Genomic DNA, 249470 nt, shown 5'->3' on the forward strand with positions numbered 1-249470 from the left:
TAGGCCGGCACACTGGGGCTTGCTCTAGAGTCTGCTCCTGAGGGGTAGCACTAGGCGAAGGCAAGATGATTCAAATCCTGTGGGTTGGTGTCCTAAGCCGCACACGCACAGACACAGAACAGGAGGAGTGATGAGCAGAACACAAGCGGGGTCCCACCCTGTGATACGGACCAGCCGCGTGGGCCTGCTCTCCATTCTGTGCTAGGAGGGCACGAAAATGACAGGAAGTGTGTACATTGCCATCCCGTGGCCCAGAGTCTTCTGATGGCTTCTCACCGTGCCCGGCATCACTGTGCCCTTTCCAGCCCGTGTGGTAAGCAGCACACTGCAACTTCACATTGCTGGTGGCCTGGCCTTCGTGTAACCGCTGAGTGGTTAGTGGTTCACTACGGCAAGGGCAGTGGGAGGCCACCCCTGCCTCTGTGGCCACGGGGTCTAGGGGCACATGGTTGGGTGGGTCCTATAGAAGAGACAGTTGTTTCTCCCAGGGCTAGTGGCTACAAGTCTGATATTGAGGTACCAACATAGGCCAGCTCTGAATAAGGTCTTCCTGCTATTTCTCCCAAGGCTGAAAGAGGAGGAGAGCTCTCCTGACTTTTAAAGGAGCACTAGTTCCTCTCCTTGAGACTCTACCTCATAACTTCCCTGAGGCTCCACCTCCTAGTGCCATCCCTGTAGGACTCGGAGGCACCATAAGGCTTTTGGGTACCACAAACATTGACTGTACTATAGCTTCCAAGATTTAGCTAGCAAAACCACTGCCCTCTCGCATCCTCCCACGTGGATCTTCCCTCCTTTCCTATCTCTCCCATTGTCTGCCCTCTTCCTTTCCCCTCCCCAGCTCAGCCTTGCCTCTCCTTCCCCTCCTCCCCCCCCCCCCCACACCACACCTGTATCACAATCCTCTAGCTGGGGAATCAGGGGTCCATATTCAAGGCACTCTATGTGGGAGGCCCATGTTGGATGAGCCTGGGAGAGAGAGAGCTCAGGCCGCTGACAAGAGCTTGCATTCTCTGCTTACACCCAGCTCTAGCATCACCAGCACCCTGAGGGAACCTCCTGAGGCAGAGATTCCCAGGGAAGCCATATGTAGATTCCTGGCCCAAAGATGCTGTGAGAGATGACCTGTTAGTTCATTAACAGTGCTAGTGTAATGAGAAGGGCAGATAGCCAGGCCTCATGGGAGCTGGCCCTAAAGTCTCCTTGTACATGCTGGGCAGACGTGCTACTACTCAGCAACATGCCTGGCCTTAAAGCAAAAGAAAACAGCAACAGCAAAAAGCTTTTCATTTTGAAATGAGGTCTCACAAGGCTGCCATGCTAGCTGCTGGCCTTGCACTCTCCTTGTCCTTCTTGCAGGCTCTTCTGCCGAGGCCCCGTCAGCATCTGAAGTTCCAGTCCTGTGCTGCCAGACCCAGACCACACATGTTTTATAACTGTTTCTTTTCTTCTTCCTTCTCTTCTTTCTTTCTTTTCTTTTTTTTTTTTTCTTTTTTTTATTTCGAGACAGGGTTTCTCTGTGTAGCCTTGGCTGTCCTGGACTCCCTTTGTAGACCAGGCTGGCCTCGAACTCACAACGATCCGCCTGCCTCTGCCTCCCGAGTGCTGGGATTAAAGGTGTGCGCCACCATGCCCAGCCCTTAAAAATTATTTTTTTACATATACATTCATATCATTACACATATCACCCATAACAAGAAGAACCATGACACAATCAGGAGTTATACAAATGTCATATTTCCAGTGTTTTGGCTATTCGTATTTGACATCCTTGAAGAAAACGTCTCTCCTATGGTGGTGCATCTAAAATTCTGAATGTAAATCAATCTCCATCACATATTGTCACTATCAACTTAAAACACTTATCTAGACCAAAAAAAAAATCTCAACCCCTAAACAACCAAGCTTCATTGTAAAACTAAGTTACCTGGTCTTCAGCTCCATCGGAGACCTGAGAAGGAACTAACACAAGCCTGCTCTTTAAAACTCACCTACACATGTACCTTAGCTACAGATGCTTTCTTCTTCACACGGCCTAGGCTGGCAGCCCAGAGCATCTCCACACAGCAGTTCCTGTCAGAGCAGGTCTCCAGCACTGAACAGCCTCAGCCTTGGCTTCTCTGTGCCTGTCTTAATTTCACCTTCCCCTCCATTTTTGAAAGATAATTAAGGATTTCTTGCTTTAGCTTTTCCCCCTCCCCCACCCCCACCCCCATCAGTCAATTCTCTGGGAATGTTAACTCACCCTCCCTGCGAGAAATCAGCTTTTAATCTTACAGAGGAGTGGTTTTTGTATTTGTATTTGACAAGCCACTTCTTTCTTCAAGTTTTCAAGACTTTCTCTTTGTTTTGAAGGTTTGGTTAGAATGAGTTTGTCTTAGTGGGAGTCTGCTGAGTTCTTTGGGTCTGTAGATTAATTTCATTCATCTGGGAAGTTTTCTGTTATTGCTTCTTCTAATAATCTTTTTTCCTCTTTCTCTTCTCTTTCTGGAATGTTCATAGTGTGTATGTTGGTCCCCTTGGTATGTCAGAGTCTCCTTAATCTCTGTTCACGCCTCTTTATTTTTTCCTCTCAGCTCGTCAGACTGGATAATATTGATTTTCTTTTTTTCCCCCCTCAGAGTAACTTTTACTTATTCTTTGATTACTCCATACATGTATGCATGTATATAACTACCATAGTTACTACTGCTGTGACAAAACATCACGACCAAAGCAACTTATAAAAGAAAGCATTTAATCTGAGAGCTCGTGGTCCCAGAGGGTTAGAATTCATGATAGTCATGGGGGGAGAATGGCAGCAGGTAGGCAGGTATGGTGGCTGAGAGCTCACAGGTTGAGACAGCAACCACAAAGCAGTGTGGGGTAGGGGGCCGGACAGGGAGGAGCAAGTTTGCTAACTGGGACTGGCATGGGCTTTTGAAATCTCAAAGCTCACCCCCAGGAACAAATCTTTTAGCATATCCCCTAATCCTTCACAGACAGTTCCTCCAGCTGTGGACCAGGCATTCAATAACATGAGCCTAGGGGGGCCGGTCTCATTCGCACCACCACAACAATGTATGTTGATCCTTAAAGCTGCCTCTGACTCCCTCAATCATCTTCCAACATGTCCGCCTTTACCCTCCTCCTCCTCCTCCTCCTCCTCTTCCTCCTCCTCCTCCTCCTAAGTCTAATGGGTGCTACTGTTAGAATGTAGACCGTTCTTGTTGGCTCTGTACAGGTTCTGTGCAGGGCACTATAGCTGTGTGAGTTAAGAAGTGCTGACAGCTATGCCATGTCCAGAAGACAGCACTTCACGGAGGGGGTGGGGGTGGGGGAGGGGCGCATTCTCTTCTATGCTTTCCACCCCTTCTTCTGTGATGTTCCCTGAGCCTTGGCAGGTTTACTACAGACGTCTCATTTGTGGCTGAACATTCAACAGTCAGTTATTCTCAGCACTCTGACCAGTTACGTTTCTGTATGGATGGCTGCTGCAATTTTCTAGCCTCTGAGTTCACAGATCTCTGATCATTTGCTCAACTCTGCTCTTAAATGTCTCTAGGGAAATTTTCATCCAAGTAACTGTAGTTTTCAGATTAGACTTTCCATTTGGTTCGTGTATTTCTGCCTTTTCATCAGTGCTCTGTTTGGTCATAGACTATTTTGAGGAACTCCTTTTTTGGTTTTTTGAGACGGGGTTTCTCTGTGTAGCCTTGGCTATCTTAGACTTGCTTTGTAGACCAGGCTGGCCTCAAACTCACAGTGATCCACTTGCCTTCTGCCTCCCAAGTGCTGGAATAAAAGGCGTGTCCCACCATGCCTGGCCTTTGAGGAACTCCTTTAGTTCAATGTAGATTATGTGAAGTCTAATGTGTGATCTGAACTAATTTCAGTAATTGAGATTGGAGAACAAAACAAAACAAAACAAAAACTGTGGTTGCCAGAGCTGGCTATGGAGGGATTTCAATGTGACTTGCTAAATTGAAGCCAATAAAACCCGCATAGCTTGTGAATGGATTGTTATTCAGTACATTCTGATACAGTGAAAAGACCCAAAGCCTCTGGCCATGTTTTGTCATGGTGGGGCTCACAACAAACACAGAGTCCACATATAGAAGACAATGTCCTTATTTCCCATCCTGCCTTCAGCAAGTCACACCAGGAGTGTGAGCCGCTGCCCTGAGATGCCTGCCCAGAACAGGAGCAAAGGCAGGAACTCATGGCCACACCATGAGAAAGGGTCAGACTCACCGGTATTTTCATCAAGGCTCCTTCGCCCCCAGGATGCTGTGAATGATGTTTTATTAGGCTCCAGAAGTTGCTTTGGATAGTTGCTGTCAGTTCAATAGTTGTTTAGGTAGAGTGACATACTGGGGTTATGTTTCACCCCACCCTCTTTCATGATGTCACTAACATCTTTACTTAAGATTTAGTTTATTATTCGTGTGTGTGTGTATGTGTGTGTGTACTTACACATGGTTGTTAGTCATTGAGGTGGGTGTTGAGAACTGAACTTGGGTCCTCTGCAAGGGCAGCAAGAGCCCCTAACCACTGAGCAACCCATCCAGCCCCTTTATTACCTTTATGAACATCCCCATCATTACCTTTAGTGGCTGATAAGTCCAATGTATGGATATACCACATTTTAATTATTCACTCCTCACTTGATGGACAGTTAATTGTTTGCATTTTAGGCCGTATACATGATCCTGCTATGAACACGCACATGTAAGTTTCAGTGAGAAAGGTTTAGCTTGTTTCTAACATTATATTACTCAAATACACACTCAAAATACTTGTAGTCATAGCCCATATACAAGTCTCAAGAATTAATTTACAAATTAAATGTACTGTTCTATTCATTATGTACTATCTACTGAGTTTTCTGTGTCTTGGAGATTCCCCGTGATGCAAAAAATACAGATGCGGTGCCTCACTTGTCTCTGAGGGGTGATGCGGTGCGTCGCTTGTCTCCGAGGGGTGATGCGGTGCGTCGCTTGTCTCCGAGGGGTGATGCGGTGCGTCGCTTGTCTCCGAGGGGTGATGCGGTGCGTCGCTTGTCTCCGAGGGGTGATGCATGAACATGGAGAAAACAGTGGGCGGGAAGCTTTAGATAGTGATGTGTTAAGAGAACCCAAGTGCAGTGGGGTAAAGACGACTGATGCACGCATGTGGATATGGCGATCCTCAGAGGCTGAGGCTGAACCAGGACACTGAGTTACAGCAGCAGAGTCAGAGTTCAGTGTGTTCCCCTAAACACATACAGCCTTACAAAACCAGAAAACTCAACTACATTTTACTTTTCATTACCTAACTTGACTTTGACCTTTCTGAACCATCACTAGTGGCTGTTGTTACAGCTGATTGAAAACCTTCTGAACAAATGAGTCACTATTTTTAAAGGCCAATCAATGCCTAAATGCATCACTGAAATGCCATTAAATGTTCTTTGCTATTACCTACTTATTAACAGTAGTGTGGGGAGGGCAGAGTCGGTGTAATACAGCCACTTGCAGAGATGAGTGTGGGTTTACTGCCACCTAGAGTGGCCATTTGAGGTAGAACAGCCAGTGAGCCATATTATCAAGAGATCACATGATTGCTCAATTTCTCACCATTTTTCTTTATTCCAGAGACCTCACATTTTCATTTGTATCACAGGCCAGGCTATTATTTGAGTTTTACTTGATGAAATTGTCTCACTAGTATATTAATGCTTAAAAAACAAACAAAAAAAAAAAAAACCCAGCATTTTGGATTTAGCTCAGTGATACAACACTTGATAGATTCATAGATTCACATTGGATTCCCAGACCCACATGGCAGAAGAAGAGACCAACTCCCACAAGCTGTCTTCTGATCTCCACACACATGTTATGGCAAACACATGTGTACATACACACAAAATAAATAAAACACAAATAAAATGTAATGCAAAAATTTGAGACAAGGTCTTGCTATCCTGGAATTTGCTATGACGACCCAGCCTCAAAATCATAGACCTCCACCTGTCAGTACTCATCCTGAGTGTTGAGATTAAAAGTGTATACCACCCTGCTCATAAGTTTTTTTTTTTTTTTAAGGATTAATTCTGCTGGTGCATGCCTTTAATCCTAGCACTTGGAAGGCAGAGGCAGGTGGATCCCTGTGAGTTCCAGGATAGCCTGGTCTATATAGGGAGTTCCGGGATAGGCAACGCTGTGTAGAGAGACCTTGTCTCAAAAGCAGTAACAATAAAATGTGTGTGTGTGTGTGTATGTGAGTGTATGAGTATGTGTGTATGTGTGTGTATATAAAATCTATCTTTGTCAAAACAAATTACTGCAACATCCCCTTGAATAATATCATTTGCTCACTTGCAGTGTCTATGGTATTGAAGAGGTTGAATTTTTAGAAAATTTCTGCAGATATGCCTTTAACTAGTTATCATTGTAAAGGGGAACTATTCCTTCATTCATAAGCATAAACACTGATGCTGAGAGACTTGTAATCTTTTTTTTTTTTTTTAGACAGGGTTTCTCTGTGTAGCCTTGGCTGTCCTGGACTCACTTTGTAGACCAGGCTGACCTCGAACTCACAGCAATCAGCCTGCCTCTGCCTCCCGAGTGCTGGGATTAAAGGCATGCATCACCACGCCCGGCCAAGCCTGTTATAATCATAACATTAGGATATAAGAGAAAACCAGCCAGACACGGTGCCCAGTGTATTGAAACTGCAGTGCTATTATTTCAGGGCAGTACTTGTAGTCTCTCCATGAAAAATATAAAAGCAAATGCAATGTGTTGATACTTTCTTATTATGTTGCTATGGAGACATGCAAAATGTCTTGACTTACTTAGACACTCATGTAAGTGAAAATGCAAATGCTCATAATCCTGTTGAGAACTCTTGGGCTCTTCAGACCAAGCCCAAGTGGGTTACCTTGACTACCAGAGGCCTGGCTTTCATATTGTCAGGACTGCAGCCCTGACTTGTGCCAAGTGATATGTGGACATGGCACATGGATCATAAGATCACTGATGCTTTGAAGTGACAGTGCCCAGGTGGCACATCAAAGCCACTACCCACAAGTCTCAGAGTCTCAAAGAAATCCACTTTGGCCTTTTTAGACCCAATAGGGGACCAGGATTGAGAGAGAATGACTGAGCACCACCCACCCAGGGCTGTGCTTTGCTTGAGTCCGTTGTGAACATCCAACCATTGCCTACCAAGGAAATGATGCACTCTGGGTGCCTCTCTCAAGAAACCTGGTTAATCACAGTTTGCTGGGAGGGAAAAAGCATGACCTTGAGGCCAAAGAAAGCATTAGGAAGATTTGGCAGCATACTCCAACACTGAGCTGCCTCTACCCTTCTCATAGGGTTATGACCTCTGAGTTAGGACCCAAAGAATACACTCTAGACAGAGGCCTCTGGATAAACGGGACTGTAGCAGAGACTCATACAGGGGGATTTTCCTTGTGCATAGCAGTGTCCTGTGCACTGGGCTGTGTATTGGCTACAGGCCAAGTAGGTTGACTGTGTTGACAACCACGGCATCTAGAGTAGTCACATTCCTCACTGCTATGTCACACTCCTCCGGTCTGGTCTCCACCTCATCACGTAGGATATGCGGAAGTGTGGATAGGGACAGAGGGCCTGGTAGCTTCCCGGGAAGAAGCAGTAAAGAAAGACGGGAGAATTTAGAAATCTAAAGACAGAAACTGTGTGACTATGGGGTGACAGAGTCAAAGTCAAGGTTCTGAATGAACAACTGTCAGTCTTCATGAGCTCTGTGTGTCCCTTCACCAGAGTCAACAGGTTGGAATCCTGCCTCTCAGTGTGATGGTGTTAGGAGGTGGGGCCTTTGGGTGGGGCCTTTGTGGATGGGACCAGTGCCTTTATAAAGAGGTCACAGTGAGGTCTCTGCACACAGTGAGGTCTCCTCCTCATGTGAGGAGGACAGAGGAACCCCACCAGAGGATACAATGAGGAGCCAGCAGTCTGCAACCCAGAGGAGGGTCCTCAGCAGAATTGGACCAAGTTGGCACCCGGATCCTGGATCTAGAACGGTGAGAAATAAATTTCTGTTGTTTGTAAGCCATGTAGTCTCTGGTGCTTTGTTACAACAGCCCCCAAATGACTGAGGTATCAGTCTGCAATCCGTACCCAGATGTTTGCTAATGTACAGGTGTATAGCTCTTTCATAGGTGTTTTGATAGTAGATAAAGGTTTGCTGTTTTTATGCTTTTAATGTATCGCCCTTTGTTTAGGGAGACTTTTGTTTCACTTATCAGGAGTACAGACAGGTGGCATTGCCACACAGAAAGTGTTGGACTTGAGCCCTTCGCTCACTCAGTCATTGCAAATATTTGCTGTCATCTGATGTGTGCCAGGCGCTGGAGCATGCAGTCATCGGGCCCACCTCTAATACACAAAAGAATCTGTAAGGAGCAAGCCCTGGGATGTTTACAAGCCAGTTTAGAGGCCAAGCTCTGGAGCATGCTCTGTAGGAGGAAGAGTGCTCAAGTCAGCAGGAGTAAGAGCCAGCTTCCTGCAGGAGTCTCCGGAGTCCTCCTCTGGTCCAAGCCCTGCCCCCACCCCAGGTGTTAGCTTGGTATCAGTGCAAATTACAAAGCATCCTGTTTTAAGGAAACTGCTGCAGGGATCAAAGGCTACAGCTTTAAATGAGTGAGGAAGTGAAGGGAAGATTGGGAGACAAAGTTTTGCGGCTAAAAGAACTCTAGGGATAAAATGCTGTCTTCAAGTGGTGTAAGCGCTAGGGTGAGAAAAGCATCTTGTAGTGTAGACATTGAGGGAGACAAGTGTGTGTGTCCTGTGTCGATTGCTGTAAACAGGAACATCTTGCCCTCCATGTTTCTGGGTGGGGTTGGTTGTTCTGGGAAAATTTCTAAATTATTTAAATCTATAGGGCTCAGGAAACAGTCCCCAACCTCTGTTTTATGTTAAATATTTTAAAGTCTTCTCTCTTCATTTACTCCTGACATAAAATTCACAGCTCTCCCACCCCCATCCATCTAAGAATTCATTGTAAAATTATAGGAAACTAATTTGTATTTATACAAATAGTTGGCAAGGCATTCACACTTTGGTTGGGATACTTCTCTAACAAGTGGACGGAACAACAAGCATCTAGGTACCGGTCCAGACTAACTGCCCAGTCACTATGACAACTAAAAATACCCTCCTGAGAGTCTACATGCCCTGGGGCAGGGGCTGCTCCCCTGGTGGATGGTGATTAATGGGAATTGACTTGAGGGCCAGCTCTTCTGGATTAGCTCTGTTGTGGAAAGGGATCCGAGCTGGAAGTGGAGCCAGAGGGCGTTGGAATTCAGGTCACTGTAACCTTGGACTTTGACCTTGGATGCGTCTAACATGTCAAGGACTGTGACACTTCCTGGGTGACACATTTCCTGAATCCTAACTGTTCTTCCATTTCAGTCTGTGAGCCGGTGATGAGTGCCTCCCATGTTCCCAGGAAGTTACTTTTCACAGCTTTCCCCCTTTCTTCCGCTCCCAGAAACTATTACAATGTAATTTGTTTGTTTGTTTTTCCATACAGGATTTCTCTGTGTAGCCTTGGCTGTCCTGGACTCACTTTGTAGTCCAGGCTAGACTCAAACTCGCAGTGATCTGCCTCTGCCTCCTGAGTGCGCCACCATGCCCGCCCCGGCTACAATGTAATTTTTGTATCAATAGTTTTATCCATTATTTCAGTTTGGTGACTGATTGCCTTGTTTAAAGTATTAGTTACCACACCCTCATCTCACGCCCTGCCAAACAGATGGGCTTCCTGGCTACTTGATAGCACTTAAAATCTGTCATTGCAGGTCTTGCCTAAGCCTGAGCCGTATGATTGACCCACAGCTCACAAAGGATGCACTGAAGGTCTGTTAGACAGCACCGACTCTATTTAATATGATGTTAAAACAGTGGTTCACAACCTGTGCGTCTCGACCCTTTGGGGGGGTCTAATGATTCTTTCACAGAGGTCCAATATAAGGTATCCTGCATATCAGATATTTACATTATGATTCATAACAGTAGCAACATTACAGTTACAAAGTAGCAACAAATGCAACTTTATGAGCTGGGCATGGTGGTGCAGGTGCAGGCCTTTAATCCCAGCACTCAGGGAAGCAGAGGCAGGCAGATCTCTGTGAGTTCGAGGGCATCCTGGTCTACAAAGTGAGACAAGGACAGCCAAGGCTACACAGAGAAACCCCTGTCTTGAGAAACCAAAAATAAATAAATAAATAAATAATATACATAGTTGGAGTAACATCACCACACCATAAAGGGTTGCAGCATTAGTAAGGCTGAGAACCACTGTGTTAAAGCTTTCATTTTTCCCTCTTTCCCACTGCTGGTGGCTCTGTGCCCTCTGAAGCTTCCCTGATCACCCTCTGGGGGATTAGAGCCTTTCAGCTGACTCACCTTGGAGGCCTTTGTGGGAAGCTTAGCGGGTTTTGCTTGATCAGCAAGCCCTGAGCTCCACCAGTGCCAGGATTGCATCAGGGCTCTGGCAAGCCCTCCCTTGTGTTTTGTTTTTGCCCCCCCCCTCCCCTCCTTTTTTTCCTTACTCAGTTAAAACAAACATAGTTGCCTAGAAATTTCTCTCTCCATTTGTTCATGGGTCAGTAGCTGAAGTGGGAGTGATGATGGCATTAATGATTAATCAAAAATAGATCTATCCAGAGATTCCCTTTTGTTGTGGATCTAGATTCCCAGACCTCGTGGAAGGGCGAGAAGCTGCGCTCCACCTGGATGCAGAAACAGCTCAGCTTTTGTGGCTGAGTGGCCGGCAGGAATGCCACTGAAGTCACTTGCAGCTGAGCGCGCTCCTTTACGCTGGAAACGGAATGCTTCATTCTCAGCTGCTTTTCTGTGAGACCGCATCTGAGGAACAAAACACCATCTAGAAGCTCAATTAAGAGAACAGGTGTTTTGAGGTGAGGGCTGTGAGGGAGGTTGCCTGACAGGTACTGTGCGTGACACCGAATAATGTCACAGGCAAATCCCTGAGGTCCACTGATGGTATGAAACTGATGGAAATCAGAACAGTGTAAAGAAGGAACATATATTAGGAGAGAAGGCGAGATGGTGGCATGTGAGGTCTCTCCAAATGCTCCTTGAGTGGCTGTGGGGTGGAGGACGGAGAGTGTGTGGTTCTTGGATTGTACCATGGAGATGTGTCAGAGGAGAGGGAAATAGCTATAGATATGTACTTGAAACAAGGTCCTTACTGAGCTTGATGAACTATTGTAGTGGGTGGGGCTAGAAGGCCCAAGAGCCTTGGAGCCTCTTGCCTTGGCTAGGTGTCCTGGTACCTCCCCTGTGGCTCTCTCCAAACAAGTAGGCCTCCCCATGAACAAGAATGCATGAAGAGCTTTTAGTGGAGGGATTCTTTTTATTTATTTATTTATTTATTTATTTATTTATTTATTTATTTAAAATCAGAGCCTTTGTATGTAGCCCCAGCTGCCTTGGAATTCACTACATAAACTAAGCGGGCCTGTGAACTCAAGCGACCCACCTGCCTCTGCCTCCTAAGCACTGGCTTTAAAGGTGGGTGACACCCACCACACCTACCTAGGTGGAGGTTTTATATCTCCATCGGTTTTTGTTTTAGCGCCAGTGGTAATGGGGTTATCTTCCTTCCCTATACGTAGGCCTTTCTTGGCATTTCCTTTCCATGATAAACTCAGTCTGGTGAAGTCTCTGAAAGCACAGGTGATCTCCCAGAAGGCTGCCCCCTGCAAAAACCGCTTGAGCAGGACACTGAAGACTTCTCGGCAGCCTTGGAGATGAGAGATGTGTGTGTTCTTCTCCAGAGGAGCAGATCTGCCCATCTGTTCCCTGTCGTTGCTCGTGGTGGCCTAAGATGAGTTTAGCCTTTTCTAGCTAGTTTGAAACTCTGCTCTTTGGCTCGAAGGTTCCCCCTCAGGTAAACGTTATGTGTGTTCACAGTGGGGCTTGACTCTGTAAAATTCTGTGTCTATGTGATGTTGCTTTTACATGTTCGGACTTACTGTTCCATTAAAGGATAAGAACCCTTAGCCTAAAGAGTAGCCAGTCTGAGCTGGGCAAGGTAGCACATGCCTGTAATTCTAACACTTGGGAGTCCGAGGCAAGAAGGTGGAGAGTTCTAGAACAGCCTCAGCCACATGACAAGCTCTTGTCTCAAAAAACAAACAAAACAAAACAAAAAGTTAAGTCTCCTGAATTTCCAGCTATAATAAAAGCAAACAAACAAACCAACAAAACAAGATCATACAACTTCCTTGCTAAAATTCAGCTTCTTGAAAATCCTCATGATGCATCTCAGTTAAATCTATGAAACAGAAACTTTGTTCAAGAACATATATAAAGACCGGTGCATACATGAAAAGATGCTCTATGTCATTAGGCATGGAGAAAGGCAAGCTAAAGTCTCAGTGCTATAGGCTCAGTGCTCTATCCATCAGTGCAATGCTCCAATTAAAAAGACCGATGATGCCAAATATTGGCAATGAGTGGGGCTCGCACTCTGCAGGGGCTGGAATGGCAGAATGGCAGATGAAATGGTAGTGCAAAATGATGTGGCCACATAAGGTTACACTTTGACATTTATATATAAATTACATATTATATGTGATTAAGTATACATATAAACATGTATGTAAATATATGTAAATATATAACGATGCATTTGTCCCACATCCTGACATTAATTCTACTCCCAGGCATGTATGTGAGAAAAACATTTGACTACACAACGGTTATTTATAGACGTTATTTATAGAACAGTCCCAGGCTAAGAACAACAGAAATGCACATTAAAGTAAAGTAGCTGTGACAAACCCATGCAGTGACATGGCCCATAGCCATCAAAAGGCATCGACTACTGATAAGTACAACAGGAAGGATTACACTAAGTGACACAAAAGACTGCACATCATACGCTCCCATGCAGATGGTGCTCTAGAGAAAGCAAAACGGTGGTGACAAATCTCATCGGCGGCTGCCAGGAGTGGAGGGTAGAGGGAGGGACAAGGGGTAGCTGGAAGCCACAGGGGAACTTCTGGGGGATAAAACTGGTTGTGCATCTTGATCGTAATGGTGGCTACACAGTTGAATACAGTTGTTAAAACTCCTCCAACTGCATACTTGAAAATATTTGCTTGTGGCAAGTATTCATAGGGGAAACTGGTTGCTGAAAAGTATCTGCGGCACGTGGCTTTTCTTTGTACATAGGACACTGCGAACAGGGACACCTTTACAACATGAAGGCTCTCAGACTTAAACGGTGCATGCGCCTCATGTGATGATTTCTTTTGTATATTGAACTCAGTAGTGCCTAACTTCCTGTCCCCACAGCTAATTCTCTCAGGTCCCAGATGCTGCTTCTATTCCCCACCCTCATCTGAACGGGAAGCCAGTAGTTCAGAGTCCAAATAGAAGGCTGGTATATTCTAGGTCTGTTTGGAGTAGATCAGGGGACAGGGCAGGGAGAGAGACATCAGACACAGACTTAAATAGAACAAAGGTGATGTGGAGAATTTGGTTTCAGAGAGAGATGCTTCGGCAGATTCAGGCAGGGACCAGAGGTGAGATTATGAAAGAGAACAGTATTCAAAGAACACCCCTGGTCAAAGCCTCAGGACAGACCCTCCTGAGCGCAGGATATTCGGCTTTTCACTGTCTCCTTCCTGCTACAGCTTTTCAAGGAAGGGAAAGCTCCTTAAGCCCAAGGCTTATAGGCTGTCGGAACACTTGAGTCCATAAGTTAATTGTCCATTCACCCACTAAAGGATACAAATGCTACCTGTTTTTAGGTATTGAGAATAAAGCTGATTTAAACATCTTTGTACAGGTTTGCGATGGATAAACCTTTTCCTTTCTCTTGGGTCAATATCTGGAAGTGGACCTGCCATTCACACAATGAAAACTTAGTGAGCAAAGGATATAAACTACTAGTATATACAGCAATACAGAAGAATAGCAATAGAATTCTGCCGAGTGAAGAAAGCCAGACCCCCCCCCTTAAAGCCTATGGAATAATTATATTTATATAAAACCCCAGAAAAAGCGAGCAGATCTATAGTAATGGTAAAAGACCAGTTATAGGACTAAGGGATGGGACTTGAGGTAAACATCATAGAGAGAGCGAGAGCTTTTGAGGGTGTGGCTATGCTCGTTATGTTAATTTCTATGGTTTCTCTGTTGCATACATAACAAACACATCAAACCGTACATTTGAATCGTGCAGCTTACAGTATGGCCGGCATACCTCAAACTGTAAAAAAAAATGCTGGTTAAGGAAGCAGCAGACTCTCGTTAAAAGCATACGGAATGATATGAAGTTGTTCATAGTGGCTTAAAGCAAACCAGGAGTTAAATGGAATTACCGTGAAGGAGTGAGTAACTAGCGGGGATTTAACACTTTTAGACGGATTAACGAATATGACAAGTATTTATGTCATGCTAATTATATACTAAGCTGTATTCTAGGATCCCTGCCCTCAGACAGCTTTAGTTTTAGGGCAGTGCTGCTCTACAGGTGCTAAGGGGTTGTGGCAAAGCAGAGAAGAGGGACAGGAAGGAGGCTGGAGTTCTCGTGTGGTCATCCTTCTCCAAAGAGTGACCGAGAAGACAGCTGAAGATGAACTGTCTAGTGAAATGAAAATAAACTATTGAGATGTTGAAAAGAATGTGAACACTGTGGAAGGAGGGTGAAGCCCACAGCCCGAGCTCCAAGCAGGCGTGCGCACGCGCAGAAACCGCTAGGCGGCGTCGGTTTCCCCTCTCACACGCGGACCCCGGAGTGGGCAGCCGCCGTGGCCGGAGCGCCTGCGCCTGCGCAGAGCTGAGCCGGTGACTGAGGGGCGGGGCGTGGTGCGACGGGGCGTGGCCTAGAGGGCGGGGCTTTAGGAGATTCCCAAGCCGCGGCTCCGGCCGTGCGGGGGAAACCGAAAGTGGGCGGCGGCCGCGTTGGGGGCCGTGGCGTAGGCGGCTGAGGGAGCCGGGCCCAAGGGCGCGGGCGTGGGCCTCGGGGCCCCCGGGACGAGGTGAGCTCAGGTCGGGGTGCGACAGGTGCGGGCGACGCGGGGTGGGCTGCGGGGCGGCATGGCTCCGGTGGGACAGCGGCTGGGTGCGAAGCCTCAGGCCCCGGCCTGGTCCCCGCCGCGGCGGGGTTCCAGAGCGTCGTGCGTGACGCCCCGAGACGTGGGCCGGGCGTTCACCGGGGCAGCCGCGGTGCAGCGGGAGATGCAGCGGGGGGCGTGGGCGGCGCGCAGATCTGAGCAGGAAGTGGCTCCCGGGCAGGAGCAACCGGCCGCGGCCGCCCGTGCGGGGCAGCGGTACCCGTGCTCTGCGCAGTTGTGCCATCCCGCGGGCCACACTGCGGCGGCCTCCGCCCTCGAGACCGGCCGGTGCAGGCCGCGCACATCAGGCAGGACCTACACGTAGCCGTTCCTGTCAACCGTGAGCGCTGGGGAGGAAACAAGCATCCACGGAGAAGTTGTCTTGGAAGTCGGAGCTGACAGCTTTTCTGCTCCTACCCGCTTGAGGGGTACATTTCTATTACTATCCAGGGCCACCTTCCCAGTCATTTTGGGGAGCAGGAAAGGGAGATATAAAGACCCAGCCCCAAAGGATTCTGATACCACCAACACAAACCCTTTGCGTGTTGATACCCACCTCTGCTCTCTGCAGGTGAGCGTTTGCATAGAACTGTTCTTGGTACTGGAACCGCTTTAGTGGCTTGAGTGAAATTTAGAACTAATCCCCCCGCCCCCACCTCTCTTCCCGGACCCCTGATGTGGCATTCTACAGTGCGGCCTTTGCAAATATGTATTGGAATCTGGGCTTCAAACCTTTAATGTGAGGTCGGGAATCAATTGCACCCTTCCTCTCAGCCTTCTTTTTCATGTAGCAAATGGGAACAGTAAACATCCTTCGAAGTGTTTTCTAGACAAGGTAAATCCTTTGGCTTATAATGATAATCATCCAAACTGGCTAACTTTTCCTTTCACCAAACTGCTCATATTTTACAGGTTGTGATTTCAAGGTTTTTGAGGATAGGGACACACAGATCTTATATATAGAAGAAACAGGCACATTGTATAGATTTTTATAGTTGCACCCTCCTGACACAGTTGAGCTTCAGTTACATGCAACATCCTGCGCTGGTTGTGGAGCCCACAGCTCCTCAGCCCTTCTCTTTCGTAGATTCCTTCTTTTCTAAGACAGCGAGGCAGCACATTGGCAGTGCCCTCAGGTTTTAGCCCCAGTGGATTGGAAGTGAAATGTAATCCCTGCTAATACCCTTTTAAATGCGCCACATCAGCACAGCTGAACGCACTATTGTGTTTTGCCTCAAGAGTTTGAAAAGAATCTTTTAAAGTTCCTTTCTGATATAATTAGGTGTTTAATAGAAATGTAAAGAAAACACACTTTATAATTCAATTCCGAGTCCATGTTTTGTGTTTGATGAAGTACAAATGGCAAGAACGGAGCTTTGATGTAGGAAAAAAAAATGTCTGGATGTTTTCATGGATCAGGAGTTTCTTGTTGCTTGAAGTGCATTTGACTTTCATACTTATATAAATTGGCTTTTCCCACCTTTGTGACAAATTTGCTTTTTCTTCTCTTCCCATCTCTGTGCTTCATTGTTTTCATAAGTCCCCCATAAGCCCAAAGTTGTCTTTTCAAACAAACAAAGAGCAGTTCATGTTGTCGTTTTTAGTTGAAGTATGTGCCAGTCATAGCTTCTGCTCAAGCAAGGTAACCCAGTGTGGTGTCCAAGCAGACTTAAAATTTCAGCCTGTGCAGCTTTGTCATGAGCAAGCAAACCCATAATTTTCATCAGAATTTTGGATCCCAGTACCTCTTCAAAGGACTCAGAGGAAAACAGAGACCAGAGAACCATGGCTCTTGTTCTTCCACAGGTAGAAAGAGACGGAAATCAATTGCTCGAAAAGGCTTAGTAATTAGAACTAGGGTAGAGACCCAGATGGCTGATCAGATTACTTAGTCATCTCAGGGTTTTTCTCTACTATGTAGATTCATAGAAACTCCTTCTAGGATATCTACACAGTGGTCAAAGTAAATAATTTGAAATAACAATAATAAAAAGGAAAACTGCCTTCTAAAAACCTCTAAGGAAGATGATTACTCTTTCCTTTAAAAACCGGTGGTAGGAAGACTTAACTTAGGTTCAGCAAGTGGACTGTAATTGGAAAGAAAATGCAGCCCCTTACCTTTTGCACTCTGGGTGTGGTGGTGTATGTACCTATAATTGCAGCACTCTGGAGGCTGCTGGGAGGCTACATAGGGAGACTTCGTCTTTAAAATTAAAGACAAAAGCAAAAGAACCACACACCTTGTAATATGCGAAATTGCTGGGTACAATCTTAGATAAATCCCTCTTCCCTTTGAAGCTGTTTACTGCTTTGTAAGATGAAAGACTTGAGGTAGCCTAAACGATGTCTAAAATCTTTCAGCACACGTTCTAGGGTTTTTAGGTCCCTACTTGTAAAAAAAAAAAATCCCTTCCTGAGCCTGGGACCCTTTAATACATTTCCTCATGGTGTGGTGATTCCTGGCCCTAAAATGACTTTCATAACTGTAATTTTGCTACTCTCTGAATTGTAAATGGCTGGTGTGTAGGATATCTGATACACAGTCCCTGTGGGGGTCACAGTCCAGAGGTTGAGAACCACTGCTCTGGGGAGACGTACAGATGCTCCAACATTGAGCATGTAGCTGAGTAGGTAAGAAAGTTCACCCTAATAAGTCTTTGGGTTTATTTGGGGAATTAGAATTCATGATGGGAAAAGTGTTGTGGGAAATACAAGACAAATCATGCAGTTAAAAATAGTTGAAAAAGAGAAACTTAACAGAAGTAAACCCACAGATGAGAGGATACCAGGGGCACATAGATGTCTGTGGTAGACAGCATCAGAAAACATCTGTTTCAAACACATCCTAGCTCAGCTGTGTGTGGTGGTGAACATCTGACTCCCCGCACTTGAAAGGCAAAGGCAGGAGGGTCTGACATTTGAGACCAGCCTGAATATCATAGTGAGACCCAGCCTCAACCAAACAACGAAAACCGCCACAGATTTCTCAAAATAAGACTTTCTTGAGTAATTTTCGGGTATAGTAAAGAAAAGAGACAGTTTTATACAAAATAGTTTTGAAATACAGTGAGGATTATTTTAAGCCATGTCAGTTGTCTACATTTATGTTGGGCACTGTAACTTGGTGTAGATCCCTTCCCTAGCATCCAGAAGGCCCTGGGTTCTGTTTCCAGCACCACACCCACCCACACCCAGGAACAAACAATTTTAAAGCTGATTTCCTATACCTCCTATGCAGCATTAGTGCCCTGCGGCCTTCGCAGTGAGGTGTGTAGCAAGAGGAAAGGGAAGGATGGTGGTGTCTGAGGAGCAGTCTGTTCACCGCTCGGTTTTTACCACACATAACATTCTCTTGTCACCAAGCTGCATCCAGATCGGTAGTGTTCTCAGAAAGAAAGGTCTAGATTGGAAGTCAGGAGAGTAGAGGGTTTTGATTCTGGCCATGAAATAGATAAGAGCTAGAAGACGTAACAGTGGACCTCTGTTTCCTCATTTTTCAAAGTTATATCTTTAAAGATTGATTTATTTTTATTTTATGTGTATGAGTGTTTCACTTGATTATACATATGTGTGCCAGATCTGTGCTTGGTGACTGTGGATGTCAAAAGATGGTTGGATCCCCAAAAATCGTTGTTGTAGGCAGATGTGAGTTGCCCTGTGGATGCTCAGAACAGAACTCAGGCCTTCTGCAAGAGCAGGAAGTACTCTTAACCTCTGAACCATCTCTCAACCTCCAGTTTCTTCATTTTTCATGTGTGTAAATCTGCAGTGTTCATTTGTATTTGGGCACAAGTGTGCACATGGGTGTGGAAGCTGGAGGTCAGTATTGGGTATCTTCCTCTCTCATTCCCTTATTTTTTGAGACAGTCTCTCACTGGACCTGGAGCATGCTGAGTTGGCTCGACTGACAGTTCATTGAGCCCAGAGACCTCTGTGTCTCCATCCTCCTCCTTCATTGGGATTACAGAGACAAGCCGCTGCGTCCCGCTTTTACATGTGCTGGACTCAGGTGCTCAGGCTTGTGCAGCAAGCTCTTTACCAGCTCAGCCGTCTCCCAAGCGCCAGATTCCTATTTAAGCTTAATAGTTTGAAGGAGAGATGGCGTTAGGATGCCTTTGTTGTGTGACAAAACTTTTACATGCACATCTACTTACCCCAGTTAGGGAGCCCACAACAGACCAAAGTCCACTTGGTAAATCAATGAGTTTTATTGGCCGTGGCGTTACTTAACAGGAGCATAAATTACTCAGACAGCTGCATCACCAAGGCCTCCCCCCAAAAGAGTGATAGCTCACAATATCTGGAAACCTGGAACACACTACACAGCCTGCAGGCAGCTCACCAGGCTGAAAAGTGTCCCTTCTGACTGACTCAGTTGTTCTAAATCTCTTCCAGGCAGCTAGGCTTATCTGAGAGTCAACTTTTCAGCTTTGTTTGTCTGAGAGGGACTTTTTGGCTTTTATTGTTTGCTCTAGCAAGAAGGGCCCTAGTGAATCTGGTCAGTTTCAGGGATTTCCTGAAGCTGTTTTGAGTTGTTTTTCTTCTTGCTTTAAGGAGCTTCCGACAGGATAAGATGTTTTAGTCTTAGAGAAACGGTTAGCACAGCATCCTGCTTCCATTCCGTGCTGTTCTCAGGTCACCCTGCTGAGGCTGGATCCATGTCCTACACTGTCCTAAGACAGCTGCATCTAGGGAAATTGAGTTTTGCTCCAAGACTATTTGTCAAAGCAGGTAGTGACCCTTCTACTTGTTAGGAGAGAAATCATGGCGATCCACAGCTTGCTCACCAAACTTGTCAGTTGATACATGTGTTTATGAGGCAAGTAAGTGAATCAAGACAGCTTCCAATATTTTGAATTAAATGCAGAACTAGAAATTTCTCCAACTTGTTTTCTATTTTCTGCCAGTATATTTCTTCCTGGCAATTTCTCCCCCCCCCCCCCTCTCTCTTTCTCTCTTTCACACACACACACACCATGGTTCTGCGAAAGTTTCTTGAATAGCTGCTGACTGCACATATTCAGCTGGTCATGCTTCTGTTCAGCATAAGTAAGGGCAAGAAGAGAGAGAGAGGAAGTGAAATGAAATGTGGTTTGTCACAGTGTTTCTTCCTCATTGACAGGTCTTTGCCAGCTAGCTTTGTGACTAATAACTCCCCATACACTGGCTGGACAGTCCTCAGGAGTGGACACCTCTGAGGACCTGTAGTCTGGAATGGAAGGCCCACTCCATTTCTCCCCGCCTAGCCTCACTCAGGTCATCTGATCTTGTAGGATACTGAAAACTCACAAGGTCAAACCCTTAAAGTTCACTTAAACTCAATGGAACTCAAATTTACATTGGCTACATTTTTAGAGACAAAAGTAAGGGAAGGGCTTGAAGCAGGGTACCTAAAACTTTGCCCTTGGACTTTCAGAAGTTGAAAGTCCCACGATAAGCTTACTGTTGTGCTTGTAACAAATGATAACCAAGATTTAAAAAACAAATAAACAAAAAACCACGTTTAGAGGAAGGTATTCCTATGCACCTGAAGAGTATAATTTCCCTCTGTAAAAATTCTAAACAGATAAACAAAAATGTCATGATAATTAAAGATTTCATAAATTGTAGCGTTCTAAAGCACTGTATTCTGGAAAATACTATTTTAAACCATGCCTCTGTTTTTTGAATAATACCTTAAGCAATATAGCTAATGGAAATTGCAAAAGAGACTAGAAAAATCGTTATGCATGAGAACAAGGTACACATTTGAGAAGCCTTTCTGCCTTCCCGGCCCAGAGTAGCAGGTATTTACCCATCTTTCAGGTTCTTCCCTTGCAGCCCCAGGCATTCAGAGGGCTGGTGTTCTATGCAACATTGTGTGCTTTAGGAAGAAAGCAGGCGGGGTGGTGGTGGCGCGGTGACCTTAATTTACAGACTGCGGCCGTCTGCATAGGCATGGTTTCACATTCTTCTCAAGTATGAACTCCTTTTTGTAGCTTAAAAACAACAACAACAACAACAACAACTCTGTGCACTTATTGTACTTCTGGTATTTGTTAGTTGATTAAATAGATAACTACCAAAAGCCTGGGGAGAGTGGCGGTTTGTATCGGTGAGTCCCAGCTCTCTCTGCACTATTTGAAAACAGAAACATGTCTCTGTTTGCAATATTCAGGCGCTGAAGCAGCACCTGCTGCCCCTAGGATGTGTGGACACCTGACAGCAATGCCATGGCAGTGGCCTGACACTGACTGCTCACTGTGAACTCAGTGTGTAGTGCCCAGAAATAATGCAATGGATGCTTTTCATCTGGTGGCAGAGTAGTTATCTCCTTCAGCTTATAAAAATCTGTGAAACTTGAAGACAGTTTTAATAACAAATTGGCTTCATGATTATTTATATAATAACTCACAGGTGCTGTGCTGTATTTTAGTAAGTAGAAGGAAGAAGGGTCTGGTTAGTCAGATGGAGATTTCTACTGAGTTCTACTAGAGCATCTGCAGGGAACAGGCACAAATCCTGCAGTGAAGGAGACAGCAACACAATGAATACTGAGTGATGCACACCAAGGTGACAGGAAGGCAGAGTAGTAGAATAGAGATCACCATGTAGCTGGCACAGTGACTCTGACTTTGAGTAGAGTGGCAGCCAGGGAAGGCACTGCTGAGATATTTATCTGAAAAGAGCAATAATGACAAGGAGTTTGCAGGTGTGGGACCAGCAGGCGCAAAGGTCCTGAGGTGGGGCTGTCTGAGCACAGTCCAAGAAAGGCAAGGCTCCCAGGATGAGTGCAGTAGACCAGGGGTGGGGGTGGGGAGTGGGGGGATGGAGGCCAGAGAAGCCGGGGTAGGCATGGATAGATTGTGGTTTTTCTGTCTTAAGAGTAGAAGGTGTTGAGCAGAAGAATGCCATGATGGGATCTAATGTGTAGCATCTGCTGTTTGATACATGTGGTGTAAAGAGTAGATTCTAGAAGGCAAAGTGGAAGCCGAGCCCAATCAAGAGGCAAAGATACTGCTAATATGAACTAAGGTGACCTCATGGAGGTGGATGGCTTGGTGGATGTCAGCCATCCGTTGTCAGCTTTTGCTTGGTAATGGAGTAAAGGAAATGAAAACAGCTGGCAGGCACCTTCTCAGGCCAGGCCTGGGAGAAGGAGCCTGTGCCAGGGGAAGCAGAGTGCTCTGCATGCTGGCGTTGAATTTGGACATATAAGCAAAAGCAGACCCAGAGACAGCTTTCTGCTGGCCCCTGCTCCTCTCCACCAATTGAAGTCAGAATATATTACCTATTTGTTAGCAGCTTTGCTGTGGAAGTAAATACTAAAATATGCATGCTTTTATAATCTAATGTTAAAGCGAGAATCTCAGTAGTAGGTGTATGTGTAGTATGAAACTTTGCAGAGCAGCTCAGAAAATTTCACTTAGCCTAAACAATTGCCAAGGAACAGTGTTCAAACATGCAGGCAGACAGGGTGGGAAAGTGAAAACTAGTCCACACTTGTGCACTGGCATTGAAGCCTCATTGTGGCTAGATGAATGGTGCCTAAGTATTGTAGTTGAAGGGAGGGCAGTTAGGACAGTGACCGACACCTGCTGGGTCTGCGCAGTCTGTGGCCTAAGAGAAGGAAGCGCATTGAAAGAGGGGGCGGGATTTAGAGAAGGAAGCCTCGGGCCCAGCTTTCCAGTGAGAGTTAAGTCCTGAGTGGGGTGTGTGGCCTTTACACCTCCCTTGCCTTCCTAAAATAAAGGCCCTGCTTGGGAGACTGCTATTTGCCATTCTTTCAAAGCAGGAAAAAAAAAAAAAAGGGAGAGAGAGATGACACCTTTCCTGGAGAAGGGTAGAAAACTTTCCTAGGGAGGAAGGAGAAGCAGGCTTGTGTGGGGCAGCCACAAAACTCATTTCAGATGAGCCTGCAGGATGAAGGAGCCTAGTCTTTCAAACTGTCTTTGTATCTGTGTTAGTAAGTCTCTCTAGTAGTCATTGGAACAAACCTGTCAGGTTTGCCCCCATAAGTAAAGCTACTGCATACATGAATGTACAAGTTCTGTGTCCTACATCTTGGGCAGTTCCTTGGGAGTGGGATTGCTGAGTTCTGTGGTAAAAGTATACTTCACTGCTAAGAAATTGCTAAGGTGTTTTTGAAGAACTATTTTGAACACTCACCAAAAATGCATGTGAGTCTGGTTACTCTGCATTAAAAAGTGTGTGTAGTGTATGTAGGTATGAAGGATCTGCACCTGTGTGTGTGTGTGTTGGAGGCCTCTAGTGCTCTCCCCCTGCCCCCTCTTTTTATGAGACTGGGGCTCATTGAATCTGGTGTTCTCCTTTTTGGCTCCGCTGTCTCTTCGCTCCTGTGATGGTGTTACAAGTGTATGTTGTCTGCTTAGCTTTTCTTGTGAGTGCTAGGAATCCAAATTCATGTCCTCATGCTTTTGCAGCAAGCACTTTACCCACTGTGACATCTCTTAAGCCCACCAAGTAATGCGGGGGGTGGGGGTGGGGGGTGGCATATACATGCGTGCAGGAGTCAGAGAGTAGCTTTCAGTGTGTTGGTACTCACCTTCCACTTTGAGACAAGATTCCTGTTTTTTTCTGCTGGCCAGGGAGCTCCCAGGGATCCTCCTGTCTTTTGTGGCCTGTTTCAGCGTAGGACTTCTAGCATTACAGACCTTTTGAAGGTTCTGGAGGTTCAGAGTAAGGTCTTCACATGGCAAATGTTTGGTTTTGGCTCTGTGTGCCATTTTGACTTCGTTATTGATTTTGCTGTCTCTGTGCTGGGAGGGTTTGGAGGAAGGAAAGGGAAAGGGGAAATGATGTAATTATATTATAATCTCAAAATTAAAAGAAACTTTTTAAAAAGTGTTTTCTGACATGTGCATCTCTACTCAAGTATGCTTTTAGGTTCTTTGCATATTTCAATTAGATTCTTTATTGAGTTTTGAATACACACACACACACACACACACACACACACACACACACACACACACACCAGCTCATTTGTTTGTTTTTGTTTTTCTGATATGGGGTCTCTTTATGAAGCCCTGGATGTCCTTGAACTCACTCTGTAGATCAGGCTACTCCTGAACTCACAGAGATCCTCTTTCCTTTTCCTCTTGAGTACTGAGATTAAAGGTATGGGCCACTACATTCAGCTGAGCACCACTGGCTGTTCACTGGCTGCAATAAGAAAATGTTTTCTTCTAGTCTGGCACTTGTCTTCATTTTCTTAATGTCTTTTGGAAGATCAGAAACTTACATTTTTAAATAACATTCAATTTGTTAACCTATTCTGCAGTAAAAAATTAATAATCTCAGCATAACCTAAGGTCATAGAAATTCATTCTTTTTTTCTAAGTATTGTATAACTTTTTCACTTTGGAGCTAGATAATCTATTCCAAGTTAGTTTCTCATATGGTATGAGGTTCCTTTTAAAAATCTTTTTATGGATAACCATTGAGATGTAATATGAATAAATTAATAAAATAAAATTTTAAAAAATCTGTTTGTTTTTTGTTTTTTCAAGACAGGGTTTCTCTGTGTAGCCTTGGCTGTCCTGAACTCACTTTGTAGGACATGCTGGCCTCCAACTCAACAGAGATCTGCCTGCCTCTGCCTCCCGAGTGCTGGGAACCTGGCTGAGGTTCCTTTTTGTGTGTGAAAGGATATAGGTTGTTGAGTTTTCTCCATTTCCCTAACACTCTTGTTGGAAAATGCGTGGCATGTATGGATTATGTGTTGTGGCTTTGAGAGTCTCAGGAGTGTAGGAGAATGGTCTGATGTATTTTGATGCTAATCACTGCTTGCTGTCTCTGTGACCCACCTTTTGATTAATAAAGAGCCATCCCACCTGGGCAGGGCCGAGGAGATAGAGGTGTGGCTAAGGTTCCAGGGGAAGGCAGGGAATCCTGGGAAGAAGAAGAGAGAGACCTGAAGGGAGAGAGGAGTAGAAGGCTACCATGGGTTAGATGGAGGAGAAGCGCCTGGCCAGCATGGATGGAGAACATTAACAAATATTTGGGATTATGGATGGGAGGTAGCTTGATAGGAATTATTAAAAGCAGTTGGCATAGGATGGGGACAGGGATCCCATACCTGCCCCACTATGGAAAATGGTTTAGAGAATTGATACCTGCCCTGCCCCAGGTTAACTAAGGCTATTTTAAAATATAACAAGTGTCAGTGTCTTAATTGATTGCTAGCCGGGCCTACTAATAATATAGGTAATTTAAAAACAATAGAGGAGGCCATGTTGAGTAGAGGGAAGAACATAAGGAAGATACAGGTGTGCATTTGCTGTGAGTTTTTTAGTCATACCTTGTAAGACTCCCACTCCAGGAGCTGGCTTTTTTTAAATGAACAAATGAGAAAATTACTATTTAGAGTTTTGTTTTTCTGTTTTCTAAGCCAGAAAAAGGGAAAGCCTGCTTATGTAGAACTCTGCTATCCAATGTGGGAGTCATTAGCCACATTCAAATCAAATATTTACTTCCTCAGTCATCCTAGTTGCATTAAGCATTAATGCATTAGATGCATTAAGCCACATGTGGCTAGTGGCTCCCATGTGGACAGCATAGGCACTCAGTGGAGTGTGGTGGCACAGGCCTATAATCTCAACTCTGAGGAGTCACAGATTCAAGGATATCATGGACTACATGGTGAGTACCAGGATAGCCTGGACTACATGATGAAACCATACCTTAAAAAAAAATTTTTTTAAGACAGGGTTTCTCTGTATGGCTGTCCTGGACTCACTTTGTAGACCAGGCTGGCCTCGAACTCACAGAGATTCACCTGCCTCTGTCTCCCGAGTGCTGGCATTAAAGATGTGTGCCACATCTTGCTTAAAAATTTTTTTAAAGGTAGAGTTGAGATATGATAGGTATTAATCTCTATTCAGAAATTTAGACCCAACAAGATAGGAAAGATGTTTACTTGAAGCTTGCCAAATACAAATGGCCAAATCACTATGAATATATATATAATTTATATAATTCCTGATTATCTCGTGGTTCTTCCTGCTGTATGTATTTTATTTTACACATGTGTAATAATGTAAATGTATGTTGCAAAAAAACATAATAAAAATATTTTCAAAAAAATTAAGTAAATCAAATATTTTTTATCACAGAAAGTTTTATTTGACAGCATAGATGAAAATTTTTAAATGGCCTCTGGTTTTCCACCTTCTTCCCTACTGACAGGATAAGCTGCCTTTTTTATTTCTTGAGGGATATTTTTCATTCTGTCTTTTTCTCTGAAAAAGTGAAGCCAGATACAGTTACTAGTCTAAAGAAAATATGAGCTGTCCTGACAGATAATATCTTTAGCCAAAATCCCTACTAATTTCCTAGAGATCCAAATGCACCTTTCATTTTTTCTCTTACTCAATTTGTCTGCTGCTCATTAATCCTTAAAAAGATAGTAGCTTTGTTCTGAAACTGTAACTACAGGCTTCCTCATTCCCTTTCCTCCGTCCAGCCCTTCCGTGTTCCTCTCTTGCGCTTTCTCAAGTACATGGCCTCTTTTTCTTTGTTATTAAATGCATAACACCCAGCCACACATACACACTTATACAATACATACATTCCTAAATGTGTAAATTCAATCTGCTCAGTCTGCATAATGTTCTCGTATATAGATGATTTCTGGGCTGACCACTTGGCACTGGATAATCAATTGGTGTGCTCTTTCCTAGTGGAAAGTCTTCCTCCCACTCTCAGCATTCCCCAGTTGCCTGTAGTTGTTTGTCTAGGGTTGAGGCCTGGTGAAGTTAGTGTGTCTATTGTTGTCTTCGATGTTCAGGTCTTGTTTAAGCAACTATATTCATGAGACTTCATGGGTGTACCCTCTTTGATATTTCTAGGAGACACAATCCCAGCAAACCTCCTATTCCTCTGGCTCTTAAAATGCTTCTGCCCCCTTTTCCTCAATGAACCCCGAGCCTTAGACGTAGTGAGATTTTGGAATTTTTGTTTCTTTAAAAAGCATAGAAATAGCCGGGCGTGGTGGTGCACGCCTTTAATCCCAGCACTCGGGAGGCAGGGGCAGGCGGATCGCTGTGAGTTCGAGGCCAGCCTGGTCTACAAAGTGAGTTCTGGACAGCCAAGGCTACACAGAGAAACCTTGTCTTGAAAAACAAAAAACAAAAACAAAAAAAGCATAGAAATATTATAATAATGTGCTTTCCTTTTAATCCCAGGTGTAGGGATGTGGGACTGCTTCAGACTGTGCAGTATCTGACCATAATTTACCTCACATTCTAGCAGAAGCATGGTTTTACTAGTTGCAGATAATTTCTGTGATTGTGTGACGTTTGGAATTCCAGGACCATTTCATAGGGTATATAAACACTAGAGCCGGAAAGGCAGTGTTGGTTGTTGGTCGCTCAGGGAGGTTGGTTGTGCTTTGTTAGTAGTTGTACACCAACAAGAAATAAAAGAAAGGAAATTAGATTCAGGGATCTCCATCTCTCCCCCAACCCCACTTCTATCCTTCTTTCTCTCCTATCTAGTGATAGAGGGTGAAACTGGGGGAATAAAGAGTGGGAAGAAGAACCCCCAAAGTAGTAAAGGCCAGTTCCACTCAGATGCGGGATTTGTGTTGTAGATGTATCATTTGAGACTGGCTACCACACAACTACTTGTTCTTCCCAGTTTGATCAGATGTGGGGTGCTGATTAGTTTTATGTCAAGTTTACAGAAGCTAAAGTCATCTGAGAGGGGGGAACCTCAATTAAGAAAATAACTCCATAAGATGGGACTGTAGGCAAGCCTATTGATGGGGGCCCAGCCCATTTTGGGTGGTACCATTCTGGGCTGGTGGTCCTAGGTTCTATTAAGAAAGCAGGCTGAGCAAGCTATGATGAGCAAGCCAGTAAGAGCATTCTTCCTTGGCCTCTGCAGTTAGCTTCTGCCTCCAGGTTCTTTCCTACCTGAGTGCCTGACTTATTCCAATGATGAACAGTGATGTAGAAGTATAGCCGCATAAATCCGTTCTTTCCCAATTTGCTTTTGGTTGTGGTCTTTTATCACAACAGTAACAGCTCTAACCAGGACATGTAATTTTCTGTAATGGTCTCTGTATGTTTCAAGAGATGTCTCCTGAATGAGAGGTGAGAACTACACTTACCTATAGGTATAAGGACAAATAATTTATAAAGTTAGAGATTATGATGGTTTAGTAAAGTGGTGGTTGTAGGCTCTCCTCTAAGATCCATGACTTCACTAGCCCAGGAGAGTTGACCAGGTTTCCAACACCAGGCACAGCTTCCCTTTGTTGAACTGGCCTCAGAGTCAATTAGAGAGCCGTTGGTTACTGCCAAGGTATGCATGCCACTGTTGCATCCTTAGGATTATCATGCCATGCTGGTTGTTATGTGGTTCATAGGCATCATAGTGGGGAAGAACTGGTTGCTTCCCTCCCTTGGAAGCTCACATGGCATACCATAAATGCTACGCACCAAGGAGGCTTTTGGAACAGGTTTAACTCAGGTCCCCTAGTCCCTGTGTCTGAAGTGTATCTTCAGCATTGGGTCTTATCTTCTCTGGTAGGCAATCAAGGGCAACAATATTAGCTTATAATGTTTTGGTCTTTTGGACAGCTCTGACCAACAACTAAGAAGGGGGCTTCTGCCTGATGCTGGGCATTTTTGTTAGATAGTTTAGCCCTTGGGAGACATTGTTAGTTTAGTTGGAAATTTTTTATTTAAACTATATATGTATACACAGGCTTATTTGTTTTACAGGTATTTTTATATAGATAGTTAATTGTATGATTCCTTATGACCTTTTTAGACATCCTTAATGCTAATTTTTACCATCCTTCTCCTTCTATATGTATCACGTTCCTCTTTCTTAATAGATCCCCCCATTTTTCCCATTTCTCCCTTCAAATCTCTTGCACCCTGCTATTCTATTACTCCTCTAATGACCTCCTCAAGCAATGAACCCTTTTTACTTTTTTGGTTTCTGCAGTTACTCCAGGATATGTACTCACATCTCATGATTTGGAGCTAGGAGCCTCAGATGAAAGAGAACATTCAATGTTCATCTTTCTGGTCCAGGTTGCCACTCTCAATAATATCTTTTGTAAATAATATCATTTACCTACAGATTTCATGATTTTATTATTCTTTACAGCTGAATTGTATGTATCATATACATATGTACCACATCCTCATCTGTTCATTGGTTGAAGGACATTTAGGTTGTTGGCATTTCCTAGCTACTGTGAATGGGATGGCTGTGGACATGGCTGAGCAAGTATCTGTGGAGCAGGACACCAAGTCCTTTGGGCATATCCAAGGAGCAGACTAGCTAGGTCATGGCAGATTTGTTTTCAGTTCTTTGAGAGTTTTCCACACTGACTTCCAGAATAACTGGACTAGTTTGTAGCCGCATCAACAGTAAGAGAGGCTTCTCTTTCCCCCATCTCTCTCCACCTGCTTTGTTAGCCTTTGCCATTCTGACTGGGGTGAGATGAAATCTCAATGCTGTTTTGATTTACATTCCCCATATTGCTAGCAACAGTGAACATTTTTTTTGAGATAATTTTTAGCCATTTTATTTCTTTTCTTGACAACTTTGTGTTTCAATCCCAAGCATCCCTCCCTTAATAGGTTGTGTGTTAGACTCTTTTTTTTTTTTTTTTAATCCTGGAATAACTCCTCTGAGATGTATAGCTAGCGAAGATTCTCTCCACCCAACTGATTGTGTTTTTATGCAGAAGCGCTTTCAGTGTATGAAGTCACACTCATCAGTTGTTGGCCAATTCCTGGGCCAATGGGATCCTAGAACAAAGTCCTTTCTTACACACATATCTTGTATGGGAATGCCTATGTTTTCTTGTAGTAGTTTCAGTATTTTAGGTTTTACATTTAGGTTTTTGATTCATTTGGAGTTAATCTTTTTGCAGGGTGATAGATATGGAGCTAATTCTTCTACATATGGACATCAGGTTTTCCCAGCGTCACCATTGAAAATGCTCTCTGTCTCCACTGTATTTTTTGGACATTTTTGTTGAATATTAGATGGTGGTAGTTGTATGTGTTCATGTTTGGGCTTTTAATTGTCACACTGCTGGTGCCAGTCATGACACCTTAGAACATTCTGTTGATTCTCTTTTGGTCTGCAAGACACTGGGCTACAACTTATGTCTCACCTTCATCCTATCCCTCTTTTCTACCTCCTTTTCCCCACTTCCCTCTTTTCCACTTTTTTTTTTTCGAGACAGGGTTTCCCTGTGTAGCCTTGGCTGTCCTGGACTCATTTTGTAGACCAGGCTGGCCTTGTCAACCTTTTGTAGTTTTTTCCTGTACCTATCTCTCTTTCTCTCTCTCTCTTTTTTTTTCCAAGAAAAAAAATCATCTTTTATTTGACATCTTTTATGTTGCGTCCTAACTGCCTTAAAGATTTTAAAGGAAACCTTGTTTTGTTTCATCTGATCACAGCCCCCTCCCTCCTTTCCTCCTGGTCCTACCCTCCCACCCTCTTCTCCCTTCCCCCCTTCCCCTCCTCCTCAGAAAAGGGTAGCCCCCCTCCAACCTGCACTACACATCAAGTCTCATCAGGACTAAGTGCATCCTGTCTCACTGAGGCCAGGCAAGGCAGCCCAGCTCGGGCAAAGTGATCCAAAAGCAGGCAACAGAGTCCATGTCAGAGACAGCCCTTACTCCAGCTTCTAGGGGACCCTCATGAAGATCAAGCTGCCTTTCAGCTCCTTATGTGTAGGGGCCAAGGTCCAGTCTTTGGTTGGTGGTTCAGTCTCTGTGAGCCCCCATGGGCCTAGGGTAGTTGATTCTGTTGGTGTTCTTGTGGGGTTTTGTCTCCTCCGGGTCCCTCTATCCTTCCTCTAACTCTTCCACAAGATCCCCCAAGTTCTGCCTAATGTTTGGCCATGGATCTCAGCATCTGTTTCGATCTGCTGCTGGATGGAGCCTCTCAGAAGGCAGTTATGTTAAGTTCCTGTCTGCAAGTAGAGTCTCTTTAATAGAGTCAGGGATTTGCTCTCTCCCATGGAGTAAGTCTCAGTTGGGCCAGGCACTGGCTGGCCACTCCCTCCATCTCTGCTCCATCTCTATCCCTGCACACTGCACACAGGGTAAATTTTGGATCGAAGGTTTTGTGGATGGGTTGGTGTCCCTCTCCCTCCACTGGAAGTCCTGCCTGGCTATAGGAGGTGGCCACTTCAGTCTCCTTATCCTCCCCTGCTAGGAGTCTCAGCTGGAGTCACCTCCCTATCTTCCCAGGAGCCTACCCCATCACGGGTCTCCAGCCTGTTCCAGAGATCCCCCACACACATTGGTTTCCCTTCTCTCTCCCAGCTCTCTCACCTCCCACCTCCACTTTGCCTGCACCTGATCCCACCCTCCTACTACCCTTCCCCACCCCCTCTCCCATCACTTCCCCCCCACCTCCGCGTGCACACGCCTCTTCTGTTGTCTGTTTTGTTTCCTCTACTGAATGAGATTCAAGTACTACCCCCACCCTCACTCCCATCCCTGCCAGGGCCCTCCTTGTTACTTAGCTTCTGTGGGTCTATGGATTGTAGAGATAGGCCTGTACCTGTCTCTTGCTTGACTACCTTCTATAGAAATTTGTCTTTAACCTTGTTTTTTTTTTTTCCTATCTAAATGCTGAAGACCAGTGTCTTTTTTTTTTTTTTTGGTTTTTCAAAACAGGGCTTTTCTGTGTAGCCTTGGCTGTCCTAGACTCGCTTTGTAGACCAGGCTGGCCTCAAACACAGCGATCCACCTGCCTCTGCCTCCCAAGGGCTGGAATTAAAGGTGTGCGCCACCACGCCTGACTCCAGTGACTTTTTTACCGGCCAGGCCTCTAACCTGAGTTCTTAGTAAATATATCCATGTAGCTGGCCTATGGACATTCATCCGCTACTTATCCAAAATGAACCCATCTATGTCAACCCTGCTTCCAACCTATAGTTCTGTGAGTGGGTTACTACCCAATATCCTTTAGCCAGATACTTGGAGCCCTCATCACTGATTGCTATATCCTGACTACTTTTTCAGCTTGTTTTTTATCCCTCATGCCCTATTTTCAGATTCTCCAAAATTGCCAAGCATTTTCACATCTTGAAAGTTCTTCCAACTTAACTTTTCTAAGGCTGAGTAGTGACCTTTCAAACATCAGAGGTGATCACTCTGTTTCCCTCATTTGTGATCCCTTCAGTGATGCATTACTTTCAACAAATGCAGTCAATAACATACTGTGATTATCTCAAAGTCTGCCCCTTTCCCTTTCTCCTGTTTGGACTCTCCTCCAGTCCTGTCAGTCACATGCCTCCCTGAAGTTCTCAGACAAACACCCCCCCCCCCCATGCCCTTCTTGCCCATCTCCATGCCTCTGCCTTTGCATTCTCCCTAGCCCACAGCCCAGTTTTCCTAATATTCTGGCCATCAGAATGCCACGCAGGCCTCCTCTTATATATCACTGACTCCTCCGCATTCCCATGGTGGTCCATACTTAAAGGCTGATGAGTCTTAATAGTAACCGTTTCCTGTGTTCTTATAGGCAAAGATGCTGGAGGCTGACCTGGTTTCAAAGATGCTGAGGGCTGTCCTGCAGTCTCATAAGAATGGGATAGCATTACCCCGGCTCCAAGGAGAGTACCGATCTTTGACTGGAGACTGGATCCCCTTCAAGCAGCTGGGTTACCCTACTCTAGAAGCCTACCTGAGAAGCGTGCCAGCAGTTGTCAGGATAGAGGCTGGTAGATCTGGAGAGGTAAGGTGGCATCTTGCCTGTCATAGTTCTTAACCCTGAGCCAAGGTCACCTGCCTGGTGCGTCTGAACCCACACCTGAGGAAGAAGCAAAGGCACTGAGTGGCTTAGATCTATACTTATCGTGTACCTAATGTACAGCCCACATTCTCATGTCTTGTGTAATGTACTGCCTCAGAGTATTTGTGCCATTTATCTAGTACCAGTGTCTAAACAGAGTAACTATGCTGGAGGCCTGAAACATCCATGTATCTGCTCATCACAAACCTGTACAACTGTGTAATTTTTATTACACATTTACTTATTGTGTGTATGTTTGTGTGTGTGTGTATACATACACTCATGCACACCATAGTGCACATGTGGAAGTAAGAAGGCAGTTTGTAGAATTTTTCTCCTTCCACCCTGTGGGCTTGGGCTTGTCAGACTTGGTAGCAAGTGCCTATTGAGCCAAGTCACTAGCCCTGTTCCAAGTGTTTTGCAAAGGTCATTGATGGCTTGATGTCTAGATTTAATAGAAAGTTTTAAATTCTAATGACTATTGACCACACTCATGCCAGTTCCTGCTCTGGACCTGGCTTGTTTCATAGTTGATCATTCATGGCAGTAGTGTCTGTCAGAAGTGTGCTGCAGTTCCTTCCTTCACCAGTCAGCTCCTCCTTTATAGGACTATGTTCATAATATCCTCCCACTGGAAACCCTCCAGCTTCTCTGGGGAGTCTCTCTCACTGGTACCTTCCCAGCTCAGTGTGATAGAGACAGACAGGACAAACTCCTACACACCCCAAGCATCTCAGGGGTGTGGGTGCCCTTTCCCCTATTTGAGTATAGGACAGTGTGAGACTTTTTTTCACCATGCTTATTATGGTTTATTTTTTCTTTGTGTGGGAGGCAGGAGGGAGCATTGGTAAGAGAAGAAAGGGGAGCCAAGACCGAGAGAATGGTCAGAGGAGAGGCGCCTATGTGAGACTTTGTGTAAGGGGAAGACACACGTTAATTATAGTTGGTCTCAGCAGTCCAGCGTGTGCTGGCATCCCACAGCCTCCTCGAGTTAGGCTTCAGATCCTGCTCCTTGCAGTACGCATCACACAGTTCTCAACTTTCCTCTCTTTAAAGAGAAAGAGAGAAAGCTTCTGAGAGTGAGAGATTCACCTTTTCTCTTAATAATCAGTGCTTCATAAATGTGCTGAGTGCTTGAAAGATCAAATGTTCAAATGAATGAATGAACTAATAGTGCTTCATACAGTTTTTTAAATACATTTTACTTTTAACTCTTTTCTCCCCAATTTTGAGCATTTAAAAAATGTTTCCAGGTTTTGACTATTACAATCCCATGCTGAACATACTGAAACAAATAACTTCTTTCTTTGTATTCCTAAGACTACAAGCGCTGGCAAAAAGAGTATGGATGTGATTTGGCTGTGGCATAAAGCTGTGTTGTTCTTGATTTCAACTTAGAGTTACGCATGCACAAACAAATGTAATTTTAGAAAATATCATACTTTGCTCTCAGAGAGATAGCCTCGCTGTGAGCCTGGAGCTTAGCTTTCCAAGCACTCGCTGCTTTTCCTTGTGTAAGTGAGAGAACGATGCACCTGTGTCTCTGAGTTGGAGTGCGCAGAGCATAGAACACCTTTGGCTCATTTGCCTCTCCTTCCCACAATACCTACTTCATTGTAGATGCTTAATAAGTATCTGTTTAGAGAAAAAGTGAAAATCTCAAGTTGGAAAAAGTCAGAGTGCTAGGTCTTGCGTGGTTCCTTTTGTGTTAAATATAATTTTGTTCCTGAAAATTGGGAGAGAGCTAGTTGGAATTGTATACACCTTGCTTTGGGATATATAGGCTCGCTGGACCTCAGCCTTTACAAACTGTCTCTGAGAATGCCTTGGCCTTACTCCACTGCTCACAGGTTGTCTGCTATGCTGTAGCCTGCACAGAAACTGCACGGATCGCTCAGCTTGTGGCTCGTCAGAGGACCTCTAAAAGGAAAACAGGGCGGCAAATTAATTGTCAGATGAGAGTGAAGAAAACGATACCCTTCTTTCTAGAAGGTAGGGCTTTTCATATAAGAGTTTAAGTCTGCCTCTGAGTAGATTGTCCAGAAATATTACCTATGTTCTTGATAAACTGTTCATTGATATGGTACCTATATCCACATGTCAGGAGAACGTTCCTGCACCTGGGATTTCTGTTGAATGGTAAAGTGATGATGAATGTGACTTACAAAATCAGTGGTCATACTGCAGAACAACACAGCAGGTGGTCACTGTGGGGATAGCTAAGTACTGTTTTGTCATCTTAGCTTATTTGACAGGAATCCTCATCCAGAATGTTGGATGAGCTAAGAACCCGTGATATGTCTTACTTAGCAGATGGTTTCTTTCAGTTTTGAGACATTTATTTTTAGAGAAGTTTGAGTTTCACAGCCTGACAGCTGTATTTCCTGAATGCATATCTCTAGGAGGTTATAGTAAATTCTAAAACCAAACTCTCAAGCAATGGTCCAACAGTGATATGAAATATTAGATGACTACATGGCAGAAGGAGCATTGTAGACCAGGCAGCCATCACTGTGAGTGAGAAAGGTGGGAGGACGGTGGCTCCACACCGGCTGATGGCTGCCTTGGGAAGCACTGTCTAAGGAGACAGTCAAGACTCTTAGCCACAAAACACTCCCCAGTCTCGGCCCCTACACACACCCTACTAGGGACCCTTCCTTGTGTTCTTCCAAATTGTTCAGAGAAGCATGACCCTCAGAATTATCTGGAGCAGCGTAATGAAACTACAGTTTGAGGAGGCCCACTGATTCTCATGTGTCTGCTTACTTTATAGGGAAACCAAAGGCAACCCTCAGACAACCAGGATTTGCCTCAGACTATTCCATCAGCAAGAAGCCTAATCCAGCACTTTTGAGAGACAAAGGAAGCACCCTGGGAATTAAGGTGGATGTGGATATGCCCCCTTACCCAGACATTCCAGTGCAGAGGCATGTGAGCATGTCTGCCAACAACAGGTACCTGGGCTTTACCTGGCTTAAAGGAAAAGTGTGGAGAACTGTGGTAACAAGTGTTAGAAGTGTGTGTTCATATGGTGAAGGGTTTTTTTTTTTATGTAACCTGTGTTCACATGCATCATTATTAGTAAGTCCTCTTGCTACCCAGTGCATCCCTGAACATCCCCTGTCCTGTGTTCTCTGGCTGTTGTCAACTCTCCTTGTCCACTTGGCTGTCCATGCTCCAGTAAGTTGTTCTGAGATGATACTTTAGATAATTTTTACACAACATTGTAAGTTGTAAATTTTAGGTAAAATCTCATCTAGATGTGTACTTTCCTTTGCTCCAGTATTTGCCACAGTTAGGCAGTAGCGTTTAATGATGGTGCAGTGGCACCCGGCATGTTTGTACCATGGAACTGGACTCTAATAAGGCACTCCTAGCCTTAGCTTGCATGTGGCCATGCACGAGCCAGCTACAGCAAGCTCATTATTTTATGGTGTGGGGATGATTCCTCACTTGTCCAGTGAACACGTGCGAGTAGCTGATAGGAGGGGTTTTTTCTGTTCCTAAATGTCAGGGTTTCATGAAGTCACCCAGAGATCATCAAACTCCAGCTCATGGGCTGTAATCCACAAGTGCACTGCCTGATTTTGTAAATACAGTTTTACAGGAGCATGGCCATATCCTGTTCCTGTATTTCCTGTGCCGTTTTGTACTGCAGTGGCAGAGTTGAGTGGTGTGTGGCCTGAAGTTTGTCCTGTTGGCCTCCTGACAGGAAACATGCTGAGCCCTGACAGAGATAAGTCAGTTGAAAAGTTAAGCAGTTTTTAAAAACTGTTGATATCATATTGCTTTAAATCACTCTCTATTTGGGCATAAACATCAATTTTTCCTCAGAAGCTTTCCCTCTAGATACTAGAATACTTAGGAAAAATTAATTTAAAAATACTTTGGCAGAAAGGTATGCTTTGGCACTTGTATGGATCAGTACAGAGGTATGGAGCTCTAGCAGCTGCATGTGCTAAAAGCTGTTATTAAGGAACTGACAGTTTGATTGCTTCTTTTAGAATTAAAACCCTATTAGGAAATAGGCTTCATTTGTAACAGTTTAGTTTTTAAGTCTTCTGTGCTGCTCACAATTGTTATTGCTTCTGCTAATGAGAAAAATGTAGTCACTGATTCCTTTGATCATGGTTCACTTAGCCATTCTTACAACCCTCACTCTCTCCTGCTAGTACTAAACATTATTCAAGAGCTGGGACACAGATGAGACACTAGTGAAGGAAAAACACAGGGCATGGAGTGTACGGGGTTGTGGGGTAGGTGTAGGTGTATGTGCACGCATGTGGGTGGGTGCGTAAGTGGGTGTGGCTTGTTCATACTCATATTTGGAAACATCTTCCTGTATAAGTCCAGTAGTTGATAGTAAATTATGTTGGAAAGGATATGAGATAAGCAGGTCCCCCCATGTAGTTATTTGAGCAGCCTTTCTGTCTAGAGGGTACATTTACTGTTTCTAAGATCTGTACTCTTGCCCTCAGTACACCTGTCACACATGTTGTGACTGTGGCACAGCCTAGTCTGTAGTGCTGCTAATCTTTCATATGGGGGTTATGTTCTAAAATATTCTTTATTTCAAGTCCTTATTCTCCATTTATTTATTTATTTATCTCTTTAAAGATGATTAGTTGAAATTCTTCTAGGTTCTGAAAGAGACTTTGAAAGACCTACTTTAAATTTAGCTTTTAACATACTTTCCTCTAAGTAAATATGAAATATGGTACTAGATTTGCTTTTATATTTTGGAATACTTTCATAAGTTATTTGGCTGGTCATTGCCATGGGAACTTAAAATGAAAAGTAGCATGCTTAAAACTTGCTGTTCTTTCACACCTTAGGTTTAATCCAAAGTCATCCCTGCCAGCACCTTTCCAGACACACGTCTCAAGGACCTGCGCTAAGGAAGCGAATGGTATGTTTTCCAGATGTGGCATGAGTTGTGGGCCCCAAGAGAGGGTTCTAATGGTGGCTTTTGACATATGCTTCCACCTTCTCCTGTAGGAAACTTACCTCCCTCCATTTCTAACTTCAAACTCATGGATTGAAGTGATCTCTAGAGAAAATAATGCTTGTCGGTACGATTTGAGGCCCTCATCACCCCAAACCCACTCTGCTCCATGTTCATGTGTCCCCTTGGTTACCTGTTTTCCTCACCCTCTCTTTAATAAGAGGGTAGACTCTCAAGACTCAGCACTCAGAGACCTCACTTTAAGGAAACTACCTGCTCTATTTCAAGGTCATAAATGTGGGGCTTAAACTCAGAAGAGAGACTTAGATGCTCTAGTAGAAAAAGCTGGCACTATAAACTGTGAGGGGTGGGTCCTGGAGAAATGGCTTAGAAGTTAAGAGTACTGGCTACTCTTCCAGAGGACCTGGATTTGATTCCCAGCACCAGCGTGGCTCCAGTCCCAGAGTTTCTGACACCCTCTTTTGACTTCTGCAGACACAGCACACATGTGGTAGTGCACAGACATACATGCAGTCAAAGCAGCCATACACATTTTTAAAAGAGATTAAAGTTATTTTTAAACTATTAGGTGACAGCTAAGTATGAATAATTATTGGTTATAAAATCAGAAGGGTCATTAAGAAAACCATAGGATATTAAAGTCAGGGAAGCTGGTGGTTAGACATGCATCACTTGTGGACTTGTCTTGTGCAAGCAGTGTGTGAATCCACTGAGTACTCTGACCGAGGGCAGCTTTACAGAGTGCTGGCCATGTGCTCAGTGAAGTGAATGGACAGGATTTGCTGCTTGCTGTATGCCTCTTACTGAGCACAAATTCCTTTTCCACAGGAGTGCTCTTCTAGTATTGCTTATGAAAATGAATAGTTTGATTTTTGTATATAAGAATTATTTTTACATATGATTTTTCTAAATCATGACTACTCAGTAAAGTTGTATTCCCCTTTAGGAGTTTAAAATGGAACATTATTTCTTCAAGAGGAAATGTATATGGGTATTCTGGACCTTCTGTTCTCTGAGCCAATTTAAGGGTGGCAGAGACACATCATCGTGTCTTCTACTGAGAAAAGAAAAGTCATCTCTAAGGATCCTCAAGGAAGACTCCCTTTGGTACCTGGCATCTTTAGAGACCAGTATCCCCAGACTAGGCTAAATATATCCATTAGTTAGTTAAAAACAAAAATAACTGTACTTAGCAGAAAAGGTATCCAATTAAATTGTAAATACAAATTTCACGTAGGTGTTAGATTTTTAATACTTAGATATATTTCCTGGTAAAATCCTATATAGGCTTGACATTATTTCTATAATTAAAACACCAGAATAGTCACAGAAACACTCAGGTGTCTCTTACGTAGTATGTAAACTCAGGCGCTCTGAGCTTTAGATAAAAAATAAATGAGAGTAAAAGGAGCTAGCTAAACTTTATGGAAGATAAATGTTGGGACAGTAAAAGCCAGTCCAGTCAGTGTCAGTGATGTCTGGGTTCCAGGCCTGTTGTTGATGTCCACAACCCAGCTGGGATCATCTTTATAGATTATGGACTTCTGTGAATTGCTAAATTGTTTTTCTTAGTAAAAGAGAAAATTCACCATAGTTGGAAAACCTGGACACCTTTTCATCTTTTATAAAGCGTTCTTCACTCTCCCTACTAAGGCATTGGTTTTGGGCCTCATGGATTATAGCTTTGAGTTGAGCATTGCACGTATATTTATATTATCTAAAATGTTGCCTCCCTTAGTTGCAGTTAGAAAACCATTAGTTAAATAATAAAACATTGTTTTTTACCCAGCAGGATTGCCCTAATGTTCAAAGTAAAATATAAAGGTTCCTTGAAAAATTAAGGGGTAAGTTCCCTTGTTGGAGGTGTCTTGGCTCTGCTGATAAAATACAGGGATACTAGGTGAGGTGGTCCTCGGTGCTGCTCAGCTCAACCCACAATCTTCTAAAATCCATGGCCCCACAGCCCACAGCATAGCAACGTCAGAGACACAAATGCTAGGTGATGGGAATAATCTATTAATTCTATCATTTTTTTAATTTAAAGATAATTTAAATCAGACTGTTGAGAAACCAAATGTCACGCCTCCTGCCTCTTACACTAATAAGATGGATGAGGTTCAGAACCGCATAAAGGAAATATTAGACAAGCATAACAATGGCATTTGGATATCTAAGCTTCCACATTTTTACAAAGAGTTTTATAAAGAAGACCTTAACCAAGGAGTTTTACAGCAGTGTGAACACTGGCCTCACATTTGCACGGTACGTGTTTCCTTCTTCTTCCCTTCTTACGCCCCCTCCTTGCCCAGCTTGCAGGTCCCGACTCACTAGTCACGGGAGCAGCGTGCCTCACGTGTTATTGCACTAATCTTTCTTTAAGTTTAACACACGGGCTTTTTACTCCTACAAGAAAGATGTCAAAGTTGTAAGTGCTGTTCCCTCTTTGGTCTGAGTTTTTGAGATGCATTTAGTAGTTGCTAATATGTGCTGTGTACAACTTAGTTGTTGAACTTCTGCCAATAAACATTGACTGTTCTGCCATTTTAGTACTGGCAGAATACTGTACTGATAGCAATTTGGATTTGGATTAGTCTTAGTTTGTACATGCTTATTCTTGAGCATTTTTCAACACTTTTCATCTGGAACAAAATTATGTTATCTGTACTAATTGCTTTTACATAGAACTTTATTTGTTTTAGAACTGATACTGTATTCATATTTGAGACCCATACAGGTCGTCCTCATGGAAGACGCTTTAGATTGAAAGTAGCCACCCCTGCTCAGAGTTAGTGATTATAATAAGATGGTAGATCAGAGCAGCCTGTGACACCCAAGAGCTTTCTACATGTTTCTTTCTTTCTTTCTTTCTTTCTTTCTTTCTTTCTTTCTTTCTTTTTTCTTTTCTTTTTCTTTTTTTTCTTTTTTCTTTTCTTTTTTTTTTTTTTTTTTGTGTGTGTGTGTAGACCAGACTGGCCTTGGTCTCACAGAGCTCTGCCTGCCTCTGTCTCCCTGAGTGCTGGGACTACAGGCATGCACCACCACACCGGGCTTAGATGTTTCTTACGTATGAATATAGAATCTCTATTCAAAATGCAGCTGTTCTAAATGATAGCATTAATGCCTGGTTGGTGCTCCTGTGTTTGTAAATCAGTTTCTTAGAATGTGTGTATTTCGAAAGAGTGCAGCATACATTTTGGCTCCCACACCTACTGGGCAAAAGTACAGGTTGTCTGATCTTCTAAGCACCCTGCCCAAGAAAAGCATGTGTCTTTGTCACTACTTTTTCCATAGGCTATTGTTCTCTCTGAGTCTCATGTCCAAACCCGGGCAGAAGCTGTCTCTCCTCACATCTGTCCTGCTTGCTCTCTCTTCTGCGCACACTGCACAGCTCATGCTGATCAATGCCCTGAGTGCTGAAAGCACAGGGGATCACATCTGGTGAGGTAAACCGTTAGGGGAAAAGTGGTTAGGGCAGTGCGACAAATGTTAGAATACTCCATGTGATGAGGGAAGTACGAAATGTCAAGCTCTAGATACTGATCTGTTTCCTTCTAAGTGTAGGAGTAACAAGTGTTCTGCAAGGTGTTGCCTGTGGTGTTGACAATGTACAACTTGTGCTTAAGATGGCTGTTTGCCTTCATGTGGGGAAGATTCCCGCCCTGGATACAGTATGTTGGTATTAATGTCCCCTCAGCCACCTAGTCCTTAGGGAGCTTGTTAGTAGTTTGTTGGCCCGAGCTTCAGCCCATCTTAGATGCAGACAGTCCCTTGATTTTTAAAAATCCATTGGCAATCACAAACTTCATAGTAAAAATTTAATGGCTGTAGATCTTTTTATGCTCAAAATACGAAGATAACTTGCTGCTATGTTTGGCTAAGGAATTTTTTAGAGCATAAGCTTAAAGAATAAACAATGTATTGCCTTTTTTGTTGCTTTATTCTTCATGATAATTACTAACATTTGTGTTTCTCAGTTTATTACTTTTGGAGAAATTTCATCTTTGCTGCCCTGCATGTCCCAGAGTACTTGCTGGCAAGAGTGTCTACCTGCTTATGTTAGAATATTACCTAAAATGCATGGTCTCCTCTTAAACTCTAGGTACTGAAGCAACTGACGTTTTTGTTACCTTTCTAGCACTTGGATTCATCTGCACCTCATGACCGTTTCATGCCCAGTCAGGGGTGTTGAGCATGAAGCAGACCTACATAATTCATTTGTTACTAGTATCTCTGTTGGCTTTGAATAGGACCGTCTAGACAGAGTAGACTGCCAGTACAAGGTACTGCTGGAAGGCAGTGTGCCTAGGCTCCCACAAACTGCCAGTCACTTGAGTGTCTTTTGGTACTTTCCACAACTATTTGGGGACGGGGGTTCAAGATAGGGTCTCTCTGTGTATCCTTGGCTGTCCTGGACTCACTTTGTAGACCAGGCTGGCCTGGAACTCACAGCATTCTGCCTGTCTCTGCCTCCAGAGTGCTAGGATTAAAGGCGTGCTCCACCACACCCAGCTTCCATAACTGTTTTCTAACTTCTGACTGTTTTTAATTGTTTCAGTTATTTCTAAGTTATTTCTTCCTGGCTTTAAACAGTTGCACCATGGTTATCATCTTTTTCTTCCCTTTGTTCTCACCTCCGTGAAGAGAGAAACACTGATAACATGCCTGGGCTGTGTTACCCCAGCCAACATTAGACAGACTCAGAAGCAGTGCAGAAAGTCAGGATTGGAAATGGACCCTTGCTCTGTGGCTTACCATGACTAAAGAAGAAATCTAAGTGCATTGTATTTTTTTTTTAATTCTCCAGTTGTATAGAGTATTTGAAAAAGATTAAAAATCAAGTCATAAAAATACAAATATCCTATAGCCCTCCCCTAAAGGCATGAGCTTATGGGGGTCTCCATTTGTCTTCCAGAGGGCAGCTTTAGTTCCAGGGGCCAGACAGCAGCTGTAAAGTTCTGTCGTGATGGAGCTTCAGGTTGTGGTGCAGTAAGCCCTGTCATGGGGTGCTAGACAACTCTGAGCTTTTATTTGTAGACAGGGTATGGCTATCACTTTATGCCCAGGTTGACCCTAAGCTCACAGCAGTCCTCCTGCCTCAGCTCCCTGAGTGCTAGGATTACAGATGTTACTCCAACACTGGGATGCCTGGCACTTAACCTTTTGGTCACTTGTGTAGCAGAGGGTGTGCTGAGCTAGGAAGCTCGAGAGACTGTCACAGTGATGACAGGATTTAGGGAAATGGGTAGGGCGGAGAAGCTCGTTATAACTGTAGAGGGCCCCTGCTATGGCCTGAGAGAAGGGCAGTAACATCTCCTGGCTGCTGTACAAAGGATGCCCTCTTTAACTGTTGGATTTGATTGGCAGTTATAAAACAATAGTGTGTGCCAGCCATTGTCCCAGGCGCTAAGGATAAAACAGAAAACAAGACAGACATGGTCTTTGCCCTTATGGGACTTCCTGTCCAGTAAGGAGAATCCTCATTTGAATAAATAATGCTAGGCCTACAATTGCTTTGATGGCCATCCAGGTAGGGAATAAACAGTACTCCACTTGGGATAGTAAGTGAAGAAAAGTTACTCAGAGGAGGTGGCTGTTAAGTGAGAACCTAACAGAATGATATAGAGCAAAAGAGTAGCTCGTGCCAGTCAGAGACCAGAAAATATTGTGTTTTCAGGAAATTTAAGAAAAGAATGACTCAAAAGGAAGCTGAAGAATGGAGCAGAAACCAACTAGCTTCATAAAGGGTCATCATTAGGTAAAAATAGTGTGTCCCTGCTCTGAGGTCGCCAAGATCCTGGCCTCTTGACTGACTTACAGATCTTGCAGCAAGGACTGTTGAATAGTGGATTGGATTGAAACCTGCTCTGAGACCTGGGTGGAGAGATCAGCCTCTTTCCCCGTTAGCCAGAATGTCTGTCTCCAGGGTCCTGCCGAAAGAAGTATAGAGAGCCGAGAGGCTAGGCTTTTGAGTCAGTCCAGATGTACTCAGCTGAGAAGAGTTTCCACCCACAGCCACAAGGCCTGCTGGAAGACAGCTGTGGAACCACAGGAAGTATTCCATGCTGTGGCCTTAGGTATAAAAGGTGATATGTTGTGAATGGCAACATAGCATTACCGATGACATGTAGGATGTCATGAGTAGTTTGAAATGCCTGATGACACTATTATCAATAGCTTCTGCAAAGATGATTTGCTGTTACATGTGTTTCTGTTGGGTATCATTTTGTAAGCCATAGAAATCACTGAGTTTAAGCTAGTTAGCATGCGGTACCCCAGATGTGGAAGCATTCCTACAATCTGCATAATATCAGTAGAGCCTGTCTGAAAAAGCAGGGGCAACAGCAGTTCCCTCACTTACTGTGGTATGGTGTGTGCTCTCGTGTATGCAGGAAGCTGTGTTAATTATTGAATTAATTGCCGGAGATAATAAAGTGCCGTTCAGCCCATGCAAAATGGGTTGCCTTAAAAAAAAAACCTGTTCATAAACAAATATGGACCCCTTCCTGGGAAGCAGAAATGTGGACAGCATGAATACCATCACTACCCAACCCTCACAGTAGCAGACATACCCCAAATATATCACCAGCAAAAGTAGTGGTGAAAGGAAAATGGGGGACTTGGCAGTATCTTCCAATATTTCAAAGATGGACTCTGGTTTCCAGCTTTTCATCACCAAGAGGAAATCCTGGTGAGCACACTGGTACAACTTCTAATTTTCAACAGACAGTTAAATAGATGACAGATGAATTGGCACATGGCAGTGTCATCAGAGAAGTTGAGAGACGATGTGGTATCTGTGTATGAGCTACCCACAGGCCTAAAGGATGCAGAATAGGTTATAGCACAGTTGAGTTCGAATATGATTTAAAGCCTCAACACAAAACTACTAGTCCATGGATACAGCCCATATGGATGTTTGGGAAAGTCTATCAATTTGATTGGATACTACATTTTTAGGGAGTCTTAGAGAAAATTCTAACTCCATAGAGACAGTCAACTTAACTCTGATGCCTCTGTTGTACCTTTAAGGGCATTGTTTCTTAGCTGTATAACTTCCAGCCTACATACCATCCTCTTAAAGCCCTAATCTGCTCTAGTCCTATATATGTCATAGGGTTATTGTGAGAATTAAATAAGATAAAATACATAAAGCAGCTGTTAGTAAAGCATCAGAAACTGCAGCCCAGCCTTAACAGCAAACAGAGCCACTGGTAAAGCAGGACTGCTCAGTGAGTCCTACAGAGGAAGTTACTTCAGCTAAAGCAGGAGATGCTTTTAATTGAAGAAGGCTCCAGATGAAGAGGCAGGGACCGCAACGCTAATGTGAGCATAGGTGCTACCTTGGTAAGGTTTTCTCTCCTTTCCTCACCCCTGCCATGGGTAATAAGAGTGAAGGGAAAGCTTAGTGTAGAGGGTGAGCCCTAGCTCCCAGCCAGACGCATGGCAGGAAGTTCTATAGATGTATCTGCGAGACTCTATTATCTTCCAACTATGTGAGCAAGTGGCTTGAGTTTGGGCCAAGATATGAAGTTTATCTTAGTTGGAATGGTACCTGTGCGTGTCTAGAGATAGCATCAGTGAGAAGCATCTAGGTAGACAAGCAGGTGAGAGTGTTGGCAGTGAAGGAAGCCACCTAAAGCCACCTTCAAGGCTATGGAGAAAGAGTCTCTGGATTGATGACTTGTGAATGGGCAAAGGAACAGAGAACTTCCTTCACCTTTAATTCCTGTGGGATGTGTCACAAGCCATAGAACCCACTGGAAAGTACAGCTCTATTCAGCATCTTGGCTATGGCCATTAGTGTGGGTGCTGCAGCAAAGATGTGTGAGGTGGACAGTATGGGGCTGCACTGTGCTGCTCTAGCTGGTCTGTCTTCCCTTGAACACAGTACATCCCCTCCCCAGCATCGCATGCTTCAAATTGTACCAGTAGTCTGTCTTTGTGGTGTCTCAGTGATGCCCCTGGCCCTTTCCTCATCTCTTTCAGCTCTGACTTCCAGTCAGTCTCACCTTTAGCACAGAGAGGCTGTCTATTAAGGAATCAGCTAACCAGTCTTCGTGTGATCTGAGCATAGGGTTCAGGCTTGTGAACAGTGACAGAAATTGTCATTGTTGAGGAAAATGTACCTGGAGGTCTTTCCTCACTACTTAGGTCAGAATTTGTTTCTTTTTGTTAGTGTTGATTCATTTTGGGCCCGTAACCATTGCTAAATGTTTAGAGAGCTAGAGCATAGCTCTATAGGAAAATAAAGGCATTTATTACACCATTTTGAGTTTCAGTTGGATGATAGGCATGTAAACTAAAATTTGGAACATTCTTTAAAGCTTCAACATAAAACCTCTACTCCATGGAAACAGAGCTGTGCTCATATAGAGAGTTTGAGAAGTCTCAATTTAATTGGTTGTTACTAGATTCTTCTAGAACACTAAAGAAAATTCTTAATTCCATAGGAACAGTAAACTTAACCTCAGAGGCCTCTGCTGTGCTCTTGGCAGGTGAACTTTCAGAGACTTAAGTTCACATGTAAAACTAGAGCAGAAGAAGATCTCTCCTGGCTAAGCAGAAAACAGTCAAAGTGCAAAGGATAAACCCTCACCTGTATCAACATAGAACTGTCCAAAGAAGTTGCTGTTTTCTTTGGACCTTTACTCACCATATGTGATGTGTCTCCTGGAAGCGTCAGGAACCTGTTGAGGTTTGATATTCCAAATGAGGCAGAAATCAAGCTGAAAAGAATGAACTTGTGAGCATAGCAAACTTAAGGCATATTTGACATAGAATCTTCTGGTGGTCACCATAGATGGTGGCTCGTCTCCGTGGTGTAGTGTTAATGTCTTCTTACATCAGTGGTTTCTTCTGTAGGGAGGTGGAGGGTGCATCTTACGTGGAAGTACTGGTCATGACAGTCCCATCACTAGACTGATGATTTGAAAGGTGGATATCCAGAGCCAAAGCTACAAAACAAAAAGACGACAAAAGCATGCTTAGGATGCTGAGTCTTTGCCTACAGTGTGTGTAGGTGGGGATGGTGATGTTTCTTATCCATTCTCAGTTACGTACCTGAATCATGTGGGCTAGAGGAACTAGAAGTTATAAAAGTCTTCTCCCGGGGGATCTGTCTGAAGTGGCTTCCTGGATGTCACATGCAGGAAATTATAAGAGCCACGCTTTTGTGTTGGGAACTGAGGCAAGAGCCAATGTGTAAATCTTAAGCCCTGTGCCATAGGCTCAGAAAAGAGCAGACATCACACACCCAGTATTAGCACAGTTCCTTAGCTTTGGGGAGACTTGGAGGGTAGCGGAAAAGAACCTGGTCTCCTTTGTAAGCCTATTGCCAGAGAACTGGGGATGCTATGCTTTGTGGGAGACAGCAGTCACAGGAGAGTTTTGGGAAAAGTGAGTTTATCTATAGGAAATTGAAAAACAAATGAGCTAAAAATTATATTTGTTTTAATTTTTTAAGTTTAAAAAATGTCTTCAATGTATATTCCTCTTTGAACTAAGAAACCTTTAAGCCAGCAGTCCTCAACCTGTAGGTCTTGACCCCTTTGGGAGTCAAAAAACCCTTTTACAGGACCATTGGAAAACATAGATATTTACATTACAGTTCATAACAGCAAAATTACAGCTATAAAGTAGCAATAAAACTAATTTTATGGTTGGGAGTCACCACAACATAAGGAACTATATTAAAAGATTGCAGCATTAGGAAGGTTGAGAGCCTCTGTCTTAAGCCATTCTCTTAAGGTTGGTTAATGAAATATTTGGTCCATACATGTTATGAGAGAATAAATTTGCCTAAAATGTTGAATGCTGTCTGAAAAGTGCAGCTAGTCCAGGGTCTGTTCCTGAAGTCCGGTGAGTGTTGAATCTTAGTTAGCAGGCTGGACTGTTGAAGAGATGAATTCAGGTGTTCAACCTCTCTTATGAAATAAGCAGTCTACAACAATACCCCTGAACACACTTAGTCTTTTCTGAAATAAAGAAGCAGCCACTACAGTTTCACTGGAGCTTACAGTTCAGAGAAGCCATGGAGACAGGTGTGACTACTGTAGACAAAAGCATAGAGCTGCCAAGGGAAGCATCTTCTGGTTCAGGTCATTACCCATCTCTTGCCTGGACTCTGGGTAAAGTCTTGCTGTTTACTTTATAGGCAAAGTTTGGCCTAGATGCTGCAGCCAGACTTGTAAACATTCTATTTGTGGATGACCTTTAAGGTTATTCTGGAATTAGCTGGATATAGAAGTGCACACCTACAATCTCAGCACTTGAGAAGGAAAGCTAGGATCATGAGTCCAAGGTCGTCAGATGTATGCTGCATCTAAGGCAGCCTGGGCTGCATGAGCCCTGTCTGAAAAGCACAGGTTATTCTTGAATAAAGACTAGAAGAAGTAGGATTGTCCTTTTGCTTTAGGCCAACTTTGACTCAGTGGATAAGTTGTCTGTAACTTCTGTCAGAAACAGTGCTTCCTGCCTGGGAGAGCTCACTGGCTGTGTGCAGAGGCGGAGGCAGAGCTTTGCTAGAGTTGATGTGGGTCATTGATTCTCATCACATCTTACCCATAGGGTGGGCGGGGTCAAATAAACATTTAAGTACCTGTATTTTTCTGATAACTTGTTTGGAAAGGGAAGTATCATAAAGCTTAAAAAAATGTGTCCTCTTAGGGGTTAAATGAGGACACATGCAGGTGTGGACTGAGGCTTATGTCCTGTTCTCTACTGAACTAGCCTCCACCGTGCACTGGAGGGAAGGGCTTGAGAAAGGTTAGGAGGTGAAGGTTGAAGAGAGTTTAAAGGAAGACCTTGAATAGGGAAGACTGCCGTGTCTCAATGTAAAATTAAACCAACTGAAATCATACACATGAGAACCACTCAGCATTTTTTTCTTCTTTTTCCTTTTTTCTGGGAAGTATATTTTTCAGCCCATCTTTGAATGCCCAGCCTAAATTCTGAGACCTTAACTAGTCGCTTAGTGCTAAAATGCTTGTTGTAATTCATTCCCCAGCACTAGACAAAAAAATTAAAAACTTAACAATTTAGATTTAAGAAGTTGTATGCCATGGAGAGAAAGACTACCCAAATATTAAAGTCATTGCAACTTAGCAGCAGGGGCATAAAATGTAACAGGCAGCTAACTGCATAAGAAATGCCTTCAGCTGGTACACATGCAGTACACCACTTCCTGGCGGTCAGGAAGTGCCTTCAGCTGGTACACATGCAGTACACCACTTCCTGGCGGTCAGGAAGTGCCTTCAGCTGGTACACATGCAGTACACTACTTCCTGGTGGTCAGGAAGTGCCTTCAGCTGGTACACATGCAGTACACTACTTCCTGGTGGTCAGGAAGTGCCTTCAGGTGGTACACATGCAGTATACCACTTCTTGGTGATTTCAGGTCTGGGATGTTTCTTGAGTCCTTGAAACTTGACATATTACCCAAAAGATAAAGAAGAAAACTAAGGCTTTATATTTAGATCAGTGTCTCCTACTTTCTATGTATCATGAAGAATATATAACCAGACTAAAGAGATTCTTGGAGTTTTTTGCTTGTTTTGTTTCTGAGACAAGATCTCCAGTAGCCCACACTATCCTTATAGTCTTACGTAGCTGAAGATAACTTTGACCTCTTCATCCTTCAGCCTCCATTTCCAAAATGCTGAGTTTAGAAATGTATGCTGTAATGCTCAGCTTCAAATGAAATCTTTAAGTCATACTAACTTTGTCTTGATTTATTAAAGGTCTTCTCTGTCAGTACCTTTGTACCTTTGCACCTGTGGTGTGTCTTCCTAAACGTTGTTGAAAAATGAGGTAAATGAAATAGTGCTCGTTGTTAGTAAGCTGGCCTGTCAGGAAAAATGTCTTGTTGTGCCTGCCATGTCGATTCATGCCTGTAGTCTCAGCTCTTAAGAGATGGAGGATCAGAGGGTCTGGCATGCGTGGTGGCACACGTCTCTAATCCCAGCAGTAGGGAGGCAGAGGCAGGAGGATTGCTGTGGGTTTGAGGCCAGCCTGGTCTACGTAGATCCAGGACAGCTGGACCGAGGGGGTGGGGGATCAGGGATTTAAAGCCAGTTGTGCTATAATGGGCTGCAGGCAATCCTGCCTAAAGCAAACAGCAACAAAGCAGGAAGCAATCTGTAAACTTAGCACCTTAGTAGATTCTCCTGAGGATTTAATTGTAACGAGGAGTAGCCAAGTGGGACTAATAAAAAGGGATCATTCCAGAAGGCAGTGAATCTTAACTCAGGCCAAATAGTGACTGTCTAGGCTTTGGAAGCTCAGAAATGTTGTAGAGGTGCATGCCTGTCCCCTGTCAGGACAGTGGCCTGTCGTGACTTTGCCATTACAGTGCAGCCTTAGGATACATGATCCAGAGAGGCCTCATGCACACTGAGGCCCACGTGATGCTCATATGTGAAATGACTTTTCTGATTTGTCAGCGATTAAAAGTATGAAAGTTAGTCTTAGCTCATGAGTCAGAAGCTCCTTGGGCAGGAGGCTGGTAGTTGCCAACCCCTGGTCTGTCCGTAGAAAAGGCTAAGAATTGGAGGACAGCAGTGTCATCAGTGTCTCAGGGTAGTCCTCAGGCATGTAAAGTCAGAGACCGGACACCATCTGATGCTGGGTATTTTCCCCACTAGCTCATTAGGAGGTGGTGCTTTTGGTTACCTGTCTGCTGTGGAGTGTCTCAGGGTGCTGTAGGAAGGAAGGAGGCACTCCTACTGTGCTTATATATTCCTAGTGTACTTCCGGGGGCAAATTCCTGACATACCTTCACCTCACCTTGGCTCCAGTGTATTTTGTCAGCTTTGCTCTGCATTTAGCAGGGAAACATTGACAGGGCAGATGCCTCATAATTCCCTGGGGCACTTTGAGTCTTAACTGTCTTCTGAGTAAAATGAATGCCTTTTCTTTCCCCATTGTCTCTGAACCATGGTTCATGTCATTTGTCAGACGACACATCTTTAGAGTTAAGAAGAACAACATGTTTACTTTTTTGCATCATGAAATTGAAAATATTTCTCTCAAATATAACACATATTACTGTGCTTTCAGGTTTCTCTTAGCCACTGAAATATCTGTTGTTTGCTCTCTTTAAAAATTTCAGGTGGAAAAACCTTGTGGTAGTGGTCAAGACTTACTTCTTTATCCTGCCAAGAGAGAGCAGCCCTTGAGAAGTAAGCAGGACCCTGAGAAGGTGCTCCCATCTCCACCACCTGCTCCCAAGCAGGAAGTGCCATCAAAAGGAAACCCAACAGTGATGCCGGATGTCAAGGAGAAAGTGGCTGAGCTGCTGGTGAAATACTCAAGTGGCCTTTGGGCAAGTGCACTCCCCAAAGCATTTGAGGACACGTACAAAGTCAAGTTCCCTGAGGATGCCTTAAAAAACCTTGCCTCACTCTCTGATGTGTGCACCATAAACTACATTTCCGGAAATACCCAGAAGGCAATTCTCTATGCGAAACTCCCCTTGCCCACTGACAAGATCTTAAAGGATGAAGGGCAGGCACAAGGAGATTTTGACATTAAGTCAATGATTGAGCAAGAGTATTTGCAGATAGAAAAAAACATGGCCGAAAGCACTGATGACTTTGTGGAGGACATAACTGTGCCACCTTTGGTGATTCCTACCGAGGCCTCCCCGTCTGTGTTGGTGGTTGAGCTGAGCAACACAAATGACGTAGTTATCAGGCAAGTTGGCATTTCTAGTTGTTAAGATGCTGGTGCGGTGCTGTCACTTGGCCATTCCGTGCATGGATGCTGTTGAGTGAAGGAAGACTACCGTCCTTAGGAGCCTTAGCAGTCACAGTGAAGTGCAGAATGCCCACAGTGTTCTTAGGAGAAAAGATGGCTAGTAGTTTTAAACTGGAATGATAATATGAGCCTAAAAGAATTATGCCATAAGCATCATGGCAACTATATCAAAAACATTACATTTCTATCCAACCTATAAACAGCAAGCTTCCTTCAGGCCAGGTAATGCCATCGAATCTAGGACTGCAGTCATCCTAAGAAGTCAGGGTAACTAACTGATTAGTCAAGGTAACACCTCAGATTAGCTGGTGGACCTAGAGGTGCCCTACTGACTTGAGCCTTTAGATGCCATTGTGTGGGACGAGTAGCTCTCACCTAACTGGCTAGTGATAGCTAGAACCAAAAATGTCAGCCTAGCTCTGAATACTTGTCTTAGACCTTTAGGAAATATAGAAAGACTGCAATTTGTGGCTTCCTGCGGTGGGAACCCGTATCACTGAAGCACCGGATGGCCTGTCCTGTGTAGAGCTGGGGCTGGGGGGGAGAACACTGAAGCAAAAAGAATCCAGGCCCCTTCACCCCAAATGGCCCTGTGGTTTGGGCTGCCCAGGATCCATAGCTGAACTAGAAAAGCTCAGAGAATGACCAAATCAGAGTCCTTCCAGAAGGAAGAGCTTGGCAGCAGTAGAGCTTCAGTGCTGGGACTGGCCGAGGCTGAAGGGGCAGTGATGCCTGGCTAGTCTCCTCGCTCCACCACCGATAAGCGTCTTTAGAAGGGCCGTGACTTACATGGGGTTTCAGATGCAGGTGAAACGCTGTGCGGCGGCATATGGAGATTGGTCTGTGCAAACTCTCTGCCCCTTGCTCAGTTAATGTGCAGACAGATGTAAGAACCCATACTTGTTGCTACCCACTCACCCAGCTGTAGCCATCCCTGTTCTCACTTGTTCTCTACTGGCTGCTGAAGAGAGCACAGGCACCTGCAGCTTTTGTGGGTGCTTCTCTCCATCTTTCTCTCTGCCAGGGCTTTATACTGGCCAGACTCCATCACCACCTCAGTTCAAGCCTCCAAGTCCTGGCCCTCCCAAGAGACTGGAGCCCAGGGGAGGTCTAATCCCAGCCTTTGCTGAACACTTGCAGCACTCAGGAAATGTAAATGATGGAGCTTGACTTTCAGGGATGGAGACTACACAGCTTAAAATAGCCAGTCTCCAAAGAGGTATTCTTTGCATTTTGTGTAAACCTTCTTTCCAGCTTTCCCCTCTTCTCTCTAGTAACAGGTAGGTTGGCTGGGCTATCTTCTGCCTGCTGATAGTTACCAAGACTATGTGGAGCGGTTTCTTAGAGTTTCCTCAAATCACCTGAGGCCTTGGGTAAAAACTGGAGCAATACAAGAAGCAGGGCCCTTCTGCCTCCCTCACCTTCTTTGCAGGTGATTTGGGGGCTCTTCCAGCTGAAAGCTTTATCGTATAGCTGAAATGGTCTCGTTTTATGAGCCAGACTTGGTTTTCCAGATATAGCATCCTGGATTGATGCCCTTAAGGAAGACAAGAAGACAGCCTACTCATGGCAGAAAAGAAATGTGTTTTGAAAACTCACTGATCAAAGGACTGCACATCAACAGTAGACATGTTTAGAAAATGTTTGAGAATAATTCTTCTCAGGACATAATTTAGAGACACTCAGCCAGAACATGTCACCTCCAGAGTATTAGCTCAACATTTTGTTGTAATTTGCTCAAATTTGTTACATAAGTTTGGGGGCGTTTCATTGCTCTGTCTGTCTTGCAAGGCTGGAGATGGAGCCCAGGGCCTCGCATGTTAGGAAATTATACTGTTGCATGCACCCCAGTTCCAGGCCTCACTTTGTTCATGGTAGTTGTCCCTGCTTTTCAAAGCTTAAGGATTCTGAGATGCAGCCAGGGTAAAAACATCTGCCAGATTCTCTTTGCAGTAATCCTTTCAGATCCCAGCAACCTCATTCAAGCTCTGAGGGGCTCATCTGGCCTCCTGTACCTTTTCTTCCATCCCTGGGGTCTCTTGCAGCCTGTGCCTACCTGAGAACTTCAGTGCCTACTTTGCACCCTGATGTTCTCAGGGCTGTCAAACTTTGCCATGTTGGGCAGAGATCTCCACAGTCCTGTCTTCCTGTGCTGAGCATAATGTTCCCTGAGCACAGTTCTTCCTCCTGCTGGGGTTTAGCAGCTGTGAGGCTGGAAGCAACGATGGCTACAGGGGAAACAAGAGCACCAGTGGCACCCTGAGGTTCACTTACCCTGAGCTGTCCATTTGTCTCATTAATCCAGGTATGTAGGCAAGGACTACTCAGCTGCTCAGGAGCTGATGGAAGATGAGATGAAGGAGTATTACAGTAAGAACCCCAAAGTCGCACCAATCCAGGCTGTGCACGTTGGGCAGCTGCTGGCAGTCAACGCAGAGGAAGACGCCTGGTTACGCGCACAGATCATCTCCACAGATGAGAACAAGATAAAGGCAAGCTCAGTTTTGTCTAGCGTGAGGTAGATACAGTGCCAGTTTTCAGATGTGACTGTTGCTTCTTGTTCTTTCAAATCTGTTATTTTCAACAGAAATTCCAAGGTGGTGCCGTGAAAGACTACCCCTGTCAGCTTTTAAGTCAGTGGTAGTCATGATATCTCAGTTTCCTAGAGTCACAGAGTGAATATGAGAGGGGCAGGATGCCAGTCTTATCAGAAGAGGGTTCCCCTCTTCCAGCACTGAGCAGCTCTGTAAGCAGCTTCAAGCAAGCTTTCCCTGAGGAAGCAGCCTCAGCAGAGAGCTGCCAGTCTTCCTCAGTGTCAGTCTGAGCTGGGCTTACCCTCAGTTGTCTTGGGATCTGGTCCTGCCCCATCAGCAGGCTCCAGTACTTCTGGCCACATCCCATCCTGGTCATCAGCCTCTGCCTCTTTGCTTTATACCCTCCATGAGGAGCCCCACAGGCCCAGCTTCCTTGAGAGCTGTGCCCTTTCAGCCTTAAAGCTCCAGGGATCAGAGATGCTGAGCCATGATGGACTGTTTGTTGGTTTGGTGGCTGTTGATGTCATTTCTTCTTTTCATGATGGAAGCAAGCATCCTGTGAGTGACAGCCTTATGTCTGTGTCTTCCAGGCAAAGGAGCTGCTATTTTTATTTTTATTTTGCATGGAGAATATGAAGCAAAGGGGCAGAGGCCAATGACCAGGATGGGATGTGGCCAGAAGTCCTGGAGCCTGCAGATGCAGCAGGACCCAAGAGGACTAAAGGTGTCTCTGGGAGCAGCCCAGCTTAGGTTAAGACACTGAGAGGAAGACTGGCAGCTCTCTGCTGAGGCTGCTTCCTCAGGGAAAGTCCGCTTGAAGCTGCTCAAGTCCCTTTCTTGCTCTCCTGTGATATCCCCTGGCAGCTAGGAGGAGTGTGCAGGCACTCAGGTGACACTGAGAGACCTGTGGCCACTTGATGGTGCCAGAGAGCCAGAAATACAAGTGCTGGGTGCCTGCCTGCTGGTGGCTATCCCAACCCAAAATGTTTGTTCTGCTGTCCTAGAGCAAAGAACACAGGGTGAGGTGAGTGAGTTATACAAGCCCATCCAGGGACAAGTGTTCTGTGAATTGTGGTTGCCATCTAAACATAGGTCACCAGCTGGGCCTGGTGGTGCAGGTGTATAATCTAGCTACTCGGGAGGCAAAGCAGGATGAACACAATTTCAAGGCCAGCCTGGAAAACGACTCTGTAAGAATCTGTCTCAGGATGTAGCTCGACAGTAAAGATCTGGTCTAGAGCATACATTAGGTCTCAAGGCCAATCTCCAGTTCCACAGAACAAACAGGAATTTACAACCGCCGCTGCCACCACCACCACCACCTCAGCAAAAATAGAGTGCAGTGATCAAACCAGTAAAGAAGCCAGCTGCAAACCTAAGCCTGTGAAGACTTTGGAGTGGTCTTACCATAGCCAGTTGCTGGGCTAACAGTATGGCCTGACTTTCTCTGGAGTCTGGATTGCACACACTGCATCCCATTATCAGAGTGTGTTCTATGGGTCCAGGAAGAGCAAATCCAAGCTCCAGTTGTAAATTGCTGTTAATGAGATTGAAAGCTGCCTGAGTCTTGAGGCCTGTGAAAGGGGAAGAAATTAAGTGTGGGAAAGGTGGGCTCACAGACTGAAATGGCCAACAGCTGACCCTTTGGATTCTACCATCAAACCTGGGCCCAGGCAGCAGAGAGTCAGTATTGTTTCCTAAGAGGAAGTCCATTACAGCGTCCAGGCACAATCACCACGTGGTCAGGGGCTCTTCTTCCTCAGACTCTGCTAGGGAGGAGTTTATCTTCATTTCCTGCTGGCACTTGTGCCTTGTTTTTTTTTCTTTCCAAAACTTGTAGCAGGAAGGAGAGGTGATATAGCCTCTGTTGACTGGTGTTTTTGAGCCACCTTTCTGCCTGCCTTTTGTTTGCTTTGTGTTTTATTTTTAATAACTGTCCTGTGCTTTCATTAAGGACAGATAGTGGGTTTTCAACAGTCTCAGATTCTTAGTTAGTCTAAACATATGATAATAAAACTTAGTGTTTCCAGTTACTAAGAAAAAAGCTTTTGTAGCTTGGGAGGCAGAGGCAGGCAGATCTCTCTAGCCTAGCCTACATAATAAGTAGGCAAGGCAGGGCTGTATAGTGACACCATGTCTTTAAAAATAAAGAGAGGTGGGGAGACGTTGTGGTCTTCAGGTCTTTTCAACAGAATTCTGTATGTGCTGCAAGAGTCATCTCTGTGCTAATGGTATGTATTCAGGTCTCATTTCTGTAGCTGGAAAAAAGTATCCTGAAAAAGAGGCAACTCTGGAGAAAGGGCTTATTCAGGATGCAGTCCTTTCTGCAGGAGAGTTAAGGCAGGGGCTTTCAGCAGTCCTATCTGCTTCAAGAGCAGAGAGAATGCGTTCATACATACTTGGTGCTCAGGTAGCTTCCTCTTCTTTCAGATAGTCCAGGGACCAAAGCTGCTGCCCACTTGGGGCCAAATCTTCCTGTATCAATTGAAGCAATTAAGATAGCCCTCCCCAGACATTGTATAGGGAGTAGCATCCACCCTGATCTTGACTCACTGAGTCACTTCCCAGATAGTATGTCCAGGGGGCAGATTGTCTCAGTGAGAAGAGCTATACAATCCAGCTCTGCTCAGAGCTGGAGCCTCTGCTCAGCTGGATGTAGATGTAATCTAGCTTTGTGAACAAGAAGAAAAAATCTGGATTTCCCCTTTTTTTAAAAAGTAGAATTCTGTGGTGTCCAGTCTGATGTCATTGTTGTCCCCAATAGAAGCATCTCAGCCCCTATTATCACATTGGCCAAGACCAGGCTGTCTCTAGTGCTGCTTTGGGATTCTGGGATCTGGACAGTGTCACAGAAATGATGGCCTCTCTGGAAACAGCTGCTAACCCTCAGAACGGGGAGAACTTGTAGTAGGAAGGACAGGTGACACAGCATTGGATGAAGATGGGGAGAGACCAGGCACCAGCATTGGTGGCCTTGGCAAGGCCTCAGAATCTGCTTTGCCTTGGTCTTGTTCTTCTTGTTGACTAAGGGGTGAGGTAGCAGAGAAGGGCCTGGAACATGGGACCCTGAGGCCCAGCTTGTTGTCATCCTCTGGGGTGCATCAGATGGCATCTGATTATGGAATAAAGTGAATCCAGTTAAATGAACTAAAGTTTTAAAATAAGGAAAAAGCCCTGAGTGTAGAAATCGTTGATTGACTTTGCTTTACCTCTTAGGTGTGCTATGTTGACTATGGCTTTTGTGAAAATGTTGAGAAGAGTAAAGCATACAGACTGAACCCACGGTTCTGCTCTCTGTCCTTCCAAGCTACAAAGTGCAAGCTAGCAGGTAAGGGGGATTTCTTAGAAAACTCTTATTACCACTGTACTTTTTAGCTGTTCAACTCAGAAATGCTCTTGGTGTCTCAGATGTTACATTTTCTGCCCTTCTGCCCTTCTAGTTTTCCTTCCTTCCTTCCTTTCTTTCTGTACAGTCTTACTATGTATCCTAGACTGGCCTTGAACCTTAACTTTTCCCAGTTCACCTCCTCAGTGCTGGCATTGTAGGTGTGGGCTGCCACACCTAGCTTATAGTGTGTTTTTCTTGAAAGGTTCAGTAAATGAATTTACATGTAAAGTGTTCTGTATAAGATGTAGTAATGTTTAAAATGTGACAATGTTTCTTTTAAGACAGGGTCTCTCTGTGTAGCCTTGGCTGTCCTGGACTCACTTTGTAGATCAGGCCAGCCTCGAACTCACAGCGATCTGCCTGCCTCTGCCTCCCAAGTGTTGGGATTAAAGGCGTGCACCACCACTGACAGTGTTTCTGTGGATTGTTTTATATGTATATATTTAGTATATAGAATGTAGCTCATCATATTTTATTATAAAAGCATCACCTAGTCATTTGAAAGGGTTTATGTTTTGTCTTAGTAAAAGTCCATATGACCCTATATCACGGGACTCACTCAGTCTTAGACCTGTCACTTCGAGTATTAGCACCGCCAGCCTTTCCTACGGAGGTGGATTGTGGAGATGCACCCTGCTAGCAAACCGTTGTGTACCCAAGTGAGTTGTGGTGGTTTGTGCTGGTTCTTGCACCTTTCCTCTTTACAGAAGCACAAGAATATGCATGTGTGGATGACAGTTGGGAAAGTTATGGAAGGCACAGTGAGATTAACGAAAATCGGCTTGTATGCTCCATGGTACAAGTGCCCATAGAGGCTATAGGCATCAGAGACTCTGTAGCTGGAGTTACAGGTAGTTGTGAGCCTCCCAACATGGATGCTGGGAAACTAACTCAGGTCCCCTGGAAGGGTGGGGAGCACTGTTAACCACTGAGCAACTGCTCCAGCCCTGAGATGACAGTTCTTACATGAAAATGAGCCCTCTACAGAGATGACCCTTAAGCTGAGTATGGCAACTCATACCTGATGTCAGTATTTCATAGTCTAAGACCACAAATTGCAGGCAAGCCTGGGCTACACAGTTCCAAGCCAGTGTGGACTTAAAAAGTGAGACCCTTTCTTAAAACAATAAAGGTGGGGGGGTAAGGATGAGTCCTTATGTCTCTGAAGGACCTAACTCTGAGATAAGCACAGTGCGCCCTTAAGAGCCCATCAAAAATTCTGTAGCTGGTTTTGAAAGAAATGTATCACAAGTACAGGGCAAGAGTCTGGGTGTAAAAATGTGAGAAGAGTTGAGAATGGGCAGAACAGGAGGAGGCTGCCTTATAGGTCAAGTTCAAAGAGACAACAGAGAGCGGCACTGAAGTCCCACTACAGGAATGATGTTCTCATTTTAGTTAGTTTACATTGAGTTCCAATTGTCAAAGAACTTGAAGAGTGACTAGTTACAGTGCACCTGACACCTGTGGTGGCTGAAACATCTGTTTCCTTTGATAAATCAGTGGTTCTGTGGTGTCCTCTCCTTATGTTAAGAGTGCCTGCTCTAATGTGTCTCTTACAGTTTTGGTTGTGAGCCTAGCCTTTAATGGCTGAGCCATCTCTCCAGCACTTTAATGTGTCTCTTAAAAGAGATGGTCACATTGTACCTTTTATCTATAGCTGTGTAAAGAAGATTTTGAAATGAAACTTCCACTAAAAGTGTTGTGATTCTAAGGTCATTTTAATGAGTGGTCAAAATAGACAATGGCGTTATTCATCCATGCTGCTTCTGTGACTCCAGGGTTGGAGATTCTGAATGATGATCCTGACCTCGTGAAGGTGGTGGAATCATTAACATGTGGGAAGATCTTTGCTGTGGAGATACTGGACAAGTCGGATATCCCCCTGGTGGTTCTATATGATACCTCAGGAGAAGACGACATCAACATCAATGCCACCTGCCTAAAGGCCATATGTGACAAATCTCTAGAAGTTCATCTCCAGGTACCACTATGGTCAATGTTCAGGGTGAGAGTATTGGGACATGGGGTGGGGGAAGGACACGGCTATGTAAACACTATGGCCATCAGTGTCTATCCAGGGAGGCAAGAAGGAAATTTGGTTCAATACAACTCAAATTTTTGATACTGGGTATATTATTTTAGGCATATTTAAGCATAGCACAAAATGGAAAAATTTTCCGGGTGATAATTAACTCAATCTTGTGTGCACAATTAAGCTTAAGACATGGTTACATTGAAACTCTTATATATATATATTGTATAAGTGACATCTTCCATAAAGGTAGGTTCTATAGATTAACCGTGGAAGCAGGCTCAAAGTAAAATGCTCCTGATAAGGGTCTGGGGGAAGAGAGCCCTATGGGTTGAGATAAACAGGCTCAAGATAAAGGTCTAGGGGAGTCAGTGCGGCCTGGTCATACAGATAGCGCAGAAGTCACCAGGCTATTAACTACCACCTCTTTCATCCTTCTGAGAAAAAACAGGTTATACATCCCTCCCTTTGAAGAGACAACCTGTGTACTTAAAGCTCCTGGTTTGGCCAGTGCTTGTTCATGAGCACAAGGCCTATGTGCCTCCTACAAAAGTAAAATGGGGTAGGGACATGGCTCAGCAGGTAAAGTGCTTACCATACAAGCCGAGGGACCTGAGTTCTATGCTAGCACTCACATATTACAGAAGAAAGCAAAAACCAAAACAAAACTCACTCAGTAGCATGCATGTAGAATCCGAGCTCTGAGGGAACAAAGGCAAGGTGATGTCTAGGATGCAGTGGAAAGTTGACTGGGCAAGTCAGTGTGTTCCATTCAGCAAGAGCTCTTGTCTTAAAAGATAAGATAGAAAATGGTTGAGAAAAATACCTGGCATTAATCTCTGGTCTCCACATGAATACACACATACACTTTTTTTAAAAAGGAAGAAAAGCGAGTGAGGGAGATGAGAAGAAAATAATACAAAAGAAAGTTATAGATTTTAGGTAAATAAATGAGAGGACACCTTATTGGAAAATGAGGGCACCTAAAGAACAAGGCAGATGGGCCTACCATTTTAAAGACCTGATAAAATCATTTCAGGAACGAGGCTTTTTCCAAATAGAACTATGATTTTTTAAAAAATATATTGTGATTTGGCCCCCCAAGTGGGTAAGTCTAGAATCTTTATGTTGATTATAGTTTTTGAAAAGCATTAAAATTCATATAGTGCTCCTCCCACCCCTCAGCACCTGCAGCAGACAGGATTGCTGGTCCCGTAGTCAAGAGCAGGTGAGCTGGTGCTGCAGCACTCAGCAGAGAAAGCCCTGCACCTTACCTGGGCAACACAGTAGAGATGGCGTTGGTAGCTGGGGCACATGAGAGTTGGTCTGGCCATTCCTCTTCCATGAGGTAGTGTGGGCATAGGGGTGATGTCCTCCCCCTCCCTTACTCTGTGCCACCCGTAGTAGTCAGGAGAGCTGGCCCCAAGGTCATGAGAGCAGGAAAGCTTTCCCTGCTCCTCATCAGTGACAGCATTGGGGGGAGAGAACCCTACACCTCACATGGGCAACACAACAGAGCCATGGGTGAGCCAGGCCCCCTCCTCAGGGTGTGAGAATGGTGAGCTGGCCCAACCCCTCAGCAGCTGTGGTACTCGGGGGTGAGCTCCAAACCTTGATTGGGCAGCACATTAGAGCTGGCTCTCGGAGTGTGTGAGCTGACTCCAAGGGTATGAGAGCAGGAGAGCTGACCCTACTCCCTGTTGGCTACAGTACTGGGTCAGCTAGCTGGGGCAGTGCTGGAACACTTGCCCTGGTGGTGAGGGTTCAGGTGAGCTGGTGGGCTGACCAACTCAGCTACCACCCAGGCCTAGATCTAGAACTTGGAGTTGGCCCATCCCAAAATCCACTTCATTGTGAACTGCTGAAGCATATGAAAGGGCCAGTCCTGCAGATCCAAAGCTGCAGGATCTCCATGGCACGGGGCAACAACAGGATGACCCAGAGGAGTTCCAGTGAGGAGCAGTATGCAGAGGCCAGAGGCCTCAAACCAGACCAATGACTCATTGCAATGAACATTTGCAAAAGTATGGCCAAAAGGGCACACTTGGGACACACTGTGACACACTACAGCTTCCAAGATGTGATAATTTCTATGCTGTTTGTTTGTTTGGTTTTTTGTTTGTTTGTTTTCTTTGGGGAGAGAGAATGCAAGGGCAGAGGACAGATACGCAGGGATGGGGAGGTGAGTGGGACTGGGGTGCATGATGTCAAACTCACAAAGAATCAATAAAAAGTTTTTAAAAATTATCACTACTACCACCGCCGCCACCACCACCACCACCACCGCGGCCGTCACCACCACCGCGGCTGTCACCACCACCACCACCACCACCGCGGCTGTCACCACCACCACCACCACCACCGCGGCTGTCACCACCACCACCACCACCACCGCAGCCGTCACCACCACCACCACCGTGGCTGTCACCACCACCACCACCACCACCACCACCACCACCACCACCGCGGCCGTCACCACCACCGCGGCTGTCACCACCACCACCACCACCACCGCGGCTGTCACCACCACCACCACCACCACCGCGGCTGTCACCACCACCACCACCACCACCGCAGCCGTCACCACCACCACCACCGTGGCTGTCACCACCACCACCACCACCACCACCACCACCACCACCACCGCGGCCGTCACCACCACCGCGGCTGTCACCACCACCACCACCACCACCGCGGCTGTCACCACCACCACCACCACCACCGCGGCTGTCACCACCACCACCACCACCGCAGCCGTCACCACCACCACCACTGGTCATACCAGACTTATGTCATGCCAGAGGGGCATAAAGCTCTTCCAGTGATTAGATCCTTTCTGAAGTGTTAGCCCAAAGCTAAGTACTTTGCAGTTTTATATCCTGCTACTTCGCTGTAGGATTCTCCTGGTAGAATTAATAGGAGCACTAATATATACTATAATACAATCTGCTAATGAAGGTACTTTGAATTTAAAAATTCATGTAGCACATTGTGCAGACTAGTTTTATGTCAGTTTGGCACAAGCTAGAGCCATTTGGGAAGAGGGAACCTCAGCTGAGAAAATACTCCCATAATATTAGTCTTTAGGGTATTTTCTTGCTTGACATTGTGGCAGGGCCCAGCTCATTGTGGGTGACACCGGCCCTGGGCAGGTGTTCCTGGGGTGTATAATAAAGCAAGCTGAGCCAGCCATAGAGAGCAAGGCTGTAAGCAGTGCTCCTTTATGGCTTCGGCTTCCGCTCCTGCTTTTAGTTCCTTCCCTAACTTCTCACAGTGATGGACAGTAACCTTGCAAGGTGAGACCAACGTTGTCCTCCTCAGTTGCTTTGTTCATAGTGTTTTATCACACCAATAGAAATCTAGCAGAATAAGCAGGATGATGATAGAGTGAATTTTTTTAGATTAAGCAAACAACAAAAAACTCTTAAATTAATGTTGTAAAAGTTTGATTTTAGAATACTTATTCTTGGAGAGAAAATAAACCCAAGTTAAGAACACATTCAGCCTTCCAGGTGACAGACCACATAGGAAATGTCTCTTCTGTGCCTGACACAAATGACACTGGTATCAATAAGTTACAAATTTCCTTCTACCAAGGTGTCCTACTTGGAGAATTTTGAAATGTTACATTGGTTCATTTTCTTGTTACTGTGACAAATTCCTGACAGAAGCTACTGAAGGGAAAAAGTGTTATAGGTTCATGCTCCGAGGGGATATAGCCCACCGTGGCAGGGAAGATGTTCTGTACCAGGAAGCAGGCAGAAATGAGGGCCTGTTGGGGCTCAGCTCACTCAAGACTCCAGCCATGGGGTGATGTCATCCACACTGAGGTTAGGTATTCATTGTTAAGCCTTTCTAGAAACATCCGCATATGTACATGCAGAGGCACTTGATTCCCAGAGTTGTCAAGTTGACAATGAATGTTAGCCGTCGCAAATGTGTAAGTGTGATGGGCTGTTTAGGTAACTGCTGAGAGAGGTAAGAGGAGGCCATTGTCTTAGGCTCCGTGTGTTCTTTGCTTGTTACAGGTGGATGCCATGTACACAAATGTCAAAGTGACTAACATTTGCTCTGATGGAACACTCTACTGCCAGGTGCCGTGCAAGGGTCTGAATAAACTCAATGACCTTTTGCATAAGACAGAGGACTACTTCCACTGCAAGGTATGCTGGAGCACCATCTCTTGAGATCAGCTTCAGACTGCAAGCAAGGAGCTCAGAATGTCTTAGGGTGAATAATTGTTTAATAACTAGAGATCGGTTTTTCAAAATGATGGGTAGAAACCCAGATTTCAGAGCTTTGAGGAAAAACTCTCACTTCTGCCTTATAAAGTGAAGATGCAGCATTTTTTTCTAATTAAATATCACAAAGATAGTCTCAGTACTGCCTAGAGCAGTGCCAAGCACGTAGGAAGTGTTCAGCCCTGGAGTAGTTGGTTACTTATGGCGGGCACCTGATGTACCCTAAGCACGTGTCCACAGGAGCCAGCCTGTCAGGCACCACCCTCTCGTGCACTTCTGAGGAGAGGCAGCTCATAACTGTGCCTCCATGGCTCAGCTGTGCGCTCTCCCCTCCTGCTTTCCTTCCTTCCATCCTTCTCTTCATCATGAATCAGACATACAGCGATTTTAAGTCACTAATATTACTTCCTTACCTCTGGTGTGACGTAATTATAACTCAGAGTATGCTGTGGTTTCCACGTAACCAAATTCCTGCTGCTTCTCACCCTGGAAGGGAACCTCTCCCTTCCATTTTACCCACAAAGGACAGAGCACCTCAAGTCACTCTGTTCAGCTTTATAATATTTCGGCTGTTGGCTACCCCCCTGCCTTACAATAGAGACAGTTGCCTTGTCAGCTTTCTACATTCCTTAGTTTCATATGTAGTCTAAAATATGTGTGGAATCACTGTAACTCTTACTCATATTGTCTAGAGTGGAGACCTCAAATATATAAATATATAGCTTAATCCTTTTTGTTTTGTGTGTGTGTGTGTGTGTGTGTGTGTGTGTGTGTGTGTGTGTGTGTTATGTATGTATGTACATGATGTTAGTTTGGCTTGCTAGGTGAGTTTGGGTAAATAGGAGACCCCCTGGAGGCTAACTTGGTGAGGATTCACTTGCTTAATAACCTAGCAGCATTTCCTAGTGCTGTGCCACCCCAGGAGAGTCCTTGTCCATAGAGACTATCAGGTCACCAGAACAGCAAACCCTGGGCAGGCCTCAGTGCGGGCTGGGGCAAAGAAGAACCCTGCCATTTGCTAGCATCTAACTGTTACTTATGTCTATGTTGATGGCATGTCTTAGTTTGGAATTAAAAAGAAATGAAATAGTAAAGTGAAAGTAAATGTTAAAGGGTACAGAGAAGTACCCTTCATGGCTGACCCAGCCTCGTGCCTTCATCCATCTGCTCTCTGGTCTGGTCAGATCCAGCATCCCTTTCCCTGTGGAACTGGTAGAGCCAGAGCCCACGGAAGCCACTGCTAACACTGTGGGCATTTTACCAGTGTCAGCCTGTGCGTCGTGAGTGTGCCCACTGAGTGAATGAGCGCACTGGTTCTACTGAGCACGGCAGCAGAAGCACTGTGGTAAGTGTGTCTGCTGCAGCTGTTCCTGAGGAGGAAGGGAAGGCTGGCTAGGTGTGGGTAAGAAGTCCACGCCTCCGTGCTGTCCCAGTGTTGTGGCCATGTTTGCTGTGGTGAAAGCTGATTCCTGCCTTTCTGTTTTATAGCACATGACCTCTGAGTACTTCATCTCACTGCCCTTCTGTGGGAAGATCTGCCTCTTCCATTGCAAAGGAAAATGGTTACGAGTGGAGGTAAAAATCAGCCCCTTGGCTTCTAAAGATTATTGCTAAGTATTTCATATATACAAACAGATTTTCTCAAAATTGCAATAAGCATGATTGGACTCAACCCTGGCTTCTGACAGACAAGATGGCCATGTGGTTTGAGCTCCCGTTCTTATCCTCCTGCCTCCCCTCTTAAGGAAATCAACAGCTGGATTTCTCCATGGTTTTAGTATGTTTATGACTGTATACATAGTTTTGCTATGCATTATTATAGTAGAGTATATATGTATGTATGTATATATATATATGTTAGAACTAGAGAACTAAAGACAAATATGATTTTAGAATAGGTATAGTTAAAAAACAGGACTACGGAGATGGTTCAGTCAGTAAAGTGCTTGCTGCACAAGCGTGAGGACCTGGACCTGAGTCCCCGTCATCCACAGAAAGCCAGGCACAGCCCCCGACGCTGTAATCCCAGCTCTAGGGAGGCAGGGAAACTCCAGACAGCCTTGCTGAGTTGAGTTTGAATTAGTGAGTTGTGAGTTCATTGAAATAGCCTGTTTTTAAAAATGAAGTGGGGAAAAAAAAAAAGTAAGAGTGAAGAATATTCCCATTGACCTCTGGCCTCTGTACGTAACATTTCATTTGCTAGGTGAGTTTGGATAAATAGGAGACCCCCATGGAGACTAACTTGGTAAGGATTCATTTGTCCTAATAACCCAGGGTCTGAAGAGTACTCTACAGTCAAATGTTGAAAGGCAGAGAATATGTGTTTGTGTGCTCTATGTACACATACACACACGTGAATGACTGAATGAAAAGCACCTTTAAATTTTATGTAAGTAGGTGTGAGTGCACTTGTCTTCTGAAGCACGCCTTTCACACACTGTGGGACTCGGCCCTGTTGCTTTCATGGTCTGTGCTCACTGCTGTGTAACAGTCTAGCACGGCACTCTTCTAGTGCGTGCCATAGGCTTGTGCTGCCCTGTGACCCTTCCTGTGTGTAGTACCCCTAAGGACCACAAGGAAACCAACCCAAAAGATAAGAGCCATCATGGTATTGCTTTCTAAAACACTTCAGCAAATAACTACACTTACTTTTAGTAAGACTCAGCCATCCCTAGCCAAATAAAAGCAGCAGGTCTGGAGTGTGCGCTGAGACTGTGCTCAGAGTGCCACACGCTCAGCATGGTATTGTTGAGCTCTTAAAGCTCTGTTGACGAGTTGGTAATATTTAAATGTACAGATCTGCTTTTAACTTAGGTCATAACTCAAGACTCTGCAAAAAGTTACAAAAGTAATGTAAAGAGGCCCGCTTTCCCTCTTGACATTTGTGTAACCAGCCTAATTACAAAACCAGGAAATCAATATTAGTACAAGTAACTAATTGCAGGATTTTCTGTCATTTCTCAGATTGCCCCTCACTTTATCTTTTTCTGTTCTGGGATCCAGTCTGAATGCCCCATTGGGTAGACCTGTCCTGGCTTCTCTAAATCCTCCAAAATGCTGCTATTTGGCCTTTTATGACTCAAAAGAGTAGTGGCATTTTAAAATTCTCCCCTAATTTGAGTGTCTTGTATTTAAATTTCCGTTATGTATTTTGGATAAAATTGTATTACAAATACTTAGAATAAATATATGGTATTATTTTATTCCTATTTTTAAGTATGTGTTTGTTCTTGACAGTTATACAAGAATTGCTGAATCTGAGTAGTTTTCCCATTGCTGAACATTCATTTGGACTTTATTTTATCTCTCTGACTTTTTGAGCTTCAGATTTTTTCACTTGGCAGAAATGATAAAATGACTGTTTTGTTGTAAAATATGTTATACTTTCAAACATTTCCCCCTATAAGTAAAATTTCTTGAATTATTGGTGTTCTTTATTTTCTTATTAGACATAAGAATTTTCCTTCACATGTAACTATTTTAAGAATAGATTGTTTAATTAGCAGTATTTCAAGAATTAGAGAAACAATAGATCCTGCTGTCCTTACAGGGTTTGCTCTCACTGTTGAGTGACCTAGAAGAAGGGATCCATCTTACAGTACAAGAATAGTTGATAAAAAACATTTAACAGAAGAAACTGGTAGTTTGGGTGTGTTCCTGACCCTCCAGCCTATGTGGGATGTGATGGTAGCAGTGTGTCCGTCTTCCCACTGACACTAAGTTAGCAGTGCTCATCTCATTACAGATCACGAATGTTCACAGCAGCCGGGCGCTCGACGTTCAGTTCCTGGACTCTGGCAATTCGACGTCTGTGAAAGTGTCAGAGCTCAGAGAAATCCCACCTCGGTTTCTACAGGAAATGCTCGCCATACCCCCACAGGTATGACCTGCCTAGGCCCAGAGGTCTGCAGAAGAGCTTCCTGCTGGTCCTGGCCATGAGCAGCTTCTCAGTGTGTAAGAAGACTGGAGGGTGTCCAAGTGGCTGTTTACTGGTTCTCAGAAGTGAATTGGGCTGACTTACACATGAAGTCCAGTCACATTTACAGAAAGCTGTTTAGTAAACACTTGTTTTCAAGTACAGGGAGTCATTAGGCTGTTATCCAAGTAGAGGTTCCATTGTAATAATTACAGTACTGACACTACCTAGCCAGGTCCCACACGCTTCCAGCATGTTTTATGTATGTATTTATGTGCTGGGCTTATGGTTCACTTGATTCACCATTCTTTTGGACATGTGTTTATATGTACTCATTTTCCTGCAAGACTCTCTCCCATATAAGAAATGGGAGTGATAACATTACCCATAGCCTGTTCTCAGATGACAGTTGGGAGTCACTGTAAATCTATTGGCGTTCTTAAGAAGTACTTACTGCCTTGAAAGGAAATAGAGGATTTTTTACAGGAATATATATATTATTAAATGTTTATATGTAAATATTTGATTAATATAAATGACATATTATTTGTTATGATCTGTTAAATAGTCATTTGCACCAGGTGTGGTGGCATGCTTCTATAATCCCAGCACTAGGCAAAAGGATCATGGTCATCCTTGGCTAGTGAGTTTAAGGTTAGCTTGGATTCCATGAGAGCTGGTCTCAGAAAACAACAAACAAAGGATTACACAATGCCTTTTGACTTTTTCCCAGAAGACACCTCTCACCATCAAGACTAGCAAATAAAGCATAGTTTTCTATGACTAGTGTGACTTTTTAGTGTTTCTCTCAAGTCACCATTGCTTTTTCTGACAGGGACAATTATAGAGAAGAATTTAGCTCTTGTGCAAGCATGTTTTCATAACATCTCTCACCGTGTTGATATGCAGCCATAACCCTGGAAGCCCATAGCCCTTTAAGTGCTGCAGTTCTGTGACACAGCTCTGGCTTCCATGTCTCCTCATGACCATGTCCACCTAGGGCCTGTATCATATTGACAAGGTTCCCTGGCTGGAGAGAGGGCCCTCAGGCCTGCTACTGCCTCTCTGAAAGTCACATAATAGTCCCTTCTTTATCCTGCAGTATTGTGTGTAACAGACATTACACACTTCTTTTTCTGTTAATTGTAGCAAGATTCCTTATTTGGTAAGTGTGATGACTACTATTTGCAGGTCCCTTAAAGACCAGCTTTTAGTTAACATCCCCAAGAGGTCTGAGTCACAGGAGCAAACCTATAAAGGTTATGTTTCAGCTCTTGATTTTAAGATATTTTAAACATGTGAATAGATTGCCAAGATTTAAAAAAAAAATAGTATTTTTCTCTCACTAAAGTGCTTATTTCTAGCATTTCTTTTAATTATTTCGTAAATCTGATGACATTAAGTGTTCCCATTTGGTGGCAGAGCTGCTGAGCAGTCTGGCCTTTCCTGCCAGCAGAGCCTGTACTTACCTGTGTGCCAGCCTATCGGACTGCCTGCCCTTCTGCCCTGCAGAGAGCTGTCTGCACTCTGCATGGCCTGGTCATCACCTACAGCTTTTCCAAGGAGAGAGAGGCTCAGAGCCTAGGGGAACGGTGGGCATGACTGAGGGGCACTTAGAGAGCACAGAAGGAATCTGAGAAGGATGTGGGGCAGCTTTCATGCCCTTCTCAAGATTTCCTCCCCCAGTTCAAGACTCAGCATGTGGCCAAAGTAATCCCTGAAGTCCTTCTTCCTCCTGTGGCCCTCTGCAGCAGCTCCTGAGTGAAAGAGCACTGAGGGCAGGGGTGTGGGCTGGGGTGGGGATGGGGGGTGAGGCATTGGGTGCCTGTGGATTTAAGGGCTTTCATCTTCTCTAGTTCTCATCACTGCCTCCCTCAGGAGGTGAGCACACGTGCTCAGCACCCTTGGCTTTCTCAGGAGATACTGAAGGAAATAGATAAGCTTCCTTCAAGACTTGCAGCAAAGCCAGGTTGTTCCAGATGTCCCATCTGTTCAGCTCTGTGACCTGCCACAGACTGCTCCTGAGCTGTTTCACCATCTATAAAATGGTGCACAGCATATGTTGGACCAGAAGGGTTGGGGGGGGTGACATAACTATCTGGTATAAACCCCCTGGGCCCTGGGAAGATTTTCCTTAAAAGCAGTGACATAATTGGACAATATATAGCAGACATTCAGACCAGGGGCTATTGCTGCTGTTCTCTGCCACAGCACCTGGCCTTGTGGTCACAGATGTTACACCTATTTTAAGAGAGTGTGTTGTGTGTGTGTGTATGTTTTTTTTTCCCCTAGGCTATAAAGTGCTGTTTGGCTGACCTTCCACAGTCCATTGGCATGTGGACACCAGATGCTGTTCTTTGGTTAAGAGATTCTGTTTTGAATTGCTCGGACTGTAGCATTAAGGTTAGTTGTCTTACTAGTACTGGGACGTCTGGAAAGAGCTGCAGCTCAGGCTTTGCATGGATGGATTTTACCTCACTGTCGTAAATGGACCCATTTTTACTTCTAAGAGATGAGTTATACATATAACTATAAGATATTTCATGACCTTCCATCTCCTGTATTACTTATAGTCCCCATTTTCCCTGTTATTAATTAAGTAGCACAGATACTTAGTTCTTTTCTACAGTTTTGCTAAGCAATGAATTAAATTGACTCCAATATTGTGATCATATCTCTGGATAAATATTTTAAGACAATACATTTTTTCCTAGAGTGTATTATAAATAAGTTACCCACTGCTAACCCTGGTGTTTGCCCATTTTTCTTGAAGCTTCTTAGCTTGTTGCTTGCATTTCTAGGGTAAAGAACATTAGAACCCCTTTTTAGCTCTTAAACCCCTGTAGACAGTGTTATTGTATTTAAACATGGGGCTGAAATCCCTTGAGCAGTATCTTCTCAGCGATCTAAGTCATTTGCCCTAGTCCTGCCTCTCCTGCGCTGTGTGCCTGTGGAACCTAGCCGGGTGCTCTGCTGCTCAGGCTGCTGCTGTGCACTATCGTGACCGTGTGTGCTCCACGCTGCTGCATTTACTTGTCTGATTAGGCCGTGTTCTATGGTCTTCACCTATCACATGGTAGTTTGAGTAGTTTTCTTACCTACACCTAAAGCCAAAGTGTTGGGTAATAATAAAAATACTATTTGTTTTTCCTTTTGAGATAGTGCCTTGCCTTGTAGCCCTGGCTGGCCTAGATCTTGCAGTAATCTTCCTGTCTTGGGCTCTGAGGTGCTACTATTAGAGGCCCATTTCATCACTCTTGGCTTTTAAAAGTATTCTTTACTGGTTGATTTTAATGGTACTCTGTATCATAAATGTCAAAATGAATCATAGCCCATATTTCAGTAGACATCAAAGGAAGGATTTAAATGACGCACCTCACTGAGGGAGCATAGTTTGTAAGTTAAATTGTCCCTGACTTCCATTTTGTGTCCTCTCTGATGGATGATATATAGGTGCAGCCTGCAGTGTCTCACTTTTATTCTTCTTAAGACAAACTGGAGGAGCTGGTGAGAATAAGTTGCCCAGTCAGTCCTTCAGGCATGCGTCAGTGCAGTCACCACGACCCAGGACTGCATGGCATTCCCATATGGACAGGGAAGTCAGACGCTCCCATTGGGTGGCGTTGTCTTTTTCTCCTCCCTTTTGGACCTTTTGTCATCATCCTGGTTGTTCAGTTGCTGAGGGCGAGTGGCAACTGCATGGAAGCTTGAGTATTTGCTCTGCTCTGGATTTTGGGGAATCAGAAAAGATTTAACCATGCTACATTGTAGTACTTCTTGCCCTCAGTGCCAGCAGCCACACATTATTGGGTCTTTTTTCAATTTTTATTTTCTTATGATTTTCTGCTGATTGATAGATGTTTTGGCACAGTGCCTGTTAGGCTGTAAAAGATAATTCATCTTACCATAAATAATATTTTTGCAATACTCTGCTTTGATATTTAAGATTAGTATCATAAATTCTGCTTCTCAGAATTTAGTGTCAACATGGATTTTCTAAATTGCTTTCTTGAATTTTTCAAAGGTTACAAAAGTGGATGACGCCAAGGGAGTGGCATACGTGTACTTATTTACTCCTAAGAACTTCCCGGATCCTCATCGCAGCATTAACAGGCAGATCACTAACGCAGATCTGTGGAAGCATCAGAAGGATGTGTTCCTGAGTGCCGTGTCCAGTGCGGCCAACTCACCTAGCAGCAGGAATGGCAGCACACTGGCTCCGGGCAGCCCTGGAGAGGGCCTCAGAAAGAGCCACTCAGAGGCCATCAGAAAGTCCGTGCTGGACCACACCACTTCTTTTACCTTGGAGGAGCTGCCCCCTCCGGTCCACTTGTCCAAGTCAGGGGAGCACATGGATGTGTATGTGCCCGTAGCCTGTCACCCAGGCCATTTTGTCGTCCAGCCTTGGCAGGAGATCCATAAGCTGGAGGTGCTGATGGAGGAGATGATCCTGTACTACAGCGTGTCTGAGGAGCGCCGCATAGCGCTGCAGAAAGGCCAAGTGTACGCTGCCAAGGTGCAGAACAGGTAGGTCCTGGGCGGGGCCCTGTTCCTGTAAGAGTGCAGGGGTCGTGAACCAAGTGTACACCGCCAAGGTGCACAAGTAGGTCCTCAGCGGAGCCCTGCTCTAAGAGAGTGCAGCGGTCATGACGGCTCTGAGTCCAGCGAGACTTGGCCTGAACAAAGGAGAATTTTGAGTGAAAAATAGATTTGATAAATTGTGTAGATTTTGTGATGTTTAAAGTAATAACATGTAAAAATCTACTAACCATTTTTCTGTTAAAAGTTAGTTTTATACATAAAGTGAAGATTTAAGTGTTTCCCCTATTTTCCTATTAGAAAAAAATGCTTTTATTCAGAAAATAATTCATGCTTTTATTTAATGACATTTTTAAATTAAGTGTTTATTGTGGAAAACTTACAGGAAAAAAAAAACCATAAGAGACTAAAACCAGCTTCTCTGACATAGCTGTGCCAAGCAGCCCTGTGTTCTTTCCAGTTGTGTCTGTGTATTTGTATCATTGATATGCTGCTATAAAGTTATGCTTGCTTTTTCAAAACTCTAATGGTCTGTGCTAAAAATTCCTCAGAAACAGCTATGGCTGAGTGATTATCTGTCCTGTGGGGAAAGCATAATTAGCATTCTCTTTAGTTAGATAGGTGCCCCCAGATCCTTGAGTGCTATAAATAGTTATAGCCATTATTACAAATAGTAAGCCATTGCTTGCACCTCTGGTTATTCAACAAGAATCTTTGGAAAGAACTTGTTAGTTGAAAGATGCGCAGATTCCCAGCGTCCGCTGTCGGTTGCCTCCTGGCAAGTATAGTGCCTTTTTAGGGAGTGACGTGCATTTTGTTTCACTGCACCTGATGTAGCCCTGTTTGGATCTGCACCTCCTTATCCCCCAAACTACCAGGATGTGCTGGGTCTGCCCCCTACCCCAACCCCCGATGGAGCACGAGCTCCCCACTCCTCACTTATGCTATGGGGTCTTAGGAAAAGAGGAGCCATCTTAGGGAAGATAAGCTTCTTAATGATGAACACAAGAATTTATATTCTCTCTCTCTCTTTCTCCCCCTCTCTCTCTCCCTCCTTTCCTCCTTCCCTCCCTCACCCCCTTCTTCCCCCCCCACATAGATGCAGTTTAAAAGGTCAAGCTACTAAATTTTTTTTACACAAAATACATCTTTCTTTCTAAGATAGTCAACATAGGCATATAAAAATGTCATTTTTATGGGAGGAAAAAACAGTTTTTAAGTCTAAAATGTGGAAAATAATAGTTCTCATTTTAAAAACATGAGCCTGTGTCATAAGCTTTTCATATTGTAAAAGTCATTTTTATTGTGTTTTGTTATTTACAACTCTTAAGCATAAGTGGATTTGATTGAATTTGTAATAAATCTGCCTTAAAAAGAAATTTTTACAGGGTAATTTAGTTATGGTGCTGACTGTTTTTGGAGGGCAGATGAGTGATGGTTGGTGTTGGGAAGGCCTACCCAAAGGAGTTGCCCCTCCCCCAGCCTGCAGTGTGCCTGTTGGAGCAGCTCTGCCCCAGGACTTGTGGGCTTTAGCCAGGCAACTGTTCATGGATAGTAGATATTTTATAGATAAGAATATATTAATGGTTTTTTTAAGGTCCAGGAGTTAAGCAGTGTGTGCTAAGCTTTATTCCTAGCTATGGAAAGCTAATACATAGGACTTTGACACATTTATAAATTGTCATGGTCTCCAAATCTCTTAATGCGAAGCACCTGGAAACCTGTTAGAAGCCCGATTCTCCTTTTGCACCCAGCCCCTGAGTCGAAGCCTCGGGGAAAGACCCAGCGCCTGCGGGTTTTCACACTCTAGGTCATGTTTGCTCTGGGATTGATGACTAGTCCAGTGTGAGCCTCTGTATGAGCACCTGGCTTCAGAAGTTGAGGTCAGCATAGATACACCGCTTTCTGTGGTGGTGTTCTTACTGCTCCGTACTCAATGGACTGGAAACAGGCCACCATCACTTGTCCCCTGTAGCTTAAAGATGATGCTGTGGGTAGAAACCAGATGTATTTATTATACCCCTTTTTGTCTCTCACACCAATTGAGCAGTCTTCAGCCTGGCATTTCAACCTAGGACAAGTCCTTCCAGTCTGATCTGGACGTTTAGGCAGTTTATCTTCAGACAGAGGTTGGCACTTGCCAAATGCCTGTTGTAATGCCAAGTATCAAGCAAGACGCTTTTAACCAAAAAGTAAAATGTCATACCTGAGATAACCAAGGCTCAGTGCAGAGTGACCCTGGAGGACTGTGGCTGGGCGATCCCCGTTCAGGTGTACTTGCCTCCAAACCCAGGCATTTGTTAGGACTCTTCTGTGTTCCAGTTGTCTGTGAGATATGCGTTCTTGTTTACTGTCTGCCCCAACATTTCTGTATTCCCTTAGATGCCCTCAGTCACAAACATGGATTAAAACTGGCCTCATTGTAAGCTATTAGCTGTGTTTTACCCTGGAACTGCTGCAGGAATTCTGTCTGATAAACTTGTTGCAGAAAATGCTTGGTCCTGCCACTAGAGAGCCAGTCCAACAGTCTTAAGACTTGTATAGGTGCTTGCTTTGAGTTCTAATGAGCTACCCTCTTCTATGGCCGAGACCATACGACCTTAAACTGGTCCTTTATAGGTTAACCTTGAAGTCTGTTTTGTTTTTATTACTTTAACAATGCTGACATAGACCCAAGGGAGAAAAACATACCCATGTGAATTTCAGGTGCTTTGAGCCAAACTAGAGTGCCTCCCCATGCCTTTCTACTCTTTTTGGGTTACTTATTTTAGGGACAAGCTGGATTTTGTGGGATTGTTTGGTTTTTAACACTCTTCACACGGCATAATTCAAATCACCAATGTTTTGCTTTCATTAAAAATTTTAAATGTTTAAAAATTTAAGTGTATGCATGGTTTACCTACATGTATGTCTGTCCCCTGGAGCTGGAGTTACAGACAGGTATGAGCTGCCATTTAGGTGCTGGGACTTGGACCTAGGTCCTCTTGGAGAGCCCCTGGTACACTTAACCTCGGAGCCATCTCCCTAGCACCATTTTTTGTCCATTTTAAACAGAAAACAGGGATTTGTTGAGAAGAAGAAAGAACTGAGAGTGGGAGGGCCTCCAAGGGAGGAATACCCTAAAAATATTACTTGTTCAAAACTTCTGATCTCTCCCCAAGCTGCCAGTGATTCCTCTGTGCCTACATCAGTCCTTACTCGAGTCTCACTGGAGTATTTGCTCTTGAAGCTGTCATGTCTTCTCAGCTTTACCCTGTTCTTATCTCAAGCAATACTCTGGCTTCCACTCACTCTCTCTGCATCTCTCTTTCCATCTTGCAGGCATGGACCATGTACCAAACGTGGCCACCTTGTGTCTCCCAGGTGAGGGATCCCCTACCTTGTCCTGACAACCCCGTGGCTTCTGTTTCAGCTAAACAGGGTTGGCAGGGCAAGAGCCACTGCCTTCACTAGTCCATGAGGCTGTAGAACTTCAGCCTGAGCAGAAAGTATCAGAGGAGCCAGTGGCCGGGCAGGCAGTGCTAACCCTGAGGAAAGCAGCCACAGTTGCTTCCAAGCCTCCGTGACTTTTTGCGTGTATCATAGAATGCTCACTTCCCTTTGGAATGGGTGTTGACTTTGGTTGTTTTGTCTTTTTAACCCATTGTGCTTCTAGGTGGTACAGGGTGCTTTTGAAAGGAATCCTAACCAACGGGCTGGTGTCTGTGTACGAGCTGGACTACGGCAAGCATGAGCTAGTCAACATAAGGAAAGTGCAGCCCCTAGTAGATGTGTTCCGTAAGCTGCCCTTCCAGGCCGTCACTGCTCAACTTGCAGGTAATTGCTGCAGTGGGGCTCTGCTGCAGTGGGGCTCAAACTCTCCTGTGTGCTATATTCTTAGCAAGTGCAGGATCACTATTAGCCTGCTTCCTGTTGTTTCAGCTTAATGCTAACAGCACACTGTCCATGATGATCATTTTAATGATCACTCTGTTCTCCAACTGTGGTTGCATGTCCAATACACTTCTAAAGCTGCAATCTGGGATAGAAACAATGTTGTATCCTGGGTTTTTTGTTTGTTTTTTGTTTTTGTTTTTGTTTTTTATTTAATGTGCATTAGTATTTTCCCTGCATGTATGTATGTATGTGTGAGGTTGTCATAACCTCGAGTTACAGACACTTGTGAGCTGCCATATTTGGGTGCTGGGAATTCCAGTTCCTCTGGAAGAACAGTCAGTGCTCTTAACCACTGAGCCATCTCTCCAGCCCTGTATCTTGGTTCCTTTTCCATTTAGTTTCCTAGTTTTGGGACTATAATGCCTTAGATTGGCTAGTTGTCATCTTTTCTCCCAGACCTGTAGATTGAACCAAGCATCTCACTTGTATAAATGCTAAGCACAGGTTTATAACTGTACCTCTTGCTTCTGCTAATTATTTTTGATGGGTGTAAAGTATTCTATTCACTCAGTATTTCCCTGTTGTTGAACAGTAATAAAAACAAGCAAAAGCAACAGAAACTTTGAACTAAATAACTAACAAGCAGAAAATTATTTTTAATTCCAAAGTTATTTACTACATAAATAATACATGCACACAGTAGAACATTACACAATCTCAAAACTTAAGGGCAAGTGAGTTTCCTGTTTGCATCACAGCACAGCTTACAAATGCATCACTTCACCGTGTACTAACATTTGACATGCTTGTTCAGTAGCTCCACCACGACACTGCTTTGTAGTGTCACTGATGAGGTCTTCTTTTGCTCTTTTGAGAGGCAGTTCAGCTGTGGCTCCCTGAGTGGCTGCTGGGGCCCCTCAGTTGGGGCAGAGGGCCTCTTTTGAGAGGCAGTTCAGCTGTGGCTCCCTGAGTGGCTGCTGGGGCCCCTCAGTTGGGGCAGAGGGCTTGGAGGCCAGCAAGACACCTGTGCTTCCCTGGACTCTGTGCCCTGCCACACTAGGTGCCTTGCAGCCACCCTGTGCCACTTGACCCCTTGGCTGTTGCCTGAGGCCTTGGCCTTGTGTACGACAAACAGCATGGAGCAGTCAGAGAAAGTGGTGCAGACAAGGGCATGTGGGAACTCCCTGCTGCTTTCCCAGCCTCTAGGGGGAGGTGGGCAGTATCTCATTTTGAAATACTTGCCATTTCTTCTGTGCTTTTCTGCTGGAATTCAAAGAAGTTTCCTGTGATAGTTGAATATAAAGCAAAAACAATGTTTTGTATGTGGCATGGTCACTAGTTAGTCTGGGATTTTAGGCAGTTTCTTCAGATTTAATGTTTACTTTTTCTTCATTTCCACTTTGAGTGTCCAACTTTAGCTAATAGCACATTTCTTCAAGTATGGTATCTCATTGTCGAGAGGGTTCTCTGAGAACAAGTGCCTGGTGTCACTGCTGTCTGGCAGGGCCTTCAGCAGCTCCACCCCCACCACTAGAGCTTCATGGCCTAACCCATGGTGCTGTAAGTCTCTCCTTAAGCACTGCTCTTGCCACCTAGTGCACTTTTTGATGTGCTGTGTTTTCATTTTCATGTAGCTCAAAATATTTTGAGATCCCTTTAGGGTTTTCTTCTTGGCCTGTCTGTTAGTTAGGATTGCGTTATTCCTTCTTGATGTTGTGGGATTTTCCTGCTAACTTTCTGTTAATCTCCAGTGTAATGCCGTCCTGGTTTGAGCAGACACTGGGATTTCTATTGCTTTGAATTTGTTCAGGTGTGTTTTATGTCCCAGAATATGATTCCATGAAAGCTTGAGAAGTATAACTTGTTGTTACTGGATGAAGTGACCTGTAGATGTCACATCCGGTGTGTCCTGCTGAACCTATACCCCAACCCCATGCATGGGAGCATCGGGGGTATAGTGTATGCATGTGTGGTGTACATGGTGGGGAGGGAAGTGTGTGGTCAGTATGTGTATGTGGGGGGAGGGTGTCCGTATATGTAGTGTGTGGGGGTACATGGGTGGTGTGTGTGTGTGTGTGTGTGTGTGTGTGTGGTGTGCACAGGTAGAGTGGATGCTGGTGCCCATACCTGTTCCTGCTCGTGTGGAGAACAGAGGCAATGTCAGGCATCCTCCTGTTTTTCTCTGGACTTGGTATCTGGAGTCAGGGTCTTTTCACTGATGCGAAGCTCACTGACTGTCTGGTGAGCTTAGACTGATCCTCCTGTTTCTGCCTCCTAGCACTGGAATGGCCATGCATCGTCATGCCCTTTGTTTTTCACTAGTGCTGGGGATTGAACTCAAATCCTTGTACCTGCATAGGTGGCACTTTGCCCACTGAGCCACCTCCCCAGCCCAGGCTGTCTGTTCCTGACAGGGACTGTTAAATCTTGGCAGCAATGGTGGATTCATCTGTTTGTCCCTGCAGCTCTAGCCAGTTAGTGCCTGGAGTGTCTCAGTAGTGTGATGTTGGGTGTTTCCACATTAAGGATCATTGATTCCTCTTGAAAAAGGAGCTTTTGCTGTTGCCTCATGCTTCCCTGTCTCTGGTAACTCTGACGAAGTGCTGAAGCCTGCTCTTCCTCAGTTAATGTCCCTGATCATGCCATAACTTTCCCCACACAGGACCTGCTTTATGTGTGTCTTTCAAGTAAGTTTCTGTTAGAAGCTTATAGCTGGGTCTTGCTTTTTTATCCACTCTGATAATCAGTCTTCTAATTCATGTGTTTAGACCAATGATGTTTAAAGTGATTATTAAAGGGCTGGAGGGTAATTTAGTTGATAAAATGTGTGCTGTGCCAGTACAAGTTTGATCTCCAAAACCCATGTTAAAAATACAAACACACCTCTGGGCACGGTGGCATCAGGCTCGCAACCCCACACTAAGGCAGAGACGGGCAGGTCCTGAGGGTTCCTGCCCATTTAGCTCAGCATACTCAACAAATTTCCAGCCAGTGAGAAACCTTATCTTAAAAAACAAGAGCCAGATGGCTCCTGAAGAGCAGTAGCCAACATGTATCCTCCGACCTCCACACGCAGATGCATGTACATGGATACCCGTACATACAGTGCCATTATCAATCTAGCTAGATTAACAGCCACCACAGCTACTGGCTTTCTGCTTGTCCTCCTTGTTCATCATTCCTATATTTGTCATCCACACTCTTCTGTCTGTCTGTGTGTTTTGAGACAAGGTCTCCTATAACCCATGCTGTCCTTCAAAGTCAGTGCGGTAGCCCAGGCTCCTTGAACTCCTGATATTTCTGTTTTTAAATCCCCAGTGCTGGGATTGCACGTATATACCACCATGCCTCGCCGATTTATGTGTTTCAGTTAAGCATTTTAGAGAAGTCCATGTTCTTGCCTTAGCATACAGATCATATTTCCTTTACGTAAAACAGTTTCTAGTCTGGGGAGAAGGCTCAATGGATAAAGCATTTGCCATGCAAGCCTGAGCACCAGAGTTTCAGTTCCTAGAACTCACATAAAAGCCAGCTAGGCTTGATGGCCCACCTGTGGTCCCAGCACTTAGGAAACAGAGACAGGGAATTCCTGGGTAGCTAGACTAATCAGATTGGTGAACTTTAGCTTCAGTGAGAGACCCTGCCTCAGTAAATAAGATGGGGAACAAAAGAGGAAGACTGCTTATGTCAACTTTGGGCCTCTACATGCATGTTCGTACACCTGTACACACCTACACCTCCACATGTGCAAACATGCGTGCACATGGAAACGGGGGTGGGGTGGGGGGGAGAACCCTATTAGTGGTTACCCTAGGGCTTGCCATATATATTTACAGCTAATTCAAGTGTGTGTGTGTGTGTGTGTGTGTGTGTGTGTGTGTGTGTGTGTTGAGAAAAGGATATCATTTGTAGCCCAGGCTACCCCTTGAACTCACTGTGTAGCCGAGGATAACCTTGAACTCCTTTGATCCTCTTGCCTCCTTCTCCCAAGAGTTAGGATTACAGGTATATGCCACATGCCAGCTTCAAGTACGTGCATGCGTGTGCACATGCAGATACACATACATATGTGTGTGGATTGTATCTGTTGGCCAGAGGACAACATCAGATGTCTTCCTCAATCACTGTCCAACTTATTACTTTAAGATGAGCTCTCAGTGAGCCTGAACTCAGTGATTCTGCTGGGCTGGCTAGCAGGGATCCATCACCTGTCTGTCCCTCCGCAGTGTGGGAGTTGTGCGCATGGCTTTCACTTGAGTGCTGGGAGTGCAAACTCCAGCTCTTGTGCATGTATGGCAGGTTCTTTACCAACTGAGCCACCTCCCCAACCTTGAAAGCTAATTTTAAGTAGTGTTAATTTCTCTCTCACAGTTAGTGCCAATACCTTATAAGCTTTATAAAGCAATCCTACAGCAAAATGTTACTTCCCCTTACAGAATAGTTTGATGCATCTAGCGTGGTGGTGCACGCCTGCAGGGGCAGGTGGATCTCTGTGAGTTCAGGGCCAGCCTGGTCTATGAAGCTAGTCCAGGACAGCCAAGACTGTCTCCAAAAACAAACAAAACCTTTGAATTCACTGTTATTTACCACTAGAGCAATTACAAATTAAAAAGAATATCAGACACATGCCTAGTAAGTCCAGCACTAGGATGGCTGAGGCAGGAGCATTGTGAGTCTGAAGCCAACTTGGGCTACATAGTGAGACATAGTGAAGTCTCAAAAACAAGCAAATGAATTCCCATCAATTCACTCTCTGATGCCTTTTCTTTCTTTACTTAGACCCAAGCTTCTCTTTTTCCCTCTGAAGGTTCTTCCTCACTCCTGCCAAGGCAGCCTACTGACAGCAGACTCCGCCAGTGTTTTGTTTTTCCAAGAGTCTGTTTCTCTGCTCTTGTACTTGTCTTTTCTTTCCTCCCTCTATGCCCCGCCTCTCTGGATCATGTGTGCCTTGGCCAGCTCCTGGTTCCCACTGCACGTACCTTCACAGCTGCTCTGTTCTGGGTCCTCCCAGCCTTCTCTTTGCTTCAGTTTTAGAAGCTTCTGTTGCCACATTCTGAGACCAGAGACTCTTTCCTTTGTCCTGTCTAGCTCGCCAATGAACGTAGCAATGACTTCTTTTCTCTTGGTATTTCTGTTGTTCCCAGCATTTTTTTCTTTTTTTAAATTTTATTTCTGTACATATACATTTTTATTATTACACATATATACAATAGATGACCTATGGCAAGAAGAACCATGACACAATCAGGAATTATATAAATGTTACATTCTTAGTCCCAGCATTTTTTTTCTTCCTTCTTTTCTTAAAAATTTGCAAATTTCTGTTTAAGTCATGCATTCCCCTTTTGGTGCCGAGGATAGACTATATGCCCCACACATGCACAGTGCCCCCACCATTCCTCTGTTCTTACATGTAGCCTGTCTCCTCCACTGAAGTGCTCAGTTGTCACTCATACTTATTGTAAATTCCTGGTCTGGCTACTCCAGCATTCCTGCCATATCTGACTGATTGTGATGGTGGTTCAGGTGTGGGCTTGGCCTTCAGTATCACTTGTTTTGGTCAAGGTGAACATGACATACTGAGTAAAAGGCATTTCTCAACAAACCCTCAGTGTGCTGTGGAGGTTTTGGGACTGAGGGGAGCTATAGTCCACAACCAGGACTACCGTGAGTCTTGGGACAGCCTGTTCCCTGGACTGTGAGCTTCACTGTTCCAGGAGTCCCTCTTGGGGAAGCAGAATGGTTGTAGGCAAGAGGGAGCCTATATATAAGACCTGAGCATCCCTGGACCCATGGGCTCAGTCGAAACATTGTGTCTTTTCTGTGACTTTCTTTGTTGTTGTAAAAAATGACATTGTTAGGGCTGGAGAGATGGCTTGAAGGTTAAGAGCACTATCTGCTCTTCCAGAGGTCCTGAGTTCAATTCCCAGCAACCATGTGGTGGCTCACAACCACCTATAATGAGATCTGATGCCCTCTTCTGGCATGTAGGTGTACATGCAGATAGTGTGTGTGTGTGTGTAAAATAAATAATCTTTGAAAATGACATTGTTGTCATACAGCCAGTCTTTTCTGTCAACTAACCTTCAACACATTGTGATGGGGAAGCCTCTAAGAAAAAATGTCATTAGTATTAGTTCTGATGTTTTTCCCTCTGGCTTTCTCAATTTTAATTTATAATTTAGGTGTAGGAAATGGGAGTAGTCATCACTATCTCTTTTTGTAAACAGCAAGGAAACTTGTGTCTGCAGGTAAAGGCTTACGGAAGTGGCTCAATTTCAGGATAGAAAAGCTGTAAGACGGGGAATGTTGAACAGCTGTTTTCTGCGTAGGCGGTCTAACCTGGAATACTTAGAAAGTACTTAGTAACTGACTCAATGGTTCTCCCTCCCAATGGCTCAAAGAAAGGCACGTGTGGCCACTCATGCCCCCTCACTCCCTGTCTTTCTCCTAGGAGTGAAGTGCAGCCAATGGTCGGAGGAGGCTTCGATGGTGTTTCGAAATCACGTGGAGAAGAAACCCCTGGTGGCATTGGTACAGACAGTTATTGAACACACTAACCCTTGGGACCGGAAAGTAGTGGTCTATCTAGTGGACACATCGCTGCCAGACACTGACACCTGGATCCATGACTTTATGTCGCAGTACCTGGTGGAGCTGTCAAAAGCTAACTAGTCACTGCTTGAGACCTTGACAGCTGATGCAGATTGTTCTCTAAGCAATAATACACAGTGTGTAGTAGGCTCTTAAAACATCTTACCTTTGCTACATGGCTCTGACTGTTGTGGAGGATTGAAAAGAATATGCTTTGTTTGATGAAAGATATTTAACAAGTTTTGTTTAACACGGTTAACTTTTCAAAGAAAATTGCACTTGAATTATTAATATAATTAGAATAAAATGTTTAGCAGTGTGAAACCTCATGTCTTATCTTGCTTTCTATTGCTGTGATGAATGCCATGACGAAAAAGCAACTTAGGGAGGAGGGGTTTATTTGGCTCACAGTTACAGCCCACCATTGGGAGAAGCCACACAGGAGCTCATATGGGAACCTGGGGGCAGGAGCTGATGCAGAGGCTGTGGGTGGACACTACTTACTGGGTGCTCTCTGTGCTTTGTCCATGGTCTGCTTTCTTATAGCACCCAGGACCACAGATGGGGTGAAAGCAGGAGCCAAGCACAACACTGTGCTCCTTGCCCTAAATCTTAAAAAACAAATAAACAAAAAGCTTATGTAGTATGTATGTGCATTTCACAGCAACATGGAAGTCAGAGGAAAACCTCTGGGAGTTGGTTCCTGATCCTTTCTTCATATTCAGGAATTGAAATCAAGTCATCAGTTTGGCAAAAAGTGCCTTTATCTGACGAGCCATCTTGCCAGCCCTCCCACCACATCTTGTGTGGCTTCTCATTGGCTAGAGTCCAGGCTTTCCACAGTCTCCCTGGCCCCGCCCAAAGCCTACACCTGTGTCCATCCACTCAAACCTTCATCTGGACCTGGAACCCACTTACCTCCATCCAAGACTACCAACATTTCAAACAGGAACCCTTCCCCTCTAACCCATACTTGTGCCATTTTCTCAGCCTGTGAATCCTTCTGTCCCTACCAGTTTTACTTGTCCATGCCTTTCCTGACCTACCTGGATGACCATGAAACCTTCCCTGGTGCCTCTTCTGCTCCACTGTGCCTTGTTCTTGGTTTTTGTTTGTTGTTTTTGCCTCAAAAAAGAAAAAAAAAACTAGCTATGTAGTCCAGGCTAGCTTCAAACTTGAGAGCCTCCTGCTTCCAAGGTTCTGGGATTATACCAGGCCTAGCTCTCCAGTGTGGTTTGAGCATGCCTCTCCTGATGCCCTGGTCTCACTGTGCCATAAGAGTAGACAGCTAGCTAGTTATCTGTCCCAGACATCTCACATAAGACAGATCCTAGCATCTCCCTATACGTAACTGCTTCTCATGAACAGATAAGCCTTGAATTGTTATACTGCCTGATAACATGCAAACAGTCCACACACCCGCCTTTGCTGATTGCTGGCTAACCTTGTGAGGTCACTGCATTATGGAATCAGAAGAGGATGCACCATTTTAGCTTTTGTAACCTTTGCATGATTACTTCCTGTGTTGTCCTCACAGACTGACATTGTGGACAGGTTGGCATGTGCCTGCTGCATTCCTGGTGGACAGGTAGATGGGCAAATGGGTGTTTTGTAAGCTTTAGCTATAGTTTGGATGAGGCAGAGAAGCCCTAGGCTAAGGGCAAAGCACTGGAGTAAACACACTGAAGACAATCTTGAAGTTCTCAGAACAGTACAATACTTGGGTGGTGGCGGCACATGCCTTTAACAGAGGTGGGCGGATCTCTGAGTTCAAGGCCAGCCTGGTCTACAGTGTGAGTTCTGGGGCTACACAGAGAAACCATATCTAGAAAAAAAAAAAGAGTGCTTGTTGCTTAAGAATATTAGAATAGACAGCATAGATACGGCAGGCATGGGAGCAAGCCAAGTCAGGCCTAAGGATGGTGTGCCTTACCCGGTCTTGAGTAGAAGATGAAAGTCTGGAAAAGCGTACTGCATTGGAGCTACTAGACTGCTGGGAAGGTGCTCATAGGCTATTGGAAAACTGAAGTGAGTGGGCTTCAGGGGAGAAAACCAGGCTGGAGACAAACTTTCTTAAAAGTCATTTAGTTTTATTTAAGAAAATCTAGGGAAAACAATAATAGAAAAGGAAAAGCCCAGGTTTTAATCGTAAATGTGTAAAAAAAATTCTAGTTTTTAAAAAATGTATTTAAAGTTAACAAAAATTGTTTATTATGAAGTAAAAATTCTTCTAAAATAGCAAGATTAAAAAATACTTGCCAGTTATTAAAGTAATTATGATGAAGTAAGAGTGTTTTCCAGAACATAAATGTTGCTTTTTGTTTGGTTGGTTGGTTGGTTTTGGGTTTTGGGGGTTTTTTTTGTTTTTTTTTTGTTTGTTTTTTGTATGTTTTTTGTTTGTTTTTGTTGTTTTGGTTTTTTGGAGACAGGGTTTCTCTGTGTAGCCCTGACTGTCCTAGACTCACTTTGTAGACCAGGCTGGCTTCAAACTCACAGAGATCCACCTGCCTCTGCCTCCTGAGTACTGGGATTACAGGCAAATGCCACTATGCCCAGCTAGAACATAAATGTTTAATTGAAGTAAGGCAGTGTTAGTTTTTATAGTGATCTTTTTCTGACAACAGAAAGGGCAACACAAATCCTTGAGTTGTACGAAACCAAAGGAAGACTTTTCTATTTCATTGACTTAAGAAACATTTCCATTCTTAAAGCAGTTATGTTTGTTGATGTAAGGATAAAATTAATGTAACGTGTGGTAGCTTCACACACAGGTGAATTTGGCCCTTGCTCGGTTTTTGAAGTCCAAAGTCAGTTCCAGGTGGCCTAGAGACCTGAGTGTGAGAGGCTAAGGTAGGAAAGCGATACAAACACAGAGCTGGCAGAGCACCTGGAGGACAGCTGTTCTTAAAAGACTGGAAGTGGAGGAATACACACTGTTGTATATTACATGTGTGGTATATGACATGTAACCATACAGTGTTGATGTATAGGTTGATGTATTGAATATATTCAGTTTTTAAAAATGGGCAAGAAATGTGAAAAACATTTCACAAAAAAAGATCCAGCTGACCAATAAATGAAAAGGTCAGCAAATGTGGACGCCAGGCAGTGCAAATCAGGACCACAACGGATGCCATTACTCTTTACCAGCTTGGCTACAATGTAGCAATTCTTGTGGATGGGAACCGCTTGCAAGTAGCATTGACCCCACTGTTCTTCTGCCCTAGAGCTGAGTTTGGGCACTCTGACCAGCTGCGCTTCCTGCAGCCGGGTGGGCACCTGTGCGGGACACTGAGCAAGAACGTTCTCAGCCACACTACAGTTTCCCAAATTCCCACTAATAGTAAACTTTTCAAATAGGATGTGTTCATACGGCACTACCATATTACGTTCTCAGGGTAAATTTACCCAGTATGAAGCCCATAAATTGAATAGTGAGAAAGCATGGTGCGTGAGCAGTAGACACCCACTTGACAAGTAAGGGCATGACTCCTGGAAGGGTCCATCCATAAACCAGGCCGGGTGACTCGGAGGGGGCAGCCTGGTGGCTGTCATGCACAGGTGTTCTTCCTGTAAAAATCCAGGAAGCTTCGCACTAAGGTGTGCCCTGGAAGCGTTTACCACCAGCAACAAAAATGCTTAAAAGTAAGTCATTGGAAATGTTAAGAGCCCATGCTGTTTATCCCTTGAAACGAGAATTCTCAGTAGAGCAAGGGCTTTGTAATACAGAAATACATTAGGAAATTACTTTCGGTACTTTCCAGCGTTTCTCCTTAGGCAGCTACAGGAGAATTAGGGTTCTCCTCACCAAAGACATCGGGATAATCCAACTGAGACGTTTCTCTGGGTCTGTTTGGATTCTTTGGCATGAGCCGTTTGTTTATTGAAACACTTAGGGCTTCGGTTTGGGTTTAAGTGGTTTGTTCTGGAAAAAACATTAGCCTTTTAAGAAAACGGAACTTTTGTTCCGGTTATTTTAAGTGGTAATTTCGGATGCTCCATTCTCTCAGCGCTCTGTGGAGAGAAGTCGTTCGATTTTGCGCTGGAATTGCGAGTCCACAGATGATGGTTATTAAGACCTGGGCGCATGCCAGTTCTGGCCGGCCTGCTTGAGAGAGGGGGCAGGTTGCCTCTCCAAAGGAAGCAAGGTGTAGCTGGGCTGACTTTACTGGAACATTCTACACCCCGTGAGAATAAAGATCTGTCCATCTTTGTCCAGATACCCACAACGTAGTTTAAAATCTTCCCGAACGACGCGTTCACCTGGCTCCGGGCTCAGGGTGGCCAGGCGCGTGGCCCGCGATCCTCCCAGAGAGTATCTTTCCCCCGCCCAGGACCGCGCAGCACCCGGGCGCCCTTAGTGGAGCGGGAGGGAGGGGAGGGCGCCGGGCTGGGGCGGGGCGCGGTGACAGCGGAGCAGGGCCCGCCCCCGGCTCCCACCCGCGGCCGCCAGGGAACTCACCCAGCCCCGCGTTCCGCTCGCTGCCTCCGTCCGCGCTCGCGCCGCCCAACATCCCGGTAAGACCCCCTGCCAGCCAGCCCTAGGTCCCTCACGGCCTCGCCGGGCTCCCTGCCGCCGCGCTGGGGCGCAGCCATATCTGGGCAAAATATTCAGCTGTCGCCGCCGCCGAGAAGGGACTGAGCATGGTTCCCTCTATAAATAGCCGCCGCCTCGGGTGTCCTTCGGGGCTAGGGGACCCGGGGGTCCAGTCCCCCAGACTGGAGATCGGGTCGCTGGAGCTCGCGTCCTCGAAGCCTGACGCGCGCTGTTCTAGTCAGGGCGCCCTGGGGCTCTAGACCTAGTCGCCTAGGGACCTTGGGAACCGCCCGGGGTTCCCTCCCGCGGGCATCATCACAGTGCGAGCTGGGGTACGAGCCCGCCCGGAAATCTGGGGAGGAAGAGAGTCCTTTGCTCACTTTGGGGACGGTGTGTCAGGATCACACCGATCTGGCCCGTGCAGGGGGAAAAGTTTTCCCAAACTGCTGGAGCTAGTGAGGCTTAAAGCACCAGCAAGTAGCACTTGGGTTGCGCAGTCAGGTGGGAAGGGAAAGAGTCTGGAGGCAGGAGGCCGCTGGTTGTCGCCAACTAGACCGTGGCCCAGGCAGTCCTTTCTTCTCTGGACCTCAGTTTCCCATTGTAGGGTCCTTCGAGGGGATGAGCCGTCCCCCCATCCCCCATCCCCCACCCCCAGGCCAAGAGAGCCTCCAGGCATGTTCTGTCTGAACTGCCCACACCTGTTCTCCAGTTTCGGGTTAAGGATGCTGGGGACACAGCTGTGGAAGTCAGAGACTTCGGTGCCTCTCAGAACTGAGGTCCTAGCCTAAGACCCACTAGGGCCCTCGGAATAGCCTGGGAAGTATGCCTGGGCTGCTTTAGGACATCTCTAGACTGGGTAGCTAGCAGCACCTTGGCAAAACAAGTGACCAGCTGAACTGGGCAGGCGTGGGGGGAATTGAGTTCCCTGACTGTATGGTACCTTATGCACAAAGCCCCACTCTCTCCTTAGCTACCCTCTCAGCTGGTGCTCACCTTTCCCAGTGAGACTCCTGAAGACTACCTGGCCCCCCAGGACCCAGACCCTAAACCCACATTCTGGGTTCTTTGTTAATGGGGCCACCCATACAGCTGACCTTCCTCAGTAGGTCCCATTGTTGCCTATGAATGACCTCAGCGCCCCTCGCACAAGGTCGTGCGTGCCGTTGCAGTCTGCCTGCCTCTCCTGTCTCTTACTGGCCCTGCTTCGCTGGCAGGTCAGGGGACTCTTGGAGCCCTTCTTTTTGTGGTCTGGGACTTTTCCAGGCGGGAGCAACAGTGTGAAGATTCTATAATAGATCCTGCATTCCTCGGTTTTCTCTAACGCTAGCTCCATGTTTCACAGATAAAGGATTGAAGGGGCAAGTGAGCCAAGCAGGAAGGTTCCCACCGGCTTCTGACAACAAACGGGCAGAGTGAAAACAAGTCTCCTGTCACTCTGGCGTCTTATCTCTAATGAGCTAAGCTCAGAGTCGACTGTTTAGACAGCCATTGGCCCTTGGGTGCCTCGCATCCTAAGTGGGAAGCTAGAGTCCCTTAAAATAGCCCCAGCCCTACCTTATCAGAGCCTCGCACCTTCCCCCTCTTCTCTGGGCAGGACTCTTTGCTACAATTTAACTGCACAAAACAGGGACTAGGTGGTGTCCGCCCTAAGTAATAAAGGAATGGCCAGAGATCAGGCCCCTGGCTCCAGCCCCCAGCTCTGTGACCCACCCTGCACGACCTTGAGAAATGACCTTAGTGGACAAGATGGTCTTTAGCGGAGCTGGAGTGCAGAGGGCTGGAGGATTTCCAGGAAGCCCTCTAACATGAGAAAAAGAAAGGGCAGGGAGGAGATGGGGGCACCCATCCGGTGCTGAGGTGTGTGGGGAGGGGCCTTTCCAAGAGTCAAGTGGAGAGGTGGGCACTGACAGTTACTGCACAGGGGACAGAGTGGTTGAGAAGTGGGGAGAAGCCGTCAGAATTAGGAGTGAGCATTGGCAACTTGGTTGCAGCATGGCAGAGCGTTCAAAAAATCGGACTTGCTGGAGACCCATTTTGTCTCTGTACACCAGGGGCTAACAAGAGTTAAGTAGCCACCTCATCCAGGTTGTGGTAGGGACTGATGGCCAGGCAACGTAAGCTTAGTTAGAACCTGCCTGGGACCTTGTGAGGGTGTGGTTAGGGAGACAGGGGTGGGAGGTAGGGCTAGGAGCTTAAGTAGAGACAGCTCCCAGCTCCCAACTCTATGTCTCTTTGTCTGTCTGTCTCTCTTCTGTCTCTGTCTCTCTCTGTCTGTCTCTCTCTCTGTCTCTCTGTCTCCCTCTGTCTCTGTCTCTGTCTCTCTGTCTCTCTCTCTCTGTCTGTCTGTCTCTCTCTCTCTCTCTCTCTCTCTCTCTCTCTCTCTCTCTCTCTCTCTGTCCCTCTCAAAGCTGAGAAAAGAGAGGGGATAGAAGGTGGAAGGAGCCCAGGCAGAGGGGAGGCCTGTGTCTATGAGATGGCAAATATGCCAAGAAGTAGAGGTAAATCCAGGAGCAGCCACCGTGTGTGAAAGAATCTGAGGGGTTTGCCCATAGCAGGTCCTTCCTTAAGGACATGCCACATGTCACCAGCTCTGCATGTGGGTTTCAACCCTTGGGACTTTGCTGAGAAAAAAAAAAAAAGAAAAAGAAAAAGAAAATGGGCAAAAGGAAGCAGGCCCTGGTCTGGGCCCCTGTGTCCCCTGGCTGACTTCAGAATCTGTAAAGGGTGGTGGCAGCGAGCCCTGAGGGGGGAGCTGACCCTGCTCTGGGGCCCCATGACTTTGGCTTGCTAATTTCTGAGATGATGTCATCTATCGATGACTTCTGCTGAGCCCAGTCATATGGCCTCTTCCGGACAGTGTTTTGATTTTTTTTTTTTAAACTAATGGACCAGCCCAGGCTGCCAACATTTCTAGAGGCCAGTTCACTTTCCCTTAAAGCCAGAACACCAGCTAGATCAATTATTTGGCTGCAAGGAATCACTATTAGTTTAAAGCTGGGAGTGGGGGGTGGGGGCTGCTTGGGATTAACAGAAAGTCAGTTACACAGCACTGGGGCCATCCCTCTTTCTGTTTCTTTTGTAACACCCTCTGGTTTATTATGGCGACAACAGACTCTCAGTTGCTTTCGATAATGAAAGAATGAACTCATTGGAATCAACCTAGGACATGGTCTGGAGTCTCCTGGGCTGAGGTGCTGGGTCCTTGTCTGATAGAAAAAACAAACAAACAAACTCAAGCATTTTGCTGTGCCCTTCCTCGTGTCATTTCATGGAGCTAAGCTTTGGGATCAGCTCAACATCACAGTGCCTGAGGGAGGTGGGAGGGAGGGGAAGAGACAGGCTCCACCCCTAGGCCTCTGTCTTTTTAATACTCCCAGGCTCCTTAGCCCCAGCCGCCTTCTACTCTTGGGTATTAGAGTAGTGGAGCAGGGCTGTTCCTAGAGACACCTGTAGTAGATGGTGACAGTGACCTTTGGACATTTCCTCTCATGCCCAGACGAGCCACGGGAAACAGAGGCACCTCTTGCCTCACTCTGCCTTCTTCCTGGACTCTTCCGCCTGGCCTAATTGCCTCTAACATCCCTTATAGCCACAATAAAGCGATGCTGATCTACGGACATCCTCCCCATACCCACACACACACACACACACACACACACACACACACACACACACACACACACGCTTTCTCCCTCGGCTGACTTTAAGACAGTGCTTCTAAAAGCTACAGATGAGTGCTTTTGCACCGTGGCTCAAAGTCAAGGGCCTTTCCCTGTCTGCACACTGCTCACAAATCTGGTATCGATGAGCTTTTGGTCTGTGTAGGAGTGGGAACCTGAGACAGTTGTGGTGCTGAAACATCAGACACCCAGGGGTGTGCAGATTGAAAAGTGAGCAGGGAAGAGATGAAGACGGACTTCCCCCGTGCACACTCAGGCAGATTACAGAACTCTGGATGGCAGTGCTGTGTACGTTTGTGCCTGGGCTTTGTGCATCAAGTTCTGCTTGTTTGCTTAAAAGTGTCTGAGATGGCTCAAGATAAAACTAGACGGACAAGGAAACTAATAAAGACAGGCATTGCTGAAGACAGCTGAGACCCAGAAAATTACTATTATGATACTCTTTGAGAGTCTGGTTAATGCTCTGGACCCTTGCTGTAGAATGTATTCATCCATATGGCATTTGGGACAGTGCAGAGAGCCCTGAGGCCCATTCAGAAGCGAGAATGCTTCTGCACAGGAGAGCGTGCCATGCGAGGGGTCTGGCTGGAGATGGCAACCATATCTTGACACTCAGCTCGGCTCTGGGTCAGTTCAGGCAGTTGAGGAGGTGAGGGCAGCCTTCTCCCATCTGAGGCAAGGAAGGGCACAGGTCTCTCTAGAGATTAAAAAGCTTCATGAGCGCTGGATCTCAGCATGTTGCCATGACAACATACCACACATGAGCAGCACTTTAAGCAGCTTAGCACAGTGGCTAAGAACTTGGACTCTGGGACCAACTCCTTGACTTCATATCTCAAGTTTTAACAGTTTTAGACTATGTAATCCTAGGTAACTTTTACCCCCTCCATGTCTTGGTTTCCTCATCTATAAAGTGGGTTGTTGTCGGGACTGAGTCAGTTATATGTAGCAGGGTGATGGCAGTGCACACCTTTAATCCCAGCACTCGGGAGGCAGAGGCAGGAGGATCTCTGTGTTTGAGGCCAGCCTGCTCTACAAGAGTTCCAGGACAGCCAGAGATACACAGAGAGACACTCTCTTGAAGGAAAACAAAGAAACAAACAAAGAAATCCATTATATATACAATGCTAAAGACAGCACCTGGGTCATGGTCCGGGCTAGGTAACCATGAGCTCTCATGCTATGGGAAGGCTGGGGGAGGCGGGGACAGGGATGGTAAGCACCACCTGACTGCTTGCTGGATCTGAGACCTGCCTCTATGACCTTGCTTAGCACACTGGCCCAGTATGCCCGCCCTACCTATGCCCAGAATGGCACCTTACTTGGAAACAGGGTCTTTGGAGATGCCATTAGTTAAGGTGAGGTCATACCAGATAGAGTGATCCTCTGGCCAGTGGCTGGTATCCTTACAAGGAGCCATGTGGCAAGGTGACTGGAAACTGGGGGACTCTATGGCAAGGCTGGTTACACCAGGGATTGCCCACAGTCACCAGAAGTAAATGGAGAGGCGGGGACAACTGCACCCTGCCCACACCCAGATTCTCCCAGAAGGAGCCAACCTCACTGATGCCCTGATTTAGGACATCTGCCCTTCTGAACTGGGACAGAATCGGTCCTTTGTGGTGGCAGCCCTTACAGGCTGACGTAGTTAGGTTACTTCACTTCATCTGTAAACTGGGACTGATAAAAAGCTCCTTCCTCGGCATTAGCAAGACTGTGGGAAATGAGCCACATAGGAAGCGTGGTGTACCGGTGCTTCCGTGCACCGAGTACGGAATAAAATTGCCAGGCAACGTGTCGCTGGTGGAGTGCTTGCCTGGCATTTTCTGAGCCCTGGGCTTCATCCTCAACCCCAAAAGGATGAAAGAAAGAAAAACAGTCTGTCCCTGGCACGGGCCTTTCATCTCAGCTGGGTGAGCAGCTGAGGCTGGAGCATGGCAGGTTCAAAGGCTGCAGTGTGAGTTCAGAGCCCTGTCTCAAAATAAAGCCAGGAACGGCTGGAGATGCTTGGCAGATGAGTGCCTGCTGCTCTTTCAAGGTACTCAAGTTTGGTTCCCAACACGGGCATTGGGTGGTTCACAGGCACTGTAACTCTAGCCCCAGGGGATCCCCTGCCCTCTCCCGGCATCTGTGGGAACCGGCATGTGCGTGCACACACACATGTACACATGCACACATCATCATCCTTTCTGTGAGAAGCTACCATTTGAGGCAATAACAGCCTCAATGATGTGTCACCAGTTTTCCATTGTGTTTCAATACAATTGATTTACCCAGAGTCCTGCTCGTGAGCTCTCATGGGGTTTGCAGGATCGGGGCAGAGATAGATTACAAGACAGGCTACACACAGATCTTTGTAAAATTGTACGAGTCGGGGCCGGACGTGGTGGCGCATGCCTTTAATCCCAGCACTCGGGAGGCAGAGGCAGGCGGATCGCTGTGAGTTCGAGGCCAGCCTGGTCTACAAAGTGAGTCCAGGACAGCCAAGGCTACACAGAGAGACTCTGTCTCGAAAAACCAAAAAAAAAAAAAAAAAAAAAAAAAAAAAAATTGTACGAGTCAGTGCCTAGAAATGGAAGTGCTGTCAGAGGGTGTGTGCGCTTTGTCAGCGGGGCTTACCTGGCTTTGGAAGGTGCCTCACAGTCTCCCCTGTCCTGTGAGGGTGCCTCTCCTCAGGTTGTACACATGAGTGGCTCTACAGGTGAGCACTAATCACCGTGGGATTTTGCTACATACCTGGATGTTGATGAACCATCTATTTCTTTTTATGTGAATTCCCTATTCCTTTCCTAGTATCATGTTTTTTGTTGTGTGTGTGTGTTTTTGTTGTTTTGTTTTCTGGGATTTTTTTTTTTTTTTTTTTTTTTGCTTGTTGCTGTAAGAACTCTTTGTTAGGCAAGTTAGCCTTTTGTTCAAGGAGCAGTAGATATATTCCTCTCAATTTGCCTCTTGTCATTGCTTGTGATAATTTTCATATTTTCAAAAATATAGCTGGGCATGGTGGCACACACCTGTAATCCCAGCACTTAGGAGGCAGAGGCAGGTGGATATTTGTGAGTTCAAGGCCAGCCTGGTCTACAAATCAAGTCCAGGACAGCCAGGACTACAAGAGAAACAAACAAACAAAAATATATAAAATGTGCTTCCTAAAGGTCTACTTTCTGTGAATACCCACCTCGAGGCCAGGCAGGGACAGGAAGTCCCCAGGGAGTGTCTCCTCCAGTTCATTTTCATCCCTTTGTGATTCACAGCCATCAAATTCAACAGGCGCACCTCACACAGGCCCTCACGTAGCCCAGGCTAGCCCTGAGTTTGGTGTATCTGAGGGTGACTCACACAGGCCCTCACGTAGCCCAGGCTGGCCCTGAGTTTGCTCTGTATCTGAGGATGACTGGGAACTTCTGATCATTCTGCCTCCAGTTCTGAGTGTTGGGATTACAGGCGTGAGTGTAACAGTGTGATACACACTGCTCCGTGTTCGTGAGGTGCTGGGGATAAAACCAAGGCTTTGTCTATGCTGGGCAAGTAACCAGCTGAGCCACGCTCCAGCTAGCCTGCCTGCCTGCAGCGTTCTCTTTCTGTATTCTCTCTGTCTCTCTGTCTCTGTCTCCCTCTCCTTCTGTCTCTGTCTGTCTGTCTGTCTCTGTCTCTCTGTCTCTCTCTCTGTCTCTCTCTCTCTGTCTCTCTCTCTCTGTCTCTCTCTCTCTCTCTCTCTCTCTCTCTCTCTCTCTCTCTCTCTCTCTCTCCTTTCCTCTCTCTGCAGCACTTAAAAAGTGCGGGGTCTAAGACTTGAGACTTGCCTTTGTGTGGACAGGGCCATAAACTTGTGCAGTTATTTTCACAAACTCTGCCAGCCTCTCCTGTTATGTTATAAGATTTGGCTTCCAGAACCATCCTGAACAGGTGCATAGAGCCTGGCAAAAGCCCTGGTGGTCAGAGCTAGGGAAGCTGTGGAAAGACAAGAAGGGAAGCAGTCCAAGGCTGCTTGAGGGAGCTAATGAGTTTACTTGTGTGTTGACTCTGACACTGCGATGTTCCTGAGAGATGTAAAGTGAGATTGTGTGTGTGTGTGTGTACACCTTTCTCTCTCTCTCTCTCTCTCTCTCTCTCTCTGTGTACCTCTGTGTGTGTATGTATCCCCTGTGTGTGTATTACCTTCCGTGTGTGTGTGTGTGTGTGTGTGTGTGTGTGTGTGTGTTCTCTCATCTCTCTCTCTCTCTTTGTGGTGTGTGTGTGTGTGTGTGTGTGTGTGTGCATGTGTAGCTGTGTGTGTATTACATCGTGTGTGTGTGTGTGTGTGTGTGTTTGTGTGCATGTGTAGCTGTGTGTGTATTACATCGTGTGTGTGTGTGTGTGTGTGTGTGTGTGTGTGTGTGTGCAGACACACATGTGCCCATTTCTTATTTAAACCACCCAGTATGGCTGTGTGAACCTTTGAAGCTCAGCGTGCTCTGGGTTGGGATTCGCAGCAGCTGCAGAAAGTGACAGGCAAACCCTGTGTTTACTGTCCCTACTTTTTTAGAAGGTGCTTTCCCACATGACTAACAGGAGGAGCTCAGCCCGAGAAAAGAAAAGCACCCAAGCCAGCAGGCAAGACTCTAATGATAGCTGAGCCTCCTCCTCCAGTCAGTGCTGCAAGCACATCTTTCATAACAAGAACCAGACTCCAAAGAGCCTCAGCTCTATCAACTCCACACAGCACCAGGAACGGAGATGTCACCCCCTCTAGAAGGCCTCTTCTAGAGCTGTCACCCCGGCTCGCATACATACCTGCAGTAACCTAACCGTGAGGTGCTCTTAACCTCAGGATCAGCCCATGACTTCTTGGGCATCATATAGTGTTGAGGTGGTCCTTGTGTTGATGGGAGATGCATACCTTGGTGGCCTCTCTTCACCAGTCAGCACTCTACAGTGCCTGAGGAGTGGCATCCGAGACTGTCCTGTGACCTCCCTCATCCTGGTCCATTGGCTGTTCTACACAGGCCCACCTTCTCTGGACTCAGCACCACATGAAAGAAGACTTAGTTCAGAGGGAGGCCATCCGCATGGCCACTGGGCTTTTAAATAAATATTTATCTTATTGTTCAAGTGTTTGTGCATGTGTGTATGCGTGCATGCGTGTGTGTGTGTGTGTGTGTGTGTGTGTGTGTGTGTGTGTGTGTGTGTGTGTGTGATTGTGCATGCACCACATGTGTATGGCCATCCAAGGAGGCCAGAAAGGGGAATTGATCCCCTGGATTTGGAGTTACAGATCATAAGCCATCTTAACATGGGTGCTGGGATCCAAACTCAAGTCTCCTAGGATCGCAGCAAGCTCTCTTCACCACTGAGCCATCTCTGCGGCCCCACAATGAGCTCTTGAAATTCACGCAGCATCTTCAGGCACCAGGGAAATACACAGTGAGGTGCTTCCGCCATCTACTGAGTGGCCGGACTAATAAGTACCGACAGTAACAAGTGTTGGCAAGGATCTGGAACAAAGTGAAGGCACATGCGTTGCTGGTGGGAATGAGGAAGTATATAATCACCCCAGAAAACTGCAGCGGTTACAGGTTGGCAGCATCTGTTGAAACTCAGTGTACACCCACCCCATACCCAGTCGGCCAAAAAGTAAGTGGTTCTTTCTCCCAGAAGTCATGGCACTATTTGTAATTCTCATGTAATAGAAACAACTTATGTCTCCTTGAAGAGTAAATCACTCTGTTGCGGTGTGTTTTGCATAGTAGAATACTACACAACACCGAAAAGAACAAACTGTTGCTTCAGGCAGCAGCACTGATGAGCTAATCCGTGGCATGAAAGAAACCAGTTCTGGGACTGAGGAGATGGCTCAGTTGATAAAGTGCTTGCGTTGCAAACATGAGGACTGAGTTGGATCACCGGAACCCAAGTGTGTTGGTGCCTCTCTGTACTCCCAGAGCTAGGAGGCTGAGGCAGCCAGCCCAGCCCAGTTCACAAGTTCCAGGTCTCAAAAACCGGTGAACAAGGCCTGAGGAATGATAGACCTGAGGTTGTATTCTGGCCCCTACACATGTGCACCATACGTACCTGCACACACATGAACATGCATGCACACACACACACACACACACACACACACACACACACACACACACATGAAAGAAACCAAACCCAAGAGCCTTTCTGCTACATGTTTCAATGTTTATGGCATTCAAAATACAGTCATAGCTGGTTTGGAGTTTTGAAGGTCAGAAGATTGCTGTATCTTAGGGAAACTAAAGCGGGTCTCAGAATAAACCTTCAGGGTGAGGGGCGAGCTGGGTATTTACATAGTTGTATATATTTGGGGAAATTCAGTGAATTCTACACTTAAGACTTGTGTAGCCTGTGCCTTGTTGAGAAGGGGGGAAATCATCTTCCTACTGACATAATCGTGGCTGAGCATTCTTCTCCATCCCAAGGCTGAGATGTCACCACCCTTGTTTGGGCCACTACACTTTTATTAACATGGCTCAGCGTTCACCCTGGAGTTCCGCGCGCCCACACTGCTGACTCCTGTTGGGTGCGTTGTCACTGGGAGGATCCCCCATCCTCCTCACAGTTGCTCAACTGTCACTACCCAGGACTGGCAGAGTTGGCTGTTGGGCCTCTCAGGAGGTGGAGGAAGGAGACATGAAACGGCCACCTGAGCTGTGACGTCCTGATCTAATGGCCCCATCAAGGAACACAGTACATGCCGTGTTCTCACTTTGAGCAGGACCTGCTGGTCTCGGGTGCTGGGTGCTGCATACCTAAGGCTGCCAGCTAGCCAGGGCCAGGGCCAGGGCAGGGCAGGGCAGGGCAGGGCAGGGCAGGGCAGGGCAGGGCAGGGCAGGGCAGGGCAGGGCAGGGCTAGGCTAGTTCTCATTCTCTTCTCTAAGGAATGGCCTGAGCTCAGGCCTCATCTGTTAAGGTCTGATGGCTTACCTCATCTCTCCCGAGAAGCCGTGGACCAAGAACTGTAATGTGTGACCTTGTGCCAGGGACCTCTGCGTGAGTCTCCATTTTAGTTTTTAATCTCTCCTGCAAAGTCCCAGAGTGTCCTGCATGTAATAAGTGAGCTGTCACTGCTCACACTGGGATCCAGAGGAGCACACTGCACACCTGCAACTCATGCTGGGACCTGTAACCAGGCCCCTGACTCCTGGCCCAGTGCCCCTTCTGCTACAGCACATTGGCCCCAATAGACCAGACAGGTTGCAAAGAGTTAGCAGTCACCAGGGAGGAAAGTGAACATTATCTCAAGTGGGGAAGGGCAAGCTGGCCCTGGGGCCTCCAGGGTATGTGACCTGGAAAAGGGGATGGGGGTGAGGGTGGGGGTGGGGGTGGATTCTGTAGCCTTGCTGGTGCACAGAACCTTGCTCTGTAAAGACCTTGTATTTGGTCAAATGCTCTACAGTCACCATCCACAGATTTTTTTTTTTTCAGTACAGGGGCTCTCTGTGTAGCCCTGGCTGTCCTGGACTCACTTTGTAGACCAGGCTGGCCTCGAACTCACAGAGCTCTGCCTACCTCTGCCTCCCAAGTGCTGGGATTATAGGCATGTGCCACTGCACCCAGCCCATCCAGAGATTTTTAATCCTTCCATCATTGAACGTGTGTGTGTGTCCATCCATGCACATGTGTGCATGTGCATATGGAGGCCAAAAGTAAATTGTAGCTGTTGTTCCCCAGGGGCCCTCCACCTTGATTTTGAGACAGGATCTCTCACTGGAATGTGGGATTTGCCTATTATGATAGCCTGGCTGTCAGGTCAACAATCCCAGCGATCCACCTGTCTTCACGTCCCCCAGCCTAGGACTGCCAGTGACACTACCATACCTGGCTTTTTATATAAATGTTAAGACATCAAACTCAAGTCCACATGCTTGCATGACAGGCACCTTATTGCATGGGGCCTCTCACCCGCTGATTTTTTTTTTTCGTATTCATTCAGAACCTTAGTTCACATAGACCCTCCTTCCTCTCTGCTTCCTGGGTGGGATTCTTGGAATCCAACTGCCCTGCGCCTGCATTGCATCCCCAGGCCCTCTCATGCATGCCCAGATACCAACCACCTGGACCCTCTGCTCACCCATTCCAGTGCATTCAGCTGGGAATGCTGAAGGGAAAAAAAAATGACCTCACCGCTGTTAGCCCAGCCAAGTAGTAAAATAGCCGCAAGGAATGGCATGGAAAGCTCGGGGTCAGGACGGTAGGAACCTAGATGAGGGTATCGGATGGAATTATGTTGTTGGAGTGGTCAAAGGGATTGACTTCCTACCCCGTGCCACCAGAACAGTGTGTCCATCCTATGTGTGATGGGAGAGGGGACTGAGAGGCCAGTAGCCTTCTCACACATTACACAGAGAAACCATGATGGGTCAAGAGAGAAAAATGAAAGACATCGGTACCTTTAATTGCAATTTTCAACTTTTTCCCTTGCCTTTTAAAAAAGGATTGATTTTATGTTCAATTCTCTCTTCCTCCTCCCTCCCCCGCCCTATGTGTGTGTGTGTGTGTTTGTGCGTGTTTGTGTGTCTGTCTGTGTGTCTGTATTCTGTTTGGCTATGTGCACCCAGTGGAGGTACTTGGAACAGACCTCAGCAAGAGCAGCATGTAGCCTTAACTGCTGAGCCATCTGTCTAGCCCTCTTTCCTGCCTTCCAAAGGGTCCTATGGTTTTATCTCACAAGGAACCCATTAAATTCCGTAGGTGGTTGTCTTTGCTGTGAAGAGACACCATGACCATGGCAACTTTTTATAAAAGAAAGCATTTACTTGGGTGCTTGCTTACATGGTTAGAGGGCCACTCCATTATCACCATGGTAGGAGAGCATGATGGCAAGTGTGCCACTGAGAGCCGTGAAACCACAAGGCACACCTCCAGGGGTACCAACAAGGCCACACCTCCTAATCCTTGTATTCCTTTCCCACAACCCCACTCCCTAGTGACCAAGCATTCAAATATATGACCCATCACAACTCTTAGATTAGTTATTTGTCTCATTGCAGTGACAAGAGACCAGACAAAAAGCAACTGGAAGGAAGGAAGGAAGGAAGGAAGGAAGGAAGGAAGGAAGGAAGGAAGGAAGGACGGACTGTTGTAGGCTTAAGGTTTTCAGGTGGGGCGCCATGGCAGCAGGAGCAGGAGATGGCACATTGTGTCACAGTCAGGAGGAGATAAATACTTCTCCTCCTTATGCAGTCCAGGATGTTCTTCCAGCCTCTATGAGTCCAGTCTAGTCAGTCCCTCACGGACACACGCAGAGCTTTCTCTAGGTGACAGTCCTGCCTAGGAGCCTCCTGCAGCATGGCAGGTAGAACCTGACCACCTTGGCTGAGGGTGTGTGTGGTGCTTCTGGGAAATGTGGGAAGGCCAGGGATCTGGACCTTGCTTACTGGGAGGACTTCCCCCACTTCCTATGTCCTCCCCAGGTCACAAGGGACAATACCCCCAGGGACAGGAAACTCATGCCTAAAAGTGGTTGTTTCTTAGGTGTCCCCAGAGACCTCTGTCCATCACTTGTCTCCCTCTTCTGCACCCAGCTGAGTGCTGGCTGACTGTCTTCCCTAGCGGGCTGCTGACCTGAGGTGGGACTCACTTGTGCACTGTGCTTCCACGGGGGCTGTGTCCCTCCCTCACAAACCTACCTGCAGTTGCTCTGGTCTGTCTCTGAGCCAGGCTGGGACTGAGCACAGAGATGAGAGAGATGAGATGCCTCTGCTCTCTTCTCTGGCCCTGCCTGAGATGCGGTGTCTTCCAGGAGTCATGGGGGGGACCATTAATTACATAACCACCCTCCCCAGGTTAGGGGGGCAGGGGGCATCAAAGGCCCTGGAGCATCCTTAGAGAACTGTGTGTTGTGCGCTGAGCACTTCCTTAGACCTTGAGGGTGTGGGTGGGAAGGGACATTCCAGGCTGCAGAAAAGAGAGCTGACCTAGGGCTGAAATTTCAGGAGTAAGGAGGTCAGTTCAGCTAGAAGAGGAAGTCTTGACACAGGATTAGGAGTTGGGAAGGTGCCTGGGACACGATGTCTTGACAACATCAACTCCTAGATGTGATTCTGCTCTGTCTTCAGTGGGGAGCTCCTTAGGGGTAATTGCAGGCCCACAGGCAGCAGGAAAATGGTTTTTGTAGGGGTTTGGATGTGGCCTGAGGAAAGAGAAGCTGAGGCAGAGGGATGGGCCAAGCTGTTGGGATAACACAGATGCCAAAGGGTAAAGGCCCTGAGAAGAGAAAGGAGGACAGATAAATGAATGGTCGAAGAAATAGGATTCCAGTCACACAGAGACAATAGTGTCCAGTTCCACCCACGTGAGCTACAAAGTGCAGCCAAACTAACAGGCCCAGCAGGGCCACTGAGAATAGTCACAAAACGACAGGAGCAGGGCAGAGGGAAGAGAGGGCTAGTGTTATGTTGCCAAGTTTCGGCTGAGGCCAATGACAGAAGGTGGATGGTGGCGATGGCTACATGAGAGTTACCGAATTTTCCTGGATGCCATAGAAGTGGACACTTCAAATGGGGACGGGCGGGGAGGGTGTGCCTAGCATTCATGGAGCCCTAGGTTCCATCGTCCAAAAACTGCACGTCATGTGATATGTGTTTTACCACAGTGTGAAAAGAAAAAATATAACAATAGAAAGAGAAAGACTGGGCTGGAGAGATGGCTCAGAGGTTAAGAGCACTGACTTGTGCAGGTCCCTGAGTTCAGTTCCCAGCAACTACATGGTGGCTCACAACCATCTATGATGTGATATGATGCCCTCTTCTGGCCTGTGGTGTGCATGCAGGTAGAGCACTGTATACATAATAATAAATAAATAAATCTTGGAAGGAAGGAAGGAAGGAAGGAAGGAAGGAAGGAAGGAAGGAAGGAAGAAAGGAAGGAAGGAAGAAAGAAATAAAGAAAGAGAAAGAAAGAAAGAAAGAAAGAAAGAAAGAAAGAAAGAAAGAAAGTTAAGCATTGGGGTTGATGGAGCTGGAGTAGCAGGAAGCACTGGCTGGGCTGGCTCCAGGTGCTTGGGCCCTGGAGGCTGACAGCCACCACAGGAGCTCCCATCCCTCTGCCATCTCTTCTTTCTCCTCGTCTATCCTATGCCATGTCATAGGCCATTGACCATCCAGTCCTCAAGTCTGGGCACTCAGTTGGCAGATGATATAAACATCACTGCTTCAGGTTCTACTGAAGAGGGGCTCTGGGCTGCACAAGGACACTGCAGATGCTCTCGTGCCTTTGAAGCGAGAGGGGGGAGGGAGGGAGACAGACAGACAGACAGACAGACAGACAGACAGACAGACAGACAGACAACAGACGCGTGGTTTTGTTCATGAAGGACCATGGCATTGAATCCTACATCTGATGTATCCCCCAAAAGAGAGGCTGGCATGTCAGAGATCAAGAGCAGATGGCATTTCGCTTTATCTTCAAGACTCCTTGCCTCAGTCCTTCTAGAACTTGGGAAGATGCTGCCATAAGTCAGTGCCACCTACTGCCTCTTTCCTAATAGCAGACACTGGAGGATCCCTTGCCCCAGAGTGGCCAGCCCCTCCATCATGATGGGCAGACAAGCATTCATGTCCCTGGAGCCACCCTGCCTGAAGCTCTCAGGTTCTGCAGCTTTCCTGATGACTAGGTAGCCTCAGCTTTGACCCGATAATTTTTTTTTTTTTTTTTTTACTGGGCAACCTGCGGAGTTGCATTTCCTGCCACAGCTTGCAAATTCGATGGTTTCATGTTTAGCAACTGCTCAAGTTTTAATGCTATAGAGAACCAGGGTGGCTAGCTAGATCTGTGATCTACACACCAGATTGTAAAGGCCTGAGCATGTGAGGGCGGTTTCAAGTTTCCTCAGCTCCTGTCGTCTTCTTCATTCCCACACTTAAAGCAGGACCCAGTTTATAAAGGCAGGTAAAATAGCAGAGCTGTTCTGCTTCAGGGGGGACCATGTCAGAAGCTAGGGCTGGGGCAGAATCACACCCTGCCCATCCCCCAAGCCAGACTCCAGAACTTCAGCCCTCTCACCCGGGGCCAGACTTTCCGTGGAAAGATACATACACAGCGGCTCTAGGGAGACAGGGCACTTGGCCTGAGTTTTCAGGGATGCTAGATCAGAACCCAGGCTTAGCTGTGAGGACACAGACTGATAAACACAGGTCTCCTGTGGTGGTGGGTGGGAGGTGGGGGAGGGGCTGGTAGAAAAGAGTTGCAGAGTCCAGCAGCAGCAGCAGCAGCAGCAGCAGCCGCCCTTCATTGTAGTGCCTGTGTGAGCGACTGCACCCTTATCTGCCTGACAATACTCATCCTACGGGGTGAGTCCTGGCATTCTGACCATATTGTACTGACTATACGCACAGTCCAGTGAGTCTCAGCTTTGTATTTGGTCTTTCATTTCAGGGAGTTCTTCAATAACCCCAAGCAAACACATCAAGCCGGGGGGGGGGGGTGGCGGGGTGGGCAGCATGAGCCCTCTTTCAGCCTTTGGTCCTCTCCAGGCGCTTGGAGACACTTTCTCAGAGATAGACTCTGAGCACGGTTTCCAAGCCACCTGTGCAATCCAGTTCTGTCATTGCACATTTGAGTAAACAGAAGCCTCAAGAATTTAACAATGGTCTGACAGTTAACATTAAAACTAGCTCCTCAACTGGGTGTCCCCATTCCCGACACCTTTTCTGCTAGGAAACAGGGGCCCCGCATTAACAATTATAAATTCCATCTCTCCCAAGCCCTGTCTTAAGGCTGAGGCTGCATGCGGATGTGTTAACGGCTCACATTCCCCATACCCTGCCCTCTCCCCACCAGTTTGCCCTGGCCCCACACTCGGAGGGGAACCCTTCCTTGTAGAAGCCGGTCCTGTGAGCCAACCAGAAGAGTGTGGCTTGAAGCTGGCAGCTTCGTGGTTTACCTTGGGAGGTCTCTGTTCTTCTTGGCTTATTTAAAGTTAGCGCCTCATCCCTCCGTAACAGTCAAATTGTGCTTAACATTCAAAAGGGCTTTAACCCCTGTGAAACAGCGCTTTTGAACTTAGCAGCGATTTGGGTGGATGCAGAGTAAAACTTCTCTGGATGCGGCAAGAGGAGGCCTCCTTGGGAAGTTTGAAGATGTCCGCTCTTCAAGTGGCATCATGGGGGGCCTATTGCTAGGCCCCAAATTTCTCCTTCAGCAGGCCCCAGAGTTGCCACCTACCATGGTTTCTTGAGACAGGGTTTCCCTTGCCTGTCCTGGATTCGCTTTGTAGACCAGGCTGGCCTCGAAATCACAGAGGTCAGCCTGCCTCTCCCTCCTAAGTGCTGGGATTATAGGCATGCACCAACACCACCCAGCTGCCACTCTTTTTTTTATTTAATTAATTTATTCAGATTACATCTCAGTTGTTTTCCCCTCCCTTGTATCTACCCGTTCCTCCCTCCCTCCCACTTTCACCCTATTCCCCTCCCCTAGGTCTGTGACTGAGGGGGACCTCCTCCCCCACTATATGGTCATAGGCTATCTATCAAGTCTCATCTTGGTAGCCTGCTTATCCTTTCTCTGAGTGCCACCAGGCCTCCGCACCACGGGGAAGTGGTTAAATATGGGGCACCAGAGTTCATGTCAGAGTCAGTCCCTGCTCTTCACACAACTGTGGAGAATGTCCTGTCCATTGGCTAGATCTGAGTAGGGGTTCAATGTTTACTGCATGTATTATCCTTGGTTGATGCAGTAGTTTGAGCAGAACCCCCTGGGTCCAGATCCGCCCATCATGATGTTCTTCTTGTAGGTTTCTAGGACCCTCTGTATCCTTCTATTTCCCCATTCTCCCATACTTCTCTCACTTAAAGTCCCAATATGATGTCCTCACACCTATTCCAATCTCCTGGTAAGTGAAGACTTTCATGGGACAGCCCTTTTAGGCTAGTGTCCAATTATAAGTGAGTATATACCATGTGAGTCTTTCTGCTTCTGAGTTAACTCACTCAGTATGATCATTTCTAGTTCCATCCATTTGTCCACAAATTTCAGGAATTCCTTGTTTTTAATAGCTGAGTAGTATTCCATAGTGTATATGTACCACAGTTTCTTTATCCATTCTTCGACTGAGGGACACTTAGGTTGTTTACAAGTTCTGGCTATTATGAATAAGGCCTAATGTCACAACAAAAGAATTGGGGGATTCTATTGCACTCTATTCCTGGAGACATCTGGCTAACTGTATAATAAACCTTTAAAGAAGTCCTGTAAAGCTGGGCGTGGTGGCATGTGCCTTTAATCCAGCACTGGGGAGGCAGAGGCCGGTGGACAACTGTGAGTTCAAGGCCACTCTGGTCTACAAAGTGAGGCCAGGACAGCCAAGGCTACAAAGAGAAACCCTGTCTCAAAAAACAAAACAAAACAACAAAGTCCTGTAGTCCAGTCCTTGTGGAACCAATACAATCTAAAATGTGTAAGGACTGTCTTATCCCCCACTTTTTATTGCTAAGCCAAATACTCAAGGCTGGGTACTTTTCAAGGTAAACAGCGTTATTTAACTCACAGTTCTGGAAGTGAAAATCCTAAGTCAGACAGCCCCTCTTCCCCTACAGTGAGGAGAGGCCTCTTGACTACATCATCACATGACCATGGCCACATGGAGAGAAGACACACCAGAAGTAAAGAAATCACATGGCAAGACCATGACCTAGACAGCAAGGGGAGGGGATTCTGGGTCTAGCTTTTGTTAATTTGACACAAGTTAATTTGACGAGGAGCCTCAGTTGAGAAAATGCCTCTGTCAGCCTGGCCTGTGGGCAAGCCTGTGAGGTATTTTTTTTTTTTTTTTTTTTTTTTTTTGGTTTTTCGAGACAGGGTCTCTCTGTGTAGCCTTGGCTGTCCTAGACTCACTTTGTAGACCAGGCTGGCCTCGAACTCACAGCGATCCGCCTGCCTCTGCCTCCCAAGTGCTGGGATTAAAGGCGTGCGCCACCACCGCCCGGCTGCCTGTGAGGTATTTTATTGATTGATGACCGTTGACTGGTATGGGAGGGCCCAGTCCACTGTGGGCAGTGCCACCCATGGGCCTGGGTGGTATTAAAAAACAAACAAACAGTACTGCCACACTGGAGACCAAGACCCTCCAGGGAGCAAGCCATAGAGAGCAAGCAAGCCAGTAAAAGCTGCATTCTTCTATGGCCTCTGCTTCAGTTCCTGCCTCCAGGTCCCTGCCCTGACTTTCCTCAGTGATGGAACTTGACCTGAGAGTTGTAAGATGAAATAAACCCTTTCTCCCCATGCTGCTTTTAGTCAGGGTGTTTCATCATAGCAATAGGAACTCTTAAGAGAAGGGGCCAATCTTTTTATAACAACTCCTTCAGGTAATAAACCATTCCACAAGACCAGAATTGGTCCCTCCAGAGGACAACACCTGCAACGACCTAACTACCTCTAACTAATGTAGTTTCGTCACATCCACCTCTCTGCTCTTCCCAGGTCTACCCCACCCCGCTACCTGCCCCCAACTTCATGGCATTTAAAAACAAAATCTGAGTAGGGGTTCAATGTTTACTGCATGTATTATCCTTGGTTGATGCAGTAGTTTGAGCAGAACCCCCTGGGTCCAGATCCGCCCATCATGATGTTCTTCTTGTAGGCTTCTAGGACCTTCTGGATCCTTCTATTTCCCCATTCTCTCAGACTTCTCTCACTTAAAGTGCTGGAATTAAAGGCGTGTGCCACACCGGGCAACCTCGTCCTTCTTATTGCGGAGGCTGTCACGCCACCTTCCCTGCAGCCATAGCTATGTCCATGCATGCAGATTTACATTAATGCAGTGTGAACCTGCTCCCCAGAGCGGATGCTTTTTCTGGTAGTTAGTGAACCCTGGCTTTAATTTGTTTTAAATCACTCCAATTGCCCTTAATTAAAAAAAAAACAAAAAACAAAAAAAACACTGCAGGTTTTAAATGGATTGATTGTGTTCTTTCAGTTCTCATTTTTCTCTGCTGTGGAAAATTCCATTTGTTATTTCACAGATGAACCATGGGTATATTCTTGTTTGTTTGTTTGTTTGTTTGTTTGTTTTGTTTGTGTGGGAGTCTAAAGAGAATTGCTGTGACGAGGGGCGGCAACCATGCAAGTGTGCTGGGGTGCTGGAACAATGTACCCCCAAACCAGGAAGCTAACAGCTTAAACAAATGCCTGTCTGGAGATTAGAAGCAAAGATCAATGTGTCAACTGATTTAGTTCTTCTGTAGACCAGGCTGGTCTCACAGAGTTCCACCTGCCTCTGCTCTCCCCCCGCACCCCACCCCATTGCCTGGATTAAAGGCGTGTGCCACCGTGCCCAGCTGCTCTTGATCCTTCTGAAAGTTAAATGGAAGAACAGGCCCAGGTGTCTCCCTTGGCTTCAGACGTTTGCTGGCAAGCCTTGTCCTACTGCCTGTTGCACCAGTGACTGGCACCACTACTCTTGTGTGGACACTGTGCCCGAATGTCCCCTTTCTCTAGGAACAGCAGCCACATTCGGTAGCAGCCCATCCCATTCCAGGATGACCTTGTCTAAACCTAGTTAGATCTCAGTGGCCCTGTAAGGGACAATTCCAAGCGAGGCCTCATTTTAACGCACAGTGTGCCCCTGTGTGGCTGAGGTGCTGGGGCTTAGAATGGCCACAGAGGAAGCCCAAGGCAGTAGGTTGATTCTTTACACGGACTGTCTGCACAGGACTAGATTGTGCTCTGCCACGTTCAAGGCATCCCTCAGCTGCTTGCTCATCAGCTTCTGAAAGGATGGAGGATGGAGAGGCTCAGACAGTGAAGAGGCCTGGGACAGGGGACAGTCTCACAGGCAGAGGTGCCTCCTCCTCGGGAACACCAGAGGCAAGTAGACAACCAGAACTGGGCTGGTCTAGTGAGAAGTTTCCTGCTGTGAGCTGGGTCCTGGGAGTAAGAAACAAGGGCCGGGCAGTGGTGGCGCACGCCTTTAATCCCAGTACTCGGGAGGCAGAGGCAGGTGGATCTCTGTAAGTTCCAGGCCATCCTGGTCTACAAAGTGAGTCCAGGACAGCCAAGGCTACATAGAGAAACCCTGTCTCGAAAAACCAACAAAACAAAACAAAACCAGAAACAAAGTGCTCGTGGGTAAGATGCTGCTCAAAGAGGTTAGACCCAGGACTGGGGCCACAGTGAGGTCAAATTCATGAGAAGTTGCCAGAACTTCTCAGGGAGGTGACAGATAGGCCAGCTTATCACCTTACTGTTTCAGTCAGGCTAAAGGGCAGAAGGGCTCACGGCCTTACGGTCCCTCTCAGACTAGAGAGAGGTTACGCAGCGCGGTGAGGTGAAGGAGCAACAAAGCTGTGAGGGATCCCACGAGCCAAGTTCAAGGCCATCTTTCAATTTCTTCATTAACAGCCCCAACTGGAAGGAGTTCACATGTGTGAAGGGTTGTGTGAGGGGTGTTGGGTAGCACCCAACAGGAGAAAGCAGCCTGGAAGTGGCAGGCACAGACTGTTCCCCTGCATAAATCACTTCTTTTGAAGCAAGCGGCTCCCTGGAGGATATAATGGAGGGTCCGGTCTGTGGCTTTCTCAATCACGGTGTTCTGTGATTCTGTCAGAAGGCTTCTACAACCCGGACGTTAGATTCTCCCCAAGACCTGAGTTCAAATTTGGGATGTCCTCACCCAAGAAAGGTGGATAACACTAAACACGCGTGTGCAGGTTAAATTGGAGACTCCTGCGTGCAGGGCTTAGCGGATGGCTCTGCGTTTGTATCAAAGCCATCACTGCTTTCTAAAAGGATTGACTGAGTTGAGGTAGGAGAGGCGCTTCATGCAGTAGGTGTTCACTTAACCCTCCCCTTTAAAGGGCGAACCTGACAGTTTGCGGCACTGATGGTTCCCACTGGGACATTGGGAAGATCGTCCAGAAAATATTTAACTACATAAGAATAAAATGGTCATCGAGTACTCAAACCATTTATAGCCACTTCCAGTTACTGGCAGTGCCCATTGCAACCAACTAACATTTGTTAAATTGGACTGAGGAGATGGCACCTGGGTAAGGTGAGGCATCTGCACACAAGTATGAGGACCCGAGTTCAAGTCCTCAGATCCCTTGTAGTGAGAGCACACCTGTAACCTCAGGCTTCCTATGGTGAGATTCTAGGCAGAGGCAGGAGATACCCTGGAATCTTGAAGGCCGGCTATCCTAGTGTTTCCAAGGTGGCAGTAGGCAAGGGCTGAGGGAGGTCATCCTCTGACTATCACGTGTGTATACCCACACTCATACACACAGATGCAGTCACATATCACACACACACCAAAGGAAGAAAATACAAATCATTGAATCACACACCTTGAGGACTTGCCATTTATTGGGAAGTGGACAGAGAACTAATTTAAATTGGCCACTATTAAACACATCCCACCTGTGAGAGAGAAACTCTGACAAGGGTCCATCTTAAGAGTTTTCCCTCTTTCTGACAGCTCACCAGTCAGCACAGAAGCTCAACAGACAAGGACGTACCCTCCCACCATGTCCTACAGACGAGAGCTGGAGAAATACCGTGACCTGGATGAAGATGAAATCCTGGGGGCCCTTACGGAGGAAGAGCTCAGGACGCTGGAGAACGAGCTGGATGAGCTGGACCCTGATGTGAGTGGGAGGGAAGGGCCACACTGGTCTCGGGTGGGGGTGGAAGGGCAGTGTGGTGGCCACACTGTGGAGGGCCAGGTAGGTGCTTCCCGGAGCCACTAGTGTCTTTCTCCTTATATGACAGTGTGTTGGGACGATGTGGCCTTGTCAGGGCTGTTTTTAAAATGTTGGATTACTCATGATTCTCCAGAAAAACATGACCAGTAAGATGTGTGTGCAAGTGTGTGTGTGTGCAAGTGTGTGTGTGTGCATATGTGTACATGCATGTGCAAGTGTGTGTGTGAGAGAGAGACAAAGACAGAGACAGAGACACAGAGAGACAGAGAGAGAGACAGAGACACAAAGAAAGACAGACAGAGAGAGAGAGAGAGAGAGAGAGAGAGAGAATGTATATCCCACTGAGAGAAAGACTTATAAAGCAATCGGCTCATATGGATTTAGAGGCTGACAAGCCCTTAGATGTGCAATTGTCAAGCTGGAAACCAGGAGGCCTGGTCATTCCAAACTGGTCCAAATGCTTGTAGGCCCAAGACCTCGGCACAGCTCATGCTTTTAGTCCAAAGCACAGGGAGGGAGATGATGATGACGATGATGATGACAACGACAAAAATGGTGGTCCGTTGTAGCAGTTGTTTAGGTAGAAGGTAGCCCTCTATCTCGGAGGAGGCTCCGTTGTTCTGTTCTGTTGAGGCCTGTGACAGGTGGGATGGACCCTCCTCCCACGTCACTGAGGCCATCTGCCTGACTCAGTCTACAGAGGCAAACGCAACTCCCACAGAGACAATCAGAATAACATCCGACCAAATGCCTGGCACCCCGTGGCTCGGGCAAACCGACTCATACAATTACCCATCACAAGTCCGCCTCTGTTCAGCTGGCACTTGCATGTATCACTTCAAACCACAGGCGCTTATTAGCAAACAAAGACAACTGCCTGTCATAACTGTGCCCAATACGATGCTATGTACGACAGAAAAATTCCTCCCTCTTCTCCAGGAGGGAAGGTAAGATCTCCAGGGAGGTTTACTCAAACACCGCGGTGGAGAAGTATTGCTTAAACAGGTACCGGCAAATGTCAGCACAGCTTAGGCTGCGTGCTGGGACTGGGCGTGGGACGGTGAGCTCTGCTGTCCACATACATGCTCAAAAAGCAGGAGAAACTCATGTCAGCTGTAGCCCTGCTCTCGGACCAGACAGATGGAGATGGCCCGTATTTGTAACCACCTTCTTCCACTGCTGCTGAGGCACAGTGACCAAGGCCACCCTGGTCCTGGCTTTGACACATGGTCTTAGGCTGGCTGCTTTCTGTTGTCCTTGCCTTGGTGTCCCACCCATAGAATTTTGGACTTGATTGTTCCCTTTCAGGGCCCAGTTTCCAGGGGCCTTTTTTTTTTTTAATCTATAGACTAGGTTTCTTCCTGGATAGCCCAGCCAGTCTGCTTGTTCAAGGGCTGACCCCAGCCCCACAGAATGACACTCATCTAAGTAGAATGTCCTCATCTTGCCGTTCCCAACTGTCCCAACCATCAGATGGTTCCTTGGTGGTGCTGCTCGTTAATTGTCAAGAGGCCTTTGGTGGAGAGTCTTGGGTCCCTCCTACCATGCCTCCTCCATTCAGAGTAAACAGCAAAGGAAAGATTGAGCTTTTCTGTTCCAACTGTTCTAGAAAGTTCCACAGACTTACAAGAGGGAAGTGCTTTTGAGAGTGAGAATAAAAGCCACACGGATGCCCACAGTTAGCTTAGTGCTGGGTACTGTCACGCCACTGGATGGTGTGGTACGGATACTGCTTCCGGTTGGCTCAGGGTACGCCAGGAGGGCAGAGACTGAGCTCAGACTGGTGATTATTTCCTCCTGGTGGGAAGTTCCTCAGAGCTGCTGAGGTTGGAACCAAGCCCTAGGTTTTCTAAGTCAAGAATAAAAGCAAAGAATTCCAATTGAGTGTGGGTCCCTGGGTCAGGGTTCACTTGGGGGGGGGCGGGGGGAGGAGGAGGGACCTCAGGGAGGTTTCTGTGGACACTTGGATGTGATCGGAAAATGGAAGGAGGAACATAAAGGAGTTGTAGTGGCAAAGTTGGGGTGGGGGTGGGGCTCTCAGTAGTGATTCCTTGTGGCTTAGTGCTAGAGGTGCCCGACAGATGGGAGGTGAAAGGGGTTCGCCCTGGGAACCTTGCCTCCTGGGAGCTCGTGCAGGCAGATGCTTTCCCTAAAGATAAGGAAGGATGCTGCTGGCCCTCTCCACAGGCCTCCCTTCTAGGGCACTGAGTCTGTACTATTCCCCTGAAGAAGTGTGACCATCCACCCCACCCCAGACTCCTGCATGCCTGCTATGGCTGGCCCTGTGCTCTTTTAGCATCACCCTGAGCTGCAGTGTTGGGATGAGGTCAGATAAGGCAATGGCTGCAAATAGGACAGTGATGACAGGGGTCACAATTCTATGTCAGCCCCAGGAGGATGGAGCCTCTCAGAACCAAGATTTTAGTTTCCAATGACTGTGCTGAGGCGCTGGCTGGGTTCCCACTTTACCCCACCAATAAAGAACCCCCAAAGAGTCCCTTACTCAAACACCAGGCTGTATGGCCTCAGCAGATATCCCCAGGGGCCTCGGTACCATTGAGCCTGCTTCACCTGGAAGGTAGTGGGAGAGGCCACTCCGTGGGTGCCCACAGGAGGGAGGAAGAAGACACAGGAGGTTCAGATCTCTGCTTAGCTTGCCAGGGCACAGAACAGGGTGCCAGGAGTCAAATTGCAAGCAGACTGGAGAGACGCATAGATCTTGGAGCAGGATCTCCGCCACCTGAGCCCCACCATTCTCAACTGCTGTGGTTTCAAAAGTGGCGTTTTCAAAGGCTCTCTTTCTTCTTCTTCTCTGCTTCAGTCCAGGGAGATGAAAAGAGAAACCAGAGGGGAGGGCCGATGATGGGGGTGGCAGGGCTAGTGTGCCAGCCACACAAGCGACCCCTTCACTGAGATGCTCTCCCTTACCTGATTTACAAGACAGTTGAGTTTTGAAAGGCAAGCGGGCCTCCCGTCACCCCAGAACACAACATTGCAGCTCCAGTTTCACTGGGCCCTGGGCCCAGCTCTGTAATCAGGACTCTGGGAGAGGCCAGAGGTATGCAGGCCCAGAGGAGGGGAGCCCAACAGGTGCCCAGTCTCCCTGTTACAGACCAGGATCAGAGCCCAGAGAGGGGAAGGAAGCTGCCCCTGCAGCTGACGTCCAGACTGAACCAGAGCCGACTCCTCAGGGCCCAGGCACTGCCCCTTGACAGACTCCACACTCCTGCATTTATTTTTGTGTCCCGGTGCTGAGGTGGCACATACTACGTGAACAAGCTGTTCTAAGGACTTGGAAGACATGGCTCACTTAACTTCACCACGATCCTGGGAGGCAGGTGCTCTTGGCATCTCAGCTTTGCTGATGAAGTAGCTGAGAGGCAAGGTGACTAACTTGTCCACCATCTCACAAGCAGACAGTGGCAGAGCCCAACTGTGGTCCAGGAGGTCACACCCTAGCCAGAGGAAGTAATCCCCCAGTGAGCTCCATCTGTCCCTTGAATGTAATTTGTACTGCCCACCTGGCGTACCAAAGGCCTCAGGGGGGTTTAGAGGGAAGGGAGCTGGGCCCCCCCCACCCCCCATGTGCTCTGGCTCTGTGGTTCCAGGGGCAGCACATGAAAATCATCCTTTTCTTTCTGGAAGGAGGTGGGCCACAGACAGTGGGGTCTGGTCTACTCAGGCCTGTGTCCTTTCCCGTTTGCATCTCAGTTCCCCTCTCAGTAAAGTACACCCAGTTGGTCCAGATGGCTTGGAAGCCTCGTAGGGCTCTATCCACTTACAATTTTCTGAGCCCCTCCTAGCTGTCTTGGCACCTGATGGCAGCAAACACTTCAGAGGGTAGCCTGTGCATTGTGCAACTGTTAAGGCTTGAGTGTCCTGTGAAGAGTAGAGTAGAACACTTGAAAAGCAGCTTTGCCACAGAGGATTCCAAACTTGTACACATTAAAAAAAAAAAAAGTGCTCAAAATTCAGGGTCTCTCGCTCTGGAAAATCTCGAGCTTATCATGAGATTGCTGCCCTCGGACTCCCTCGGGAAAGGAATGCCTCATGTGCTAAAAGTGTCGCTGTTGACTGACTCCCCAGCCCTGCCCTTTCTCTCTCTGCACTTAAGTGGGTGCCGCACTGAAGCCCAGCCAACTCCTCACTCAGATCGCCTTTGAGCTGGGCAGTGGGAGAAATGAGCACGGGGGATGGCGAGCCGTGCAAGGGACATGGGCCAGCAACAGTGGGCAGGTTCTTAGGCTACTCACAGTGCATGGGTCAGGTGGGCAGGGACCAGCTAGTCCTCCGAGTGGGTTCAGCTGCACCTAGCTGCACCTTAAGATGGGGAAACTGAGGCCTAGAGGAATGAGAGCTGGGTCATGATAGCTCAGTGCCTCACAACCACAAGGACTTGATTTTGATTCCCAAATAAAAATGCCAGGGGAGGAGAAGGCTCTCTCCTGAATTCCTAGTGCTTGAGGGTGAGAAGGAAGGGACAGATGGATTCTCAGAGCTCATAGGCCAGACAGTCTAACCAGCCAGTGAGCTTCATGCTTACTGAGAGATGGTGTGTCAATAAATAACTTTGGCTTCCACATACACGAGAACAGGCAGGCCAGGAGTGCTTATACACACACACACACACACACACACACACACACACACACACACACACACACACACTTAAGCATATGAAGAAAAACTTAAGAGGCTACCAACAAATAATTTAGCATTTGTTAATGACACTTAGAGGGGAAAATGACTATTTTTTAAGAGTCTAAACATGTTTGCAGGAGAGAAGGGAGATTAATCCTAACCTTATAAAGGAATTGGAGCCTAAGAGTTGATTTTTAAGTCAGCTGTTGGGAATTTGTGACACAGTATCGCCACAGAAACGCTAATGGAAGCAGGCTGTCTGCAAGGCTCGAGGTAATGTGATTCTGTACAGACATGCTCTCACATGCTGGGGGCTCCGTTTCATGGGGGATTGTCTTGTAAGATCTCCACAAAGATCCTGTGGTTGAGCCTCATGGTGGCAGGAGTCTATGCTATTCCCCCTCCTCTCTCTCTCTCTCTCTCTCTCTCTCTCTCTCTCTCTCTCTCTCTCTCTCTCTCACACACACACACACACACACACACACACACACACACTACCATATGCATACAAAATATAGGAGTAAGACCCTGTCTATGCCAACCTCCTGAACACACTGCTTGGTTGCTGCCTTTGACCAAGTCGCCATCGTACCAGCCCCATGAGTCTCACGACCATAGCGATGGGCCTGAGAGAGGGGAAAAGCTTATGAATCACATCGCTTGGGTGGCAGTCGTGTCATGAGAAGGACCTGGGCCTTCCTCTCTCACCTTAGGTCTGACTCTGCAGAATGGCTTCCAGCTCAGGTCCTGTAGGGATCAGGATTTGCCTGGCCATCCCAGGAGCAGCCAGGTTTGGTCCATGGCCTGTAGTGCTTTCTTGTAACACAAACCGGCAGAATTGCAAGGCCAGGGCAGAAGTAAACAGTTGGAATGGAAAGAAATAAATCTCTCCTCTAAAAATAGACTCTCATCCTTAGAAACACTGCCCGGCAGTGTGTACAGAACTGGGGATGAAAGTCAGGCCAGGCTGCAGTGTTGCCACCCCAACCCTTGTCCTGATACCGCCCCTCGCCCTTCTCCATGGTCCTGTGCTCTCAGTGTCTACTCTTTTCTGCCTCTAGAACCAGAGCCTTCCATTCCTTAGGTTCAAAATCCTCCCATTCTGCCGCCTCAACACCTGGAGCCTTGCTGCCCTCAGCATAGCGCCTCCTCCACAGGAAACAGGACATTTGTTTTCTATTTTAACATATTTACTAGCAGAGGAGGATGCACCCCTACTTCCCCACTGTCCACACTGACCAGCTCTTTACATCTTGTCTTCTTTAACTTATGCCATCCTTAAAAAGATACCTCTGTGGCTAATCCTGGAGCCAATACCCTTTGCCTATTCTCCATCTCTCCCCACCCGCCTGAGCACTTTCCACCCCTCAGGCAGGAACCCTGGTACCCACAGCATCAGGCTGGGGATGCAGATGAAAGAGAGGAGTCCGTGGCCACTGTAGTTCATCCTATTTTTCCCACCTTTGGAAAGACTTGTACTCAATGAAATCCACAGTGTATAAAGAGACTCACTGTACAGAAAAAAGAAATGTCATGTGCCACAGTCCTTGAGGAAGGAAAGCAACAACCAAAATAGTTACACAGAGTAACTGGCTTTGGCCTAGACAGTAGGGAATTGTGGAGACTGAGGTAAGCAGGAGTTTGCCTATCGGACACCTGCTGCTGGCTCTGCCAGTTGGTGCCAGTGCGAGCGTGCAGGTTCAGTATTGCTGCGCCAGATCATATTTTGAGAGGTTTTAGGAGCTTTTGTTTTGTTTGGGTTTTTTGTTTGTTTGTTTGTTTTTATGTGCAGATTCCTCACTTTAAAACAGTGGCAATTTATTGGAACACTTAAAACCAACCCCCCAAAATCTAAACTTCTGTGTTTCATGGGGCCATAGATTTCTCCATTTGCAGGTGTATCTTTTTCAGCTGCTTTTTACAACAAGGTTTGGTTTTTTTTTTTTTAATGAGCATATGCACAAACATACATACATGTAAATGTGTGTATGTGTGTGTGTGTGTGCATTTGTTTATGTCAAAGGGACCCTGGGCACCGAGAAGATGGCTCTGCAGATAAAGTGCTTCCTGTGCAAGCCCAAGGATCTGAGCTCAGATCCCCAGCACCCACAGATCTGAGCATGGATTCTTGTAATCCTGGTACTGTGGGTTGGGAAACAGATGTAGGTGGGTCCTGGAACTTGCTGGAGGATAGTTTAGGTGACCAGGTGAACTCTAAATTCATTGAGAAGCCCTGTCTCAAAAAGTATAGTGAAGTGACTGAGGAAGACATCCCAGAATCAATCAGCCTCTGGCCTCTTACACACACACACACACACGCACACGCACACGCACACGCACGCGCGCGCGCACGCACGCACGCACGCGCACACACACACACACACACACACACTTCATACAGCAGCACATATACAAGAAGAAGAACAAAAGAGAACCCTGGAAACTGCCTGGCACCCAGTTGGGCCTAATAAACATTTGTTATACCGGAATATTTGATTTGTTAAATCACTGAAATCTAAGCTTTCCAAGACTCAGGACCACACTGTAAGGCCGCCCTACAGTTTGCCTGAAGTGGAGCCTGGCTTCCGGTGTTCAGATCTAGCTCCTGGCTCCCAGGATCTACTCCTAGCGCACAACGAGGAAGGATGGTCTGTTTGTCAGGCAAGGCCTAGGCTTGTTCCCTAGCACCCATCCTGGAGGCTGCACCCCTTGCCCTGGCCTCTAAGGTGGGGGCTGTGGGGCTTAGTAGCAGAGCAGTACCGAAACCAATGGAGGCACGCTGTGCACCCCCATCCCTGGCTTTTTGTGTTTTGGTTTGGACATAACTGATTTCTTTGGCAAAAGAAATTCAGTAGTTTATTTTTGTTACCGTGGAGAATCGGGTTAAGGGCCGTTCTGTGTGCATGGCTAACCATCCATCGCAGGAGCGTCTGCAGATCCCCAGCGCACTCGTTATAAACAGTGTCATTTGTACGCAAACTTGGCCCTCCAACCCTGTGGCTTCTAAGCCTGAAACCATTAGTGCAGAGGATCTTTTTAGGTTCCCTAACGGAGTTTTCAGGAGCCTGTGGCCCTTTGTTACATTGTGCCCCAGGCCAGCTGTGCACATGCTCATATCTTAAACTTGCCATGGTCTAGCCTAGGAGGCTATGAGAGCTGCTATTCTCCCAGGTAAGGATCTGTGGATCTCTGCTGTCCTTTGGGCGACTGGACTCCAGCATGCAGGTGTGAAGGTCAGAGTAAGATGCTGTACAACTGCACAGCTGAGGCTGGTAAGCTGTGTGTTGTGGCACACACTTGTAATCCCAGGAGTTTGGGAGGCAGCAGCAGGAAGACTGCTAGTGGAAGGCCAGCCTGGGCTATATAGCAAGTTGAAGACTTTGTATTGGAAATAAATAAATCTTTTAAAAGGTACCACAGGAAATGTGGTTAGTTTTCCTTTCAGGATTATTTCCAATAATATATTAAAGTTTGTGCATCTAAAGCTGGGTGTGGTGGCGTACACCTTTAATCCCAGCACTTGAGAGGCAGAGGCAGGCAGATGGCTGTGAGTTCGAGGCCAACCTGGTCTACAAAGTGAGTCCAGGACAGCCAAGGCTACACAGAGAGACCCTGTCTCAAAAAACCAAAAAACCAAAACCAAAACCAAAACCAAAAAAAACATTCTTTGTGTTTTTGTTTTTTAAAAAATATTTATTTATTTGTTATTTATTATTTATACATATCTGCTTGCATGTGTGCCTGCATGCCAGAACAGGGCACCAGATCTCATTGTAGATGGTTGTGAGCCACGATGTGGTTGCTGGGAATTGAACTCAGGACCTTTGGAAGAACAGACAGTACTCTTAACCTCTGAGCCATCTCTCCAGCCTCCAGTCTTTGTTTTTTAGTTTGTGGGGTTTTTTTGTTTATTTGAAACAAGGTCTCACTAAGTAGCCCTAGTTATGTAGACCAGGCTAGCCTCAAGCACACAAGAGACCTGCCTGCCTCTGCCTCCCAAATGCTGACATTGAAGGTGTGTACCACCATTTCCAGACTTAAAACATTCTTAATTAAAAGCATGTACCTCTTTCTCTAGCCAGTGCAAGGAGTGGGCAGAACACCACGTGAGGGGATGCCCTGACTTCCTCTCTGTGGAATTTCAGTCTGATGGCAAACTTAGATCAGGCATGGTAACCTAGCAGGCCATGGCTGAGGCCTCTTTAAGTATGTTTTATTTCTTCTAAATGTTATTTTGCAGATGTTTAGGTTACATGTCAATGATTTAAAATCAAAAGAGTTCCCATAAAAATAAACAGGTTTAACCAGCCTGTCCGCATTTGTACTTGTCATCAGTTTACAAAGGTGTGGGCAATAGAGGGCTTAAAAACCATGTGCCAGTCAGCATTTCTCCCAGGGGTCCCACAGGTGTCATTTTAAGCTGATATCACAGAGAGCCTATAAATCCATTCCTTAAACTCACATGGACTTTCCCTTCTAATACCAAAGGATGGCCGCCGTGGTGACGCCAGAGTGCTTGTGCGCTAGACTTACTGTAGGCACGCTTGCAGGAGGATGGGATTCAGGTCCCTTAGAGGACAGCTGGCTCCCCTTGCCTGCAGGTGTCACAGAGCCCACCACTACAGGTGACTTACAGCCTGGTAGCGGGTTATGCTTTACTGTTCAGTGGCGTGCCCCCTTTAGCACCTTGACCAAGATGTCTTCAGGGAAGGACCATGAGTGGTTGAGACGTCGTCTCCTCATTGTCTGCTCCACCCTCGTCAACTCCTAGTGTCTTTGCTCAACGTGGCTGGATCATGGCTCTAGCTCCTCGCACATTGCCTGGACACATGCTAATAGCACTCACTCAGTAGATGTTCGTTGAGTCACTTTTTAAAAAGGTAATGAAAGATACAGTCTACATATCCATGGTCATGACGTCTTCTCCTGGCCACCAAGATCGTGATGGGGACTCTTCCTGTGTGAGAGTCAGGTTTGGGTTCTAAGCATTGTAGATGACCCAAACCCAGTATATCCTATTATCCCTTCGTGGCTCATGTCTGCTTACAGCCCATCGCACCGTAGGATACAGCTGCACTTTGCATCCAGCTGGCTCCTACCCCGCTGCCCGCTACCCCGCGACCACCCTCACTCCTCAGCATCCCAGGACTTCTTGAATAAGTGGCTGTTGCTTTGGATATTTTGATAATATTTTCCCATGGGGTGGGGTGGGGGAAACAGCTTTATTTTAGATATAATACACACACCATCTAATGTATTCATTTAAAGTAGACAATTCAGTTTTCAAAGTCTATTTACAGTTGTCCAACCTCCACCACAGTCAATTTAAGAACATTTTCATCACCTCTTGAAAGGAACTTCTTCCTGACGTGCTGTCCCAGCTCAGGCTGGTGTGACAAAGCACTGCAGACTGCGGCACCAGAACCATATTTGCTAAGTTCTGGAGCCTCAGAAACCCCAGAACAGAGTCTGGCAGTGTAGATTTTTTATGGAGGACCCCTTTCTGGCTTGGGATCAGCTGCTTCTCACTATGTCCTCTTGTGACAGGTGGCTGAGGAGGGGCACACAGCAAGTGTGTCTCTTCTTGGAAGGACACTAATCCTATTGGATCAGGGCTCCTGACCTCATTTGACCTATCACTTCCACCCAGATCCTGTCTCCAGATACAGTCATGTAGGGAGTTTGGAGCTTAAGTGTGTGGTTGGTTTGGGGATTGGGGGACACAGTTCAGCCTGTAGCTACAGCTCTGGAACCTTCTGTCTTTATAGACCGGACTATTTTGGATGTCACATTGCAGGGAATCATGGAGTCTAGCTGCCTTGAGAGGCATGTGTCATAGGTTTCTCATGTTAGAGTCCGTGACTGCTGGGGCGCTGTGTGCCTTTCAGTTCCTGAGAAACTGACGCACTCCCTCAGGTGCGTTCAGGCTGCCGTGTTTCCCTACATCCCCTAGAAGTCAGTGGAGCAAATAGAGGGTTGGCAAACAATTAGTCTCAGACATTAATCTTATATAATTTATATAGCTTGCAAACAGCATTGTATTCTGATAACAACCATTGTATTGATCCTGGCAACCACCATTATAGTCTATTTCTTATAAGGAGATAAGAAGTCCAATTTCTTGTAGTAAACTTATCTCAGCCTCAGTCTTGATGAGACCCCTCTAGCCAGACCGGGTTTTGACTTCCACCAACCATATTAGGAGACCCTGGCTTGATAATTAAGTGCTGGCGCTGACATCACATAAATTACAGCATATAGTAATGGCTTTTGTTTCCGGCTTCTTTCACTTAGCATGTTTTCCGGCTAACTCACATTACAGTACTCTATTCCTTTTCATGACTCAGCAGTATTCAGTAACATAGATCTACCATATTTTATTTATCCATCCATCAGTTGATAGAATTTAACATGTTTTGGTACATCCTTTGAACCATTATTAATCATGCTTTTTGGATTTTTTTTTTTTTGGAGGAGGCTCCAAACAGGATTTGGCTGTCCTGTATAGCCTTGGCTGTCCTGTATTTACTTTGTAGACCTGGCTGGCCTCAAACCCACCGAGATCCGCCTGCCTTTGCCTTCCTGAGTGCTGGGATTAAAGGAATGCACCACTGTGCCTGGCTATATTAATCATGCCTTTAATGTACATTTGTGTACAAGTTCAGGGGTTAACCTATGGTGTGAAGTCTTTTCTATCTCTAAGCACAAGTCCTGGGCCATATGGTAATTCTATGGATAGCTTTTCCAGAAACTGCCAGATTGCTTTCCCAGGAGTCCATATCATTTCACGTGCTGCCAGCAGCCAAGTTCCAGCCTCACCACATTCCTGCCGACGCGTGTTATCGTCTGTGCTCTCTATAGTGCCTGTCCAGTGTGAGTTGTGTTCCCTGATGGCTAGTGGTACTGAGCATCTCCTCGCGTGCTTATTGGGCATCTTTGAGAGAGGTTTATGGTGTTTGGTTTTTCTCTTATGGGGCAGGGTCTTACTATAGAGCCCAGAGTGCTTCAAATTCTCTTTCCTTCAACTTCAGCTGGGATTGAAGGCATGTGCTACTACAACTAGCTTATGAGGAATGTCTTATAATTTAACTTTTTATTTATTTATTTTGTATGTAGGGGGTGTTATGTGTACACATGTTCATGTGTGTGCATGTGATGACCAGAGCTCAATGTCTGATGTCTTCCTCGTTTGCTTTCCACCTTTTTTTTTTTAGCAGTATATTTGGTTCTTTGGATGGTCCGTACATTATCCAAAGTGTATTAATTATTAACCCATCACTAGTGCCCCTCACTCCCCCCTGTTTATTTTGTTATTAATAAACCCCTTAATGTAGCCTACATGCACATCCACCCTATCTGTTTGCAGCAGAGTTCCTTCTGAGTCTGGAACTCTCCCCAGTTAGGCGAGGTGGCTGGCCAGCAAGCTCCAGGGACCGTCCTGTCCCTGCCTCCCAAGCACTGGGATTACAGGTGCTCACCAGTTTATGTGTGTGCTGGGCATCAAGCTCAGGGCCTGTGTGGCATGTATTTTACTGGCTGAGCTGTCTCTTTTGTTCCCTCCTCAGGAATTTTGCATGTTCTTTAGAAAGTGTATCTACTCAGCTCCTTTGACCATTCCTTAAATTGCTTGGGGTTTTTGTTTTGTCCTCTGTTATTGAGTCCCAAGAGAAATTTGTGCATTCTGGATATTGTCCTCTTATCAGATATGTGATTTATAAGCATTTCTCCCAATCTGCCTCTCTGCCAGTCTCCTTTGAAGCACAAATGTTTTTAATTTTGCTGAAGTCCATCCAGTACATTTATTTTTTTCTTCTGTTGCTCATTGTTTGTGTCATATCTAGGAAACCATTGCCTAATTCAGAGTCAAAAGATTTATGTCTACACTTTCTTCTAAGGATTTTATAGTTTCGGCTTTTACATTGAGGTCTTTAATCTACTCTGAGTTAATATTTATGTACACTGTGAGGTCATATGCTGTTTTTGAAAACAAGATAAAGTGATAAATAACTTGAGAGTTTTAAAAGATGTGGCTCTCTTTGATTTTTAACTCAAGATGCTGTGATAGTTTGTCAATGTAGCCTTTAATGGAAAGAAAATTAGCTTTGAGCCCTAATAAGGCTGACATGGTCACAGTTGCTTTAGAAAGTTGGTGAGCTAAGAATCACTAGAAAATACTTTTGAAATGTTGGTTTTTGAAATTCAACTTCTTTCATTAAGTATTTAAGTTAATGGAGCCATGTTTTAATATGTTATATAGCTAGTATTCCTACACACATTGAAGGCATCTTCCCATCCATGTTATATGTCCTTTATTTAATGTAATGGCTCTCAGCCACGAGCAGGGTTTCCCCTGGAGAAAATGGGTTTGGTGTCACAGTACAGCTGCCCTCTGATGGGGTAGAAACCAGAACGACTCCTACCAGAGCATTATCAACATTTCCATGACTCTGTTGTCCAGATTAGTATACCATGACACCAAAGTTGAGAAACTGCCAGGGCTGAGCTGAGGTTCTCTGGCAGCAAGATTTGAAGGTGATGAGAGTTTGAAGCTCCTTCCCAACCTCATAGGTTTCTCCCATCACAATACTGATCCCCACCCCCTTTCTGCCATTAAAATCCTCTGTGGTACCCTGATGGAATGGCACACATCTGTAATTGCAATATTGAAGAGGTTGACTCATACTTGTGTGTCTAGGTTTCTTGGTCCCTAAAACATATTTGAATAACTTATTTCCTATTACTCACATTTTGAATGGCTGACCTCCTGCTAAAATGGATCTTGTCTGATGATAGATAGAGCAAGAGTGGAAGAGCTTTCATTTGGGGGCACTTAATTTATCAGTGTTGGGCAATCTTTCACATTACCTAATTTTAACTTCTCCCCAAATATATATGAGATGACCACCATCATCATTAGTCATGTTTGGTCACCATAGAAACCATAGCACGTGGGAGTCAAGGGGGAGCATGGTTAATGCCATTCAGTTGTACCACCATTAGTCCATGTCAGGTCTTAGGCCTGATGTGGCCTCAACTGTAAAGTGCAGATATGTCACAAAGCAGGTGAGTCACCCACTGTGGATGATGTGGGTCACCTGCTACAGATAGCCATAGATAGCCATGGCAGGCACTATGCCACAGGAAGCCCCTGCCATGGGATAGAAGGACTAATCCCCCACATCTAGCCTTAGGATTACCATGTATGTGTACTTGCCTGCAGAAGCATGGCTCTCTTGGGAGCATCATCTGCCCTGCTCATCACGGCGAATACTGTGGGAGAGCTGTGACTCTTGTGGCACCATTTGTGCCCCCTTGTCCTTGAGCCCAGTTCAGTCCAGGTTTGGTCTCTATGCATACTGGTGTCCTGTTCTCATAAAAATCCCTCAGTTCTCAGTGGCTCTGCTGGCCTCTGACGTATGTCCCTTTTGCACATATCTCAGCCCCCACCTTTGAGCTATTTATGCCCCAGCCTTATAATTTGTAGATCCTTGTGACATAATGTGGGGGCACACCCAGTTATTATTGAGACAACAGCAGGTGTTAGGCAGTGGGGAGGTGCTTCATAAACAGCCCATAGCTATTAGCCTACAGTGTCTCTCATCCAAGCTTCATCCCTGTGGGCATGCAAATCTCCCGTGTCTCTCACCTTCTCCTCAAGGGGTCTTCAGAAAAGGATTCAGAGAGTGTGGTGAGTAACAAGAAATAAGCTCTTGGGGGAAGCCACATTTGACATAGGAGTGACACCAATTTAGTGGGGAGCAGCAAGCATTACAAGCCTGCCTCTGAGGCGTCCCCTTCTGGCTTCTGAATGCAGGGGGGGGCACAGATGGCATGGAGATTAGAAGCAAAGGTTACCCCTCCCCTACCTCTGAGGGAATACTCTGGGTTTGTTCATAATCTGGCCCCGGAACTCCTTGGGCAATCTTTCTGTGCTCTGGGCCTCAGTTTTCCCTTGAAGGGAGGGAGAGCTGCATAATTCTGGTCTCTAAGCATCCTTAAAGCTCTCATTGTCTTTGAGTCTTGAAATGCTAAGGGCTGACTTAAGGTGAAGCCAATTTAAATGGTTGAAGTCCTCCTAACTAGGAACACACTTTGGTAGTGAGCCCATTCCTAGAAGCCTGCCATGTTTGAAGAAGAGAACACAGCAGTCGGGTTAATACTATCATTCTTGAGAGACCCTTGTCCAGAGGTGATGTTCAAAATATTTAACAATTGGTTCTCATGAGCACAGACCCACCAGAGCCCAGAAGGCCTGTCAGGCCACAGAGACTGTAGGCTGAGCATGTCTTGCCTGCCTTGTAGTTCTATTGAGCCTGTCTCGGGCTTGTTGGGACGGCCCCTCTCCATAATTCTCCTTTACCCAAGACCCTCCCAAGCTCCCTTCGGCTTCTCTCTCTGACCATTCACCACACTGTATCAAATATAATTTCACATTCAAATACTGGATTGTAAGAATCTCTCTATGCTCAGCCTGTGTTGGCTGCCCTGTTGGTTAACGCCCAACATGTTTTAAAATGTTACCAGTAGGGACACCAGAGGACTGAGCCCCACAGCTCCTCTCTGTCCCTTAAGTGCCATGTGACCTGGGGACAAGCCCCAGCCCTTCTCTAGTTTTCTGGTTCCTTGCACAGAAAAGGAAAGGACTTGGCTGGTTTCTCCAGTTCTGAGGCCCTTGCTGGTCCGTGTTGTGTCTCTGGAGAAATGCATACCTATTGCTGCTGACTGCTCTCTCTCTTTCTTTCTCTCTCTCTCTCTCTCCTTTTCTCTCTCTCTCCCCCTCTCACCCATCACCCCCATCTTAGAATGCACTGCTCCCTGCAGGCCTGAGGCAGAAGGATCAGACCACCAAGGCACCCACAGGTCCCTTTAAAAGAGAGGAGCTTTTGGACCACTTGGAAAAGCAAGCGAAGGAATTTAAGGACCGAGAAGACCTGGTTCCCTACACAGGGGAGAAACGAGGTACTAAACAACACAGTTGTCGTGAGCATATCCTTCCCGAGGTGTCACAGAGGGCCATTTGTGTGTCCTACCCTGTGTTGGGCCAAATGTACCTAAGCCTCTCTTGTGTCCTTCCCACCTGAACAGGAAACAGTCCCTGCCCCTAAAGCGTCATCTGTGGTGTGTATCCAATCAGCTGGGGGTAGTCTGAGGAAAATAACTCACCCAGACAACCAAATGTCTCCGCCAAATTCCCTCTAACTAGGGTGCGTTGGTTATTTTTCATTCAAACCTAGACACTTTTGAGGGAAAGAGGAAGCTGTTGCTAATGCCATCAAAACATGAGGCCTAAACATGGACCAATATGTGCAAATGAGGCTGAAGGTACATAGCCCAACTCCCTCTCTCCTAACTCTGCTTTCTCTAAAGCATCTCCTTTTCTGGCAGTGGTAACATCCTTTTTTCATCTCTCTTCCCAAGACTCTTTGCTCCTGCCAAAATCCAGCCATCTAGGAATCTCCAGGAGAGCATAGAAGCTCTCCATGACAATCCACCCTTCAGGTCCCCCCTTGCCTTTTAGATTGTGGTCTTGCACGGCATGCTCTCTGCTCTCTGCCCTGTTATCAGCAGACTTTGTGGAGCAGAAGGTCAATGAATAGGGTAAACCAGATGTCTGAATTCTGTTCTTCAAACTTTGCAGACTTTCATACACTATAGGAACCTTATACATGTCCCAAAGCACTGAGTACTCTCCATGATACCCAGCTCTATGGCCTCATGGCTGTGTCTCCCTCCCTAGTAAGAGATGCGGTTGTTAGAAACAGCCTAGTGCCCAAATCCCACTACTTACTAGCTGTGAGAGCTCAACGAATTACTTCTATTTCCTCTTCTAGCAAATAGGGGTGAGAAGAATTAACACCCACAGCCTCGTGAGGCTGTTAGGAGGACCAAGATGTATATAAAGCTCTTATACCCACCTGGCCCACAGCAAATATCATGAAAGCATTAGCTCTGACTGCCTTGCCCATCATGTTCCATCTGTACTGACCTCTTTTTCAGGAACATTGACCCCATCCCCTTTGATAAGATATAGCACCACTCTCTACTCCCCTCTTGGATATTTTCCATCTCAGAGACCTGATTGTGTCGTTCAAAGCTGTTCACATTCTGTCTTATCATCTTTCTCTCTCAGGAGCTAGTCTCTGAGAATAGAGAATGGGCTAACTTGATGGCCCCAGCTACCACAGGGGCTTAGCCTTCAGTAGGGCTGAGCAGAATGGACTGAGTATGAGTTGGATGTATTGAATGCGCACCACTCCAGTGGCATACTGCCTTAGCACACAGGCTCCGTGAGTGTCCTGTGCCTTGTCACCTCCCTCAGCACCTGACTAACACCTTACCCAGAAAAGGTGCCTTGTGAATATTTGCTAATCAGAGAATTTGTTTTAATTACTTGTGTAGCTGATTCTCTGTCCCCCACCCTCAAGAACATAAGCATGCTGAACCCAGGTCTGTGCTTAGAGCTGTCCCCTCTGCAGCCCGGTTGATGTCAGCACGGTGCCTGCTGCTGCTGCTGTGTGGCTGCCCAATAAATGATAGAATGTGAAAACGCTAAGAGGCAGACGTGTGGAGGGATTTCGAGCTTTTCCAGGTTTTCCTGAAAACTGGAAGGTCCAAAAGACTCAAGGAGGCATTCGAACCATGAAACTTGGAAGAGTGCTGCTCTGAGACTTCTACAGAGGGTAGTAAGAGGGGACGGTGATGATGGGGAGGAAGTTTGCAAAATAGACCCAACAAAGAATGTGAGCTCTAGTGATGTTTTCACCCAAGGATGTGGGCCTGGGGCAGGGCTCTCTGGCTCCCGTAGTCCCACCTGCGCATTTGAAAGGTAGGGAAACTGAGGCTGTGAGAGAGTCAACAGCAGACATACGGGGACATTAGAAAAGCTGGAATTCATTATGTTTCCATATGGTAACAAGCTTAAAAGGTCCAACGGCATCATCAGGAGTGGAATTGGGGCTGGAAAGATGACTCAGAGGTTGAGTCTGACTTTTCTTCTAGAGGACCCAGATTCAAATCCCAGCACCCACATGGTGACTCAGTCTGTAGCTCCAGTTCCAGAGGATCCAATGCCCTCTTCTGGCCTCCAGGGCACCAAGCATACACATGGTACACAGACATCCATTCAGCCAAAACACCCACGCACATAAAATAAAATAATAATGTTTTTTTTAAAGAATGTAATTGATGGTAGTTGAAATTCTTATGGATTAAATAAGTAGCGATCTCTACAGAGGGGCTAGGGCCAGAGGTCCTCCAGCCTTAAGTGATAATCTCATGCCTTTAGCCCAGGTGTTACTGAGAATTTAATCCCCTACACTGGGCCCATAGCTAGTTTAGGGGAAACTGTGGTTTCCCAGTCACCCTCAAGATTCTGCAAGATATGCTAGGAGCCATAGACCTGAGCTTCGGGAGTGCTAACCATTCTGTTTCCATTCCAGGGAGGGAGGGAAAGGGAAGAAAGGAGGTTAAGTCCCTCTTTAAAATATCATGGCATCCATGGTCCTCAGGGGAAAGGCCTGTAGCAGGGGGCACTAAACCACAGGCCTTAAATATTTACTGAATGTTCATCTCATACATCAGTCATGCTCACAGCTGAACCACAGCCCCGGCTCTTAGGCATTTTCTTTTTCTTGTATGTTTCTCCCTTTGCCCATGCCTCTGACGTCACCATGGAGTTTCTCATACAGTAAGTGACATTTGATAGACATGCATACATACGCATACATACATGCATACATACATAGACACATACAAACACACATAGGCATGAACACATAACAAACATAGCCAACAAACACATGAAAAGATGCCCGAGACACCCCACATCAAGATCAGAGGTGGGGTGTCTCACTCAGTTATTTGGGCTGTCTTTGAACTCATTTGTTCTGTAGCCTAGGCAGGTCTTGACCTTGCAGTCCTCCTGCGTTGGCCTCCTGAAGAGCTCAGATTATACACTTGTACCACCAGGCCTTACTCAAGCATTTGTGTAAATACCTGTTTCAGTTCTTTGGAGTGTAGACACAAGGATAGAACTGATGAACCCAGTGATAACTCTTTAGTCTTGGAGGAACACCAAACTTCTCTTCTGTAACAACTTTACAGCTTTTTGCTTTTCCAGCAGCAATACATAAAGGGTCCACTTTCCTACATCTTTCCCAACACTGATTTGTCACATTTCCTCTACAGCAGCATCCTCATGGCCATAAAGTGTGACCAGTTAGGCATCTGTGCATGTGTTTGTTGGCTGTGTACATACCCTCTTTGGTGCAATGTCTGCTTGAGTAATTTGCCTGTTTTTGAGTTGGGCCATTTGGCTTTTTGCTGATGAGTTGCAAAAGTTATTTCTGTGTTCCTAAATTTTATTACATGTATTTATTTGGTCATATGCATGCTTGCACCTGTGTGTGAATGTGTGCATTCATGTGTAAGTCAAAGTTGCTCCTTCTTCCACTGTGCGAGTTTTGTGGCTTGAACTTGGGTTGTCAGGCTTCGTGGCAAGGGCCCTTGCCAACTGAGTCATATTGCCAGCCCTGTTTCTCTATTTTTGATTATTGTTTTTAAATTTTATCTGTATTATTAGTATTATCTGTAGGCCCAGCTAGCAATCAATCAATACATAGACACTTGTTATAATTTAAGATAGCCTTAGTTAACCTGGGGCAGGGCAGATATCAATCCTCTAAATTGCCTCCCATAGTAGGGCAGGCATGGGATCCCTGCCTCAATCCCATGCCATCTGCTTCTAATAACTTCTATCAAGCTACCTCCCATCCATAATCCCAGATACTTGCTCATGTTTTTTTATCTGGGCTGGATTCTCCATCCACGCCGCGGGCCATGTGCTTCTCCAGCTAACCCATGGCGGCCCTCCTCTATTCACTTCAGGTCTCCTTCTCCTGGTGGCGGTCCATCTTCTTCCCAGAATTCCTCTCTCTCTAAGCCCCACCTATCTCCTTTGCCCTGCCCAGGTGGGATGGCTTTTTTATTAAGCAAAAGGTGGGTCATAGACAGCAGAAATTAACATGAAAATACATCAAACCATCCCCTAACATTTGATGCTAGGTTTTTATCAGATACGTGATTCATGAACATTTATTTACCCACTCCAGAAATTGTCTTTGTGCTTTCTTGATCATATCCTTTGAGACATAAAACTTTCTACTTTGGCTGAAGTAGAACATCATCCTTTGTTACTCTCACAAGATTCCATTGCTAATTCTAACCATGCTGCCGTTTTCTTTATAATCTCTTCATTTTAGTTTTGATAGTCAGGTCACTGATCCATTGGGTTTCATTTTTGCATATGGTGGGAGGTAGGGGTCTGATTCCGTTCTTCTACCTGTGAATATCTGGTGGCCCCGCACTTACTGAATAGACATGGTGCGTTGCTGACAATAGCTTGGCATATGATTTTGGCTTCATCTCTGGACTCTCAATGCTGTTGTTTATTGTGTCCACCCTTAGGCCAACTACATTGTTTAACTTTGTAGTTTTGCTTTGAAATCGGTGAGCATGAGGCTTCTTCTAATTTTGCTATTTGGGGGGCTTGTTTTGGCTATTTGTGTGCCTTTGCTTTTCTGTTTCTGTGAAAAAGCCTTCTGGGATTTTGGTGGGGATTGTGGTAAACCTGTAGGTTGCTTTGGGTGGTATTGCTGTCTTAACATTACAAAGTTTTCCAATCCATGAAGTCATTTTTTCTAGTTATTTCTTTCTATTTCCTTTCATTTATTTTTATCAGTGCGTTGTAATTTTGGTGTACAAGTTTCCAAAATTTATTCTCAAGTATTTTGTCCTTTAGTTATTATTATGAACTGCTTGCCTAATTGCCTTCACATTTCCCTCTTATTGCTGTTATACAGAAACACTGCTGATTTTAGCCTCTGCCTCAAACTTTGCTGAATTTACCAGGTCTAACAGTTTTTTGGAGGTGGGGGTAGAGTGGAGTTTTTATTTATCTGATTGATTGACTAGATTTTTTCTTCCTTTTGGAATGTGAATGTTTAGACTTTTTTCCGTATGAGAGAAACATCTTTTCTTTGAATTCCATATTTCTCTCATCCGTGCCCATTCACTCTGACTAGAACTTCTAATGTCACGTTGACTAGCAGCATAAAGCTGGGTATCCTTGTCTCGTGTCGATCTCGGGGGCTAGTGTACTTACGTCTGCAAGGCCCCGGCCCTGTAAGCCACCATCTCACTGATTCTTCTTTGATTGCCCCTCCCCAAAATAGCACACACACGCGGGCACAATCATAAACGATGTGAACTGAATACCACAGGCCAGTTCATGTATAAAGAAAAGAAAGTCTAAAAGCCGAGAAGTGCAAACGCCGGCAGCAGAGGCGGACATGGAGGGTGGTGCTCCTCGCTGCACGCTAATGTGGTGCAGTGGAAGGCCTCACTCAGTGAGACAGCGAGCATGGAAGCACATGCTCCTCTTAACCTTATAAAGTCACCAACACCAACCCAGGAGCCCAGCCTCCTGACTTCAGCTAACCCCAGTTACCTCCCCCGAAGCCTGCCCCCAGATGCCCTTAACATACGAATTCGGGGGTGAGGTTCCCAGTACACAAGCTTGGAGGGAACACATGCAAACCATGCGCAGCTTCTCAGAAATGAAAGGAAATTGTTCGTGATGGTTTTCAAATTTGACTTTTCACACACAATTTCTCTAGGATGTTTTCCTTCTTAATGCTCTCCATGATCATTTTTTTAAAAAAAGGATTTCTTTGATTTTTGAATTATGTGTTTATAAGTAGGAATGTGAGTGTGAATGCAGGTGTCGACAGAAACCAAAAGAGGGTGTTGTGTCCCCCAGACTGGAGTTACAGGCGGTTTTGATTGTGCCATGTGGGTACTCTGCAAGAGCTGTTGGCACTCTTAACCACCGGGCCATGGCTCCAGCCCCTCCATATCTTTTATAATAGCTTCCGGAACTCCCTTGACTTCAACAGTCTCTACTGGTGGACACACAGTGGCCACTCTCAAAGATGCCTCCCTCCTCCCTCCCCCACTTGTTAGCATGACACTTCAAGAACGGAAGGTCCCATGAAGCTAGGATGCTCTCTGCTCGCTTTTTTCCTTTAATAATCTGCGTGTGTTTTACCTAGTTTATTGAAGAATGTTTAGAGGTTTTTCTGTCGCATCAGAACCTTTTGTGACGGGATCTCAGGCCCCCCTGTGGCCACGCACCCTGACGGGGCACCCTGTGTGTTTGCAGGAAAGATCTGGGTTCCCAAACAGAAGCCAATGGCTCCCGTGCTGGAGAGTGTCACCCTGGAGCCAGAGCTAGAGGAAGCCTTAGCGAATGCCTCGGATGCGGAACTGTGTGACATTGCAGGTAAGAGCCCGTCTCCCCGAGAGCGGCCCAAGCCTCTGTTGGCTTCATTTGAACACGAGCACCCTCTATTTCTAACAGGAAATATAATAATGAGATAAAAGATAGAGTATCAAAAACCAAAATGAGGAAAACAAAGCTACAACTAGTCAAGCACACCTGGTCGTGGAACCACCTGTGGTTGCCAGGAGACCACTCCCCAGAGGAGTAGGCATGTAGCCCATGGGAGGGCCGGGATGAGCCCCGTCCTAGCCATTCCTACCAAATCCCACCCAGGCCACCTCACAAAGGGCTCGGGGCAAAGGCAGCTGTGCTTCAAGAGTGTCACTCTCACATCTCTTATATGTCCCATCCTCCTACCCTCACAGGTGTTTGCTTCCTTCACCATCTTCACAGACAAACTCCAGAGGGTAGTCAGCTATTGCAAACCCCTTCCTTACCACTGTCCCTGCTTTCTGCACCCCATGTCCTGTCTCTCTGAGGCTCACTGCAGGCTGTACCTGGCACCCCACCTGCCTGCCTCAGTGAGTGCATAGTGCGGGGAGAAAAACAGTGCAGAGCAGTGACAGTGATGGAGAGGTGAGGCCAGTGAGTGTGTTGCAGGGAGAAGGGCAAGTTGACCTCAGAGACCAAATGGGTTCTGTGTCTTTAATGAGGAAGGAGGGCAGTTGGGGGGGTGGGCAGTGATACTGAGTTCAGTTTGGGGGCCTGTGTCATCTGAGTTGTGCATGGGCCACCCAGACAGAAGCGGCTGCACATGATGGTCTAGCACTTGTAGGAGGTTTCATTTGGACATGGGCAGAGGTGCCAGGCTTCAGGAGAAACACGCGACAGGCAAAGAGCGAGTTTGCGAACGGAGTGGGGCATGCCTAGCTTGGGGGCCCACCAGCCTGTCCCAGGCAGGCAAAGGAACAAAGGACAGAGCAAAAGATGAGCAGGCTGGCTGGAAGAGAGCCAAGAAGGCAGAACGGGCTTCAGGCTGCCGGAGACGATGGAGCCGAGGCCGGGGTCAGACAGGGCTGCGTCTGCCCCTGCCTCATCCCACCTGCCAGCCTCTCCAGATGCCGTGTGTGGCTCTTGGTGGCACTGAGGCAGGAGGATGATTTTCCTCTGTGAGCAGGGCTGTGGGGGCAGTGATTTAAAGTGTGTACTAGTGATGACCATGGGCGGTGTGACAGAGGTCAGACAGCCCTTTCCTCAGCAGGAAGAAAGGCAGCAGGACCCAGAGAATGGTTGTCCTTTTGAGCAGCCATGAGGGGTTAATTGGTTCAAACAGGAACCAGACACGCAGCTCCAGCTCCGGAGCCCAGGCGGACTTTGCAAGGCTCAGTGGGTTATGTAAGATCCAGTGGAGTGATACCAGATCCTTCAGTGTGCCCATATATTTCAGCTACCCGTTTTCCCCCACATGCCCCTTGACTTCTGGAGTGGACACCTTGCCCTGTCTATCTCTATTTACTCTCCAGGAGCTGTTTTTTATCTGGGGCCTGCTCCTCTGAGCCCTGCATGACATCATGGCCCTCATTAGGGCACTTGGGGATTAGTAAATGGCCCCTGTCAGAGCAGGCTCCTGCAGCGGCCGCAGGAACCACAGCAGAGCCGCCCTCCGAGCTGAGTGTCTTGGAAACATTTTCCTTGTTGTTGTTGGCAGACTGTTAGCATCTGCCTAAGATCCCAAGCCCCTGTGATGTTCAGGAAGGGGCAGGAGACCGTGTGTGCAGCCCAGGGGGCACTGACTGTCCTTTGGTGTTTGCCATGTGACTTCAGCCACTACAAGGTGGCCGTGCCTTTGGGAAAGGAGGCATGGAACATTTGCTAAGTGGCAAACACGTTCCCGGTGCTGTGTGAGTAGCTCCCCACACAGCACTGTACTTATGGACCGTGACAAACCCTACGAAGTAAATTCTATTATTGTCGCCGTCTTATACCAAGACACCAGCTGTCCTTAGGGCTGGGTCAGAGTCAAGGAGCTGAGATAATGCCGGGCTTTGTGGCCTTGGGTAAAAAGCAGAACCCGGCAGCTGGAAGCAACTGTCCTGGATGGACAGAGGCGCTGGCATGGCCAGCCCACCAAAAGGTGGCAGGTAGTGCAGGATGAGATAGTTGGACTCTGCAGAATGGGTGACTTCATTAAAGGAGGAAAAGCCCAGAGAGGGAGATGCGGGGTCTGCAGGCTGCCTCTGGTCTCCATCATCTCCCCACGCGATACTTTCCGAGAACCAAGTCTTCGCTACGTCCCTCACACGTGATACCCATTACTCAGGGCTTTCCCACCCACTGTGTACCAGGCTATGGACTTGGTGCTGGGGAAAAATACCCTAAGGAAACAACTCTGTCTGTCCTCATGGAGCCAGCATTAGGCAGGCAAGTGAGACATGACCAGTAAGAGTGTCACACTGGATGTGACAAGGACAGGAGTGCAAGAGGGGCGCTTGGATTAAATGGTGGTGGTGGGGGGGGGGGGGGTCAAGGGAAATAAAGACTTGGAAGCCAAGCCCAAAGTCAGACACGTTGGGGGAGGGGTGATTAGAGAAAGTGCATCATGGGAGAGGAAGACCCAGGGTGGGATGCTCAGGCACAGTGGGAGGTACTCAGGTAGCAGCCTCAATACCTGGAAATGTCAGGCACCTGTAGGAGGCTACGGATGGTGTGACGCACTGACCCAGAGGTGACGGAGGAAAGGCGCATTGCTGACAACCCATGTACTAGCTCACTGAGCTGGTGTACCATATGGAACACGTGTCTTTCCCTGGGAAGAATGAGATTCACCCTCTGCCCTTGGGGGCCCAACAAGTGCAGAAGAGCACAGACCAGAAGTCTGTAGGCTTCCATCTTAAACGCACCCTACCCAGGGTGCCAAGCAGAGCTTGTGGGATGCTGCCGGCGATGCAGAGGTCTTGGCTTGTGGCCAATGAGGGAGTCAGTTGGCTGCAAGCACTTGAGATTATCAATGCCTCATACCCTTGACTCGGGTTTGGTCCCAGCTGGGTTTCAGAACTGCTTGCAGTAGGGCAGGACTAAGGAAAGGTAGGGTCGGAAGCCCCACCCTTTGGAGGGAGCATCCACCCCCTGGCAGCTGACCAGCCCTCCCTAGGCTGCCCCCCCTGCTCATCAATGGCATCCATTTCTTGAAACATCCATCCTCCTGAAACTATCAGGGCACTTGGGACCGTCTGGGCCAGAGCCAGCTTCTGCACCAGTGCCTAGGATGCAAGAAGACACCACCTCTCAGCCCTCCATCCAGGACCACTCAAGCCTGCAGCTGCAGCTGGAGAAGCCGGGATGTGTGCTGTGATCACGCTGCATCCTGAGTGGACTTACAAAGGGAAGGAGGCCTGCCAAGGCGGAGAGAGGAAACAGAACTCAGTGTTCCTTTTTAGAGTTCAAAAATAGTCCTTTTTGGGTTTTGAGGAAGATCTAGAAAGAAAAAAAAAAGAGAGAGAGAGAGAGAGAGAGAGAAAGGGAAAGGAAAAAAGAAAGAAAGATCTCTGGTGCTAGAATTAGCCTAGATCTACAAAGAAGGAAGCATCGCACGATGTCAGGGGAGGGGGTTTTCTTTGCATGGCTCACTCCTGGTGATATGTGCATATGAAAACAAGGCAGAGAAAAAGCCACAACTATGTCTCGGTAGGGCCAGTAAGCCTTAGGCTGGTAGTGGCCATTTAACTGAAGCTACACTCTCCCTTCCTTTCCTCCCCGACCCCCACTCCTGCCTCTATCTTTCCTTCCTTCCAGGAACCCTAATTTTCTCTGAGCTGCCAAATGGCACCCTACCTTCTTCAGCCTGCTATCGGCACATACCAACCATCTCCAAATACGCTGTTGGGCCTCAAATTCTCCTGATGAGAGGCTGTCAGAAGGGCTTAGTGGCCCCGTAGACACAGCACTAGGAGCATATCTGCCAGGTCAGATGGCAAACTGTGTCCTTGTTAAGTGTGGGGAGGGGACTCTAACAGCACGCCCAGGGATGCTTATTCAGGATCACTGAACAGGCTAAGCATGTGACTCCTAATCCCATGGGAAGGTAAGGGGTGGGGATGCAGGCACATGCTGTTTTGTGGATGCGAAACCCCAGGGATACAAAAGAGGAAGTGACCTCTACAAGGTCACACATACGCACAAAGTAGTTACACTCCATGGCTCTTTGCTCACACACCTCTGTGTCCCTGTCTAACTCATCCCAAAATTCAAGCACAAAATACGTTTTCCTTTTTTTTTTTTTTTTTTCTTTTTTTGGTTTTTTGAGACAGGGTTTCTCTGTGTAGCCTTGGCTGTCCTGGACTCCCTTTGTAGTCCAGGCTGGCCTCGAACTCACAGTGATCCACCTGCCTCTGCCTCCCAAGTGCTGGGATTAAAGGTGTGCGCCACCACGCCCGGCTACATTTTCCATTTTTACTTTTATTTATTTCCTTACCTCTCTCTGTATGCTCTGAGCTGAAGCAGACATCAAAAAAAAAAAAAAAAAGTGAATTTCATATGATTCCAGCCTTGGCAAACCTGATATCTCTGCTGTGTGGGGTTGGGCAGAAGCACCTCTCTGACTCACCTGCTGCTGACTCAGCCTCCTCCGCTCCCTCAGCCCACAGGGACACAGCCTAAATTAAAACCTCGAGAGCTGGAAAGGCAGCAGCTGTTGCTCTCCCCAACTCTCCTCAGTGATGAGCTGGCAAGGCTAATTTTAGCTGAGAAGATTCCTAGGGGAGAGAAACAGAAGGGACTTTGAGATCACTGCTCCGTGTGGTTCCCAGTTCCCACTAGGGAACCAAAATCACTTCAAGGAACCAGGCATAGTTGTACACTCCTGTGATCCCAACACTTACAGATCCAGGCAGGACGATCAGCCTAGGCTACATAACAAGACCCCATCAAAAAGAAAAAAAAAAGTAACTCAAAGAAATTACACCCCTGGGTGTGGTGGTGCACGCCTTTAATCCCAGCACTTGGGAGGCAGAGGCAGGCCGATCACTGTGAGTTCGAGGCCAGCCTGATCTACAAAGCTAGTCCAGTACAGCCAAGGCTACACAGAGAAACCCTGTCTCGAAAAACAAACATACAAAAAAAAAAAAAAAAAAAAAAGGAAGGAAGGAAGGAAGAAAGAAATTGCACCCCTCAGTCTAGAACACTGATACTGTTTTACATATAGCCCCACCCCAAGATGGTCTACATATGCAGCTGTGATTAGGGGTCTTACATCACCCTTGGCTGGACACAGGAGGCTGAAGCCCAGATAGAGGGTGACTTCCACAGGGTGACACAGGAGGACATGGTCAGGACCAGAACTGGATCTCCCAAGTCTCCCAAGTCTTTAAAACTTGCATGCTCTTTCTCTACCTAGAAGGCATATCTATTGAAATGTCTTAGAAATTTAAAAAGAAAACCACCAAATATTTACCATATGCCTACTATATTCTAGAAGAGATAGAATAGTAATAACCCCCCCACCCCACCTCTGGAAGCCCAGGGCCCAGCAGAGAAAGCACACAGGTGTCCTGGCACCACCTTCGTCCTGAGGTACACTGTAGCGTAGAAAGAATAAGCTGGGTAGGATGGCGCACGCCTTTAATCCCAGCACTTGGGGAGACAGAGGCAGGCAGATGGCTGTGAGTTCAAGGCCAGCTTGATCTACAAAATAAGTCCAGGACATCCAAGGCTACACAGAGAAACCCTGTCTTGGGGAAAAAAAGAAAAAGAAAAAAAGAAAGAATACCAAGTACTGGGGGGAGGGGCGGCAGTGGAATCTAAGTAGTGGAGTTATGATGGCTAAATAAAATATAGACTACCCACTTGAATTTGAGTTTTAAATAAGCAACAAATAACTCTTTAGTGGGACCTCGCAGTACAGGCTTGTGATGTCAGCTATTCAGGAGGCTGAGACAGGAGCATCAAAGTTCAAAGTCAGCCTTGGCTACAGAATGAGTCAAAGGCCAGTCTAGGCAATGTGAGTGAGATCCTAGCTCAAAATAGAAAGTAAAATGAGGATTGGGAATATATCTCAGCGGTAGAGCACTTGCCCAGCATGGTATAAGCTCCTGGGTTCAATTTCTAGAACTGCAAAAGGGCCCACAACTTTAGAATAATTTGTCTCGAATATTGAACAGGGCCTATTTATGCTAAGGGAGTATCATGGACTCAAAGCTCTTTTCTGGCCCAGAGCCTGCACTACTCAGGGAGAGGAGGTGTTGCCACCCTGGTGCCCACCACTTACCCACCCAACCCTGTTCCTCTTCCCTGTCTCTCGAACCTCTAACTCCACTAGCCTGCTTCTGTGCTTTACCACCCACCATCCACACTGGAACATTCTTTCTACCTTCTCTGGACTTGGCCAACGACCAGTCATACTTCCCTTCCTGGGTCCCTCACTTATGCTCTTCCAGGATGCACAGAACTGTTCTTTCCAACACGTGACACCTGCTGAACTTAGGGTGTTAACAGTGCCGGCCCTTGCTCAGCTCCGCTTGCTCCCATTAGGTTGTAGACTACATGGGTAGAGCCCTTGTCTTTCATGTCGGTCCCCCCAGAACTGGCACACAGTGAAGACACTCAGTAACTGAGGAAAAGAAATGAATGGGTGAAAGAAGAGCATGTAATGATGAAATTGTGTTGACATTTCCAGAAAGATCTTTCTGGATGTTCCGTACTGAATGTTGGGAAGTAGGAAGTAGAAAGAAGCCAAAGTCAGGCCAGTGATTCCACAGCTGTTGATGCAGATGCTTCTTTACTAATGATGGGCAGTTCCCCCATGACCCCACCATGTGTTGAAAATACCATAAATCAAGATGCATTTAATGCCTGGCTAAACACAGCAGCACACCAGGCTGAAGGAGCGGCCATGTTGGTTTTTCCTCCTGGTGACAGTGGATTGACTGAGCTGAGGTCCACTGACCTGATCTAGAGTCTTGAGTACATTAGATGCCACTAGCCTAGAAAAGGTCAAGATATAAACCAAAGTATGGTTTCTACTGAATGTGTTCCACTTTCAGTACCATCATAAAGTTGGAATAATGGGACCATTGTAAGTTGATGGCAGCCAGGAAATAATAGATCTTCAACCAGGGCAGAGGCAAAGGGGATTATACAATCTGAGAGACCAGGGGAGGTCAAATGGGCCTGAGGGGCAGGGTAGAAGACAGAAGGGCACTTCTTGGAAGAGACGCTTGCTGGAAAGACTCATTCTGTTGGGTTGTATTGGGTGGGTGTGCCTGTCGGATCACAAGATCTGGAAATCTGTGGCCAGAACCAAAGAGCGGTCTGTGGATGTTGGTTGGATGTCCGAGCATCACATGAGTGAAATCTAGGATGAAAACAACCCATAGCCTTACATTTTCCTGTATGTGCTTCTTAACATCTCTGTGACCAAAGCTCCCAGGATGTAGAAGATGGGTCCCCGGGGAGGCATCGCTGTCTGCAAGAACAGAGTCATGGCCCTCCCTTTGTCCCCACAGCTATCCTGGGCATGCACACGCTCATGAGCAACCAGCAGTACTACCAGGCCTTGGGCAGCAGCTCCATCGTGAACAAGGAGGGACTTAACAGTGAGTACAGAGCCCAGCTTGGCTGCATCCCCTTCCCTTGCTGGGCCCCAGGACTGGCTACCAAAGGGCACCTTGGAAGAGAGATGCCTCTTCCTGCATCTTGGCGCTGTGATCCTTCATATTCTGACTCACTGCACATTTTAGGCAGGCAAAGCTCTTCATCCCATCCTTGGAGTCTGCTCGGGTTTTGTGTCTAGTTTACAAAGCCTTCTTCATCTCGATGAGGAATCATCCTCCCAGAGCGGATGTCTTTTGTGCTATGGGATGAGATTCAGTTTTCTTTGTTATTGGTGTGAATGCATGTGTGTACTGGTGGAAGCTGTCTACCTTATTTCTTGAGGCAGTCTCTCAGTGAACCTAGAATTTACTGACTTGGCTAGACTGGCTGGCCAATGAGCTCCTGGGATGCCCCCGTCTCCACCTCCCCAGGGCTGGAACTGTAGGCACAGGCTGCTGTTCTCAGATTTCTTTTACTTTTTAAACATGGCTTCTGGGAGTGGAACTCAGCTTCTCGCGCTGGTGAGACGATCACTTAACAATCAAGCTCCCAACTTAAAAAAATTTTAATAGGTACTCATTCTTCCCCACAACAATTTTTGAAAGGTGTGTCCTTCACCACTCTGTGGGGCTCTATCTTTCTCTTCAGTTGCCACTGTCCTCTCCTGTCCCATGAGCCCCCATGAGCCTTTTCTGGGCTTGTGTCACATTGTCTCAATTATTCATCTACATTGCTCCAAGCTGACATTTTTCAACCAAAGGGAAATGAGGGTGACAAAAGAATAAGTAAACTTCCTCTTGGAAGAGAACTGCATTGCTTTCCAGCCCAGGCCTTATCTTACCTCCTGGGATCCCGCTGACATGAGCAGGTTGGAGTACTGTCTCTGCTGGACAGACAAACTCTTCAGAGTCAGGGGCTGGTGTAAGAACTCAAACACAGCATCCACAGATAGCCCAAACCTCCCTGACTTCTCCCAGCACACCACAGCTCCTGGTACCCACCTGCAATGTGCTGTCTCCCTTATACCCTGAGTTCAACCAATGCTTCCCCTCAGAGAGTCTTTATACTGAGATAAAGTGATCCCTGTGTTTCTGTGAGGCAGCTCCTTTCTATCCATTGTTGTAGGTGTGATTAAACCCACACAGTACAAGCCTGTGCCTGATGAAGAGCCAAATTCAACAGATGTAGAGGAAACGCTGGAGCGGATAAAGAACAACGACCCAGAACTTGAAGAGGTTAATCTCAACAACATCCGGGTAAAGTCCTGCTCTTTACTTCCAGTGTGTTGTGGGTAGGGGTTTTCACATATGGGGGGAAATGTCTTGGCATACTGATGTCAGCAGTTCAGGCAATATAGAGCATCGAGTCCAAATACATATTTGGACCTGGGTATATCAAGATCAGGAATTGAAAGAAAGAAAGAAAGAAAGAAAGAAAGAAAGAAAGAAAGAAAGAAGAAAGAAAAGAAAGACAGACAAAAAACAAAAAACAAAACAAAACAAAAAAAACGCCTTTGCAGGTGGGAGCACTGAAGGGGCAGCCAGTGTCAACAAGTAAATCCCTGGATCCTGGTTTCTTCCAGAGGCCAATTCCATGCCCAGAAGTCCACCCCAGGCCAGTCCAGCTTTGATCTGGACAGCTGCCATGTTGTTTAAAAACACAGAGATCCTCTGTGATAAAATTGTGAGTCAGAGCCACGTGCAGCAGGAACTTCCAGGCTGGCAAAGCCCCATGCCTACAAGACTTGTGGGGTCACAGATGCCAGGCGGGCACTAGCCCTGAGACGTCACTGTCCCCTCTGCATTATACACCTATTCAAACTCATTTTACAGTCGGGGGAGGGAGATGTTGGCGCAGGTGCCCCAAGGATACTCCAACTGGATGCTGTAGCTCTGAGGCCACCAGGGCAGGGCTCAGGAGGAATGTGCAAGCTGCCTGCCCACTTGCTCTGCCCCGGGGCCCTGGGATTAGCTGTGTGAGAGCTGGGGGTAAGACAAGAAGCCAGCCCCTTCCTCCTGCTCCTTTCTTCTCAGCTTTCTTCTCTGTGGCTGCCAGTCCCAAGCACAATCAGATTGGAAACCTGTACCCAGTTTTCTCTCTTCCACCTGGCTCCTTGTCCTGCTCCCACGGGGGCTTAAATGACACTTTGAAATGAGAGCTCTGGAAAAGCATTGCCAAGAGTGTGTTCCCCCACCTCTTTCCCTGTCTCCCTCCTCTCTCTCTCTCTTCTCCCTCCCTCACTCCCTCCCTCTCCCTCCCTCACTCCCTCTCTCTCTCTCCCTCTCTCTCTCTCTCCCTCTCTCCCTCTCTCTCTCTCTCCCTCTCCCTCTCTCTCTCTCTCTCTCTCTCTCTCTCTCTCTCTCTGTCTCTCTCTCTCTGTCTCTCTCTCTCTGTCTCTGATCTGCCACGTGAAAGACACTAACACAGTCCAGACGTGTATGTCCCAGGCAGGGAATACTGCCTCAAACCAGGTGTCAGTAGTGAAACCTAACTGGGAGGCATCAGCCAAGGGCTTAAACACCTCCAGGCCTCAGTTTCCCCTTCTCAACCAAGAGGCAGTTGGATGCAGATCAGGTTTTCACCTGGGGGCCCGATGCCCAGGCCTCCCTCGGAGGCTCTGTAAGTGATGAACTATCCCCAGGACCCACGGGCATGTGTGCAGCCCAGTGCTGAGGCCCTTTAGGGCAGATGTCTCAGAGAGAAGTCAGTGTATCTCCTCATTCTGTCTCTCAGAACAGATCCAAAGAGGGGAAGAGAGTCCCCCATGTCACACGGCAAATCAGGCACACTGCCAGTCACTGGGCAGAAGGCAGGGTCCAGCCCTGCCCGGCTCCCAGGCCTGAGCCTCGTGTACAATATTCCTCCCAATATTGTTGTGCTCTCTTCCCTAGCCTCCCCTTGCACAGAAGAGAGTGGGTCCTGACTGACATTTTCAGGGGGCGGTTTTATCAATCTGTGTACTGGGGGATCCTCTGAGTCTCACCCTCTGGCACACAGCCCATTCTGAGACTTGCTAGGAGTCAGGCTGCATTTGAGAGGGAGCTACTGTCCTCTCGCTCCAGCGGCCACCTGCCCCCTGGTCCGTGCAGAGCTGCTGTTCAAGCTTCTGCCTTTCTCTCTGCAGAATATTCCCATCCCCACCCTCAAGGCGTATGCGGAAGCCCTGAAAGAGAACACCTACGTGAAGAAATTCAGCATCGTGGGGACCCGCAGCAACGACCCCGTGGCCTTTGTATGTTCTGACCTCTCCACTCCCCTGGGCCCTGGGGCCTGGTCCCACTGTGTGGTGTGGGAGGGAGACTCAGCTAGGAGCCAGGAGGGACTACAGACAGCCAGGCCGGCCCCTCCCACAGTGCCCTGTCCTCATCCAAGCTAATCCTTACAACCACCCTGCTCTTTAGAAGGCTGGGTCTCCAGGAAGGTTAGGCAACTGACCTTGTCTAAAGTCACATAAAAAGAGAAAAGCAGAGCTGACATTGAACAAAGTCACACTGTCCCCTACCAGTTGGTCCTTCTCCACTCAGCACGTCACATTCAGGGGGTGCTCACCCCCTTCTTTGGGGGCTCAGTTCCTCCATGTCTCGAACCACTGTCTTCATTAATGAATCCCAGAGACCAACTTTACTTTTACTGGGATCGCTACAAACACTGCCAATCAGCCAGGTGTTGTGGTGTGCACATGTGTAACTGTAGCACTTAGGAGGTGGAGGCAGGAGAGGTCAGAAGTTTGAGGCCAGCCTGAGTTACAGGAGGCTCTATCTCAAAAAAAGCAAACAAACGGAGAAGCTATGTTTACTCAAAGTAAATCGTACTTATTATAAAGTACATATTATAATTATACATTATAATTATAAATATTAATTTTTTAAACATCCGGTAAAAATGTCTCAACAGCCTATGCGTAATACTGAATTAGACTCATAGTTCACACTCAGGATCATGCCCATCCGTTTGGCCTTGAAGGCAGCAGAATGGTGCAGCCCAGTGCAGCTGCTCTACCACTGGGGAGCTTGGGGGGATGGGAGAATTAGCATCCCAAGGAGGGGATGGAGTAGCAGTCAGTTCTCTTCTCAATCTTAAAACACGTGAGGCTGTTTCCATCAGTGTTTTGGAAATAACTGTATGAGCTTACAGTGGGGGGCAGTGTGGGAACTTCCAGATCAATGACCTCTGCCTGACCTCGGTGGATCCTGAGTCTGTCTGTGTAGTGACATAGCTGGCAAAACCCCATGTACTACTTGTTCATGGGTCAGAAACCAAGCTCGGCATGCTGGCACTCAGCTCCATGCCACGAATGGTTTGGGGGCATGGAATCCATGCCAGGCAGACAGCTGGAGGCAGGCGCCTCCTACCTGCATACCTATTACCAAGTGGTGAAATGTTTCTGGCCTGTTGGTAGACCAGGTGCCAGAGCCATGCAAGCCCCCCCTGCCTGCCTGCCTGCCTGCCTGCCTTGTCACGTATCTCCTGCCCTCTGTTCCTCTATTGTGACCCAACACACAGCATCTGACACAGAACATGACAGGACTCCAGGGCCTGTCCAGTTACCAGCATGTGCAGTCTCTGGCCTGGGATCCCTGTCCACTGGTTGTCAAGCTGGGTTGGTGGTTAGGGCAGGCCAGGCTTTTCTTGGGAAGGGGAGTGTTGCTAGGAAAGCTCGGAGAGGCTTAGGAGAGGCCACTCTACACAGATCAGGCGACAGCCATTGGTCACAGAGAAGCTGACACACCACCTCTGGGCATGCTCGAGTGAGGGAACCAAAGAAGGAGAGATGGTTTGAGCATTGAAGGCTTCCAGGGAGCTGGGCCTCTGACAGGGTTCAGCAAGCAAGGCGAGCAATAGGACAGCAATTCCTGGCATCGCTTCTGACACCCTGGCACACTGATCACGGTGTCCCAGGCCTCTCAGCTGCTGGTATCGCCTTTCCCTATGACACATCGTTTCCACCAGCTGCTAATTACCTCATTTCCTTCAGAGGCCCCGATTGTCATCTACACCCCCTGGCTAGGTCCCTCTCAAACGTGCTGAGGGCCATCTGAGCCCTTACTCTGAAAGCTGGCCCTGTGCTCTCTGAGGAAGACCATGGTGACATCTCAGCAGGGCCACAGAGGAGACAAAGCTGAGCATACACATGGGGAGATGGAGACTCCCCAGGAACCCCAGTGATTCCTGCTTGATGGCCTACTATGTGCCAAGCACTGTATGGTAAAAGAGATATTCTGGTGCATTTTCAACCTACAAGATAGTCTAGTGGTGGAGGCACACCAATAGAAAACGTGGGAAGGGCATGGGAATACTGAGGGGATAGTTCAGTCAGTACACTGTTTGCCTTACAAACATGAGACCCTGAGCCGGATGCCAAGCACCATGTCAAAACTGCACATGATGACTCACTTGTTATCCCAGTGCCAGAGAGGTGGGCACAGAACAGTCTCTGAGGCCCCGTCACCAGCCAATCTAGACTGATCGGTGAGCTCCGGGTCAAATAAGAGACTGTCTCAAGGGACATGGATGGCACGTATGAAGATGACATTGAAGTTGTCTTCTGACCTCCACATGCACATGCACACACATGAATACGAATGCATACACATGCCTGCACATACATGAACATGCACACATATACCTGAACATACATGAGAACAAGTTCTGTGAGATTCCAGAGAGCGTGCCCTGGGTAGCTGAAGCATTGAGAATGGCCTTGAAGGATGAATGAGGCTTAGCCAAGTAAAACAGACCGTTCCAAGTGGTCCAATGAAGCAGAGAAAGGCTAAGGCATGGGGAGGCACTGAGCATGCGCAGTACTCCCAGAGAGCCAAGGCTGCACGGGAGGAGAAGCGGGTCCAGCTCCGAGTGCATGCAGGTGAGCATTCTCCTGCAAGGGTGTTTGGGAGGCACGGCAGGTTTCAGGAGAGCAGAGGCAGAGCCGTGCTTGGGGAGGTAGTACTGGAAGACTGGCCTGGGCCTCTTGGTGTTTGTGGATCAATGGTCAACCCTCGCCCAGGCTAGCTCACGGGTCCCGCTTTTTTCCTGTGGTCCAGGCTCTTGCTGAAATGCTAAAAGTGAACAAAGTGTTGAAGACGCTGAATGTGGAATCCAACTTCATTTCTGGAGCTGGGGTCCTGCGTCTGGTGGAAGCGCTCCCACACAACACTTCTCTGGTGGAACTGAAGATTGATAACCAGGTGAGTGAGGCAGCGGTCTGCTCATGTCTTTCCCTACGCAGGGCAGTCAATGCCCGCCCATGGGCTGCTCTTCAGCCTGCCGGACTCCTGCCTCTCCGAGTTCTGTGCTTTAGTCATTTCTTCTGAGGTAACTCTTTTGGTCTTGGTTGTCTGAGAAAGAGTTAATAACCAGAGCTGCAGGTAGCAGCAGCCTGGGTGTTTGTTAGGCAGCTCACTGCTATGGTGTGCCCATCATCTCTGATCCTCCCATCACTGCCCTGTGGGGTGTGGGTGTGGTCAGTCTCTGACGAAAGGGGCTAAGAGAGGGTGACTCGGCACTCAGGAGGCAAGAGATATGAATCTGCATCTCCCAACTCCAAAGCCCACTCTACCCACGACGGCATGTTGCTTCCAAGCCTGAGACACTTATCTTCTTTACAAATGAGGAACTTCAGGGATTTTCTTTGCATGGAAAATTTGGCTGAATGGTTGTATATGCATGTGTGGAGAGAAGATTGGAAGGAGACACTGTGAAATGGTTGTGCCCAAGCAAGACCCCTAGTAACTTTCTTATTGTAAGATGTGGCAGACAGACAGAAAGTGCTTAGAACATAAATCTAAGATGCACAACAGATTAATCCGAACAATCACGGGCTTGTAGCTCCATCCCACTCAGAACTAGGCATCACCAGCCTCCACAGGACTCGGGACCTTGGGCTGCCTCAACCTAGTCATGGCTTTTGGAAACTTCCCAGCTTGCTCCTACTCCTGTCTCTGCTCCCCTGTCATAGACTTCTGGAACATCCTGTGTTCGCCCTGCCCATTCCCCAACTAGGAAAAACCTCCTCCTGGACGAGCATAAAGGGCAATGTGCACATGTCTGCCTGGCTGCACCTTAGCAATGTACTGGTGGGCCTTGAATAGCCCTGGCGAGTAGGAGAATAGTCCTGCCACTGTGGGAAGTGGTAGACACTGCATGTAAGCCTTTCCCCCTCTCCCTCCCTGCTGCGGCTTTGGACTGGGCATCTCGTATATGCTGGTAGCCTTGATGTTACATTGACCCTGCCCATCTCTGCCTTGTCCTTGGGCCATTGCTGACTTCAATCCCCTGCAGGTGCAAAAGGCAGAGCAGATGGACGGATCACAGCCTGCATTAGCACCACCCGCCCCTTTCTCAGCATGGCCAGTCACAAGACTTCTGTCCTGGCCAGGAAAGAGTCAGGGCCTACACAGCATCCGAGAAAACCTGACTCCCAGGGCAAACCATTAGCCAAAGATGTCTGGTTCACTGGGCATCAAGGTGCCTGCCTTCCCTGTTGTAGCTATGTTGCCGTCTTTGCCCCAGCACCCAAGAGAGAGCTTGTGCTGACCATTGCCTTCACCTTCGCCAAATACCCTAGTGTAAAAACATTTACTACCCCAGCCTCAGTTTCCCCTCTTACAAATGATGACAATTAGCTACTCCCCTCCTAAGGGAATTACCGATCTGACTCATTGGTGACTTTTAGAAACGCTATGAAGGTTGTCTGGGCATCTCACCCAGAGGGACACTGACTGCTCTGTGTCCCTGGATCCATTCAGTGCTCACCCTGTAAGTGGACTGTAATTGCCAAGTGTGCTGTGTAACCTGCCTAAGGTCGCACTGTAAGTGACCTAACTCCTCACTCCAGTCTGTATAACTCTAAAGCCCACACACGGTGCCTGTGGGGTTCTTGAAATGGCTGTAGTTTTGTGAGCCTTGCCTGGCCTTTCTCTCCCAATCCATCCCCCTGGCCATGCTGGCCTCTGTGAAAATGAGGCTCCAGTTGAGGCTTGTAGAAAGCCACGCTGGGTAGAAGGAGAGACAGGTGCAGAAATGACCGTTGTACCAGATGTGCCTGCAAGCTACAAGGGGGTGGGGGTGGGGTGGGTGACGTCCAGTGGAGGGAGCAGCCATAGTGAGGGACATGTCAGGGAGAGGACAGTATTGGAATAAACCCAGAGAGTGGTAAGTGTCTCAAAAGGGACGAAAGAATATAGAGCGAAATCTAGTGAGAGCTTGGAGCCCATCCAGGCAGGACTTGAGGGCCCAGAAGAAGCTTCTAGGGATTAAAAGACAAAGGGCCTTTGCTAGGCTCTGCTCTGGCAAGATGGCCCCTGGCTGGCCTGGAAGGGTCAGGAGTAAAGAGAGAGCTAAGGAGGCCAATAGAAGCTACAAGCAAGACTTCCGGCTCTGGGGTGGCACTCCTACCTAGTGGCGGAAGGGCTGAAGGGATAAAGATGGCTTCTGGTCAGAGGCCCATTCATGTGCTGCAGTGTGACCCAGGAGGCCTGGACAAACAGTTGTCTTCTCATGGTGGCCTGGGTAAGAGGGAGGGACTAGAAGGAGGTGACAAGTGGCACTGATTTATTCCTCCTCCTTGGTTCGTCACGGAGGTCCGTGAAGGCCAGAGTGTTTGCCTCAGTCCTTGGAATTGTAACCTGTGTTGAGAGACTTTCCTTCTTTCTCCTTTTACGGCCAAAGAAAGGGACTCAGGGCCGGCGTTCTACCCTGGGTGACATGGAGTCTGAGGCAGTTTGTTTACTCACTGATTTCCCTTATCTCCAGGCAATGTTCTGCTTCTGCCCAAAGCTGCCCAACGCCCAGCAAGGGTGGGGAGCAGCTTGGGGCGGGGGCCTTGGGCTGGGCCAAAAAGCACTGGGGGTATCTCCCCAGCTTTCTTTTACAGGCGGGGAAACTGAGGACCTGAGAGGAAGTGGGACTTTGTCTAAGACATATCTGGGTTGGAATGTGAGCATCCTGGCTGCATGCTGGAGAGGAGGAACCCTACCCAGCCATGAAGCAGGCTCGAACACAGGGTGCTTTAAGACCCCATCCTGAACCCTGCCACCCACCAGCACTACGCAGCTTTCCTGCTTTCCTGATTCGCCCCTTGTCTCCCTACGGCAAGGTGTTCCTCGGATGGGTCGGAGAGGACCTGGAAACACGACCCCTCCCAGTGAGGATGTGTTCACCATCTGGGCATATCGATTACAGTTCCCTCTTTCTCCTCTACTACACGTGAGAGGGAGACCGCTTGGTGTTTTGAACAGAAGCCATAGGAAATGGATTACACCTTCATGTTGTTTTTCCAAGTTAATTTATTTGTGTCTGGTTGTTCTCTAATTTAACACTGTCTGGGAGTACGTCTGTTATCTATAGCTATATAACAAATGGCCCCAGAGCTTAGCCTTAGACCTCTGGGATAAACCAACACTCAACAAATTTGCTCAGTTTCCAAGAGGCAGGAATCCAGGGCAGCTGATCTGGCTAACTTCCCCCGGAGCATGCAATTCAAGGCAAAGAAGAAATTCCCAACTGTCTTTGATGGCTCAACTTTGGAATCTGGACCAAGCCTATTCTGACACTTTAGAAGTGAGTCAGTAGGCACAACACACACCCACGAGGAGGCACGCAAGGGTCTACCTTTTGAAGGAAGCATACCAAAGAATTTTTCAGGCCTATTTTTACTAATTCTTTGGTAATTTCATATAATACATCTTGAACATATTTACACCTAACTCCTCCTAGATTCATGCTCTACCCCCCTACCCTATTAAAAAAAAACATAACCTAGTAGGACCCTGTCTCAAAAAATATATATGCACATATACATATACACATATATACATACATGCATACATACACACATATATGCACGCATACATACATACATACATACATACATACATACATACATACATACATACATCCTATTGAACCCAGTTTGTGCTGCACATAAACTCATGCATATAGGGCCAACCACTAGAGTGTGCTCCACCCACCTGGAAAACCACCCTTAAAGGAAACTTACTCTCCCTTCAGACATCAACTGTCAACAGCTCCTCAGCTAGGGGTGGGAGCTTGTGAATCCTTCTCCGTGCTAGCACGCCCACTGGCTTCATCTTGCACAGGCAGGCATGGCTGCTGTGAGCTCATGGGTGCAGTGGTCCTGCCGCGTCTGGCCCTCCCTGGCCTCTGGCTCTTAGTCTTTCAGCTCCCTCGTCCTTGCTAGCCCCTGAGCCTTGGGCGTGATGTAGATGTTCACTTGTGGCTTCCGATGACACTTGTTCTCTGTACTTTGAATGGTTCTGAGTTTCTGCATTAGCCACCATCAGGTGCGCAAAGAGACTTCTCTGATGAGGCGTGAAAGCTGTACTAATACTGGTAGAGAGATACAAGCTTAGAGGGGCAGTTCAGTACTGTGCCTGGCCATTTGGCAGAACAGTAGGTTCACCCTTGGGTTCTGGGAGCTCACCAGCCATGGGCTCTTGGCCAAACTTCCAGCCCCAGGCACTCATTTCCTCCTGTAGAGCGGGCCTTAAATCTGACCAGAAGGCAGTTGGCTACCCGCAGTATTTGTGCCTTGCCAGGATCGTCATTATCATGGTCCGTGGGATTCACAGCTCATAAGACAGTTGCTGACTCCCTGCCCTTCTGCACCCTTCACAGCACCTTCAGGTCCTGTGAAAGCTGGCCAGCAAGAGAGTGTCCCTGGTCTGTACCAATTTGATTTCTCCATGGCCTGTGACCAAATCGTGTAGCGTCTTCAGCATTAGGGTCTTACCGTCAGGTTCTGGTGGGCAATCAAGAGCAATACCACCAGCCTCTATTGTTTTGAGGGCATCTCTGAGACACCCCTGAACAAAAACTCAAAAGGGAGTACTTCATGTACGGCCTTGGGCTCTTTATTTGGCGACCTATGGCTTCTGGGATGAGCATTATCACGTGACTCCTTTCTCCAAAATATAGTGAGCCTTGGTTATCCCTTTCCAATTCTCTCTGCTGACTACTTTAAATCACCGTCATAAGTGTCCCCTGTATTATTCTGTCTTGTAGCACTTTGGTGAGAAAGGCTTTTCTTCCCCCTCCTCCCCCCAACAGGGCTTCTCTTTGTAGCCTTGAATATCCTGGACTCGCTTTGTGGACCAGGCTAGCCTTGAACTCACAGCAATCCGCCTGCCTCTGCCTCCCAAGTACTGGGATTAAAGGCGTGCACCACCATGCCTGGCATTTTTTTTTGTATTTGTCATATGTTCATCAGGTTCAAAGCCCCCAGTCACTGTGAGCACGTGAGGCCATGAGCTACCACATGGTGTCCAAGGCGTGCCCGCCGTTACGCCACAACGCCAATTCAAAGTATGCCCCTCTCTCAACAACCATAGCTGACTGTAGACAAGTCTCTCTTCCCTACAAAGTTCGCTGTACTGCCACTTGTGGCGAGAGGTGTGGACACAGCCAGCTATCTACGCTGCAGCATCTCAGGGGCGGCCCAAGAAGGGCCTTTACAAAACAAGGTGTAGCTTCTCTCGTACTAGCTTGGGAAGACCTCTACAAAGCAGTGACTGGAACATGAAGTTGCAGAAAATAAATATGAATCTATTCAAGGGGAAAAGAGCAACAAAACAACCTAGCCCTCTCTATTTCTACCATGTGTCTTATGACCAGAAGTACAGCCACTGGCCATGGGAGGGGGGGGGTGAGGTACATCTGTGGATGGTGGGGCAGGGGTGATGGGAACGGGGTGGTATGAAGGAACACTGTTCATTTCCCTCCATCCAATCATTTGAGTATTTAAAATGACATTATATTTATCCACAAGTGATTTAGTTAATCCTCCAGTAAATCTGAAAGGAGGCCAGAGTTCTTTACTGCCCAAACTCTGACAGCACAGCCCTGGCATCCCAGCCAGCCCTCTCCCTGGGGACTTCTTACTGCATTTTGCCTACGGTCAAGGTCTGAGGTCACTCTCCTGGTCTTTTTATGCCACCCAAGCAAGCTATTCTTAGGGTCATATCCCACAGCCCCATGAGGTTTTAGAGGTTATGGAGCCCTAGCCTTCCCTACTAACGATGCTGAGGAAGACTTGAGAAAGAGGCAGCACCTTTCTACTTAGATGCCTCCAAAGACAAGGGGTCTCCTCCCTCCCTGGACCTGAGCATTGCTGCATGAACTCTCAATGTATACATACGAATGCACATATGCATACCTGGTACCCATAGAGGCCAGAGGGCACTGGATCCCCAGTTATGATCCACCTTGTAGGTGCTGAGAACCATGCCCAAGTCCTCTGGAAGAGCAACCAGTGCTCTTAACCACTGAACCGTCTCTCCAGGCACTCGTACATCTTCTTTAAGGAATTTCTATTCAAATACTTTGTCCATTTCTAATTTATTTATTTGCATCTTTATATATTTTGGATATTAGTCCTTACCAGATATGCTATAGGTTTACAACTTTTTTCCATTCCATGTTATCTTCTCCACACCCCCCATGTGTGTGAGATATGTGCATGTGTGTATGTGTGTATGAAAGCTCATCTGTCCATGCATGCATGCATAGACCCAGAGGTCAACATCAGTGGTCTCTCTGTTGCTCTGTATCTTTTGAGACAGGGTTTTCCACTGAATCTGCTGACACCACTTTGGCTAAAGTGACCATTTAGAATCTTGCTGTGTCTGCCCCTCAGCACTGGGGCTCCGAGCATGCTCCCTGCTGTGTGTGGCCTTTACATCAGTGTGACCTACTGGTTTTGTTTGTTTGTTTGTTTGTTTGTTTGTTTTTGAAGACAGGGTTTCTCTGTGTACCCTTAGCTGTCCTGGACTAGCTCTGTAGACCAGGCTGGCCTCAAACTCACAGTGATCCTCCTGCCTCTGCCTTCCTGAGTGCTGGGATTAAAGGTGTGCACCACCACCCCCTGCTAACCCATTGGGTTTAATTAGAGTTGCTTGCACGAGTGTGGATGGACACTTTCTTGATTCTATAAGCATAAACAATTTACATGTTGATGAAATCAAGCTTATTTATTGTCACCGTCTGTTGATTGTGCTATAGGTGTCATACCTAAAGAACCATTGCCAAGGTCACAGTGGCACCTGTGTTTATCTTAAGCGTATTATAGTTCTTACCGATGGGTCTTTGATCCACAGGCCAGAGGAGGCCTTTGGGTGTCCTCCTCTGCCACTCTCTGCTTTATTCCTTTGAGACAGGAGTGATCCTCCTGTTTCCACCCACCACCCAGTGCTGGGGTTACAGACACAGGTGGTTATGACTGGCCATTTACATGGGTGCTGGGGATCTGCATTCAGGTCCCTGCGCCTGTTCAGCACTCTTACCCACTGAGCCACCTCCTCAGCCCTGGGTGAACATGTATGACACGGGTCAAGGGTCTAAGTTCATCCTTTTGCTTGTGTCACCAATGGCATCATTGAGTTTTCTTGGTGTCCCTTTGTAAAGCAGTCTGGACGGGTGTGTGGGCTGGACCCCCTCTGCTCCGTTCCACATCATGGCTGCCTCACACCAGCACCACAGCGTCTAAACTACCATAGCTTTGGAGTTACTTTGAAATCAGAGAATTTGAGCCCTCTAACATTGTTTTGACTATTCTAAGACATGATTTTTAGATTGCTTCATCCATTTCTGAGTGGGGGGAAAGGAAAGTTGAAATTTTGACAAGGATCCCATTGATGTCACAGGTCAGTTTGGTGGCATTGCCTCACTAGTAGTAACAGATTTCTGGCCTGTGACCATGGGTTGTTGATTTTAAACATCATAGGTTTTTTGTTTGTTTTTTTTTTTTTTATGGTATTCAATGCCGTCTTGTAGTTTTCAATGTCTTCTCTTTTGTCAACATATTCCTACATTTTTTGTTCTTTTTTTATATAATTATAAAGAGGCTGTTTTAGGTGCTTATCCCTACAGTGAGATGCAGAGGGCTTTTGTTTATTGCTCTTATTTTCTATAAGCTTGCCGAACCAGTCAGCAGTAGTGTGTGTATGTGGTGGTCAGGGGTGGAGGCTGACTTAGGATTCTCTAGGTCCAATGTTCTATGACCTTAATATACACCCTCCTTTTTAGTTTAGATGTCTTTCTTGCTGAATTGTCTTAGCCAGGGCCTCTAAAACAATGCTGCTAAAAGCAGCCACAGTGGCATTTTCCTGATTTGGGAGAAACTTTCCATCTTTAAGCATGCTGTATAACACCAGCCTTCTATGTGAGCGTCTGCACTGCGTCAATCTTAGAGAGCAGGTAACACGCCCCCCACTACACTCAGGGTTTCCATGTGGAGAGGTAGTTTGTATAAAGCAAATGTGTAATTATTGGTCTTTTTTTTTTTTTTTTTTTTAACCAAAGAGCCAGCCCTTGGGCAACAAAGTAGAAATGGAGATCGTGAACATGTTGGAGAAAAACACAACGCTACTCAAATTTGGCTACCACTTTACCCAGCAGGGGCCCCGGCTTCGAGCATCCAACGCCATGATGAACAACAATGACCTTGGTGAGTACACGTCTGTATGCTGCCTGCTCATCTTCCCACTCCTACACACTCTCTCTCTGTCTCTCTCTCTCTCTCTCTGTCTCTGTCTCTCTCTCTCTGTCTGTCTGTCTGTCTGTCTGTCTCTCTCTCTCTCTCTCTCTCTCTCTCTCTCTCTCTCTCTCTCTCTCTCTCTCTCTCTCTCTCCAGGAGAGGTTTATGGAGTCAAACTCCTGACTTTCAGGGGCATCGTATCTTGTTCTGGGTTTATGCGTATCTCCCCTAGTCTGTGAGCTGCCTGCCTTCAGGACCTAGGGAGAATGCCTCTCCTCCCCCAGCCCAGCCCGGCATAGGCTTGGCCCAGAGCTTACCTCAGCATGCCGATGGAGGAAATGAAGTTTAGGGGCGCACAGGCTTATCCTGGGTCTGATCCTCTTCAGAAGACCCTTCTCTAGGTCACACTGATTTTCTGTTCAAAATCACAAAGCTCTCGGCCAACACCATCACCAAAAGCCACAGCCCAGGAGATTCCCCATGGCTCCCATGGAGAAGTTAAAAATGTGTGGTTCATAGAAAAGTAAAGGCAGGACCAGAATGACAGCTCAGTGAGTAAAAGTGCTCAGTGAACAAGCTTTGGGGAACTGAGTTCAATCCCTAAAAACTACAGAGTTGTCCTTTGACCTACAGACACACACACACACACACACACACACACACACACACACACACACACACGCACACGCATATGCACACACACACACACACACACACACCACTAATAAATAAAAATAAAATGTAAAAGCAAGTTACATTCCCCTAGCCTCTGATAAAGACATCCTTTGACTCCCTTTTCTAAAGAGAAAGAGAAAAGAGTTTCTCTTGATGATGAGCTACACCAAATACATGTAGTTGTCAACAGGATGAAAGGCGACGTCAATCATCTACGCACGCCCACTTGCTGAACATTCACGAGTCCTGGTGTGGGTGCTCATTACATGTTCCTGACGATGCTAAGGAGGACAGACGATGGTGTGAAATGAAGGCAGTGCAACTGACGAGCCTGTAGGAGAGTCAGAATGAAAACCAAGGCTTGCAGCGGGTCTATACTGTTAACTTGATTGATCGTGGCATTTACCCTGAGAGTCATAAAGCCAAGACAAACAAGGTTTTCATCAAATCCTCACTGTGTCTACACAGGGTTCCCTATAACCTTCTGCAAAATGCAAAGAGCCAAACCCTGAAGCATGGGGTCAAGTAATGACCGGAGGCTCTCAGGTGCCCATGGACGATCAAGTTGAGCGTGCCCATACAAAAGGCAGACGCTCACAGACGGCGCCATGGAACTCAGGCTAACACACATTTCCAATCATGTCCTTCAACTTCAGGACCCATCAGCTAGAGTGCTGGAGTCAGGGTGCTGGGGACTCGGGCTCCTGCTCCTAAGCATAGCATAGCCTGAGGGCTGTTTGTTCATTGCTCACCTCACAGGCCTTTTTTATAGAGCCTTGAGTCTAGAAAAATGAGCCTCTGTCTCGGTTTATCCAAGGTACCATTATTTGAAACAAGATGAGATCAAACATAAATAAGACGCAAAATTCTTACCATAACACAGATGAGATAGTTCAACGGAACCATTGGATGAGGCCAGCTATCAGAGTATTGCAGGCCCAGCTGTGATCTGGGCATGGACCAGCACTTAAAAACCCCGAGACTTCCCCTGGGCATAGTTTAAGCATTCGACATGACCATCACACCCACCATCTCACAGCTAACCTGGCTTATCTTCCCTGGAATCGCAGACAGATGACAGTCAGGGGTGCTGAGGGGTATAGCAGAATCTTTCTGGATGAGACAGATAAGTTCTGAGACTCGGAGTCCAGGCTACAGACCCGACTCCCATCACAAGGGTTCCTGAAGGCCATTGTGGGAGGTTCAAAGCTAGAGCTCACAGGATTACAAGCTCAATATCTACTTTCCCACATGAGACTGATGCCTGGTGAGGCAGGGGACCATGTTTGGGGTCACAACCATTGTTAGTCACTTTTCTGAGAAACCTTGGTGTGACCAGGCTGCGCTGGGTGAGCTGGCATAATAGAAAGGCTAGTTCTTGGATGTAGGAAGCCGTGGCTCCTTTTAGGGGAAATAGACTCAAAGGCATGCTTAAAAATTCACGAATGCCCACAAGCTCTGTGCAAATAACACAAGGAAGTGATTTATGAGAACAGAAGCCAGTGGAGCAAAGCATCCAGGTGAGGAGTGTCTTTGGCCAGGTTGAAAGGCAGAGAGAGGCTGACAGAGAAGGTCAAGTGACCCTGCAGGAGCTCTAAGGAAGGACTGGGGTACAAGCCTTAATAGGGGCCCTGGCCTACAGGATGGTTGTACTTTTTAGTTTTAGTGTCAACTTGACACAAGCTAAAGTTGTCTGGCAAGAGGGAATGTCAACCAAGGAATTACCTCTGTCAGACTGGCCTCCAGGGAAGCCTGTGGGGGCATTCTTTTTATTACTGATTAAGGTGAGAGGGGCCACTGAAGGCCACACCACCCTGGGCAGGTGGTCTTAGGTTGTATAGGAAAGGTAGCTTAGCAAGCCAGGGGGAGTCAGTGTTCTTCTCTGGTCTCTGCTTTACTTCCTGCCTCTAGGTTCTTAGCTTGAGGTCCTGCATTGGCTTCCCTCAGTGATGGGCTGTGACTGGGGCGTAGGACGTGAAGGCAGGTGGGAAGTAGGAACCATGGCAGTTTGTTGACCAGGGATGCCAAGATGAAATGACGACAGTTGCCTCAAGGAACCCCAGGGGCCTATGTGTAGCTGCCCCCTTGATGTTTCTCACAGGAGGAGCATCTCAGTGTCACAGACCACACTCAACAGTGCCAGGTAGTGATGTATGACTTCCAGTTTGAAAACCAAATGTGTACCCATTTGCTGACTTTCATTATGAGAACAACTTTGAATTCTAACAATTGGCTTCTTCCTGCAAAAGAAAAATGCCTACCATCCTTCCAGCTTGGTGGCTCCCTCTTGCTGCCATGCTGTGGTAAAGCAGGCCCCTCCCATGTCCATGGCTGGGGTCGCTGCACTATGTAGACCTGCAGTTGGGTTCTGCCTTGGGGGCGCTGAGCCAGTGCCTGTATAAGGCCTACTGGTTGCATCTCTTGGTCTTTTCCACCTTGAGCTCAGAGCTCTCAGCAGGCCATTCTGTGGATGCATACAGAACACGGGGTACGGTTAAGGGACAGAGCTGTCCCCTCCTATCCACGTTTCCTTGCCACAGAGCCTCAGATGACTCTTGTCTCCATGCTATTTATAGCCCAGGCCAGGCTCAGGGTGGCTCGCAGGTCCTCTGAACCTGACACCAGCACTCTTTAACAAACTCTGAGGCACAGCCGTTAAGTTAGGCAGCAGTGGAGGGGAGTGTGCAAAGAGCAGCGTATTTACAAGCAGAACATCCTCCCTTTATCACGTCCCCAACGCCTTTCTAACCAGCACTTCAAACAGAGCAAACCTCAAAGCAGCTTTTAATTCTTAACAGTAAACTAGCAGGTTATAATTGCATGTATTTATGAGGTACGTGTTCTAATTCAAGATTAAAAAGTAGAACAATTATGTCACATTGGTAAGCATATCTGCCTCAACTTTTTTCTGTGGTAAAATCGGTTGAGATGTACTTTCAATTTTCAAATGTTCAATACCCTGTTTGTAACTACTCACCATATTGTGTGAGGGTCTCAAAGGAAACAAAATCCCCCCTGATTCCTCCTGGGATTTTGGCTTTTGACCCCTCTCATGGCTCCTCTCTCCCCATGCAACTTCTGTACCCACTATTCTGCTGGGTGCTTCTGTTGCTGGATTTCTTCAGATTCCTCGGAGACACAGAGGATCTGTTTCTCTGCTTCCGACTGTTTGACCTGGCATGGCACCCTCACTGTGGCAGATGGCAGAGATTGGTGTTCTTTAAGGTCAGACAGTGTTGCGCATAGATCCCATATTTTCGATCCCTTGCCTTGGCAGCTGTGGGTAGTGCTGTGACACTTCGGTGACACACTGACTTTGGATCTTTGGGGTAATAATAATAATGCCTAACTGTGGACCTACTGGATCCCACATTAATTTCTCTTCTTAGCCTGGGCAAGGGTTACTTTGCCTACAGCTCTCCCTGTGGACATCTGGGTACCTCCGGGATGCTGCCCCAGCTCCTGCTAGCCAGTCACCTCTGCCACATTCCCCTGCAGCTTCCTTGACTTCCAGTTCCTTCAGATGGGCACCTCCCAGCAGTACTCTTCCCGAAGCTGCTTCCTCCACTCACGGCTTAGATGCCTGGCCAGCTCCCATTGCCAGGCTCAGCCCCCATGTTCCTCAACAGAGACATGAGGCACTTTGAGGCACTTTGAGGCACCAGGCTCTGTACTAAACACCCTATATAACTGCCTGCTAGTATTGTCCCCACCTTTCAGTAACAATGCAGTCTGTGGCAGGAAGTCACCCACTGGCAGAACCCAGGTTTGAACAGAAGCCTCTTTCCAAAGCCTTGTGTTCTACATCGGGGGGGGGGGGGGCGCTCCTCATGACATCCTGACAAGCCATCCTCTTGTTAGGCTAAGCACCCATTCCGGAAGTCTGAGTGGCCTCAGAAGTGACCCACCAACAGGCTTGTTTACAAACAGGCTTTCCTATTTTACCATCCTGCACCCCTTCTTCCTTTACAACCTAACTGACCTACTTCCTGCCCATCCTAGGAAGACTGGGCCACTTCACCCACACGCCTCTCGTATCTCAGAGGTCTGCCAGGGCATCCATAATCTCTGTCAAGGTTACTGTTTATCCACTGTTGGCCTCTGACATGCTGTACCTTCATCTTTGTTGAAGGATGGCATGGCACACAGCACCAGGCAAATACTGACTTACATAAATGAGTAGAGCAAGTGCTGCACTAGACATGGCAGAAAGATCCATCTGGCCACAAGTAGTGGAGGGAGCTCAGGCAATGGATGGAGGTAGGTCCTGTTGCTTGGAGATCTCCTCCAGCTCTGCCAATAAGCAAGGGAGCCTGTGGCTGTTGCCATGGTGAGCAAGGGATATTTGTTAAAGGAAGCAACAAGTACGTTGAGTTTGAGACCTGGTTCCTGTTCCAAGCCACTTACTAGAACTTTTATGGTGGGTGACGTCCCTTGGTCCAAGTGCTGGGATTAAGGGCGTGCACCACCACCGCACCCCACAGCAGCAGGCCCTTTGACTGTAATCTCCCTCGAAGGCCTTCCCTGACCTTGTGTTCTCCTGAAGTGAATACACCTTGCTTGTTAGTCTTTTATCTGCCAATACACAAAAGGGGTCCCTTTGGCCCCAGCCATTCGCTGGGCTTGTATCTCCTGTCTGCAACCTCCTGGCTCATACTTCCCTCTCTATACACGTCCTGTGACCAGCATTTGAGCATGAATGGTCTTGCTCCTGGGAAATTTCACTGTTAAAACATGAGGAGGCATGGCAACTGCAAGCAATTTTCAGTTACTGACACAGGCAGGAAGTAGTCCAGGCACTCCCAAAAGGAGCAAGAGGAAATAACTTTCAGCAGCCTAAAATCCCAGTCTTAAGACTGGCTAAAGTTAACTTTGCTTAGATCTAGGCTTCAACTGTGGAGATCCTGTAAGCAAAGGCAAAAAGGTGAGCGTGTGTGTGTGTGTGTGTGTGTGTGTGTGTGTGTGTGTGTGTGTGTGAGAGAGAGAGAGAGAGAGAGAGAGAGAGGGAGGGAGGGAGGGAGGGAGGGAGGGAGAAAGACAGAGACACAGAGACAGAGGAGAGAGAGAGAGACAGAGGGAGGGAGAGAAGGAGGGAGGGAGGGAGGGAGGGAGGGTGAGTGGAAGGGAGGGAAGAGAGGACAGTCTGGTCAGCCACTTAGAAGAGATGTGAGGCTGTGTCCACCGTACCACAGACCTCACTAGTAACCAGGGACAGACTTTACAGCCTTCTTGTTACTGTGCGAGAAAAGCAGACTCTGACCATGTGGACTGGCAGAGACAGCTGGCTCACAGCTCTTACTCCTTTGCAGTGAGGAAGAGGAGGCTCGCAGACCTGACGGGGCCTATTATTCCCAAGTGCCGCAGCGGCGTCTAGTGTGCAAAGGGAAGCCACGCCTGTGAACTGGACATGTTCTGCTGATCATCTGTGTTCCCCAATGGAGACCATCAAACAAACGCTGGCGTGGACTCTTGTGGTTCAGTTCTTTGTGCACTAAGGTTTAGGTTAACTAGTGACTGTAGTTGGACCTTTTATAAAGTATGGTTAATGTGAAGTTTTTTAGTCACAGAAGTTAAATCTGGTAATTATTTAAAAGTGAAGAAGCCCTCAAACTGGTCTATCTTGCTGCAGATAGCATGACCATGGCAGTTAACAGCCTGGGGGTCCCCTTGGTGACCACACTTTGGTGTTTAGGTGCATTTACAACATGGAACGCATCAACACAGAGCACTCATCCCATTTAGTTTGGAAGAGTTATGAAACACTTTATTACAGATTGGATCATAGCAACTCAGTAAAAAGAACAGATAATCATGATTTTTCAATCTCACTTGAAACTTTAACCTCAAGATTAAAGCTGCCAAATTGATTCCAGGATCACCCCCACCCCACCTACCCAAAAAAATGAAAGACAAGCTACAGACTCTTCTAAGAGTAAGAGAGACACAGGATTCCTTCTGGCAGGTAAGAGAAAGGAGGAAAAGGCAATGGTGAAATTTCAAGTCTCAAACCCAGCAGCCCAGGCTCAGCCATATTTCTAAGTGAACTCTGTGAACACCTGGGGTGAACTCACTGCGGTCAGAATCACTCTTTATTGAATGCCAACTCCATGATGGATGAGAACATAACAGCCGCATGAAAACACCTTCCTATACCACAGTGGACAAACAGCTTATGTGAGATCAACACCACCAGGTGAACTTCCGGTACCCCATGGCTGTGGTACCTAGCATGGCACTGCTTATAGATACCAAGTGACTGCCTGGTCACTCATGAGATAAATCAGATTACACAGAGCTCTCTCTCATCTACAACTGAAGCCTCTGAAAGACAGCAGTGCACAACCTCCCAATGGTAAGGAATTAGGAGATCCTGGCCAAATGACACAAGTGATTACCCAGAAACCTAACTTTGGGGTCCCACAGGATCCTGTTTTTAACACCATGGGAGCCAGTAAGATGTTAAAACACACTCTTTTTGTGCCTTTTAGTAGACCACAGTGCCAGGTAAACTAGTGTTTTGTTTGTTGCTTTGGGGAGTTATTTTCCTTAGGGATCCAGCAATAATACAGTAAGGACAAGGCTCAAAAGCTGCTGAGCATAGCCCAGGGGCTTCTGACTTAAGGGAAAGTCCTGCACGTGGAACTGTAACGCTGTGGACACTACAGGGTGACTAGAAGTGGCATCAGGGCCTCACCACTATGGAGTGTCCACTGAGGCTGCACACCGGCCCAGGAGTGGCACCAAGCTGCAGGGACAGCCAGCCCCACTCAGCTTCTCCTTGAAACACAATTGCAGCTGCATTCTGCCCCACTGGAAACTACAAAATAATATTAAAGCCATTGGTCTATGTGTGGCTCTGTGTGCTTCCTAAGAATCTTGTGATAGGAACTTGCGCCTGAAGGCCAAAAGGCTGGATGGCTACCATGACGAATGACCTCACTAAGAAAAGCGCCTTGTGTTCCAGGTGCTGACAGGAAGCCTGCTATTCATCTGGATCCCTAAGAACACTTAGAAGCAGAGAGAGGGAATGCTGGGTAATGCAGGGCTGCTAGGGGGACATCTTTCAAAGAAATGAAGTCAGTGACGATAGGGCCACCTCCTTACGCACAGCTCTGCAGGAAGGGCTGTTAGTGGGCTAGGAGCGGCGTGTTCTGTGAAGGGACAGAGTGTAAACACTGTAGACACTTTAGGCCGCTTGGTCTCTACCAACTCGCAGTGTCATGATCACACAGAAAGGACAGCTTAGGCTGATTCAGTAAATTCTTCAAAGCAGAGGGTGGTCAGGGCCCAGATTACACATTGCCTCAGGCAGTTAGAGAGGAGGCTGAGGCAGGGGAAGATGGCTGCTACTTTTGTGAAGAGTCCACACCCAGGGCCCAACTTTCCTATTTTTGTTGCCAGGATAAAAGGGTTTGCGGACAAAGAAAGACAGGACTACTACTCTGCTGCACAGCGGAGAAGACAGACAGGGCTCAGCCCCAAGTTCCACCCCTCAGCATCTTCAGGATCTCACATGGGTCACTCTTCTCCAGGCTCCAGCTCCTTCTGAATCAAAACGGGTAAATTAGGTAGCTGACACTGGACTCCCTGTCCCCTTTGCCTGTGGCCACCTGCTGTGGTGGGAGTGACCAACATGGATGCTCCCAATTTGTATCTGCACATGGCCACTTACGCCTCTACTGGGGATGCAGAAGATGCCACTCGGCCTCCCCAGCCCCAGGCCCTGCTCCAGGCTCCCAGGGCATCAGGCACGCTGCTCCTGTGGGATGCGTGGCCTCCGGGCTGTACACTCACACTCTTCTTTAAAACTGCCCTGGGAGGGGCCTGAAGCCTGCTCGCCCCCTTTGTCTTGACACATGACACAGCAGGCTGTGAATCCTTGTCCGTGACAGGCAGAACAGGTCAGAACAAGCTGGCGGCATTGCGGAGTAGAACAGAGTTTATACTGGTCCCACGGGGCTCCACAGTATGAACATTCTAGGGAAGAAAAGGACTTATTAAGTCTCTCTCCTCTCCCTTGCCTCTACACAGACAGACAGACAGTCTCTCTCTCTCTCTCTCTCTCTCTCTCTCTCTCTCTCTCTCTCTCTCTCTCTCTCTCTCTCTCTCTCTCTCTCTCACTCACACACACACACACACACACACACACACACACGAGGCATGTACTTTTCCAATTCCTTAAACAACCTTTAGTTCACTAGAATCTAATATATTCTTCTGGTCCAAGGGAACATTTCCAAGTCAGGCATGGTGGTACCAACTATAACCTTAACACTTGGGAGAGACTAAGACAGGAAGATTGCAAGTTCAAGGCCAGCCTTGGCTACATGCTGAGACAGTGAGACCCTGTCTCAAAAATAGAAACAATAAGATTAAAAGAAAATACTGTTCCTGTCTTCTAAGAAGGCAACATGCCCTTTACTGCGGGGAGTAGACTGTGGAGAGGCTGCTTCTGGGAACTATGTTCTGACTGACCTTCACTGAGCCACTTTCTTCTTTCCATGCAGAATACTGGTATATCTCTTTCTCCTGAGTGCTTCTGGAACCAGCTCATTACCCACTGTTACATGGTCCCTCTCCGAGATAATCTCCCTTCCCAGGATGACATACCTGAATACAGGCAATCCCACATTACATCCAATTCATATAATGTACAACTTCCCACACCAGACCACCACCAGAAGCCACTGCCAGGACACCTGACCAGCCTGCATTTCCTAGCCAACTTCCAATCACCTTGGAAAACACCAGAATCCCTTGCTTGGCTGTGCTATGCTACCTCTGAGCCTCACCTCACGATCACATGCAGGCACTCATGTCCTGCAATTATTTCCACTATAAAAATCCTAATTTGTTTTCTACTTATAATTTATATTATACCTTGCTACAAATAGATCTGAAGTTTTAAGTAAGACAAATACTAGACCATCCTGAAAAAAAGAAAGGCAGGCAGGAAAGGTGACTCAGTGGAGAAAGGCAATTGCTGAAAGAATGGTGGCCTGAGTTTGATGGAAGCAGACAAGCAACTTCTGTACGTTAGCCTATGACCTCCACATGTATGTTGTAGAATGTACATGAACACATATGTAGATAAGTAATCTTTTTTTAAAACAAAGATCAGAAAAGATGAGCAGATCTTACTAAGAGGTCTGTATTCATAAGGTTCTAAAAACTGTAGCTGCTGAACTATAGTATCCAGGGTACTTCATCTTCTGGGTTCTGTCTCTCCTTTTCCTGTCTATCCACAAGACCCTTCCGTGAGGCAGGCAAACTATCAGCTGGCTGCACCAGCCACTGGCATGGCCCTGTCCCAGCTCTTCCAGTCTCTGACCGCACTTGTCATGCCACCAATCACCAGGGCTGATTCGGCTGATCTGGCTGTCTAAGCAGGTGTCCCTTTCCACCCTCATGGCTCCATGTGTGTCCCTCCTGAAACTGCAGCTCGACTGATGAGGATGACTTTCCTCATATAAAAGAGGACCAGCTTTTGGTTCAGAGTATACTAGCAGCTGCTGGTAATCCAGCAAGGTGGCTGCTTTCGCCAGGGATCACATCTGAAGACCCTCTAGGTCTGCGTGATATGCAGACACACTCTGGATTCCAGTATGATCTGGCTGGAATATAGACATGCCCTTGGCACACGTCCTTTAGTCCCAAACAATGAAAGCAAGATTAGTTTATAGAAGGAAGCAGCAATGTTTGAAAGTGACATGTTTCAAAGCAGACAAAGTGATGAATCAGAGAAAGATCTGACAGAATGAGTCAGAGACAGCACACACCCAACTCTCACAAGAACAGCACAGGAAGGAGGCCACTTAAGAGCTGTGCAGGGAGAGCTGCAGTAGTGGAGGACGAGGAGATGTGTGGGTTTTACAGGGAAATTTCCAGAGCCAGGCTGCAGAGAGAATGAGAAGGAACTAGATGAGAACACATGGTCAGAGTTAGTTTGAGGCCAAGGAGAACAATTCAGTACGAATTCTAGAGAAGCCAGATTGAGTCAGTCAGCTTGGAGAGGAGCTTGGGCCAGAAGAGCTGAGCTGAACCAGACAGGAGGTGTTCAGAAGGTGCTAGAAAGGATGAGTTTATTCAGCAGGAAAGCTGACACATTCTAGGCCTAGGTCAGAGGCTGGAAGCTGAAGCTTTCAAGATTTGCGTTTGCAGAAGATTAGACTGTACGGGGGCTCGGAGCTTCCAGCCTAGGCCAAGGGACAGCTAGAACAAAAAGAGAAATCCTCTAGGCTCAGCCCAAGCCAGGTGTGTGCACAGCTGGGTCAGCTCTCATCTGAGGAAATAAAAACAACATTTACAAGCAGCTGCTGTGCTTTCCTGATTAGACCTCAGGTGCGCACGTGCCCACAGGCCACCTCTGCTGACTCTTGCCATGGATATTTGCTGCCTGACAATAACTCCAGACTTGTCTATGGAAGCAATTTTAAATGAATAAAACCAAATGCACAGTGCTCCAAAGGGAACCAATTATATAGAAATACAAAATAGCAAAATATCTTTTAAAGTGTTTGATGTTATTTGCTAACACATTAAATACAAGAGTTAGGGGGAGGGGCAACCATGCCCTGTGTGAGACTGGGATGAGCATGACAGCATCTGAGCTACCTACAGAATAGCAGTGGATATGGCAGATCTGGGAATTCTACTAGAGACAGAGGTCCAGAACATCTGGCACAACTGGTCCACTGTCTGCATTCACGGTTGATGGAGAAGTTTCATTTTTGTTATAAGTTACTGAAAATGAAGATTTACCTATTTTCTCACTCAAATTCTCAGAACACCTGAATTCTATATACTAACTCTAGACTAAGGCCCTGACTTAGCCCATCTTTCCACCTCTAGGTAGCAAGGCAGGTGGGGTTATGACCATTTTAGAGGACTTGTCCACCAGTATATGGCATGGCCAGCACCACCTGACACCTGCTTCATTCCTGCGTCTCCAGCTGCTGGGAAACAAAATGGTAGCACAGCGACCTTCACTTCTCCACGCCATGCTCAAGTGTCCTGACAGTTCCCTGGACAGGGGGTCTAGGATGGTGGATGATTCTGATGTGCAATAATGTGGACTCTGGACCTGGGCTGACCTACCTGATACCACAGAACTGTTGTAGGCCAGGGCAAACCGCTCATCAAAAACAAACAGCTTCCCTTTGTAAAAACCATCAGGAAACTCTTCCAGGTACTTGTGGATGCCTCCCTTGAGCTGAAACACTTCCTTACACACTCCCTGGGGGTGGGAAAGATCAACATGTAGAAAGAAACAGAGATTGAGAAGCAGTCCCATGGTGATGAGCCCAAGTGGAGCGTCCATCGCCTGTGCCCATCATCCAGCGGCTCCCAAAGGCCCCTGCAGGGTGTGGAAAATGCTGACCAAAGGGTCAAGGAACCACCTGCCAGCCCTTGCCTGCTGCAGGCTTGGTGATGACAGTGAGCAGGCCTCACCCTCTAAGGCCCTGGGAAGCCTAACTATTTTTGCTACCCCCTAAATATAGGAAGGCATGTGCCGGGACATGTAAGCTACCGAGTCTGCTCTCCTCAGGATCAAGCACAAGGATTAGGAAAGGGGGCCGCTCAGCTAAGCTTGCTCTTTTGTGCTTGATGCGTCTTCAAGACTGCTAAGTGCTGGAGACTTAAGAAGCTCAGGCTTTAGGCTTACAAACCCCATGGTGGAGCTGTACCAGGGAAAAAGAAATCCCTCAGCAGGCTAGGGGTGAGCGGGGTGAGGGGGCGGGAGTGAGGGCTGGTGGTGGAGGTGGAGCGGTCTTCCCCGTGTGCTGGGCCTGTGGTGGCTCACCTTGGCTCTGAGGTAGGCAGAAGCCCGCTCGCAGCGGATGCCCCCAGTGCAGTACATCAGCACCCTCTTCCGCCTGAAGATGTCAAGGTTTCTGTCAATGTAGCTAGGGAAGTAACTGAATTTCCTGATGTCTGGTGCTAAGCAGCCCTGGAATCGTCCCTACAACATAGGGACAGAAGGAAAGGATTAGAAAATGTACCTGTTGGGAGCCCAGCCTTTTCTGGATAACAACCCCCACCTTGGCAAAGAGACTGCTACCTGAGGTTCACATCCCATTCTCACCCTTTAACCTCAAGAGCTGAGGATGTGGGCTCCCTTTCTTAGAATCCCTCAGTACTGTGGTCGAGGTTACAGTGGCAGCTTTCACAGGCCAAGGTAGGTTCATGGAAAGCAAAACCCTTTTATGTGCTAATGTGTCTTTAGCCTGTGTTTCCCAACAGACCTGAGTTCAGGACTTAGGTTTTGCCTGTGCTGCTGGTACCAGAAGGAAACTGATGTGGTTAAAGGTTCACATGGGAAATGCACTGTGCTGTGTAAGGCCCGCCCACCATCCCATGCCACTCAGTTCTTGCTCTTACTCACTATTTTGCTTTCATAGAAGTTTCTGCAGTCCAGTAGGATGGTGTCACCTTGTTCCTGACTTGCCTGTGATAAAAGCTTTTCTATTTCTTTATGGAATTCACCAGGGGATAAATGAGTTCCTAAAACAAAGCCAGACCTTTACATTAAGACAAAATGCAAAATGGAAGTGCCATCACCACTGTGCTAGCCTGACTGACGTGCTGGCTTGCTCCCTGCCATCGAGCCCTCTTCTCACAATTACAGCAGGCGGGAATGACAGCACCGTGACCAGGATAAGGAATCTCCGCACCCAGGCATTGCCGCCTTCTTACTCTAACCTGAGACCAGAGTCCCAGCAGTTCAGAAAGCAGCGATGTTTCTTAAACCAGATACTTAAGGATTTATCTGGAGTATGAGTCCACTGTGTGCACATGAGTCAGGAAATGGACAGTGTCCTACTACCAGTGTGCACAAAGGAGCTTCGTGTGTCCAGGATTCACTACAGCCTTCAGAGCATCAAGTAAGAAAGTTAAGCACAAACTGCAAGATAAGACCCAGGTAGTCTGAGCAAACGTGTGTTTGCTACACGGGTAAGAAGATGCATCTAAATCTGTGGACACGGAGGAGAGAAAAGGGTAGGTAGGGCAACAATGCAAGCAAATATGAAAAAAAAGTGAGAGAAAAAAACCTATCTGACTGGAAAGAAAACAGATGGAGATGAGCATTCAAGTGCAGGAGGGCTGAGAGAGAGGGCTCTAGCCTGAAGGGTCTTTGCTCTTGACTTTCAGACATCTTACTGTGAAGAACTTGGAGTGAGCCTGGCACTATGGGGTAATCACACATCAGAGTGGGGCCTCTGGTGACACAGTTATCCATGACAGAGCTTTATGACACCACGGGAGCTCACTCTGCTGGGCATGGACCCTAAAATACCACTCAACAGTTCTCCAAACATGGAGAGAAAAGAGATCCCTGAGCACAGTCTAGGCTCCCAACTCTGATGTTATTCAGGTCAGCGTCACATAATGACATGGGTCCCAAAACAGTGCCGCTCAGAACTGTGACGAGAAGCGTGAGTGCTCTCTTTGCCTTCCCCCTGCAGGGACCTCAGGGAGCCAAGCTTGTTCTCTGCCGCTGTGTTACTGCTGCGCTCTTCTTGCAGGCCGTCCTCCCCACAGCTCCCAAGCAGTGTCCTGACACACCAAGGACGGCTGCTGTCAGCCTCCTGCTAAATGGGAACACCAAACAGACACGGCCCTGCCTGGGTCCTATTTCTTCATGCACTAGCCTATTTCTAAGTTGCTTGTATCTTACCCCTTTCCCTCCAGCTTGACTCTTGGCCTTGTTTTTGATATCTACCAATCAAAAATGAATGCCTTGGAGGCAGACATCGCCTCACTCCTTGCGAAAAGACTGTACGACCTAGGAAGCTGTCATAAGAGTGGAGGCAAAGAAAGGGACCGAACCTGATGTGATCAAGGCTCTGTCCCAGAGCTGCCTAGCACAGATGTTGCTAGTCACCTGTGACTGACAACTATCTGAATGTACTTTGAAGAAGGCGACAGTGTGACATAGATCCTGCATGAAAAAGTAAACGACTCCTTTTGATAATAGTTTTTGTACTCGTTACATAAGGACATGCTTTGGGCATACCACATTAATCATGTTATGCAAGCTAATTTCTATTTACACTAGAAATTGAAAAATCATGTTATGTGGCTCCGGTATTTCTGCTAGACAGCACAACTTTCAATCTAAATAGCAGTCTAGGGGAGACACGTGAGCAGAGGACTGCTGCTGTGTAACTAGCACTGGGCCAAGACTAAGGCACTCACAGACAAATGACTGAGTGCCTTCAAAACTGCTTGGCACAGCCAGCAAGGATGGCTCAGCAGGAAAAGGAATATGGCCCCAAGCCTCATGATCTGCACTTGTTCCCCAGAACCCCATGGTGGAGGGAGAGCTGGGCCTCACGAGTTACCCTGACTTCCACATGCTCGCTGCAGTTCACAAGCCCCGTCCCCCAAGACTTATGAGGAAGTGTACGTTTTGAAACCCTCATCTGTAGTTGAGAGGTGAAACTCCAAGAGCTATAGTTACCTGAGGATCGCCCTCCAGGTTCTGAGAAACTCTACACGCAAATCACTGAAGTCCTTGAAAGCCAGTCTGCAGTAGGGGAGGGTGCTGAATGTACAAGCGCAGACGCTTTTTTTTTTCCTTGTTAAAGGGATCTTATTTAAATCTAGTTTTTTATTTGTGTGGAGGTCAGAGACAAGCTCAGGTATCAGTGCTCACCCTGTATCTTGCTTGCAAGGGACTCCTGTTTGCTAGCTGGCCTGTGAGCCTCTGCAGCCTCCTGTCTCTGCTCCCTGTCTCACAGCAGAACACTGGGACTGCAGTGTACACTAATATGTCCAGTTTTACATGGGCTCTGTGGAATGGAACTCAGGTGCCATACTTGAGTGACAGGTGCTTTACCCATCTTCCCAGACCCTCTTATTTAATCTTAATGGAAACTTAAGAAATCATTACACAACTTGGAATACACTGACAAGATACTTATTAAGTAATCATTGCTAAATTGTGTAGACATGGGGACAGTTACATGTAGCTGCCATGAATGTGGAGCTGCTGAGGCTGTGTGGCAAGCATGTGGCAGTTCACTCTGTTAGTCTCTGTACTCTAGTCAATGTTTGCAAATTTTCATGGGAAAAAGTAAAATAAAACCAGAAAGCCCCACCAAACAAATGTCTCTCAGTCATCTATAGTAACCACAGAGCAGCAGGGATTCAATGTTCTAGAACACTGCTTTGGTTTTGAAAGCCACTTGCTTGCTGCGGCAGAAGCCCATGATAGCTCATGATCTGCTGATGAACTATTTGCAAGTAATAACCACACTGCTTTCAAAATGCTCTCTCTAGAAAGAGGAAACAACTTCTTGCCAAACCATCACCAAGAAAAATATGCTAGCTGGCACGGTGGGGCACACCTGTAATCCCAGCACTCGGGAGGCAGAGCAGGTAGATCTCTGTGATTCCGAGGCCAATCTGATCTACAAAGCAAGTCCAGAACAGCCAAGGCTACACAGGGAAACCCTGTCTCAAAATTGCTATGGGTCTAAAGGTGAGCTTTTAGTTACTACAAGCACCACGGAAGCCAGGCTAAGTGCTGGATGGTTGAAGAGTTAGCATCCCTATGGCTATTTTAAAGAGAAGACTCAATCTAGTTCGGTCTTATTTGTCTATTATGCTTTATCTTTATGTTTAAAAAGCACAATCCTTAAAACATAAACATACCGTGGTTCTTGTAGGACACCTGACGGGGACTGATCCCCATAGGCACGATCTCTTCAAACACCCCGACTCGTAGTTCTGGGAAGCAGTGAGCCCCTCCTTTGCTGCTCTAGCCAAGGAGAAACAAGACAGAGTTTACTTGTCCCTCTGCCACATAAAGACAAGTGCTCTGTTTTATAGTGTGACAGCTGAACTTTTAAATCTCAAATTAGAGGAGATAAAATTATGGTCTAGAATGTTCCAGACAACTCAACATGCTAATAAATGTTTGCTGTGCCTCTTCCATATGCAGGAACATTGTGTTTGCATGGCTATGTGCATGTAACTCGGCACCATTGAGAGATTCACATACGATCACATGCCAGCTTTTGTTTGGGGGCAGTGACTGCTAGTGTTTCACTGAGGCCGGCATGAGAATTACTGGGTGTTCCCACCAGCTTACCACTCAGGTGTTCCCACCAGCTCACCACTCAGGTGTTCCCACCAGCTCACCACTTACTGGGACAAAGCATACAGTACTCAGAAACAGCACCTCAGCTGGAATAACCACAGCTTTATTCTTGGGTGGTGTCAGCTTTAATTTCAAGCGTATTAAAACCATATTCCACCACAGAGATCTGGGAAACAGCCTCACCAGTTAAAGCATCCAGTTTTTAGATACCAGCTTGTTTAAGTGTAATGTCCTTAGAGCAAGGGAGACTAGGGTCCAGGAACGGTACTGACATGCAAGTGACATGGTCACTTTGGAAACAGTGACAACAAGTACGCTTGTTTTACAGCCCTGGCTTGGAACTCAAAGGGAACGGGATTTGTCTGGCTCTGCATGCACTTTTCAATGCCCCACAGAAGCAGACTGCTCAAGCTTTTGTTCATTTTCCATTCTCTTACCTTAAAATCGTCCTCACACAGGAAACCCTTAAACAATGGGCAAGAAAGCATGCCTTCCATGTAGAGTCTGGTGGCCACTTTGCTTCCTCCAACAGTCCCGTTGATTCCTTCTGTAGCGATCCGAATCTGAGATACAAGACAAGGAGGAGAAGATGCCGTCTTAGCTTGGTGTCCTTCCAGGATAAACTAAAGGCCCCTTTCCTGTCAATGAACATAACAGGAAAAGCAGAGGCCCTGCTGTGGCCACCGTAGTATTACAAGACAGAGCATGTATGTCCCTCAGCAGCAGCATGGGCCACTGTCCAGCTGAGGAATTCTGTCCATCTGTGCCAAACAAGCTCTGGAAAGCCCATTTGCTCCAAAGCTCCAGCGGCCCTGTAGTCAAAGGGGATCCTGAGATGAGTCTACACCTAGGCTATAGATAGAAGCTTCCAGAGGCTCAGGGAAGAAAATGAGCTCCACCACTTCCCCACAGGCAGCCCAAGGAGCTTACATAGGAACAACAATGCCAAAAGTGGATTAAAAATAAAAATAAAAAAGCCCACTGAAGAGACTTTACCCGAGTCCTGAAAAGGGAATTTACCTGACAGTGGGAATGCGCATGTCACTTCTGCATAGAGGCTGAGAGAAAGCCATCATCCCAAACAATGGGCTGGAATTCAAGCTGTGTTTTGCTCACTGAAGTACCCCATGTCTGCCTTAATGCCTGTCACTTGGTCACTCATGTGTAAGTGAATATGTACCCACATCTGAGGCTCTCTGGTTCCTCTAATCTGAAACTGTTTTTGAAATGCTGTACTAGGGGTGGACCATGAGAGCCTGGGCTAGGCCTGCTCAGGGGCTTGCACAGTTGGGTGTCCTGATAAGAGTAAAATCCTATAGGTGAGCTTTAAGATGGAGCAGCTTTATAAGGAGCCACCCCAAGAGCAAGGTGCTAGAAAATGCTGGCTGAGGAAGTACACAACTTCCCAAGAGAAGTGATTCAATTCAAGGGCCTGAATTGTTACCACTATTCATACATGAATGCAGAAAAATTTGAAAGCTGTATATGGCTGTACATTTTCAGTGTCCAGAGAGGACATTAAGTTGTTGTTTCATTTTATCCAACTCTTAGGGCATGACTAAACAACAGGATTCATCCTACAAGCCAAGCCAACTGACTAGGAGTAGTTACCCCAGAGATTAAGTATCCCAGCTACCAGTACCAGTGACTCCTTGAGAAAGAGGGCTGCAGCATGTGGAGATGGGGGTGTCAACGGGACTGGGGCTGCGGTGGTGGCGCATGCCTTTAATCCTAGCATTTGGAAGGCAGAGGCAGGCCAATCTCTGAGTTGAAGGCCAGACTGGTCTACTGAGTGAGTTCCAGGACAGCCAGGGCTACACAGAGAAACCCTGTCCTGTAAAACCAATTAAATTAAAGAGAGGCTGCAGCCCAGGAGAGCCTGCTCTGGGTGTGAGGCGGGAAGCGGTGAGCACAGGGCACCTGTTCTATAGGCCACCGTACCCATCACCCAAAGGAGACTATGGAAAGAATAGCTTGGGAGCAGCACAGTCAGGAAATCCATCTGACTGAGTAGATGGTCAATGTGCATTTTCATGTGACTATAGTGAGGCAAGTTCTTTACTATTTTGATCTCAGAAGCCAAATACATGCCATGCACATCTACGCCCTACAGAGGCATCTCCAAACTTACCAGACTAGCAATATCTAGCTTCTCAACAAACCCTCCAAAGATGCACTTTGGAGAAAAGGCCTTGTGAGTAGGAACTGGGACAAGCAATAGCACTGTGGAGCACCTGCTGAGAGATAGAGCTCTTAACTGTTAAGCCATCTCTACAGCTCACTCTCAAATTTCTTTAGGTTATATGATGTACAGGAAGGAGCATTAGGGTTCCCCTTTTCCTTGCCTAAGAACCAATAATGTCAAATCCCAGCACTAAAGTATCTCACTAAACTTGCCATCTTTGAAATCTGGAAATTTGGATCTGAGCACCAGGAAGATGCTGCCACCTGGTGGACAGAATTGCTCACTGCTAGCGTGCCACAGGCTGGGCCAAAAGAAAATGCCTCCTTGACCAACAGATCCTTTTTTCTCTCTGTATGTAGCCTAGCCTGCTCTTGGAATTACAGCAATCCTTCTGCCTCAGCCTCCTAAGTGCTGAGATTACAAGTGTGTACCATCACATCTAGCTTTAAACCAAGATTAGACTGATTTCATAATTATGCACATTTTGTGTAAACATCTTTCACAGTGAGAAAGCTCACTGAATGAATGGAAATGGTGATATATATTCAGACCGTAAATCCTTTTTCAAAACTATGAGCTAAGAATTAGAGGTATAGTTGTCAAAAAGGCCCCTCCACCCTCACACCCAGGCACAGACTAAAGGAGATCAATGTGCTAAGAGTTCAAACAAACAAGTGCTATGAAAGTATCACAGGTGCTCCTGGAGGATACACTGAGGAAAAAGAATTTTCATGGGAGGTCAGGAGAAATCTCTGAGTCATTAAATTGAGCACTGAAGCTTCAGTAAAATTAGACTAGAGAATCAGAGTGGGTGTGGGAGTGAGCACTGAAGAGAATCTGCCTAGAAAAATGGGCACACAAAACAAGGCTTAGTGGGTCCCAAGAAACGGAAGCTGGAGCATGCAGAGTGCAGAAGGCCAAGGGCCCTGGTCCTGCAGCAGCCCAGGCTGTGTTGAGGGGGTGAGCTTCACCCACTGCTGCTGGTCCTGTCTTAATGAGGTCATGGCTGCTACATGACTAAATGCTGGGGACTGGAAACTGGAGGTTACCACATGGACAACAGGGCAGAGCAGCAGCTTGGTCTAGGGTAGTGGCATCGGAAAAGAGAAGCAAACGGAGTCAAGGAATACTGCAGGGAAGGGTGTGGTGAAGAGCTGAACAGGGTACAGCCCTTGTCAAACAACATGGGTGTGCAAAGTGGCATTGGCCATGGGTTTATTAGTAACTGGGACATTGGGGAACTTAACCATGGGGTTCTCAAAAAGTCCCTACTTTACTTCCTTTTGGTTTAAATTTTGAATATTGTTTAATATGCATCCATATAAATGAAGAATAAACCACAAAGGGCGGTTTGTAAAAATAAATGCCATCCTCTCATGCAGAGATGACTGTTACCATCTGGGAATATGCTTCCTCAATCTTTACAAACTACTCGTGACACCTGAGGAACATGCAGCCTTTCTTTCCTTTATTCAACAGTTTCCAACCCTTAAGAGTGTCTGCTGTTGGAGCGATGTTTTTGTGCACCGTGCAAAGATTATCCTTGTGTTATTCAAATGCTGATTTCTATGTGGGTGCAGATCTGATTATAGGCTGCACTATGGCACTGTCATTTTTATGAAGCACCTGCTGCCTTGGTATGTTGTAAACATTGTTCTCCATCTCCTTCTGATTGGTTAAATAAAGAGTTGAACAGCCAATAGCTGGGCAGGAGAGGAGGTAGAACTTCTGGGCCCACACAGGGGTCCCAGGTGGGGACAGAGGGAGGAGAGCTGCCATTCGAACACAGATGAAGAAGCAGGTGCAAGAGCGAGATGGCAGGTAATGGGCCACATGGCAGTAGGACAGGCAGGTGTTTAAATAGCTGAGTATCTCCCCAGCTATAGCACCTGAAGCTCTAACAGATCTCCATGTCATTATTGAGAGCAAGGGCGGGCACAGAAGCCTTTTACAGCTTGCTGTGTGTATTCTGGATGCTGGACACTCAGAATGCATAAGTTAGGACAAGGCTCCTGCCTGATGAGGCGCCTGTATACTATGAAGGAGGCTCTACTCTCAGGTCGTAACAGTCTTTAAGCATCAGCAAAGGCAGAGCGTGGTGTGGACATGTCACATTGTACTTCTGAGGAAACAGCACTGGAGTAGAGCTCTGAGAGCGCATGAGGCATGCCAAGGAGGGAACAGCCTCAGAGAAGGGAAGGGGGACAGATCAGAACCCAGCCATATCTGCCTCTTTATGTACCATGAATGAATGCTTTCAGTCTACAACAGCAGTGAGTAACCTCTTTCTTTCTTTCTTTCTTTCTTTCTTTCTTTCTTTCTTTATTTCTTTCAACAAAGCCTGAAATATTTACTATTTATAGGTTGCCTGGCTCCTGGTCTACAACACAGCAACAGCTGTTTAGTATTTTACTAGACTGACAAGCAGGACTTCCTTCCAAGAACCTTCATGTCTATAAAGAGCACAGCTCCTGAAGTCCAAGGTTAAGGACACGAAGGGGCTGTGCAGGGCTTACCTTGCCTGTAAGGTGCAGGTGATGGCACAGAGCTGTCTGCCAGGCACAGATCCAGTGAGGGTCCTCCAAGTCACAGTAGCAGTAATACAGGAGCACCTCCCCTTCCTTGTCGCCCTGGCCACTACAAAAGGGAAGTCAGAGGGCAAGAGCACCTAAGCCACAAGGAGGCCACGGTCCCAGGGTATCTAGGTAGAACTGGAAGAACACAAAGGTGGAACAAGTCTCGCCTTTGCTGTTACCACTCTCCTAACAGAGGAGCACTTTTCTTATTTTCTCTACACAAGACAGTATCTGAGCCAGACTCCCTACATTACAAAAAGCAAATCTACTGTACTGTCCTCACTTACCACGCACGCCCAAGAGACTGATGATATTAGCCCCACTTTACAGGCAAGCTGGAAATTTGAGCCTACTGTGGCTTATGCTCAATTACAAGGCAGTATCTGGTTTGATTGGCCCGCCATGAACCATTTTACTTCCATTTTTCATATAATTCACTTACCTATGTATGAGACATGTTATTATCATCTACACAAGACAAACCTTTCTATATCAGCATGCTCACAAAGTGGCAGTGCTAAACCACTGAGAAGACGTCAGTACTTTAGGAGACCAGAGTGTAATATAGTTTGACACTAGACTTAAAAAATTAAAAGCAAAGAAAAAGTTGGATTCTGAAAGTTCAGTATATGGACTATTGTATTCCCCAATAATCTTTTTAAAAAAGCATTTTATGCATTTGCTATTTTTATGTGTATAGATGTTTTGCCTATGTATGTCTGTGTACTACATGCATGCAGGGCCCATGGAGGCCAGAAGAGGGCATCAGGTCCCCTGGAATTACAAGGCAGTTGTGAGCCACCGTGTGGGTGCTGGAATCAAACCTGCATCCTTTGAAAAAGCAGCCACTGAGCCATCTCTCTAAGCCCTTTCCAATAATTCTGGTGAATAACTTGTCTGTCTGGATGCACATTTCTGAATTCATCAGTACCTGGACCAAACAAGTCTGATTCTTATCCACTCCACTTACTTAGACATTTTAAATCAAAGTATAATTTACAAATGAAATTCAAGTGTATGTTCCCATTCAAACCCTCAGAAGGAAGCTTCCTGTCGTTACAGATGGGCTTTCCCCTCCAGTCACACAACCACAAGGCACACACTCTGCTGTGGGGCTTCTGTTCTCTCAGCACAGAGATTTGACAAGCCACTCACACACACCTGTGTTACTAGCTGTCCATGGCTCTTACTGCAAATATTCCCTGTTGCTTGTTTGTTTTGTTTCTCTGCGTAGCCCTGACCATCCTGGAGCTCCCTCTTCAGACCAGGCTGGCCTGGACCTCAGACATCCATCTGCCTCTGCCTTCCAAGTGTTGGGATTAAAGGTGCACACCATCCTGACGAGCAGCACACAGTGTTCTCACATGACTGCATACATTCTTTTGTTTTCCTGCTATGGCTGTTTCCAGTTTGTCTTTTTAAATTATTGTCATTTTTAAATCAGTGTGTGTGTGAGTGTTGTGTGTTTGTACATATGTATGCATGTATGTAAGTATATGGTATGCTTGGGTGTCCCAGTGTCTATGTGGGAGTCAGAGGACAATCTCGTGTGTTAGCCCTCACCTTCCACCTTGCTTGAGCAAGGTCTCTTGTTCTTCACAGCCATGTACTCAACACTTGCTGGCCTGGGAGCGTCTGGGGAACACTGTCCCTGCCTCCCATTTGCTGTGGGAGCACTGGGACTACCCCTAAGCACGACCATGCCTGACTTTATGTGGGTCCTGGGGATTCAAACTCCCATACAAAATATGGGTTGTTCCCAATATTTTGTCATTATAAATAAAACTGCCACAAACATTTGTGTTTAGGCTTTTGTGGGCACATGTTTATTTCTGTTGGTTATATACCCAGGAGTGGGATCACTGGGAAGATGTCTGAATTTTAAAAGACTCTGTCAACCCCTTTTCTAGAGTGGTGGGATCATTTCTACTCTCACTAGCAGTGACTGGGTGTTTCAGTTGTTTCACCATGTCAGCTGTACTTGCCAGGGTAACTATTTCTCATTTTGCCCATTTTAGTGGGTTACCTAGTACCTCATCGTGACTGGAAAATATTTTAAAAGCAAACCAAAATACAGAAGGAAACCTTACCTCAGCTCATTAGGGCTAAAATGGCTTATATCAGGGAGCCAGGCAGATACTTCCTGACTAGGAGTGAGATGGTCTTTTGGAGGGCTCTCTTTGTCTGTGGAAGGACGGCTCTGTGAAGCACTCAATGCCACGGTTAGCTGCTTTAGAATAGAAGCAGTCTGCTGGTAAACATCTTCAGCATGCTGTGTTGCCACATGTCTGTGGATGCTGGTCTGGTCTGCAAATAGCTGCTGACAGCATCGCCACTGGTTTCCCTTAAATTCATAAGAAGGTGCTGGAACTTCTTTAGTTTTGACAAAAAGGGCAAAGGCCTGAAATTAACATTTCAAATTACCACCATTGTTTAACACCTTAGGTTTAGGGGTAACACAATTCTTCAAGTGATTAGAGTAATTAGCTTTCACTCTGCTCTTCTATATCATTATATTGTTTATGGGGTGGGGGTCTAGCTTGGCACCCTGCCAGTCTACAAAGAATTCCAACAGCTCAAGGCAGTGTATTGCTTCTAGCAACTCTCACTAACACTGGTGGGGTATGGCAAGGCTTCATGCCTGGGCCTTCCAAATGTGAGCCGTCAGCATCTACACTCTTCTGCACTTGCCGCAGACATGGACAGAGACACCTTACTGCTTCCACCTTCGTGTGCTTGTACACACTATTCCCTGAGGTGGATGCTACTTTCTCTATCACAGTAGTGCTCAACCTTCCCAATGCTGGGACACCCCAAAGGGGTCGCGACCCAGAGGTTGAGAACTGCTGCTCTATTGAATCACTTTTAAACACCCATAAGGCATTGCAGAAGCCTCCCTGACATCAGTCTGTGGCACTCCTACTAAATGCTATTTTTATACTTTCTAGATAGAAAATCTTTTATTTTCACTTTTCCCCTTAGTTGTAAATATTGGCTCTGCTATTTACCTTTGAAAACAAATGTGAGGAAGTTATGTATCCTGTATATGCCAAACTCCTACTTGGAAAAAGCAAATCAAAGAATTACATAAATGCTAAACAGCATACTTAGAATTATGTCCTCACCTAATACAGGAGTCATAATGCACTCCTCCGTGTTTCCCATCAGCTTCCGGCCTCATTGCAAGCCATTTCTTTTACAATCTTAGTTCAAATGAACCTGTCTACTCACTGTTCCTTAATGTTACTTGAACATCCCTGCCTCCCAGCTTTGCCTATGCTCAGCTTAGTGTCTGCAACACTCTTTTGTAAGTCACCAAAATCTTATCTAACTGAAAAGATGCCCGCCCTTTAAAGCAAACATTTATAATGTAATTATAGCCCCATTCAGGTAAGACCCTTCAGGAAACTGACACACCTGTTCTAAAGTAACAACCTCCTACTTTCCATCCACCAAAATCCATTTTCCTTTCTTCCTGGGTCACTGTATTTCCTAGCCTTTGCAATTAGGGCTGTACAACTGTTTTCCAATGGAAATGACGTTCCAATTCTACTTCCGGTCCATAAAAGCCTCCCATGTGTGCTCCTCTGTGCTCTCTTCCTCTTTAGCTTTACTGGAGTGGGAACTCTGGAAATGTGCTGAGTCCTGCAGAAGTGACATTAGCCTGGGACCTTGCAGCTTGTGTGTTAATGAGATACCTCATCTCTCATGCCCCAAGTCCAAACTCCTAATGTCCTCTATCTGCTGCAGGTGTGAGACTATTTGTTACGGTAGCCTTGGCCACCACAATTAACACGTTAGGAATTTCTACAACACTAATGAGCAAGAACACATATGTACTATAATAAACAAAGGCAATCCCAGAAAAGGCAAATGGTTCTCTGTGATGTCAAGGCCAGCCTGGTCTATAGAGTGAGTTCCAGGACAGCTAGAGCTGCACAGTGAGACTCTGCCTCAAAAAACAAACAACCAACCCAGAACATTTTCAAGTCTTTTCTTCCAATCTATCAACTCTATGTCCAAACACACCCAGAATCTAACCACTTTTCATCACCTCCATTTCGACCACTACAATGATCCAAGCCACCACCGTTCCTCCTTGGATTATTATAATAGCTTTTTAGACTCCCTCTTTCCATACTTATCATTTGTTTTCCACTCAGCCAAAATGCTTCTTTTAAATCGAGATCAAGTTGGGCATGAACACATTGATCTGAGTTCAAGGCTAGCCTGGTCCACAGAATGAGTTACACAATTGCCAGAACTACACACAGAGAAACCCTGCCTCACAACAACAACAACAACAACAACAACAACAACAACAACAACCACAACCAGCACCAGTAAATCAAAGCTCCATTAGCTATGGAATGATATCTATCTCTTCCTGTTCTCTAAGAAGACCCCACTCTAGTTCCTTCTGCTGCTCCTGCTCCTTCCTGTTTCACCGCTTGGCTGTGGCTCACACACGGCACGCAGCCTTCCTTACACCACAGCCTTTGCACTGCATGCTCCTCCCTCCAGCAGCCCTGTGCTCTGTCCTTCTTTACATCTTCAAAGGTTGCCTATTGACAAGGCCTTTTTCTGAACAACCTACTCAAGTTAGAAAACAAGCTGAAATCTCTTTAAAGTTCTCTAACTTTTGCCTATAACACTGACATCGTTCAATATATCACACAGTTATTTATAATTGTATTACTCCAGTAATACGTTTCTATGACATAATTATTACCTATATATAAAGTCTTCTATATGATGATTTGATGCTATGATGGGTAAAACATAACAAATAACAAAACATACTATCAAAGGAGTACATATTCTCTTTCTGGGACACTACTGACTAACAACGATATCAAGAACTTCAAAAATATTCAAATGTTTTAAGCCATTTTTAGGAACTATTCTGAAGGAAGGATTTGAATTACAGGTAAATATTAGTAAAACGTTGCAAGTAAACTGTCAGTTATTGTCAAAAAGGAAATGGTAAACCATGGAGCACTACTTACCATGAGCAATTAAGTAGTTTTCGAGCTTCTATGAAGCTTTTCATGAAAAACTGTTTCTGACACCATAAGTGAAAGCGCTGGCTAGACCCAGCTGATGCAGTGTAGCCTTGGTGACGCCTTAGCTACACTGGGAAGGAACGGAAGACATGCCTCAGTGTCCTGCTGTCCCCGGGAAACTGGCTGCAGTGCTGTTGGGACTTCTCTTTGCATCTCCTCCCTTCCCAGCAACTGGGCAAAGTGGCAAGTACAGCTGAGTATCACATTGTTTTCATTAAAATTATTTATGACCATTGTTAAAAAAAAATCAACACAAAATTTTCGTGACTAATTACCAGCTGCAGCACACCGAGGCTGCGCTCAGTGCCTGCAGCGTGGGCTTATGCTGCTTTCTTCACCTATCCACTCAGGGTACGTGTCTAGAAGGAAAATAGTGAACCAAAAAGCATGAAGTTGGAAACTATACTTGTGACTCCCAGAAAAGTATGAACAGCCTAAGTCTTATTGCTATTTAATTTTTTTATTGTCACTATTTTAAAAAATGGACCCCCCAAAAAGCAATGTAAATGCTACTTTATTTGCATATTTTTTCTTAGTACCAAAGATGAATCTGTTCCTACTTTTTCTGATTTGTCCATTTATACGCATTGTCGGTTTTCTCTTTTTAAAATTGTAAACTCTATCCTAACGGGGAAGGGCATACACCATGGTGCACACTTGGAAGTTACAGAACAACTCGAGTGGAGCCTCCCCACCCACGCGCTGTGAGGCTGTGTCAGACGGAAGCGCACTGCTGATGGGCCCTCCTTGTGCATGGCTGATACACAGCATTCCGGGCAGGGCACAGGGAGTTTAAAATGACTTGCTGGGCCTTTTTAGTGTTTCTTATGGCTGGTCCTTCATACGAGGCAAGAGGAAAAGAATACGGCACTATTACTTCCTTCCCAACCACAGTCGAATTAAATGGGAAAAAGGAGACTTTACAGTGAGGAAACCTAGCAGACAATTCCCACCAATTATCCAAAATGAACACCGTCAGTGTGAGGAGAATTAACACTGTGGAGTGCCTAAAAGAATGTGGCAAGATGAACATAGCATTTCTTCCAAGATAGTATTTCTAAAGAAAGCAAACTAACTCAGAATCTCACGTAAGGAAATACAAGTCAAAATCAAACTGAGGGTCCATCTTAAAAACAAAAAACCTTATTTGTAATTTTCAAAAATGTTATGGTTATGAGAGCAAAAATTTAATGTTCTAGTTCAAAGAGCAAGGCAGACACAGTTGGTACACGCCTGTAGCCCCAGTACACAGACCACTAGGAAGTGGGCGCTGTAACCAGCTGCTTCTCTGTAACCAAGTGAGTCTCCTGCTCTCAAGGCAGTGGTGTGTATGAACAGAACCTCTAGGTAAGGCCAGCATGTGGGTCGCTTATAAAATTCTTGTAACTTTTCTCTAAGTTTGAAATTATTGTAAAATAATACTGGTAAAGGACTTTCGTAACCTCTGAATTTCATTTTCAAGGAAATCTGTATGAGGTTGACAGGAGGTGGCAGCTGAGAAGTTAGACATTTATTCTTCACTGACATGGAGCGAAAAAGAGGCTCTCCAAGAGGCTCATGGGCTGAAGGTGAGAAAGCTATATCTCCTCAGCAGCCATTTTCCTGCCCATAAGCCTCAGAGTTTCAGTCAATGGTTTCAACAACAAAGAAGATACATGGCATCACTACCACCCCTCTGTAGCCCAATCACAGAGCTCTTAGGAACTCTGCCACATCCTGCCGTGCTCTGTCCTGTCTTCAAAGCACTGAGCTGGCTGAACTCTTCCCCCCAGCAGCAGGTTCAGTACCAGCCTCAGCAGACGTCTGCTGCCCCATTCCCTGTCCTTCTCCCTCCACTATAGCTCCGACTTCTGGAAACTCTTTCTACAGCGGAGGAAGTAAGTCTGACCTTCCTGTCTAGGACCTAGCATCCTCACATACTTCCCCACAACTGTTCCAAGACTACATGATGCGAGGCTAGATTCACTGTGAGGAGGAAGGCAGGCTCAATAACTACTTCTGTATGTGCTCCGTTAACTTTATGTACAATGAGCATGAAGACGCGGCAGCAGTTTTTTACCTTTTTCTTTGCAAAGGAGTATTTCTTCTTTGTTCTGCCATCTAACTCCACTTTGAGGCTGTTGCTGGGGTGAATAAGATTTGATTCTTTTAAATCCAGATCAGAAAACTTTAAAACATAGGTCTCCAGACCATCTTCATCTGGTGCAGAAGAAGACGGCATCTGGTTTGCTGGGTGGGGCAGGCTCTTCTCAGTCAAGGGTCTTCTGAGACAGAAGCAGGAGAGAGAATGCAATGCTAATGAAGAAAATATGAAGCCAGTGACTCGTGCAGATGGCCACTAGCCTCCTAGCCCAGGCTATGCATTCATTCGCCCACACACTCCATAGTATTTATGTGACAACTATGCTCAGCCAAGCACTCTCCTACACACAAATCAACACGAAAAAGGCTGGCCCCTCAGGAGTTTACAATCTAGTGGGGAGGATGTGCCAGTGAGTTGATTTTTTTAAAGTCAGGTTTAAAAATATTTTTTAAAGATTTATTTATTGATTATTATGTATTCAGTGCTCTGTCTGCATGTACACCTACCTGCTTGCCAGAAGAAGGCATCAGATCACATTACAGATGGTTGTGAACCACCATGTGGTTGCGGGGAATTGAACTCAGGACCTTTGGAAGAGCAGGCGGCACTTTTAACCACTGAGCCATCTCTCCAGCCCCAGGTTTTAATTTGTTTAATATTCCAAAGAAAAATAAGCCGAGTAAGGGGGAGTTGAAAGAGCTCTTTATACACAAAGGGATAAAAAAAGCCTTTCGGAGGCAATAGCATTTTCAAAGAAACATGAATTAGTAAGCAAGTCATGCAAAAAACACAGGAGAAAGATCTTAGCCGAGCACTATGTACATCCCAAGTCAACCTACCCCAGTGTTACTTTGTTTCTTTTGTTCTCAAATCTCAGAGCCAACATTTCAATTTTGTTGTTGTTGTTGTTGTTGTTTTCAAGACAGGGCTTCTCTGTGTAATCTTGGCTTTCCTGGACTTGCTTTGTAGACCAGGATGGTGTTAAGCTGACAGAGATCCACCTGCCTCTGCCTCCCTAGAGTGTTGGCATGTGTCAAAATTGCTTGTGCCCAATGGATAAACTGTAGCCAATATACTGTTTTCTTTTGTTACATTTTATTTATTTCTGTGTCTACTTACACCTGGGTGCCTGCCAGGTGTCTCCTTCCACATTTATACTGGCTCCAGGGATCAAACTCATGTTGTCAGGCATGTGTGGCAGGCGCCTAACTGATGAGCCACCTTGCCAACCTCTATCGTTAAATTAAGTTTTCTGAGAGTAGGTCTCGATATGCAGTTGAGGCTGGCCTTGAACTCCTGGTAATCTTGAATTTGATATTTCCCCTTGCCTCTACTTCCAGAATGTTGTTCCATCCTACCAGACCCTAAGCTTTGCCTTCCTTTTAAAGTCAGCAATCCACTTTGAACCACACTCACATTCACCCTAGTAAACGCCCCCCCCCCCCTGCTTTTTGTGCCTGAATTACTTTTTTCAAAGTCTTAACCTACTCAGATAATCTATCCGTGCCCTGCTGATCTCAATTTGTACCACTCTCTCTCTGCTATCAGGGCAGACTATGGCGCCTGTGGCCACTCCTGAGAGCGTCAGTTAGGGCTTGTCTCCAAGCCAGCAAAGGCTCCACTTTCACCGCCCAGCCTCAGTATCCTGACCGTTCGGGAACAGAAGGTGACAAACACTGACTAAATCAACACAGTACTTGTTGAGTGAAGTAAAGCAAGAGCTGCAGAGTCACAGCAATAACTCTGCAGGTACCGAGGTCAGCCATGTAGATTTCTCAGCAGAGACCATCACGTAAAGGAAACAATATTAAGTCTTGACTCCTAACATGTGAGCAAGCTAGACTTCTCAGAAGAACACGGCGCTTCGCACACAGATACGGGGACAGAACCCAGGAAGCCATAGTTTGGAGTTTGCAATGGAAATTCCCGGAGAGATGGGTTGCTTACACGTATGAAGAGATGAAATGAGGTAAAAGATATTCTTAAAAAGAAAAGAAAAGAAAAGTAGAGCTCAGTGGTTGAGAGCGCTTACTGCTCTTGTAGAGGATCTGGGGTTCAGTACATCCCCCCCCACACACACACACGCCCTCTGCGCACCCCACAAGTGTCTGAAACTCCTGCTGCAGGGGATCTGATGCCCTCTTTTGGTCTCTATGGGTTCCAGCACGCACGGTGTCCGTACACCCAGGCACAAACACGTAAGACTTTTTTTTTTTTTCTAAATCCGTGAAGAATCTTAAGCACGGTAAATAAATTTGATTATGGATTTGCTCTGAAAGTACAGCAGCAGGCAGTGTTTGTGAAGAAACTGTGACACAGGAAGTGAAGGATCTAATGGCTCCTCCCTAAACTCATAGATTAAACAAACGACGGAAACGGCCATTTACTGAAACAGGTACTACTGAAGGTAAGAACTGAAGGGAAAGTTTCGGCCGGCCCATGGACAAGGCACTTTGGTGCCTATCAAAGACTTCGGGGAAGAGGGCGCCCACATACTGTACACGTGCAGAGGGACTGAAGAACAACTAGAACCAGATCGATCCGGCTCTGCGGCGTCCATCAGCTGGGAGAGGTGAGCGGTAGGACGACCATAGGCCCGCACGGCCGGGCTGGGCTGTCTTCCCTACCGCTGGGGAGTGGCTCGCTCTCCATTCCCGAGGCGGCTACGGCCGGGCAGCGAGAGTGAGAACACCTACCCGCCGATCCTAGGCCTTCCACGGTCTCCCTTCACCAACTTGGCGCTGCTCCCCGCCCTCGAGCACACGCCCCCCGCCACCCCGGCGCGCGCGTGCGCAGGAGGCCCCTGGGACGTCACCGCGCTCCGGAAGTCTCCAAAGCCGTCGGCGCAGGGGCCGCCGGGAAAATACGACCTGGGCTAGTGCAAAGCAAAAGCGGGATCGCTGCGGCCGGGATAATTTAGCTCGCCGTCGGGAAAGTCCCGGAGTGGAAGGCGAGAGGAGGCGGCCGCGCGTGGACTTGCAGACGCCGGTCTTCCACCGCGGAACCCACCTGGTACCTCTCCGCTCGCGCTTCCGGCAGGCGCCGTGAGTGAGTGCGCTTGCGCGCCGGCCAGTCCGCGCGCCTCGCTGGTGATCGCGCACCGGCCGGCAGGCAGGCAGGCAGGCAAGCAGCCCGACGGTTCTGGTATTGCAGGCGACTCGCAGCTCAGTTCGGCTGCGCCGTAGCAAAGCAGCATGTCGCGGAGGCGGCACAGCTACGAGAACGACGGTAAGTGCTCTCGGCCTGGCCGCCGCGCCCGGCTGAGAGCTAAGGCCGGGCTGCTTTGGTTCCCGGGTCTCCAGGGGACAGGTAGACAACCCTTTCTCCCCCGGGAGGGTTCGAGGAGCCTCGATGGGAGGCAGCAGGCGCGGTTCGGGTGTGGTTAGTAGCTTCAGGAAAGCGATGGTCTCCGCCGCTGCCCGAAATCCTTCAGTCACGGGATGGAAGGCCTGGTGAACCCCGTGGGCAAACCCGACCTGGTGTCCACCAACACTTAAGGCTTAATCCCCCACTGCTGAGCTTGGAAAACGGACGTGTGTCTGCTGCTGCCGCCCCTTGGAGTCAGTTAGTGGCGGGGATGTTGTGGACCAGGGTTGCCGTGTTAGCCCTCCACGGTGCAGCTGGAAAGGACCCTGGGAAGACAGGAACAAAACAAAGCTATGACAGGTCGGGTGTATTGCAATCTGAGCCCCACTCCTCTCCCTGCCACCGGTTGATTGCCCTCTTTTAAGCTTCAAGGGAAGAATTTTGTCTCTTACCAACACTTCAGAGGTCAGCAATAAACAGACATGTGCTATTCCGTTGGATTGGCTTTAAGCATATTTCTCTGTATAAGAAAGTGTAGGAGGCCGGGCATGGTGGCGCACGCCTTTAATCCCAGCACTCAGTAGACAGAGGCAGGTGGATCGATGTGAGTTCGAGGCCAGCTTGGTCCACAAGGGAAGTCCAGGACAGCTAAGGCTACACAGAGAAACCCTGTCTGGGGCGGGGGGGGGGGCAGTGTAGGAAAACTAACCTGAGCAGACTAGTAATTCTCGTCGACTTTGATAGTCACCGGCAAGGAGGTCGTTGTTTCGCCGTCAGTTTTGTTACCAAGCTCAAGTTTGCACCATTACTGCCTTACAAGGACACAGCCATACAAAAGAGTGAAACGCGAAGCAGTTGCTATATTAGTGAATTATTCTTTGAAGAGTGTGTATGGTCGAAATGGTTAAGACAGGAAAGACGTTAGGTTCACAGCTCAACATCTGTTTACTGTGTGATCTTGCCAGGGTCATGTGACTTCCTTCAACCTGACTCTGTAATGTGGAGTAAAACTAAGCCTTTTGGTTTCTATGAGTGTTAAATGAGATACTCTGCTCACCGATAGTTGATGATATTTATTTTATCAACTCTTAATGTCTCAGAGGTGATACACACAGATAAATGCCAACATCATAAGAAACAAAACAAAACAAAAACCAGTTTAATCAGATTAACTTTCTCTCTTTGAATGATAAGACAACCAAGCAGACCCACAATTTTAACAGCAGAACACCAAGTTTCTGCTAGGGAGTCCCTGAGAGAATGTCCTGGTCCTAGTCAGTGCCCCGAAGCCCCAGTGCAAGGCAGCGAGCTCCACCACATAGGCATAGGCATAGGTGCTCTGTGGGGTTTGTTTGTTTGCTTCCCCAACAAGGTGCTTCTTGTGTAATGCATGTATAGAACGCAGGAAATAAAATTTCTCTCTGCTTTCTATTGACTAGTGGACTACACTGCTTTGGATCAGAGACTTTGTCCTTGGTCTTCACCTCTTGTTCTTCCCAATCTCTTTGCTCGCCTGACACTCTTTCTCCGTCTTCCACTTCCCGGGTACCCCTAAAGTGAGAAGAAAATTGGTGAGCCAAATGGAGAATTAGAATATAGATACATAGAAAACCTCTTTTGCTTTGTTTTAGAAGGCTTGCATAACTCTTTGGTTGTAGTTGGCTTTTTTTTACCCCAGCTAGCAGCTAAATCATTTTCCCAGTTGTGTCTGGCCACAGAAACTTTAGAGTAAATAGGACAAAGCGACATAAAATTAAGTATTTGTTAATCAAAATTTAGTATAGCAAATCATTTAGTAGTAGAAAGGCTGTTTATAGTTCCTCTAATTGTACATATATGAAGATATACATTATTAGAGTTTAGTGATCTCAATTTAAAAAATTGTGCTGCTTTTCAGTGAAGTATCTACAGTTTTAAAAAACATAGTGTTTTGAGACAGGGTTTCTCTGTGTAGCCCTCGCTGTCCTGGACCCTCTTCTACAACAATGGCCTCCTTCCTGTTCTCTAAACGTGACAGAGATGCTCTAACCTTAGCCCAGGCTTTCCTTTGGGCCTCTCCTTTCTCCGAACACCCTTACCTCACTGAAGCCATAGGCCATCTGCAGGGAGGTTTTGAACTCACAGCAATCCACTGCCTCTGCCTCCCGACTGCTGGGATTAAAGGCATGCACCACCATGCCCGGCATTGGTTAGGGATTTTAAGGGAATCAAAGTTCAATAGATCTAAGCATTTCTGGGTTACTGTCAGCTTCGCTCTGACTTTACATACCCTGGGTTGTGTATAATTGGCCTTGTGCATCTTCTTTCTATCCTTGAATTCAGCATTCTGGTTACAGAATATTTGAAGAAAAAGGCCTCAGCTCTGAAGCTATAGCTACTTTTTTTTTCCTTGTTATTTTCCTAAATGTTACAATGTCACAACTATTTACATAACACTTATTAGGTATTGTGTGACAAGTATTTTAGAGATAATATAAAGTATTGCAATATACATAGATTATGGGCAAATACCAACACCATTTTATAAAAGAGACTTGAGCATCATCAAATTTTGGTATCTGAGTTGAAGCCCCATGGATACCAAGGACAACTATGTAATATAATTAGGAATTGCTGAACAACTTCCTAACTACTTGTAGCACAGTAGTAGTCAGTATAACAGTGGAGGTTCCCTCCCATGCATCAGAACAAAATCCAATAAAGTGTAGTGTAATTCATCATATGGTTGTGGAGAATAAAGTGAGATAAAGAGTCTAGAGACCAGTGTGGGAGAGAAGCTGGTCAGGAAGGCCTCCCTGCAGATGGCCTATGGCAAATGGCCTCCTTGCAGATGGCCTATGGCAGATGGCCTATGGCAGATGGCCTCCCTGCAGATGGCCTATGGCAGATGGCCTCCCTGCAGATGGCCTATGGCAGATGGCCTCCCTGCAGATGGCCTATGGCAGATGGCCTCTCGCAGATGGCCTCTCGCAGATGGCCTATGGCAGATGGCCTCCCTGCAGATGGCCTATGGCAGATGGCCTCCCTGCAGATGACCTCTCGCAGATGGCCTCCCTGCAGATGGCCTATGGCAGATGGCCTCTCGCAGATGGCCTCTCGCAGATGGCCTATGGCAGATGGCCTCCCTGCAGATGGCCTATGGCAGATGGCCTCTCGCAGATGGCCTCTTGCAGATGGCCTCCCTGCAGATGGCCTATGGCAGATGACCTCTCGCAGATGGCCTATGGCAGATGGCCTCCCTGCAGATGGCCTATGGCAGATGGCCTGTGGCAGATGGCCTATGGCAGATGGCCTATGGCAGATGGCCTATGGCTTCAGTGAGGTAAGGGTGTTTGGAGAAAGGAGAGGCCCAAAGGAAAGCCTGGGCTAAGGTTAGAGCATTTCTGTCATGTTTAGAGAACAGGAAGGAGGCCATTGTTGGTAGAAGAGAGAAAGAGGAGGTAGAAGTTAGGAGACATAAGGCCAGGAAGTTTAGAGGAGGCCATTACTGGGCCATTTTAAACAATTCTGTCAGTACTATACTATGAGGGATTGGTTGTTTTAGGTGAAAATCCCAAACATTCTGTGTTACTAATAAAGACTTAGGAGCCAGATGCTGGGGTGAAAACCTGCTAGCTCAGAGAGGCAGAGAGAAAGCACCCAGCTGACCTTCCTACTCAGCTCACATCCCAATGGAAAGGCCCGGAAGGCTCATTAGCATCAGCTGACTGCCCAAGAAGAAAAGACCAAAAAACCAAGGCCAAAGGCTTGCTAGCTCAAAGCCCAAAAAGCCAAAGGCCAAGGAGCCGAAGAGCTCAAAAGCTAAAGAGCTAAAGCTAAAAGCCCAAGAGCTCTCTACAGCTGTCTCAAACACCCCTCAACTCAGAGTCCCTCCTACTCTTTAATCCCTGTCAGCTGGTTTCTTGCTCCACCTCTTGACTTTAGGCTTAACTTTATTAAATCTTATGTACAAAAAGCTCTTGGATTAAAGGTGTGTGCTAGGGCTGGCTGAACTACACCATGATCATCTGTTTACAGTAAACAAAGTTCTTGGATTAAGGTGTGTGTTAGGGTTCAACCATGCTAAACAAAAGACAGGTTGCTACAGTCCACAATTTCAGGGATCACAATGGCATCAAAGACAGGTTTTTACCGTTCACAATCTCTGGGATCAAATATCCTGCAACAGGGATTCACAGACATAGTATAGCTAATCAGTAAAGTTCCTAATTTATTTAGTGATAAATAAACACAGAGGGCTATCCTAAGTGGAAAGTACCAAATCTAACTCAGTCTTGTCTTTTTGTTTGTTTTTTGCGACAGGGTCTCTGTGGCTGTCTATACATGTAGTCCTACATAGTTCATGCTGGAACTACTATGTTCTGGCTGTATAGATCAGGCTGGCTGCCCCTGGCTTCCCCCAAGGCCTGGCAGTCTTAGATCCCTTAACATATCTCTGACCCTCATCAGTTACTCTTGGAGATACATTTTATCAGTGTTAAGTATACTGTTTTATTGTTAAGGAATTTAGATTGTTCAGGATCTTAGTCAAAAGTCCAGAAAGCCTATTTAATTTACTTCCACTTAGGTCTTTACATTTTAAACTGTTACTTAACTGTAGGGGAAAAAATTGAAGAAAGCTGAAAGGTTTGTTATGCTAAGGGACAGTATACTTTGTTTCAGAGGGGATATTTTTAGTCAATTAAAATTTTCGTTTTAAATTTGTAAAGTCTATTACTTTCTTTGCTAGGTTTTGTTACTTTTTTCTTTTATAGTGTTGTTGTTTTTGTTTTTTGTCCACTTTGTGGATTCAGATTACATATCTGATTCTAATAAAGGTATAGGAAATAGTACAATGTATCCTTGTAACACTAGATTTGTGTTGCAATGAGAAAGTTATTTGGTGTCTTGTTTGTTTATTTTGTTCTGATATTTGTTACCCACTCACCCACCCCCACCTGGTTTCCCTGTATAGCCCTGGCCTGTCATTGAACTGCCTGTGTAGACCAGGCTGGCTTCAGACTCAGATATCCACCTGCCTCTGCCACCAGAGTGCTGGAACTAAAGGCGTGCACCACCATGCCTGGCTGTTATTGGTGATGTAAGAGCCCTTAAAGTGGATGGTAATATAAAGGTTAACATAGGTCAAAAACCTCTGGCCTAAGCTATCTATCTACCTTACTCCAGCTGATTTTTCTTTTCTTTTCTTTCTTTTTTTCTTCCTTCCTTCCTTTTTTTGAGAAAAGGTCTGAAAAACAAACAACAACGACAAAACCCTGGACCTCATGGATTTGACTAGGCTAGTTGATCAAGGAGCTCCAGGTTGCTGGCAGGTGTAATTAGGCAGGCAGGTCCTCATGGTTGCTGAGCAGGCACTTTACCCACTGAGCCACCCCATTCCACAAACAGTATGGATGTTGTATATATGCACGTGGTGTGTGTGTGTGCCATGTAGAGGCTATTGGGTATCCTCCTCTATTACTCTGCCTTAGTAAACTGAACATGTGACTCACCATATTGGTTGGCTAGCAAGCCCCAACAGTTTCCATGTCTCTGCCTCCCATAGTACTGGGGTTGGAGGGCACTTGCATCGCTGTACAGACTTTTTCTTTTCTTTCTTTCATCCTTTCTTTTTTTTCTTAAGGCAGGGTGTCCTAGTTAGAGTTACTATTGCTGTGATAAGATGCCATGACCAAAGTGACTTGGGAAGCAAAGGGTTTATTTGGCTTACAGTTCCAGGTAACAGTCCATCATTGAGGACTGGAAGTCAGGGCAGGAACTCAAATAGGGCAGAGGCATTGAGGAGTACTGTTTATTAACTTGCTCACCATGGCTTGCTTAGCCTACATTCTTATAGAACCCAAGACCACCATCCAAAGTGGCTGCCCCCCCCCCCCCCATCAATCATTAGTTTAAAAAATGCTGTATAGGTTTGCCTGTAGCCCGATCTTATGGAGGTATTTTCTCAATTGGTGTTCCCTTCTCTCAGAATGACTCTAGCCTATGTCAAGTTGACATAAAATTAGCTAGCACAGGGTCTTACTATTTGCCCTAGCTGTCCTGGAACTCTATATGTAGACCAGTCTGGATTCAAATTCATAGTGATCCACCTCCCTCTCTGCCTTCCCAGTGGTGAGTGTTAAGGCATGTGTTAGATACAGGCGTGTGTTAGCTTTTTGATGTGGATGCTAGGGATTGATCTTGGGTCTTCATTTTTGTGCAGCAAGTATTCTTACCCACTGAGCCATCTTCCCAGCCCCACACCCGAAGTATTCTTAATGAAGGTGTTGTGTTCTGCTTCTCTGCTCTCATCCCGGCTCTCTGCTGAGCTGAGTGTCTTGTTGCTGTCCATGGTTCAGACTGTAATCTGTAGCACTCATATGTACACTTTATATTCTCTCAAGTACCAGGGGAGACAAGTGAAATACCTTTTACTTTCTGCCATCTCCTCTTCTCCAAATAAACCTTAGCCAAATAGCCACCGTAACACAGAGGTTTACAGTTCAGAGACGTGACTATGAGCCTGTATTTTCTCGTTTTCTTTAGAAAGCTACCTGTCTCCCTGAAGCAGGGTTTTCCATGTGTCAGGCTTACCGGAGGACCTGGAAGGGTTGTTCTGAAGACAGAAATGGTTGCAAACTGAGTTAGCCATACAGTTAGGAGGGCTTTGGGGACGGGATGAAGTATTAAATATGTAGTAGATGGGCCAGAAGGTAGGGAAGAGCTCGGTAAGGGTTAGAAAACAACTGCTCTCATTTAGCTAGTTTTGCCATCTGAATTCTGAATAATAATGAAGAACACAGTTGGTGCATTTTGAATTCTGGAGCCTTCTCAGCATCAGCATTGTTAATGTTTAGGGGCATATTTTAAATAAAGAATTTCCAAAGATTTCAGCATGGCTTTGCAGCTTCATTTCATCAGTTTACACAGTACATTAGTTACATCACCAGATTAATAAGTACTCATGACACTATCAGATTTAGAAACCAACAACTGAGGGTCAGTAAACAGGTTGAAAGAACAGGAGCAGCAGTGTTCAGATCACTGGTCTTTAATATGTTGGTGCATTTTCAGTGTAGTAACAGAAATAGACATAGTTCCCTGGACACTATATGTACAAAATGTAACTGAAATAATGTCTCCTGGCATTATTGTTTATAGTGACCCAAATAATAGAGACAGGGGTGAGGCATTGGAAAGGTGTCTTAGCAGTTAAGAGCACCAGCTGTTCTTTTAGAAAATCTGGGTTTAATTCCCAGCACTCACATTGTGTATCACAGATGTCACAGGACGTCTGAGGGCCTCTTCTTGCCTCCATGAGCTCTAGGCATACAAGTGGTACACAGTTTTACATGTGGCCTATATCTATATCTAGCCTATCTAGGGTGGAGAGTATGAGAAAAAGAGAGACTGGAGTCTGGAGAGATAGTTCAACAGTTAAAATCACTTGAGAACTAGAGTTTGGGTCTGCGCATGCTCATAAGCTGGGCATGCGTTCCTTTAACCCCAGCTACTAGGGAGAGTGAGAACAGAAGGATCTCTAGGACTTGCTGGCTTCCAGCCTCGCTAAGAAAAGTATGCTCCAGGTTCAGGGAGACCTTGCCTTAAAGGAATAGTGTGGTGGAGTAGGACACCCAACACCCCTCTGCTGGCTTTAATGTGAGCACACTGGCACAGGGACCTGCACGCATGTGTGCATTCACTCACAGGTACACACAGACAGGTCTTTAAAATACTGCAGGATAGACATTTTCCAGGTACCCAGCCTAGTTAAAACAGTATTTGTTAAGAGCTACTCTAAAAAATACAGCCTGATAGAAAAGGGATTAAAGGCTAAAAGATGACAGAATTTGCATAGTATATTCATCGTGTAATGTTGCTTTTTTCCCTTAATGTTGCTGAAATAGGTGGACAGCCTCACAAAAGGAGGAAGACCTCTGATGCAAATGAAACTGAAGATCATTTAGAATCTTTAATATGCAAATTAGGGGAAAAGGTATGGACCAAGCCCAGGGTTATGGTTGTGATTGACAGCTTTGATGAATTCTTAGTTGTACTGGGCAATGTAGGATTTAGACAAAGCTTGTATTATTATTATTGTTTATCCGTATCCTGAAGTGAAAGTGTTTTGGAACTCCTGGGATTCAGATCATTAAGAATTTTCAGTTAGTAATTTTCCTTAGCTAAGTCTTAAAACAGAGCCGGGAGCAGTCCTCTCAACATGGCTGGCCTGAAGCACACTTGGGTGCCTCAGTCAGTGGTAAAATAGTTGAGAGAGGCAGAATGCAGCCAATGCTCTCCTCCCTCTTAGAATGCACGTTCTGCTTAGACTACTTTGAAGATTTCGTTGACTCTCTTTATGTAGAACAGTAACTACTGGAATTGATTGATGCTAAGGGAATTCTCCACAAAATTGTCATTAGTTCTTGTTTCCTTCCCCATAGAATGTTAGTACCTTATAGAAGACCATCATGATTTTATGGTCGTCTAGGAATTTTTACTTTAACTCACAGATCGCTTGAGTGTTAACAGATAATTAATAATGATGTCCTCCACAGAGTGCCTGCTCTTTGGAGAGCAATCTCGAAGGCTTGGCTGGTGTTTTGGAAGCTGATCTGCCCAACTACAAGAGCAAGATCTTACGGCTACTTTGTACAGTGTATGTATGTAAAAGCTTTGTGGATCCAGGTGATGATGTATTATCTACTCTTACGTGCTTTGGGGAGTGTTCAGAGGACGTGCTTGTGTTAAATGTCACTGGCTGTCCTTCTGTGCTGAAACCTGTGCTTATGAAATGTTCATCTGCGCCCTCCTTAGCTAAATTTACTTTTTAAAGGGATAAATAGTACTAAAATGAAGTGTTTTTCTTCTGTTTTATTTCTTAGAACTTTAAAATCATTTGAGTTAATTTTTTAATTCAAATGAGAAAGCAGATGTCTTCATTTAGAGATCCCCACTACCACCAAGGAATGTAGAGTTTAGCTGTGTGTGTGTGTGTGTGTGTGTGTGTGTGTGTGTGTGTGTGTGTGTGTGTGTTTATCAGTAAGGCCCGATGTAATAGAAAACTTGTAAATCAAGTGAATGGCCTTCCTTCAGAATGAGGATGCTTTTGAGGCTTCTAATGAGCATAATCGTCCCTGATGCTGTAGTTATCATTTCAGCAATTTTAAAATAATGGTTAAATGTTTGCAGCTCATTTTTAACTTAAAAAATATACATATAAAGCAGATCCCTTTTTAGCCTCTCATAGTTAAAATTGTTTTAAAGATTTCTTTTTTGTATATGAGTGTTGTGTGTGTGCGCATGCGCACGCTCGTGTGCCTGTAGAGGTCAGAAGAGGGCACTGGATGCCCTAGAAATGGAGTTAGATGCATTTGTAAGCCACCATGTGAGTGCTGGGAATCCAGCCTGAGTCATCTGCAAGAACAAGTCGCTCTTAACTACTGAACTCTCCAAACCGGTAGTTAAATTTTGTTTTCAAAGTAATCCAACCAATTCAAAACATGTGTATCTAGGCGCAGAAACTATGAAAACAGTCATTTCATTACAGTTATCCATATGTATCCTTTGTTTTGATAGAATGTATTACAGAATTGTGCCGGTGAAGCGGTTGGAAGCTATGCTTGTTTGTGTAAGGCTGGGTATTGCTTTGCATTGTCCTTTTGAATTTTTTCACTTGGAGAAAGCTGTAAGGAGCATGGTGTACTTTCAATACAACTATCTTTTTTTGAGCTCCTAAATTTTCCCCTGTACTCAGCAAGGTACTTTAGAAGAGCAATCTGAGAGGTCTCCATGGAACCCTCGTGACTTGTTTGCCTTTCGTTTTGAGCTATATCTAAGGCTTCTCCAATCTGGAAGTGGCATTGACTTCTGTTTTAGGCTTATCTTTACTATCCCTTTTATTATTTATTTTGTGTGTGTGGACATGTGTGGACACATGTGTGCCATAGTATGTATGGAGGTCAGAGAATGACTTGGCAGAATCCGTTCTCCCCTGCCATGTGAGCTCTGGGCTTAACTCAGGTTGGCCAGAGCCTTAACCCATCAGCCATCTAGCTGTCTTCAGCATTTTCTCAACTCAATTAACACAGCATGTCTTAAGCATTTCTTATAGGAACTTGATTAAAACTGATTTTAATTTATCTTTTATAAGAAATCCAGTAATGTTTTTCCATGTGGAATTCTGGTCCGATGGCATTTGGCTAGCTAAGTTTAGAAACTGACTGCTCTGCTCCCCCTTAATGATTCTGCATTAGCAAATCTTGTTTCTTGGAACACTCTGAGATTACCATGGAAACCATTTTCTGTGGAATTGTTACTTCCACTCAACACATCTGAAGAAAAACTGGTCTAACATTAGTTGCATTAATTTTGGTCTGATAACTTCACAAGTAAATGTTCCTTAACTCTTGGATTAACTAAAGTGAAAAATATTAGGGTTTGTATCTGCATACTTTTCAGTGACACATACGTCTTTTCTAAAATCATTTTCAAAAAACAGTTAAAAGTTAATTTTGTTCCAAAGTTATTTGATGTTAAAAGCTTCATATACAATTCAACAGCTTAATATAAAACCTTTGTTTTGGGGTGGTTTTGTATGGGTTCTCAAATCAGTGCACGTCTGTTACCTGAGAAGTTGACAATTTATACAACATTAGTTGGACTGCTGAATGCAAGAAATTACAACTTTGGAGGAGAATTTGTAGAAGCTATGATTCGTCAACTTAAAGAATCACTCAAAGCAAATAACTATAACGAAGCTGTATATTTGGTAAGTTTGATATATGTATGTGTCATATATATAATGTTTATATATTTAGATATCTATTGTATATATAAATAGAACACATTTATATATTATAAGTTAGTATTGAAGTGGAGTCCCGGCTCATTTGTAGCTGTTTTATGGGAAGCCGTTTTCACGTACTGCTTGTGTTTACTTTGAATCTTCTTCCTGCAGCATATGGTTCCTTACATTATTTTCTCCTTTTTTGGTTTCTATAGCACAACTTCTTGAACACCTGCTATTAATGCTACTAACAATATCAGTATTGTTCCTGTCTTTGATTCTTGTCTCTTTTTCACTAGGTTGTCATCTCTTGTCCCTTAAATGTTTGTATTACAATGATTCTGTCTTTGCTTTACTTAAGCTTTTCTTCTGAATCATTCTCATTCACTCTCATAGATGCATAAACAAAATTTATAACGATCTCCCACCTCAGCTTTTCTCCTGAGTTCTAAACCTATGTCCCAACTAAAGCTAGAGTTGTTGTGTCTGCAAGTCCTGAAATTGATGTGTCATTTATATCCCTCTTCTGTGTACTCACCAGCTTATTCATAGTGGCCATTACTTTTTAGCTTTTCTTTGCCTTCTTATATGTCTCCAACCTCTCTCAATCCTATCTCTAAAATCCCCTGTGTCTCCATGGCCTCTGGCACAATTTGTAACTTTTTTGTGTTCTTAGCTGCCTCCTTACTTGACATTTTTCCATCTAAACTCTCTGCCTTTGAGTCTGTCTTTAGTAATAACAGCAGAGTGATCTTTGTGTAACCAGGCTCTGCTCATATTGGCCATTGGCTAAAAGCTCCATTTCCTTGTTACTTTTTATAGTGGGTGGTCTTAAATTCTGATACAAAAAATGATTCATTGGGCCACAGAGAGTAAATATTAGAGCGTTTGTCTTTTTCATTTTTTTAAACACTTTCAGGTATGTGTGTAAGATACTCTAACATTGGTCCCCGTTGTCTTCTCTCTTCCTCACCTCCTCTTGCTGGACGCTTTCTACTTCCCTTTCTACTTTGATGTCTTTCTGTACGTTTGTGACTCACTGAGCTTGGAGTTGATTGCACACACCTGTGGGAGGTTATTTGTTGGAGCACAGGCACCTTACTAGTCTGGTGGTTGCACAAGTGAGGAAAATGCCTCCTTCCCCAGAAACTGTTCACTGCCAATAGCTCCTCAGGAAGTGGTGGGGCCTAGTGAGTCCCAGCCCCACCCATAAAGGAACATTGACCTGCCTGCTCTTCTGTAGGTTTTGTGTAGCTGCTCTTAGATTGTGAGAGTTGTGGCCATGTCTTGTCCAGCACTTCACAGATTTCTCCCAACCTCTGGCTTTTAGATTCTTTCTGCAGTCTAGAACCTTAATGTCCTGAATGGAAGGAAATGGAATTAAGCCTTACAAATACCTAATGCATAGATTGGTAGTAAGTAATCCAGTATTTACCATAAATAAATACATACATGCTGGAGAGCATGTGATCAAGTTCTTCTTTACTGAAGGCAAGTTCAGGAAACTGGACACTTGGTAGGATGTAGGATTAAAGACTTGGTCTTTTGTGATTACCCCAGTCTAAATGCTTTCTCGTGTCCCTTGTAAGCTCTGCAGCTATATAAAATTACTTACACAGCCCTCTGCCATTAATGCCTTCCCTGGCTCCCCACTGAGGGCATTACTCACCCTTCAACCCTTACACAGTTTTTTCTCCTGTTACTCTTTTTCCTTGTTCCTGGCCCAAGGGCACATTTTAATTTACCTCTTAGTGCAGGTGTCATTCCTTTTTGTTGAGATTGTGTTTGCCACAAATAGACTTAATTCTCTAAAACAGTACCTTGAACACAGGACACCCAACAAATCTCTCTTTTACTTAAAATTCCTATTTGCATATTTCAACGAAAATTATTCCTAGCCAAACAGAAAGACAAATTCACTTCAATAGAATAAATTAACTAGAATATTTGAATTTCTGAGTGCTTAATTTAGCATAGCATGGAAACGGAAAAAGTCACAGATTCCTGCCCAACATAAGATCTTCATCATAGCTTCCTAACTCTACCATTGTAGCACAAAAGCAATTATGGTCAAAAAGTAACTGAATGGGTAAACTGTCTTCCACTGCAAGTGTGCTTGTAGACACTGAAATTGAAATTCATCTTATTTGGTGAATATTATTTTGTGTTAAATTTAAAGACTTCTTGGCTCACAGGTGTTAAAGTTATTCTTCTAAAACTGTGTATTTCTCGGTTTGTCTCTTAACCTGACTATCACACAAATAACTGACTCTTCTATATTTGTTTAATAATGAGCTTCACAGCACAAGAAATGAGCAGTTATTATTCTGTTCTTAACCCTCTAAGCTAATCTGATTTCCTCCCAGCGTACATCCCAGAGATACTGGCACTTTGTAGCTTTCCCTGCTCCAGCTCCTGATGTCTCCCAACCTCTGCCTTGGCTCCATCCCCCTACTTCCTCCTCTAACAACTCCTCCCCTGGCTGGCAGGAAAGTCCAGCCCTATTCTCTCCCCTGCTCAGCGATAGGCTATAAGCTGCTTTATTGGCATGCCAGGGGAAAACTGGTGAGCAGTAACATTGAGACAGTAGATTCTCAGAACAAGGATGTAACCGGGGATAGGGGGTGAGGGTTACAGAAATCAGCATTTGAATGACATAGTAACCTCATGCCTACAGGTATTAACTGTTTAATCTGTGTAATCTGTTTAAAGCACATATTGTTTGCCCTCATAGGTCCGTTTTCTATCCGATCTTGTGAATTGTCATGTGATTGCTGCCCCATCTATGGTTGCTATGTTTGAGAATTTTGTAAGTGTAACTCAGGAAGAAGATGTGCCTCAAGTAAGATACCCTTTATGTTGAATCTTTCCTATGAAGTACTGTACTGGAGTTTTATTTCCTGCTGATAACTCTTTGGCAGCAATAAACAAAGTACAACAACAGTTACTCACACCGTAATGCTTAATATCTGAAGGCCAGCTTGGCTGGCTTACTTGTGGGTTCTCTTGACACCTTTGTGTTAACTCAAATGATTTTAATAAGATTAGAAATACATATCTAGAAATTCTGTGGATGTGCTAGATATTTTATTTAAGCTCTGTTGAAAAGCCTTCCCAGTATTGCAGTTATGAATAAAAAGAGAAGGGAGTGGGGAGCTATATAGTTCAGTTACAGAATGCTTGTCTAACGTCTGTAAGGCCTTGGATTGGATCCCTAACACTGGAAAAAAAGAATAATTAATAAATAAATAAATTTTTCTTTCTAAACCTTCTTTAGGTGCGGCGGGATTGGTATGTGTATGCATTTCTGTCATCCTTGCCCTGGGTTGGGAAAGAGTTGTATGAAAAGAAAGATGCAGAGATGGACCGCATCTTCTCCAACACTGAAAGCTATCTTAAGTAAGAGCATAGCTTAGTGGTCTTTGTTGTTTGCATACAGTAAATGTCTTAAGTTCTCTGTTAGCAACAACACCATTTCAGTTCCATTTTTAAAAAACAAAACCAAACCATAAAGTTAGGAGAATGCTCTCTATTCAATTTCATTTTCCTGTTGCTGTAACTCACAAGACCTCAGTACTCTGCCAGTGCAAGAAGTTGGTCACACGTCTCTTAAGTTATTTTCTTTCATATGTGGTTGTGAAAAGCATAGGACACCATGGTGTGCCAGCTCCTCTAGTGTCACTTGAGGCTTACAGTTAGGCTTCCCCCAGGCCACTCAGTTGACTGGAAGAAGTTCAGGCGTGTGGTTACTAATGTGTTCTGAGTAGGAGCACTGCCCTGGCTTATTTCATACATGTTAATTTGAGCCAAGCCCTTCTCCCACGCCAGTGTAAAAAAAGCTTGCTTTCTCTTGTTTTGTTTTTGTTTTTTGATTTTTGGTTATTGTTTTCCTTTATCTTATTAGATACAGTCAAATAATCTGCCGTGTTAGTAACATGCCTAATTACCTCACAGCATGATGGTGATGATGCTTGTGTGTTCCCTCAGCTTTCACAAACTAATTCTCATCATACTTCTTTGGATACCATTGATAATTCTTCGTTGGGTACAAATAAACGTGGCATCTAAAGACATTTTTACAGATCTGTGTGCGTGTGTGCGTGTGTGTGTGTGTGTGTGTGTATGTGTGTGCTTGATTTTAAACAAATGATAATCCATCATTTATATTTATTTACATGCTTTTTTTCCTTACTTAACTAATTATATAAAAGTATGTTGTTCTATTTGATTGGTTTTGTTTTTGTTTTTAATGTGCTATAATTTCTCTTCATTAGTCCTCTCGCTGTGGATATTCAGCTTGTGCAAGCTCATCTTACTATAAACAAGTATCAGAATATTCATGTGTGTGTGTGTGTGCGCGCGCACATACATACATACACACACATACATGTATGAGCAGGTGTATTTATGGGGATATGAATTCACAGAAATGGCATTGTTGGGTGAAGATTCAAAACAATCGAGATACTAACAGATGTAGTCACGCTGTCTCCCAGAGACCTAGTCTTCCAGAATACAAGTTGTCCCAACTAACCCTCTGCCACCGGTGTTTGAGGTGCAGATATGCCTACATCCTGATGATATGTAGACCATTATCAAAAGTGTTGCTGTCTGCTGATCTGGTGGATAAAATGTTTTTCAAGTCTTTAATTAATCATGAAAACCATTGAGTGTCTTTAGGTTTCTAAAACCTAAGTGTAGATTTTCATTTTTATCTTTAGAAGACGCCAGAAGACTCATGTGCCCATGTTGCAAGTATGGACTGCCGATAAACCGCATCCACAAGAGGAAGTGAGTTGATTTCCTCTCGTGATACAAACACAGCTCTTGATGGAGTTTTATCTCTGTGACATGCTCAAACTGAGTCGGTGAGATGGCTCAGTGGTAAAGGTGCTGCCATCAACCCTGACAACTGGAATTCAGTTCCCAGGACCCACTTGGTGGAAAGAGAAAACTGATTCCTATGAGTTGTCCTTTGACCTCCGCGAGTACACTGTGGCCCATGTGCCACACAAATAAGTAAAACTGCAGTTTTAAAAAAAGGTCAAACTGTTGCACTTGGGCATCTTAGCTAGTGTTTTGAAACTTCAGTGAGGGATTCATTTCCTCAGGTCCTAAGCACAGGGAGAGTATTTAATATATATTAGGATGGAATTGAAAGTTACATTGCTTTTAGGATACCAGTTTTCACAGACTTGACTAAACTTATATTTAAATATTCAATTTTAAAATAGCAGGAGTAACAACTCCAAATGTGCGTCCAAAAACAAGCTGCTAAAGTGAAAAATGTAGAGTAAGGGTGCTCAGTAGGTGAAATAGCCTGAGTTGGAGCCCCAGGACAAGAGAGCGGAAGGGAGGAGGAGCACCTTTCAAAAGTTATCGTCTGACCTCCACGTGATGCTGTGGCTAGTGTGTGCACATTAAAATAATTTTGAACTTTTAAAATAAAACAAAAACTTAATGTGATTCTTTTCTTCTGTATGAAATGCCAAACTAGTTGACTTTGTCCTATATTTTAGAGGGTGGGCATTTTCTGGACTGTCTAGCCAAAATGTGCACATTAAATATTAAAATCTCTTTTTAGTATTTAGATTGCCTGTGGGCCCAGATTCAGAAATTGAAAAAAGACCGGTGGCAGGAAAGGCATATCGTGAGACCCTACCTTGCCTTTGACAGCATCCTCTGTGAAGCACTACAGCACAATCTGCCTCCTTTCACACCGCCGCCTCACACGGAGGACTCCGTGTACCCGATGCCCAGGGTCATCTTCAGGATGTTTGACTACACAGATGACCCAGAGGTATGTGAGTGGCTCAGAGCTCCGTAAGGGCCTGGCTTGCAGTTTTACTTGTAACTTAGTTTCCTTTGACTTGTGTCGTAGGTGATTTCTTTTCTTTTCTTTTATTTATTCAGGGTTCTTTTGAGACAGGGTTTCTCTCTGTGGAGCCCAGATTGGCTTTGAGTTCACAAATTCTCTTACTCAGCCTTCCGAGTGCTGGGATTATAGGCTTGTACTACCTTGCCCAGCTCTGAAATGAAATAACCTTTTAATTTTCAGGGTTTTTTTTTAACATAAGATTGATGAAAAATTAATTTAATATGATAATTCGTCAAACTATGTCACTTTGTTATGCAAAAAGTTCATTTTACTCATATAAAAAAGAGACAACATAGTTTACCAGTCAAGAGGGTAAGTGGAGAGCCAATTTGGTTAGCCTTTTAATGCAAATACTACCTTAGGAGCATGAGTGAGTAATTTACTTCCTATACCTCAGTTCCCAAAGGAACAGTAATAGTATGTATCTGTAAGAAGATTCAGTTGTTATCACATGGAAGATAAGTTGAACAATGTCTCATATGATGAATGCTCAAAGTTAGCTGTTAGGCAAGGGGGTGTTCTCTCTGTGTGTGTAGGGGGAAGGGGGGACCAGAGGTTGATTTCAGATTATCTTTCATTGCTCTACACGTGTGTGTGTGTACATGTGCGTGCATGTCACACTGTAGCTGTACTAGCTGACCAGTAGGCCCCACAGAATCTTATCTTGAGCCTGCTCCCCTATAGCACTCAGGTAGACGTGGATGCCATCTGGTCTAGCTTTTAGTGGATTCTGGGGTTCTTAACTCAGTTCCTCATGCTTGTACAGTAAACACTTTATCCACTGAGCCATCTCCCAGGCACCATGTTTAGCTAGTTTGTGTTGTTTGTTCAGTGTATGTCTGTCTCTGTAGCCCAGTCTGTCCTCATTGTGACAATCCTCCGGCCATGGCCTCTTGAGTTCTGAGACAGTACTTCTGAATCACCATGTTGAGCATTTTAGCTTATTTTATTCTCTGAGAAAGGGTCTGTTGCCCATGTAGCCCAAGCTGGCCAGTACTTGGTATGCAGTTGAAGGTGACCTTTCACTGTGACCCTCCTGCCTCTGCCTCTGTTGTGATTACAGACATTCGTTACCATGTCCAGTTTTATGTGTTGCTAAGAATTGAACCCAGGGCTTCATGCATGTAAGCTAGCACTCTGCTGACTAAGCTACAGTCCAGGCCCTAGTTAGCTATGGTTAATATGTTTTTAAGTGCTTCCTTTTCTAAATTGTCCATATTTTTAAACAACTCAATTTAAGTTATTCATATTGTACACTTATTAAAAGTATTTTTGTTAACCTCCCAACTTAACATTTCTACTTTTTTTTGATTATGAAGCCAAATTGTTGGCAACCTTTTAACAGTTAGGAGAAAATGATTTTGTTGTGAATATTGGGTGTGAAAATTAACACTTTAAGCACATACCATTACTTTATATCTCAGTGTGTATATGTCTGTCTTGGAGCAGGGCAACAAACACATAGTTATTAAATTGTTTCTGGAAAGTTAAGCTAGCGAAAGTACCGAAAACTGTTACTTCCTCCATCCGATTGCATATAGCAATTCAACCTCAACCCCAGCCCAGTGGCCTTTTCAGGGTATTTATTTGTGAATGAGCACTGTCCTGTTTATTATAAGGTGCCTGGCCTGGCTCTACCCCAGGTTGCCTGTGTCAGATTACTTAGAAAACAAATGCATTCCAAGAGAGGAACTTTAAAGTCTATATGTTTAGCACAAGTGAAATATAAAGTATATATAATCAAAACCAGCTGTCTTTGGACAAAATACCATTGCACAGGACTTTGGTTTGGATTGACTTTATCGTTTAATATTTTTTAAAGAATACAAACAAATGAAGCAGAGATTCCAACTGTCCCCTTTCCAAGCAGCACTGCTGCTCTTGAGTCTGCGTGCTCCCTCGATCAGCCTAGAAACAGAGCAGAGCCAGAGCAGTAGTGGCAAAGGCTTGGTCAGGATCAGTTTAACGCCTGGCTTTGGTTCCCACTCAATAGTCTGGCCTTCCCTGTATGGTGGGAGGACTTGATTGCTAACTTTGCTATATTAAATAATAAGAAAGCACCTTGATTCGTAATTACATAATGACCTAATTAGGATAACCAACTGAAAATCTAGATTATGTTCATGGCATCTAGTCTTTGTGGTTAGTTACTATTAGTTATAGCAAAAGAAATAACAATTTTACCTCCGAATGCATTTCTCCTGTGCTAATTATACTTCCTTGCTGTTGCTGCACACTGTGCCTATTTTCCTCTGTCAAAGAGTATAAATACTCCAAAATAATGTCTTTAAAAAGTGTTTATTAAATTTAGAAATTGAGCAATGCCTCAGTGGATAAAAACCTGGGCCATGAAACTGACACCACAGTTCTATCATGATTGTCTGACCCACATAATAAAAAGAGAGAGCCAATTCCCCACAAATTGTTCTCTGATCTCTACAAATGCACTATGGCACACACATACCCACACACGATGGATGGATGGATGGATGGATGGATGGATAGATGGATGGAGACGGATCGATAGATGGATGGGTGGATGGACACAGATAGAAGGATGATGGATGGAAGAGTTTTTAAAATTAAAAATAAAAAAAGATGGCCTAGTGGTATTATTAGATATCTCAGGTGCACCATAACTCGTAATTCTGTGGTGGGTATTCAACACAACAGTTCAGTCTTAGACTCAAGTATTGGTTGAATAAATGAAAGAATTTGTTTTGTGGTTCTGCATGTGACTACAGTTGGTCTTTTTTCCCAGGGTCCTGTTATGCCAGGGAGTCATTCAGTGGAGAGGTTTGTCATAGAGGAGAATCTTCATTGCATCATAAAATCCTACTGGAAAGAAAGGAAAACTTGGTAAGATTCCCTCCGTGGTACTTTAAAAGGGGAAGAAAAGCATTTTGATGATTTTATAAAAACAAAATATATTTAGAGGTATTAGACTGTAGCGGTAGTCCAGCAAGCATGAGAACCAGCGTTCAGGTGCCCAGCACCCATGTGAAAAGTCCAAGTATTGGCATTCACCCATAGTGCAGTTCTGGAGACCCTGCAACAGGAGCATCTTCAGGGATTGCTGTCCTGCCAGTCAAGCCAATCTGTGGCCTCTAGGTGCTTTGTTTGTAATATTTTTTATGTGTATGGGTATTTTTTCTACATGTATATCTATGTATCAGATATGTGTTTGGTGCCTTCAAAGGCCAAAAGAGTGTTTTGAGTCATCTGGAAGTGGAGTTGCAAGGCAGTTATGAGCTTCTGTGTGGGTGCTGGGAATTGGGCCTGGGTTGTCTGAAAGAGCCAGTGCTCTTACCTTTAGCAGAGCCATCTCTCCGGTGTCTGAACCCCAGGTTAGTGAGAGGCCTTGTATTAGAAGTAAGATGGAGAAGCAATTGGCGAAGACACTCAACTCTGACCTCTTGACCTCTGGCATAGTGTCTCTCTCTCTCTCTCTCTCTCTCTCTCTCTCTCTCTCTCTCTCACCAAATATGCTAAAATTGGTTTTAGTTTGGTTGTATGGAAATAAAGTATACTACTGTACTACTGTTCTTTTTTCTAGCATTTAGAATCCTGAGTGTTAATAAATTTTCATAGAGCTGGGAAGATTTAGCTTTGATTTTGAGGAGAAATACTGTATTTAGGAGTATGTGCTATTATCTGAAGGTGATGATTTTTCTTTTTTGTGTGCAAGACAAACAATTTATGTCATATTAACAAACAACTGAACACTAGAATATTATAGCTGAGATTTATTTTTAGCTAAGCTCACTGCATTGAAGCTGTTCTGTTTTGTGCATATCTTTGTACACTTGCTCACTTAAATCATACTTTTTACAGTGCTGCCCAGCTGGTGAGCTATCCAGGGAAGAACAAGATCCCCTTGAACTACCACATAGTTGAGGTATGCATTCCATGTGGCGCTAATTCTGGTTTGCCCAGTCTGTCTGACGACTGTAAGGTATCTGCTGGCTGCTTCCCAGCTCCGAGAGTGACTAGAGAAACAGTGTGGGTTCTCAGTTAGCCTTGCTAGCAGAGGAAGAAAGGGAGATGAGACTCAGAGCCTTTAACTGGTGAGTCCCCTTGCAGGCCTCAGCTGCCTTCTCTCTCTTTTTAAGTAGCACAGTCCTTTAATCCAAGCACTGGGGAGGCAAAGGCAGATGGAACTCTGAGTTTGAGACCAGTCTGGTCTACAGGGCGAGTGCCAGGACAGCCAGGACCACACAGAAAAGCCCTATCTCAAAAACAAAAAACAAAAACAAAACAAAAGACTGGGTATTACCATATCACCTGGCCCAGGCTGGCACTCATGGCCAGGCTTCTGCCTTCTCTCCTGAGCTGCTGGGACTCCAGGCATGTGCCACCACACATGGCTCTAAGTCAGTTTTTTAAATCTGAAAGTGTGTAGAATTCCTCATGCATTAAGAGGAAAGAATGAAGACTAGGACTTCAGACTTTTAGGAATGGGTAGGAAATAGCCTGCCAAAAAAATCTGGCGTCTGGTCTGAGTGGCCGTGTAGCACACTCGGCTGTCTCCACCGCTGGTCTACTCAGCATTGTCATTACCCACAGGAATGCCGCTCCCTTAGCTGAGCCCCTCTACATGGGCCTCTCTCAGTCGACTCTGAGACTTGAGCGTGTGGGTCACAGCAGCCCTCATCTAGTGGACTCTTGATGTAGGAAAAGGGGTGCTCATTATGTTGTTCTCAGAAAGCATAATTTTCAAGAGTAAAATCATTCTTTTTCCATTGTAGGTGCCGTGGGGTTTATGGTTAGGTTGTAATGTGTGGGTCTTCCTAAAGTAGAAATGTAAAGATAGCGAACTGCGTGTTTGTGACTGTGAGTTGTTCCTCAGGTGATCTTTGCAGAGCTGTTTCAGCTTCCAGCGCCCCCTCACATTGACGTCATGTACACTACACTGCTAATCGAGCTCTGCAAACTTCAGCCGGGCTCTCTACCCCAAGTTGTATCCTTTTTAAGTGTACACCCTTTGGCTGTGTGTTATAGATTCATTACAGATGCATTGTAGAGCTGTCTTCTCCCTGGCTCACCATTCTGTTCCTATGCTTTGGGTTTTAGGATAATGGTTTCATTTGCTTTGTTTTTAAGTAAATTGAGGGTTTGAACGAAATGCATGTTTTGAAGAGAACATACAGCATCTCCCCTGCTAAAACAGAAGCGATGCTGTGGCTTCTCCTGGGTAGGGTCCCACTACTGTCATGCCACTAATAATGCCGGTAGTACCTTTTGTTTGCTTTCTGAGACAGGGTTGTACTCTGCAGCCCAGGATGGCCTCAGACCCAGGCTGACCCACATGCCTGAGCCTCCAAAGTGCTGGGATTATAGGTCTGAGGCCATGTCCAGCTATTTCTTTGCCTTTTAAAATAGTTTTGTGAAGAGCATGTATATTCTGCCTTCTCAGGACCTCAGGTCTTCTATAAGCCTATTAGATAAGTTGCAGTATTTGAATAGTTACAAATCTGTAGTTCACTTGTCTCCCTCCCCCCAGCCCGCACCCCACCCCGCGCCACCCCGTTACTCTGCTTCTGTGAGTTACTAGAGTGGTGCTAATCTCCCATTACACCTGTGAGTTTGCTCATTTCTCTAGTTCTGTCAGTTGTGCTTCACCAATATTTGGTACAAGTATGCTCAAATTCATCGTGTCCTTGCTAAATGGGCTTTTACCACTCTGAAATGATTCTAGCATCCCCAATAAATGTAATGTCTCTCAAACAAAAGAAGAAAAGAAAAAAGAAAAAAATTTATATAAAAATTTGGTGGGGATGGGGAGAAAATATCAAAACAAAAAGTGCACATGTGCATGCCATGCACACACACACACACACACACACACACCACACACACACACATATACACACACACACAAACATGGAACTTGTTTGATGTTGGCCAGCTGCTCTGCACACAGCCTGCCCTGGCTTGTGGTTGGTATACCCAGTGACACTCCACGGAGAAACTGCTTTTCCCTTTCCTCATTCCTCTGTCTCAGAGGTGAATCCTCTCACCTCTTATTCTTTCCCAGAGTTCCTATCTGTACCAGAATTCTGCCTTCCTCTGTTGCCTTTGCTACAGGCCTTAGAGCTCTTTATTCAATCAATCAGAAGGTGATTGTAAACAATATTTACAATACTGAGGCAGGTGATGCTTAATATTACCAAAGTCCGGCCTGTGCTCAACCCTCTGGAGAAGAGTTGAAATCAACAACTCAACAGAAATCAGCATTCAAATAATACAGGACAATCTTTTTTATTTTTTAACGTAAACAATATTCTGCCTGCCAGAAGAGGCCACCAGATCTCATTATAGATAGCTGTGAGCCACCATGTGGTTGCTGGGAATTGAACTCAGGACCTTTGGAAGAGGAGACAGTGCTTTTAACCTCTTGATCAATCTCTCCAGCCCAGCAAGGACAATCTTTACACAGTGCATAGAAATATCATCCCAAGCCTGGGCAGTGGTGGCACACTCCTTTAATTTTAGCACTCGTGAGGCAGAAGCAGAAGGATCACTGTAAGTTTGAGGCCAACCTGATCTACAGAGTAAGTTCCAGGACAGCCAGAGTTAAAACAGAGAAGCCCTGTCTTCAAAAACAAAAACAAAACAAAACAAAAAGATCATCCCAACTTTGAAGCAACCTAGTGTCCAACAATACATGAATGGATAAGGTAATATTTAATTCAGCAACAAAAAGGACTTGTCTTTAATGCAGTGAACAGCATAGGTTGAAAAATCATTTATACTGAAGGAAAGATAACAGATTCACAAAACATGATGCTACTTTGTAAAATTCTAGAAAAATGCAAAGATCCTCTAGTGACAAAAGACTAGTGGATGCTTGTGGTGAGGTCTCAGGTGACTGGGAAAGGAGTGGATTACAAAGGAGCTTGGAGAAATTATAGAGGTGATGAAAGTATTATTTTGATTTCACAAATGGGGATGCAGTCAATTTATTGTACATCATTGATAGTTTAAAGTTGAAAAACAAGATCAGTTATGTGACAGGTCATTCTTAGTCATAAAGACTTAGAGGATATGCTTTATTTTTCATTTGTGTGTCACACTGATTTTCAAGGGGAGTGGGACATAGTTTTCCTTATCTATCGATTCACAGCTTGCACAGGCGACTGAGATGCTCTACATGCGCCTGGACTCGATGAGTACTACATGTGTAGACAGGTACAGCCACTGACTGCTTCTGAACTAAGGGTCATGTCATTGCCTTCACGGGTTTTCAGAAGGCTGTCTTAATGGTTTCCAAACTGTTCCATTTTCTAGAACCTCTTTGCAATAGCAGTTCACTTGTTAGAACGCCATGGCTTCTAATCTATTTCAGTTTCTAGTGGTGCCAAGGCTTGCTTCTCTTTAATTTCATTTCTTGCCTTGATGCTTAAGCATCATTTGAAGATAAACTTACTTTGAATGATGAATCTAATACTGCATTTATTATGCACGAACATTTATAGATAATCTGTTTTGAAAGTAACCTGCAGCTGTAAGAGTCCATTTGTTTTTAAATCAATAAATAAAACCTGTCTTGGATTCTTAGAGTACAGTCATTCCAAGATCACTGTTTCTTTTGGGGAAAATCTGTGTGACTACCTTTACCAACTGTTTTTTTTTTTTCTTCTGTCTATTTCTCAAATTAGAGCTAGAATTCAAGAGTTGCCAAAATTCCCCCCTTCCCCGCCCTTCTCCCCCCAGCCTCTGGTTTTTCGAGGCAGGGTTTTTCTATGTAGCCTTGGCTGTCCTGGATTCACTTTGTAGACCAGGCTGGCCTCGAACTCACAGTGATCTGCCTGCCTCTGCCTCCCCAAATGCTGGGATTACAGAAGTGCACCACCAATGCTTGACATATCTCTTATTCAAATTCTGTATCTGAAAATTATTAGTGAATGCTATCTCTGTTGGTGACCTTGACATTTTTCAAGTGATTGAAATCAAGAGATTTTTGAAGGACGTGCTGTAAGAAAGTGTCTTGAGCTGGGCAGTGATGTTGCATGCCTTTATTCCCAGCACTCAGGAGGCAGAGGCAGGCGGATCACTGTGAGTGGGAGGCCAGCCTGGTCTACAAAGTGAGTCCAGGACAGCCAAGGCTACACAGAGAAACCCTGTCTCAAAAAATCAAAATAAATAAATAAATAAGTGTCTTCAGTGTAAGAAAGTGTCTTCAGTGTCTCCATTTTAATCAGAATACCAGTTCTGTGAACATTTTTGCGTACTTATGGCCTTCACAACACTATTCTACACACTGAGGTGTTTTCCTGTCTTGAGAGCTAAGTGTATTTTTGAGGAAGGCAACTTCATGCATATAGGTTGTCCTGAAAAGGTCAGAGTGGGCTCATCGAAGTGGCTTATCAACAAAGGTGCTTGCCGCTCTTCCAGAGGACCTGAGTTTGATTCTTAGCACCTACAACCAGCAGCTGTGTAGCTCCAGCTCCGGGGCACCTAACAGCTGTCTGACCGCTGTGCTGCATATACATGCCCATACAGCATAAGCACATAAATGATGAAGTAAAGTCTTGAAGAGACCACAGTGTGAGTGACTAAGAGCTGGAGAAGAGGCTCAGCAGCGAAAAGCAATGGCTGCTGTCCCAGGGACCCAGCAAAGAGGCTTGCTTTGGGTCTGCCATTTGTAAATTATTTGTATACATTTAACTACAATTTATTTTCTAACTGCTTCCATATCATCAACAGTTACATGAGCGAACTAGTATGCTTCTTTATAGCTGTGCGAATTACATAAACAATTTGCACACATTATGAGCTTAAATCATGCTGCTACCTAACAAGAGTAAAAGGAAGCACCGACTGAGAGAGCTGGTGTAGCTGGGGACTGCAGACAGCGGGGGCTCTGCTGAGAAAGCAGTTACAGAAGCTGCCAGGAGTGGGCTGTGCGTGTAAAGCAGTTTAGCTATGTAAAGGATTATATAAAATACTGGCCTAAATTGCACTGTTCCTTTTCTCCTCTCCCCTGCCCCACTCCCCAATGTAGGTTTATTAATTGGTTTTCTCATCATCTAAGTAATTTTCAATTTCGCTGGAGCTGGGAAGATTGGTAAGTACCATGTTTTATCCATCCTTAGTCAAAACAGTTACTATTGGAGATTGCTCAGTCTGTAAAGTGCTTGCTACTCAAACATAAACATCCAAGTTTGATCTCCAGGGCTCATGCTTAAAAGCCCATTTGAGCCCGGTGTGGCAGTTAACACCATAATCCCAACACTCAGGAGGCAGAGGCAGGCCAGTCTCTGAGTTGGAGGCCAGCCTGACCTACATAGTAAGTTCCAGGCCAGCCAGCACTATGCCATGAGACCCTGGTTTTTGTTTTTGTTTTGAAGCCAGCCATGGAGGCATGGGGACACGGAGATTGACAGATCCCTCCTGTTCTCTGGCCAGCCAGCCTAGCCTAATGGATAAGTTGTAGGCCTAGTGAAAAACCCTGGTGGGTGCACCAGGGGAACAGCACCCCGGGTTATCCTCTGGCCTCCATGCATGTGCGCATCATGTGCATGTACGCAGCACGTGGACATATACATGCAGAATCTTAATATTTAAAACTCACTTTTTAAATGTGTGTGCTCTGTCTGCATGTACACCTGCAGGCCAGAAGAGGGCATCAGATCCCTCTATTAGATGGTCATGAGCCGCCATGTGGGTGCTGTGACCTGAGCTTAGACCTCTAGGAGACCTGGTCTTAACCGCTGAGCCATCTCACCAGCCCCTAAACGTCACTTTAAAACACTCTGTTGTCTCAAGCATTTATTTCATGGATAAGATGATAGGTAGAAAGCCCTAGTATAAAGCAAGAGATGAAGGTTGTATATGTGACCCTAACAAAACCACATTTCCTCGTAGGTCAGATTGTCTCTCTCAGGACCTGGAAAGTCCCAAACCAAAGTTTGTGAGAGAAGTTCTAGAGAAATGTATGAGGTAAATGCTTTGCGTGTTCTCCTTGATTTAGGTCTCTTGGTTTCTCCTGGGGGAGTCTGCTTGACTTGGTTGCTACCTGGCAGGCTTTCTCTCTCCTTTGCATGTCCCGGATTCTTTCCTAAGTCTCTGTGTTTGTCCATCTACCACCTCACTTTGAATCAGGGTTTGGACTGCAATTAGCTGTACCGAATGGGTTTTATATGAATTAAGCTATTATGGTTTTTTTCCAATGTCCCCCACCACTGATAAGCATTTTCTCATTTTCTAAGCTTGTGTTTTTTCTAATTTGTGTTTTCTCATCCCTCCCCTCTATTTTAAAGCCTTAGTTTCTAAGAATAGAATATGTTTTGGAGAACTGAGCTAAGCTCTTCATGTGTATTTTTTCGAGGTAGTTGAGTTTAAGGTGTGTGTGTGTGTGTCCGTGTGTATGTGTGTGTGTGTGTGCGCACATGTGTCTGTGTGTGTGTGTCTGTGTGTGTGTCCGTGTGTGTGTGTGTGTATGTGTGTGTGTGTGTCTGTGTGTCTGTATGTGTGCACGTGCATGCCCAACATTGTTTCTTGCCATCCTCAATACTGTGATGTGTGAACACTTTGTTGGGCAGTAAGAAGCTTGGCTCTTACTATCCTGTTTATTTCTTTGGTGCGTCTCATATAACCTCCCAGCCATGCCAACCCTCCTCCTCCGCCTGACCCACTGTCACTTCACCTCTTCCACCAGCAGACACCTCAGTGCTGTCAGTGTGTTTGGAGCAGGCCTGAGTTCTCCTGTGTTCACCTACTGAACAGCCTGAAGGACTTTGTCCCCTCTTTGTTCTTGGTTGTCTGCTGAGTGTAGGGTGTTGGATCTGGCTTTCTGGGCAAGCTGAGTGTTATCAAGGACGAAAGCATGAGCCCTTTTCCAAGGCTCTGGTTTGTGTTACAGGCTGTCGTACCATCAGCATATATTAGACATCGTTCCTCCCACCTTCTCAGCTCTGTGTCCTGCAAACCCAACCTGCATTTACAAGTACGGAGATGAAAGTAGCAGTAAGTAATGAAACGACAAATCTCTCCTTACCAGTGCCGACCCACGGCGCTCTTAGAATTGTATTTCTTTACTTGAAAAGTGACCCATCAGCCCAAGATTGAGGATTTTGTTGTTATCTAAGTAGTTACTATTAGCTTATAGCGTTTTCCTATTTTATATTGTTCATGGTGTTTTTTACATTACATTTTTAATACGGTACAAAGAATAGTGAGATGAATTTCTCCTAGGATGTACTGAAACGGAAAGTGTGCGTTTATTACAATGGAGACTTCTTGAGTTGGCTGTCATCTTGTCCTAGTTAGGGTTGCTGCTGCTACGATGAGCACCATGACCAAAAGCACGTTGGGGAGGAGGGGGTTTATATGGCTTATGCTTCATATAGCTGCTTATCATTGAAGGAAGTCAGGACAGGAACCTGGAGGCAGGAGCTGATGCAGAGGCCATGGGGGGTGCGGCTTACTGGCCTGCTCTTCTCAGCCTGCTTTCGTATAGAACCCAGGACCACCAGACCAGGGGTAGCACCACCCACCATGGGTTGTGCCCTCCCCTATTAATCAATAATTAAAATAAAATGCCCTACAGCTGGATCTTATGAAAGCATTTTCTCACTTGAGGTTCCCTCCTTTCAGGTAAATAGCTTGTGTCAAGCTGACATAAGACCAGCCAGCACACATCTGATGCTGGCAACACTGGGGCACATGGCAGTCTGCTTCTAGAAGTAAATTTCTAACCATGACTTTGGCCTTTCAGCCCTGTGGGTTCTGGGATTGTACCACGAATCAAAAGTGTGTGTATGGTGACAGCGTCAGAGCTAGACATTAGGGTTCCTGCCGAGCTGTTGTGATCACACTGAGTGTCGTCCATTCACAAGCCTCACATTCTGTGCTGCAAGGAAGTTCCCTATGACTGAGAGCACTGCTCTTCCTTGCTTTGTGCCATTACATTACCACAGTGCCACAGTAAAAAGAGGAAGCCCTTTTTTCTCTAGTTCCAGTTTTCTTCCTCAGGTCTGGCCCAAGTTTGTTATTTGTAATCTTTAACAAACCTGTTTCATAAAAATGCTTTCTGTCTACTTCTAAGGTTAATTTCTCAGTTCCTTAGCTAGTGTATGAATTCCTTGGTGACAGAGGGTTCTTTTTTTTTTTTTTTTTTCATAGAATTTCCTTCTACTTTTAGGGACAGGCTTACAGCAGATACATGAATATATATATATGACTGTCCTGGTGTGGCCTGTTGTGATAGACATCAGTCATTACAGGTCTTAGTAACACATGTCTTGAGGTCCTAGTCAAGATTGCCCTTTTTGTTACCACTGTCTGCCTCACATTGAAAGTAGATCTCCTGTTGCTTTCACAGTGCCTTTACATTAACCTAAAATCTATACCATAAGCACTCACTCACAAAAATCCCAGTAGTGAGCATGTAAGGTTTAAGCACAGGGTCTCTTATGTTGGCAGACATGACTGGGAAGATTTGGGTTTAAAATGTCCACGCACCCTGAGGACTGGTATGCTCATGCATACTGATGTGAGCATCAGCTCTTTTGGCCCAGATGAGAAGCCCTCATGTGTAGTAGCACATGGTTTGCATGCTGCCCTTGGGCTGAGGAGCACTGTGTTCTCAAAAGGTAGAACAGCCTTTCAGCTCGGTCTCCCTTCCCCTCTGTTCTGTGTTTAGATTCCCTTCCTGGACATTCCGTGGCACTCTGTTTATCTGTTGCTTTTAAAAGCAAGGCGACTAATGACGAAATCTTCAGCATTCTGAAAGACGTACCAAATCCTAACCAGGTTGATGATGACGGTAAGAGAGTGACCTTTAGCTAAGCTGCACGGGCCAAGTTGAGGCATAAACATAACTCTGATGAGCCCTGAGTTCTGATCAAGGCTGCCTGTCACTCCTCATCTAGGAGGCCCGGAGATTCCTGTGGGGAGCTTATATTAGTATAAACAAACCATCCTGGGTATGGTACACATACCTTTAATCCCAGCATTGGGAGGCAGAGGCAGGCAGGTCTCCATGAGTCAGGCCAGTTTAGTTATATAATGACTGTCAGGCCAGCCAGCACTACATAGTGAGGCTTTGTCTCAAAAACACAACAGTTAGGAAAAGGACATTAGCCATGTTCTACATACAAAATAAATCATGTGTGCTCATTCAAGGCTTTTTAGATATCTCTGCTTTTAGTATAAACGGCTTCCTGAATGGGAAGGCTGAATGTGTTGGATATTTTGGGTACGATTGATATTTTCTCCAAATTATAAGCTATTACGATATTCTTGCCTAATCTTTACTTAGTATGTACCTTATATTTCAGCCAGCATCTTAGCTTTGTTTAATTTTCCTGGTATAAATAGAAAAATTGACAGAATGACATAAAAGTTTACCTGAATTATGACTGGATAAGGAAAGAAGTAATGAAAGGGTTGTTTTAATACTTGTTAAGACATACTGTGAAATATTTAGTTATTTAGGGTAACTAAACAAGTGTGTTGCACCAAAAGTAGAACAGATGACACGTCTACAAAGACAACCATTTGTTTGGAGAGGACACCTAGGAGGTGGCCGTCAGCCATAATAGTAAGTTTAGACCTTGACCAAAGTTATAAGTTGTAGGTTTAAAGGGTTTGCTGGTTTTGATTTAGTTTTTGACATCTTGTAGACAGAATATGGAAGAGGGATGTCTGATGCTTTTAAGGAAGCAGGTCATAAGCCAGGAGTGGTGCTGTAAGCCTGTTACTAATCCAGACAAGTTTGAATATTTTGGGTACGATTGATATTTTCTCCAAATTATAAGCTATTACGATACTATTGCCTAATCTTTACTTAGTATGTACCTTATATTTCAGCCAGGCTGGCCACAGTGCAGTGGCAGCCTGTCATAAATAGAAACAACCCTGAGTTCTATAGAAGAACTAGGACAATAGTCCATTACTGGATCAGTTTATAAATGTCTTATGAGTTGAGCATTCCAAAGCATAGAACCAAGGAATTACTATACTTAACATTTTTTTTACTCTTACTGTAAAATATTTTTCAGATGAAGGGTTCAGATTTAACCCATTGAAAATAGAGGTCTTTGTACAGACTCTGCTGCACTTGGCTGCCAAGTCTTTCAGTCACTCTTTCAGTGCTCTTGCAAAGTAAGTGTGCACGTTTGAACACCAATGTTGTAGTAGTTTTTGTCTAAAATTGTTAAGCAGGAAGATCTTACTATATAATTTAATAGAGTGAGATTCAGTTTGTGGTGGCTAAAATGCTTCCTATGGCTTCATAGGAATGCAGTGTGGATGCAGTGTGGATGTGCATGTGGTGGGTAAACTAGTACAAACGTAGGTCCTTGGGGCAGTCGTTTACACAGGCAAAGGGGTCCAGCCTATCTAGACATCTTTCCAAAGTGGGTAAGCAGAAGTGAAAGCCTGCTCGAAGGTTGGCATCTAAAGAGATAGCAACTTTGGTGAGGCTCCAGAAGAGAAGAGTGCTCTCAAAAGCTGGTGACAGCTTCCCTGCGGGTGAATTCCGATGCTTTATGTGCCTAGTGACTACTCTTTGTTTATTCTGAATTTACGTATTGTATTTTAAATTGAGCAACATTAAAGGGGTTTTGAACACACTAAGATGGCTTCTGAGTAATTGTACTTTTCTCCTTTCTCCCAAGGTTTCATGAAGTCTTCAAAACTCTTGCCGAGAGCGACAAGGGGAAGCTGCACGTGCTGAGAGTTATGTTTGAGGTCTGGAGGAATCACCCACAGGTAACAGCTATTAGTAGACACATGGGGGAGAAGTTAATTACATTTGATTCCACCAGTAGAATGGCTTAAGTCTGTACACTGGGTGTTGTGTAAATAATTATTGATACATTCTTTTTAGTAAACTTTTTAATTACATTGAGTTGTTGGCTAGGAGTGCATGGGAAGGCCACAGGGCCTGTGTGAGGTCAGAGAACAGATTTCAGTTCAGTTCTCTCCCTCTACCATGTTGAGTCCTGGCTATTGAACTTGGGTCGTCAGGCTTAGCATCAAGCATCTTACCCACTGACCATCTCGCCAGCCCTCAGTAGCATTCTTCAGGTGGCACTGTTGGGTTTTGTGCTGTAGTGTTTCTACATATTAGACTCTGAGTAAGGAAAGTGTTGTTTGACAGGAGTATTTGGTAGGAAGTAGCTATGTTTGTTTATTTCTACAAACAAGACCTGTAAGATATTGTTTAACTGGAGGATATTTCTGTTGAAATTGTATATATATATACTTTTTATGGAGGTACTATCAACAAAAATTTTCTTATAGTATTTCTTACAATATTAGAGCCTAGCAAAGAGCAGAATAAATCTAAAGACTGACTAGTTAATTCAGGAGTGGTGGCACATGCCTCTAATTGTAGCACTTGGGAGGCAGTGGCAAGCAAATCAGGAGTTCAAGGCCAGCCTTAGCTATATGAAACCCTATCTAAAAGAAAAAAATAAAAAGGTGACCTACCACTTAAACTGGTCAATTCCATTTTTGTTAAAATCAAATTTTATAGCCCGGCTTCTTTATTTTCATAGCATTGTCATTACTATTTGAGCATCTATCTCAATTATTACGCCTATTTATCAGTAAAACTTGACCCTGTGTCTTTTCTCATCATAGATGATTGCTGTACTGGTTGATAAAATGATTCGTACACAGATTGTGGACTGTGCCGCAGTAGCAAACTGGATCTTCTCATCGGAGCTGTCTCGTGACTTTACTAGGTTTGGATCAGAACTTAGAGCACATATAAGACCCTCTGTTTGCCAGTGCTTAGAGAGCATGACCTATGTGAATAGTTTGCATCACCTAGAACATTGTGATGATCAGGACCAGGACAGCCGGGGTTGACATCCGGTGAAAGCAAATGAAGTAAAATTAAACTTTGTGGCAGTCTTTCACTTCTACGCTACACCTGTTATTGCCAGAGCACACTGGCATGCACTGGGATGCACTGAGCCCTGAGGTGATATACATGATCAAAAGGCTGGCCTCGAACTCACAGAGATCCCCCTGCCTCTGCCTCCCTGAGCACTGGGATTAAAGGCGTGTGCCACCACTGCCTGGCTGGTCAGAAGATTTTTACAGGGCCTAATGATCTGAGCTCACTGAGTTTGATCCTCAGAATTCAAATGGTGGAAAGAAAGAGCCAACTCTAGTGTTGGTGTTTTATTAAGGGATAGACAAATACAAGGTGTGCATGGCACTGCCCTCTGGGCGCCCACCTGAGTCTAACGAGTGGAGACAGGTGCTCCCAGGTCACTGCAGTGTGAATGAAGTGCTGCTGGAGAAGAATGCCTTCCCAGAGGTTAGAAGGCCCCATCTGCCCTTAAGATTGACAGTCTGAAAAACGGTAGGCATTTCCTCTATAAAGTGTACTTAACCAACTGTTGCATTACTTTAAGGTTGTTTGTGTGGGAAATTTTGCACTCTACAATTCGTAAGATGAACAAACATGTTCTGAAGATCCAGAAAGAGCTAGAAGAAGCAAAAGAGAAACTGGCAAGGCAGCACAAACGAGTAAGTAAGCTGAGGGCTTAGAAGTCAGTCCGCTGCCTTGACAGTAGTTTATTTTTCCCAATTCCAAGTTATACAAAACTGTCATGTGCTGTGGCACTGATGTTGACAACCAACTATTTTCCCCTAGTTTACCACCTCTAGGCTTTCCTCGAAGAAAACATGTGTATTTCCGAGTCTGGCACAAAAGGGGAGGGACACAGTTGTAGTTGTAGATGCTGTGTGGAGAGGTGGGACAAGTCAGTCTCCAGTCCCAGTTTTGACAGAATATTCCCGTGGTAACAAAGATTGTGTTTAGAGGGAGGCAGTGCGCCTGCTGGAGCCTGACTTATAATAGTAAATAGTCTTCACTACTGGTGTTTAATGACTGAGGTGGCCATAGTAGTGACACCTCACTGCTGCTACCAACACTGATACCACGAAATTTCCCTAGAGCTATCACTACAAGAGCAAAAGGATTTAGTATAAACTCCTTCCCCAGGGCGGGGGCATAGCTCAGTCATAAAGTCACTTGCCTAGCATCTCTGAGCTCTTGGATTGGAGTTCTAGTACCACCCATCCCCCACCCGCAGCACTAAGGGAAGTTCGTAGTTCAAAGCCAGCCTGGGCCTCATAGCAGAACCTGGTGTTAGATTTTTTTAATCAGTCCCCTTTCTTGGTAGATGTTATACACTGTTCTTTTGTTCCTGGGCCTTTTGTAGCGAAGTGATGATGATGACCGAGGCAGTGACAGGAAGGATGGGGCCCTCGAGGAGCAAATAGAAAGACTGCAAGAGAAGGTGGAGTCTGCTCAGAGTGAACAGAAGAACCTCTTCCTGGTCATCTTCCAGGTAAGTTAGCTTGGAGTATGAAATGTGAAAGTTTGAACAGCTGCCATTTTCAGTCACGAAATATTAAAAATACAGAACTTCGCAAAAGAACAGTGTCACTGCCAGGCACAGTAGCACACACCTGTAATCCCAGCACTCAGGGAGGCAGAGGCAGTCCGATCTTTGTGGATTCGAGCCAGCCTAGTCTACAAAGTGAGTCCAGGACAGCCAAGGCTACACAGAGAAGCCTGTCTGAAAAAAAAAAGAATATTGTCACTGTCACCACCTGGAGGCCACCGTAAGTCTGCTGTTTGCTCATCATTTAAACAGCCATCTCATTTGTTCCTGTGGTTGGTGATTTAGGTGATTGTTTTCTTTCCTGTGAACGTTTTGAACATATATGGCTATTAATGCTGTTTTCTTAGAACAAGGCCGGGTCATATTTCTAGAAGAAGCTGCAGGATTTAACACTAAATCTCTCCCTGCTAAGTTGACAGTTCGTGGGGGAGTCCTGAAAGTCAGGAGTATACACCGTGTGAAGCAACAAGACTTTTGAGAAATCTTGACTTGGATTTGCTCAGAAATTAAGATTCTCCTTTAATGTTTGCTCAACCTGTCCATCCTTTCCAGCGTTTCATCATGATCCTGACGGAACACTTGGTGCGATGTGAAACCGATGGGACCAGTATCCTAACCCCGTGGTATAAGAACTGCATAGAGAGGCTGCAGCAAATCTTCCTACAGGTTTGTGAGCAGGTGGTAGACACCATTGTCTTCAGCCACACGGGCTCCCCAATTAAAAACCCACAGTAGGCTTGGTGATAAAAAACACTTCTCTGTTATGCATTAGACAACAAATTTTGAACCTTACCGCTGTTTGGGAAAAAAAAAAAAGTCCTCATAAAGTTTACCAGGAGGTTATGTAGCTCTTGTGGGACTTTTAATTTAAGTCCACTTGCTGCCACTACTGTTTATCACAAAGCTGGTTTGATATCACTCAGACTCTGGGTTGCCAATTTCTGTGCTAGGGAGCCCAGCACAGAAATACAGAGCGGAAAGAAGTCCACTCACTCAACAGTAGTGGGGTTTATAAAGTGACCTAACATCTGCGTTCCCATGGTAAAATGTGTCCCCAGGGGCAGCTAGATGTCCTGGTGTGCGGGGGACTGAAGTTCATTTTTCCCACTAAGTCTGTCTTCAGTCTAGAAAATTGACTAATGCAGACTTAATTATTCTTAAAGTTCAACTCTTTTAATTTTTTTTATTATTTGGTTTTTCGAGACAGGGTTTCTCTGTGTTAGCCTTGCCTGTCCTGGACTCACTCTGTAGACCAGGTTGGCCTCGAACTCACAGCGATCCGCCTGCCTCTGCCTCCCGAGTGCTGGGATTAAAGGCATGTGCCACCACCGCCTGGCCCAAAGTTCAACTCTTTAAGCCTCCAAATCTCCCCCATCCATTTGCAGTTGCTAGCCTATTCAAGAGGTTACCAAGAGCCCATAGTCCTATGTGGTTTAGTCTACAGAGAAAAGGTTCCCACTTTCTGATGCTTTGGCTCCCTAGTCAAGCTGGTTTTTAAAACGCTGTAATATATTGTGTCCTGACTTCTGGGACACTCTCTGCAGCTGTCAGTAGCGTAGCTGTGGGCAGTGCTTTCGCCGTGCCTTGCATCCAGGATCCAGTTCCTGTGAAGGCTGTAAGAACTGCTTTGGCTTGTGTGTCCCTCCACTCCTTTCCCCACTCAGTCTCATAATGCTGAGGCTTCTCAGGGAATGTGCCAGCATGGGTGGACTGTGGGGAAAATGTTCCACAGTGTTGCTTGCATTTCGTTTCCTGACCCAAGCCTCTTTTCTGTGCCTGCAGCATCACCAGATAATCCAGCAGTACATGGTGACCCTGGAGAACCTGCTCTTCACTGCCGAGTTAGATCCCCACATCCTGGCTGTGTTCCAGCAGTTCTGCGCTCTGCAGGCCTAACAGTCACGCGTTTTCCCTTTTTATTATCTTGAAATAATTTGTCTTATTTTTGATGGTTTGAATGTTTGCTTTCTTATTGTTGTAGCCTTTCACTCCTAAAGGAAACGGGAGGAGAGTGAGAAGTTTGACACTACTCCTCGTCGCCCTGAAGGGCAAGCGTTGCTTTATGACAGCGGTGTTATGGTGACCACAGAGTTGTACATATGCGAGGCACAACTTTCCTGGGATGAATTTGATACTTTTTCTCCTTAGGGCTCAAAACATGTTTGAGGTGTGTGAAATGCAAGGTCAGGCTTGCAAAGTAGTGATGTGGCCGCCAGGCTATCACCAGGGAGCCTAGTTTTCCTCTGCTCCTGGGTAACATGGCTGGAATAAACGGAAGTTATGTTTTTTAAACTTTGGTGTTCATGATTTATCATCATAGTCTCTTTTCTTACTGACAGTACACTTAGTCTCTATCCAAAGCTGTCTCTTGCAAATATTGTTTTTAAGTGGCATCTTATTATTAGTACTAATCCCCAAATTTGTCTAAATAAAAGCAACCCAGAATCTTGAAAGTTATCTTAAACTGCAGTCTCTTAAAGTATAATGAAGCTGGCAGCAGTTTTTCTACCTCTCAGGTGATTGCAGGTTTGGCAGCCATTGTTGAAAAGCAGCTTGTCATGCCCTGCATCTCCAAGGATTTGCCCAAGATCCTGTAATATCACAGGCTGACGTGGAATGGGTGATGACTGAACTCACATGGACTTGGAATTCAGTGTGGCTTGGGCCTTGTCTCTGTGAGTCCTGGAGCAGATAATTGATCCCTGAGCCTGTTGAGGCTAAGGTGAAATGAATGTTTTGTAAAACAATGCATAAACAGTTATCTGACATTCCAAATTTCTAGGATTTTTTTAACTTCTCATTAAACCTTAGAAAAATCTACTAATAATGATACAATTACTGGTAGTAATTTTGTGCATTGCTATTTTTTTGTACATGTTACACCCTAGCAAATATGTATTATGATTGCTTGGATATATGGGTCTTTAATTATAATACATTTCAATGGCTATAGAATATAATTTCCAGCTGGGTGTAGTGGCACATGCCTTTAATCCCGCATTCTTGGAGGCAGAGGCACGTGGAGCACTGTGAGTTCTAGGCCAGCCTGGTCTACAAAGCAAGTCTATGACAGCCAAGGTTCCACAAAGAAACCCTGTCTCAAAAAACCAAAAAAGAAAACAATATAATTTCTTAATTCATAGGAGTTCCTAAGCTTTTTAAATAGCATATTAAAAGCAGGAGTATTATTTAATCATTTAAATTCAGTAGATCCAAGGTTAAATGGTAGGCACTTCAGAAAGATAAAATCTAGATACTTGGCTAAATATACTATTTATCTATACTGCTGTAATTCATTTGAAATGGCTCCAGCCCCCAGCAGCCAGAGAATTAACCACAGAGGCATTGGTAGCTGTATCCTTTGCTGAAGCACAGTGCAGTACAGTCATCCTTGCTCTGCATGTTAAAAGAACCTGCTTTCTTCCTTTCTTTTGCTCCTCCTCTGGGTGGTGGTCTCTAGAAACTGTTCATTAATATGCCTCTGCCCTACCCTGGTCTGCCAGCTGGAAAGATTATCTTACACAAGAAAAGATGAAAAAGCAGAATAGTGATGTTCCCACAGGCAGGGGGTGGCATGTCACTGCATGCAAGCCTCCTCAATTCTGTGAAGTCATGCTGATGGCTCCTAAACAGGCTTTCATCAGGTAGACAGATGTTGCCTCCCTAAGCACTGTATCGTACAGGCGAGACCTGCCTTTGCCAACCCGACGTCTGGACACCAGGACTAACAATCAATACAGCTAGAAAACAGAAGCATACGGCTAAACAGATCTCACTGTCAGGCCCTGACGTAAGTGTTCATTAATGACTGGCTGCTACACACTGCGTACAGCATTCACCATGTTAACTATTTCCAACAGATTTCTGACAGGTGACTGCTCACTCCAGTGTTCGTGAAGTCCAAAGCCAGGAAGTTAAATCCACGTCTCGGAATGCCTTACCTCCCCACGACACAGTAATACTTAGCAGCAGCCCAAACCCCCAGTTACTCTTGACATCAGGCTAGAAACCTCTCTCTACAAGCACCTCTGGCTGCCCATTCAGGATCAAATTTTACTGAACTCTAACACTTACCACAGCACATATAAAATACCAGCCTTGAAAACCACACAGTCTCTGCTGAGTGCTTCCAAAGAACAATCAGTAATGGGGTTGACCTGAGTTTGGCTCTCTCCAAGTATAATGTGCAGCAGCTGATGTGGGCAGTGAGGTGCACAAGCATCTGAGGGATGAAAATGCCCACTCTTGCTCAGCTTGGGTTTCTGTCAAAATGAAGCATAGCCCCCTGGCTAATTAAAGAGTATGCCTCCTTGCTGTTGCTTAAACAGGGCACATATCATTTAGGCATGGCTTCTGTTCCCATGCCGAAGCAGCAGCTTATTTGGGGCATTGGTGAGGCTTTTTCATCTCAACTTGTTCTACTTGAGCTACATTCTAGAGAAATTCGTAGATATTCTTCTCTTGATTCCCACTGTGTAGCCTTGGCGCTCCTGGAACTAGCTCTGTAGACCAGGCTGGCCCTGAACTCAGAGAGATTTACCTGCACCACCACTGCCCAGCTCTTTCTCCTGATGTATAATGTTCATGTATAATGTTACTTCTAACAGCTGTCACTAATGTACCTTTTGGAACACTTTTGACAAGATTGAAGAAAACACGCTAACTATTAAACAGGTGTAAATGGCTACAGGTAAGTAAAATTGGCAACTGTCACTTCCCTACCTCAGAAGTGTGAAACAAGCCAGGAAGCAAGTTGTTACCCCTCACTGGGTTAGATGAGCACTTGTAAGGCAGATAGGGTACTTAAATTACACACTGATTAATGCTTTTGATGAAATAGACACTCAACTTTGTTTTGTTTTCTTTTTCAAAACAGGGTTTCTGTGTAGCCTTGGCTGTTCTGGACTCACTTTGTAGACCAGGCTGGCCTCAAATTCACAGCAATCCACCTGCCTCTGCCTCCCAAACGCTGGGACTAAAGGCATGGACCACCATGCTCTGCTGATACTCAACTTTGAAAGTAGCCTTTTTTTCCCTTTTAACCCAGCATCTCCAAATTGCTGCATGCAGGTCCTGAAGAATGGGGCCTTGGGCACAAGACTCCTGAGCTCATTCTTGGCTCCTGCTGTGACTGGGTACTTGTTTCCTTAGTGACATCTCACTGTTGCCATTGCCTGAAGACTTTACAGCAGTGTACATCTTCTTGGGCTAAACTTCCACCCACCTTACTCTGAAAGCTCCTCCTACTGCACCAACCTAGGATTTACCTGTGTCCCTCGCTCCCCATGGAGTAGATGTAGCCTGTGTGTGTGCACATCCACATGTGTACCTTTTTAAAAAGCAGACCTATCACCTTAGTTTTTTGGGTTTTTTTTTTTCTTTTAGTACATGAAATGACCTGCCAGTTTTAAATCTTTCTGTACCAATGGGCTCCCACAGACCCAACATTTTGCCCTTAGTCAAACTGTAAGCACAATCATTTCTAAAGCATTGCTATGTGAGTGTTGTTTCTATGAAGACTGCATTGTGGTTCATTTGAACAGGGTCTTTATTTGAATATAAATTTGTTTTTAAAGTCACATTTTTTCATATGTCAGTTCATGGCCACACAAGGTACAAGTCTTGCGGTACATGTCGTCTTCTAAGTTTTCCTCTGGTCCATAGTCATGCTGGTGAGCAGTTGTTTCTCTCTTCCACACACTGCTTCTTACTGCTCGCCGCAATTCTAAGGGAGACAGAAGTTTTCAGCATAATACCAGATAATTCTAATGAGGCTGAGGCTGTCATTGCTATTTATGTATGTAATTTATATAATGGTTTCCTTTATCTCTTAACCGCTGGTTATACATGCTTGGTGAGCCTGCTTCGTCTGCGCAATTGTTCATTTCATTATCAAGCATGAACTGACAGTCGGAAGTACCTGTGTGGATCGAAAGGGTAGCAACAAAAACAACAGAATGGGGTGTGCTGGGCCATCTGACAGAACAGGATGCCAGAGCAGCTGCCTGCTGAGCAGAGCAAGGGATGGGACCTGCTCAGACCCCAAGGTTTTCAGTCAGGAGCTCTTGTCAGTCAAGTTTGCTTACAAGACCAGGAAGCCAAGAACTCTACTGATGGATGCTGATCGGTGTCCCCTTAGAAAGCTGCTCATGCTGTGACCTTGTGTCTCTCTTATAAAATGGCAGCATTGGCTTAGCTTTTGCTTTGTTTTGAGATCCTCTCATGTAGCCTTATGCCTCCACTCCCAACTCGTGAGTGCTGGTATCACAGGCATGCAGCAGCACCTCTGTTTTGTGTGGTGCTGGGGAGCACACCCTAGCCTTGTGCCTGCTAGGCAAGCACTCAATCTACTGAGCTACATTCCTTGAGACATTTTGCTGTAACTAATATCAAGGCACTACTTGAATCTGGTTCCAGCCATAACACATCACGGGCAAAAGGAAGACAAGGAGATATACCAGACCCTGGGTTTAGCACTTCAGATGCATCCACTTTACAAGCTTTTCAGTGAATACAGCCAGCTATCTCCCCGGTGTTTTACAGAAGTTACACATTGCCCAAGGTCAGTCAGCTGACAGGCAGAGGTACAGTCCAGCTTAGGTCCCCAGGGATCAGTCCCGCCCTGGACCTTTACCATCCGCCACACTGCCTTTACCACCACTTTCTGAGATTTACAAGGCTCGGTGTCTGCAGCATCTGCTAAAAAGGCAGGTCCTCCAAGTTCTGTCTTGGTGGTTCCTCTCATGAACTGTATTACCTGAGTGAGGCAGTGTGCCTCCTGACTGCAGAGTGGCAGCAGGGGTCTCCTGAGTGGGGGCTCCTGCTTCCTAGCTTGGCTCTGGGAAAATAGCCTGCCACTATCCTTGACTTCTCCACTGTGAAAACCCCTCAAAATTGGGCTGCAGCAAATCAGACTGAGCTACCCTGTCTACCGGATTTGAATATTACATGTACTTGGGGAAGAGGTAAGGATTGTTTTCTTATGTATACTACATGCATGAAAAACTTAGCTTTCCAGCCATGACTGAAGACTGCCATGTTCTTTCTCACTCCTGTGAAGTCTCCCATATAATGACATGGATAAAGCTGGCTCTGATGTGCTTCCTGTAAACATTCCTGGTGTATGTATTTCTAGTATCTCAGCTACAGCCTGTTGCGAGGAGTTTCGAGCACTTTGAATTCTCAGGTTAGAGCTGTTTAACCTGCTATGCTGAAAGGTTTGGCTTTTCTCTCTTCTTCTCCAAGTAAGCAGTCCAAAGCCTAAAGACAGGAGAGCAGGCATGCACACAGTTGGGAGCCACCAGAACAGGAAGTAGAGTAACAGGAAATGCATTGCTTCCTTACACTAAGCAGCCAGGTTTGCAGGTTCCTCCCTGCAGTATGGTGTTCGAGCTTTTTTTACATGAAAACAGATGAACCTGCTTTGTTCTAGAAATGTGCAGCGTGTGGAGGGCACAAATGGCAGCCTATGGTAAGACCCCACTGGTCAGAATCTGAGCTCCAAAATACAGACACATGAGGAAACAACAGTGGAAAAATCAAGACTCCACACTACTAATGCTATAGGGTGCTGGAGCCGGAAAGACGATTTCTCAGCCATCATGGTAGTGCTGGTTCTGGCAGAGCTGCCAGTGGACAGTTGTGAATTGGGTGGGAGGGATGCCTATTTGCACAGTCTATTTCTTTTTGCTTACTGGATAAAAATCAAATTACTGTCACTGAGAGCAGATGGGCACTGTGTACCTCCAGATGTGAGGCCTCTGGAAAAGGCATCACCTGCCTGAGATACTTAGCCTACACCCCATCAGCAGGAATCCACAGAAGCCCTTCCTTCCAAAAAACAGTGTGGAAGGAGGAGACAAACTTCAACAATGTCCAGGGCATAAAGGTAGTGGTGGCAAAAACCACAACAGTTTAGGAAGGAACTGAGGACTAAAGCAGCCAACACGGTACCCATTCTAGGAGGACACTTAAGTGTTCAATCAGTAAGCAGTGGAACACAGACAGCAGTTTAGATTAAAATCTACTAACTAGTAAGTTTACAGACATCACACTGGTGAAGACAACGTATAGGAAACTACATATGTAAAATCAGTGACTATACATATGCACAAGTGGTTCAGGAAAACAGTGGTTTTATGACAGCATACACATAATGCAAATGGCAGCATGAGCTGCAGCTCAGTCTGGGGAAGGCATGTGTGTGTGTGGTCCTCTGTTCCATTATTCCAGGAATTTCTTACAAGTCAGAAATTGGTCCAAATTAAAAGGGCTTTAGGAAAAGGCAGGAACCAGCTTAAAGGAGACCCCACTGGCCAAGCCTGGGCTAATATGAGCATCAAAGTGAAGAGTGCCAGGAGGAGCTGCACTACCAGGATCTGATTAGAACCGACTGGCCAGCCCGACCAAAACAAAGGCCCGGCATGAGAGGCCACGCCTCAGTCTCAGCACCTGACAGGAAGAAGCAGGTAGATCTCTGACCTGCTTGGTCTACATGATCAGTTCCAGCTAGACAGTGAGTTCCTATTTCAAAACAGACAGTGATGAGCATGTATAATCCCAGCACTTGGGAGGCAGAAGCAGGAAGATTGCTACAAATTCAAGTCCACCCTAGACTACATGAATCTTGTCTCAAGAAAACAAGAGTACATACAGCCCAAGGAAAAGCTGCTTTTCACACTAAAACAACTGCTATTTATAGGCACACACACACACACACACACACACACACACACAAACTGGCTCAACTAAGGCTCATCTCCTTACACCACAGAGTAAAACTGGTACTCCATCCACAGTGGAGAACAATGCCTGTCAAGCAGGTCTCACAGGGTGCCCTTTATGTCCTAAGAAGTATTCCTCCTGCAGACATTTGGCCTGACTATCATAGAGCAGAAACAAGATGCTGAGCAGTCCAGGGGCAAAAATAGGGCTGAGGGGTAACAAAACGTGCTGCCTACCCCAGTGGCTCCCGGATCCAGCAAGCAGAAGTGAGAGGACACAGGAACACATGATGGGAAACACTTTTTTTAAAGGTGTATTTATTTTATGTGTATGAGTGCTCTATCTGCATATACACCTGCATGCCAGAAGAGGGCATCAGACTGATGGTTGTGAGCCACCATGTGGTTGCTGGGAATTAAACTCGGGACCTCTGGAAGAGCAGCAACCAGTGTTCTTAACCTCTAAGCCATCTTTCCAGCCTTGAGCGCTCTGTTTTCATGCACACCAGAAGACAGAATCAGATTCCATATCAAGTGGTTGTAAGCCACCATATGATTGCTAGGAATTGAACTTGGGGAGCTCTGGAAAAGCAGCCTGTGAGTGCTCTTAAATGCTGAGCTATCTCTCCAGCCATCCAGGGTCTCAATTATGATCAGCTTTTAGTTACAGAGAAAAGTTCTTAGAAACACCAAAAAGACTTGTAAGAATCACAATGTTTATAAGTAACTCATGGCTCAGCAAAGTGTACGCATGTGTGAAAGGTTAGAAATGGCCAAATGTGCCGAGCCCTGTAATCCTAGCACTCAGGCAGAGGCAGGTGGATCACTGAGTTTGAGGCCAGCCTAGTCTACAAATAAAGTCCAGAACAGCCAAGGCTACACAGAGAAACCCTGTCTCAGGGGAGAAAAAAGATAAAGAAATGACCAAATGCCAACACTTGGGGGGAAAGGGGTGTGTGTGTGTGTGTGCGCGCGCGCGCGCGCAAGCACTCAGTATGCACACACACCACAACGGTGCACATGGATAGATGTCAGATGACAACTTGGCAATTCTCTCCTTCTACCAAGCGGGTTCTTCTGGGAACAAAGCTTAGGGTGTAGGATTGGCAGCAGGAAGCTGGAGCCTAAGGAGGCTGGAGAACTGCCATGTGGCGTTGTTGGCATTAGCGGCTGATGCCCAGACACTACCTCTCCTGGAAGTGAGTAACCAGGCTTGCTACTGAGAGCCTCAGAAACTGGTTAGCATATTCACCCAAAGAGATTTCCTCAAAATGCTTATTTGCAGTGGGAACTCAATACTACTTCCAGGCTTGTTTTTAGTAACTACATTTTGCAAAGGGGACAGTCCGTAATCAAAGGAGCCAGTGCTGCTGCTTCTGAGGTAAAGCTACTAACGAGCCAGCTGAAGGAGACCCAACACTTCTACATGCTGGGTGGGAGGACAGATAACCTTGTTACCTTGAGGAAACAGATTACAGGAAAGACAGCACAAGGCTTTGATCTTAAGTTTGTGCTCGGTGAACTAAACAGGATGGAGTTGGACTACTCAAACTCCTCAGAAAAGATCTCCAACAGTCACAAATGTATCCACAGGCCAGTGTGCAGTATCCACAGATTCAGAAGGGGCCTCAAGTGGGGTGTCCTTACCTGGCCCTTGCAGGTGTGGGGGCATGCATAGAGACAATGAAGGTAGCTGAGTAGCCTTTAGTTAGTGCGAGTAAGAGGAAAGAAAGCCCGCAGACCAACAATGTCTGTGTAGTGCACCAATTCAGGGTTCTTGTCTGCTACTGGGCAGTGCGCCCTTGGCAATCCAGTTACTCTCTGGCTCAGGGATGTAGAACCTTGTCTGTGTGTGCCTTATGGTATTAACACCTTTTTCTGGGCTGGAGAGATGGCTCAGTGATTAAGAGCACTGTTTGCTTTCCAAAGGACCCAGGTTCAACTCCCAGCACCCACACGGCAGCTCACAACTGTCTGTAACTCCAGTTCCAGGTGATCTGACACCCTCATACCAATGCACATAAAATAAAATTAAATTTTTTAAAAAATACCTTTTTCTGTAGCAAACTATGCTACCATAAGCCATAGGTTAAAAGCAGGTGAACGTGATTGCTTACCTTCCCATACAGAAGAAAGCTTTACGTCAGCTTCGCTGTGCATCAAGAGGAACCATGTTCCAATTCTTTCCAACTAAAAAGCCTTTAGACTTGCTTTGACTCCTGTTCTGAGCAAACTGCACCACCAGCTCTCGTCTCTACTCTACAGTCTACTCCACTCAGCCCTCTGTGGCCTAGTCAGGACAGGAAGATATCCACCAAGTGCTAGAGTGAATCAACAAGAAGCCACAATTAAAGCAGGCATCACACGGGCCTCTGCACACTCAATACCCCAAGGTAATGAGGGCACAGGGACCACCCAGAACTCACATAGTCATAAGCAAAAGGGGGCACGGCAGGCATCCTTTTATCTGTAGACACTTGGGGTACACACTCATACAACCACTGCAAACATTTCTTTAAAAAGCATGTTTCACCCAAACAAGAAATGAACCCAAAGAAATCAATCCTCAAAAAACCTTCAGTGTCAACTGGGAATAAGGAAAATCCATGTAGTTAGTGTAATACATGGTAGTTTAAGCTAAGATGGTGATCAAAAAGTAAATACCCATTGAGTTCATACTCTGAAAATTGTATAAAATTTATATTTATAAATGTATATCAATATAATATTAAAAAGGCAAGATTAAGTGCATCTTTTACTAATCAAATTATAGGAGTTTAGTTACCGCTACGTAACATCTTGCCCAGACCAACGAAAAGTTATAGTCAGCATTCCTCCTCACTTTGTAATACAAATTTCTAGTTAATATTCTTTTACCCATATTTCATTGTCTGTACCAAAGTATCATGATTTCTAGTAGCTGGGTTAAGCCCCTGGACTTGGGCTGGAGAGATGCCTTGCACTGTCATGATCTGAGAAGAATCTACCAGCCCGGTGGGTAAGAGTGCTGCATGAGGAACTGAGTTTGAATTCCCCAGCACCAGGAAAAAAAAAAAAGGAGCATAGCTGAGAAGCCTCAACACTGAGGGGTGGGTGAGGTGTGCAGGACGGGTAGATCCTGTACTAGCAGCTCTGCTGTTTTGACAGAGGGGACAGTGCAAAAATATTAGAAAAGGTTAGAGAAAAGGCCAGCTTAAAAGGAGTGACTCCAGGCCGGGCAGTGGTGGGGCACGCCTTTAATCCCAGCACTTGGGAGGCAGAGGCAGGCAGATCTCTGTGAGTTCGAGGCTAGCCTGGTCTACAGAGTGAGTTCTAGGACAGCCAGAGCTGTTAAACAGAGAAACCCTGTCTCGAAAAACCAAAAACAAAACAAAACAAAACTAAAAAAAATCCCAGGGTTGGTGCCAGCCACTGAATGCTGGGACACAGCCATGGCTGGCTTGGGAAGCATCAGGGAAATGCTCTTCTCTGGCAGTTAGCTACGGGAAGCCTCAGCTAAGCCTCCCAAGTGGACTTCCTCTCTGCTCAGGAATTGTCACTTGTGCTCAACAGTGCTACTACCACTTTTATGAGCTGTGTAAGAGTCGACAAGTGGAAAAGAAGTGTTAAAGGGGCTCAAGGCGGGAGAGTCACAGAGCAGGGCTACCTTCCTCTAGCTTTTCTACCTTCTGTGTTCCCCAGTGAAAACTGGGGGAGAGGAGGCAACCCCAAGAGGAAACCAGGAAGGACTGTGTGGCCCTGCCTTTGCTTTTTGTTTGGGTTTTCATTTGCTTGGTTGGCTATTTGACTGGTTGGCTTTTTGCTATTATTTAGTTGGGCTTGGAAGGTGGGTTTTGTTGTGGGGTGTTAGTTTTGTTTTTTTTGACCCGAGGACTCACTCTATGCCCAGGCTGGGCTCCAACTCACAACCGTCCTGCCTCTCCTCAGTACTAGGATTACCAACAGGTACCACCACTGCCTTTTCTTTGGGTTTAAGATATGTGGGCTATCCCTTTCTCCCTGTAAAACCTCTCCTAAAATTTAAACTCATAGGAAATATTAATATGGCTAGAATACTGATTTGATATGGATCAAGTAAGTGTATAAGCCAACCTACACGCAGGTTGCTTGTTAGCTAGACACAGTGTGTGCCACTCAGGGACTCTACACAGCGACCACATGGAGGGCATGTGCTGGTTACTCCTGAAGACTTCTTCTTTGGCAATTCTGTTTACAGACCTGAGTGCTCCTGCCACACTCTGTTTATCGATGGAGTGGCCACACCCAGCGCACTGTTACTACACCCCTCGTGTGGTCCCACACCCAGCACACTGTTACTACACCCCTCCTGTGGTCCCACATCCAGCACACACTATTAGTATCTCAAATGTCTTCCCTGACACTCAAGCCAGCACCTTGGTTAGCACAATGCTTGGCACATGGAAAACCTAGATGTGTGCATGGATGGACAGACTTATGGGGACTCTCACACCTGGATACACACATGAACAGTGAATGCAGAGACAGAGCCACCAGGGCACGAAGGGCTGCATGGAGACAGGTACACAGATGGAGGAATGACTGTCCACATGACAGTACAAGAACCTGACAACGGTCCCCACATACGTAACAAGCCACTCATCTAGGTGTTTCTTAGTCAGATTTGTAAAGACGCTCAGACTAAATGATGTCAGCCCTTCTAGCTGTGAGACCCAATGACTACATAGCTCACGGTTTTGTTTCAAGCAGCGAGAGTGGTGGTTACTGAGTCTTGTTATGTTGTGACTGTTTTCTTAAACGCTGCAGGCCACATAAGAGCTGACCAATCCCACCACGCCATCCTGACACCGCTGCTGCACAAAAACGAGTCCCACGAAAGAGTCCCGGGTCCTTTAGAAATGGAGGCCTGAGATTCGAGCCAAGCCTCACATCTTAGCCCACGAAGGCCAAACGTCAAGCCCACTGCTTTCTCACTAGGGAAAAGGCATTCCAACACCTACAAACAGGAAATAGATCAGTGCTTTTTGCTCTGTGGTTAAACAAGTAATAGAAAATTTGGCCACTTGGGCTGGAGAAATGGCTCAGAGGTTAAGAGCACTGTCTGTTCTTCCAAAGGTCCTGGGTTCAATTCCCAGCAACCACATGGTGGCTCACAACTATCTACAATGAGATCTGGTACCCTCTTCTGGCATGGAGGCACGCATGTAGGCAGAATACTATATAAAAAATAAATACATTTAAAAAAAGAAAGAAAGAAAGAAAGATAGAAGCCGGGCATGGTAGTGCACATGCCTTTAATCCCAGCACTCAGGAGGCAGAGGCAGGTGGATCCCTGAGTTCAAGGCCAGCATGGGCTATAAAGTAAGTCCAGCACAGCCAGGATTACACAGAGAAACCCTGTCTCAAAAAAAACTAAAAAAGAAAAAGAAAGAAAGGAAGGAAGGAAGAAAAATTAGCCACTTACCTTTTACTTTTTTATCAAACTTCTTCTGCTTCATTTTTTCCCGGTTTTCCTGCCTCACTTCCTTTGCATCTTCCAGCGCTTCCTGGCTACCCCAAACTTCAAGAGCCCGCTTTACAACCTGCAACACAGGGAAGATGTCAGCAAGCTGGACTCAAAGTTGCACGGTGTAAGGGTTAACCACAAGCTCACAGATGCCATGAAGTCACATTAGGAGCGAAGCCATGGCATTCAACAGTTGGAGAGTTCCCTTCAAGCCCATTTTTTTCCAGAAGGAGTTGAAATAACAGTACAGAAAAGGGTTGAGGATTTAGCTCAGTGGTAGAGCACGCACAAGGCCCTGAGTTTGGCCCTCAGCTCTAGGGAAGAAAAAAAAAAAGAGTCCAGAAAAACATATATGAAGAAAAGACTCAATGAGAAAGAAAACAAAATCCAATCATGAGGTCAGGAGGGGCAGGAAAAGCCATCGAAGTCTTTGTCCTGGTAGTTTCCTCCTTGTGTTGATGAGCAGGACTCACAGACTAAAATAAAACCTGCCTTTCCTCTCACTAAGCACAAAGCATCAAATGATAAGAAAATCTGGGCTGCTGTAATTAGCATTATTTCTACTTATTTTGAATTGTACCTAAGATAGATGATGAATTTTTTTTTAATCAATAGTCATATATTTAATGGAATTCAGTATGTTTTGTTTCACAATGTGGCTTAATTTTATTTATAGATGAGGAAATTTCTAATGTTCCTGTACAAACAGCTCTAAAGCAGTATCTGTCCATATTTTCATATAATGGTATAACAATTATACTATTTAGCTATTCTGGAGTAGATACAGGAGGATACATGTGAACCCAGGGAACAGGCCTGGGCACTGGAGCAGCCAGCAAGGGGGGCTCCGCCACGGCACACATGTGACCTGCTCAGAGCAGGAGCCGTGCAAGCTACAAGGCACTCGAGCACTGCAGATTGTGTTTCCCAATACAACTCAATTTTACCCATTTGAACTGCAATGCTAACCGCCTTAAGGGCCTTTCTTTTTCTTGTTTGGTAAAAGAAAACTGACAGGCAGATAAGATCTGACCTTTCCCAAGGCTTTTTTAGCGTTCGGGCTATACTCCACACCACCCATCAGCAAAATGTTCATGCCAAAGCTGCCACAGCAAAGCAAGGTGAGAAAGTGTTATTAGCTGTGACTGGGACGGACACAGAAACAAGAAAAGGATCTTCTCTACTGTGTGAGCAATGCCAGCTTGGTTACAGCTGGCCAGCTGTACTGGAAGCTCGCCTCCAGTTGGACATCCCAAGTCCAGCTTGCTAGAGACCTGTAACTTTAAGTAGAGCTTCATATCGCCCCACTGTGAGTGACGAGGGTTCTTCTTCACGATAAACCTCAGTGCTGGCTCTCTCTTCTCTAAGTCGCAGTCTTTCAGAAGGTATTCTTGCTTGGCTTCTGTTTTGGTTATAAGCTTGTGTTTATCGTCAGCGTCTCTGAAAAGAGATTAAACTACTTTAAACTAAGTTTTCAGACAGCCCAGCAACCACAGGCCTGCACCCCCTAAGATGCAAACATCACTTCCCTGCCTTTGGATCTCATGTTCAAAGTCATAACAGTTCAAGCAGACTCCAATCATAGAACAATTAAGAATCTTCTTAAAGTCCTTCTTATTCCAGAAAAAAAAAGTGAGATAAGAATAGGGAAGATCCAAAAAAAAAGAACTCACGAGAAAGAAAATATAAACTGAGTTGCAAGGTCACCAGAAGCTGCAGCTCATGCCATCATGCCTGCATTCAGGAGGCTGAGGAGAGGGGACCGTGAGTTCAAGGCCAGCCTGGGGTAAAACAGGCCCTGCCTCGGAAAGACGGGCAAGAAAGAAATGTGACGACGCAAGGTTCATCTCCTGAACACAGCTGGGTCTGGTGGCTCAAAACCAAGGTAAAAGTAGAGAGTGGGAACTTGATGCACCACAGAGAGTGTATGAAAGGCCATGAAATGGCTAAATTAGCTTTTTCCTTCACTTGTTTTCCACCTAGACATCAGACAGGCACTGTTCAACATGGTAAGACAGCCGTTATCTAATGGATAAACTAGGGCCCTGCTTAAAGAGGCTTTCTTTGCTCTAGTCAGAAGACGGTCCACATAATGACAGGGAGGTGCTCTAAGGCCACAAAACATAGTGAAGGGACAGGCATTTTCTGGCAGGAGGGTCACCAAGAGAAACCTCTGGTGAGGACACTGATGAGCAGAGCCCAGAGGAAGCCAGAAAAAAGCTCCTAAGCACAGAGGCTGCTGGGCAGAGTGGACGGCAAGTGGTGAGCAGAGGTAGTCACGGGCAACCTGGACCTGCAGCTGTAGCGAAGACATATTTAAAATGGAATTAAAAGCCATTTGAACAGATTTGAGATAGAGAGAAGAGAGTCAAGAGGTGCAAGCTGGAGAAAGTGGGATGGGGTGGGGTGGGGTGGGGGGCTGGTGGATAAGAGACGAATGAGGTCTCCACCTGGGAGGCTGAGGCAGGAAGACTGCAGGCTCAGCATCGGCCTGGGCAGCTCAGTGCACTCGGGCCATGGCTCAGGAGTTGGGCTGTCTAGAACGCTTCCGTCCCCAGCACACAGAGACAAGCAGTGTTAAGGAAGCACCTGCAGCTGTCACACGTCGGCAAGTCAAAGTGGCTCATGAGGTATGAATCCATGAACTCCTTCCCACATTCTTCGCAGAACGCATAGTCAAACTCCATGACGGGCCCTGCAGGACGAAGGGGCTCTTGATTCCTTTGTAGTACTAAAACAGTACACATTTTCCTCTATTGCATTAGCTTCTTGTTAGAGATCTTATACCTGCCTATGAAAAAACTGATTAATGTTAGGCTTATGGAAAGCAATTTCCTAAGAGGATTAAAAAGGGAAAAAGTAATTAAGGAGGGGAGAAGAGCTTATAATTCACCAAGTCCTTCTGAACCCCAACCACTATCAACACTGTGTTGCTTCCACCACTGCCGTAAGGAATCCACCCTGTGTACTGGCTTACAGCATCTGTCTGTCTGCAGGGACTCAGAACTGGCCTGGCCGAGCTGCCTTAAGAGGCATGCATCATAGGTTTTTCAGGTTAGAGTCCACAGCTCCTGGGACACTGTGTGCCTTTACGTTCCTGAGAAACTGAGGCAATCCCTCGGGCGGTGGGTCATTCAGACCACCCTGTGATTCTCTGTGTTCCCTACAAGTCAACAAAGCATACAGAAGTCTGCCAGGACAACGGGTCCTAGACATGAATCTTGTGTGCCCTGTATAGCTTGCAAACATCACTGTATCCTGGAAACGACCACTGCATTGATCCTGGCAGCTGCAGTTATATATTCTTTCTGATAAAATATACAAAGTCTGATTGCTTGGAACAAATGTGCCTCAGCCTCAGTCTTGCTGAGACCCTCCAAGCCAGCCTGGTTAAGATTAATTTCTCATCGGCCAAATCAGGTAAGCAGGAAGCGCTGCCCTCCCACCTGTCATCTTACCCATCTGTGGTCTGGCAGTCCAGGGAGGCCCAAGTAGCTGGCATGGCTGTGTTCCCTCCTGGGGACATTCGCGCTCCTAGAGGCCGCCCGTATTCCTCTCTCACTCCCACCTTCAGGACTAGACCAGCTTCCCACAGGCCAGCACTGCCTCCCCTGCAAGCCCAGCGCCTCAGGAAGCCCTGAGTACACTCACTGGGATTACAGTGATCTCCCCATTTCAAGTCTTTAACTTTAATCCTGTCTGTAAAGTCTCCTCTAAGTAAAGTAATATATACACAGGCTCCAAGGCAATTAGAATATGGACAGCTACGGGGGGCTTCTGTTCTGCCAACTGGGGACTGTTGAAAGTACAAAGACAGGGGCTGGAGAGATGGCTCAGTGGTTAAGAGCACTGACTGCTCTTCCAGAGGTCATGAGTTCAATTCCCAGCACCCACAGGGTGGCTCATAACCACCTATAATGAGATCTGGTGCCCTCTTCTGGCCGGCAAGCACACATGCAGGCAGGACTTTGTATACATAATGAATCTTTAAAAGGAAAGTTATAATTATAAACTGTTAGACACACACACATATGCATATAGTTGTACTTTCCCCTTTTACTGAAGATAGAGGTTTTTTCTCATATAATATATCCTGATTGGTTTCGCCTCCATCTACTCCCTCCAGTTCCTTCCCACCTCCCTGGGTCATCTCACCAATCGGTGGGCAAAGACTTCTTCATGTTGCTCTGAATAACCAACGTCAACACTTCCTCTGTGGGAAAACTTATGCTTTACCTGGTTCTTGAACAACATTTCCAATCTTGTGTGTCCCTTCTTCTTCCTCTTCTAAAATGAAGCCGCCTTTGGTGTCAATCATTTTGGGAGCTGCTTTTACACTAGCCACGCCTAAAGGAAGCAGATACAACGGTCATCAGCTGATGCAGGCAGGCCTGCAGGTCAACAGGAGAAAACAACAGTGTGACCACCTTCTACTCAAACTGTCCCGAAGGCCCCAGCCCATGCAGCGCGGCAACAAAACAAAAGAAACAAACAAAGCCTAAGTGATGTGAGCATGCGTCGAAACAGCCACAAGAACCTACCATACAGTTAAAGAACACTCTTCTGTAGCTGCTACACCGACTACAGGAGAACCCTGGGACGCATGACTGTATAATTAGGAAAAGGGACCTCTGAAGAGCACTCCTCAGTCACAACAAAGCCACACCAAACCCTAAGTCTCAATGAACTCCCAGCTCATTGGAGGTTTAGCTCCAATTATAGGCAGGAAAGGCCACTCAACAATACTCAGTGAACACCTACACCCCTAACAGTTCCCCACTGAATTCCAACTGGGCGCCCTCTGCTTCCACTCCGACGCTGTCTACCTGGAGTTGAAGCCCACAGGTTGAGGGTTCGGGTCCTGCCTACCCAACCACAGATGCTAACTACAGACCAGGGACTTTAATCACGTGAGTATCAATCAGGATTTCCAAAGCTGCTTCCCCGGTTGCCGTTAATCTCCTACAGCAGCAACACATACAACTTTGAAAAAGAGAATTCACTTTCATTCACCAATTAATTTCAAAGATTTTTAAATACAAATTAAAAGTCAAGTAAAAAAGACACACTGCGCAAGTGATGGTCTAAAAGAGCCCCAAGTATGGGCGCTTCCTTCCCGGTAGTCCAGCCCCAAATGTCTGAGTTCCAGAGAGTTACACAGGTATATGGCACAAATCAATTTTATATACGTTCTACACACAATGTAGCCACAGCAAACCACCAGTTCCTTGAAACCTAAGTTTCTAGACAGCAGCCAAAGGCCAAGCCTTGAGCAGGCCTTGAAGACAGCTCCAGTCCTGCTCGGTTAACTCCTTTTTACACAAGGCTTGGAAAGACCAGTGGACAACCTAGCCTCTGACAGAGAGCATAGTGGCAGCAACTAATACTTACTTCGATGAAGCATATATACCAGACACTTGTCAAAAATCACTTTAAGAGGAGTATTTTAATCAAAACTCAAAAGTAAGCAAACAGGATAAGCCTAGCTGGGGAATTGTCTATTTAATATTTAATAAGCACCTCAAGGCACACTTTAATCCCAGCACTTGGAGGCAGAGGCAGGCAGATCGCTGTGGGTTCGAGGCCAGCCTGGTCTACAGAGTGAGTCCAGGACAGCCAAGGCTAAACAGAGAAACTCTGTCAAAGAAGAAGGAGGAAGAGGGAGGAGGAGGAGGAGGAAGGAAGAGGAGGAGGAAGAAGAACCACCACTACCTCGAAGAGGCAGAAGCAATTCACTGTAACAGAAAACAACAAACTGGTGGGAAGTTTTTCAAAGCCTGCAGCAAAGAGTTAAAACTCATAAGGTATAAATCCTCTCAAGTGGAAACACCTTTCCACCCCAGGGTGATGAGTGAAATGAGGAGCAGGGCATTCAAACAACATACAGAATTCACTTGCTCCCAAAGGCAACCAAACTCACGAAGTGGACTGCCCAATCTTAGGCTACTTTTCTTCTCCCAACACCAGGGGGTGAAGAAGCCAGGATCTTGAGCACAACGGGCAAGCACTCCACCACTGAGCAACAGCCACAGCCCTCTTTTTAATTTTTAGAGTCAAGGCCTCCCTAACTTGCCCAGGCAAGCCTTGAACTCAAGATCCTCTTGTCTCAGCCTCCCCAACAGACCTGCATTACCAGGCCCAGCCATCTTATGATACTGCTAGTTTCCCGGTAGCCCAGGTGTTCTGCACTCTTCCTCTGTACACTTGCCAGGCTGTTTGAAGCTGGGAAGATTCTCGTGGCTTTAGACCGGCCCAACAAGTAGGAGGAGGTCATTTGTAAGACATTTATCTACATTTATCCGCATATGGATGAGAAAGCAAGACTGCATAAAAATCTTACAAGATCTGCACCGTGACCAACAAAGATGATGAAAATAGTGTTTTCATTACAAAATGGTACATAAAGACTTTCAAGTGTCTTCGAAAGATCCAAATCTAAGTTAGTTACAAGCGAGCTCTGCTGGTCGGGAGCAAGAAATCAAATTCAGTGGCAACTCTAAAAGTTCAAACTGCCACAAAACATACGAATTATTATTTGGTACATACTGCCAAAACAAGTACAGTATACACACAAATATATATCATATGTAGAATAGTGACAAGAGAGATTTTTTTTTAAGTAAATTACTTCTGCAGAAAGTATAAGAACGCCAGCAGCCGAAAGCACAATTAAAAATACCAAAAACAGCAAGGCAAGGAGCTACCCTAAGATGCCAAGTATAATCAAAATGAATCCAGGGCCACATGACCCCTTCTGGTCCTGACTAACCTGAGAAAAGTCCCTTTTCTTTACTGATGTCAAGTGTCAAGCCCTGGCCTTTCCATTTTCCAACGTGCCCATGAGAATCCAATCGGTTAACCCCAAAGTGCAGGGCGCTGCGGGTGTTACTACTCTACGAAGCCCTGGAAGGCGCAGCCCACGGAAAAGACTGGGCCAGGATCATCACTTCTGCTGGATGCTGGACTGGGAGACATTACAGACTTGTTTATGATTGCCAGGGTGAACGCTCTGCACCATAGAGGCGGCAGGCAAACCGCACGACTGGGAAGGTCTGGAAGCACGGAAGCGCAGCGATGCACCTCTGTTCCCGGACAGCGAACCCGAGCGGGCCGCCGAGCGGCAGCGGGAAGGTCCGAGGTGCGGCTACAGATCCACGGGAGGGAGGCCCTGCGCGCGCCGGTAGAGCACCCCACCTCCGGTGGCCGCCGCCGCGGGGTACGGCCGCGCCGCTAGCCGGGCCTGGCGCAGCATCAGCGCCCGCTGCCGCTTCCGTTCCACGCTCGCGCGTACGGCGGCCGGCAGCTCCGCGGGCTGCTCCGTGGTCGCGGGCTCAGGTGACGTCCGCTTATCCTCCGCGGTAGCCATCGCCAGCCTACCCTGGGAGTTAGCGCACGCGTAGCACCGGCAGCTTCTGGCAGCTACAATCTTGACCACACCCCACCATCCGCCGGTACGAAAAAGTGCGCCTGCGCAGTCCGAGTGGTGGCGGAAGGGGTGGTGGTGGGCGAGGCAGCGCGCCTGCGCAGTCGAGGGGTAGTGGCGGAAGGAATGGAAGAGCACTTGTTGAGTTATAACCTGGACTAAGGGATGCAGGAGGATCAGGACTTTGAGGTCATCCTTGACTACACAGTATGTTCCAGAGAAGCCTGCGCTACAGGAGGCGCCAAAAATAAAGAGAGCGTGGTGAAGTGCAGCTAAAAAACATGAGAAAACAGGAAGGCAACAGAGAAAAGCAGGACACCGTGAGCTCCACCACCAGCTGCGGGCCATGAGTAAAGAGCCAAAGCCATAACCATGTCGAAGCCAGGCAGACCCATGACAACTGACTGGCCATTCTTTACACAGAAGAAACCCGCGGTTTTCGAAAACCTTTGATCCAGTGGGGGAATATAACATGACATGACTCCTCCTCTGTAGCAAAATGGCTTTGGAAAAGAAATGCACGTTGTTACTCCCTGTGTTTTGGACTGATATGCCAGGGGCCGTGTGCATAGCAGCAGTGTTCCCAATAACCAAAAGCTGGAAACTACCCAAATGTCCATCAACTTTGAGTGACTAACAAAGCATAGCATTACCAGAGAATGAACTATTTTTCTTCAGCCATGAAAAATAACGAAGCACCAAGCTACAACATGCCTGAACCTTGAAAAGGGTATGCTAAGAGAAAGAAGCCATTCCCAAAAAGGCCATAGCATATGAATGCATTTATTTGAAACCCACAGAATAAGCAATCATACCATAGTAGAAAGCAGATTAGAGATTCCCAGAGGGTGAAGCTAAGTGGTAACTGCGAGGAGACAGTGCTCAGTAGGCATGGGGCTTCTTGTGAGGTGATGAAAACTGTAGGATTAGACACTATTGATGATCGTGCAACGTCATGGCTGTATACTGGCCAGAGCGGGGAATCTGAGCATCAGAACTGTAGAAAGCTCCCTGGCACCAAACCTTTGTTGACCACCATAGTCTCTGCATGGCTCTGACTCAGTGGCTGAGGAATATTTCTAGAGATTGAGGCAACAGTGTTCCCCAAAACATAACCTCTGCGAGTGACCACTGCTCAGAATCCTCTCCCCAAGGACCGAATGTGGCAGGATGCAGGGTGCAGCTCCAATGCTTCATGGCCCCAGTGTTTTCAAGTCCTTAGCAACTTGTTGGTCTCCCTTTCCAGGCAACTCCCTTTCTTTTGGGATAGGGATTTCTGTGAAAGAGTTTCATGTAACCAGCTGAACTGTGGGCTGGTGCCTCAGTGAAGCTCAAAGCAGACTCCTTCCTCAGAGAGAGGAAGAGTACGTGCCCTGATATGTACACCCCACACGGAGACAAAGGCTATGGTTGCCCAGAGCAAAGCACATGACTCACCTTGGTGGGGGCACAAAAAGAAAAAAGGGATGAAGACAACAAACCAGGGGCCTCGTAATTGCCTCTTCCCATCCTGTCTCGTGTTGGAAAAACCATGACTACATCCGCTTCTCCACAGTCACCTCCTTCCTCTCCCCCTCCCCACAGTCACCTCCTTCCCCTCCCCCTCCCCACAGTCACCTCCTTCCCCTCCCCCCTCCCCACAGTCACCTCCTTCATCTCCCCCTCCCCACAGTCACCTCCTTCATCTCCCCTCCCCACAGTCACCTCCTTCCTCTCCCCCTCCCCACAGTCACCTCCTTCATCTCCCCCTCCCCACAGTCACCTCCTTCCCCTCCCCCTCCCCACAGTCACCTCCTTCCCCTCCCCCTCCCCACAGTCACCTCCTTCATCTCCCCCTCCCCACAGTCACCTCCTTCCCCTCCCCCTCCCCACAGTCACCTCCTTCATCTCCCCCCTCCCCCACAGTCACCTCCTTCATCTCCCCCCTCCCCACAGTCACCTCCTTCCCCTCCCCCTCCCCACAGTCACCTCCTTCATCTCCCCCTCCCCACAGTCACCTCCTTCCCCTCCCCCTCCCCACAGTCACCTCCTTCATCTCCCCCTCCCCACAGTCACCTCCTTCCCCTCCCCCTCCCCACAGTCACCTCCTTCATCTCCCCCTCCCCACAGTCACCTCCTTCCCCTCCCCCTCCCCACAGTCACCTCCTTCATCTCCCCCTCCCCACAGTCACCTCCTTCATCTCCCCCTCCCCACAGTCACCTCCTTCCCCTCCCCCTCCCCACAGTCACCTCCTTCCCCTCCCCCTCCCCACAGTCACCTCCTTCATCTCCCCCTCCCCACAGTCACCTCCTTCATCTCCCCCTCCCCACAGTCACCTCCTTCCCCTCCCCCTCCCCACAGTCACCTCCTTCATCTCCCCCTCCCCACAGTCACCTCCTTCCCCCTCCCCTCCCCCACAGTCACCTCCTTCATCTCCCCCTCCCCACAGTCACCTCCTTCCCCTCCCCCTCCCCACAGTCACCTCCTTCATCTCCCCTCCCCACAGTCACCTCCTTCATCTCCCCCTCCCACAGTCACCTCCTTCCCTCCCCCTCCCCACAGTCACCTCCTTCCCCTCCCCCTCCCCACAGTCACCTCCTTCATCTCCCCCCTCCCCACAGTCACCTCCTTCATCTCCCCCCTCCCCACAGTCACCTCCTTCCCCTCCCCCTCCCCACAGTCACCTCCTTCATCTCCCCTCCCCACAGTCACCTCCTTCCCCTCCCCCTCCCCACAGTCACCTCCTTCCCCTCCCCCCTCCCCACAGTCACCTCCTTCATCTCCCCCTCCCCACAGTCACCTCCTTCCCCTCCCCCTCCCCACAGTCACCTCCTTCATCTCCCCCTCCCCACAGTCACCTCCTTCATCTCCCCCCTCCCCACAGTCACCTCCTTCCCCTCCCCCTCCCCACAGTCACCTCCTTCATCTCCCCCTCCCCACAGTCACCTCCTTCCCCCTCCCCCTCCCCACAGTCACCTCCTTCATCTCCCCCCTCCCCACAGTCACCTCCTTCATCTCCCCCTCCCCACAGTCACCTCCTTCCCCTCCCCCTCCCCACAGTCACCTCCTTCATCTCCCCCTCCCCACAGTCCACCTCCTTCCCCTCCCCCCTCCCCACAGTCACCTCCTTCATCTCCCCCTCCCCACAGTCACCTCCTTCATCTCCCCCTCCCCACAGTCACCTCCTTCCTCTCCCCCTCCCCACAGTCACCTCCTTCCCCTCCCCCTCCCCACAGTCACCTCCTTCATCTCCCCCTCCCCACAGTCACCTCCTTCCCCCTCCCCCTCCCCACAGTCACCTCCTTCCCCTCCCCCCTCCCCACAGTCACCTCCTTCATCTCCCCCTCCCCACAGTCACCTCCTTCCCCTCCCCCTCCCCACAGTCACCTCCTTCATCTCCCCCCTCCCCACAGTCACCTCCTTCATCTCCCCCTCCCCAGTCACCTCCTTCCTCTCCCCTCCTCCCCACAGTCACCTCCTTCCCTCCCCCTCCCCACAGTCACCTCCTTCCCCTCCCCCCTCCCCACAGTCACCTCCTTCCCCCTCCCCCTCCCCACAGTCACCTCCTTCCCCTCCCCCCTCCCCACAGTCACCTCCTTCCTCTCCCCCTCCCCACAGTCACCTCCTTCCCCTCCCCCCTCCCCACAGTCACCTCCTTCCCCTCCCCCTCCCCACAGTCACCTCCTTCCCCTCCCCCCTCCCCACAGTCACCTCCTTCCTCTCCCCCTCCCCACAGTCACCTCCTTCCCCTCCCCCTCCCCACAGTCACCTCCTTCCCCTCCCCCCTCCCCACAGTCACCTCCTTCCTCTCCCCCTCCCCACAGTCACCTCCTTCCCCTCCCCCTCCCCACAGTCACCTCCTTCATCTCCCCCCTCCCCACAGTCACCTCCTTCATCTCCCCCCTCCCCACAGTCACCTCCTTCCTCTCCCCTCCCCACAGTCACCTCCTTCCCTCCCCCTCCCCACAGTCACCTCCTTCCCCTCCCCCCTCCCCACAGTCACCTCCTTCATCTCCCCCTCCCCACAGTCACCTCCTTCATCTCCCCCTCCCCACAGTCACCTCCTTCCTCTCCCCCTCCCCACAGTCACCTCCTTCCCCTCCCCCTCCCCACAGTCACCTCCTTCCCCTCCCCCCTCCCCACAGTCACCTCCTTCCTCTCCCCCTCCCCACAGTCACCTCCTTCCCCTCCCCTCCCCACAGTCACCTCCTTCCCCTCCCCCCTCCCCACAGTCACCTCCTTCCTCTCCCCCTCCCCACAGTCACCTCCTTCCCCTCCCCCTCCCCACAGTCACCTCCTTCATCTCCCCCCTCCCCACAGTCACCTCCTTCATCTCCCCCCTCCCCACAGTCACCTCCTTCCTCTCCCCCTCCCCACAGTCACCTCCTTCCTCTCCCCCTCCCCACAGTCACCTCCTTCCCCTCCCCCTCCCCACAGTCACCTCCTTCATCTCCCCCTCCCCACAGTCACCTCCTTCCCCTCCCCCTCCCCACAGTCACCTCCTTCCCCTCCCCCCTCCCCACAGTCACCTCCTTCATCTCCCCCTCCCCACAGTCACCTCCTTCCTCTCCCCCTCCCCACAGTCACCTCCTTCATCTCCCCCTCCCCACAGTCACCTCCTTCCCCTCCCCCTCCCACAGTCACCTCCTTCCCCTCCCCCCTCCCCCACAGTCACCTCCTTCATCTCCCCCTCCCCACAGTCACCTCCTTCCTCTCCCCCTCCCCACAGTCACCTCCTTCCTCTCCCCCCTCCCCACAGTCACCTCCTTCATCTCCCCCTCCCCACAGTCACCTCCTTCCCCTCCCCCCTCCCCACAGTCACCTCCTTCCTCTCCCCCTCCCCACAGTCACCTCCTTCATCTCCCCCTCCCCACAGTCACCTCCTTCATCTCCCCCTCCCCACAGTCACCTCCTTCCCCTCCCCCCTCCCCACAGTCACCTCCTTCCCCTCCCCCTCCCACAGTCACCTCCTTCCCCTCCCCCCTCCCCACAGTCACCTCCTTCCTCTCCCCCCTCCCGACAGTCACCTCCTTCATCTCCCCCTCCCCACAGTCACCTCCTTCCCCTCCCCCTCCCCACAGTCACCTCCTTCCTCTCCCCCTCCCCACAGTCACCTCCTTCCCCTCCCCCTCCCCACAGTCACCTCCTTCATCTCCCCCTCCCCACAGTCACCTCCTTCCCCTCCCCCTCCCCACAGTCACCTCCTTCCCCTCCCCCCTCCCCACAGTCACCTCCTTCATCTCCCCCTCCCCACAGTCACCTCCTTCCTCTCCCCCTCCCCACAGTCACCTCCTTCATCTCCCCCTCCCCACAGTCACCTCCTTCCCCTCCCCCCTCCCCACAGTCACCTCCTTCCCTCCCCCTCCCCACAGTCACCTCCTTCCCCTCCCCCCTCCCCACAGTCACCTCCATCCCCTCCCCCCTCCCCACAGTCACCTCCTTCATCTCCCCCTCCCCACAGTCACCTCCTTCCTCTCCCCCTCCCCACAGTCACCTCCTTCATCTCCCCCTCCCCACAGTCACCTCCTTCCCCTCCCCCTCCCCACAGTCACCTCCTTCCCCTCCCCCTCCCCACAGTCACCTCCTTCCCCTCCCCCCTCCCCACAGTCACCTCCTTCATCTCCCCCTCCCCACAGTCACCTCCTTCCTCTCCCCCTCCCCACAGTCACCTCCTTCATCTCCCCCTCCCCACAGTCACCTCCTTCCCCTCCCCCCTCCCCACAGTCACCTCCTTCCCCTCCCCTCCCCACAGTCACCTCCTTCCCCTCCCCTCCCACAGTCACCTCCTTCATCTCCCCCTCCCCACAGTCACCTCCTTCCCCTCCCCCTCCCCACAGTCACCTCCTTCCCCTCCCCCTCCCCACAGTCACCTCCTTCCCCTCCCCCTCCCCACAGTCACCTCCTTCCCCTCCCCCTCCCCACAGTCACCTCCTTCCCCCTCCCCCTCCCCACAGTCACCTCCTTCCCCCTCCCCCCTCCCCACAGTCACCTCCTTCCTCTCCCCCTCCCCACAGTCACCTCCTTCCCCTCCCCCTCCCCACAGTCACCTCCTTCATCTCCCCCCTCCCCACAGTCACCTCCTTCATCTCCCCCCTCCCCACAGTCACCTCCTTCCTCTCCCCCTCCCCACAGTCACCCTCCTTCCTCTCCCCCTCCCCACAGTCACCTCCTTCCCCTCCCCCTCCCCACAGTCACCTCCTTCATCTCCCCTCCCCACAGTCACCTCCTTCCCCTCCCCCTCCCCACAGTCACTCCTTCCCCTCCCCCTCCCCACAGTCACCTCCTTCATCTCCCCCTCCCCACAGTCACCTCCTTCCTCTCCCCCCTCCCCACAGTCACCTCCTTCCTCTCCCCCTCCCCACAGTCACCTCCTTCCCCTCCCCCCTCCCCACAGTCATCTCCTTCATCTCCCCTCCCCACAGTCACCTCCTTCCCCTCCCCCCTCCCCACAGTCACCTCCTTCCTCTCCCCCTCCCCAAAGTCACCTCCTTCCCCTCCCCCCTCCCCACAGTCACCTCCTTCCCTCTCCCCCTCCCCACAGTCACCCTCCTTCCCCTCCCCCTCCCCACAGTCACCTCCTTCCCCTCCCCCCTCCCCACAGTCACCTCCTTCCTCTCCCCTTCCCCACAGTCACCTCCTTCCCCTCCCCCTCCCCACAGTCACCTCCTTCCTCTCCCCCTCCCCACAGTCACCTCCTTCCTCTCCCCCTCCCCACAGTCAACTCCTTCCCCTCCCCCCTCCCCACAGTCACCTCCTTCCCCTCCCCCCTCCCCACAGTCACCTCCTTCCCCTCCCCCCTCCCCACAGTCACCTCCTTCCCCTCCCCCCTCCCCACAGTCACCTCCTTCCCCTCCTCCCTCCCCACAGTCACCTCCTTCCTCTCCCCCCTCCCCACAGTCACCTCCTTCCCCTCCCCCCTCCCCACAGTCACCTCCTTCCCCTCCCCCCTCCCCACAGTCACCTCCTTCCCCTCCCCCCTCCCCACAGTCACCTCCTTCCCCTCCCCCCTCCCCACAGTCACCTCCTTCCCCTCCCCCCTCCCCACAGTCACCTCCTTCCCCTCCCCCTCCCCACAGTCACCTCCTTCCCCTCCCCCTCCCCACAGTCACCTCCTTCCCCTCCCCCCTCCCCACAGTCACCTCCTTCATCTCCCCCTCCCCACAGTCACCTCCTTCCCCTCCCCCCTCCCCACAGTCACCTCCTTCATCTCCCCCCTCCCCACAGTCACCTCCTTCATCTCCCCACTCCCCACAGTCACCTCCTTCCTCTCCCCCTCCCCACAGTCACCTCCTTCATCTCCCCACTCCCCACAGTCACCTCCTTCCTCTCCCCCTCCCCACAGTCACCTCCTTCCCCTCCCCCTCCCCACAGTCACCTCCTTCCCCTCCCCCCTCCCCACAGTCACCTCCTTCCTCTCCCCCTCCCCACAGTCACCTCCTTCCCCTCCCCCCTCCCCACAGTCACCTCCTTCCCCTCCCCCCTCCCCACAGTCACCTCCTTCATCTCCCCCTCCCCACAGTCACCTCCTTCATCTCCCCCCTCCCCACAGTCACCTCCTTCCCCTCCCCCCTCCCCACAGTCACCTCCTTCATCTCCCCCTCCCCACAGTCACCTCCTTCCCCTCCCCCTCCCCACAGTCACCTCCTTCATCTCCCCCTCCCCACAGTCACCTCCTTCCCCTCCCCCTCCCCACAGTCACCTCCTTCATCTCCCCCTCCCCACAGTCACCTCCTTCCCCTCCCCCTCCCCACAGTCACCTCCTTCATCTCCCCCCTCCCCACAGTCACCTCCTTCCTCTCCCCCTCCCCACAGTCACCTCCTTCATCTCCCCCTCCCCACAGTCACCTCCTTCCCCTCCCCCTCCCCCACAGTCACCTCCTTCACCCTCCCCCTCCCCACAGTCACCTCCTTCATCTCCCCCCTCCCCACAGTCACCTCCTTCATCTCCCCCTCCCCACAGTCACCTCCTTCCTCTTCCCCTCCCCACAGTCACCTCCTTCCCCTCCCCCTCCCCACAGTCACCTCCTTCATCTCCCCCCTCCCCACAGTCACCTCCTTCATCTCCCCCTCCCCACAGTCACCTCCTTCATCTCCCCCTCCCCACAGTCACCTCCTTCCCCTCCCCCTCCCCACAGTCACCTCCTTCCCCTCCCCCTCCCCACAGTCACCTCCTTCATCTCCCCCCTCCCCAGTCACCTCATCACCTCCTTCATCTCCCCCTCCACAGTCACCTCCTTC

General features: G+C 46.5%; 5 protein-coding genes across 21 annotated transcripts; 3 read left to right on the forward strand and 2 right to left on the reverse strand.

The window, feature by feature from the left end:
• The first annotated feature begins 7915 nt into the window (after positions 1 to 7915).
• Positions 7916 to 83058, forward strand: TDRD7 (tudor domain containing 7). 4 transcript variants are annotated; one of them, XM_084784292.1, is made up of 17 exons: positions 7916 to 8032; positions 32624 to 32836; positions 34744 to 34885; positions 35667 to 35847; positions 37729 to 37802; positions 39904 to 40121; positions 50968 to 51551; positions 53920 to 54106; positions 57365 to 57476; positions 59315 to 59517; positions 63597 to 63731; positions 65298 to 65384; positions 67555 to 67689; positions 70018 to 70128; positions 71750 to 72252; positions 75920 to 76080; positions 82595 to 83058. In XM_084784292.1, the coding sequence occupies exons 1-17, from the start codon at positions 7949 to 7951 to the stop codon at positions 82813 to 82815; spliced, it is 3351 nt and encodes a 1116-aa protein (XP_084640418.1). In that variant the 5' UTR covers positions 7916 to 7948; the 3' UTR covers positions 82816 to 83058. The 4 variants fall into 4 exon arrangements, with proteins under 4 accessions (XP_084640418.1, XP_084640419.1, XP_084640420.1 ...); XM_084784293.1 differs by lacking the exon at positions 7916 to 8032 and adding an exon at positions 14880 to 15031; XM_084784294.1 differs by lacking the exon at positions 7916 to 8032 and adding an exon at positions 15289 to 15677.
• A 4076-nt stretch (positions 83059 to 87134) lies between these two features.
• Positions 87135 to 161123, forward strand: TMOD1 (tropomodulin 1). 3 transcript variants are annotated; one of them, XM_084784610.1, is made up of 10 exons: positions 87135 to 87252; positions 109370 to 109538; positions 125039 to 125195; positions 131458 to 131577; positions 139017 to 139106; positions 140230 to 140360; positions 142229 to 142336; positions 145146 to 145289; positions 153421 to 153565; positions 159580 to 161123. In XM_084784610.1, exons 2-10 carry the CDS (start codon positions 109419 to 109421, stop codon positions 159642 to 159644), a joined length of 1080 nt encoding a protein of 359 aa, XP_084640736.1. In that variant the 5' UTR covers positions 87135 to 87252; positions 109370 to 109418; the 3' UTR covers positions 159645 to 161123. The 3 variants fall into 3 exon arrangements, with proteins under 3 accessions (XP_084640736.1, XP_084640738.1, XP_084640737.1); XM_084784611.1 differs by lacking the exons at positions 87135 to 87252; positions 109370 to 109538 and adding an exon at positions 123794 to 123924; XM_084784612.1 differs by lacking the exons at positions 87135 to 87252; positions 125039 to 125195 and having other exon boundaries at positions 109435 to 109538.
• On the reverse strand, positions 160346 to 185101 carry TSTD2 (thiosulfate sulfurtransferase like domain containing 2). Of its 8 annotated transcripts, none has more exons than XM_084784484.1 (10): positions 184985 to 185101; positions 182265 to 182469; positions 177230 to 177483; positions 175080 to 175200; positions 170816 to 170941; positions 169931 to 170036; positions 166656 to 166774; positions 166074 to 166232; positions 165368 to 165506; positions 160346 to 162247 (listed from the first exon to the last, which is right to left on the reverse strand). In XM_084784484.1, the coding sequence occupies exons 2-10, from the start codon at positions 182424 to 182426 to the stop codon at positions 162015 to 162017; spliced, it is 1419 nt and encodes a 472-aa protein (XP_084640610.1). In that variant the 5' UTR covers positions 182427 to 182469; positions 184985 to 185101; the 3' UTR covers positions 160346 to 162014. The 8 variants fall into 8 exon arrangements, with proteins under 8 accessions (XP_084640610.1, XP_084640605.1, XP_084640606.1 ...); XM_084784479.1 differs by having other exon boundaries at positions 177230 to 177540; positions 184985 to 185099; XM_084784480.1 differs by having other exon boundaries at positions 177230 to 177540; positions 182265 to 182466; positions 184985 to 185081.
• A 56-nt stretch (positions 185102 to 185157) lies between these two features.
• Positions 185158 to 221913, forward strand: NCBP1 (nuclear cap binding protein subunit 1). 2 transcript variants are annotated; one of them, XM_084784374.1, is made up of 23 exons: positions 185158 to 185516; positions 193481 to 193569; positions 194132 to 194232; positions 196188 to 196344; positions 199097 to 199204; positions 199640 to 199761; positions 201084 to 201153; positions 201947 to 202162; positions 205002 to 205099; positions 206075 to 206138; positions 207090 to 207200; positions 209367 to 209431; positions 211248 to 211310; positions 212111 to 212185; positions 213108 to 213211; positions 214890 to 215012; positions 216250 to 216352; positions 216868 to 216961; positions 217838 to 217941; positions 218623 to 218737; positions 219436 to 219564; positions 220174 to 220287; positions 221404 to 221913. In XM_084784374.1, exons 1-23 carry the CDS (start codon positions 185483 to 185485, stop codon positions 221515 to 221517), a joined length of 2373 nt encoding a protein of 790 aa, XP_084640500.1. In that variant the 5' UTR covers positions 185158 to 185482; the 3' UTR covers positions 221518 to 221913. The 2 variants fall into 2 exon arrangements, with proteins under 2 accessions (XP_084640500.1, XP_084640501.1); XM_084784375.1 differs by lacking the exons at positions 185158 to 185516; positions 193481 to 193569 and having other exon boundaries at positions 194130 to 194261.
• A 3238-nt stretch (positions 221914 to 225151) lies between these two features.
• On the reverse strand, positions 225152 to 241300 carry XPA (XPA, DNA damage recognition and repair factor). Of its 4 annotated transcripts, none has more exons than XM_084784650.1 (6): positions 241024 to 241298; positions 238066 to 238176; positions 236419 to 236524; positions 235104 to 235269; positions 233788 to 233905; positions 225152 to 225346 (listed from the first exon to the last, which is right to left on the reverse strand). In XM_084784650.1, exons 1-6 carry the CDS (start codon positions 241193 to 241195, stop codon positions 225198 to 225200), a joined length of 822 nt encoding a protein of 273 aa, XP_084640776.1. In that variant the 5' UTR covers positions 241196 to 241298; the 3' UTR covers positions 225152 to 225197. The 4 variants fall into 4 exon arrangements, with proteins under 4 accessions (XP_084640776.1, XP_084640779.1, XP_084640778.1 ...); XM_084784653.1 differs by having other exon boundaries at positions 240910 to 241030; XM_084784652.1 differs by lacking the exon at positions 241024 to 241298 and adding an exon at positions 240599 to 240882.
• Positions 241301 to 249470: the final 8170 nt, after the last annotated feature.

The sequence above is a fragment of the Acomys minous genome (assembly GCF_964271855.1).
Source record: "Acomys minous genome assembly, chromosome: 1".
Classification (NCBI taxonomy): domain Eukaryota; kingdom Metazoa; phylum Chordata; class Mammalia; order Rodentia; family Muridae; genus Acomys; species Acomys minous.

Excerpts from the sequence above, each read along its gene's own strand:
- TDRD7 (XM_084784292.1), top strand. The coding sequence starts at position 7,949 with ATGAGGAGCCAGCAGTCTGCAACCCAGAGGAGGGTCCTCAGCAGAATT. Across the intron at positions 40,122-50,967 it reads ACTGGCCTCACATTTGCACG|GTGGAAAAACCTTGTGGTAG; the intron begins GTACGTGTTTCC and ends TAAAAATTTCAG. Across the intron at positions 63,732-65,297 it reads AGGACTACTTCCACTGCAAG|CACATGACCTCTGAGTACTT; the intron begins GTATGCTGGAGC and ends TCTGTTTTATAG.
- TMOD1 (XM_084784610.1), top strand. The coding sequence starts at position 109,419 with ATGTCCTACAGACGAGAGCTGGAGAAATACCGTGACCTGGATGAAGAT. Across the intron at positions 109,539-125,038 it reads TGGATGAGCTGGACCCTGAT|AATGCACTGCTCCCTGCAGG; the intron begins GTGAGTGGGAGG and ends CCCCCATCTTAG. Across the intron at positions 131,578-139,016 it reads GGAACTGTGTGACATTGCAG|CTATCCTGGGCATGCACACG; the intron begins GTAAGAGCCCGT and ends TTGTCCCCACAG.
- TSTD2 (XM_084784479.1), bottom strand. The coding sequence starts at position 182,426 with ATGCCGTCTTCTTCTGCACCAGATGAAGATGGTCTGGAGACCTATGTT. Across the intron at positions 177,541-182,264 it reads ACTCCTTTGCAAAGAAAAAG|GCCTTTGCCCTTTTTGTCAA; the intron begins GTAAAAAACTGC and ends TGTTAATTTCAG. Across the intron at positions 170,037-170,815 it reads TGTGTGAGGACGATTTTAAG|AGCAGCAAAGGAGGGGCTCA; the intron begins GTAAGAGAATGG and ends CTCCTTGGCTAG.
- NCBP1 (XM_084784374.1), top strand. The coding sequence starts at position 185,483 with ATGTCGCGGAGGCGGCACAGCTACGAGAACGACG. Across the intron at positions 196,345-199,096 it reads ATAACGAAGCTGTATATTTG|GTCCGTTTTCTATCCGATCT; the intron begins GTAAGTTTGATA and ends TTGCCCTCATAG. Across the intron at positions 220,288-221,403 it reads TGCAGCAAATCTTCCTACAG|CATCACCAGATAATCCAGCA; the intron begins GTTTGTGAGCAG and ends CTGTGCCTGCAG.
- XPA (XM_084784650.1), bottom strand. The coding sequence starts at position 241,195 with ATGGCTACCGCGGAGGATAAGCGGACGTCACCTGAGCCCGCGACCACG. Across the intron at positions 233,906-235,103 it reads AGCTCTACTTAAAGTTACAG|GTTGTAAAGCGGGCTCTTGA; the intron begins GTCTCTAGCAAG and ends CCTGTGTTGCAG. Across the intron at positions 225,347-233,787 it reads GTTTGATAAAAAAGTAAAAG|AATTGCGGCGAGCAGTAAGA; the intron begins GTAAGTGGCTAA and ends TGTCTCCCTTAG.